This window comes from Anomaloglossus baeobatrachus, chromosome 1, assembly GCF_048569485.1.
Source record: "Anomaloglossus baeobatrachus isolate aAnoBae1 chromosome 1, aAnoBae1.hap1, whole genome shotgun sequence".
In the NCBI taxonomy this organism is placed as follows: Eukaryota; Metazoa; Chordata; class Amphibia; order Anura; family Aromobatidae; genus Anomaloglossus; species Anomaloglossus baeobatrachus.
This window is the reverse complement of record NC_134353.1, coordinates 79,825,234-80,047,733: the sequence shown is the minus strand read 5'-3', so window position 1 is coordinate 80,047,733 and position 222,500 is coordinate 79,825,234. Positions and strand designations below refer to the sequence as shown.

Sequence of the window (222,500 nt, the reverse complement as noted above, 5' to 3'; positions counted from 1 at the left end):
TTATTTCAAATAAAGGATTTTTTCGGGTGTATGTCTTTATTTTCTTTATCTTACAGGTTAATCATGGAAGGTATCTCGGGGAGACGCTGTTACGTCACCACCGGAGTCCGCTCCAGCGACTTCTGATCACCAGGCGACGCCGTGTTCCTGCCGTGGATGGTGCTGGTGATGGGAGAGGAGTCGATGCCAGCGGCACCGGTGGGCACAGGCTCCGATCATCCACTGGGCTGGGTTATCTTGGGATCTGCAGTACCACTGGCTGACTGTGGGTGGCGTGTGTCTTCCAGCTGAAGTTGCCAGCGTTCAGCTACAGCCAATGGGAAGACACAACACCCTTCTTAGCTCCCCTCCTGTCTGCTCACCTCTGCCAGAGATAGTTCTGATTTCCTGGCTCCTGATCCGCCCTATTCTGTTTTGTGATTCCTGTGTGCTGACTTCTGCATGTTTTCTGACTACCCTCCTGCCTGCTGTTTTTGTACCTCGCTGCCCGATCCAGATTTGACCTCAGCTACGTTTTCTGATTACGTCCTTGTCTGCCGATTCTGCCCCTGTTCTGCTATACCTGGTTTGACCCTGCCTGACGACTACTCTCATCGGACTGCAGCCTTCCACAGGTAGTGATCTCCAGGGCCCTGTGTAATTCCAAATCCCTGTATAGGGGTTAAAGGGTTTCAGGGTTCTGGGGGTCCTGCTTGGTGAGTGGCTTCCCTCTAGTCTGTCCATTACATCCCACCTGAGTCTGTTGATCCAGGCAGGCGTTACAGACGCCTGCCATGATTAACCTAGGACTTAGTGGCAGCTATGGGCTGCTGCCATTAATGCAGGCGTCACACGAGATGAGCTATCGCACGATGCATGGTCGGGGTCACAGTTTTCGTGCCGCACATCCGGCATCGCTTGCGACGTCGTTTTGTGTGACACCTCCGAGCGACGCAGAATCGCTCACAAATCGTGAGTCATGTACTCGTCGCTTATTTTTAAAAAATTGTTTATTTTTAATGGCGCCAGTTGTTCATCGTACCCGAGGAAGCACACATCGCTCCGTGTGACACCCCGGGAACGATGAACTCAGCTTACCTGCATCCCGCGGCATCCGCCGGCAATGCGAAAGGAAAGAGGTGGGCGGGATGTTTACGTCCCGCTCATCTCCACCCCTCTGCTTCTATTGGCCGGCCGCTGTGTGACGTCGCTGTGACGCCGAACGTCCCTCCCCTTCAGGAAGTGTAAGTTCGCCGCCCACAGCGACGTCGCTCAGCAGGTAAGTATGTGCGACGGCGGTTTAACGACTTTGTGCGCCACGGGCAACTAATTGTACGTCACGGGCAAACGACGGGGGCGGGTACGATCGCTCGTGCAATCGCACAATAGATTGTACCGTGTGACGCATTACTCCTTATTACCTAGATTGCCACCGCACCAAGGCAATTCAGGATTAGCCGGGTACAGTCCCGGGACTGTCGCATCTAATTGACGCAGCAATTCCAGGCAGCTGCTGGCTGATATTGTTAGGGTGGGGAGCTCCCCATAACGTGGCGCTCCCCATCCTGACAATACCAGCCTTCAGCCGTGTGGCTTTACCCTGGCTGGTATGAAATTTGGAGGGGAACCGCACGCCGTTTTTTTTTTAATTATTTAATTTACTGCATGATATAGACCCGCCCACCAGCAGCTGTGATTGGTTGCAGTGAGACAGCTGTCACCCAACGTGGGGGCGTGTCTGACTGCAACCAATCATAGGCGCCGGTGGGCCGGGAAAGCAGTGAATACGTGATGGAATAATGAGCGGCCGGCTTTTTCAAAAGAGGAAACGCCACCGGAGCTTTGTGACAGCTGTGCAGTGCCGTGCTGGTGATCGGGGATCAGTGAGTATGAGAGAGGGGGGAGAGAGATAGACCACCTGACAAAGATAGAGATTGACCGACATCGACAGACCTCACTCATTTCCAGTGTTTTCTGCAACATGCGATAAATGTATTTAGAAAAACGCATGTCACTAGGATGGTGTGTGTGCCGTCCGTGTCACATCCGTTTTTTTTCACGCACCCATAGACTTTCATTGGAGTGTCTCGCACATGAAACTCACCAAAACGCAGCATGCTGCGATTTTTTTCTCAGTCCAATTTGGACTGAGAAAAAAATAGCAGATCGCAGCTGCCTCATTGCTTAACATTGCACTCGTGCGAGTTAATCGCAAGTGTGACTCCAGCCTAAGAGCTTTGCCGTGATATGGCAGTGCGCCTCATACAATGTGATCAGAATGTTAAACTAAGAACCTTCCGTTCAGTTTTGTAAATTTTTGCTTAGCTGCTATAGATCAACAGCTATGTTTTCGGATATGCGGCCATCTCTCCTTCTACAGCTATATTAGACTGCGTTCACATGTCTAGTAATCATCCATGAAAATGGATCCTGCAAGCATCCAGTGGGAAAAAAGTTCTGTAAACACAACTTTTTTTGTCCGTTGTTAAATAACTGATGTCTGCCAGATTCGTGTTTTTTAACAGAGAAGAGTAGAAGGGGGTGATTCAATGCCGCGCCAATGATCACTGTTCAGATGTCAGATTAACGTATCTTTATTATTAGCATAGGTCTACGCGTTTCAGGAGCTCAGCTCCCTTCCTCAGGACCGTCAAGCATAAAGAGAAACATCAAATTGTGATTTGATGTTTCTCTTTATGCTTGAAGGTCCTGAGGAAGGGAGCTGAGCTCCTGAAACGTGTAGACCTATGCTAATAATAAAGATACGGTAATCTGACATCTGAACAGTGATCATTGGCACGGCATTGAATCACCCCCTTCTACTCTTCTCTCTTATCTGCCACTTGGGTGGCTGCAGCCGTGATCAAGTTGTATACGCGAGTATAGTAGTTGTGACTTTCACAACTACATCTAGTGAGTAACAGTACTCCCCCCTCCCTACCCCGTATATATTGGGGTAATACCCTATCTGCGCTATTCTTTCCACAGTTTTTTTTCAGATTCGTGTTTTTTAACATCCAAGTCTAAGGAGAATGGATCCATTAACGGATTGCTATTTACTGTACTTTTCGTTTTATAAGACGCATCCCACATTTAGAGAAAAAAAAATGGCCTCCGTCTTAAAATCCAGTGGTGTCTTACAGGAAGGGGGCGGCTGCAACGGTGGTGGAGGGCGGTCACAGGAGGCAGGGGCGGTGCTGGAGTAGGGCAATGCCGCGGGCGGTGCAGCGGGTGTTCCTGATGCTCACTGCGGGCAGTGTGAGGCAGAAAGAACATTCAGAAACTGTTGGCGATGGGGGCTTCAAAGAAATGGTGCCCGGAGTCGACGATGCGCAGATGGAGCTCTCGGCTCAATGATAACAAGATCTCATCTTTACACGTGCCGCCTCCGGGCCCTATTTTCCTTAAGTCTGCTGCAGGGAGATTAATGGGCCACAGGCGGCCTGTGCGCAGATGAGATTTTGAGCTCAGAGCTCATGTGATCTCAGCCTTATATTGTAATGGTGTTATTCAGAACCACAACTCATTCCGCAAAAAAACTACACTCTCATACGGCTACATTGATGGAAAATAGAGTTACAATATAGAAAAAGGGGAGCAAAAGCGCAACAAAAATGAAAAATTGTTTGTTTGAGAAAAATCTGCTTTATTATCTTCATTCGTTGTCTGGTTGTTGGGCTGGGTTTTTCTTTCCAGTTTTGAGTAGCGTTTGCTCGTGTATTTTAGACCTCTTGATCGTATGTCCATATGATGCGCCACCCATTATTGGCAATGAGCCACATATTTTGTTGCTTTTCGCTCCAGATTTATTGCTTCCCATTTTAGTTGTTTTCCGCAGACAGCTGGTCATTGATATGCAGCGATAGAAGAACAAGCCGCACTGTTTCAATCAATTTTAATACCAACATTCCCTCCATTAATTCTTCTCTCGCAGTCACAAAGAAGGGGCATTGCGTAAGTCTCCGCGTGCTCCTGAGCGGGGCGGAGGGTGCACACACTTCTCCTGGGAGCAGACTTATTAGTGCAGTGAAGCTGTGACCCATCTCGGAGGAAGGTGACTCCGCTGATTGAGCTGACGGAGTAGCTGGGAGCAGAGGTAGCCGTACAATACAAGACGAGGCAATTAGCAGAAAATTCCATGCCAAACATGCCTTCAGCCGGCACAAGTGCTGTGATTTCATACTCCGCTGTCCATTATTGGTGGGGAGTATCTGCTTATAATTCACTCCTGGGTCTGGTCGCTGAGCGGCGCCTATGGACAGATCCACCACACTATTCACAATGAATGTGTAAAGTTGTTTGTCTAGTTATCATAGCAAAATTACATTTAAAGGGGTTTTCCAGGATTTGTAAAAATTTAGAGATGTTCAGGGAATGGATTAAATAAATAAAAAAAAACCTACTCGTCAATTAAAGAGGTTGTCCCCTGCTGGAGGAAGGGACATCGGTACACCAGCCGGGTGTGGGACCCGAGTACACCTGAACGCAGCAGCCGGCCACTGACACCTTGGTTTACCAACAGACTCATGTGCAATTATTCAACAGTGAGTACACCAAAATTCCTGGTCCGGTCCGGCCCGGTGCGCCACCTCTGGCCCCCATCGCTCCCCGTATCCTGGACACTAAGCCCCGGGGCATCCACCCCTACCCACAGAGGGGTTAACATCCAGCTGCCATCCATCATCCCCGGGTGCTTCCCAACAGCAGCGGTGGTACACCATATTGCCACACACCGTGGGTGACATCACGAAATATCTACAACAATCCCCATACATATACGTCCTTTTTTATTTGAGTGTCCGCACGACCCCCGGGTCCGGAAACCCCTCAAGCCACTGCGGATCTGGATCCGAGCAGCAAGCCCGACTGCTGACGTGGGGGCGGCACACTGGGACCGGGAACAGCTGATCGGCGGGGATGCGGGATGTCGGACCTCGGCTGATCAGACATTGATGACTTATCCTAAGGATAGGCCATCAATGTTAAAATAGTGGACTACCCCTTTAAATGACGGACCAAGGTTCCCCACTGGTCTTACTTTCTTCCTGCTTTGCTCATGTGTAATGCCTCAGTTACCTGACTGATGCAGCTAATGATTGGCCACAGCGGTCTTGTGACATAAATACTAACATCACTGCTAAGACCAGTGATTGGACACAGCAGTATGGTGTCATAAATACTAGCTAGTATCACTGCAAAAGACCAGTGATTGGCCACAGCAGTCACATGAATGATGTATGTTCAAGTAAGTAGAAACCGGCCAGAACCTCCAGAGCAACTGAAACTTAAGTGGTAAGTATAGTTTTTTTCATCATTAACCCATTCCCTGCTCTTGACTACATTATTACAAATTCTGCAAAACCCCCTTTTCACTACACCTACAGTATAGTGCCAGGATAAAGCCTGAGGACTAGTGATGAGCGAATACTAAGATATTCCGGTTCGGATTATTTGTTCGGAATACCTAGTACTAATCCGGCATTCGGCAAGAATAACAAACCTAATGCAAGTCAATGGGGAACCCGAGCATTTTTTCTGGGACATCTTCAAGAAACCGCGCGGATCCGGACTTTTACAGTCCGGGTCCGCCCATCACTACTGATTACAAATCGATCTGTTTTTCGTAAGCAAAAACTATTTTGTAGCCTTTTTGGACTTTCTTTTTAATTTTTTTTGCACATAGGGCTTTTTACCGCTTCTGTTGATTCAGTAGTTGCAATATTTCAAGCAGAAACACCTCAATAATTGACACGATGCTTCTTGAAAATCTTATGTAAGGCCATGTGCGCACTAGAAATTTACTTTTTCTCAAGGAAAATCCGGACCCTTTTAAAGAATCACCCATCTGCAGTAAAAAAACCGCAGCAAAACCGCAACGAAATCCGCATGCTGTTTTGCCGTGGTTTGCAGAGTATTTGCTGCGGTTTTTCCGCGGGTTGGTCAATGCGTTTTTTTACCATTATCTATGGCAAAAACCACAGGTACCTGCAAAAAAGAAGTGACATGCACATTAATTCCGCAGTGGAAAATCCGCGGGTATATAAAAACGCAGTGTGCGCACAGCATTTTTTTATACCCATAGGTTTTCCTGGGGAATGACTACAGAAATGTTAGAAACATTTTCTGCAGCAAATCTGCGGTAAAATCCGCAGTTAATCCGCAGCGTGCGCACATAGCCGAAGAAACGGCCTTATCTGCACTATTGGTGTGGTTTCCCATTGAAATCAATAGGAGGATTATTTTGAAGCGATTTTTTGATGTAGATTATCAGGAGGATCCGAACCTTGCATCCATTTACCCGCATAGGTCCCGGACAAGTAGAACTACACAGCCATAGGAGGACAGGTTAAAAAAAGGAATTTTAGTGATAAGGTGACTGCATTCTTTAAATAAACCAAAGCTGGAGGAAAATAATGAGTTTTTGAACAGAGGTTTACATCACTGCCCCGAACTTTTCAGCCGGATCTAAATGGCATTTTTAAAGACGAGTTAAAACGCAGGAGATATGGAAACCGCACGAGTCTATTAGAGAGCGGTATTGGTTGTTTTCATGTTTGGTACGGATCACTGAGACGATCGGCCTTTGCTGTGTATTCTCATTTTGAAAGGCTGATGGAATATATCGCTATACACATCCGCTCCGCCACCGAGGGTGTCAAAGTTGAATACTGCTACAATTATTATTGTCACCGCAGACTCCCGAGTATTCTTTCGGCTCTATTTTCTCGGTTTATTCAGATGTCTATAGATAAAACAGAATCTAGAGCGCAGGAGACTTGTAATCGCTAACGGTGTAAAGGTTTATACTACGTGAAGTACCTGGAGATATTCTAATTTTCCTCCGCTCTTAATCACAAAGGAGTTTTGTCATGGGGACCAAAACACACAAAAGTCTCCGGAGAAGGAAATGCAAATAGCTCGGTCCAATCTCGCTGCATCCCAGACAATGCTTTATAACACTTAGATTGCAATTTGTATTTCGAAGCTATTTTTCTGTTATCTCTATTTTTGTAAATAAACAATTCCCAACTGTGAACATTCAATGATAAAGCTTTCCAAACCGTGCATCGGGTGGTAGCAAACTAGGGATCTGCCCAGAGCCTTCAACAACGGAAACCCTGGAAGCAAATCTAAGTTAGGAAAAGAATTAAAGAGGTTAGGTCAAGACTTTAGGGTTTAGGGTTATTCTAATAGAAAGGAACACCACTACCAGGGGTGAATTTATACTGGCTGATAGCCAGGATATAGTGATCCTAGTATCGCTTGTTAGCGATAATCAGTCAGTGTAAACAGGCTACCAATCACCCAACAAATGAGTAAACCACTCGTTCGTAAGAGGAAATAATTTTTAATTATCATTCTTGGCAGCACATTGTCCTGTGTAAACATGTGTGTTGTGATCCAGTGACCGAGGAGGATCAGAAAAAGAGCAATAACTCGGAAACCCAGAAAATAACCAGAGTGGCTAGAACCTTAACGGACTGCAGACCTAATACTGACACACAACTAAAAGTAGCCGTGGGACGAGCCTACGATGACCTAGTCATCTCGACACAGCCGGAGAACTAAATACTCTAACAGAGAGAAATGTAGAAAAGCTAATCTGCCTCAGAGTTGTCCCCAAAGATATAGATAGTTCCCCACATGTAAAGATTATGGTGATATAGGAAAACACAATACGTAGCTACAGAACAGAGTCAGCAAAGATGAGGCCCAAAACGATCTGCATAGGAAAGAGCACTGACTGCAGCCGTAAAAACCCTAATAAATACCAGCACACCTGACATGGAAAAATACTGAGCCTGAACAGGCTCTCCCCGCTATATTGGTACTCTGGTGTTACTGGGATCCAAAAAAAAAAACGATATAGAGAGGGGACTGAATTTTGTACCAAGCATGACAAAACACAATACATAACAGAACATGGAGCAAGGTACACAGATACTCCCAGCAGGAAACAATCCAATTCCACCAGGAACTCCACACAGGCAAAATCACAAGAAAGTTAAAAACCATAAGCAAAGGTACAAGACCAACTTATCTCAGAGAAGTTCTGGTAGACACAGAGAACAGGGCAGGTTTCAGGAAGTCCTTAGAACACAGAAAATACAATTGAGCACCGGCAAGGAACAAAAAGAAGCTACATAGTTATATAGGCCCAAACCAAATGGCCTGATTGCAAATCCTACTCAGCTGTCCAGTTCCCACTCAGCAAGTCAGCTACATTACCAGCACTGACCACAAGAGGGAGCCCCAAACTGGAATCTAATTCAAATGTATTCACAACACATGTGCTTCCGAGAACAATGACACTGATCAATTACTGGGCGGCACATGGAAGTGCAGATATCTTGGCGAACAAGGCTATTAAACCAACACTTCCGGTTGGCTTTTATGTAACTAATCGCTAAACGCAGCAGGTCCACTATAGTCTAATTAAATCCTTGGTGTCACACGTGTGTCACTGGTGACAAACAGTCCTGAGGTGTCCGGCTATAGAAGGTCACAGCGTTTGGCTGTGCAAACTGCTCCCTGACTTTCTATTATTTCTGCTTGGTTTTCATCTCTTTCCCTTTAGGAGCCTGCGGAGTTCCTCACCCTGTCAGTTGGTTTTCATCAGTTCTTCCCTTTTGTCTATATATATGTCTTCACTTCCCATTACTCGGTGCTGGTGATAGTTAATTTACCTTTTACAAGTCTTCAGTGCAAGCAGTCAGCTTGTATACATCTGGAAAATTTTGGTGGTTGTTGCAGTTCCTCTCCCTGAGTCAACTGGAAATAAGTTGTGTGTGGTTTTCCCTTGTTTTTTATTCCTCTGGGTTCTTTAGCGCCTATAGAAGTTGACAAATAGCTCATCCCATCTGCTTCCTACCTAGAGCCCAGATCAGGGTCAGCCTAGGGTCAGGTATCCAGCTCAGCACATAGGTGCGGAACCTATCTAGGGCAATGAGGGAACTCATGGCCCAGCGGTAGGTTTGGTCAGGGGTCACCATCTCCCCCTTCCCTAGACACATGGTTTTCCTTCCCTTTCACCGATCACTTGGTACTTCCTCGTACCCAGCGTGACACTTTTTGGTCATTTTTTTGTACTAAAAAAAAGATCAGGCCACCATTTTATTGTATTTTGGTGGTCATGCAATGTTCAGTAAGTATGGTACATGGATTTGAGAGCCTGGTCCCACAAGCAGCAATAGAGTAAAAAAAACAGGCAATGGAAAATCCAGCTCCAGAAATAGATAATAGGATAAAATTGTACTTTAGTTAATTTTCAATAAAACCACTTAGTGAATAAAAAAACTATTAAAAAGTCAGGGAAACACATTGCCTACTTGTGTCATGCCGCAGTGAGGAAACGCTCGGCGTGCAGTACAACAGGAGGGAATTCCAGGGATAAAGTAAAAGGTAAGCCCTGGTGATAGGCAGAGGGGTGGCTCCAGACTAGTCTTGTCTCTGCCTATGGTCTCCGACCGGAACTTCAAACTCTGGGGGATGCATTTGTGATGCCCCTGGACTATTCAGGTCGTCACAGAGTACTTAACAAACTGCCCTCCCCGTGCAGTATTCAACCCCCATGGTTCTGGGTCTCTATCCTGCAGTGCTGCCTCCATCAGCATTCACAAATCCTATATATATTTTGCACCACACCTGTCAGGCACACCAGTGGGCTGCTCAAGCAGGAATAGGAATAGGAACAGGGCTGCACACCTAGGGGTCAGGCAGGGAGGTGGGAGGTGTCAAAGGCAGTTTAGTGGTAACCCTCAACCTGTGAGGAGCTCTAAGGAAGCTGGAAGCGGTAGCTCCCAGGGGAGAAGCAAACTAGGTCGCAGACGGTGGTCTGGACCTAGAGGAGTCGGACCCCCGGACGCAGGGGATTGAGGCTAGGTGCCTGGAACCCATCGAGGAGGACGGCCAGCAGCCTGGTCTTATCACCGGTCCAGGACCGAAGGTATGACGGGGTACACGGACCCTAGGTCGGGGAGAAGCTTCCGGCAACCTGGCAATTAACCCGAGGAGAACGGGGCCTTTATGGATTGTTCCCACCCAGCTCAGAGATCGGGGGCACTAGCGCAACGAGGGGGATAGCGCTTTCCTAGCAAGCAGCCCACTGAAATCTCAAGCGGGCCACAGTGGACAATCTAAAACTTAGTGCCAGGAAGCAGGTTACGGACCACCAGCAGCACTGAAGGGGACAGGACCCGGACGAGCTCCCCTCGAGAGGCAACTCCGTTCAGAGACTTGGTTTACCCTGTTGTCAGTATCTGATTCATTGCTGAGTGAGTACCCGACTGACCCCTGCACTGCGTCCCACATCACCATCCAGAGTCCTGGGGTCCTGTCCGTACCCGTGGAGGGCAACGTCACCTTACTGCCCCATTTCATCACCTCGAGTACTCCCAACGGCAGCGGAGATACTCCCAATTACCGTACACCACGGGTGGCGTCACGAACTATACCAAATCCCCTGTAAATACCCCTTTCACTTTAGAGTGTGTCCCCAGGCCCCCAGGTGCTGAGATCCTCGAGCCACGAACGAACACCACCCCCGGATCCGAGCAGTTCGATCCGCTGCTGGGGCGGCACACATTTACATTTTCAAGAGGATTTTGGAGAAGTATATACTTGACTGCAATCGTGCAACTAGGCTCTAGTTCATGGTGCTCCTGGTTTGGGTAATATGAATCAGCTGACAGGTTCCCTTTAAATCCACATCTGAATAGCATGGCTACCTAAAAATAATGTGTATATGTGACTCTACAGTTTTCTTTGGAAAACGTTTTGCTATTGGTGCTCAACCTTTCACACAGAATAATGTGGTCATTTACACTAGTATCACATGGCGGGACTATTGTTAGCTACCATCTTTCAGCTAACCCCTAACATGTATGACTACTTTTTGTCTTGCTTCAATATATGGTATCATAGATTAATATAGTTTCCTTTCTACACTGGTTGTGGCTCTATAATGGCTTAGCCAAGAGTAGACTTCTTTATTGAAGCAGGTAATACAACAATCTTTCAGTCAAGAGCCTGAATATTTGGTTAGAGAATTTGATTTTTCTTTCTTTGCTTGTAGATTTGTCATTTTGAGTCCCTACACTCTACAGATCTTGAAACAAAAAAAAAATCAACTGTAACGCGTCAATAACATGATAAAATAATGAGTCACCACCAATGACTGATCAACCACCATCAATCATGTCGGATCAGTTTGTGCAGCCATTAACTCACTGTATTAGCAGTCGCAACTCATCAAGTGATTCCATATTTAACGATAATGGCTATAGATTTTGTTTCCTGGGTTGTGGAAAAGAACTGAATCCCAACGCTCTTCCTCACCTACATTGGCAAGTAGGGGTTACAGATATTTGGTGGATCTAGTCTTTTTTGGAAGCAAGAGTCTAACTGATTTAGAACAGATTGTTAGGAAGCAAAGGTCGAATTATACTGTTGAGTAATGTAAATGTAAACTTGGGCATTTATAGAAGATGTAATGACAGCCATCTCCCCAGTGCCTTTACCTGAAATGCAGCCCCATATCATCAATGACTTTGGAAATTTACATGTTCTCTTCAGGCAGTCATCTTTTTATTGTTTAGCTTTTCTGTATGTAAATCCCATTTCCTTTAGGCGGTTTCTTACAGTTCAGTCACAGAAATTAACTCCAGTTTCCTCCCATTCGTTCCTCATTTGCTTTGTTGTGCTTTTCCTGTTTTGGAGACATATTGTTTTAAATTTCCTTGTCCTGACGCTTTGATTTCTTCCTTGGTCTACCAGTATGTTTGCCTTTAACAACCTTCCCATGTTGTTTGTATTTGGTCCAGATTTTAGACACAGCAGATTGTGAATAACCAACATCTTTTGCAACATTGCGTGATGATTTACCCTCTTTTCAGAGTTTGATAATCCTCTCCTTTGTTTCAATTGACATCTCTCATGTTGGAGCCATGATTCATGTCAGTCCACTTGGTTCAACAGCTCTCCAAGGTGTAATCACTCCTTCTTAGATGCAGACTAACGAGCAGATGTTATTTGATGCGGGTGTTAGTTTTGGGAATGAAAATTTACAGGGTGATTCCATAATTTTTACCTCATAATTGAGTGATTCATAATTTTTTCCCACTGTTGAAAAGTCTTGAAAAGTAACCGTTACTGGCTAGCACATTATGTTTTCATGATTTTTTTTAGTGTTTCTAAAAGCCAGAAAATTGACATTTGAAATGACTTTAGTTTTGTGCCATGTCTGTGATCTGCTTTTTTTTAAACAAAAGTAAACAACTGAATGAACATCTTCAGAGCCAGGTGATTCCATAATTTTTGCCAGGGGTTGTATACTGCATGTATTTTTTAAAGGCGCCCCTGTCCAGAAGTTACTTTCTTAATGTACATCTTTGAGACTCAGAACAAGGCTCTCATAGGCCTACATTATGGAAAGAACTAACAATCCACAGAGAGACAGCAGGTTAGAGCTGAGGTCACAGGAGGGGAATGGAGCCACGCTAGAAACGGCAGAAGACAGCAATGGGTAAGTAGTTTATTGCACACAGTGTACTCACATAACTGATATCTAATACAGGGGGCAAAAAGAACAAATTCTGGCGTAGTCCTTTAAATCTAAGATAAAGTTCATGATAATTTCACAATACATCTTTATGGGTCACAGCAGTGATTTCCTTCACATAATCATACTGTTACATCAATCAGCCAAAACATTTCAACCTTAGACAGAGGATGCAAATTACATTGATTATCTTTCAACAGTGGCATCTATCATTTGGTGGGATATGTCCGACAGCGAGTGAATAGTCTGATCTTGGAGCTGATGTGATGGAATCATGAAAAATCTGTAAAGTTTAAGGATTTCAACATCTCTGACACAGGCCAAACTGTGTGTGGGGGAACACAGGGAACATCATTCTGAGTAGGCATCATAATGTGTTGTGGCATTGTTGGGTCATGATACTGTGTGGAGGCATCTTGGGGACCTCATACAGCATGAAGGCTAAATTGTAGGAGAACACTAAGCAGTTTCCTTAGGGGTGCTTATTTCTGTGTGGATGCATAAAAAGGTCTGATGTGACTGGGTTTTCCATGTTTAGGAAAGTGGTCCCCAAACATTTGCTATCATCAGTGGCATAACTAGCGTTCGATGGGCCCTGGTGCAAAATTTGGACCTGCCCCCCGTATGTTGGTCAGATGTGTGTATAATATGTATGTATACATTTAGCATTTTAAATCCTATAAAAACATACGAGTTCCCCGCCATTATGTAGTAATGTCCCCCACCCTGTGCGAATGTCCCCCATCCTGGGCTCCTTCTTTATAAATATGTCCCTCATCCTAATATATATGCCCCCCATCCTGGTATGTCCTCCATCCTAGTATATATGTTCCCCATTCTAGCCCACATCCTAGTGTATATGTAGCGCCCCACAGGGCAGGTGTTTTAACCTACTCGTTGCCGGGCCCAGGGATGCAGATCTTCTGCAATGTCACGGGGTGGCCTGGCCCGTTTCCGTTACCCCGAGGTGTAGAGAAGGGGAGGAAAGGCGGTGGACGGGAGGCAGGACAGAGGTGGAAGTTGGAGGTGGAGAATGGGGGTGGTAGTGACGGTTAGGAAAATCTTTTAGGATTGTGACGCCACCTGTGGTATGCGGCAAGGGATGGGCCACCACTGCGGGTGCTGCAATCAGGGGCTGATGGTGAGGGTCACAGCCGGGATGGTGTCGCTTCCAGCAGGCAGAGCAGGATTACCCCGCGGAAGATGATGAAGGAGGACGGGGGAGGTGGTAGCCCCCGTTGGCACCGCAGAAGCAAGGGCTGTGATTTCAGGTCTTTTACTCACAAGTAGTTCAGACGCTGCCCCAGAGTACTGATCTCTGCCACAATAGGGCTCCAGCCGATCAAGGATAGTCGGCGGTCACCGCCGGTGCCCGTGAAAGTCTTTTAGTGAAGTGTCCCTCGGTTACTATCCGAAACCCGGGCCGAGCCTCCTGCTCCACGCCACGGACCCACGAAGAGAGAGAAACACTAACTCCAGTTGTCAGTGCTAGCTGTTATCCCAAGCTGTAACCCAGGAAGGGTCTCTGTAAGTGTGATGGTTTCACCTACTTCTACCCCATGTGGTGCCTGCCCCGGTAGTTGTCCTAGCGACTGGGAAAGTCCCATGCTTCGTGATGGCCAACTATCCTGTCTGCCTTAGTCCAACCCCCTGTGAGTAAGCACCTTACTGTTGTATGTGTGTGTTTTGTGAAGGCACCGGCAGGTTAACCTCCTCCTGACCAGGGATAGATATTAGCCCTGAAAAGTGGTGTAATACCCTGCGGTGCCTGAAGCCCATGGGCGCCACATATATATAACCCCATCCTGGTAAAAATGTCCCCATCCTGGTATATTTGTCCCCATCCTGGGCCCCTCCTGGTATATACTGTCCCACTCCTGGGGCCCTCCTGGTATATATTCTCCCCCTGCTGGGTCCCTTCTGGTATATACTCTTTCATCGGTGTCGGTGCTATTGCAACGCATGACGTCAGTTACTGGGACAGATGAAAGCTGTCGGTTTCTGTTTGGCCAGCAGCGTGTATCGCAGTACAGGGACCCAGCGGGTCTCTGCACCACGATGCATTTCAGCTGGATGTTCAGCCTCGGAAGCACATCCAGCTGAAGTAGTGGCTGCATCCCTGGGCCCGGTCGTGGTTTTAATCCCTGTGACCGCAATTGTTCTACCCCTGGCTGTCATGTAAAATAGCAAAGCCAGACCGTCCACAGTCCAGCACCAGCTCTCCACTGCTTGGGTCTCCGTATTTTGGCTTAGCTACAATGGTGACATGACGACAGAGCACACATCACCGCTGCAGATAATCACTGAGCTTTGTGCGCTTGCCGTTTACATCAGCAGAGCCACTGAGCTCAGTGATTGCCTGCAGTGTTGATGTGTGCTGCAGTCTTGAGGTCAGTGCTGTACCCAAACGCAGAGACCCGAGCAGCTTTGGGGAGGATGTTTACTGTGTGGCCTTATTTTCTATGTTTGGGCCATTCTTCTAAAAGTGGAAAATCACTTCAGGAAAAAAATTTCTGCACGTGCCGCAAAAGGGGTCTGTCTTTCTTGTCCTTCATAGCTGGTATGTATGGTTTTGGCAGCATGATGGCGACCTACAAATGCAGTGGCCGTCAGCATGATATTTTATATTATTTATGCAGTATGCTGTTATAGCGGATGAAAAATGCCGCCCTATGCAAATAGTGAAGATTACTGCGTCGAGCTGTTCTATTGACATAGGACAACAGCTATTATTTTTATGGCTGTCATATCTGTATGGTAATAATAATTAAGTTGTTTTAATATAATTGCTGATTAGTGTAAGTAATAAAATTCTGGCAGCATAAAACATCCATTGCTGCAGGCACAAGCTATATCCATATATAACCTGCCGTGAACAGACCTGTCTACTATGTCAACGCGACAGTTTCTTTCCCATCAGCCACACATTCTATAATAGAAGTGTGATCTGATGGGAAAAACAGGTGCATCTCAATACATTAGAATATCATCAATAAGTTAATTTATTTCAGTAATTCAATACAAAAAGGGAAACATATACTGTGTATTATATAGAGTCATTACACACAGAGGGATCTATTTCATGTGTTTATTTCTGTTAATGTTAATGACTATGGCTTACAGCCAATGAAAACCAAAAAGTCATTATCTCAGAAAATTAGAATAATTACCACAAAACACCTGCAAAGGCTTCCTTAGCATTTAAAATGGTTCCTTAGTTTGGTTCAGTAGGCTACACAATCATGGGGAAGACTGCTAACTTGAAAGATATCCAGAAGCCAGTCATTGACACACTCCACAAGGATAGTAAGCCACAAAATATTTTTTTCAGTCATAGAGCCCTCTGTGTATAATGACTCTCTATAATATATAGGAATAGATCACTTTGTGTGTACTGACTCTATATAATATATAGGAATAGATCCCTCTGTGTGTAATGACTCTATATAATATATAGGAATAGATCACTCTGTGTGTAATGACTCTATAATATATAGGAATAGATCACTCTGTGTGTAATGACTCTATATAATATATAGGAATAGATCCCTCTGTGTATAATGACTCTATATAATATAGAGGAATAGAGCCCTCTGTGTGTAATGACTCTATATAATATATAGGAATAGATCACTCTGTGTGTAATGACTCTATATAATATATAGAAATGGATCCCTCTGTGTGTAATGACTCTATATAATATATAGGAATAGATCACTCTGTGTGTAATGACTCTATATAATATTTAGGAATAGTTCCCTCTGTGTGTAATGACTCTATATAATATATAGGAATAGTTCCCTCTGTGTGTAATGACTCTATATAATATATAGGAATAGATCACTCTGTGTGTAATGACTCTATATAATATTTAGGAATAGTTCCCTCTGTGTGTAATGACTCTATATAATATATAGGAATAGATCACTCTGTGTGTAATGACTGTAATGAAAAAAGTTCCAGTACAGAAAAGTGGATAAAATGTCACATTTATTGCTTGTATTAAAAATGTATCGTATATAAAAACACTCAATGAGTGATAACAAAAACCTACGGGTTTCAGCTACAAGCCTTAATCATAGTTTAGGCTTATAGCTGAAACGCTGAAACATTTTTCCCTTCTATTTTGCGTTTGGCACATGTAGCTCCAGACCAGAGCAGATCCGTGAGTGGACTTTATACCTTATAGTAACCTCAGTGATTATGGAGCTGACTCTCCTTTACTGTTTCCATTGTACTTGTCTATCTGATGGAAAAGTCACTGATTGTAAGAAAACTATTAAGGGTGCTTTACACGCTGTGACATCGCTACTGATATATCGTCGGGGTCACGTCGTTAGTGACGCACATCCGGCGCGGGTAGCGACATCGCAGCGTGTGACACCAAGGAGCAACAATCAACGAGCGCAAAATCGTTCAAAAACGGTGATCGTTGACACGTCGCTCCTTTCCTTAATATCGCTGCTACCACAGGTACGATGTTGTTCGTCGTTCCTGCGGCACCAGACATCGCTATGTGTGACACCGCAGGAACAACGAACATCTCCTTACCTGCGTCCACCAGCAATGCGGAAGGAAGGAGGTGGGCAGCATGTTACGTCACACTTATCTCCGCCCCTCCTCTGCTATTGGCTGGCCACTTAGTGACGCCGCAGTGATGACGCTATGATGCCAAACGCACCTCCCCCTTGAAGGAGGGATTGTTCGGCGGTCACAGCGACGTCGCTGACAAGGTATGTGCGTGTGACGCTGCCGTAGCGATAATGTTCGCTACGGCAGCGAGCACCAAATGTCGCACGAACGATGGGGGCGGGTGCTATCGCTAGCGATGTCGCAGCGTGTAAAGCACCCTTTAGAGATAGATTATTAGCTATTCAGGAACTTTGGAAAGACTGATAAAACATTCCGATATCACAATCCTGTGTTCTGGCAAGTCATTGATATAAGTAGGACCACGGATCTCACAGCAATCATTTGTGCTGTGCTGTACTAGTAAAATAATAGTTGCTGTTAGGGCTCACCTAGGGGGGGTGGATACACTAAGCTGCAGTTAAGGGTGATCACACGGACCGAGGACGATGGCAGTGGACTGTTTTTGCTGGATGACACATGAAATGGCAAGGACCAGGACAAATATGCTGGATGGTGTTAAAAAAATAAATGTCTTACTTATTTTTTTAAGTAAGGACACGATGAGGCGCAGGAAAGATGGACTTAAGATTTAAAAATAAATAGATGTATTTTTTATAGAATAAAAATGATTGACCAAAAAAAAAAAAAAGAGTTCATTGTAAGTTAATCAGTTACAGAAAAGAAAAAGTAAAAATGTCCTCTTATGTGATGAAGTCTTTGAGGTTCTAATGGATAATAGTCCATTTCTCTACTAGATCAGTAGAAGTTTCTTCTTTCATTTTTTTTCTTACTTGGATCCTAAATGGTCTAGGCCATAGTGTCATGCTGAGGCCTAGCACATGTACTTCATCGGGAATCTTCCTGTAGCTCTGACACATGTAACTTCAGCGTCGGCCCTCCAGTGAAGTGAGCCCCTGAGTGAAGTGAGACCCCCCTTGTGTCATGTGATGGACTATTTATATGTTTTTGGAAGGAGAAAGAGGTAGGAAGGAGCACTCAACTCACCAGATAATATACAAATATATCAAGAATTTATTAAGGAAAAATTCAGTGCAAAATTTCATAAAAACATAAAACCAGGACACTCACTCCAGGGACCCAATAACATGATGCTATAACAAGAAAAATGCAGATACATAAAATGCATAGAACCAACCATACATATAGCAATACAGGTCTATACAGAGCCCAAGAATATAAACCTTTGTTGGAGCCGGCAATCTGTCAAGAGCCCAATAATGTGGTATAAATATGGATAACAATGCCGGTCACCAAGGCAAAAACAGGCAAAAGAACAAAGTCTAGCACTGCAGATCTGCCTAAGAACCCAAAATTCTGGGCCTAAGCAGAGCAAGGAAATAAACAGGCATCAACCAGGGAATAATAGCCCAAGAGGGTCCAGGAGAATATCACCTAAATCAAGGCAAGATGGCAGTCATATAGGAGTGTCAAAATAGGAACACCGACCCAACGCGTGTCGCTCCAAAGAGCTTCATCAGGGGAGGGTAGTGAAACAGGAAGACAGCACACATATAAGTACAAAAAACATGATCATAAATCAAATACCGGTGCGGCGGAAATAAGAGCTGTGTGTTCGGCGTCCGGAAATGGGGAGTCACAGGAAGTAAACTGTTGTGCAATCATAATGTTCTTCCCTACTATCCAGAAACTCTCGGCGCAAATGCGCATGCGCGGACAACCAAGCAGAGCGCAACCATATAAAGAGTCCTCCTGAAATTCAGGAATATCGGACGCAAATGCGCATGCGCGGCGGTCACCAAGCAACAGGCGAAGTATCATACTGCGCGTGCGTCCAGGGCATACAGCGCGATCTGTTCAGAGAGAACATCCAAGCTTAAGTATATAAGGTTGCCACTTGCTAGAAACAAATATAGTGAAGCATAAAAACATTTGTAGCCGGCTACAACCACTAATTGAAATGACTAAGCATAGTCATATCATATTTCAATTCTGCGTGAGTAAACGATACTCTAAATGTATATTAATAAGACACCAATATTTCTGAGGCATCTGAATCAGGAATTAGCACTATCATGTACCTAGAGGATAATGGAAACTGCAAAAAGGTAGGAGAACAATTGGTCAGAACAATACTAATTATTCAAAGGGCCAAAAATTTGTACAGTAATGCAGATACAAAGGTGACTATAGTCAGTCACTACCCTCCCCTGAGCACATAGCCAACAGAGAGACACATAAGGATCAACCAATAATATAGATATCATCATTATAAAAGGTGTAATTATTAATGTGAAGCCCTATAGCGATATTCCAAGGGGATAGTACCAAGCAGAAAAATACCTAAATATGGTCAAAAAGAACAACTAGGGAGATCATATGACTAATGTAGCTAAAAAGTTATGAGGGCCAACATAAGCCCCTAAATGGTAAAAAAAGAAAGAAGTCCAGTAGGAATCCAGATGAAGAGAGGACCAAAATTCTTGAGTGAGCAGTCCAAATGTTCAAGTTGAAGCCACGGAGAATAGGCGGCATCTTGTTGTCATGGAGGGAGTCACGGAGCTCAGGAAAGGGATAACTCATGTACAGAAATCTGGAGAAAGATATAAAACATATGAGAAATAATGCATAAACCAGGAAGGCAGCCATGAGGGTGAATAAGATGAACCATATTCACCCAAGGAACCCGGTGAAAAGCAACTCTTCATTCAAGCCTGCTGGAGAGACTGAGTTTAAGCACCAAATCCACCGCGATTCCAATTGCAAGAGCCGCTTGGTAAGGTCCCCGCCCCTAATGTTGGGTTTGAGGCGTTCCAAACCCACCACCCGCAGGCCTCTGGGGTTGCCCCCATGATGGGATAGGAAGTGAGACGCCACCGAAGTGAGCTTCCTACCTTTCCGTAGGTCTCCAGCTGCCAAATTGATGGTTGATACATGCTTCTGTATCCTTTTTCTGAGCTCCTGGGTCGTTTCCCCCACATAAAGCCTGTTACAAGGGCAAATGATTACATAAATGACACAAGAAGTTTTGCAGTTGATAAACCCCTTCAATTTATACTGACTGCCCCCCGTGGGGTGTGCAAAGCTGTCACGTACAGGCCGCATAAAAGGGCAAATGTTGCAGTCCCCACAGGGGTAGGAGCCAGTACCAATGGAGCCATGTCCCAAACGGTGCGTAGGCCTAACAAAATGGCTACTCACCAACCTATCACTGAGACTTGGCGCCCTTTTGGCTGTAATAAGGGGCTTATCACCAATCAAATCGGAGATCCTCGGATCAATTTTTAGAACCCTCCAATGGCCCGATATTATCCTGCCGAATCCCTCCCACTGATTGTGGAAATTGGTGGTCAACCGAATCTGATGATCTTCAGATCGCGTTTTCCGTGTCAGAAGAGAATCTTGAGTCTGCATACTGGCTCGCTTGAGTGCTTTGGATAGAGGTTTTTTAGGGTACCCCCTTTGTGTAAACCGCCTGGTGAGATCCTCAGCCTGTGTCTGGAAATCAACATCATCCGTACAGTTTCTTCTGACCCTAAGATACTGACCAACAGGTATTCCAAGTTTAAGATGATGAGGATGAAAGCTAGAGAATTGTAAGAGCCCGTTGATGGCAGTGGGCTTGCGGTAGAGGTTAGTATGCAGATGATGATCTACCACAGATAAGGACAAATCCAGAAAGATACCGCCTGTGTTGGAGATACAAGAAGTCAAAAAAATATTCAAAGAATTATTATTCAAAAAGGCAATAAAGTTCTTGCAATCCAATTCAGATCCCTTCCAAAGAAACATAATATCATCAATAAACCTGAACCAACCAAGGACATTGGTGGTGAAAAAGTCAGACGGATAGACAATCCTATCCTCCCACCACCCAAGAAAAAGATTTGCCACCGAAGGTGCACAACGGGCACCCATGGCCACACCAGACACTTGCCGGAAAAAGGCCCCATCAAAGGTAAAGTAGTTGTGTGAGAGCACAAACTGTAAAAGATCGATGAGAAAAGAGTCATGAAACCTATCCGTGGAATCCTTCTTGCGTAAAAAATAACCCACTGCCTCGAGACAGTCTTGATGGGAGATATTAGAATAAAGGGATTCCACATCACAAGTGACAATCAAAATACCCTCAGGGAGGATAATGTCCTTGATGTTAGTAATGAAGTGAGTGGAATCCCTTATGTGAGAGGACAAAGACTGAACCAGGGGTTGCAAAAAGAATTCAAGATAGGAACATGCTTTCTCACACAGACTACCCATACCTGCAACAATTGGGCGACCCGGCGGCTGGTGCAAATTCTTATGAACTTTGGGCAATAGATAGAATGTTGCCACAGTAGGTTTTGGCACCCAAATAAAGTTCTTCTCCTTTTTCGTGATGATGTTCATGTCCAAGGCCGATTCAAGTAGATGGTCCAATTTCTTCAGAAAGATGGGCGTGGGATCCGAAGGCAGCCTAGAGTAAAAATGTGGGTTCAGGAGTTGTCGTTTAGCTTCATTAGTGTACATATCAATGGGCCAAAGTACAATATTCCCCCCTTTATCAGCTTCTTTGATTACAAAGGTTTTGTTATCCCTCAGTTCCCTGATGGCCCGTTTTTCCCCTAGACTTAGGTTATCACCAAAGCAAGGCTTATCAGGGAGCTGCATGATGTCTGCCTTGGTTAATTCAAAAAAGAGGTTGACAGATGGAATCATAGAAAGGGGGGGGTGCAGCAAGCGACTTATTCCTGAGCGGACATATGGGCCTACCTGCAGAGGATTCGGATTCGTTGAGCAGATCAAGAAGGTCCTGAAACACCTGTCGATCAGTATCGTTGAGGGAATCAAACATGGCGGGTCTCCTATGTATGGCACGAAAGAGGAGTCTCCTACAAAATAAATAGACATCCTTGATAAGCGTGAATTTGTCCACAGTGTTGGTCGGAGAAAAGGTAAGTCCCCTTTCCAATACCTTCTGTTGTTCAATGGAGAGGACGTGATCTGAGAGGTTGATCACCTGTAGGGTTCCCACGCTAGAAGGAGAAGTGATTGTAGCCGAGTCCAGTGTGGCATCAGAAGGAGAAGAGACATTTATTTGCGTCGGGAGGATCCCTTGTTGGCATCTCTCCATCCTGCATTCCTGTAACCCATACCCGGTCTTTTTGGGTTTCTTCTGACCCCTCCTGGTACGGTATCGCCGTCGCTGTTTTCGGACGTTAAAAAATCACTATCACTAGTACTATCTCCATTACGGGTGCTGGAAGACCCACCTGCAGGTATAGTGGCCCTAGTGTTCCCCCTATGCCTCCACCTGAACATCGTCTGAGTAGAAAAATCGTTCTTATCTCTAACAAACTTCTTCTTTTTACCCTCAATAATATTGCGTTCATATTTATCTAGATCAGCCCCCAGCCGTTCCTGGAATGGGTGGACAAGATTATCATTATCAAACCCAGATAGTTTAGACTCAAGCAACCTAATATTAGCCTTGGTACTGGCAAGTAGGGTCTTGTCGTGTTCAATCAACATAGACATAAGAATTTTAGAACATTGCAATAAGCCCTTCTCCCAAGTTGCTTTGAATTCACCTTGTGCTTCCCAGGCTGGGAAAATCTGGACCCTAAGGCCACGGGGAACAATCCCAGTCCTGGAGTATTCCTCCAGACTCCTGATGTTCCACCAAAGCCTGATGCCCAATTTTTGAGCAGAGGTGATCTCCTTAGTTAATACAGAGAACTCATCATCAACAGGTCCAGCCGTCTGTGTATTATTAAAGATGTTGGCCGATTCATTCTGCCAGGAGGCTTCACGGGCATCCCAAGACGACGCCATAACCCAGTAGGACACACAGTCAAAGTACCGCCAAAAGACCGGAAAGACGTATAAAAAATATATATAATATATATATCCACACAATAATAATGACCGTTATAATAAACGAGCGTGCCAGCCCTAGAAATGACCGAAGTCAAAGTACAGGGAACTAAGCAAGAAACAGAGCTACACAGCTACAGTCACAATTAGAAATAATGAGGAAGTGAGGGTGCAATCCTACCAAACAATGTATAAGGAAGGAGAAAGAGGTAGGAAGGAGCACTCAACTCACCAGATAATATACAAATATATCAAGAATTTATTAAGGAAAAATTCAGTGCAAAATTTCATAAAAACATAAAACCAGGACACTCACTCCAGGGACCCAATAACATGATCCTATAACAAGAAAAATGCAGATACATAAAATGCATAGAACCAACCATACATATAGCAATACAGGTCTATACAGAGCCCAAGAATATAAACCTTTGTTGGAGCCGGCAATCTGTCAAGAGCCCAATAATGTGGTATAAATATGGATAACAATGCCGGTCACCAAGGCAAAAACAGGCAAAAGGACAAAGTCTAGCACTGCAGATCTGCCTAAGAACCCAAAATTCTGGGCCTAAGCAGAGCAAGGAAATAAACAGGCATCAACCAGGGAATAATAGCCCAAGAGGGTCCAGGAGAATATCACCTAAATCAAGGCAAGATGGCAGCCATATAGGAGTGTCAAAATAGGAACACCGACCCAACGCGTGTCGCTCCAAAGAGCTTCATCAGGGGAGGGTAGTGAAACAGGAAGACAGCACACATATAAGTACAAAAAACATGATCATAAATCAAATACCGGTGCGGCGGAAATAAGAGCTGTGTGTTCGGCGTCCGGAAATGGGGAGTCACAGGAAGTAAACTGTTGTGCAATCATAATGTTCTTCCCTACTATCCAGAAACTCTCGGCGCAAAAAAAGGGGGGAATATTGTACTTTGGCCCATTGATATGTACACTAATGAAGCTAAACGACAACTCCTGAACCCACATTTTTACTCTAGGCTGCCTTCGGATCCCACGCCCATCTTTCTGAAGAAATTGGACCATCTACTTGAATCGGCCTTGGACATGAACATCATCACGAAAAAGGAGAAGAACTTTATTTGGGTGCCAAAACCTACTGTGGCAACATTCTATCTATTGCCCAAAGTTCATAAGAATTTGCACCAGCCGCCGGGTCGCCCAATTGTTGCAGGTATGGGTAGTCTGTGTGAGAAAGCATGTTCCTATCTTGAATTCTTTTTGCAACCCCTGGTTCAGTCTTTGTCCTCTCACATAAGGGATTCCACTCACTTCATTACTAACATCAAGGACATTATCCTCCCTGAGGGTATTTTGATTGTCACTTGTGATGTGGAATCCCTTTATTCTAATATCTCCCATCAAGACTGTCTCGAGGCAGTGGGTTATTTTTTACGCAAGAAGGATTCCACGGATAGGTTTCATGACTCTTTTCTCATCGATCTTTTACAGTTTGTGCTCTCACACAACTACTTTACCTTTGATGGGGCCTTTTTCCGGCAAGTGTCTGGTGTGGCCATGGGTGCCCGTTGTGCACCTTCGGTGGCAAATCTTTTTCTTGGGTGGTGGGAGGATAGGATTGTCTATCCGTCTGACTTTTTCACCACCAATGTCCTTGGTTGGTTCAGGTTTATTGATGATATTATGTTTCTTTGGAAGGGATCTGAATTGGATTGCAAGAACTTTATTGCCTTTTTGAATAATAATTCTTTGAATATTTTTTTGACTTCTTGTATCTCCAACAAAGGCGGTATCTTTCTGGATTTGTCCTTATCTGTGGTAGATCATCATCTGCATACTAACCTCTACCGCAAGCCCACTGCCATCAACGGGCTCTTACAATTCTCTAGCTTTCATCCTCATCATCTTAAACTTGGAATACCTGTTGGTCAGTATCTTAGGGTCAGAAGAAACTGTACGGATGATGTTGATTTCCAGACACAGGCTGAGGATCTCACCAGGCGGTTTACACAAAGGGGGTACCCTAAAAAACCTCTATCCAAAGCACTCAAGCGAGCCAGTATGCAGACTCAAGATTCTCTTCTGACACGGAAAACGCGATCTGAAGATCATCAGATTCGGTTGACCACCAATTTCCACAATCAGTGGGAGGGATTCGGCAGGATAATATCGGGCCATTGGAGGGTTCTAAAAATTGATCCGAGGATCTCCGATTTGATTGGTGATAAGCCCCTTATTACAGCCAAAAGGGCGCCAAGTCTCAGTGATAGGTTGGTGAGTAGCCATTTTGTTAGGCCTACGCACCGTTTGGGACATGGCTCCATTGGTACTGGCTCCTACCCCTGTGGGGACTGCAACATTTGCCCTTTTATGCGGCCTGTACGTGACAGCTTTGCACACCCCACGGGGGGCAGTCAGTATAAATTGAAGGGGTTTATCAACTGCAAAACGTCTTGTGTCATTTATGTAATCATTTGCCCTTATAACAGGCTTTATGTGGGGGAAACGACCCAGGAGCTCAGAAAAAGGATACAGAAGCATGTATCAACCATCAATTTGGCAGCTGGAGACCTACGGAAAGGTAGGAAGCTCACTTCGGTGGCGTCTCACTTCCTATCCCATCATGGGGGCAACCCCAGAGGCCTGCGGGTGGTGGGTTTGGAACGCCTCAAACCCAACATTAGGGGCGGGGACCTTACCAAGCGGCTCTTGCAATTGGAATCGCGGTGGATTTGGTGCTTAAACTCAGTCTCTCCAGCAGGCTTGAATGAAGAGTTGCAATAAAAAAGGAAAAAACATCAGGCACTCACCAGGAGGGGAGGGAGTGGACGTCTTTGGACGTGTGTAGCGTCCACTCCCTCCCCTCCACTCCATGCACTTGTAACCTGCACGAATAAAACAACAAAACTTGCACAAGCAGCAACTGGTGAGTGCCTGATGTTTTTTCCTTTTTTATTGCTCTGATGTTCACATGTTTATTCACATCAATGGCACCGCAGAGCATGTGCACCTTTTTCGGCCCAGTATAGGATGTTCTGAAAGTTTTTTGGTGTTGGGGCAGTGCCCTGAACTTTTCTCCTTTTTCGCTTGAATGAAGAGTTGCTTTTCACCGGGTTCCTTGGGTGAATATGGTTCATCTTATTCACCCTCATGGCTGCCTTCCTGGTTTATGCATTATTTCTCATATGTTTTATATCTTTCTCCAGATTTCTGTACATGAGTTATCCCTTTCCTGAGCTCCGTGACTCCCTCCATGACAACAAGATGCCGCCTATTCTCCGTGGCTTCAACTTGAACATTTGGACTGCTCACTCAAGAATTTTGGTCCTCTCTTCATCTGGATTCCTACTGGACTTCTTTCTTTTTTTACCATTTAGGGGCTTATGTTGGCCCTCATAACTTTTTAGCTACATTAGTCATATGATCTCCCTAGTTGTTCTTTTTGACCATATTTAGGTATTTTTCTGCTTGGTACTATCCCCTTGGAATATCGCTATAGGGCTTCACATTAATAATTACACCTTTTATAATGATGATATCTATATTATTGGTTGATCCTTATGTGTCTCTCTGTTGGCTATGTGCTCAGGGGAGGGTAGTGACTGACTATAGTCACCTTTGTATCTGCATTACTGTACAAATTTTTGGCCCTTTGAATAATTAGTATTGTTCTGACCAATTGTTCTCCTACCTTTTTGCAGTTTCCATTATCCTCTAGGTACATGATAGTGCTAATTCCTGATTCAGATGCCTCAGAAATATTGGTGTCTTATTAATATACATTTAGAGTATCGTTTACTCACGCAGAATTGAAATATGATATGACTATGCTTAGTCATTTCAATTAGTGGTTGTAGCCGGCTACAAATGTTTTTATGCTTCACTATATTTGTTTCTAGCAAGTGGCAACCTTATATACTTAAGCTTGGATGTTCTCTCTGAACAGATCGCGCTGTATGCCCTGGACGCACGCGCAGTATGATACTTCGCCTGTTGCTTGGTGACCGCCGCGCATGCGCATTTGCGTCCGATATTCCTGAATTTCAGGAGGACTCTTTATATGGTTGCGCTCTGCTTGGTTGTCCGCGCATGCGCATTTGCGCCGAGAGTTTCTGGATAGTAGGGAAGAACATTATGATTGCACAACAGTTTACTTCCTGTGACTCCCCATTTCCGGACGCCGAACACACAGCTCTTATTTCCGCCGCACCGGTATTTGATTTATGATCATGTTTTTTGTACTTATATGTGTGCTGTCTTCCTGTTTCACTACCCTCCCCTGATGAAGCTCTTTGGAGCGACACGCGTAGGGTCGGTGTTCCTATTTTACTATGGGGAGATAAGGTATGCACACCAGTGACTATGGAAGGGGAATACATGGAATAGCAGAAACTGCTGTGTGAATACTGACATGAAAAATTCAATAGCTATTTGTAAGAATGAAATGTGAAAAATGGAACCTGCATTACTGCCATGAATATATGAATAAAGAGAAATTTAGCTACTGAATTGATCAATGCAGAAGAGCCCCAACACTACGCCAAAGTATTTCTCTACGTTGGGGTCCCTAGCTTGTGTGTGTCCTCTCATGCAGTTAAAAAACTTACCGTGTATGGGACGCTGAGACCCAGGCTATATATGCGTATAATGTGGATTGGCAATAGGTGTGTATGGGGAGGGTTCACAAACGAAAAACTACTAACATTAAGGAATAACGTTTGGAACTCCATTCTATGTCTGAACTGGGTGCAAAAAACCTAAAAAACATCACTATGGGGAGATAAGGTATGCACACCAGTGACTATGGAAGGGGAATACATGGAATAGTAGAAACTGCTGTGTGAATACTGACATGAAAAATTCAATAGCTATTTGTAAGAATGAAATGTGAAAAATGGAACCTGCATTACTGCCATGAATATATGAATAAAGAGAAATTTAGCTACTGAATTGATCAATGCAGAAGAGCCCCAACACTACGCCAAAGTATTTCTCTACGTTGGGGTCCCTAGCTTGTGTGTGTCCTCTCATGCAGTTAAAAAACTTACCGTGTATGGGACGCTGAGACCCAGGCTATATATGCGTATAATGTGGATTGGCAATAGGTGTGTATGGGGAGGGTTCACAAACGAAAAACTACTAACATTAAGGAATAACGTTTGGAACTCCATTCTATGTCTGAACTGGGTGCAAAAAACCTAAAAAACATCACTATGGGGAGATAAGGTATGCACACCAGTGACTATGGAAGGGGAATACATGGAATAGCAGAAACTGCTGTGTGAATACTGACATGAAAAATTCAATAGCTATTTGTAAGAATGAAATGTGAAAAATGGAACCTGCATTACTGCCATGAATATATGAATAAAGAGAAATTTAGCTACTGAATTGATCAATGCAGAAGAGCCCCAACACTACGCCAAAGTATTTCTCTACGTTGGGGTCCCTAGCTTGTGTGTGTCCTCTCATGCAGTTAAAAAACTTACCGTGTATGGGACGCTGAGACCCAGGCTATATATGCGTATAATGTGGATTGGCAATAGGTGTGTATGGGGAGGGTTCACAAACGAAAAACTACTAACATTAAGGAATAACGTTTGGAACTCCATTCTATGTCTGAACTGGGTGCAAAAAACCTAAAAAACATCACTATGGGGAGATAAGGTATGCACACCAGTGACTATGGAAGGGGAATACATGGAATAGCAGAAACTGCTGTGTGAATACTGACATGAAAAATTCAATAGCTATTTGTAAGAATGAAATGTGAAAAATGGAACCTGCATTACTGCCATGAATATATGAATAAAGAGAAATTTAGCTACTGAATTGATCAATGCAGAAGAGCCCCAACACTACGCCAAAGTATTTCTCTACGTTGGGGTCCCTAGCTTGTGTGTGTCCTCTCATGCAGTTAAAAAACTTACCGTGTATGGGACGCTGAGACCCAGGCTATATATGCGTATAATGTGGATTGGCAATAGGTGTGTATGGGGAGGGTTCACAAACGAAAAACTACTAACATTAAGGAATAACGTTTGGAACTCCATTCTATGTCTGAACTGGGTGCAAAAAACCTAAAAAACATCACTATGGGGAGATAAGGTATGCACACCAGTGACTATGGAAGGGGAATACATGGAATAGCAGAAACTGCTGTGTGAATACTGACATGAAAAATTCAATAGCTATTTGTAAGAATGAAATGTGAAAAATGGAACCTGCATTACTGCCATGAATATATGAATAAAGAGAAATTTAGCTACTGAATTGATCAATGCAGAAGAGCCCCAACACTACGCCAAAGTATTTCTCTACGTTGGGGTCCCTAGCTTGTGTGTGTCCTCTCATGCAGTTAAAAAACTTACTTACAAATAGCTATTGAATTTTTCATGTCAGTATTCACACAGCAGTTTCTGCTATTCCATGTATTCCCCTTCCATAGTCACTGGTGTGCATACCTTATCTCCCCATAGTGATGTTTTTTAGGTTTTTTGCACCCAGTTCAGACATAGAATGGAGTTCCAAACGTTATTCCTTAATGTTAGTAGTTTTTCGTTTGTGAACCCTCCCCATACACACCTATTGCCAATCCACATTATACGCATATATAGCCTGGGTCTCAGCGTCCCATACACGGTAAGTTTTTTAACTGCATGAGAGGACACACACAAGCTAGGGACCCCAACGTAGAGAAATACTTTGGCGTAGTGTTGGGGCTCTTCTGCATTGATCAATTCAGTAGCTAAATTTCTCTTTATTCATATATTCATGGCAGTAATGCAGGTTCCATTTTTCACATTTCATTCTTACAAATAGCTATTGAATTTTTCATGTCAGTATTCACACAGCAGTTTCTGCTATTCCATGTATTCCCCTTCCATAGTCACTGGTGTGCATACCTTATCTCCCCATAGTGATGTTTTTTAGGTTTTTTGCACCCAGTTCAGACATAGAATGGAGTTCCAAACGTTATTCCTTGGTGTTCCTATTTTGACACTCCTATATGGCTGCCATCTTGCCTTGATTTAGGTGATATTCTCCTGGACCCTCTTGGGCTATTATTCCCTGGTTGATGCCTGTTTATTTCCTTGCTCTGCTTAGGCCCAGAATTTTGGGTTCTTAGGCAGATCTGCAGTGCTAGACTTTGTCCTTTTGCCTGTTTTTGCCTTGGTGACCGGCATTGTTATCCATATTTATACCACATTATTGGGCTCTTGACAGATTGCCGGCTCCAACAAAGGTTTATATTCTTGGGCTCTGTATAGACCTGTATTGCTATATGTATGGTTGGTTCTATGCATTTTATGTATCTGCATTTTTCTTGTTATAGCATCATGTTATTGGGTCCCTGGAGTGAGTGTCCTGGTTTTATGTTTTTATGAAATTTTGCACTGAATTTTTCCTTAATAAATTCTTGATATATTTGTATATTATCTGGTGAGTTGAGTGCTCCTTCCTACCTCTTTCTCCTTCCTTATACATTGTTTGGTAGGATTGCACCCTCACTTCCTCATTATTTCTAATTGTGACTGTAGCTGTGCAGCTCTGTTTCTTGCGTATTTATATGTTTTTGTGACAGTTTGTGATAAAAAATATATATCTATATGTACTATAAATTATTTAATAAATGTGAACTTTTTACAGATGGCAGGCAAAACAACAGAGCAAGCTACACAGCAAGCCATAGAACCAGGAGTGTACTAATACACAAGAGCTAAAGATGTAATGTAGACTGGGAATTGCTGCAGCGTAATGTGAACAAGTCAAGGTAAGGCCTGTTTCACACGTCAGTGATTCTGGGACGTTTGTGCTTTTTTTTCTACGTACCAGAATCACTGACATACGCAGACCCATTATAATGAATGAGAAAAGGAGGGGAGCCAGCACTGCTTATGAGTGGCATGCAGCAATGAAAAAGTAAAAAGTGTAATATTCACAAATTCATTCCTACTGTAACAATTCAATGAGATTTTTGGCAAATAATTGATCAATGATTTGAGCCCCCCTGCCCCGTCACGGCAAATCTCTATAAGGGGGGTCCCTACACTATAGTTATAATATACAAACGTACCATAAGGTCTCGTATAATGCGCAGGACCATATAGGAACATCACCTACCTGAGAAGTGTCAGAACCGCTCCCATGCTGCAAGGGCTGACAACTGCGGGTAGATGGGCAGTCCAGGTGCCAGCGTGTGCGGCAGAACCACACACACCAGCACAATGTCAGAACTGGCCCCCACAGTGTCAGACCAGCAGACATGGATGAAGGGCGGAACAGCCCCAGGCAGGTGGTGCTTAAGTAATAATGCCTATGGAACAGGAGGCGGTGGCTGTGTGTGAACAGGCACCAACATAAATTTTGATGGCAACAGAAGGAATTTGCAAACCACACTGGGCGTGCACGGCACGGTGGCAGTCAACCACCTGACCAGTAAACGAGAAATGGGGGGGAGAGCACACGCTGGCACCTGGACTGCCCATCTACTCGCAGTTGTCAGCCCTTGCAGCATGGGAGCGGTTCTGACACTTCTCAGGTAGGTGATGTTCCTATGTGGTCCTGCGCATTATACGAGACCTTATGGTACGTTTGTATATTATAACTATAGTGTAGGGACCCCCCTTATAGAGATTTGCCGTGACGGGGCAGGGGGGCTCAAATCATTGATCAATTATTTGCCAAAAATCTCATTGAATTGTTACAGTAGGAATGAATTTGTGAATATTACACTTTTTACTTTTTCATTGCTGCATGCCACTCATAAGCAGTGCTGGCTCTCCCCCCCATTATAATGAATGGGTCTGCTCACACGTCAGTGATGTTTCACTGACCATGTCTCCGTGCAGCGTTCACGCGTGTCCGTGATTGCCGCACGGAGACATGTCCATTTTTTTCTGGCATCACTGATGTCCCACGGATTATGCAGTGGTGTGGTCCGTGAAACACGTGCCAGAAAAAAACGTGCTTTTAAAATAACAAACATTTTTACTCACCCGGCTTCAGCCGCGCTCTCTGCAGCCTGTTCTCCCTGCTGCTTCTGAGCCGGCTCATTACTGTTGCGCATATTCATGAATGCACGACACAGCCGACCCGGAAGCAGCTGCTGCGGGGGTCAGCGCCGGCCGGATGCTGCACCGCGGGAGCGATCAGCACCATGGAGAGCGGGAGCGGGCACAGGTGAGTTGATTTCTAAGTGCAATCACGGGCCACGGAGAACGGAGCCCGGATTGCACTTAGACAACCCACGTGTGCCGTGATTCACGTCACACGGTGGGACATGTGCGTGTTTTACACGCAAGTGAAAAACGTCAGTGTTTTTCACTGACGTGTGAAACGGGCCTTACAGTGTGTTATACTTGCAGCAGATGATGGGATAAATACACGGTCTGAACCAGGATGTAGATGCAGATTGTGGAAGCAACAGGAGTTTGCAGAAATGATTGCAGCATAAGGCTGCTTTCACACTACGTTTTTTTAAAATGCGTGATGAACATTTTTTTAACGCAAAAACAGATCCAGTGCAAATGCGTTTTCATTTCAATGCATTTGCAATGGACTTGCGTCAACATGCGTTCACCTGGGTTTGCGTGCGTTATAGTAGGGATCCAGCGACTTGCAGTTTTTTAACTTTTTTCAAAAACGCTACTTGTAGCGTTTTTGAGCTGCGTCCAAATACTGCAAATTGCTGGATCCTGACTAAACAGCACGCAAACGTATGTGAACGCTGGCATGCTGATAGACAGGATCCTGCTTGCTCTACTGAGCATGCCCAGAAACCAGCCTCGCGTGATCAGTCTCTCTCTCCCCCTCCCTCTCTCCCCCCGCCTGAGAGCGGAGGACGCTCGTAACCAAGGTAAATATCGGGTAACCGCGAGCTTAGTTACCCAATGTTTATCTTGGGTACGTGTGCAGGGAGCAAGCAGCCCTGCTCCTAGCAGCTGCAGATGCTCATAACCAATGTAAATATCAGGTATCCAAGCAAGTTACCCGGTGTTTACCTTGGTTACGTGTGTAGGGAGCCGGCTCCTAGCAGCTGCAGACGCTCGTAACCAATGTAAATATTGGGTATCTGTCACGCTCCCCGGGTCCTCTGCTCCGTTCCCCGGGTCCTCTGCTCCGCTCCCCGGCTCACCTGCCACGCTCCCCGCTCTCCAGCCTCCAGTCCCAGCGCTTCCCAGGCCCCCTGGTCCCCGCTCCCGGCACCCGTCGGCTTCCCAGTCCATGGCCGGCTCTGCTGCGTCCTCCTCTCAGCTTCCTGTGTTGGCTTCTGGCACCCGGGCCGCGCACATGCGCATTAGGGCGCGCGCGCGGTCACTGACCCTTTCTTAAAGGGCCAGTGTCCACGAACAGGAAATGATGCACACAGGTACAGGGTATATAGGGGGTTAATGTCCAAAGGAGCGGGGCCTGTTCTTCGTGTTTTCCCAAGCTAGGAGTCAGGTCTCCTTGTGTTCTGTGAGATACTTACCTCTCTGTCTTCTAGAGCCGATCCTGCATCGCCATCCGGTCCTGCTGTGTCTCGAACCCCGAACGCTGCCCATCTGCCATCCTGACAGTCCGCACCATCTCGGTTCCCTGCGGTGACCCGTCATCTCGCTCCAACGGTTCCGGACCCCGCCTGACATCATCACGGCTTCCGAACCTGAGCTCCGTCACCCGGACCACCATCAGTGACCTCGTGGTCCCAGGGACTTCTCCATTGTCTTCCAGTGCACGGACTGTTCTGCTACCTAAAGTGCTCCGGCTACCGGACTCCTTTCCCTCATCGGGGAGTTCGGCCCAGTGGATCCACCTCCCGGGTCTGCCCGTCCATCTGGCCCTAACAGTATCCAAGCAAGTTACCCGATGTTTACCTTGGTTACGAGCCTCCACAGCTGTTTGATGTCGGCTCCCAGTCTTTAACGTTCAGTTCCCCTCACTCCCGATCACATGACTCCAATGCCCGCCCATAAACTTAAAGTGACAGGATCCTGCAAAATAACACATGCGTTTGCATGCGTTTTTCTTTGCAAAAACAGGATCCGCTTTTGCAGCAAAAAAACATTCATGAAGCATGCTAAAAAAACGTAGTGTGAAAGCAGCCTAATATGAAGAGTTTCCAGATATCAGTTTGTAATGCTTACTACTGACGAGGGGTTAATCAGCAGGTCTGAAGAACAGTAGAGACTGGCTGGAGAAACACAAGGGTTTGCAGAGATAATTGCAACACAATATGAACAGTCTTTAAATAACAGTTGTAATACTTACAGCAGATGAAAGGTTAATCAGCAGGTCTGAGGAACAATAAATGCAGGTTATTGAAACACAGGAGTTTGCAGAGATGTTTGTAACTGAAAGACTGAATGGTGTCAAACTCAAACAAATGACATCTAAACACATCACTTACTGAACAGTTAGGTATGGCAAGGGGCCACAACAATAGGGAGCAGAGCCCGGCTCTAGAGGCAAGACAGGAGTGTAACAGCTGCATTGTTATTGATTGCTATACGATTCTGTGTCCCTATGATAGCACTAAACAACAAACACCAAGAGAAGGAAGTGTTGGTATGAGTACATAGGCAAGAAGAGGAATCACATCAACTAAGCGATTGAAACGTCTCATATTTAACCGTTCCATCCAAACTTTATAATGGTATCTACAGTAATTACAAAAGTTAAAGGGTAAACAATGTTTGTCTTTTTCTGAAAATCAGTCCCATCCTGCAGTAACGAACTATAATCAAAATGCCAAAGGATGTTGGAAAAGGGAACCATCAGTATTACTGAGGCACTGAGGTCAACACTATAATGCCTTTTTTTACTATATAGACCTGGCGTCTATTCCTTTAAGGGTGGTACTATTGTTGGCTGATCTAATGATCACTCTGTATCCAATTGTCCCCGGTTAAAAAGAACCAGACAGGAGATTCATGATGCCCAAAATTAAAGACAGCATGAATTGGTCATACTTTGAAGAGCCGCCCGAGGCCTACCCAGCGGATTCTCCCCACCCTGATAGGTTTCTCTTTATTTACACACATGCGGACAAACCTGTCCATGAACTGAAGTGATGCGACGAGAAGTTATAGCATTTTGGAGTAGAACATACATGGTTGCAATAATGTGATATTTCAGTTACTCATGTTTAATAAATTTGCAAAAAATTCTACATTTCTGTCTTTTTTTCTGTCAACATGGGGTGCAGAGTGTACATTAATGAGAAAAAAAAGATTTTTTTTTAATTTACCAAATGGCTGCAATGAAACAAAGAGTGAAAAATTTAAAGGGGTCTGAATACTTTCTGTATCCATTGTGTAATTTTAACCCTGCACTTTACAGTTATTCGCCAAAAAAACTGCCTCCATTAAAGTCAATGGAGCTGGGAGCCAGAGTGCAGCCAGAACTTCAGACGAATGCGCAGTCACGCCCTTGAATGGAAAGTTGGCGTGTCACAATGCAGCCAGGAAAAGACACAGACAGGCAGAGACAGACAAACACAGACAGAGACAAACAGAGACAGGGAAAGAGATAGACAGACAAAGAGACAGGGAAAGAGACAGGGAAAGAAACAGACAGAAAGGGAAAGAGACAGACAGAGAAAGGGAAAGAGACAGACAGACAGGGAAAGAGAAGACAGAGACAGGGAAAGAGACAGACAGGGAAAGAGACAAAGAAACAGATAGACACAGACAAAGAGACAGACAGGGAAAGAGACAGACAGTGAAAGAGATAGAGAGATAGACAGGGAAAGAGATAGACAGATAGGGAAAGAGCTAGAGACAAAGACAGAGAGACAGACAAAGAGATAGAGAGAGGCAGACAGAGAGGGAAATAGTGTGAGACTGGGAGAGAAACAGAGAGACAGTTACTATCCGAGCAATGCCGGGTGCTACAGCTAGTATATATGTTGCGGACGGGGCCAGGCCGCTGCGGTGGCTGCTCGGATCTGGGTTCGTAACTGTGACTCGAGTGGTAGCCGGACCCAGGCTTGTGCGGCCATCCGTCCTCACAACCGTAAAAAGGGGGTATTTACAGGGGGAAAGTTTGTCAGTGATGTCACCTGTGGGTTGCGGTGAGAGTTGGTAGCACTGCCGCTGCCTGGATATGGGACGCCCGGGGCTGATGGAGTCGGGCAGCAGGATGGTATCCCCTCCACGGGTAGGGGAGGTGTTGTCCCGGGGCCCAAGTATGCAGGGAAGAGTATGCTGCGGAGATTGTCATGCAAGGCCGGACCGGGCCGGAATGGTGTACTCACGGTTCCAAAGGATTGCATACAGAGTCTAGTGGTAAACCAAATTGCCAGTGACCGGTAACCTCCGGCGGGTGTATTCGGGTCCCACAACCTGGTACAACAAACAGGGGTCCCTTCCTCCTGCACTCAGTGTTTGTGTCTTCAACAGGTCAACTCCGCTTGAAACGGGGAAGTCCACTCCCGGTAAATTTGTATGTTGGGAGCTGTGGCCCGAGAAATCTGACCCGTGGGATCTCTGTGGGTTCTGACGGACACTCTATCCCCCGCATTGGGCTTCCGTTTCTCTCTCTGGGCTTGCTGGTGGGATAAGATGTGGAACCTTGTCCCCGGCTGTCTAATTGACAAGGAGCTTGAAACCTTCCTCGCCCTAGGGTTCAGGCACCCCGACTGTGCACAGCCTCCGGACCAGATTCCCACTGTCGGCACCAGTGGGCTACAACCCTACCCTGGTCCACTTAAGGTCTCCCGCGACCAGATCTCCGTCGCCTGTGGCGCTGTCTGCTGTTTGCCACCTAGTCAGTAGTCCGGGAGTCCAGGGGCCCCAACCCCTGAGTCCGCTGTCACTCCACACTCCTCTCTCCTCAACTGTCACTACTCGCTCCACAACTTGACTGTCTTGTTCCCTCTCAAAACACCTCAGGACCCCTCGGTGGGTGCTCCCATCCGCCTGGTCCCGCCCACTGGTGTGTCCCTATTGTCATGGGGGGTGACTAGGCTTTACTAGCTGGTGTTGTGCACCTGGGTGCGGGTTTGTGTTGGTATGCCAAGGAGGATGGAGTCCTGCACCTGAGAGATTTGTGCAACCTCTGTGACAACCTGGTTTTGCCAGGGCGTCACACACACATATATACAAATATGTATGTGTATATATATATATATATATATATATATATATACATATATATATATATATACTAGCTGTACTACCCGGCATCGCCCGGGTTAATAACTGCTGTTAACAAAATAGAATTTATTAACAAAAATGTATTCTGCACACAAAAACCACAAAATAAATAGATATAAATGTAATTATAATGTCTGTCTCCCCCTCTGTATATATCTCTCTGTCTCTCTTGTCTGTCTGTCTCTTTCCCTGTCTGTCTATGACTGTCTGTCTCTTTCTCCGTCTGTCTCAATCTCTTTCCCTGTCTATCTCTTCCCTGTCTGTCTATCTATCTCTGTCACTTTCCCTGCCTGTCTCTTTCCCTGTCTGTCTCTTTCCCTCTCTTTCCCTGTCTGTCTCTTTCCCTCTCTTTCCCTGTCTGTCTCTTTCCATCTTTCCCTCTGTCTCTTTCCCTGTGTCTGTCTCTTTGTCTGTCTCTTACCCTGTCTGTCTCTTTCCCTCTCTTTCCCTATCTGTCTGTTTCCCTGTGTCTGTTTCTTTGTCTGTGTCTGTCTCTTAACCTGTCTCTCTCTTTCCCTCTCTTTCCCTGTCAGTCTGTCTCTTTGTCTGTGTCTGTCTCTTTGTGTCTGTCTCTTACCCTGTCTATGTCTGTTTCTTACCCTGTCTGTGTCTACCTCTTTCCCTGTCTGTGTCTGCCTCTTTCTCTGGCTGCATTGTGACACGCCAACATTCCATTGAAGGGCGTGGCTGCGCATTCTTCTGAAGTTCTGGCTGCACTGTGGCTCCCAGCTCCATTCGCTTTAATGGAGGCAGGTTTTTTGGTGAATAACTGTAAAGCGTGGGGTTAAAATTTCCCCTCAAAACATAGCCTATGACGCTCTCGGGGTCCAGAAGTGTGAGTGTGCAAAATTTTGTGGCTGTAGCTGGGACGGGGCAGATGCCAATCCCGGACATACATACACACACATACACACATTCAGCTTTATATACACACACAGTAAATACAAACACGAAGACAAAATTAAACGGAATACCTGGATTTCACGTGGCGGGTGTGATATCTATAATTATACATTAAAAGAAAACTGCAAAAGTAACCTGATTGAACCCGGCCTTGGAATATTATTTTATTTCCCCCCAGTTGCCGGCATTACTTCATTTCAGTGGGTGATTTAGTATACAGCCAGTCTACTTATCTTGTATTGTGTGTTGCTTTCTGCTTCCATCAATATAGTATTCGGTGAGTGGATGATGGGGGGGGGGGGGTGCATACAAATTCATCTGACGTCTCCACAATGCCAGCTGAATGCACAAGTAGCTCAGACAGGTTTCCAATGCTGCGCACTGCTGGTGTTATGTGGATTTAACACCTGGTGTGCTGAGAGCCTCAGAGGCATTCATCTCCACCTCCTCCTGTGCCTCAGCAGTACTAGGACTGACTGAGCTGCTACAGATCGGTAATTACAGGGTTTATGTGAAGAAATGTTTTTCCAGCACGTTGCAGAATAAAAGTAGCGTGCTCGCACCATATGAACGCAGCATATGTGCTGCTGCTTAGCGTTATTTTTTTCACAATGCAGACATTTGGTAAGAGACATGCACCTCCTATGGTAATAAAATCTCTGCCTGACAAGCATTAAGCATGTTTATTGTAGGGTAAGGCCATACCATCTATGGTATTGAATTAACATGGCATGGCGTGTGCACAATGGCTGATATACAAACACATGATGCCTACATGCATTATGTAGCGCCCTGGACTAGCCAGGTATCCACAGACAAAACACACACACACACCCCACCCCCCAGACAGTTACATTAGTCAGACAAAAATCCTTGTTGCCTCCCTCCAGGGTCTGATGTCCACACCAGGTGGGGCGGAGCCAGGCGGTTGGCCCCACCCACCGAGGAGTTCACAGGCCTGGAGGCGGGAAAAGTGTCAGATTAGTTTTGGAGGTGAAAGTGAGAGGAGTGAAACGTCTGCGTGTAGTGGGTGGGCCTACCCCCTACTAGTTTAGCATAGTTACCCGGCATTGTGATTATTAAAAGTGTTGAATTTTATGTTTTTATGTGATGTGTTAGGGCACCCCCTAGTGGCCGGGTGGGACGGCTGTTGCCACCGGGGAGGAGGAGTCGGCCGGATATCTAGGCTAGGTCTGAATGTGTGTAGAGGGAGAGAGATCCGGGTCAGCGGAGTGCGAGCATCTGCAGCGGCAAGTGCGATAGTGTGAGCGGAACATCAAGGGACACCAGAGAGGAGGAGGTGGACGTAACCTCAGAGCCTATTCTGCCGGTGTGGGTCCGGTGTATGCTTGGCTGAATAGTGGGCGCCCGAAGGAAGTAGAGTACGGAGGGCATATCCCCACCCGAGGTGACGTTTGGTCAGAGTGTCCCCAGCTCCACTAATATTGCCGTGATCCGCTGACCGGAGTGGGTTTTTTACCGGAGTGTCTGTCGAGCTGAGAGATCCGGGACAGCAGTGTGTGCACTTGGGCAGAGTGTGAGCGAAACAGCACGGGACACCGGAGATAAGGAGGTGGACGCAACCTCAGAGCCTATTCTGCCGGTGTGGGTCCGGTGTATGCTTGGCTGAATAGTGGGCGCCCGAAGGAAGTAGAGTACGGAGGGCATATCCCCACCCGAGGTGGCGTTTGGTCAGGGTGTCCCCAGCTCCACTGAAAGAGTCTACAACTGCCTGTTTCTTTGCTGTCTGCTGTTCGGATTATTGGACTGTGCTGAATAAATGTTCTCTTTTATTGCATTCAACTCCTGCCTGAAGTCTTTTTGTGTAATGGAGAACGAAGACACTGACACACATTGTTTTAACTCTAAAGAAGTGATGAAGCCAGGGATGTGCCTGCACCATAGTGCTGCCACGACTACAGAGGCAGAGGCCTCCCTGGCTGGCCATTACATGTGGCGTAGTCGGCAGGATCCGAGTCCCTTGCCGGAGAACCAGGAGTCTGAAGACCAAGTAGTGCCTGAAGCACGGAATTCGGACGATGAAAGAAGATTCCCAGTCCCATGGTGGGAAGAGAACCTAGTACCCGTAGCGTTGGACCGGGTACAAGATGGCGGCAAGGAGGCCGTTATCTGTGAGGAAGAGAAGGCGCGGAAAATTGGCGCCAAAAGAAGAGCCTGGGGCTGGCCGGCGCCGAAGAAAAAGGACAGAGTACTCCGCCCAAAGAGGGGAGGCGCCAGCTCCAGGGCATTAAAGACGAAGAAAAGGAAAAAGAAGTACCTCAGCGGAGGAGTCGAGATGATGCGCAAGGCTGGGGGTGGAGTTTGTTCAAGAGCGGGAAACGAAGACCCGCCTCCACTTCCTCCAGTCTCAGCATTGACACCGCCGCCATTACCAGCAAGATTGGCAGGGGCAGGGACACCTTCACCACCGAGAGGAGCTGCAGCAGCTGTGCCCGTGGAGCCACCCTACGCCCCTGCGTCCTTCCAGAGGATCCGTCAGCAGCCGGGACAATCCCTGGGGGCATACATCCAGGCACAAGCGGAGGAATGGAAGAGGGCCTGGCCCCAGAGTAAGTCACCACTGCTGATCTGTTGTTTAAGTCCGGCGCCGTTCAGCCGGCAGAAGTTTCTTTAACGTTGACGGGCCTGTTGCCCTTCAGCAAAGACCGGGAGCGCTATTGAAGCCTCCGGGCACCTCCAGCAAAGACCGGGAGCGCTATTGAAGCCTCCGGGCGCACATCTAAGACCGGGAGCGCTATTGAAGCCTCCGGGCACCTCCAGCAAAGACCGGGAGCGCTATTGAAGCCTCCGGGCGCTATCCAGAGACCGGGAGCGCTGTTGCGCCATTAAGCGTCCCTAAAGACCGGGAGCGCCGCTGAACTGGTGCCGCTGTTGAGGACCGACCCAGAAGGTTTTTATGTGCTAATATGTTTAAAGTTTAGAGCCTTGCCGGGAGGCTCGGATTTTTAAGAGGGGAGGCATGTAGTGGGTGGGCCTACCCCCTACTAGTTTAGCATAGTTACCCGGCATTGTGATTATTAAAAGTGTTGAATTTTATGTTTTTATGTGATGTGTTAGGGCACCCCCTAGTGGCCGGGTGGGACGGCTGTTGCCACCGGGGAGGAGGAGTCGGCCGGATATCTAGGCTAGGTCTGAATGTGTGTAGAGGGAGAGAGATCCGGGTCAGCGGAGTGCGAGCATCTGCAGCGGCAAGTGCGATAGTGTGAGCGGAACATCAAGGGACACCAGAGAGGAGGAGGTGGACGTAACCTCAGAGCCTATTCTGCCGGTGTGGGTCCGGTGTATGCTTGGCTGAATAGTGGGCGCCCGAAGGAAGTAGAGTACGGAGGGCATATCCCCACCCGAGGTGACGTTTGGTCAGAGTGTCCCCAGCTCCACTAATATTGCCGTGATCCGCTGACCGGAGTGGGTTTTTTACCGGAGTGTCTGTCGAGCTGAGAGATCCGGGACAGCAGTGTGTGCACTTGGGCAGAGTGTGAGCGAAACAGCACGGGACACCGGAGATAAGGAGGTGGACGCAACCTCAGAGCCTATTCTGCCGGTGTGGGTCCGGTGTATGCTTGGCTGAATAGTGGGCGCCCGAAGGAAGTAGAGTACGGAGGGCATATCCCCACCCGAGGTGGCGTTTGGTCAGGGTGTCCCCAGCTCCACTGAAAGAGTCTACAACTGCCTGTTTCTTTGCTGTCTGCTGTTCGGATTATTGGACTGTGCTGAATAAATGTTCTCTTTTATTGCATTCAACTCCTGCCTGAAGTCTTTTTGTGTAATGGAGAACGAAGACACTGACACACATTGTTTTAACTCTAAAGAAGTGATGAAGCCAGGGATGTGCCTGCACCATAGTGCTGCCACGACTACAGAGGCAGAGGCCTCCCTGGCTGGCCATTACATGCGTGTGCCTGGGTAGGAGCCCAGGCACTGAGAGCAAGGTTGGCAGACGGTGGTGGCCGTCTGCAGGAGTTGGTGGAACTCCGCAGAGCCGTAATGACCGGGGCTGGGCGGTGGTCCACCGGTACCGGACCGGGGAACGGAGTGAAGCTAAGCACACAGGCAGGGCCATCGGACCCCGACCAGGCTTGGAGCCGAATGTGACAGGAACCCCCGGGGTTCCCTAACAACCAAGTCCCGATTGAAGGCAACCGCTCACACCGTGAGGATATACAGCCACCGCCACCGGCTAGAAATCCGAGGGCCAGCGCCTGCGGGCAGAATGGGCTCCTCCGGTATCTATACACCGGGGAGCGGACTACCGTTGGGAAGCCAGCGGAGTCAACACAGTACACAAAGGTGCAGGGAAAGACAGCCGCCATCACCTGTCCGGGGAGAGACACTGCAGCCGGCTGCGGGACCCGTCCATCCAGCCGTTTGGTTCACCGGAGACTTTGTGCATTTGTTGCTGAGTGAGTAAACCAGTGCCATCCGGCACCGTGCCGCGCTGTCCCTGCAACCCTGCACCTCACCAACCCTGCCTCCCCGTCACACCACCGGGCCCCGGGACCACCAACCCCTACCCACGGAGGGGGAAAACAACATCCCAGCTGCTCCCTACCATCGCTCCCGGGATCCCCGTCACCAGCAGCGGTGGTGCCCATCTTCACCACAACCCGTGGGTGGCATCACGGACTAAATCCCCAAACAAACCACCCCTTTTCACTCACGGGCGAGGAGCGGCGCTCGAGTCCCCGGGTCCGGCCCACCGCTTGAGCCACCGAGCAGCAGCAGCAGAAGCCCCGGACCCGAGCGTGGCGAGCGCGTCCCCTCCGCCCTACAGTGAAACATGGTGGTGGTAGTGCCCTCTTATGTGGGGCTGCATGAGAGCTGCTGCTGTCGGGGGCTACATGTCATTGATGGTATCATGAATTCACAGATGTCCTTCTATGTATTGATAGAGAAGATGCTGTTATCACTCCATGCCCTTGGTAGTTGTGCACTTTGCCAACGATTCAAAACACACAGCTACTGCATTTCTGAAACATATGGTGAAGGTGATTCAGTGGCCGAGTATCTCCTGATCTGAACCCAACTGGACACTTATGGGGAATTCTGAAAAGATCAATGGTCATTACTCTCCATCCAGCATCCAGGCTCTAAAGAAGCTTGTTCCTGAAGAATGAAATGATTTTGCAATTAGAGATGAGCAAACCCGAGGTTCCGTGTTCAGTGTTCGCACTGAACACAGACTTTACACACAAAAAAAAAAATCAGTGACCGAGTTCAGAATTCGGGTGCTTTACATATGCAAACCACTCTCACGATCACTGCTGTGCTCGGGTACGCTCGGTGCTCGGCCCAGTACGAGCCACTTGCAGTGACAGAACGGCTCACACTGTGGGTAAAATCTGTGTTTTCGGATATAGTGTTGGCAGGAAAGAAAAATGAAAAAACCCAATCCACCTGCCCCCAGAAGTGATCGGTTTATGGCTGTTTGCATGTGGGCAAAGACCCGAAGTGCCCAAACAGTGACTTCCAATGAAATTCGAGTAAATTTGCTTATAAAGTCCAGCTGAACCTGAACTTCCACAGGTCTGCTCATCTCAAGTTGCAATTAGAGATGAGTGGACCTGTTTAAATTCGGTTCAGTAGGTTCAGCTGGACTTTAGATAAAGTTCGGTTCTGGACCTGGACTTGATCTGAATCCCAATGGAAATCAATGATTGGGCAGTTCAGGTCTCTTCCCACATGCAGTCAGCCATAAACAGATCACTTCCGGGGGGGGTTCAGGGTTTTCCATTTTTTTTGTTTGGTGCACACTACATGTGATCATGCTGTTGTTACCATTCAAACACTGCGAGTGTGGCACCCCTGAGGCATCAGTCGCCACAGGGTACTGCATTTCTTTTAAGATGTAGTACTCATTCCGGGTAAGGAGAGGTTAATCGCTGGTGATTCTCACATTCACACACAAAAAACAGTTAGGTGCCTTCCCACTGGGGAGATGGACTGTGATAGATAGCGGGGTGGCCAACACAAAGGGCACCACTTGGGGAAAAGGGAAGGAGCATCTTCACACATAGTCAGTTAGCCCCGGGCACACCTCGGGGTGAGACGCATTTGGGGACCTCGGTCCAATCTTCTACCTCACACTTCTGGAAGAGCCATATGTTACGTCCGGATGGTGGAAGCACTGGACCGTACACCGATCTCCCCTGAGGAGGCAGCCAGGCCGGTCACACCGCCAGAGGGTCCTGATGCACGGCAGCTGAAGCACTATTGGTAGCCAGACAGTCCGTAGAGGAGCAGGAAAAGTGGATGTTGCTGAACCCACGGAGTTCTGGACGGTAGTCTGGGTGACGAGGCTCAGGGTCCGAGGCCGGGTTGTAGGGTCAGGCGGAATCCGGAACCTGCTGAGCGATGGGGCGGGTCACCGAACGGAGCCAGGGACTGGAGACTGGCGGAGCTGCAGAGGTGGTGGAACATCCGCCGAAGTCACCGTCAGGGTCCAAGGATGGAGTTGGTTCGGAGAGGCTGGCGTGGCAGGACAGGCTCTGCGAGACAGACAGGGTTAATACAGGGCAAGACACAGGGTAAAGCAATACGGGGACCTGAACACTAGCTTGCTAAACACGTAGAACAGGCCCCGCCCACCAGGAAAGAGAAACCTAATATACCCTGTACCTGTCTATGCAATATCCTGTTTCTGGGTGCTGGCCCTTTAAGAGAGGGTCAATGACCGCGCGCGCGCCCTAATGCGCATGCGCGAGGCCTGTGTGCCAGAAGCCAGTCCAGGAAGCGGTGAGGAGGAAGCAGGAGCGCCCGGCTGTGTGTCCCATGTCGCAGAGGAGCGCCGGGAGCGGGGAGCAGAACACAAGGAGGGTGCAGGCGAGGAGGACGGGACCGGGACCGGGGTGGTGAGCAGGGGACGCCGGCGGGAACCGGGGAGCGGGCCACGGGGACCGGAGTACGGGGCACGGGGACCGGAGTGCGGGGCACGGGGACCGGAGAGCGGGGCCCAGGGACCGGGAAGCGTGACACCATAGGGCCCGAGGCTTGGAGCATCCAGCTCAGCCTGGGTCCTCTACAAATACACAGGATTTCAGGGTCTGCGGTGAGTGCAGGAAACACCCGCGACCCGTTCCACATTCCACATACACCGGTATTGGAGGGACCTCGACCAGAAAGGACTCACAGTGGGTACACCGGCGGTGACCTTGAATTGCACGAGATCGGCTGGGGCCCATTACAGCGGCGACCAGTGCTTCGGGAGCGGCAACCGGTTGCTTAAAGAACTGTGAGTAAAACACCTGGAACTCGCAGACTGTGTCCGCCTGTAAATCCCAGTGCCGCCGCCCCGCACCTCGGCGCCCTCCATCACTACTTCCCTCATCATCCTCCCCAGGACCCGCTCCACCTGTGGAGAGCAGAAACACCTTGGCTGCTACTACCATCCGCCCTGGAGGACAGCGACAGCAGTGGCGGCTAATTCCCTGGTCGCATACCACAGGTGGCATTACAAAATCAACCTCCACCATCATCCTTATTCCCCCTCTCCCTCCGTGTACACCTCGGGTCACGAAACCTGGCAGGGCCACCTGTGACATCCCCGACCCTCATCGGCCCGGTGACGAATATTTTCCCCCGACCCCCTGGGGTGTTACACAAGCGGCTCCCACTGGGCTGAGCACCGAGCGTACCCAAGAAGAGAGATGCTCGCAGAAGTGGTCAGCATACATAAAACACCCGAACTCAAACACTGGTTTTTTTTGTAAAGTCTGTGTTTGGTACAAACACCAAACTCTACTTTTCAGGTTTGATCATCTTTAGTTGCAATATGTCAGCTACTTGTTCATTCCAGGCCTAGAAGACTTGATGCTGTCCTTAATATCATGGAGGATGTGCACAATACTAGATGTAGATATTGATGTGGGGTGAATTCATTTCTGCATAAAGTAGTTTGAGTAAAACAGAATACTTTGCAATGAAAGTTATAATATTATCCTTGCTTTCATGTTATAAAAAAAATAAAAATTGTTCTCTGAAACTCAGAATTTTTCCAATTTTGGAAATTGTTCTTCTGTTCAGTGAGATGTTGATTAAAATATTACTTTTCAAAAGGGGTGTACTCATTTATACTGACCACTGTACAGGAATTGATTGCAGAACCTTAAGGGCAATTTACACGCTGCGAAATCGGTACCGATATCGCTAGCGAGCGTACCCACCCCCGTCGGTTGTGAGTCACGGGCAAATCGCTGCCCGTGGCGCACAACATCACTAACACCCATCACACGGACTTACCTTCCCTGCGACGTCGCTCTGGCCGGCGATCCGCCTCCTTTCTAAGGGGGCGGTTCATGCGGCGTCACAGCAATGTCACACAGCAGCCATCCAATAGCAGAGGAGGGGCGGAGATGAGCGGCCAGAACATGCCGCCCACCTCCTTCCTTCCTCATTGCCGGTGGACGCAGGTAAGGAGATGTTCGGCGCTCCTGCGGTGTCACACACAGCAATGTGTGCTGCCACAGGAACGACAAACATCGTACCTGCAGCAGCAACGATATTTGGGAAAGGAGCGACGTGTCAACGAGCAACAATTTTTCACGTTTTTGCGCTTGTTGATCATCGCTCCTAGCTGTCACACACTGTGATGTCGCTAACGGCGCCGGATGTGCGTCACTAACAACATGACCCCGACGATATATCGTTAGCGATGTTGCAGCATGTAAAGCACCCTTTAGTCCAGCAGACATGTCAGTATATTGTGGCTGTCAAACGTGGAAGCGTCTCCTACATGCTGGAATCCCAGTGCCTCTTCCGATTTGTGGACACAGTGAGACGTCATCCTTGCAACATGATGCACATACAACTTCCGGCCAGATCTACTGATTGGGGGCCACGGAATACCGACGTGGCCGCTGGACCCGGGTCCTGCAAATTGATTGTTTCTCTCTAGAATTTCCATATTTTTTTAATTCAAGAGTGCTGGTGCACAGTGTTTCTATTTATGTTTATAGGAAAAACTAATTAGGAGCCATGCACACATGCAGGTTGGTTTATGCTGAGTAAAAAAGAAGCACAGTGGGCAGGAGATTTCTATATATACCATCCACTTTGCTAGAACTATAACACGTAGCGTTTTTGACTCAGCGAAAACAAGCAGTGTCACAAACTCACCAACAACTCATTGATAGAACGTAGCTGAAAGAGATTTTCCACTTCTAATGTGACCCCTTTCATTTGTCCTAACTCTTCCTAACTAACACTTTCATAATATACATCTGATACATACCCTGCTCCTGTAAGCTGATCTTTCTGTGATCATATGTTAATGTTCTGGCTTTGATCCTTCCGGTCTAGAGACTGGAATCGGACAAACTGAGCAGGGCATGTCACTGGTGAGAGCAGGGCTGTATCTTTGTGAGTGACAGCAGTCTAGGCATGCCTGCCCAGATCACATTTCACTCTCTTCTCACACTGCTTTACAATGCGGTTCTTTCATGTGACAAGCGTTGCGATGTGCTGATCATTAGATAGTACAGTATATCACACTTGTGATCGGCACATCACAGCGCTTGTCACATGAAAGCACCACCATGTAAACCAGTCTAACAGGAGAGTGTGACCTGGGTATTCGTGCTGTCACTCAGAGACAGGCATCCCCGCCCCACCAGTGACATGACCTGCTCAGTTGGTCCAATTCTGGTCTCCAGACTGGAAGGATCAAAGCCAGAACATGAACATTGGAGTATAGGAGCCGCAGAGAGATCAGCTTACAGGAGCAAGGTAGGTAGCACAAGTATATTAAGAAAGTGTTAGTTAGGAAGAGTTAGGACAAATAAAAGGGGGGTCACATTAGTAATGGAAAACTCATTTAAGTGACTGAAAATTGTTATTTTGTGCTTCAGTGAAAAAAAAAATGATGTCTGCACTAAATGATGGACATTCCCTCAAGTCTCTTAAATAAAGGGTTGGTCCCACATATGTTAGAGAGCTCACCACTTCCTAGTCAGCTGATTTCACGATTGCTGGGAGGCAGCACTACTTCTTGATTAACATTTCAGACCAGTTGCATCCTTGCACAGCTAGCCTGAACTATGCTTTTTGTTGTGTGTATACATTTTACATTGGAGGAATAGTGGCAGAGAAGCTGGCCAAGGTCATAAACTAACATTGCATTCTATAGATCCTGGCCAACGTCAGCGCAATGCTTACAAGTTCTTTTGGAAAAAGCTTGTAAGTACTGCACATATTCAGCCACTGCATCTACAATAGACATCAGTGGTGGCCAGCTCCTAGGCAACGATAAATAAATAAATAAATAAATAAAAAAAGACAAGCCAAATAAAAAATCTACTATGTTAATGGCTATGGTATAGGACTATTCACATTTGGAATGATATTGTACCATTTTGTTGCAGTGATTGGTATGCCGTTACTAGTGATGAGCAAGCAGTACCAAGCTTGGTTCTCTTAACGAGCAATTGATGCTCGGATTGGCATGACTCGAGTACCTGAGTGTAATGGAAGTCAATGGGAAACATGAGCATTTTTCCCATTGCACAGCAATGTATGACATGTAGCCATACTGCACAATGACACATTAGATCAGTTTTTTGGTACTTGTGGGTTTGTTGCCGTGCATTGCTGCCACAATGGTGGTCATCAAGTGGGCTCAGCATTGTGGAGGATGGGTTCATGGCCAAGTGTCTCATCTCTAGGTCATTTTAAAAAAAAAAAAATTGACTGCATACACTTCACAGTCATTATAGCACACATACATTTTTTTTGTATTCACCATTACTTCTCACGGTAGACTATACAACCCCTGGCAAAATTATGGGCTCACCATAATGAATGAATAAGGATGTTCAGTTGTTTACTTTTGTTTAAAAAAAGCAGATCACTGACATGGCACAAAACTAAAGTCATTTCAAAGGGCAACTTTCTGGCTTTAAGAAACAGTAAAAAAAATCATAAAAACATAATGTGCTAGCCAGTAACTGTTACGTTTCAAGACCAAACAGGGGGAAAAAATTATGGAATCACTCAATTATGAGGAAAAAATTATGGAATCATGAAAAACAAACAAAATAACACTCCAATACATCAGTAGTATTTTGTTGCACCACCTCTGGCTTTTATAAGAGCTTGCAGTCTCTGAGGCATGGACTTGTGACGGCCCTGGACTATCAGGTCGTCACAGGGTATTGTACAATCTGCCCTCCCGTGCAATATCCACCTCTTCTTGGTTATCGGTCCCCAACTACATGGTGTTGCCTACATCAGCTGATTAAAGTCCTAGGTACACTCTGCACCACACAGACCAGACACACCAGTGGACGGCCTAAGTGGAATAGGGTCACCCACTTGGGAGGTTGGTTTTGGGAGGTCAGGAGTGTCAGGAGAAGGGAGAAGTAGTTTGGAAGTGAAGGAGAGAGGAGGTCAGGAGCAGGGCTCCTAGGAAGCGGTCTAGGTAGCAGACGGTGGTCTGGTCCTAGGGGAGCTGGACCCCCGGTCGCAGGGGATTGTGACAAGGGGCACGGAACTGTCGAGGAGGACAGCTGGCGGCCTTGTACCATCACCGGGCTGGGACCAGGGCACGACGGGGTACCTGGACCCTAGGTCAGGAAGTAGCTTCAGGCAACCTGACAATTTACCCGACGAGAACGGAGCCTTCAAGATCCGCTCTCCACCCGCTCCAGAATCGGGGTACTAGCACAACGAGGGGGATAGGACTTTCTACTAAAACGGTCCAGAAAATCCCAAGCGTGAACCCTGAGAGCAAGCTCCCACACTTAGCCATAGTAGGGAGCGGGACCTGGCACGTTTCATACTACCAGGATCAACAGAGAAGTAAACTTAGTGCCAGGAGGCAGGTCACGGATCACCAGGCAGCACCATTAGGGACAGGACCCAAACTAGCTCCCCTCAGCGGCAGCGGTATCCAGAACTTTGGTTTATCCAGTTGTCGGTGTCAGCTTTATGGACTGAGTGAGTACGAAAGTGACCCCCTTCGCTCCCCACGGCACTCCCCGAACACAATCACCGAGTCTCGGGGCATTTCCCCCTACCCGTGGAGGGTTCTAACACCTGGCTGCCCCACTCCATCAACCCCGGGTACTTCCAACTGCAGCGGTGGTACTTCACATTACCACATACCACGGGTGGTGTCATGAACTCTAACATATTCCTCTGTAAATACCCCCTTCATTTGAGTAGCCGCACGACCCCTGGGTCCGGAGACCCTTCGAGACACCACGGATATGGATCCGAGCAGCCCGGCTGCTGACACGGGGCGGCACAGACTCAATGAGTGACAAACAGTACTTTTCATCAATCTGGCTCCAACTTTCTCTGATTGCTGTTGCCAGATCTGCTTTGCAGGTTGGAGCCTTGTCATGGACCATGTTCTTTAACTTCCACCAAAGATTTTCAATTGGATTGAGATCCGGATTATTTGCAGGCCACAACATTGACCTTATGTGTCTTCTTTCAAGGAATGTTTTCACAGTTTTTGCTCTATGGCAGGATGCATTATCATCTTGATAAATTATTTCATCATCCCTAAACAACATGATCATGGAAATTTACATGTTCTCTTCAGGCAGTCATCTTTTTATTGTTTATCTTTTCTGTATGTAAATCCCATTTACTTTAGGTGGTTTCTTACAGTTCAGTCACAGACATGGACTCCAGTTTCTTCCCATTCGTTCCTCATATTTGTTTTGTTGTGCATTTCCTGTTTTGGAGACATCTTGCTTTAAATTTCCTGTCTTGACGCTTTGATGTCTTCCCTGGTCTACCAGTATGTTTGCCTTTAACAACCATCCCATGTTGTTTGTATTTGGTCCAAATTTTAGACACAGCTGACTGTGAACAACCAACATCTTTTGCAACATTGCATGATGATTTACCCTATTTTAAAAGTTTGATAATCCTCTCCTTTGTTTCAATTGACATCACTTGTGTTGGAGCCATGATTCATGTCAGTCCATTTGGTGCAACAGCTCTCCAAGGTGTGATCACTCCTTTTTAGATGCAGACTAACGAGCAGATCTTATTTGATGCAGGTGTTAGTTTTGGGAATGAAAATTTACAGGGTGATTCCATAATTGTTTCCTCATAGTTGAGTGATTCCATAATTTTTCCCCTGTTTGGTCTTGAAAAGTAACTGTTACTGGCTAACAAATTATGTTTTCATGATTTTTCTTAGTGTTTCTTGAAGCCAAAAAGTTGCCATTTGAAATGACTTTAGTTTTGTGCCATGTCTGTCATCTGCTTTTTTTTTAAACAAAAGTAAACAACTGAATGAACATCCTCAGAGCCAGGTGATTCCATAATTTTTGCCAGGGGTTGTATATATAGTCTGTGAATTAGAAGGAAGGCTGTGTAAAGTCAGAAGCAAGGCTGCGTAGAAGAAAAACTGCAACTACACGTGAATGTTTGTTATCAGGTCTCTGAAGTCGATGTAGACAAATGTTTTTACAAAATGACACACAGATGATAAGCACTTGGCCATGATCCCATCCGCCACACGGCTGAGCTCACATGGGTGACTACTATTGTGGCAGCAACGCACAGCAACAAATCCCAGAAGTGCCAACAACCTGATCCTGTGTGTCAATGTACAGCGCGCCTACATGTCATGCAATGCTGTGCAATGGTTGTGGGAGAATAACACTGCAGCTGATAGGAAAGTATTATGTCATTCTGGGGTCTGTTCAGACTGAATGTCATTTTGCAGATTTGTTCATCCAGTACTTTTCTCTGTACGGCTCTATTATATCTCGGATTTTGTCGTAAAATGAGGATTTTTGGCTATTATGCGGCATTTGGATTAGCAGCGCCGTATCTTGTAACTCATGGGCTCCAATGCTAAATCTCCATCAAGGACCTCGACAACCAAAGGTCCTTTAATAGTAATAGTCTTTTCATATGGGCCAAAAGGAACTTTTGAGTCCTCCTAGGCTCCAGAACAACTATTATAGTTACACCACTGGTAACTAGCATGTCTAATGCTTGGTCCCAGACTGCAAAGGAGCCAAAAGTCATCTTCGCCCCAAATAAATACATAAGGATGTCTGAAAGAGACTCTAGAATGAATAAATTAGTTTTAAACTGTATTTTCTGCTTTGTTTGGAGCCTTCATAGCAGATTCTGTCATAGTTCATGAGAAAAGAAGGCTATCATTTCAGAGGCCTTCAGAAGAATTTGACATGAGGAATAACTATTTCTGGCCATTATATGACTTGTAGCTTGCATTTTTCACCAGTTTTTCCCTTTGTAAGCTTTATTTTTAATGTTCAGTTGCCTCTGAGCTAGTAGGTAGAAACTGGCTGCACTGATTTCTCATATATATATTTTATAGAAAATGAGCATAGAGAGATGAGGAAGTCCTGTTCTTCTTATTCTGTTAAGCACAAGTTCATAAGCAGCAGCAACATGGAAGACACTATACAGCAGTACTGAGCGGTGTGGCTGTGAATACAGCTCTGGACTGTGGAAAAATAGTTGGTTGAAGCTGCAGCACTATCTACCTGTGTATACCCAACTTCTCACTGTGCTAAGTGCTTCTCATTCATCCTCCCCTCTCTAAAAAGTATGATAAAACATGTAAGGTGGAGTATAATAAAACATGTACGGTGGAGAAGTGGCTCATAAGTGTAGAAAGAATCAGATTTTCCTTTTAAGAAGCATTAAAACTTTTTTTATTATGAAAACTGTGTTGAAATGACTGTGACCATTTAAAAAGAACAGAAACCTTTGTAGAAACCCCTTTGCAATTGAATGCAGTCCATCAGGTGCCAGAGGCAACCGTTAATCTACTGGTATGGCACTGCGTTAAGGTATCCTTTTCTATTTTAACAGAATCTGAAGTCTGGAGATATAAAGATCCTAAAAACAAAGCAGATATAGTGCTATCCTTGCATTATTGTCCCTGTACAGTGGTACTACCCGCCAAGCTGTGCAGGAAACTGCAACCATCCCAATTCAATTAAATGGAACTGCGCTGCATTTCCTGTGCAGGTGGTGGCTGGCGGGTACTGAAAAAAACGTTGATAGTCCCTGCAGCTTTTTCATTATCAGGACCCAGAGGTTTGACCCCCACTGATCATAAGGTAATGGTATGTCTTAGTAATATACCATTTTATACACCTGCAAGTGTCTGTGAATGTATTTTTTATTAATTATATCACAGCCTTCAGATCTTTAGGGATATACACACACACACACACACACACACACACACACACACACACTAGCTGTAATACCCGGCGTTACATGGGATAGTGACTAAGTGTGTCTCTGTCTGTCTCCCTCTCGGTCTGTCTCCCTTTATGTCTTTTGCCATCTCTCTGTTTCTCTCTACATCTGTCTTTTTCCCTGTCTGCCTCTGTCTGTCTCTCTCCCTGCCTGTCTCCCTCTCTGTTTTTCTCCATCTCTGTCTTTCTGTCTGTCTCCCTCTCTGTCTGTCTCTCTCGTGCTCTCCCTCTGTCCGTCTATCTCTCTCTATCCGTTTCTCTACCCATCTCTGTCTGTCTCTCTGTCTCTTTTTCTGTGTCTCAATTCATCTCTTTCTCTGTCTCTCTGTGTCTGTCTTTGTCTCTCTCAATCCATCTGTCCATCTGTCTCCCTATCTGTCGCTCTCTGTTTCTCCCTGTCTTACTTTCCCTATCTGTCTCTCCCTGTGTGTCTCTTTCCCTGTCTGTCTCTCTCTGTCTGTCTTTCCCTATCTGTCTCTCCCTGTGTGTCTCTTTCCCTATCTGTCTCTCCCTGTGTGTCTCTTTCCCTATCTGTCTCTCCCTGTCTGTCTCTTTCCCTGTCTGTCTCTTTCCCTGTCTGTCTCTTTCCCTGTCTGTCTCTTTCCCTGTCTGTCTCTTCCTGTCTGTCTCTCCCTGTCTGTCTCTCCCAGTGTGTCTCTTTCCCTGTCTGTCTCTCCCTGTCTGTCTTTCCCTATCTGTCTCTCCCTGTGTGTCTCTTTCCCTATCTGTCTCTCCCTGTGTGTCTCTTTCCCTATCTGTCTCTCTCTGTCTGTCTCTTTCCCTGTCTGTCTCTCCCTGTCTGTCTCTCCCTGTCTGTCTCTTTCCCTGTCTGTCTCTCCCTCTCTGTCTTTCCCTGTCTGTCTCTCCCTGTCTGTCTCTCCCTGTCTGTCTTGTACTAAGACTTGACCCTAAGGTCTCATGCACATGGCGGCACCATAGACATGGGCCAATACAGTAGCTTCATGTGTCTCCAATTTTCTACAAATGCTCATGGCGAATAATTCAGTGTGAGCCGTGTTTACAGCAAACGATAAGGTGCGCGCCAAATACTTTGCATAACAATTATATCCTTGGATTATTTATTGGGAATCATCATCGTGTCTTTCATCATATTGCACAAAAATGCATGGCCATTTCATTACCTCCATTTACTCCCCACCTCATTGTGACCTATTGATTTCACCACCACCTCACGCACCAGCAAACGACAAAGCTATTTGCTTTGACCACAGCAGCCCTGAAAGAGTTAACCGTGCTTGATTATTCCACAATATTAAAACCCAAGGATCAGGCACGACCTGGGTAGAAGGTGCTTGTGGTGGGGATGGGATGATGGTTTGCACCAGTTACAAGGGAGGGACAGGAGGAGGAAGGGAGGAGGAGTTGATGGTGGCCTCCAGGGGGCTTCTTTGTGTTGGATTCAGCGGCAGCCTCTAAGCTGCAAACCCATGGGTCCATGCAAATCTAGCTATCAGTAAGTGTCAACCCAGCAGCACCCTGTCTCCAGCTCTCATCTGCAGCTGTCCACACAAAGACCCTACCTAGAAGAGCCCCCACTGCTAGTGCCCACCCTACAGATAAAGGAGAAGGGGACCAGCAGGTATTGCATCTCATCCTCCCTTGGTGAGTGAAGCATCCTTTTTTTATCCATATAATCAATAGTAGATGTCTTGAAGGCCATCATTTGCAATCTGTCCTGATGATAAAAAGGCTTTGCATTATTAACCAGTAGCAATCTGATGGGGATGATGCTCGGTGTGGGATTGCGCAGCAGCCAAAAGGGGTAACGTTATCCTCTATCCTCCCAGAATATGTGTAAGCAGCTCGCCCACCTCCTCCTCCCCTCTTTTCGCTCTTTCTTCTTCTTCTTCTTTTGAGTTACGGCTTTTGTTCAGCATCTGGGGGCTCCTCATTACTGTAATTCATTGTCCACATCCCTGGTGGCAGCGAAAGGTGGAGTTGCCTTTGCCGAGACTTTATGCTGTGATTTGCTTTCCAGGGGCGCCGAATAGTTCAAGAGAATGGTGAAGCTGGGCAATAATTTCACCGAGAAGGGGACAAAGCCTCCTATCTGTGAAGATGGATTTGACACCATCCCATTGATGACCCCTCTGGATGTCAATCAGCTGCAGTTCCCGCCCCCAGACAAGGTACATACAGAAGGGGGGTGGGGGGATACGTAAAGATGGGCACCGGCAGGTGCAGCTCATCCATCCTTATTAGACTTGGTCTGGTAGACAATGGGCACCCGGTTGATGCAGTGGACTGGCATTAGGTTGGGTATGTTTGTGAAATAACAATTTTGCAACAAAAGCTGCGTCAGCCCAATGTTGGCTTGAGGTCGGTAAAAAAAAAAATATGAATCACAGTACAAACGTTGATTTTCTTTGTTGCTTTTGTGGATTTTTACCCATTGTTCCAAAGCAAAAAGCTCTAGGACTAGGTGAACAAAAAACACTGCAAAAATACCTAAGATACCCTTGTAAAAAATTCACGAAAAGCTGAGCTTCTTCTGATATTGTTTCACCTCGCATAATACTATTATATACAATGTATCTTACAAAAAGGGATCTGGACACGTTACCTAATGTCCAGAGGTGAGTTTATGACCCCCATTAGTCCTATGCGTTCATGACTTGTGTTATTTCATGAGCTGAAACCATTGTTTATAGGGTTAATACCCAGCTTTACACAGACCCCCCAATGTCACATAGCCGCATTGTTATATGCCCCTTTCTTCTTTTTCTTTGCTGGTGTGATTGATTACTGTGGTCCTGCTATTCCAGACATGTTTGGATGCTACAGATGAGTATTATGTCACCTAGGTTGGGGAGTGCTGCACCGCATGGAATGGTGCAAGAATATAGGGTCTGCAATTATTATTTTCTCTATGATTCCAATAGTTCATTTTAATGTTTTCAGAAGAAAAATAACAGGGAAATAAATAAAAGAATTAATAACAAAAATATTATTTATTTTATATACATATATATATATATATATATATATATATAATATATAAATAAAAATAAAAGAATAATAATTACAGAAAATAAGTAAAAAACAAAATATATACATATTTTGTTTTTTTAAATTATTATTCTTTTATTTTTCTATATATTTTTAATTATTTAATTTTTATATATATATATATATATATATATATATATATATATATATATATAAATATATATATATGTGTGTGTGTGTGTATATACTGTATATATGTATCGAAGACAAAATATCTAGAAAAATATGTAATAAATTAATTAATAATTACAAACCTATAGAAAAATAAAGGAAAAAAATAAAAACAAATAAAATTTTATTATATATGTATTTATTAAATTTTATCACACACACACATATATATATATGTATATATATATATATATATATATATATATATATATATATATATATATATATCAAAAACAAAATAACAAAGTATTTTAGATATTTATTTCCTTTATTTTTCAATATATTTATAATTATTATTAATTTAATTTATCATTGTACACTATATTATTTACTTCTCCATATATTTTTTGCTTCATTTTTCAACATAAATATTTTTGTTTATTTTTTTGTATATATATACATATATATATATATATATATATATACATATATATATATATAAAAATATATATATATAATATATACACACAAACACACAAATATATATTACATATATATATATATATATATTATATTATATTTATTTTATATATTTTTTTTGCATTATTCTATTTTTATTTTTATTTTGCAACTGTATACGTATCTGCTGCAATTCCCTACAGATGTTCGCCATCCTGTATATTTCTCACCTGGTTTTGAATCTGAAGGGACACTTGTGTATTGTGTAGGCACATATAATCTATTGTTCCCTGTTATCAGCCACCTCAGACAAAGTTAGCCCTATTGGATTATAACACCTACAGAAATCAAATACTACAAACTTAATTGTGAAATAGTACATGTTAATATTCCAGTAATCATAAAGGATTGGTAGTGCTGATGCAACTGAAAAGTGCCCCTTTTTCTTAGAGGGGGGTGGGGGGGTAATTATGACCCGTACTCCTTTTAAATTGTATGCATTATTTTCCAATTACATTTGTTGCACTTGCTTTCTGTAGGTGTTATATCATTAGTTTTGCAGGCGTCCCCCCTTAGGTATATTATTCCATCCCCCGCGTCAGTTTCAGGCTCTGGCCCTCGTAGGCGTTGATTAGTGACTGGAAGCCTAGAGGAATTCCTCCCCCATCATAATCACTAATTGTTGTCTCATACCTCTAGGAGCCATTCCATCCGTGTGACAGATATTAGCATGTCGTGTTATAACGCTGCATTATTATAGCAGCTTTTAGGATTATTGTTTCTTTAATAGTGTATCCGGTCTCAGTCCTGGCTCATTGTACGTGTCTCTACTGCACCATGATAATAATATTAATAATATATAATCTCCAGGATATTGCAGTTGGATTGCAGTCCTGGCCGGCGAGCCGCCTTATTTATAAACCTGGTGATGTCACCCAGTGGTCTCATCCACCATCATCCATTTATAGATACAGTCCAGTTTACAGATATCACACAGCTGACATTAGGTAATGCACATTTACCAGCAGTCCTATGTAAAACGGCAAAGCGCTCATCCTGATTACAGACTCTGCTCTGCTGCATTAACAAGTAGAGCTCTGCTACCTCTGTTAAATTTGGTGAGTCATGGTGACAAAGGAAAGGCTGCTGTACAGATGAGGATAATGGCTTTCTTGTCCTGAAATAGTTATTAATTTTGATTGATTATGATGTTTAATCCACATCTATGAAGTGACTGTGGACGCTGATTGGTAGCTATTGGTTGAGTTCCTTAAAACCCCACTCAAGCCTTTTGTTTGTGTTTCGCTGCCATTAATCTAAGCCCCCTGACCCCCATTTTTATACTCACCTTCTGGTGTTTTCACCTTTTATCACCACACCTCACTTTAGTCTTGGGTGGTGGAACCCCCCCCCCCAAAAAAAAACAGTGGGATTATCCCACAAGGGTCTGCCAATCACACAATGGCTGAAGGTCTGCAGACCTGAAAGCTTCCGGCAATCAATTGCTACCGATGTAGTATTAAATGGCGGTTGTTCACGTAAATGGCCAATCATGCCATACATGGGTGGTCCTAGTCTATCAAAAAAAGAGGTAGTTTTGAATTAGACACTCCTCTGTGGCTCATAGATGATGGACCTTCCTCTATAACTTCTAAATCCTCCAAAGACTTCCACTATATTTATAAAATTGTATAAATCACCCAGAAATGTAAGGCTGGGCTTGGACCGGCCCACAGGAGAACTGGAGAATTCTCTGGTGGGCCCTTCTGCGCTAATATGTCACTTACTCCCCCAACATAATCAGTAGGAAAGGTATCAAAGGAATCAGCTCATCATTCATTTTACACACTACCCAGTATATTATTATATAGAAGCATAGGTAAATTTGTGAATGTAATATTTGCATGCAGCTTATTAGTGGGACCCCAGAGTCAATGTTACCGGTGGGCCGCTGCCGCCCCAGTCTGACACTGGCTGTGTACTCTTAATAGCGCTCTAATAAAGTCTAATTAGTTTAAAGGGAACCTGTCAGGTGCAATATGCACCCATTGCTAATCCCTGCCTAACCGCCCCTGTATACACTAGCATAGATAAAGAGATCTCTAGAAAAACTATTTCTAAATATCTTTTATCGTATGCTAATGAGCGCGGGGACTAGTCCCAAGGGTGGTGTTTCCCTTACTAGATGGCCCCATTAGCATGTAGCACGCTACTAACATGGTAATGAATGCGCAGCATCAGAGGATAATCTCACTCACCTTTCCGCCGCCAGAAGCTGGATTTCGGCTCAGTGTGCATGACCCTGGAATTTCGGTCATGCGCACTATGAAGCCGGGTGTACGTGTCCTGGCTTCAAACTGAAGCAGTGCGCATAACCAAAACTCCGGGATCATGTGCACTGAGCCAAAATCCAGCATCGGGTGGCGGAAAGGTGAGTCAGGTCATCCTCTGACGCTGCGCATTTATTAGGACGTTAGTATGCCCACAGGGGCGTACTAGCATGCTAATGGGGCCGACTAGCAAGGGAAGCAATGCCCAGGGGACTAGTCCCCAAGCTCATTAGCATATGGTAAAAGATCTTTAGAAATACTTTTTCTAAGATCTCTTTATCTATTCTAGTGTATACAGGGACGGTTAGGCAGGGATTAGCAACATGCACACAGAACTGCTTGTGGTCCTGGTTGCATATAGGACCTGACAGGTTAACTTTAAGTCCTTAATGTGAACTCTTTTAATATTAATGTTACGCTAGGTACGGGCAAGTGCCAAGCGAGCGGCGAAAGGTAAGGGAAGGAGACTCCTGCATCTAAGGAAGGGGGAGATGGTGACCCATAACCAAACCTTCTCCTGGTCCCTGGGGTCCCTCACCACCCTAGATAGGTTCTGCACCTATGTGCCAAGCTGGATACCTGATTCTAGGAATCCGTAGTGCTGGACCCTAAATAGGGCATGGGTGGGAGGAGCTCTTCATCAACCCCACTAAACGCTAAAGGAAGACACAAGGGGGAAAAAGCATGAATTACTTATCCACAGGTGACTCAGGCAGGAGTTCAGCACAGCTTCAGCAATGATACTACAGATGAGAGTAAGCCACCTACTGGCAACCAGAGCTAGAAAGAGCTGAATAATATCACCAGCACCTGTCCAGGGAAGAAGAGATTATTTAAGCACTAAGAGAATACTGATAATCAGCAGCGGGATGGAAGGTGAGCTCCTGCTAAGTCCAAAAGGGAGAGAGATGAAAATCCAGCAGGAAAGCTTCCTATACCAATGAATACTGACAGCAGGAACAATAGAAATTCAGGGAGCATTCTGTACAACCAAACGTTGTGAACTTCTATTGCCAGAAACCACACGACTGTCTGTCATCTATGACAATTACACTCTTCAGCACCAGAGGTATCGTTCAACAGATGTTTAATTTCTAAACTAATGGCAGCCATTGCTGAGTCAGTAATGATCACCAAGGTAGATGATTCACCTCCTCCTCTTTATTTGCTCTGCCAGTACCGTTAGTTCTAGCATTATATTTGTGAAATGTGAGTTATAGGATTAATAGAACTTTACAGAGGTTTTCCAGTCTCAGAAAATCTTACTCCCTAAGTGAAGGATTTTTTTTTGTGTTAAATCAGTGGTTTACTCACCCTCTTTGGGTCCAGCGCTGAGTCTCCGCCACTGCTCTCGGTGTCTATTTTTGACATCCTGTTGTTGACAGCACTGCAGGCAATCAGCGAGCGCAGCCACTTTGAGCAACTCATACTCTTTGCTCGGGAAAACGCTGAGCTTAGTTATTGGCTGCAGCGCTATCAAAGTGAGGTCAGCACTGGAGACAATAACAGACACCAGGCGCAGCAATGGAGACTGCGCTGGCCCTGAAGAGGGTGAGTATAGGATAGCCAGGGTCATTCCAAAACCTGAAAACTTCTTTAAAGGAAATCTGTCGGCAGGTTTTTGCTATCTAATCTGACAGCATCATGGAGGTAGGGACAGAGACTCTTATTACAACGAAGTACCACTCAGTTTACTGGGTGCAGAAATGATGAGTATCACAGTTTTCTTTTTTGCTGATCTCAGTTGTTGAGCTGTGTATAACCCGCCCACACCACAGCTTTCATGTGTACATTGCATTCTGACAGAGAACTGCTAATCAGTTCTGGGTGCGTGGTTGGACTAGTCAGCACAAGACACCTAGTTCTGTATTAATAATCTCCTGCTAATAAAACACAGATGGTACCGATATAGCAAAATACAGCACAAGAGATCACTCATTGCTGTCATCAGGCTCTTTTCCACTACATCATGGCGCTGTCACACTACATAGCAGAAATCTGCTGTCGGGACCTTTCACCAAATTTTTCATGTTGCACCGGACATACAATGTACTAGTGCGTGGAGAACAGAATAAAACTTAAAAAAAAAAAGAAAAAGTTCTACTCTAATTGGGGCTTTACACGCAACGACATCGCTAACGAGATGTCGTTGGGGTCACGGAATTCGTGACGCACATCCGGCCTTGTTAGCGACGTTGTTGCGTGTGACACGTACGAACGACCGCTAACGATCAAAATTACTCACCTAATCGTTGATCGTTGACACGTCGTTCTAATCCCAAATATCGTTGCTGTTGCAGGACGCAGGTTGTTCGTCGTTCCTGAGGCAGCACACATCGACACCCCAGGAATGAGGAACAACACCTTACCTGCGTCCTCTAGCAACGAGGTGGGCGTGACTTTCCTGCAGATGCTCTCCGCCCCTCTGCTTCTATTGGACGGCTGCTGTGTGACATCGCTCCGACACCGCACGAACTGCCCCCTTAGAAAGGAGGCGCTTCACCGGCCACAGCGACGTCGCTAGGCAGGTAAGTACATGTGACGGGTCCTAGCGATGTTGTGTGCCACAGGCAGTGATATGCTCGTGACGCACAACAAACGGGGGTGGGTGCTTTCACCAGCGACATCGCTAGCGATGTCGCTGTGTGTAAAGCAGCCTTTAGTTGCAGATATAATAGCAATCATTTGACACTTAACATCCACTTAGACATTAAAATAAAAAAAAAAATCACTGGGGGGGTGTATTTTTCTCCCTGTACAATGCTGGCCAATCATAAGCAGGCTGTAACAGAGCAGAAAAAAAAAAACATAACATTTACCACATGTCTACTGTATTATTTTTTTAAATATTTTTTTTTTGTTGGAGGTTAAAAAGGGTTAAAACCTATTAGCTTTTTAAATTTTTCCAACAAAATTTACAAAAACAATTTTTTTAGGGATCACATCACATTTGAAGTGGCTTTGAGGGACCTAGGTGACAAAAAATACCCAAAAGTGACACCATTCTGAAAACTACATACTTCACACTGCTCAAAACCACATCCAAGAAGTTTACTAACCCTTTAGGTGCTTCAAAGGAATTAAACCAGTGTGGAAAGAAACAAATGAAAAATGTACTTTTTTTCCACAAAAAGGTTGGTTTAAGCCAAAGTTTTGCATTTTCACAAGAGTAACAGGAGAAAATGGACTATTCAATTTCTTGTGCAACTTCTACAGTACACAAATACCCCATATGTGGAGGAAAACTACTGTTTCGGCACGTGCAGGGCTCGGAAAGTGAAGGACTACCATTTGATTTTTGGAAAGCAAAATTGTCTGGAATTGATAGCAGACGCAATGTCCCATTTGCAGAGCGCCTGATGTGCCTAAACAGCATAAACCCTCAAAAATATCCCATATGTGGAGGAAAACTACTGTTTGGACACACGGCAGGGCTCGGAAAGGGAAAAGGCGCCATTTGACTTTCGGAAAAGAAAATCGACTGGAATTGATAGCAGATGCCATTTCACATTTGCAGAGCCTCTGAGGTGCCTATAAGCAGAATCCCCCACAAAAAAACCCATTTTGGAAACTAAACCCCTCAAGGAATTTATCTAGAGGTATGTGAGCACCTTGAACACACAGGTGCTTCATAGAATTGTATGCTATTGAGCTGTAAAAATAAACAATATCACAGTTTTCCCATAAACATGTTGCATTAGCACCAAATTGTTCTTTTTGAGAAGGATAACAGGAAAAATGGATCATACAATTTGTTGTGCAATTGCTCCAAAGTACACCAATACCTCATATATGGTGGATAACTACTGTTTTGGGCTCACAGCAGGGTTTGGATGGGAAGGAGAGTTGTTTGAGCCCAGATTTGGAAGGAATAGTCTACTGTAGGCGCCATGTTGTATTTGAAAATCTGCTATGGCGCTAAAACAGCAGAAACCACCTGTAAAATAAGTGGTCTCTCCTCAATACGTTAATGTCAAGCATGTGGATACTAACTGCGGTGTAGGCACATTTTGGGGCTCAGAATGGACGGGGTGTAGAGACACGAGGGTCAGTGGGTGCTCTCGTCCGCTGGCCTGGTTGTCTCCAGAAAGACTGCACTGACCAGGGCTCATCTCATTAAACACACACACTCCTTCCATGTGAGCAGAACACTACTCAGACAACACAGGAACAACACAGTGAAGGAACCACACATTGGTAAGACTTTATTTGTTCACCAACAGGCAAAAACATATCGTACATTCACAGGAAGAACACAAGATGATACAAGGGACAGAGTACTCTCTTCCATTGGCCTGACAGAGATTAGAATCTTTGTGAATTTGGGGCATCCAGGTCCAAATATCCTAGCCAGCAGCTTTTGGCGGACACCCACTGATAGGAGACAGTGGCAAGCTTAGGAAGCTGAGTGACCAGGTGACTGAACTGACCCAACCTGGGTTCTCCAAATGAATTCATAGGCTTAGCGTTGAGCAGTGAAGCAGTTCTGTGATCCTACAGCTGGAACCGTGGCTCCTAAGCTGAAGTCCTGTGTAATAACAAACTGGTGACAAGAGCAAGGCCTCTTTTATATCCCTTAGTTCTCATTTCAGGGTATTTCGTCTTACAAGATTGGTGGGAGACGGCTGTTCTCTCATTGGTCGCTAGTTTAAACTGACTGCGTAATTTTCCTCAGTTATGTAATCAAAAGGGCGGAGGAAATTCACATTTAACAGACAATCTGCAATTAACAGACAATAAGGCATTGATCACTTTGACATAAAATAATTTCTAACTTCTCATGATTTACTGAACAAAGGAACAATATGTCTGGCCTACTTAAGAACAGTTCCCCCCCACTGGTGGTCAGACGCTGTCGTCACAGGGGGCATTTGGATTTAAGAGCGTAGCTATGGTCTAGATTTCTTTTGGTGGGAGCCATGTTGCTTTTCCCGAGGCTTTGTGCTACCAGTAACTTGAACACCCCCTATATATCTGTTAGCAGATGACAGACCTAAGTGAGGACTTGTTTTTTGTGGGTATAGCTGAAGCTTTTATTGGTGGCATTTTGGCGTACAGAACATTTTTGATCAGTTCACATGTAGCCGGTGTTCTACCCCGAGTACTAACATCGGGGTTGGGTTTCCATCTAAATATCTAAAACACATGATCCAGATGAAGTCTCCTGATAGATCCATTCACTAATGAGAGTTGCTCCTGGCTCCGTTTGGTGTCTGTTTAGTGGTGTCTGGGTTTACAGAGGTGCATAAACCTGTGGCCAACTGTGCTTTTCTGCACACCTTTTTAGACTATGCTGGATCATAGGCCAGACAGTGTCCACAGTGTCTCCCACTGCCTCATTATAAGGTTTCTTCCGTCAGGGATTGTCTGGATCACATATTTTAGAGATTTAGGCTATGTGAGCACTAGAAAGTGACTATTTCGTAAGAAAAAAACAGACCCTCTGAAAGAATCCCGCACCCGCAGTAAAAAAAACGCACCAAAACCGCAGTGAAATCCGCATTCGGTTTTACTGCGGTTTGCCGGCTGTTCAGCAGAGGATACAGCTCCTGGAGCAGCTCCATGGACAGAGATGCGGAGGACGGCCACGGCGGTGCAAACCCGTGAGATTGGAGTCTCACGAGAGGAGCGGGTAAGCGATTACCCAGTCCCAGTTGATTTCACTAATCCGGCCGATGCGGCTATGGGATCCGAGCCACCCCCCGCTCACAGCAAGCACTCAGCCACTGTCACCTTCGCCCTCCACCACGGCCGACCCCGAGATGCTGCCCGCAACACAAGCAGCAGATCCTTCGACCCCTGATGGAAATGACCAGTCCACAGCTTCTGACCAGATTGACCCGGTTACTGTGGACTCAGAACCGGAGGAGATGGAGGAAGGTGATTCAGTTTCCAATACTCCACAAGCTGCATTGGTGCTACGTTTTGGAGGAAACGGCTGTCGGATGTCTCTGTCATCACAAGCACTAATGGCATTAGAGATAATGGAGGTGGAAGCAGAGTCCACTCCGGATGAAGAGATCTCAGTCATTACCATGGATGTGCTGGTGCCCATATGTTGTCGCTGAGGTTTACCAGGGTACTTTGCAAGAGTGTGTCCAGGAGGTGCCCAACTTTAAAGGGACCGGAACCTGCAAGTTTTAAAGTTTTGTGTGGACTGTCACCTTTGTTGAACATTCTCCAGTGTTCAAATGGAGGAGGCTGTCGGGGAACGGCTGAAGGGTTCCTGATGGAAGGTGACAGGAAAGTTCTGCTATAAGTAGACTGCGCCCTCTTTGTTGAACCTTTTTCCGCCCTTTGTTCCAGGGAAAAGGCCATTAGGGCCTTGGACGGTGCAGTGCTGGTAGACAGCACCAGGGGGCCCCAGTGGGGGTTGGCGCAATGGGCAACGGATACCAGGTTGCTCAGGACTTCTACCGGAGTTGTCTTTTGCAACACCCAGGACCTTAACCTAGTCACGTACCCACAATAAGTATGCAGCGGGTCAGGTTGTTTGGGTGGCGGGTTAATGGGATCCAGGACATTGGGACTGGACTGTCGCAGGAAGAGGCTGCAACGGAGCAGGTTGAGCCTCCACTACTAACCAAACCGGTAGCGTTCCACTATTGAAATAACGAACTCTAAAGTTTAGTAACATTTTAGTGCCAAGCCTCCCTAATTTAGGATGAATCTTTGTAAATAAAAATGTTCCTTTTTTCAATTTTTGCAGTTAAAATAAATAAATAAATCTCTGACGTCCTGTAGCTCGAGGACAAGCTACGTTTAACCAAGGGGAAATATGACGCCCCTGGACTATCAGGTCCTCACAGGGTATTGTACAATCTGCCATCCCATGCAATATCTACATCCTTCTTGGTTATGGGTTCCTAACTACATGGTGTTGCCTACATCAGCTAATTAAAATCCTAGGTACACTCTGCACCACACCCACCAGACACACCAGTGGACGGCCTGAGTGGAATAGGGTCGCCCACTTGAGGGGTTGGTTAAGGGGAGGTCAGGAGTGTTAGGAGTGGCAGTAATGGAGTAGTAGGAGTAGAGGACTGAAGTGTTGGACGTGAAGGAGAGAGGAGGTCAGGAGCCAGGCTCCTTGGAAACATCTAGGTAGCAGACGGTGGTCTGGACCTAGAAGGAGCTGGACCCCTGGTCGCAGAGATCGTGGCAAGGGGCACGGAACTGTCGACGACAGCCGGCGGCCTTGCACCGTCACCGGGCTGGGACCAGGGCACGACTGGGTACGTGGACCCTAGGTCAGGGAATAGCTTCAGGCAACCTGACAATTTACCCGACGAGAATGGAGCCTTCAAGATCCGCTCTCCACCCGCTCCAAAATCGGGGTACTAGCGCAACGAGGGGGATAGGACTTTCCACTAAAACGGTCCAGGAAGTCCCAAGCGTAAACCCTGAGAGCAAGCTCCCACACTTAGCCATAGTGGGGAGCGGGACCTGACTAGTTCCATACTACCGGGATCAACAGAGAACTGAACTTAGTGCCAGTAGGAATGTCACGGATCACCAGGCAGCACCATTGGTGACAGGACCCGAACTAGCTCCCCTCAGCGGCAGCGGTATCCAGAACTTTGGTTTATCCAGTTGTCGGTGTCAGTTTACTGGACTGAGTGAGTACGAAAGTGACCCCCTTCGCACCCAACGGCACCCACCAGACAGCATCACCGAGTCCTGGGGCATTCCCCCTACCCGTGGAGGGTTTTAACATCTGGCTGCGGATCCGAGCAGCCCGGCTGCTGGAACGAGGGCGGCACACATATACACAGTTGCTACTTTTTCCTTGACTGAAATGGAAAACTGCTTTGCATTTGCAGCATTTTTGAAAGAAGCAGTATGCCAATCTCTTTTTCACCATTGAAAGCAATGAAAAATGAAAAAAACGCAGCTGCATTTTTTGCTGCCATTTTGCTGCCATTTTAGGGAATGAAAGTAACTTTATTTAAAAATGTACTGTAGACAAATACACTAAAACTGCAGCAAAATATGCAGCTTTTTTTTACTGAAAAGAGAACAGATTTTGCTGAAGAAAAAAAACAAAACAGCAAAAACCGACTGTGCGAACATAGCCTAAGAGAAGCTTCAGAAATCTTCACTTTTTTTTTGCATACGAGAAAACCATATTATATGATGTTAAAAACAAACACACGTCCAAAAAAAACGGAGGAAGAACAGATCCAGCAAATCAGACTTCTGAATGGGGTCTAATTTCCATAGCATTGTAATCTATGTCAGAGAATAGGGGTCCGAGACCCCACTAAGTGATAGTCCCAGAGATGTATTTGTATGTGATGGTTTTCCTTTATTGACATCAGTAAGAAAAATTGTAATGTTATAAACCACATATTGAAGAGGTAGTCCCCTACTTTGACATTGAAGGTCTGTCCTTTGGCTAGGTCATCAATGTCTGATTGGCCGGGATCTGACATGCCGCACCCTCACCAATCAGCTGATCTCGGTCCCGGCGGCAGCAGCAGGCAGCCGGAAATGCTCAGTTCCGGAGCTGCTCTATCTTCCGATAGCGGCCGGGTACTGCACATCCGCCTCCCATTCTAATCAAAAGGGTGTGCAGTACCTAGCCGCGACCGGGACCGAGATCAGCTGATCAGTGGGTGTGCGGGGTGTTGGACCCTGTCCGATTAGACATTGATGACCTATCCTAGGGATAGACCATGAATGTCAAGGTAGTGGGCAACCCCTTTAAAGCTATGGTAAGTCACCATGGGTTTCCGTAGAAAAAAAGCTAGGACAACATTTTCTACAATGACTTCTTTTTCTTCCGAAAACTGCAACAATGACGTACTGCTAATTTACCGCAACTATATATCTGTGCAAATTTATAAAACAACTATCTTTGTTGCTCATAGCAACCAATCACAGCTCTGCTTTCCTTTCATAAACTGCTCTGGGAAAATGAAAGCTGCACTATGATTGGTTGCTATGAGCAACAAAGACAGTCTATCTTTTCGACAGCTTCATTCAATAAGGCCCAATCTTTTAGCGCTTTTGAGGTTCGGGTGCACACAGCACGGATAGTAAATGATCTGTGCAGTGTAATTAATTGTTGCTCTTGCTGTAATTTATCTTAACCAAGCTAATTGTGTGGAATGACCAATGGCAGTCAATCAGCCGGGTCTCCTGTATTACGTCTGGCTCCTTATATACAGAGGACCTCGATTACTAATCAATACCCGCTACTGAACGCACTTCAGCTCTGTCGTATGATGAATTACTGCACAAAAAGTCCATATTTTGTGTCCAAATCTAAGCGTCACTGTTCAGAAATGGAAACCTCCAGTCTCCACATGGGTTATGGCTTCAGATGGATTATTGATGGGGGCTACACACAAACCCCATATAACATGATGTAACATTGCAATTTTCACATACATTATGCTACATAGAGACGAGGCGACATTCAGTCTTTATACACACAGGCCTTGATTCATCATTTGCTTTTTTTATAAGTCACTTTTATATATTTGTTGACATTTTTGCACCAAGTTTGTCAAAATGGCACCCATAATTAATACATTTTTTGCAAAATTAAAGTGAACCTGTGACGCCCTGGGCAAACCAGGGGTCACAGGTCACAACACCACCACACCCCACACTCCAGGTAGGCACATCACAGCTAAACTACAAATCCTTGTTGCCTTCTTCCAGAGGCTGATGATCCACACCAGGGGGTGGGCCAGGCGGTTGGCTCCACCCACCGAGGAGGTCACAGTTCTGGAGGCGGGAGAAACCAGGCAGATTAGCTCAGGGGGAGCTTGAGTGAGGAGCTAAGTGAAGGAGTAAACAAGTAGTGAAAGTAGAAAAGTGGTAAAGGAGGAAAGCAAGTGAGGTGACAAGAAGGAAGGAAAGCCTGAAGGGTCCAGCTTTGTGTAGGGCCAGATCAGCAAGGTCAGCGACGGCGGTGACTGTCTGGAGGGGGACCGTTTGGAAGTTCCTGGAAGGACCCCGTTGGCTGTGTGCCCGGTGGTCTGGAGCAGTGTTCCGAAGGACAGTCAGCACCAGGGCAGGGGCCTCTCGGACCCCGGCAAGGCTAGGAGTCGCCAAATTTGCCGAATCCGTCAGTGAAGGGGACGTAGATCCCCCAGCAACCAAGTCCCGATTGAAGGCAACAGCCCAACCTGAAGTAGAGACACGCCGCCACCGCCAAGGCACCAGTTTCTCAGGGCCAGCGCCTGCGGGCAAAGTGTAGAGCTCCTCCGGCCCAGATTGTAGTCGGGGAGCGGGTAACCGGAGGGAATCCACCGCTACCACAAGTCAACCATAGGTGCAAGGAAGAGGGACATCACCGTCACCTACCGGGAGTGCAGGTGCAGCCGTCTGTGGGACCGTCCTACCAGCCGTTTGGTTTACCGTACAAACTGTGTCCGTGTCTCAGGCTGAGTGAGTACCACAGTGCCGCAAGGCACAGCGCTGCCCCCGTGTCCCTGCGCCCACCAGGCCCCGCACCTCACAAACCATCACCGGGCCCCGGGATCACCAACCCCTGCCCACGGAGGGGCAACACAACACCTGGCTGCTCCGCATCACCATCCCCGGGATCCCCTCATTGAGCAGCGGTGGTGAAATCACCACAACCGTGGGTGGCGTCACGAACTATAACAATCCCCGCACCCAACAAACCCCTTTCACTCACGGGCGAGGAGTGCCGCTGGAGAAACCCCCGGGATCCGGCCTACGGCTCGAGCCACCACTGAGCAGCGGCCGCCGGACCCGAGCAGAAGGGGGCGAGCGTAGTGTGCTGACACCCTCCTCCCCGCCCGCGACAACTTGGCGTCACGAACAGGATCTTACCGCTCTGCCGTCTGGTAGAGGTGCGCCTTGTTACCGCCGGAGGTATCCGGCAGAAAAATTGCAGAAGCCGCCATCTTTGGCGCGAAACGTTCCCGCTCGAGCGTCTTCTCGAGCAGTAGAGGCGCGAAGGCCAAGACCCCGCCCCGAGAGAGGAGGGGCCGGAAAGAGCTAAGGGGGACGCGATGGCGGCTGGCGGCATGTAGTCGCAGCTATAAAAGCAGGGACGCCAGGACCCTGCAAGTATACCGTTCCTGGAAGGAAAAGAGAAAGTCACCATGTGGATGCCGTCCCGAAACACCGTGGCCCCCGCGCCGGGAACCGCAGCGTGGGTGGAAATCCGGACCGCGCAGCTCCACCTAAGGCTGCAGGTTAAGATGCAGCTCCTCTTGGAGGAGTGGGAGACCGACATGGCGGACGTTATAGCCACCGTGCGGAGACGCGAGGAGGAAGCGGAGGAAGGGAGGGTGAGTGACCCACGCCCCTATGTCCCGGAGGGACCGGTCGCTGCGGCTGAGGGACCCGGTCCAAGCCCTCTCCCCCCATTGCCTCCCTCGCCACCCGTCTCGGGGGCCGTGACCCCGCCACTAGGCCCGCTACCACCGCAACCGGTAGCGATACCCAGCCCGTCCGCCCCAGCGGACCGACCTGTAGCCGGAGCCCGAAGCAAACCGGAGGTGTTGCCATGGAAGGCCCCGAAGATTGTGCCAGAGACAGTCCCCGAGCAGTTTCCCGAGCCGGAGCCGATGACCCGCTCCGAGCCGAAGGCCCAGCTGCGGAAAGCCCCTGTGCCCATCCCCCACACCTCGGCTGAGGTGGCGCCGGGTTGTTGCTGCAAGGCAGCGCCCAAGGCCATGACACCGCGGGATACGCCGCCCACCTTCCTGACAGTGGGTAACGTTCTGGATGTCCCGCGGGGCCCGACCCGTGCGCCGGCGCTGGCAGCAGCGCCATATTGGGATAGGGAGCCGACAAAGCTGGGCCTGGAGATCGCGGAGAGGGAGAGAAGGAAAGCCGAGCTGGTGGCCCGAGCCATTCGGGAGAAAGAAAATCTTCGGCAAGCGACCTTCCGTGTCCGGGGCCCGTTGTATGAAGGGCAGGTGAGGCGGTTTGATATCCGCCGGGGCTACGGATTTATATATGAACCGGGCCTGGAGGCCGAAGTGTTTGTGGCCCGGCGGGATGTGAATGCCCATCTGCCCGAGGAGCATCCTGGCCGTAACCTCATACCGGGGGACATGGTGCGGTATACCCGGCACTGCGGAGAGAGGGGGTGGTTTGCCCTGGATGTGAAGCTCAGGGGCAGCAACGAGAGCAGGGTGAGCTCTGCACCCCCTCTCTCGGATGAAGCAGCAGAAGGACCGGAGTAGGGCAGCGGATGCCCGTGGCACCGTCCCCGTTGGGACCACCACTGAGTTGTTTGTTTGTTGAAAAGTTGAAAGTTCTGCTGATGATGAAAATGATAATTACCGAACAGTTACCTGATTTGCTTAGTGATTGAACCGGCCGGAGCCGACACCGTTGTCCCCGTGGGGACCGTTTAAAAATGCATGGGAACTATCCATGGACAAGCCCGTGAACTTGCAGGGCAACCACAGACGTTAGTGGCTTGTAAATATGTTGGTTACCGTTACCGTTTTCCGCAGTGCCGCCTCCGGAGAGGCAGGTTGGAGGGAGGGCCCTCAGCAGAGCAGGCTGGGGCCCAGCCACCAAAGGAACCGGTGGCTACCCTCTGGAGGGGAAGGACAGATCCCACTCGGGTACCGTGTGCTGGACTGTGGGTCAAGGGGTACTGCCTGGGTTTTAGGGGCAGCATCAGGGCCAGGTTGCTTGGGTGGGAGAGAGCGGAAACCGTAACCGTAAACCGTTGCAACGTTTAAGAAATGTGCCTCCCGTCTTGGGAAGAGTTATTAAAAATGTATATATGTTGATTTTCCAAATGTTATCTTTTTCAGAAAAATAAAACCGGTGTAGGACGGCAGCCCGCGGACGGTCTGCATTTTGCTAAGGGGGAATGTGATGCCCTGGGCAAGCCAGGGGTCACAGGTCACAACACCACCACACCCCACACTCCAGGTAGGCACATCACAGCTAAACTACAAATCCTTGTTGCCTTCTTCCAGAGGCTGATGATCCACACCAGGGGGTGGGCCAGGCGGTTGGCTCCGCCCACCGAGGAGGTCACAGTTCTGGAGGCGGGAGAAACCAGGCAGATTAGCTCAGGGGGAGCTTGAGTGAGGAGCTAAGTGAAGGAGTAAACAAGTAGTGAAAGTAGAAAAGTGGTAAAGGAGGAAAGCAAGTGAGGTGACAAGAAGGAAGGAAAGCCTGAAGGGTCCAGCTTTGTGTAGGGCCAGATCAGCAAGGTCAGCGACGGCGGTGACTGTCTGGAGGGGGACCGTTTGGAAGTTCCTGGAAGGACCCCATTGGCTGTGTGCCCGGTGGTCTGGAGCAGTGTTCCGAAGGACAGTCAGCACCAGGGCAGGGGCCTCTCGGACCCCGGCAAGGCTAGGAGTCGCCAAATTTGCCGAATCCGTCAGTGAAGGGGACGTAGATCCCCCAGCAACCAAGTCCCGATTGAAGGCAACAGCCCAACCTGAAGTAGAGACACGCCGCCACCGCCAAGGCACCAGTTTCTCAGGGCCAGCGCCTGCGGGCAAAGTGTAGAGCTCCTCCGGCCCAGATTGTAGTCGGGGAGCGGGTAACCGGAGGGAATCCACCGCTACCACAAGTCAACCATAGGTGCAAGGAAGAGGGACATCACCGTCACCTACCGGGAGTGCAGGTGCAGCCGTCTGTGGGACCGTCCTACCAGCCGTTTGGTTTACCGTACAAACTGTGTCCGTGTCTCAGGCTGAGTGAGTACCACAGTGCCGCAAGGCACAGCGCTGCCCCCGTGTCCCTGCGCCCACCAGGCCCCGCACCTCACAAACCATCACCGGGCCCCGGGATCACCAACCCCTGCCCACGGAGGGGCAACACAACACCTGGCTGCTCCGCATCACCATCCCCGGGATCCCCTCATTGAGCAGCGGTGGTGAAATCACCACAACCGTGGGTGGCGTCACGAACTATAACAATCCCCGCACCCAACAAACCCCTTTCACTCACGGGCGAGGAGTGCCGCTGGAGAAACCCCCGGGATCCGGCCTACGGCTCGAGCCACCACTGAGCAGCGGCCGCCGGACCCGAGCAGAAGGGGGCGAGCGTAGTGTGCTGACACCCTCCTCCCCGCCCGCGACAACTTGGCGTCACGAACAGGATCTTACCGCTCTGCCGTCTGGTAGAGGTGCGCCTTGTTACCGCCGGAGGTATCCGGCAGAAAAATTGCAGAAGCCGCCATCTTTGGCGCGAAACGTTCCCGCTCGAGCGTCTTCTCGAGCAGTAGAGGCGCGAAGGCCAAGACCCCGCCCCGAGAGAGGAGGGGCCGGAAAGAGCTAAGGGGGACGCGATGGCGGCTGGCGGCATGTAGTCGCAGCTATAAAAGCAGGGACGCCAGGACCCTGCAAGTATACCGTTCCTGGAAGGAAAAGAGAAAGTCACCATGTGGATGCCGTCCCGAAACACCGTGGCCCCCGCGCCGGGAACCGCAGCGTGGGTGGAAATCCGGACCGCGCAGCTCCACCTAAGGCTGCAGGTTAAGATGCAGCTCCTCTTGGAGGAGTGGGAGACCGACATGGCGGACGTTATAGCCACCGTGCGGAGACGCGAGGAGGAAGCGGAGGAAGGGAGGGTGAGTGACCCACGCCCCTATGTCCCGGAGGGACCAGTCGCTGCGGCTGAGGGACCCGGTCCAAGCCCTCTCCCCCCATTGCCTCCCTCGCCACCCGTCTCGGGGGCCGTGACCCCGCCACTAGGCCCGCTACCACCGCAACCGGTAGCGATACCCAGCCCGTCCGCCCCAGCGGACCGACCTGTAGCCGGAGCCCGAAGCAAACCGGAGGTGTTGCCATGGAAGGCCCCGAAGATTGTGCCAGAGACAGTCCCCGAGCAGTTTCCCGAGCCGGAGCCGATGACCCGCTCCGAGCCGAAGGCCCAGCTGCGGAAAGCCCCTGTGCCCATCCCCCACACCTCGGCTGAGGTGGCGCCGGGTTGTTGCTGCAAGGCAGCGCCCAAGGCCATGACACCGCGGGATACGCCGCCCACCTTCCTGACAGTGGGTAACGTTCTGGATGTCCCGCGGGGCCCGACCCGTGCGCCGGCGCTGGCAGCAGCGCCATATTGGGATAGGGAGCCGACAAAGCTGGGCCTGGAGATCGCGGAGAGGGAGAGAAGGAAAGCCGAGCTGGTGGCCCGAGCCATTCGGGAGAAAGAAAATCTTCGGCAAGCGACCTTCCGTGTCCGGGGCCCGTTGTATGAAGGGCAGGTGAGGCGGTTTGATATCCGCCGGGGCTACGGATTTATATATGAACCGGGCCTGGAGGCCGAAGTGTTTGTGGCCCGGCGGGATGTGAATGCCCATCTGCCCGAGGAGCATCCTGGCCGTAACCTCATACCGGGGGACATGGTGCGGTATACCCGGCACTGCGGAGAGAGGGGGTGGTTTGCCCTGGATGTGAAGCTCAGGGGCAGCAACGAGAGCAGGGTGAGCTCTGCACCCCCTCCCTCGGATGAAGCAGCAGAAGGACCGGAGTAGGGCAGCGGATGCCCGTGGCACCGTCCCCGTTGGGACCACCACTGAGTTGTTTGTTTGTTGAAAAGTTGAAAGTTCTGCTGATGATGAAAATGATAATTACCGAACAGTTACCTGATTTGCTTAGTGATTGAACCGGCCGGAGCCGACACCGTTGTCCCCGTGGGGACCGTTTAAAAATGCATGGGAACTATCCATGGACAAGCCCGTGAACTTGCAGGGCAACCACAGACGTTAGTGGCTTGTAAATATGTTGGTTACCGTTACCGTTTTCCGCAGTGCCGCCTCCGGAGAGGCAGGTTGGAGGGAGGGCCCTCAGCAGAGCAGGCTGGGGCCCAGCCACCAAAGGAACCGGTGGCTACCCTCTGGAGGGGAAGGACAGATCCCACTCGGGTACCGTGTGCTGGACTGTGGGTCAAGGGGTACTGCCTGGGTTTTAGGGGCAGCATCAGGGCCAGGTTGCTTGGGTGGGAGAGAGCGGAAACCGTAACCGTAAACCGTTGCAACGTTTAAGAAATGTGCCTCCCGTCTTGGGAAGAGTTATTAAAAATGTATATATGTTGATTTTCCAAATGTTATCTTTTTCAGAAAAATAAAACCGGTGTAGGACGGCAGCCCGCGGACGGTCTGCATTTTGCTAAGGGGGAATGTGATGCCCTGGGCAAGCCAGGGGTCACAGGTCACAACACCACCACACCCCACACTCCAGGTAGGCACATCACAGCTAAACTACAAATCCTTGTTGCCTTCTTCCAGAGGCTGATGATCCACACCAGGGGGTGGGCCAGGCGGTTGGCTCCGCCCACCGAGGAGGTCACAGTTCTGGAGGCGGGAGAAACCAGGCAGATTAGCTCAGGGGGAGCTTGAGTGAGGAGCTAAGTGAAGGAGTAAACAAGTAGTGAAAGTAGAAAAGTGGTAAAGGAGGAAAGCAAGTGAGGTGACAAGAAGGAAGGAAAGCCTGAAGGGTCCAGCTTTGTGTAGGGCCAGATCAGCAAGGTCAGCGACGGCGGTGACTGTCTGGAGGGGGACCGTTTGGAAGTTCCTGGAAGGACCCCATTGGCTGTGTGCCCGGTGGTCTGGAGCAGTGTTCCGAAGGACAGTCAGCACCAGGGCAGGGGCCTCTCGGACCCCGGCAAGGCTAGGAGTCGCCAAATTTGCCGAATCCGTCAGTGAAGGGGACGTAGATCCCCCAGCAACCAAGTCCCGATTGAAGGCAACAGCCCAACCTGAAGTAGAGACACGCCGCCACCGCCAAGGCACCAGTTTCTCAGGGCCAGCGCCTGCGGGCAAAGTGTAGAGCTCCTCCGGCCCAGATTGTAGTCGGGGAGCGGGTAACCGGAGGGAATCCACCGCTACCACAAGTCAACCATAGGTGCAAGGAAGAGGGACATCACCGTCACCTACCGGGAGTGCAGGTGCAGCCGTCTGTGGGACCGTCCTACCAGCCGTTTGGTTTACCGTACAAACTGTGTCCGTGTCTCAGGCTGAGTGAGTACCACAGTGCCGCAAGGCACAGCGCTGCCCCCGTGTCCCTGCGCCCACCAGGCCCCGCACCTCACAAACCATCACCGGGCCCCGGGATCACCAACCCCTGCCCACGGAGGGGCAACACAACACCTGGCTGCTCCGCATCACCATCCCCGGGATCCCCGCATTGAGCAGCGGTGGTGAAATCACCACAACCGTGGGTGGCGTCACGAACTATAATAATCCCCGCACCCAACAAACCCCTTTCACTCACGGGCGAGGAGTGCCGCTCGAGAAACCCCCGGGATCCGGCCTACGGCTCGAGCCACCACTGAGCAGCGGCCGCCGGACCCGAGCAGAAGGGGGCGAGCGTAGTGTGCTGACACCCTCCTCCCCGCCCGCGACAAACCTGTCAGGTGCAATATGCACACAGAACCACGAGCAGTTCTGGGTGCATGTTGCTAATCCCTGCCTAACCGTCCCTGTATACACTAGCATAGATAAAGAGATCTTTAGAAAAAGTATTTCTAAAGATCCTTTATGATATGCTAATGAGGCCAAGGACTAGTCCCAAGGTCGTTATTTCCCTAGACTAGTCCGCCCTCTTAGCATGTTAGAAGGCACACAGGAGCGTACTACCATGCTATTCAATGCAGCATCACCAGCGGTGATGCGAGTACCTGTATCCGCTGTGAACGGTGATCTGAGTGCCGGGCACTTCCGGTCATGCATACTAGACCTCTCTGATGTGTACACCCAGCTTCCTACTGCGCATGATTGGAAGTGTTGGGCATTCAGATCAGCGTTCACAGCGGACACAGGTACGCTTGTCACCGCTGATGACGCTGCATTGAATAGCATGTTAGCACTCCCCTGTAGGCATACTAATGTCGCGGGCGGAGGAGGGGACGCTGCGCTCTCCCACTGCTCGGGTCCGGCTGCCGCTGCTGCCGCGGCCTGCTGCTGCTGTGGCCTGCTGCTGCTTGGTGGCTCGAGCGATGGGCCGGATCCCGGGGACTCGAGCGGCGCTCCTCGCCCGTGAGTGAAAGGGGTTTGGTTGTGGGGATAGTTTATTGTCCGTGACGCCACCCACGGTTGTGGTGATTGTGTGGACACCACCGCTGCTCTGGCTGGGGATCCCGGGAGTGGTGGTATGGAGCAGCCAGTTGTTGATTCGCCCCTCCGTGGGTAGGGGATTGGTGGACAGGCGGGTTATGGGGCCAGTGGAGGTGCAGGGGCGCAGGGGCAGCGCTGTGCCGCACGGCACGGAGGTACTCACTCAGCCAGTAAACACGACACAGTTCTCGGTAAACAAACGGCTGGTTGGACGGGTCCCTCGGACGGTTACGATGCGGATATTCCCTGCAGTTGACGGTGATGGTCTCTTCCCTGCACCTATGTGTAGTCTGTTGGTAGCGATGGATTCCCACCGGTAACCCGCTCCCCAGCTTGGATATGAGCCGGAGGAGCCCCTCTCTTGCCCGCAGGCGCTGGCCCTGGGAAACTGGTGCCTTGGCGGTGGCGTTGTCTCCCCTTCACGGTTGGACTGTTGCCTTCAAACGGGACTTGGTTGTTGGGAGACAGAGGTCCCCTTCAGTGACGGATTTGGCAAATTATGGCGACTCCTAGCCTTGCCGGGATCCGAAAGGCCCCTGCCCTGGTGCTGACTGTTCTTTGTATACCGCTCCGGTACCGCCGGGTCACCACCCGTCCACGGTCCTTTCGGCAACCTCTGAGCAATCTCTCCTGCAGACGGTCACCGCCGTCTGTCAACCTTGCTGTCTCAGTCCGGGGCACACACCCGGACCAACTTCAGGCTTCACACTGTCACTTTGCTCTTTTCTCTTGCTCCTCTACCACTTCACTCTTTACTCCTTCACTTCCCTAACTGATCTCTCACTCTCCCTAGACTGATCTGCCTGGTTTTCCCGCCTCCAGGGCTGTGTACTCCTCGGTGGGTGGAGCCAACCGCCTGGCCCACCCCCTGGTGTGGACATCAGCCCCTGGAGGAAGGCAACAAGGGTTTCTGGTCTGACCTTGGTGTTCCTGCAGGGAATGTGGGGTGCGTGTGGTGTCATGACCTGTGACCCCTGGCTTGCCCCGGGCGTCACATTCCCCCTTAGCAAAACGCAGACCGTCCTCGGGCTGCCCGTCCAACACCGGTTTTATTTTCCTTTTGTTTTTCTGTAAAGATAAAAAACGGTAACATATACACAAGTAGAAAAACATCATTCCACATCGGGAGGCACATTTCTTTAACGTTACAGTTTTAACGGTTAACGGTTACGGTCTCCGCTCTCTCCCACCCAAGCAACCTGGCTCTGATGCTGCCCCTAAGAAAACAGGCAGCACCCCTTGACCCCAGTCCTGCACCAAGTCACCTGAGCGGGATCTATCCTTCCCCTCCAGAGGGTAGCCACCGGTCCCTGTGGTGGCTGGGCCCCAGCCTGCTCTACTGCGGGCCCTCCCTCCAATCTGCCTCTCCGGAGGCGGCAATTGCGGAAACGGTACCGGTAACTCAACTTATTTACATGCCACTAACGTTTGTGGTTGCCCTGCAAGTTCACGGGCTTGTCCATGAGCAGTTCCTCATGCAACTCCCCCACGGGGACAACGGTGCCGGCAACGGCCGGTTCAATCAAGCAGGTAATCAGATGACTTTTCACGGTTATCATGGACTTATTCTCATCTTTAAACACTGGTGGTCCCAACGGGGACAACTTTTAGGCGGAGAACCGCCGGCTTAGCAGTCCATCCTCAATCGCGGGGCTCTAGTGCCACCTTCACATGGTGCACCGCTGTGGACTCCGATGGTAGCTCGCTGCGGGTCATCTTCCTCCATATTCATGCGGGCATGCACATCCGCTCTACACCCCTCTCGGGCATCGATCTCCCTGCGCAGCTGCTGTTGCCGTCGCTCCCAGCCTGGAGCACTTTGTTTGCTCCGGTTCAGCGTGTGCGGGGGACGGGCCCAGCCAGAGTCCCTCCATGTCGGCTACGACCGGCACCTTCAGTAATGAGGGACCCCGCTGTGACATGGCCTGCTCTGCCTCCTGGCAGCTGCATCCCCGCCGTGCCTCCGGTGCATCTTTGCTGACGGCTTCAGCCTTCGGCTTCTTCCATGGAAGCGGATCAGGGCGGTCACAAGCTTCTGCTGCAGGTCGGTCCGCCGGGGCGGATTGGCAGGGTACCGCTACCGGTGGTGGTGGTAGCGGGCCTAGTGGCGGGGCAGCAGCAGCCAACACGGGTAGTGGGGGAGGTAGCAGGGCGAGCGGGTATGGACCGGGTCCCTCAGCCGCGATGACCGACCCACTAGAGGCACAGGGGCGTGGGTCACTTACCCTGCCTTCAAAGACTCCCTCCACCTCACGTCTCCGTATAGCCGCCACCACTTCCGCCATGTCGGCCTCCCACTCCTCCATGAGGAGCTGCATATTGACCTGCAGACGGCTGCTTAGCTGGACGGTCCGGACTTCCACCTACGCTGCGGGGCCAGGCGCGGGGACCACGGTGTTGTCGGTCGGACTCAGCATCTTTAGCAGCGGCCCCCTCCAGGAACCAGTCAATGGCCGCAGGGTCCTGGCGTCCCTGCTTCTATAGCCGCGGCTACATGCGACCAGTCGCCATTTCGTCCCCCTTAGCCTCTTTTCGGCCCCTCCTCTATCGGGGCGGGGTTTTGGCCTTCGCGCCTCTGCTACTCGAGAAGACGCTCGAGCGGGAACTCTTCGCGCCAAAGATGGCGGCTTCTGAAATTTTCTGGCCGGACACCTCCGGCGGTCACAAGGCGCACCTCTACCTAACGGCAGAGCGATAAGATCCTGTTCGTGACGCCAAGTTGTCGCGGGCGGAGGAGGGAACGCTGCGCTCTCCCACTGCTCGGGTCTGGCTGCCGCTGCTGCCGCGGCCTGCTGCTGCTCGGTGGCTCGAGCGATGCGCCGGATCCCGGGGACTCGAGCGGCGCTCCTCGCCCGTGAGTGAAAGGGGTTTGGTTGTGGGGATAGTTTATTGTCCGTGACGCCACCCACGGTTGTGGTGATTGTGTGGACACCACCGCTGCTCTGGCTGGGGAGCCCGGGAGTGGTGGTATGGAGCAGCCAGTTGTTGATTCGCCCCTCCGTGGGTAGGGGATTGGTGGTCCCGGGGCCCAGTGATGGAGTTGGGATGGTGGACAGGCGGGTTATGGGGCCTGTGGAGGTGCAGGGGCGCAGGGGCAGCGCTGTGCCGCACGACATGGAGGTACTCACTCAGCCAGTAAACACGACACAGTTCTCGGTAAACAAACGGCTGGTTGGACGGGTCCCTCGGACGGTTACGGTGCGGATATTCCCTGCAGTTGACGGTGATGGTCTCTTCCCTGCACCTATGTGTAGTCTGTTGGTAGCGATGGATTCCCACCGGTAACCCGCTCCCCAGCTTGGATATGAGCCGGAGGAGCCCCTCTCTTGCCCGCAGGCGCTGGCCCTGGGAAACTGGTGCCTTGGCGGTGGCGGTGTCTCCCCTTCACGGTTGGACTGTTGCCTTCAAACGGGACTTGGTTGTTGGGAGACAGAGGTCCCCTTCACTGACGGATTTGGCAAATTATGGCGACTCCTAGCCTTGCCGGGATCCGAAAGGCCCCTGCCCTGGTGCTGACTGTTCTTTGTATACCGCTCCGGTACCGCCGGGTCACCACCCGTCCACGGTCCTTTCGGCAACCTCCGAACAATCTCTCCTGCAGACGGTCACCGCCGTCTGTCAACCTTGCTGTCTCAGTCCGGGGCACACACCCGGACCAACTTCAGGCTTCACACTGTCACTTTGCTCTTTTCTCTTGCTCCTCTACCACTTCACTCTTTACTCCTTAACTTCCCTAACTGATCTCTCACTCTCCCTAGACTGATCTGCCTGGTTTTCCCGCCTCCAGGGCTGTGTACTCCTCGGTGGGTGGAGCCAACCGCCTGGCCCACCCCCTGGTGTGGACATCAGCCCCTGGAGGAAGGCAACAAGGGTTTCTGGTCTGACCTTGGGGTTCCTGCAGGGAATGTGGGGTGCGTGTGGTGTCATGACCTGTGACCCCTGGCTTGCCCAGGGCGTCACACTAACATGCTAAGAGGGCGGACTAGTCAGGCGAAATAATGCCCTTAAGACTAGTCCTTGTCCACATTAGCCTAAAAATAAAAGATCTTTAGAAATACTTTTTCTAATGGTCTCTTTATCTATTCTAGTGTATACATGGACGGTTAGGCAGGGATTAGCAATATGCACACAGAATTGTTCGTTGCTCCACGTGCATATTGCACCTGACAGGTTCCCTTTAAAAAAAGTATTATTTTTGTCTTTAATCTTTTTTTCTCCACTATTTACAGCAAAAAGGCACAAGATCTGCTAAAATGTTGCAATATTTGAGTTACAAATTTTAAGTGTAGAAAATAACAATAAAAATAAAAATCACTCCTTGAGGTCTGGAGTAGATTTGAGCAATTGTTTAGCCACAAACGTTTGAAAAACAAAAATGACGCCCACTTCAGCAAACATTACCAAAAAAAGGCCAAACAGATATAAAATAGTGTTCAAAAAAGGAACAAATTAAAAAAATTGGTGCAAATCAAAAACAGGCAAAAAAAAACAAAAATCAAAGTAGGAGTGGACAAAAATAATACGCAACTGCAAGAAGGAATCAGGACCAAAATGCTACATATGTAAACTTATATAGCAAAGTGTGATATAAATGGTAAAAACTGATTCAGTGCCTTGAAAAAGTATTCATACCCCATGAACTTTTCCACAACTGCAAACCTACTAAGACATGGCCATCTACCTAAACTGATAGCCCAAGCAAGGAGAGAACTTATTAACCCCTTAACGACCACGGGCAGTAATATTATGTCCTAGCGGTCATAGTGTTACTGCCCGCGGTCTGCCGGCAGCAGCATGCCGCGATCAGCACACATCCCAGCTGATTTTCACAGCTGAGATGTGTGCCTGCTAGGCACGAGCAGAATCATTATCTGCTCGTGCCGTTTAATCCCTTAAATGGTGCTGTCAATATGTGACAGCGCCATTAAAACAGCATCGGCGGTAAATATTTACTTACCGCCCAATACCGGAAGTCACGTGATGTGATCACGTGACGTCCGGTGGTTGTCATGGTAGCACAGGGTCATGTGATGACTCCTGTACTGCACATGAATTACTTTCGGTTTCACTCGGCCCGGAGCGGAATGAAGCAGAAAATTAGCATATCTGCTGTTTACAGCTGTATAGCTGTGATCATCAGATATGGCAGAGCGATCGAATTGTTGACCATATAGCCCCCTAGGGGGACTAGTAAAAAAAAAAAAAAGTTTTAAAAAATTAAAACAAAAAAACCTAAAAGTTCAAATCACCCCCTTTCGCCCCATTGAAAATTAAAGGGTTAAAAAAATAAAAAATATACACACATTTGGTATCTCCGTGTTCAGAAACGCCCGATCTATCAAAATATAAAATCAATTAATCTGATCAGTAAACGGCGTAGTAGCAAAAAAATTCCAAACGCCAAAATTTCATTTTTTGGTCACCACAAATTTTGCGCAAAATGCAATAACAGGCGATCAAGACGTAGCATCTGCACAAAAATTCTATAGTTAAAAACGTCAGCTCGAGATGCAAAAAATAAGCCATCACTGAGCCATAGATCCCGAAAAATGAGAACGCTACGGGTCACAGAATATGGCGTAAAATGTGTACCATGCTTTTCGGACAAACTTCCGATTTCTTTAAGCTCCTTATATAAAAGTAAACCTATACATGTTTGGTGTCTATGAACTCGCACTGACCTGAGGCATCATAACCACACATCAGTTTTACGATATAGTGAACACAGTGAATAAAATATCTCAAAAACAATGGTGCTATCGCACTTTTTTTGCAATTTTTCTGCATTTGGAATTTTTTTGCCGTTGTCCACTAGACCATATGGTAAAACTTATGGTTTTATTTAAAAGTACAGCTCGTTCCGCAAAAAATGAGCCCTCACATGACCATATTAACTGAAAAATAAAAAGTTACGTCTCTCGGAAGAAGAATGGCGAAAAAAAAACGGAAAGCGAAAAATCGGCCGGTCGTAAAGGGGTTAAAGAAGCAGCAAACAGGCCCATGGTCACCAGTAGCTGTAAAAATCCACAGCTCAGGTGGGATAATCTGTCCACAGGTCGAGAATTAGGGTTCACTCACATCTGTGTATATAAAAAAAAAAATTGGTCCGATTTCCATCCAGAAAAGTTGGACGGGTAAAATCCGTTTGGTCTTCCATATGTCATAAGAAAGCTATGCCTTTTTTTTCCCCATCCAGCATCGTATGACATGCATATGACATCCATTTGCAGTGTCTATTTTTTTTTCTCAATAGCTATTATTCTACAATCATTTAGTGTTCTATGATACAGAATGGTAATGTATCACTTAAAAATCGGACTTCACGTGGATGGTCTGTGCGACGTCATTTTTTTTTTTCTTGCACCCATTGACTAGTATCGGCGAGGCTTGGCCTTTTTACACGACCATACACAACATTCTGCTGAATGCAGATCAGCACTGCATCATTGCATAAAATTGGTGCATGCTGATTTTTGTATTGTATTGCACTTGTCCTATTTATACGCAGATGGGAGCCAACCCTTGGTCATATACGCCACAAATCTGACCTTTATGAAAAAAAGGACAAAAATCTATAAAAACATCACAGAAAATATAAAAAAAGCAGCCAAACTTACCATTCCTATGTCCAGACACAAATGCGCAATAGAATGCAGCAAACCCTCATGATGATAAAGGCAGGGGCAAAATACCAATGAAACAACCACTAAATAACCGTGGGTTGGCTGACTAGTATTCCAAATGCACATAAGCTTGTACAGGTTTGCCATTCACACCATAAGGACAGTTGCATCTCTGTCTAGATAACAGCCTAAGGGTACACTCACACGAAAATCTTGCATTGCACCCAGACAGATGTTATTCAATGAGTGAGAGCAGATGGTCAGCTTTTCTTTTATCCAGATTGTGGATGAGCGAGAAGTCGTAGTATTGTTTGCAAGAGCTGTGTCACTCGCACCCATACAAGTCTATGGGTGCTAGAGAAGCATCAGACTGCACTCGGAAGACATCCAAGTGCAGTGCAATAATCACATCAGCTGACAATGGAGGAGATGGGGAGATTAAGGCTATGTGCCCACGCTGCGGAAAATGCACGGATTTTGCCGCGGATTTCTCGCGGATTTCCCGAAAATCTGCAGCAGCGGCACTTCCCAGCCATTTCTATGGCATTTTGGAAATGCTGTGCCCATGCTGCGGATTTTTCCGCGGCGGATTTGTTGCGGATGTTGATCCGGAAAAATCTGCAACATGTCAATTATTGTTGCGGATTTTGATCCGGATTTTGGCTTCAGAATTGGGAAAAAAAAAAAAATCTGCACCAAAATACGCGGCAATTCCGCGGTAAATCCGCGGTAAATCCGCACCTTTGAAAAGGTGCGGATTTTGCGGGAAAGCCGCGGATTTTCATGCAGAAAAATCCGCAGCAACATTCTACCGTGGACACATAGCCTTATCCTCCCTCTCCTCTGCAGCTCCCGCCCTCTCCTCTGCAGCTGTGATCTGATCGCAGGATTGCATCACAGTTGCATGACACTCAACTCACGCTGGCAGCACAGCGGTAGCCGAGGGTTGTTAGCATATCGCATCTGATGCTCTCACACGAATGCCTTACAATCCAGTGACTAAAGCCTAATACCAATGTACTCACTATTAGATCAGGTGGTCTGCCCAGTACCATACGTACATGCCACAAGGCAGACACCCCACATAATCCAGCCACCTGTAAAGGGCCTGGCCTGCACCCTGCATAAAAAAAATTGCAAAAAAGCTGTATAGTAATACATGTGGTATTATATATTTTGGACAAAATACACAAGCTTGCAGCTCACGTCAAGGGACCTCATTATCTTGTGAGTTGCTGTACTAAATTAAAAAACAATCCACTGAAAAAAGGACAAAAGTCTATAAAAACATCACCAAAGAAAAGCAGCCATACTTAATACTAATACTTTGTCCACACAGAAATGCACAACAGGATGCAGCAGGCCCCCCGTGATGATAAAGATGGGGGCAGCAAAGGTGGAAAATACCAATGAAACAACCACTCATTTCCCCACCAAACATATGTGGGATGGCGGGCCACACCTTTATCATCATGGGGGCCGGCTGCATCCTGTTGTGTATTTGTGTCTGGACATAGTATTGGTACATTTGGCTGCTTTTTTGCTATATTTATGGAAGACTGCAAAGGAAAAAAAAACATTTTTGTAATCAAGCCATAAGAAGTCCTATTTGCTGTTTGGAAAAAGCCATGTAGGGGACACAACACAGAAGGTGATGTGGTCAGATGAGACCAAAGTAGAACTTTTTGGGCTAAATGCAAAATGCTATGTGTGTTGGAAAAATAACACTGCACATCACCGTGAAAACACCATCCCCACCATCACACATGGTGGTGGCAGCATCATACTGTGGGGAGGCTTTTCCTCAACAGGGACATGGAAGCTGGGGAGAATTGATGGGAAAACAGATGGAGCTAAATACATGGAAATCCTGGAGGAAAACTTGTTAGAGTCTGCAAAAGACCTGAAATTGAGGTGTAGGTTCACCTTCCAGCAGGACAACAACCCTAAATATCCTGCTGAGCTATAATGGAATATTTTATATCAAACTATATTCATGTGTGTGAATGGCCCAGTCACAGTCCAGACCTAAATCCCATTGAAAATCTGTAACAAGACTTGAAAATTGCTGTTCACAGACGCCTCCTTCCAATCCCACTGAACTAGATCTAATTTACAAAGATGAATGGGCATATTTCAGCCCTTAGATATGCAAATGCAAGCCACAATTTTTAGATTTATATTTTTACAATATTTCGAAAACCATGTATCATATCCTTTACTCTTTACAAATACTTACTACTTTGTATTTGTATATTACATATCATGCCAATAAAGTACATTTAAGTTTCTGGCTGTAACGTGAAGAAATGTAGAAAATTTCACAGGGTATGAATAGTTTTTCAAGGCAATGTAAAGGGTGCTTTACACGCTGCGACATCGCTAGCATCGGCTAGCGATGTTGAGCGTGATTGCACCCGCCCCCATCACACGGCCGATATGTGGTGATCGCTGCCGTAGCGAACATTTTCGCTACGGCAGCGTCACACGCACATACCTGCTCTGCAACGTTGCTGTGACCGGTGAACCGCCTCCTTTCTAAGGGGGCGGTTCGTTCAGCGTCACAGCGACGTCACAACAGCGTCACTGAACTGCCGCCCAATAGAAGCGGAAGGGCGAAGATGAGCGGCCGGAACATGCCGCCCACCTCCTTCCTTCCTCCTTTTCCGGTGGACGCAGGTAAGGAGATGTTTATAGTTCAAGCGGCGTCACACATAGCGATGTGTGCTGCCGCAGGAACGACAAACAACATCGTTACTGCAGTAGCAACGATAATTGGGAAGAGGGGGGCATGTCACCGATGAGCGATTTTGAACGTTTTTGCGACGATTCAAAATCGCTCCTAGGAGTCACACGCAACGAGATCGCTAAAGCGGCCGGATGTGCGTCACAAATTCCGTTACTCCAACGAGATCGCTTTAGTGATCTCGTAGCATGTAAAGCCACCTTAAGTCTAAAAATAAATATTAAATTATATGTCAAGAAAAGATAAATATAATTAATGACAATGCACCAATCTACTGTATTCAATTCAATAGGCGTGCACAATATGTAAAGCTACATAGAAATGTTGATAGGGATGTTGCTGCAGTGCTACCCCTGAACCACCGTACTGTCCACAGATGTGTCTTCATACAAACTATATCCAGATAATCTGAGAGGTGAAATAAATATTCAGGGTTTTAGACAACACTCTGCATAGATTGTCAGACTCCGATTCGGCGCACAAAAGGTACTGGTCAATCCCTCGGTGTGCCTGAAGGGAAGACGTTCCTCCACCTCTCTACATGATCATTGTTTGGCACAGTACACTCGATGCACTATATACAGACAATGGCTACATCTCATCATTTATTTAATAAACTCCCCGGTTTCTTATATAGAAGCGCAGGCTGAGATGACATAAGAGTAGCAGCAGATTATATAACATCTTCCATCTCCGGGCTCTGCCTTCTCTCTCGCTGCAGGGGCCCTCTTCATCACGCAGGTTCTGGCTGCTGCCTGTGGCCTGCTGTTATGTGAGCGAGTATCTTCAGCTCATAGAGGTTGTTCAACAGGGGTTGTACAACAGTAAAAAGATTTTTGTTAAGACAAGGATTGAAAAGTTATAAACGTAGGCATAGTCATCGTCTAGTGCCTATGTGGATCCAGTAGAGGGCGTTATGGAGGTCTGCGGCAGCTTTGGAAGTGGTGTAGTCTATGTTATTTGGTAGTCACAGCACCACTATAACCAGCTATTGACTGCAGCAGTTAAGGCTGCTTTACACGGTACGACCGATTGTGCAATTTCACAATCGATCGTACCCGCCCCCGTCCTTTTTGCGTCACGGGCAAATCGCTGCCCGTGGCGCACAAAGTCGGTAACCCCCGTCACACATACTTACCTCTCGTGCGACCTCGCTGTGGGCGGCGAACGTCCACTTCCTGGAGTGGGAGGGACGTTTGGCGTCACAGCGACGTCACACGGCCGCCGGCCAATGGAAGCGGAAGGGCAGAGATGAGTGGGACGTAAACATCCCGCCCACCTCCTTCCTTAACATAGCCGGTGGGAGCCGCGGGACGCAAGTGAGCTGCTGTTCATCGTTCCCGGGGTGTCACACGGAGCGGCATCTGCTACCCCGGAAACGATGAACAACTAAATTAAACAATATTATGGAACCTAGCGAGCAGTACACGACTCACGATTTGTGAGCGATACTGTGTCGCTAGGAGGTGTCACACAGGCCGGCATCGCCAGTGATGCCGGATGTGCATCACAAAAACCGTGTCCCCGACGATCTATCGCACGATAGATTGGTGTAAAGCAGCCTTTATAGAGGTTGGCCAGTACTTTTACACTGATAGCCTCTCCTTAGGTAGGTCATCAATGTCTGATCGGCCGGGGTCCAACACCTTCTGCTGATCAGCTGGTGTCGCTGCTGGCGGTGGCAGCAGGTGGTTGGAATTCTTAGTTCCGGAGTTTCCGCCTCATATTGATTTGAATGGGAGGTGGACGTGGAGTACCCAGCCGTGGCCGCTATCAGTTGACGGGGCAGCTCCAGAACTGAGGATAATATTACAAAGGAATAGTTCACATCCAGTAAAATACAGTAAAATCACCTATTAAAGCATTCTAAATCAGATTTCACAGAATGGTCAAGTACAGACTCAGCTGTAGTGGTGAAGATTTACAATAAAATCAGATATAAAACCTATCATAACACAAGCCCTTATTTCCCTTCTGCGTCTGCAAATGCAGTGCCCAGGTCTGAAATCCCCATGATCGTACCCCAGAATTTCTTCAAAATGCCAGTCTCGCAGCAAAATCTTCACAGTGAAGCCGGTTTAGGTACTGCTCTCTGGAAAAGAGGTTAAGTGCTCCCTAGCCACAGGGAAGGTGAGACAGTGAACAGTTAAGTGCTGTGGGAAGTCCACAGTGGGAGGATCCAGATGCAGGGTACAGCCTGGCTCTATCCAAGTCTAGTCAGTAAGAGTAAGAAGTAGACAGTTGAAAGCTGTATCTGTGGGATGTGTAGCGAGAAGGAGAAGTGTGCAAGGCAGTTAGATACCTGGAGCCAAAGAAAGTGGGTGTCTGTGGCAAAGTCAATTCGACCTAACCCTCAGGTCGCCCCAGGGAATCTAAAACACGCGGAAAGGACTCCAGTGAGGATGGGAACAGGATCAGCTTTATCCTTCAGTAGTGACTACCAGACCTGAACTCCAATTTCCCGGGTTGCGATTGACTCCAGTGATACTGGTCCTAGAGCAGTGGTTTTGCATAGACTTGGGTGAACAAGTCAGGACAGAATCACGAGGTAGATGAGCTGTGTCCAATGGCGGACAATCACCGTTATACAGAACGGGTCCCTGTGGTTGGGACAAGACCGGAAGGTGTCAGACAGTGAGGAGGAGGACAGTAGAACTATGGAGCAGCCGGCAGCAAAAGAGTGTTTAGAAGTCAAATGTACCATACTAAAAATGTTCAATTGTCATGCCCACAGTGATGATGTGACAGAAATACTATGCAGGACTGTTAGTAAAACACTGTTGTATATAAACCAGAATCTGTGTTTGTGAATCCCCTGTGGGAAAATCCTGGTGTGCATAAGGGCCTAAACACAGGTATGGATTGCACACACAAAGACCACACACCCTTCCAGGAACACTGCAACCAATCCCTCTCCCCTTGCTCGGTGGACGTGGCTGGGGCGCGGACCACCAAAGGATTACTGCTGAGCAGAAGCAGAAGCAGAAGACCTCCCTTGCCCGCGACTACTGCCCCGCGCCATCCATAGAACACCCTTACAGCACATTTATTGCTCTCTAACGTAAACCTATAAGCAGCTGCTTATGTAGTTATCTGTTCCTGCACTGATCTCTATAGTCAAAGATCAGCAACAGAGAATTCCGCCTGGCAGAAAGAAACTATAATTGATCTCCACTATCAGAGCAGATGTGTGGTGTTCTGGCAGACAGCCAGGAATTCAGGACTCTCTTACTGAATCATCCATACGTTGAAAAATCGGATGCATCAGGGAAGAGACTGGTGAGTCACCCATGGCAATACAATATAGGAGATCTGCACTAATATTTATGGTACAGTTTTAGAACATGTTATTATTGTGTGATCTGTATGTGTGCAATTACTGGAATCCTTTCCACACACATTAATAAAAGCACCTCTGCACTTAGTTGACCATGCTGTTCACTAAAGCACACTTAAGGCCGCATTACACACTGCGATATCGTGAGCGTGTGTACCCGCCCCCATCGGTTGTGCGATACGGGCAAATCGCTGCCCGTGGCGCACAACATCGCTCGGATCCGTCACACTACTTACCTGCCCTGCAACGTCGCTGTGACCGGCGAACCGCCTCCTTCATCCATCCCGCCCACCTCCTTCCTTCCGCATTGCGGGCGGGACGCAGGTAAGGAGAGGTTCCTCGTTCCTGCGGTGTCACACGTACCGATATGTGCTGCCGCAGGAACGACGAACTACATCATTACTGCAACAGCAACGATATTCGAGAATGGACCCCCATGTCACCAATGAGCGATTTTTTACGTTTTTGCGACGATGCAAAATTGCTCATAGATGTCACATGCAACGACATCGCTAAAGCGGCCGGATGTGCCTCACAAATTCCGTGACCCCAACGAGATCGCTTGAGCGATGTCGCAGCGTGTCAAGCGGCCTTTAGTTAGCTGAGGTTTACTGCAGCTTACTTTTAGCTTTGCTTATTAGACTGGGACAGAATTAGCAGAGTCACCTCATTATCAATATGTAACTCTGGTTTCAGGAGAACTTGCAGCAGAATGTCTGTGTCTATCTCTAGCTCCTCCTACTTCTCCCTCCCTTTTCTATAGAATCTTATGAGCACCAACTGGCATCTCCTATCTCAGTAATGAGAAAGTCTGTATTTTATGAAGACGGCATTTACTCATGAATTAAGAATGACAGATCAGTCCAGGAAGAGAAAGAAGCCGTTTTCTCTGATAAGATATAGTACAAAGTTGCTTATTTTCATGTGTACTATTGATTTATGAAATCAAAACTAAAAGGATGAGCTAGTCTAACAGCGGAGGGCCCAGATACAGCAGGTAAGCAATGTACAAATGCCTCATACACTTGAGATATCTGATGAGCAAATGTCTGCTCAGCTAAGGCGGGCTTCACATCAGTGGTATTCTGCCGCAATGCCAGATCCGGCACAAATCCGTTTCACTTCAATGCATTTCCTATGGGCTTGCGGCAAGTTCTGGTCACATGCGGTTGAGTATGACGCACACAACCGCATGTGACAGGAACTTGCCGCGAGTCCATAGGAAATGCATTGAAGTGAAACGCATTCGTGCCGGATCCGGCATTGCAGCAGAATACCGCTGATGTGAAGCCTGCCTAACAGATTATCGTGGGTACTTGAGCCTCACACTCATAAGATAAAAACACAAATGGTCTGATTCATTATTGCATTTGCTAGTTTTTTTATTTGTGCAATATTTATCTTTCCATTTACGCCTTTTACAAGGTCTCATTTTATCGTCTGTGGGAGTTTGATTTAGTTTACCACTGTTAGGGTGTCCAGATGTTTTCACCTAATAATTAGTATAGTTTCTAAAAGTCTGTTATTAGGGCAAATATAACATCTTAAAAAGAGAAATGATGTGAACATAAACTCGTCAGTCAAAGAAGGATGGTAAATAAATAATTTTTAATCGAAATCAAAAACAAAATCTTTTGACGTTTCGGTCCTTAAAGGGGTGGGTCACTACTCTGGAACAGTGGCCACATCGCTGTAAAACTGATAGAGAAGCCTTTTTCTAAATACCTTGATTAGCCAATTCTGCCTGTGTGCGGCGCTATTGAAGTACGCTCATCCCCATCATGTAACCCCCAGGCTCTGTCACCTCTGGGATGCGGTGATGTCACGTCAACTTACAGTTGACCTGACATCACCAAGGTCGGCCCCAGTGTTCCTGAGTGATTGGGCTGTGTGTGGCGTTTCAGTGCTCGTCACAGCTCAGCGTCACATCACAGCATGTCGTGCACTCTCTCCGTCGCTGCAGAGCACCACAAGCAGGAGCAATGCTGGGCTGTGATGAGCAGTGAAACTCCACCCATAGCCCAGTCACTCAGGAAGACTGGGTCCAGCCACGGTGATGTCGGGTCAACTGGAAGTTGACATGACATCACCGGATTCCAGAGGTCACGGAGCCAGGGGGTCACATCATGGGGATGAGTGGACCGCAATACCTCCGGTGAAAGAATTGGCTTAACAAGGTATTTTGAAAAAGCCTTCCCTATGAGTTTTACAGAGATGTGGTCAGCACTGCAGAGTAGTGAACCACCTCTTTAATTGTGGACCTTCATCAAAAAATGAACTGATTGTGAGGTGGTCTGTAGTATCAGTGATGTCAGTGCTATTTCCACTTGACCGCCATCGCCTTACCACTGCGCTGACATCACTGATACTACAGACCATCCCGCAATCAGCTCATTTTCTGAAGAAGGTCCACAATTAAGGATCGAAACGCAAAAAGATTTTATTTTTGAATTCCATTAAAATTGTTTATTCACCGTCCTTTGAGTACCCAGTTTAATTTTACATCATTGGATGGTATGAACCCCCACTTGAGCACCATACTCCACTGATTTTGCGGAGAGATATATATTTCTCTACCACATCTAAAAAAGGGAAATCGCAATATCACATACAAAAATACATTAAAATCTAAGGGAAATGCATTTTGGTCAAACTGACCTTAGTCATTGCATGTCTCGAAAGACATGTACTGACTAAGATCAGTTGACCGAAACGCGTTTGCTTTAGATTTTAATATATTTTTGGATGTGACATTGCGACTTCCCTATTTCATGTTATTTGTCCAAATAAAGCAAAGAGTTTTTTAATGGAAGACCTGACGCTGGAGTCAAATTATCTCCAGAAATAGATTTACGTTGGATATGGATTTATACAGTATAGGGCGTACAGAATATTATTGGGTAGTATTGCTTTGTAAGGGATTATATATTCATATCACCCTACTGCCAAGCTAAAAAATAAATTGCCTGATCATTTTGCTGTGCCGTGTGATAGTTCTTTATTTTTTTTCTTCAAATTAAAATGTGATAGCAGGCGATTTCGGTGAAAGAGGCAGAAGTGCAGCTCTGTGATAAGTCTTATCTGCCGTGACATACATCTCTGGCAGCGCTGGAGTTTAAGGTTGTGTATGGAGAAGGGTTTGGAGTTTACAATAAATTGAGCACAATGAAGAAACGTCAGGCCGGGATTGATGGCCTTCAATTTAATATGATTGCTCGGTAATAGGCAAAGTTGAATTTCTGCTCAGATAACCTCTCCCTAGTGATTGAGTTTGGGCAGAGGTACAATACATTTTCATCTGTACCAGCCAATATCATGCCATCAATAGATCAAGTACCCGGGTTTTTACATAATACGTACAGTAGATCTCTGCTGTTTGTAATTGGTCTCATGACTAGAGTTGAGCGCGGTTCGTGGTTCGTGGTTCTCCAGTTCTAGGCTCGAGTGATTTTGGGGCATGTTCTAGATCGAACTAGAACTCGAGCTTTTTGCAAAAGCTCGATAGTTCTAGAAACGTTCGAGAACGGTTCTAGCAGCAAAAAAACAGCTAAATCCTAGCTTGGTTTCTGCTGTAATAGTGTAAGTCACTCTGTGAATCACACTATTCAGTGTATAGTGTGCGTGAACAGCGCCTTCAGATCACTGCTGTTTGTATAATGGCGATCGCCATTTTTTTTTTTTTCTTGTCTTCCTTCCCTAAGCGCGCGCGTCTTGTGGGGCGGGCCAGCATGTCAGCCAATCCCAGACACACACACAGCTAAGTGGACTTTGAGCCAGAGAAGCAACGGCATGTGTGATAGGATGTCCATGTCACATGTCCCTGCATTATAAAACCGGACATTTTCTTCCAGGACGCCATTATCTGCCTTCTGCGTCTTTGGTGTCAGACATCACTGTCGCAGCTCCGTCCTCCTGAGTCCTATAGCCGATACAGCTGTATGCGCTGCATACACAGCGTTAGGCCTCTGCCACACTCACGTGAATTTCACGCACGTGCCGAGAGACACGTATTTTCCCTGCGTGTTGCGTGCAGGTAAGTACGTGTCTCTGGTACGTGCGTGACACGTGTGTTCTACGTGTGCTATCCGCGATAGCACACGTAGAATCAGTAATTATTATACTCACCTGGTCCTTCCTGCTGCCGCGCTGCTGTCCGTGGTGCTGATCCTCGGTCTCCAGCCCTCCCGTCTCCCCGCTGCTGCTGCTGCCAGGCAGTGAAGTGAATATTCTATGAGATTAATGAGCGGCGGTCGGCAGCAAGAGGCAGCAGCGGCAGAGACAGGAGGGCTGGAGAAGGTGAGTTAATGTTTTTTATTTTTTTCCCTGACATGTGTGTTTACTCCGGCGTGTGTCACACGGGACCGCATCCACACTACACCCGTGTGGTACGGGTGCGGGCCGTGTAACACCCGTGCTGCCGGAGAAAACACTGACATGTCAGCGCTTTGAAAATCGCACACACGTACAAACGCACACGGACACACGTTCCGTGTGGTTTTACGTGTGTGTGCCTGCTACCATAGGGTAGCATTGCTGTACATGTCTCCGTGCCGCCGGTACGTGTAAAAAATGCCACACACGTACCGGAGGCACGGATGTGTGGCGCAGGCCTTAGACAGCATAGGGAGAGCACTTTATAGCAGTCCTTTTAAGGGCTCAAACCGGCAGGGTCAGAGTTAAGGTGACAGGTCCTAAAAACAGCGCCAGCGTCTGTGCAGCCAAGGTCAGGGATTTCCTCCCTGCATTTCACCATTAGGAGGGAATAGAAAGGCAGGCTTCCATTCCTCTACCCAGAGCACCACAATCCTGCCACTGTACCCTCCTGTCCTCTGCACACTCCAACTCATAACTAAGCCATTATACTAGCAAACACTCAGTGTACCTAGTGGCATCCTATCTGTGGCTATTGGACTTTGCTATAGTCCCACTAGTGCAAAGACATTTGCAGAGCGCGTCTGCCTGCATTGCACACTCCAACTTTTTTAAACTAAGCAATTTTACTAGCAAACACTCAGTGTACCTAGTGGCATCCTAAACGTGGCAATTGGACTTTGCTATAGTCCCACTAGTGCAAAGACATTTGCAGAGCACGTCTGCCTGCATTGCACACTCAAACTTTTTTAAACTCAGCCATTATACTAGCAAACACTCACTGTACCTAGTTGTATCCTAAACGTGGCTATTGTACTTTTGTCTATTCACACTACTGCAAATCTATGTGCAGCACCTCTACATGACAACCTCCTGCTCTGTTTTTAATAAGCTATAATGATAGCACAAAATACTGCCATTTAGTGGCATCATAGAACTGGCTGTTGTATTCCATTAGTGCCCCACTGGTGACAAGCTATTTCTAGCACCTCTACATCACACCCTCATGCACATTTTGCTACGCTAATGTTATAGCAAACTCATGGAATTCATTGCTGCATTTCATAATTCGGAGGGATAGAAAGTCAGGCTTCCTTTAGCTTTTCCTTCTGTTCATAGACAGCATCTCCAAGACAAATTTCCCCTCCACGTCTAAGTGTGGAGAGGCAGCTAGTGCGCATGCGTGTGCCGATGTACCCCAGCTGCAGCATAATTCTAGTGTTTCGCGTAGTGAGTATGCTCAGCCTGACTGTGTTATTCCTGACGCTAAGTCTTCTTTTCGGGATACAGCGCATGCTCCCACACTAAGTGTGAAAAGCCTCTTTGCACAGGTGCTTGCATTCCGTGCCGGGTCTAAGTCCTGTTTTGTGCCTAGACACCATGCTAAAGCTGATAGTCTTTTTTCAGAGACTGTATTTCATGCTACTGAGCATGCTCAGGCACTTCCTGCATCAGAGACTAGGTCCGGTGATGAACTCTTTGGCCCTGGCCCTGATGTGGGGGTCCCATATAGACCACAGGGCATCAGGTGTCCTCCCAAATGGCTTGCAGAGGCCCACACCTATGACTTGTCACCGCATTATTGATGGTCAGACGATGACTGGTGAGGTGTTTGGGTCATGGCAGCCATGAGGTCATCATTGAAGTTGCGTTTCCAAATAGGACGCTAGTTATGCCACTCATGACGTGTCACTCTACTTTTGTCTCCAGGAGGTGCATTGTGGTTGACCCTGGTTTGGGGCGGACCCAGGTTATAAAAGGGGCTGGAGCCAACAAGGAGGTGCGCAGTCTTCTATTATGCTCCGAAAGAGCACACTTCCATGTGTTGAACCCATTGCGGCTTTAGGCCAGAGGTAGGCAGGGATAGGGTGGTGGATGCAGGCCGCCACCACAGTTGGTAACGCAGAACGGTTAAGACCAGCTCCTGTCCTAACAGTCCTGCTTGTGCAGCCCAGTGGCATTAACAGGCCTGCTGCTGCTGATGCGCCTGCTGTCCACAGGTGTGGCCCCTACGCACACGGTCAGCGTACTCAATGGCCCCTGTGTTGTTAACAGGGAGTTCCTGGGCTGGGTGGGCATGTGGACCCTGTGACGCTAACAGGGCTCACAGTCTCCAGATCAGAATGGCGTCTAACTCGGTTCAGGCTACTATTAGTTTCATAGCCACACAGCTCTGTATCCTCCACCAAAACTTCAAGTTGCCAACCTCTCCTTTTCCAACTGGGAGCACGGTGGACACTGACTGCTGATGGGGATATATACCTTTGTCTTTCTTTTCTTATTAATTTTCGTTATATAGCGGTCACAGATTATATACCACCTTATCCAAATCTGCCAGTCCCACTGTAACAGATGTTGTTTCTTCAGCAAATGTTACAGTTGCTTAACCACCAAATCCACGGACCAAAACTTTTTTCCCCTTTCCAATACACCTGTTCCCCTTTCCAACAGCATCTGTCCTTTTTCAACTCATTATGGGATATGACCAAAAGTGCAACTGTGCAGGGACACCGTACTCAACGCCATCTCAGCACAGCAGCCATCCCTCGGTCCCTCCGATGTGGACAAGTAAAAGACCATTTCCTCCTATCCATGACAAAGCGTTGAGATTCACTCTGTGCAGCACTGGTGTTTAGTGGAAAAGTAGATCTAAGATTGCGTACCACATTCTGCAGATACTCCTGTATACGTGCGTCTATTTCTATGGCAGGAATTAGTTCGCCAAATTTTGTCTTGTTACGGGGATCTAACAGTGTGGCAACCCAGTATTCAGGATTACTTCAAATTCATACAATACGAGGGTTATGTAGGTAGTGCAGCAAGAAGGCGCTCATGTGTCTTGTGCATCCAGGAGGACCAAGTCCTTGGTGTGTTGGTGGCAGAGAGGTGAGAATCGTGCATCCTTCCTCTGCCCTCTACCCACAACCTCGCACAACCGAAATGTGAGCAAGCTCTCACTCATCTGCTGAGTCTTCCATGCCCATCGCCAGTTCGTCCTCCATTTCTTCATGGGCTCCTGCACTTTCATCAACACTTTTTGCTGATACTATGCGCCCTTGTTAATCCCTCTCCCTCACCATGACTGCCGCATAGGTGCCGCTGACCATCTGGACCTCGTAGATCTTGTTATCCCTTCCGCATATGACTCCTCCTGTACTTCCTCCCCTTCCTCTTGTCCCAACACCTGACTCCGAATAATAATTACAGTGTGCTCCATCATGTAGATGACCAGAATTGTCACGCTGAGAATGACATTGCCAGTGCTAAACATCTTCGTCGACATTTGTGAACTGTGTAGCAGGGTGCATAGGTCCTTGATCTGACACCACTCCAGCAGCGTGATCTGCACCACCTCTTGATCAAGTTATCCCAGGCTATATGTCATACCGTATTTCAGCAGGGCTCTGCGGTGCTGCCACACACGCTGCAACATGTGCAGATTCAAATTCCTGCGTGTGGGCACATCGCATTTCAGGCGTTTAACCACCAGACCTAAAGACTTCTGTAGCGACGAAAGTTGTTGAGCTGCTGTGTACGCACGATGGAAGTGAGCACATAGCGAGCGTGCACGCTGCACAAGGCCATGTAGGCCGTGATGGTGTTTTAAAAATTGCTGGAGAATTAGGTTCAACACGTGAGCCATACAAGGCACGTGTGTCACATTGCCCTGACGATGGCCCGCAGCCAGGTTTGCATCATTGCCGCACACGGCTGTTAAGTCACCAACGGAGTCCGCTCCGTCAATTTGTACTACGGTCGCCAGGTTACAACGTGTTCCTTTCATGAATAGTGCTGATGATGGGAGAGGAGTCCATGCCAGCGGCGCAGGTGGACGCAGGTTATGCTCACCCACTGGGCTGCATTACCTTGACAGATGCAGAATCTCTGGCTGAATGTAGCTGGTGGGTATCTCACAGATGAAATACCATCATTCAGCTACAACCAATGGGAAGACACCACACCCTTTTTTATGCCCATCCTGTCTGCAGACCACTGCCAGACATAGCTATGAACCTCTGGTTAATTTTACCCCCAGTTCAGTTTTATGATTTTGTGTGCTTGTTACCTGACTACTTTTCCTGCTTGCTGTTTATGTACCTTGTTGGCCGATCCGCATTTCACCTCTGCTTGTTTTCTGATTAAGTCCTGGCCGTCCCATTCTGTTCCTGTTCCTCAATTAATGTTTTGACCCTGCCTGACTCCTATTCTCTGGAATAGCGGTGTGACTCACATTTCCCATACATTTCAAAGTAAAACTTTGACCGCCTGATGGCATTGAGCTCTGCTGCCAGCATAGTAAGGAGGTGTGTGGTAGTCCTTGTGCGCAGTTGCTTGGAAGGGTGGCCTGACCACACAGGGTTTGCGCCAAGGTGGAGGACCCACACGAGGTTGAAGAGGCAGAAGCAGTGTATTAACTTCTACATACAGAACAAGGATTGAAACAACTCGTGGGGACGGCAAGACTTGTACAGCAGACCCTTCTCCATCTCTCACCATAGTTTGCCAGTGCCCAGTCAGCGACATGTAACGTCCCTATCCATGCTTACTGGTCCAAGTATCGGTGGTGAAATGCACCTGTTCACACACAGAGTTTCTCAAGGAAGCGGTGATGTTGTGTGCGACATGCTGGTGTAGCGCAGGCACACCTTTCTTAGAGAAGTAGTGGCGACTGGGCATCTGGTACTGGGGCACAGTGACAGACATAAGGTCTCTAAAATCCTGTGTGTCCACCATGCGGAAAGGCAGCATTTCCGTAGCCAAGAGCTTACAGAGGGATAAAGTCAACCTCTTAGCTTTGTCATGGGTCGCAGGAAATGGCCTTTTATTTGTCCACATCTGAGGGACAGAGATCTGGCTGCTGTCTGTAGACGGTGTTGAGTAGGGTGTCCCTGGAAAAATGCAGGTTTGTGAGGAAAGTGCAGGCGGAGACATGATGTTGCCTTCATCTTGCCTTCAGATCTGTTCATCTTGTATCATTTGTAAAAAACACAGCAAGCAAGGGTTACTCCAAGCGGAGCCTCCCTTATTTCCAAAAATTGTGCCCCACACCCACCCACCCATTCAGTGGCAGCACTTGTGACCTAGTTGCAAACAGGATGTTTTGATTTGCATCAAGCACATTCCAAATCCACAAGCATTTACTCTCCCCAGGATGACACAGGGGTAGTAAATTCCTTGTGGATCCATGACTTGTTCATTTTGATGAACGTCAGTCTGTCCACATTGTCACTGGACAGACGCGTGCGCTTATCTGTCAGCACACACCCAGCAGCACTGAAGACACGTTCAGAGACAACGCTGGCAGCTGGACACGACAAAATCTTCAAGGCGTAACTGGAGAGCTCTGGACATTTTTCTAGATTTGAAGCCCAAAAGGAGCAAGGCTCCATTTGAAAAGTCATTGCATCGATGTTCATTTGGAGATACTCCTGTATCATCCTCTCCATCCGTTGACTATGTGTCAGACTTGTTGTCTCTGGTGGCCTTGCAAAGGAGGGTCTAAAAAAATTATTAAAAGATTCCATAAAATTGCTGTTACCAGCACCAGATCCGGTCCTACTGGTACGGGTAGACTGTTGAAGATGACGAGGCCGTCCCATGTTTGTCAAGTTACAACTGGAAGAATCACTCCCTTCACCTGCACGGTTGTTTGGTGGAAAAGCCGAGCTAAGATCGAGTAACAGCTTCTGCTGATACTCCTGCATACGTGCGTCCCTTTCTATGGGTGGAATTATGTCACAAAATTTGGACTTGTACCGGGGATCTAATAGTGTGGCAAGCTAGTAGTCATCATCACTTCTAATTTTGACAATACGAGGGTCATGTTGGAGGTAGTGCAACAAGAAGGCACTCATGTGTCTTGCGCAGCCATGCGGACCAAGTCCACACTGTGTTTGTGGCATAGAGGTGCTAACCGTTCTTTCTTCCTCTGACATCTCCACCCAACCTCTTTCAACTGAAATTTGACCAAGCTCCCCCTCATCTGCTGAGTCTTCCATGTCCATGGACAGTTCGTCCTCCATATCTTCATGTCCTCCTGCACCTTCCTCAACATCTCGCCTGCTACCATGCGCCCTTGTTGATCCCTGTCCCCCATGGTCCCATGCCTGCCGCGTTGGTGATGATGAACGTCTGGACCTTGGTGATGTTGTTGTGTCTTGCGCATATGAATCCTCCTGTAGTTCCTCCCCTTCCTGTTGTCCCACCCCCTGACTCCGAATAGTGTTTAGCGTGTGCTCCAGCATGTAAATGACTGGAATTGTCATGCTGATAATGGCATTGTCAGCGCTAAACATATTCGTCGCCATGTCGAAACTGTGCAGAAGGGTGCATAGGTTCTTGATCTGAGACCACTCCATCAGGGTGATCTGCCCCACCTCTGCATCTCGTTGGCCCAGGCTATACGTCATGACGTATTGCACCAGGGCTCGATGGTGCTGCCGCAGTCGCTGTAAAATGTGGAGAGTCGAATTCCAGCGTGTCGTCACATCGCATTTCAGGTGATGAACAGGCAGGCCGAAAGACTTCTGGAGCGATGCAAGTCGCTCAGCAGCGGTGGTTGAACGGCGGAAGTGAGCAGACAGACTTCGTGCCCTGTTCAGAAGGCCATCTAGGCTGGGATAGTGTGTTAAAAATTGCTGAACAACAAGGTTCAACACGTGAGCCATACAAGGCACATGTGTCACCTTGCCCAGGCGAAGGGCCGCACCCAGGTTTGCAGCATTGTCGCACACGGCCTTACCAGGCTGCAGGTTGAGTGGAGACAACCATTTATTAAACTCAGTCTCCAGAGCTGCCCACAACTCAGCCGCTGTGTGACTCTTATTTCCAAGACATTTCAAGCTAAAGACCGCCTGATGCCGTTGCGCTCTGCTGCCAGCATAGTAATGAGGGGTGCGTGATTCCTTCTGCGCAGTTAGAACGCTGGAGGCCTGACTAGGCAGGCTTTGGGCGAAGGTGGAGGACCCAGACGAGGTGGAGGAGGCAGAAGCAGTGGCGGAACTTGGACAGACAGAGGATTGACACACAAGTCGTGGGGATGGCAAGACTTGTGCAGCAGACCCTTCATCATCTATCACCATAGTTACCCAGTGCCCAGTCAGCGACATGTAACGTCACTGTCCATGCTTACTGGTCCAAGTATCGGTGGTGAAATGCACCCGTTCACACACCGAGTTTCTCAAGGAAGCGGTGATGTTGTGTGTGACATGCTGGTGTAGCGCGGGCACACCTTTCTTAGAGAAGTAGTGGCGACTAGGCATCTGGTACTGGGGCACAGCGACAGACATAAGGTCTCTAAAATCCTGTGTGTCCACTAGGCGGAAAGGCAGCATTTCGGTAGCCAACAGCTTACAGAGGGATAGAGTCAACCTCTTAGCTTTGTCATGGGTCGCAGGAAGTGGCCTTTTATTTGACCACATCTGAGGGACAGAGATCTGGCTGCTGTGTGTAGACGGTGTTCAGTAGGGTGTCCCTGGAAAAATGCAGGTTTGTGAGGAAAGTGCAGGCGGAGACATGATGTTGCCTTCATCCAACGTTGGTGCTATCGATGTTTGAGAGACCTGTACACAATCACTTGTTTCCCCTTCCAAACCAACTGATGACCTACCAAGCAAACTGCCTGTTGCGGTTACAGTGGTGGAAGTTGTGGGTGGAAAAACAGGTGTGACAGCTGTCCCCACAGTCCTAGAAGATGACGAGCGCGCGGATGCACTGGAAGGGGCAGGCGGTGGATGGTTGGCTCCGCTAGGCCGCATTGCAGCACGGTGAGCTTCCCACCAGGCCATATGATATTTATTCATGTGACGATTCATGGAAGAAGTTGTCAAACTGCTGAGGTTTTGACCTCTAGTAAGATAACCATGCCAAATGTTACAGATCACATAATTAGGGCGATCTTTTTTTATGTCAAAAAAGGACCAGGCTAGGCAAGGCTTAGAGGCCATGCGACCTGTTGATCCACCCCGAATAATGCTCAGAGGCAGAGTGGTGGCTGAGGATGCAGTTGTAGACGTGCTACCAGTGCTCCGACTGTGTCCAGGAAGGCGCAAGGTTACTTCGACGTCGGTTGCATCCTCCTCCACCGCCTCTGTTGACCTCCTCGAGTGTCTGACTGTGGGTTGACAGTAGGTGGGATCTAGGACTTCATCATCAATTGTTGTGTTTGCACTCCCCTCCCCCTCAGACCGAGCCTCTTCTTGCCCTGACCGAATATTTAAGTTGTCATCCCAATCGGGTATCTGAGTCTCATCTTCATCAGTATGTTCCTCATTGTCTATAACCACAGTTGTTGGAAAGGCAGCATTTTGGTAGCCAACAGTTTGCAGATGATGAAAGTCAACCTCCAAGCCATGTCATGGCCTTCTAAAAGCATGTAAAACACAGCGAGGGGACTCCAACCACAGTCTCCCTCGTTTCCACTAACTGGGCCACACACACCCCACTTGACTGGCATGGGTTGACCCCCCTTTTGAATAAGAAACAGATGCTTTGCATGAAGCACTCTCAAAAATACGCATGCCTTTCCCGTCCCCTGGCTGACCCAGGGGAAGAAAAGTCCTCTGAGAGCCATGACTTGTTCATCTTGGTTCTTTTAGAAAAACAGCGAGGGGACTCCAACCACAGTCTCCCTCGTTGCCACTAACTGGGCCACACACACCCCACTTGACTGGCATCGGTTGAGCCCCCTTTTGAAAAAGAAAAAGATGCTTTGCATGAAGCACTCTCAAAAATACACGTGCCTTTCCCGTCCCCTGGCTGACCCAGGGGAAGAAAAGTCCTCTGAGAGTCATGACTTGTTCATCTTGGTTCTTTTAGAAACACAGCGAGGGGACTCCAACCACAGTCTCCCTCGTTGCCACTAACTGGGCCACAAACACCCCACTTGACTGGCATCGGTTGACCCCCCCTTTTGAATAAGAAACAGATGCTTTGCATGAAGCACTCTCAAAAATACGCGTGCCTTTCCCGTCCCATGGCTGACCCAGTGGAAGAAAAGTCCTCTGAGAGCCATGACTTGTTCATCTTGGTTCTTTTAGAAACACAGCGAGGGGACTCCAACCACAGTCTCCCTCGTTGCCACTAACTGGGCCACACACACCCCACTTGACTGGCATGGGTTGACCCCCCTTTTGAATAAGAAACAGATGCTTTGCATGAAGCACTCTCAAAAATACGCGTGCCTTTCCCGTCCCCTGGCTGACCCAGGGGAAGAAAAGTCCTCTGAGACCCATGACTTGTTCATCTTGGTTCTTTTAGAAACACAGCGAGGGGACTCCAACCACAGTCTCCCTCGTTTCCACTAACTGGGCCACACACACCCCACTTGACTGGCATCGGTTGAGCCCCCTTTTGAAAAAGAAAAAGATGCTTTGCATGAAGCACTCTCAAAAATACACGTGCCTTTCCCGTCCCCTGGCTGACCCAGGGGAAGAAAAGTCCTCTGAGAGCCATGACTTGTTCATCTTGGTTCTTTTAGAAACACAGCGAGGGGACTCCAACCACAGTCTCCCTCGTTGCCACTAACTGGGCCACACACACCCCACTTGACTGGCATCGGTTGACCCCCCCTTTTGAAAAAGAAACAGATGCTTTGCATGAAGCACTCTCAAAAATACGCGTGCCTTTCCCGTCCCCTGGCTGACCCAGGGGAAGAAAAGTCCTCTGAGAGCCATGACTTGTTCATCTTGGTTCTTTTAGAAACACAGCGAGGGGACTCCAACCACAGTCTCACTCGTTGCCACTAACTGGGCCACACACACCCCACTTGACTGGCATGGGTTGACCCCCCTTTTGAATAAGAAACAGATGCTTTGCATGAAGCACTCTCAAAAATACGCGTGCCTTTCCCGTCCCCTGGCTGACCCAGGGGAAGAAAAGTCCTCTGAGAGCCATGACTTGTTCATCTTGGTTCTTTTAGAAACACAGCGAGGGGACTCCAACCACAGTCTCCCTCGTTGCCACTAACTGGGCCACACACACCCCACTTGACTGGCATCGGTTGACCCCCCCTTTTGAAAAAGAAAAAGATGCTTTGCATGAAGCACTCTCAAAAATACGCGTGCCTTTCCCGTCCCCTGGCTGACCCAGGGGAAGAAAAGTCCTCTGAGAGCCATGTCCACATTGTCAGTGGACAGACACGTGTGCTTATCTGCCAGCAGACCCCCAGCAGCACTGAAGACAGGTTCCGAGAGAACGCTGGCTGCAGGACACGACAAGATCCCCAAGACGTACGTGGCGAGCTCAGGCAATTTATCAAGATTGGAAGCCTAAAATGAGCAGGGCTCAAGTTGCACAATAATGGAATCGATGTTTCCTTGCATATACTCATATATCTGTGTGTCCTCCTCTTTTTCCTTGTCCAGCTCTTTTGTTTTCACATAAGTATATGTCCTTGTCACTTTCCCATGTGTTGTGAGTTGTTTGTGACCTTTTGGACACCTTTGAGGGTGTTTTCTAGGTGTTTTTCTGTGTTTGTGATTGCCTGCCATTGTTTCCTATGCAGTTCGAGTTCGGTTCGTCGAACGTTCGACGAGCCGAACTCGAACGGGAGCTCCGTTCGGCGAACCGACCTCGAGCCGAACCGGGACCGGTTCGCTCATCTCTACTCATGACTGATCTTTATTGGAGATGTCTATTTATAGTCAGCAGTGAGTAGGTTCTGCAGTACCAGGCAAAGCCACAACTGTATGTATGGCGCTGTGCCTGGTTATACAAAGAAAGGAAATGTAGCAGCCTCAGTCAGCTGGAGTACCCGCAATCACACCCCAATGATCAATATGAAAGTAGTGGAAAATACTTTTCATATGGGTTCAAGATTTTGGCTTACTGTCATGGTGTCACTGCAGGTTTCCTGCCTGATCATGGGAGGACTCCTAGCAAGCGGCGTGACACAGCAGACACCCAGTTGTCATGCTGGGGCAAGGAAGGATTCCTGGTGAGCAACGCAACACGCAATGTATACCAATAATACAATGCTGTGCCTTCATGCTAGGGAGAGGGGAGCGGGGTCACTCCCTAGCACTCACCTGAGTCTGTACCCTTTGCTCCATAATGTCCCTATATGGGTCTTTCTCTCCTTCGCCGTCACATGCCTAAACCCTTACTGACCCTAAACCCACCCTGGTTAGTGAAGGCCCATGAGATGCTAGTCTCGCCACTATAATAAGACAATTAGAGGAAGGTAAGACAAACAGGTAGGGAAACACATAGCAAGTGCACTCCAAGGTTTCTTCAATACCAAGCAGCTGCACAGTAACAGCACCACAGCTCTGCAGAGACAAGTTCCTTCAACATGGACAGCTAACAAAAGAGCTATAGCCGACATAGGGAGGAGTGAGGAGTGGATATTTATAGCAGAAGAGTGGCTGAAGCTGAGGTTACAACTATCTGTTAGATCTCTGCAGGATAAAAAGTAACCTTAACCCTTTCAGTGCCAGATGGATTAAAATATGCTCTGACTCAGGGTAAATGGTGAGCGGCCACTAAAGCGGATCTGCGATCCACAATGCGCTGTGACCTTCTGATCCCAAAACGCTCCGAGATCACATTAGGTTTTGCCATACTAGTGACACTTACTGGAAACGTTTTTTTTTTACATACAGCTTTCAATTTGCTATAATGTGAGTAGTCTAAAATTCCTGAGTGAGCAAAGTGCATCCATGGAACAGGTACCTTTACTGTTTTGCCTGGAATCCAGACTGCGAGGCGCGTAGAGAATTGCCTTAACTAAATACAGTAAGAGCAAATCCTCAGACATGAAAAATCTAAGACCTTATTCATTATTTGCATATTTTTAAGTCACTTTTTTTTTCTGTCTTGTGATAGCCGTTGCTGTTTTTTGCCCCAAATTCTTCGCCCAGGAATTAATGAAATTTGCTCAAAAGTTAACAATGTTCTTAACTTTTTACTTTTATCCTTCTGGCTGCTCTTAAGAGCAAAAATTTCCATGATCTGCTAAAATGGGGCAAAATTTGTAGAAACATTTCAGGAGTACAAAAAAGTAATTCCAAGAGTTTAATAGAGTATATTTGCGCAAATGTTAACTAGCTTTTTAAAATTTTGCAATTGATCTTTCACCCGTAAACATCCGGAAGAAAACAAAAACATAAAACAGAATTAAAAGCACAAATTAAAATAAGCATGTATAATAGGTAAAAAATTAAACAAAAAGAGGGCACAATGGAATAATTAATAGAACTCATGGGGTCTATGCGGGTTTACAACATCATCTGTATGATTTAAAGTCAAAGGGGATACTTGCTCTCATTCACAGCCCCAAGTAAGTATGGAAACATTTTCAAGGTGATGTTCCATGGTAAAAAAGTATGCAAAGCAACCTTTACCAAACAACCAGAGACCCATCTATAGACTATGCGGTTTCAGGGTTTTTGCCCTTCATCGATACAGAGCAGGGTACTTATTGGTTGAATTAGATGCATGACGTATCTAAAAGGGATAATTGGGTCTCCCATGTACAAAACCCTTCTTACCCACTCTACTTGAAATGAAGACATAACAACTTTTTATGGGCGAATGGCCACAGCTTTTATTTAAACGGTATACATGTATCACAACTTGCGGCTCGACATGCCACCCTCTTTTAACATAAACCGATACATGTATACCCTCCCAACTGACAAACAACCGATAGGTCCGTCCAAGAAGCCAATAATCATCCTTATCCCCTGGCCGTAACATACCACTGGCCCAGAGGACCACCTCGGCTGTGACCAACCAACCCAAGGTGTGGGGTAATAACGTTCCATCGTTAAAATACCCCTCCCCAGAACCTGCAGGACCTACGCCCACAAGTTCCCAATCCTGTCTGAAGCCACTACCCCTGAGTGACTTCATACTCCCCACCGACTATCGGTGCTCCCAGCCTCTAGGAACGGACCTATCCCCCCGCTGCGACAAACAAAGAAACCACCATATAAACCCTTTGATGTTATTGTTTTTTTTTTTTTTTTTTTACATTAAGGGCGGGTGGGCGGGCCACACACGAAATGGCACCCACGGCAAAGAGGAGGTACTGCTAACGACTGCCCCTTATAAACCCCCCCTTTCTCTCCCCACCCCTTATGACCTCTGGCCCAATCCTCGCCGCTCACCAAACCACCAATCCCTTCATCCCTTACACAGCCCTATTCCCTCCACATTAACCCCTTCCTACCCTATACCCTCCCGATAGTCATGGGGCTCATTCACCCCTATGGGGCTCATTGCCCATCTTGACGTATCTAAAAGGGATAATTGGGTCTCCCATGTACAAAACCCTTCTTACCCACTCTACTTGAAATGAAGACATAACAACTTTTTATGGGCGAATGGCCACAGCTTTTATTTAAACGGTATACATGTATCACAACTTGCGGCTCGACATGCCACCCTCTTTTAACATAAACCGATACATGTATACCCTCCCAACTGACAAACAACCGATAGGTCCATCCAAGAAGCCAATAATCATCCTTATCCCCTGGCCGTAACATACCACTGGCCCAGAGGACCACCTCGGCTGTGACCAACCAACCCAAGGTGTGGGGTAATAACGTTCCATCGTTAAAATACCCCTCCCCAGAACCTGCAGGACCTACGCCCACAAGTTCCCAATCCTGTCTGAAGCCACTACCCCTGAGTGACTTCATACTCCCCACCGACTATCGGTGCTCCCAGCCTCTAGGAACGGACCTATCCCCCCGCCACAGACCGGCCACGTGACCCCTTACGTGGCCCGGGCCCCCCACACCCCCAGGGCTTGCTCCAGACCATCCCGCAAACCAAGCATCCACAAGTCCAAGCCAATATCTGTGAGATGCACCCCATCTCTCCGCAAATATTGCCCTGACGACTCCTCCAATTCCTTATGTCGCACCACCAAGCCCCCATTCCGCGTCACAAACCGGCCAATCGCCCTATTCAACTTAATACGTGCCCTATTAATCCGGTCAGCCGACCTCCCAAAACGCCAGTTCTCCCTAGCCACAATATCCGACCATACTATAATAATACCCGGGAACGCTCTCCACAGGTGCAGAAGATCCAACTTAATGTCCCTTTTTAATTCCCTCGCTGTCCTCACCCCTAGATCATTTCCACCCACATGCAAAATGAGAACATTAGGATCCTGGTCGATCCTGCTATAGTACGCCACCTCTGGCCGAACTCTCCCCCAGGTCATGCCCCGAATCCCGATCCATTTGACCCGTGCCTCCGTTCTCGCCACTCCAAGTTGCCGACCGTCGGAACGCACATCCGCCCGCAACGCTCCCCAGTAAACAAAGGAATGCCCGAGAATCCACACCAGGCACACACCTAAAAAATATAAAACCAAGAATAAACAGCAACTGAACGAAAAAACCATGTCTCACAATAAACAGCTATTGACCCCCGTAATTCCACACCAGCCGAATCACTCCCCCTCACCCCTCAGCAGGTGAGGCCTCACGTACAAACGGAACCTGGACGACTCCCATCTCCCAATACGCCGGATACAATCATCGCTCAAACCCCACCTGGCCGCCTCTGTCGCTGCCCCAATCCGAAAAAAGTGTGACCCATAGTCACCCGGCACCTCCCCCACTCGTGCCAACACAGTTTTGAAAACCGCAATAAACTGGAATCTGGACCATGCAGATCCATCCATGTGTCTCAAGAAAACCCCAGGATAACCTCCCCTTATCTTCAAAAACTCTGTTACCTGCCCAACTGGGCACAATGGGTGTCCCGGAATCCCATACAAAACCACCAGGCGCCCGCGCCCCACCTGATCCGTTTTGGAAAAACGTAATCGACATTCCACTCGATCTACCCCAAGCGTTACGTCTCCCAATAACAACCCTCCTACTACCTGCTTCGCCGGGCTAACCAACTCGCCAATCCGAAAGGCCCCGAAAAAGGCCAACACAAATGCCACTGCAAACAACCTCTGTTCGTAAGGGGATGCACACACGTCCCCCAAGCACCCCACTAAACGCACTAACAATGGAAGCGATATCGGCCGCCTAGAGTCCCGCAACCGCGCCCCTCTTCGAAAACCCTTCATGGCCTGCCGTACTAGAAAATCCTTCGTGGCATCCCGCACCCCTTGCAACTTGAATAAAAAGGCCAAAGCTGACAACCGGTAACTCATTACCGATACGGACCGCCCCGCTGAAAAAATCGCCACTAATCACCGACAAAACCCCTACCACTCGGCCATGATAACCCGGCTCCATGCCCTCCGACCTGCCTAACTCTTCCCACTCATTCCACACTGCCTGGTATCGGCACCAAGTAGCCTCAGACGCCGATCTCCTAATGCCCTCCAAAGCTACACCAATGCTAGATCCCACAACCATTCCGGACATAGTGCTCCATCGTCGTCTGCTCCCGGCACCAGCCTTCTGAACCTGCGAAACTGAAACCGAGACAGCGCATCAGCCACCTCGTTCTGAACCCCCGGCACATGCCTCGCCACAACACAAATGTTCAGTGCCAAGCAACGGAGCACCAGATGCCTCAGATACCCCACCACCGGGGGAGATTTTGCTGACAACGAATTGATCGAATGAACCACCGCCATATTATCACAATGCATGCAAACCTTTTTTCCCGAAAATTCAGAGCCCCACAGCTCGAGCGCCACTATGATCGGGAACAATTCAAGCAAAGCCAAATTCTTTACCAACCCCTTCTCCTTCCATGCTTGTGGCCACTGTGCCACGCACCAATGAGTCTGAAAAATCGCTCCAAAACCCGTCGCCCCTGCCGCATCCGTAAACAGCTCAATCTGACTATTGGACATTGCCTTGCTCATCCACAGTGTCCTACCATTATACCTGTCTAAAAAGGAATCCCAAACCAGCAGATCCCCTTTCATCACCCTCGTCACTCTGACAAAATGATTCGGCGCTGTCACTCCAGCAGTCGCGCTCGCCAATCTCCTATTAAATATGCGCCCCATCGGCATGATGCGACAGGCGAAATTCAATTTTCCCAAGACTGACTGCAACTCCCTCAGCTTCACCTTTTTAGCCTGGTATAATGACCGCACTGACGCTTTCAAATCCACCAACTTCCCTTCCGGCAAGCGGCATTCCATCGCCATCGTGTCAATTTCTATGCCCAAAAAGCATAAAGCCGTCACTGGCCCTTCCGTTTTTTCCTTCGCCAAAGGAATACCCAAACTCTGCGCTATCCGCTGTAACGTAAACAACAACAATGAACAAACCGAAGACCTTGCCGGCCCGACACAAAGGAAATCGTCCAAGTAATGAATGACGGAGTGTCCCGGACCGCCCATTCCACGAAAGAACTAAATGCCTCGAAATAAGAACAAGAAATAGAACATCCCATGGGCAGGCAACGGTCCACATAATACTCCCCCTCCCACATACATCCCAACAGATGCTGACTGTCTGGATGCACCGGGAGCAAGCGAAAAGCTGCCTCCACATCCGCTTTCGCCATCAGGGCCCCACGCCCGGCCGCCCGCACCAAATCCAAAGCTCTGTCAAAAGAAACATAACAAACCGCTGACAGCTCCGGTGATATCCCATCATTCACCGACAACCCGGCCGGGTAGGATAAATGATGTATGAGCCGAAATTTCCTCGGCTCTTTTTTGGGAACCACCCCCAATGGCGAAATCCGAAGATTGGAAAATGGTGGGTCCTGAAACGGTCCCGCCATCCTCCCTAATTCAACCTCCTTGTCCAGCTTCTCTTTCACAACCTCTGGGTGTTCCCTTGCGGACCTCAAGTTACCTGGGCGAAACACTGGGGCCCCAGATTCAAACGGAATCCGAAAACCCTCAGTAAAACCCTTCCTCAATAACTCGGCCGCCCGCACATCCGGATACCTACTTAAATAGGGAAGCATCGCCTCTACCCTCACCGGCGTCCTCCCTTTTTCCAGCCCCCTCCCCAGGCTTACTTTTTCCTTTCTTAAAGCACCGGGACAACGGATGGGAACCTCCACATCCGGAACACTCGTGCTTGAAACGGCACGAGGCCCCGAATTTACACTGACCCTCATTGAATTGCCAGCAGGCTCCCTTTCTCTGACCCGCCGAGGACCCGTTGCTTGTACCCGAACCCCCGGCAGCCCCCCGAAAGGGCTGAGCCGGGGCTGTCATTAACCTCATCCACAAGGAGATGTCCTTGTGGTCCCATTTAAGTCCGGCCCGCAGAGCCTTGCGCTGCCGAAACTGTTCATCGTACCTCAACCACCCTAACCCGCCATACACTCTATACGCCTCCCCAATTGAATCCATATACCCGAAAAGTGCGGAACAATGTTCCGGCTCCTTTTCCCCAATGACACTGGCTAGGATCGCAAAGGCCTGTAACCAGTTGGTAAATGTCCTGGGAATAAGCCTATACCTCCTCTTTTCCTCATCCTCCTTCTCCTTTTTTGAATCGCTTGGCTTCACCTTATCCAAGTTAAACTTCTCAAGGGGAAGCAGGGAAAAAATTTCCACATACTCCCCTTTCCAGATCTTCTCCCTCACCTCCTTTTTCAAATGCACCCCCAACGGACTCTCGAAGCAAACGTATACCTCGCTCCGCGCCCTATCATCTAGCCGCACCACCTCATCCTCTTTCTCCTTCTCTTTTTCCCCATCCTTTACCGCGTCCGACCCGGCCGCAACCCCTGCCCCCTGCCCTGCTTCTGACGCCACTGCAGCTCCCTGCGTAGCAATACTCTGCGCCGCCACCCCCGGCGGCACGCCACCCGAGGGACCCACCCAAGCCCCCGCCGGCGAACCAGACCCACTAGTACCTGCTCGCTCAGCCGACAGCCCCTGCAGCACCCCCAATAACTGCCCCCAAAAATCTGCCCCCGGTAACGCCGCCGGCTCCCGAACCCCAGAGCCCTGCCCACTCACAGACACAGAAGACCCTCCCCCCACACTACCCGCAACATTAAGCATACTCGTCGTTCTCTCACCAGGCTGCCTCTGAATCGGATCCGGAACAGCCGTATCATGATTCTCCGGACGCTCCATCCGTCTCGCTGCGTTGTCGCTTCCATCCTCGTCACCAGAGTCCGAATCGCCGCTGAGGACCTCAGGGGGGACCAGCAAGGGGACAGCCTGCAATTGGCGGCCGTCAACCCCCACGGTCACCGCACCCTGCTCCTCCACTCGCCTCCTGCTGGAACTTTTGCGTGTCGCCCGACGCGGCGTCCTGCCGCCGTCCACCCACGACGATCCCGAGGCCGACTCCTGCACTGCGGCTCCACGTGCCGTCCCCACTGGTCTCCCACCCTGCCGACTGCAGGGCGGCCGTTCGCCCTCTGATAGCCGCTGAGTCCTCCCCCCAGCACGATCCTCGCTGGGGGGGACCGTCACCACTGAACGCCCGCTGTCGCCCCGCCGATTGCCGGACCCCTCCTCCCCAGCCCTTCGGCTGGCGATCTGCAGCTCCTGTGCTGCACTGTCTGTGCGCCTCCCCTGCCGTCTGCAGGGAGTCCCCAACGACATAGTCATCAGCTGAGCACTGCCCCCGGCCGGCACATCACCGGGGGCTGCTGTAAATCTGGTCCGGGGCCTTGCCGCCCGCGGACCGGAAGTAGGCCGCACATAAGCTCCGCCCACCTCCGGCCCGCGGGATCTCCGATGAGGATTCCTCCCGGAGGCCGGCGAAGCTCCTGCATGCTGGTGAGGGCTCCCCTGTCCCGGAGGGTCCCGCAAGGGGCTCCTAGATCTCGCTCCCCTCCCGCTGGGGGAGTAACGCTCCGGCGGCCGCGACCGCCGAGCACGCAGCACAGGTCCAGGTGCTGCAGCTGCAGCCACAGCTGAAGGCACCAGCGCTCCGTCCCCACAGGCCGCACGCAGCTGCTCCCGCACCACCTCCACCCCCAGGACTTCGGAGGCTCCACGGACCCACTCCAACAGCGCGGCGAGGTCAGCCATTCTGGAACCGGCGATGCTGACCACACACGAAATGGCACCCACGGCAAAGAGGAGGTACTGCTAACGACTGCCCCTTATAAACCCCCCCCTTTCTCTCCCCACCCCTTATGACCTCTGGCCCAATCCTCGCCGCTCACCAAACCACCAATCCCTTCATCCCTTACACAGCCCTATTCCCTCCACATTAACCCCTTCCTACCCTATACCCTCCCGATAGTCATGGGGCTCATTCACCCCTATGGGGCTCATTGCCCATCTTTATATGCAGTTCCGAGGGGGTATTAATGTTCACTGAAGAGACTCCATTATATATGGAGACTTATTTTCAAGACCGTACTCCATGGGATAAAATATGCAAAGCAGCCTTTACCGGCCAACCAGAGGCCCATCTGTAGACAATGCAGTTTCAGGGTTTCTTCCCCTCATCAGTACAGAACAAGGTACTCATTGGTTAAATTAGATGCAGTTCCGAGGACGTACTGATGCTCACTGAAGAGACTCCATTATGTATGGAGTCTTATTTTCAAGACAGTACTCCATGGGAGAAAATATGCAAAGCAGCCTTTACCAGCCAACCAGAGGCCCATCTGTAAACAATGCTGTTTCAGGATTTTTGCCCCTCATTGGTACAGAAGAGGATACTCATTGGATGAATTAGATGCCATTCAAAAGGGGTACTAATGTTCACTGAACAAACTCAGATATTTAAAGAGAAATGTTTTAAAGGTAATTCTCTATTGGAAATATACAAGGTGGCCATAATATACCGTAACCTAAGGTGTTTGAAGCAGTGTACAGATTAACCCAGTGGACAGAATTGGCTGAAAACTGGTATGTATGCTATTCAAGGCATGGGGAAACGGAAGGCATGTTTAAAAAGTTTTTATACCAAAACTCCCCACCAGTTGAAAACGTGGCACTGTACAGTGAGCGAGCAGCCCAAAAAACGTATGCCGATAACTGGAAATGTCACAATTGTTCCACAGACTAGCATAACTGTTCAATATGGCCGCTCTCATGCATAGTGATCATGTTCATCCTATGCAGAACATGCTCGATACTTGCGTATATCATGTCTGGTGGGATGCTGCATACTTCCAAAATGATGCGGTCTTTGAGGTCAGCCAGGGTGTCAACATTTCCACGATAAACACGCTCTTTCAAGTGTCCCTACAACCAGAAATCACAAGGATTGAGATCGGGCGAATGCGGTGGCCATGCGTTAGGTAAGGAGCGGCTCAAAATCCTGTCATCGGGAAAATGTGCATGCAGAACGTTCTTCACACGATTTGCGATGTGAGGTGGTGCTCCATCATGCATGAAGGTGGTCGTCTGAAGACACTGCTGCTCTTGGCGTTGCGGAAGGACCACTGTTTCCAGCATTGTGTGGTATCTCGCTGCTGTCACGGAACAGGCAGCAACCCTAGTTGGCCTAATTTCTTCGTAAAATAATGGTTTGAGGATAATGATGAAGCCACACCAAATGGTTACCTTTGGCGAATGCAGTGGAACCCCCTCGACCGCATGCAGATTTTCGGTAGCCCATATGTGACAGTTTTGTGTGTTCACCGTTCTATTCAGGTAAAAATGTGCTTCCTCTCACCACAGAACATTCCATGGCCAATCACCACTCTCGCCAGAAAGATGAATGCAAGTGTCATGACGATATCATTGTCACGAGGAAGTAGTTGTTGATGGTTAATTTTGTACGGGTATGCCCGCAAGACCTTTTGGAGAACGTTCCACACTGTGTCGTACGGGAGCCCCAATTGCCTGGAGACACTGCGTGCACTGCTGTTCCCGGCAGGGTTGTTCGTGCCCTGTTCCCCGACGGCAATGGCAATGTCCTCCACAACCTCTCTGCTTACCGGTCGTCACCTGGGCCCTGGCTGAACACTCAGTAACCCTGTTGCCTCAAAACGTGTCATCATCTGTCTCAGCGAATTGGCAGCTATTGGACCGCTAGGTGTGTGAAGGTCTTTCAAACGACGAAAGGCTCAGTGCCGCTGTAGCAATCCTGGCATTCTCATAAAACAACCGCAATAACAGCCTCCGATCCGGCAAAGAGACAGGCATCTTGCAGACTGAGTTGCAAGGCGCACTCACTGTACAGCACCACTTTTTCACCTGGTGGGGAGTTTTGGTATAAAAAATTTTAAGATACCTTCCATTTCCCCATGACTTGAATAGCATACATACCAATTTTCAGCTAATTCTGTCCACTGCATCAGTCTGCACACGGCTCCAAACACCTTAGGTTATTTATGGCCACCTTGTACATTTGCATACATTTTTCACATGGAGCATTGCCTTGAAACTAATACATAGTGGAAGTCTCTTCAATGAAAGCAGAGTACCCCCTCCCCTTAAACTTCAAAGATTTTGTGTGGCGCTGTGCTAGAGTTTGTCTCCTTTACTGGAGAGACAATTTGAATATTTCTTAGAGGGGCGTGGCAGCTATAAGTCCCCTTACTTGGCAGCCAGACTGGCTTGCAAAGTCTCCTTAAGGAGAATAGTGTTCCCCCATGGTCCCCACATAGCTTTCTCATGAGCCAGATCAGACACCCCCATACTTTGCACTGACGAGGGGCAAGCACCCCGAAACACCGTGTCTGTAAATTGGGATTCTGATCTGGCTTATATATCCTGAGTCATATTGCAAAGGATTGTTAAAAATCCACTTGTGACTTTTAGGATCGCTACTTCCAATAGGTGGCGCTGTGCTAGAGTTTGTCTCCTTTACTGGAGAGACAATTTGTGTAAAATGAAAACACCCACTCATTTTTGCATCTGCGCCTTTTTTTGGTCCAGTCTTTAGTGGTTTTTTTGCCTGTTTTTAATTTTTTTTTTCCATAATAGACATGTTCTTTGTTTTCCAGTTGTTTACAGCTGATTCATCATTTGAGACTTCCCCCTGGAGTGATTTTATGTATGCCCCTAATTTTTAAAAACTTTTTCAACTGAACATGCCACAATAAAAAGGCGCATAATGGGTAAAAGATCAAAATAAAGAAGCTTTATTGAATTTGTGCAAATTTCATAAACCACATGCAACAATTTGAAGAATTTGTTGCAGAAAAATAATAACGTATAACACGAAACACAAAAAAAAGGGAAAAATTACTTAAAGATCCCACCCACAGTCAGGCCCAAAATAATGTACCGTATGTTAAAAATATGTACTAGTAAACCTATTTAAGACAGGTCAACTTAATAGTCAAAGCCATATACCATTTTTAGAGATAACGAATCCTCATTGCATAGAGCTGATTTGTTGTAGCACTGGGCAATGGATTCCAATCAACATCTGCATTGCATTGCTGTGTTCAATTAGGGATCGTAATACCGTTGTTCACCTTTGGGGGCACTGTTATGTTTTTCCTATCAAATAATGCAACTTTGGATTATCAATTCAATTTATTAGTGGAAAAAAATGCTTATATTTACTGAGGACTTCTATTTTAGGGCAAACTCAATAAGGTCCATCAAATTAAATTAGTGGGTCGATAAAATGCTCATAACTGTGTAGTCAAAGACCGCACATCGTTGAATTATTATATTATAAACTGATACTAAACTACTGTATTTTATAATCTACGTATCGGCTCAAGAGACTCAAATTTTCATAAATAGCATCTATATTTATTATTTATTTCTTCAAGGTTGTCGTGAAAACAAAGACCGAATATGAACGTGATCACAAGAAAGGGAAATTCCGTCCCCCGAAAATTGCTGAATTCACAATCAGTATCAGTGAAGGGGTGTCTGAAAGATTCAAGGTAAGAGAACTATACTGGTGTCACTTGTAATAATGTTACCTTGTATGCTCCCAAACAGAAGAGAGTCTTATTTGCAATTGTGAAGGCTTTAGAGGAAAAATAAATAAATTCCAGCATTCCCTGCTTGTTCAGTGTCTGCACAGACCATATCCTGATGACTTCCATTCTGGGAAGTGTTGTCTTTCCACCAAATACTGTGCCATGGCACAGAGAGGTAGCCGTGGGCAAGGTACTTTTCTCTTACGCCCGCCACATTCCGTGAAACTGAGGGCATGGCTGGTGTATAGACTATGGGGGTGCTGCGCCCTTGTGTACTGCCCCCGCGACAGCCGACGGGCTGCTCGGATCTGGATCCACAGTGGCTCGAGGGGTCTCCAGACCCGAAGCGGGGTCGCGCGGTCTCTCGAAAATAAAAGGGGGTAAAAAGGGTGGATTTGGATAATGTTCGTGACGCCACCTACGGTTGTGGTAAAAATGGGATACCACCGCTGCTGCGTTTAGGGGAGAGGAGAGCACCTGGGAGCAATGGAATAGCTGCTGTAGATGTTAACCCCTCCGTGAGCAGGAGAAGGTGTCCCGGGGCTCGGTGCTGGCAGGCTGGGGACCCGTGGGGAGCAGAGGGGCGGCACGTACTCACACATTCCAGAGATGCTGACACTGACACCAGGTAAACCAAAGTCTTGAACGTCCTGCAGCCTTTGTCCAGACACATTAGGTCTGTGCCCTTTTGACGTTGCTGGTAGGTCTGAAGCCTTGTCCCTTGGCACCGTGTTTACACTTGGTGGATCCCTTTCGCCTAGAACTACTTGGGTCCCGCTCACCTGCATGGCTAGCAGGGTGAGCTTGCTCTCAGGGTTCACGCGTGGGATTTTCTGGACGGTTTTGGGAAGTCCTATCCCTCTGTTCCACTAGTACCCTGATTTTGGAGCGGGTGGGGAACAGTTCGTGAAGATTTCGTTCCCGTCGGGTGAATTACTGGGCTGGGTGAAGCTGCTTCCCAGCCTATGGTCCGTGTACCCCGTCATTCCCTGGCCCCTTCCTGGTTGGAGCACAAGGCCGCCGGTCTACCCTCCGTGGCAGTACCGTGCCCCCTGTCACTACCCCCTGCGACCGGGGTTCCAGCTCCTTCCAGGCCAGACCAACGTCTGGCACCTGGGACTGTTACAGGAGCCCAGCTATGCAGCGTGACCTTTCCTGTCACCGCTCACTGGCACTTCTCCTCTACTCTCTTCTCTTCTCCTGACACTTCTGGCCCTCCTACTTCCATCCCTCCATCTGGGCAGCCCTATTCCCCTCAGGCTACCTAATGGGTGTTTGGTGGGTGTGGTGCAGAGTGTTCCTCAGGATTTGTGTACACCTGCTCTTAGCAACACCAAAGGGACAGGACCCGTAACCAAGGAGGAGTGGGTACCATGCAGAAGGGCAGATTTCACGGCACTCTTGTGGCGACCTGATAGGCCAGGGCATCACACTTGCAGGCTGCATGATGCCGGTGACTTTGACTGACCAGGAGTAGATGTTGAACAGTTCAATGATAGAAGCTACCACTTAAAAATAAACTCCAGATCCGGAGCATTTCCACACACATTCACTTTACTTCTTCAAGTTTACTTGTTTCTGTCTCAATTAATCTTGTTTCCTTCACCACACTCCAGCATGATACTACAGTCCAGTTAGTGAAAATCCTATTCTGAACCTACAGTTCTGTAACCTTGCCCCACTTAAAGGAACTAGTCTGTCAATATGACCGGTACTTACTGTAGCTTCATTGCTTTCTGACGTCTTGGAACTCCCATTCGGGACACTCTCTCTGCTTCATCCTAGCCCATTACCTCTCTGAGTTATAAACTCGGGACCATACTTCTGGTCATCCTATTCCAGAACACATATCAATTTGATCACTCTGTACTTTGAGTAATTCTCTCTCTTTCTCTATCTTCAGGATTTTGCGATCTTCTATCTAGATCTTCCCTCACATCAGGGACACCCAAGTCATGTGGCTCTGCTCACTAGTCAGTCCTCAGGTCTGTATGCATCACATGCTAGGCCCCATTTCCCCTTCTGACAGGAAACTATCTTGTCCCTTCACTTTAGCCCTTCACTCTGTGGGTTAGTTCCAAACTAACTTTTTCTCTCCCTACTGTTGGGTAAACTACAAAATATCACTAATAACGCACGTTACAATACACACCACAACAATACTCATGTCTCCAAGGGGGAACTTGGAAGACACCAAACAATTCATCAAACACATAAAGTTAACCAATATGGAGTCTTTTTCCTTTTCCTAGAGCATCACAGACCCAGTCCTACTTGGTTAGGACACTTGAACCGCGACCATCCAAGTCCCTTTTTACTAACCCAACACCAGTCTTTGTGTTGATTTGGCCCTCAAACCAACAAAACACAGTACAGATCATCCCCATATGAGTAGCCCTTTACGTAAAGGGCCCCTCATCAGTCCATTGTCCCCTCATCAGTCCTTAGGATGGGGTTTCAGTCTTTTTACCTCACTCCTGTTCACAAGACAGGCACAAGACAGGGCAATGTCCATCCTGGATTGGGCTCAGTTCTTAGCAGAGAGAGTACAACCCTCTCGCGGTTTCAACATCTTTCAATCCAATCTCTGACCCTTCACTTTAACCTCTCCCACTCCGGGTTAATCGAAAACATTAACAAGCAATCTGTAGAAACGTTTTTGCAAAAACCAAGCAATGCCTTTACACCGGGAAGAGGTAGGTCATCCGTTAGAGGAAATGGTCACGGGTGCACGTGGTCAGAAAAGAAGAAAGTCCAAATCCCATCCAAACAAAGAGAAAGCCACAGCACAATCCTTCCAATATTTCAAAGTGCTTTATTTAAGTTAAATGGGGCAGGTAAAATCCAAATCCAAAACATTAACCCTAACTCTGCAAGCTGGTTTATTAATTCTATTGACAACAGGCAGAACTATAAAATTTGTTTCTGTCTCAATCTAGTGATCTAGTATACTGACTCGATCACTAACTTTTAGTTAGTCTCTGATCTACTGGGTAGAGACTAGATGCTATGATGTCTCCCATGTATAGTACACAGTAACATGAGGGATTCTTGTCCTCCTGCTGTAGCTCAAGTTCAAAGGCAGCAGTAGTGAGTAGTGTAGCTGTGATTCCAACACTGGGTTAGATAAAACACTTAGAAAACAGCAGCCTCATCTCATTACTTGTATTTCTGCTCCAACATCTGAGTCGGTCCGAGTTTCAGCAGTTTTTATCAGATTAGAAAAAAATAATTTCTTTAGCTTCTCCTATCAACCAATCCGTAAAAATACCCAGAGTACACAGATGGTATCCAAGTGCTGTCCATTTTATTAACAACCCTATAGAATTGCTTTGTTGATTTTGATCCAACAATTTTGAGCAGATCCATAGATTATCATTCATATGAGCTATATCCGTGAAAAACATGGATAGTACTCATACATGAAAAACTGACATCTGAATGAGCTCTATTATTCTTCCTGGACGTGTGAAAATACCCTTCACTTTTTTCATTATCCCTATGCACACTGACCGTGTCGAATTACACCGCGTGCAGACTTATTAGGCAAGTTGTATTTTAGCAGATTTTTTTTATTATTGATCAACATCTGTGTTCTCAATTATCCCAAAAGACTCATAAATATCAAAGCTTAATATTTTTGGAAGTTGGCGTGTTTTTTTTTTAGATTTGGCTATCTTAGGAGGATATCTGTTTGTGCAGGTAACTATTACTGTGCAGAATTATTAGGCAACTTAATAAAAACCAAATATACTCCCATCTCACTTGTTTATTTTCACCAGGTTGTTGAGGAGAGCCATAAAATGAAATACTTAATTAACCTCTGGACATAGAGCATTGTGGGAAATATGTCGATTTGCCTTACATAATTCAGGTTTCAGATCATATACATGACACAGATATAAAGGTGGCTGTCATTGCCTGTTTCTCCACACCTTGCCTGGAATGCAAGGAATGTCCAGGTGTAAGAAGATACCATATAAGAGAAGACCAAACCAAAGATCAGATGACATTACAGACCAGACCATCCAGCATGGATCCACCAGATTACGTCCCTCCCATCACCATCGCCATGGATCCATCCAATGATGTCATAGACCCGCCTACAATGACGCCTACCAATCAGCTCATGGACTAATACATTGTTCGACCCACTGACCAATGAACACATCCGGACATGCCCCTTTGCAAGGTTATATCAGAGCAAGCTCAGTTGTAATAAAGCAGAGCATGGGCTGACTTCTGTCGAGGAAAGATGAATATCCGACTGTGTCTGATCTCATTTTTCAAGCATGCACTCGACCCACACCAATTAGACCAGGCAGTAGGCAACTAGTGATCTCTGGTTAAGAGTTCACCTTAACAAGGTAAACCAATATAACTGCACAAAATTTAGAAATAAACATTTCTGACATGCAAAAACAAACCCCCAAACAATTAGTGACCAATATAGCCACCTTTCTTATGGTGACACTCAACAGCCTACCATCCATAGATTCTGTCAGTTGCTTGATCTGTTTACGATCAACATTGCGTGCAGCAGCCACCAGAGCCTCCAGACACTGCTCCGAGAGGTGTACTGTTTTCCCTCCCTGTAGATCTTACATTTTATGAGGGACCACAGGTTCTCTATGGGGTTCAGATCAGGTGAACAAGGGGACCATGTCATTATTTTTTCATCTTTTAGACCTTTACTGGCCAGCCACGCTGTGGAGTAGTTGGATGCATGTGATGGAGCATTGTCCTGCATGAAAATCATGTTTTTCTTGAACAATACCGGCTTCTTCCTGTACCACTGCTTGAAGAAGTTGTCTTCCAAAAACTGGCAGTAGGCCAGGGAGTTGAGCTGCACTCCATCCTTAACCCGAAAAGGTCCCACAAGTTCATCTTTGATGATACCAGCCCATACCAGTCCCCACCTCCACCTTCCTGGCGTCTGAGTCGGAGTGGAGCTCTCTGCCCTTTACTGATCCAGCCTCTGGCCCATCCATCTGGCCCATCAAGTGTCACTCTCATTTCATCAGTCCATAAAACCTTTGAAAAATCATTCTTAAGAAATTTCTTGGCCCAATCTTGACATTTTATCTTATGTTTCTTGTTCAAAGGTGGACATTTTTCAGCCTTACTTATCTTGGCCATGTCCCTGAGTGTGGCACACCTTGTGCTTTTTGATACTCCAGTAATGTTGGAGCTCTGAAATATGGCCAAACTTGTGGCAAATGGCATCTTGGCAGCTTCACGCTTGATTTTCCTCAATTCATGGGCAGTTATTTTGCGCCTTTTTTGCCCAGCACGCTTCTTGCAACCCTGTTGGCTATTTGCCATGAAATGCTTAATTGTTCGTTGATCACTCTTCAAAAGTTTGGCAATTTCAAGACTGCTGCATCCCTCTGCAAGACATCTCACAATTTTGGACTTTTCAGAGCCTGTCAAATCTCTCTTCTGACCCATTTTGCCAAAGGAAAGGAAGTTGCCTAATAAATATGCACCCCTTATATAGGGTGTTGATGTCATTACACCGCATCCCTCCTCATTACAGAGATGCACATCACCTGATTTACTTAATTGGTAGTTGGCTCTCAAGCCTATACAGCTTGGAGTAGGACCACATGTATAAAAATGATCATGTGATCAAAATACTCATTTGCCTAATAAGTCTGCAAACAGTGTATTACACAAGCTGTTGTCAGAAGGCCGTAATGCGAGAGAATTGGGCTGATTATGTTAATGACGTGATCAGAGTTTGATCCGAGTGTTAGCTAAGGCTAGGTTCACACACACACTGCGTTTTTTTGACGCTGCGTTTTTGTGCGTTTTTTGCAGCAAAAACTGCACAAAAACGCACGCGTTTTTGCTGCGATTTGGTGCGTTTTTTGCTGCGTTTTTTGCTGCGTTTTTGCTCACTGCGTCTTTATGCGTTTTTTATCAGTGAACAAAAAAAAAAGGTCTGATGTCATTTCCTTCTTCAATATGTTCTTCATTCTCCACTAGTGTATACAGGAGAGCAGACAGCTGCAGAACTACAAGGCTCAGCATACTCCATCCAATAGTGTATGCAGGAGAGCAGACAGCAGCTGCAGAACTACAAGGCTCAGCATGCTCCATCCAGGACTGTATGCTGGAGGGAGAGTCAGGGGGAGCAGACCTACAAGGCTCAGCATCCTCCATCCAATAGTGTATGCAGGAGAGCAGACAGCAGCTGTCGAACTACAAGGCTCAGCATCCTCCATCCAATAGTGTATGCAGGAGAGCAGACAGCAGCTGTCGAACTACAAGGCTCAGCATCCTCCTTCCAGGACTGTATGCAGGATTTCTTTGCCCCCCCAAACAAAAAAAATGACGTGGGCTTCGCCATATTTTTGTATGCTAGCCGGGTACAGCAGGCAGGTACGGGCTGCCCCCAACCCCCAGCTGCCTATTTGTACCCTGCTGGGAACCAAAAATATAGAGAAGCCCTTTTTTTTTAATTATTTCATGAATTTCATGAAATAATTAAAAAAAAAAAAATGACGTGAGCTTCGCCTAATTTTTGTGTCCAGCCAGGTACAACTAGGCAGCTGGGGATTGGAATCCACAGTGCAGGGTGCCCATGCTTTCTGGGCCCCCCCGCTGCGAATTGCAATCCGCAGCCACCCCAGAAAATGGCGCTTTCATAGAAGCGCCATCTTCTGGCGCTGTATCCAACTCTTCCAGCTGCCCTGATGCCGGGTGGCTCACTGGGTAATAATGGGGTTAGGGCTAGCTGTATATTATCAGCTGGCCCTAAGCCCGAAATTCATGGTGTCACGCCAATATTAGACATGGCCACCATGAATTTCTAGTAAAGATAAAAAAACCACAACACACAGAAAAATATTTTTATTAGAAATAAAACACAACACAATTAGTGACTCCATCTTTATTGAAATAAAGAACCCCCCTCCGCAGTAATCCTGGGTCAAGGGTCCCACGCCGTCCAATCCGGATCCAATATCATCTGATCGGTTTGCTGGAAGGCAAAGCGATCAGACGATGTGTCAGGATCAAGTGCCTGAATCACATCACACATCAGCTGATTGTATAAAAGCCGTTTATTCAATCAGCAGATGCATCGGTGGAAAAAAAAAAAAATACTCACTTATGTGCTGATTACCGGCAGCTCCTAGAGCGAGTCTGAACCCGTCCGATGATCGCTGCAGCAGCTGCCGGTAATCAGGGATGAAGTCTCCTGACGCATCCGCTGATAGGTAAACCGGCCGGCCGCTGGCGTCACCCCGAGACTTACGATCAGCTGATGCGTCAGGTGACTGCATCAGGTGATCCATCGCCAGGTCCTGCATCCTGCAGGCATACGTACCCTGGGAGACTGCACACACCCGGAGCGGCGGTACCGGGAGGAGGATCTGGGAGCGGGCATGGCACCGAGACCCTGCAGACAGGTGAGTATGACTTTTTTTTTCTACTGTTCACTTTTGTTTTCGCAGCCGCTTACACTTCCTGCCCGTACTGACGCCGCACGGCAGCAGACATGCCCAGGACGGTAGGTGGAGGCAGCGGTGACGGTACCGGGAGGATTCACGCTTCTGTGTTTACTGACAGAAGGAATCCTCTTGCTGTACATGTCACTTTACTACCCACCTCCTGCCTTTATAGCTGCGTTTTTGCTCTTAGAAACGCACCAAAACGCACCTATTGGCATTTCTCATTGCGTCTTTCAACATCCCATTGCACTCAATGGATGAAAAGCGCAGTGAAAAATGCAGGAATAATTGACATGCTGCGTTTTTGTGGCACCACAAAAACGCAGCTGAAAAAAACGCTGTGTGCAGACAGCAAAAATGAAAACTCATAGACTTTGCTGGGGAAGCAAAGTCATGCAGTTTTCTGAGCAAAAACGCACCCGAAAACTGCGCAAAAACACCGCGAAAAACGCACTGTGTGAACTTACCCTTAGTGTGATAGGGTTTTCTCAGATTAGAGAATCATAGCACACTGTCAGGAGAAGGAGAACAAAATGTCTCCATCTTCTCCATTCTGTGAGTCTGCGGAAATCGGACTGAACTCAGATGTCATCCATGTGCAGTCCGATGATTTCCACGCACCCATAGACTTGAATAGGCACACAATCTGATTTGTGATGCCACTCGGAGCATACTGCACTTTATTTCTCATGGTGAATCCCCATGAGATAAAAAGCGCTGACTGGTACTGCCCCATAGTATAGCGATTCAATGTTTTATCTGATAGCATTCAGACAAAACATCGAATCGCACACGTCAGAGTTATACACTCGTGTGAGGGAGCCTTTACAGTGTTAGGAAATGTGTACTCATCACAAAGCAGATACACACAACCCATTGCCAATGTTTTCAACCACCAAAAAGGTCATTATAACAACATGTACATGATAGTATCACCCTGTTTTCTGGATTTGTTTCCAGGCTGGTGTAAACACATACGTCAGCCCTCTTAATAGGACTGTTTGTAGCATTAGCTAATAGACTTTTCCAGGAAAATGACACTTTTGAACTGGAGCCTCCGGACATCTGTGTCATCTGATTTCTGTCCGTACATTTGTCAGAATCGCACAATTCGCTGCACAAAAGGTTCATGCTATTGATTTTATGGAGGAGGAAAAGAAATCACCGCGTGCAGAACTGGCACTTCTTATGTCAGCCGGGTAATGACTAGCTATAGAGATTTCTTCTTTAAAGGTCCCTGTAATCTATAGCCTATCTAGTCTGTGCTTTATGTGCAGTTGACTACAATCTGTTATTTCCTGTTATCCGGTATTTAAGGCCGGGTCTGGTTGACTGTAGGATTCTTCAGTAGGATTTTACACAAGCAATGTAGGAAAACAAATCCCTTTTCGAATGACTACTACTTTAAGGGGTGCTTCACACACAGCGAGCTCGCTGCCGAGATCGCTGCTGAGTCACGCTTTTTGTGACGCAGCAGTGACCTCATTAGCGATCTCGCTGTGTGTGACAATGAGCAGCGATCTGGCCCCTGCTGCGAGATCGCTGCTCGTTACACACAGCCCTGGTTCGTTTTCTTCAAAGCCGCTCTCCTGCTGTGACACACAGATCGCTGTGTGTGACAGCAAGAGAGCGACAAATGAAGCGAGCAGGGAGCAGGAGCCGGCGTCTGACAGCTGAGGTAAGCTGTATCCAAGATAAACATCGGGTAACCAAGGTGGTTACCCGATATTTACCTTAGTTACCAGCCTCCGCAGCTCTCACGCTGCCTGTGCTGCCGGCTCCGGCTCTCTGCACATGTAGCTGCTGTACACATCGGGTTAATTAACCCGATGTGTACAGCAGCTAGGAGAGCAAGGAGCCAGCGCTCAGTGTGCGCGGCTCCCTGCTCCCTGCTCACACTGGTAACTAATGTAAACATCGGGTAACCATACCCGATGTTTACCTTAGTTACCAGTCTCCGCAGCTTCCAGACGGCGGCTCCGTGCAAGCGCAGCGTCGCTTGCACGTCGCTGCTGGCTGGGGGCTGTTCACTGGTCGCTGGTGAGATCTGCCTGTTTGACAGCTCACCAGCGACCATGTAGCGATGCAGCAGCGATCCTGACCAGGTCAGATCGCTGGTCGGATCGCTGCTGCATCGCTAAAGTGTGAAGGTACCCTAAATCACATACAATTATCTAAAAAGTGAAAAACATACACCATATATACACGTCTGTGAGTGATATCCACAGCTCGTGCCTTAGATTGTGTGACTTAAAGGGGACGTTTCACTGGATTTTTTATAATCCGAGTCTTTCCTCCTACAATTAGAGCTGCTCCACTGATTCTGGAACAGTGTTTCTTTATCTTCTCTGCCCCTTCTTTCCAAAGTTATGTCCCCAGTAATAATGGTGCAAATATTCTTTTCAAACAAATGGCCGAATAACACAGAACGTCTCTGTGGGTGTAGCCATGTCTTGATTGGCCAGCGTCAGAGGAGAAAACATAAACGCCCACAAAGAAGTTCACACCTAGTTGGTTGAAAGACAAATTTGCACCATTATTACCATAAATTTGTGATGGAGAGGCACAGATGAAAAAGAAAAACTGTTCCAGAATCAGTGAAGCTGGCACATTTTGATGAAATACTGAGATTAAATTAATACAAAAAAATCTGATGAAAGGTCCGCTTTAATTCCAATTGTTAGACAGCTCCCCATATCATCTAGCATAGCTTCCATTTCATCTGTGATTTTCAACTTTATTAGGGCATAAGGTGGCACAGTTTTGTTTCTGAGGATTCCTTGGCTAGTAATTAATCTATTTGCTAATATAGGGGTTTCAGGGACTGCAATTGTGGTTGTTCCTCAAATCATAGGTTCCACAGGTCTCCCCGCACCACATGAATGTTGGTGACATCATAGTAAACAGGTTCTCTGGGATTCTGAGACATTTTATACAATTTAGCAGAAATGTGTAATGTACTCATACTGTTAGGTCTTCATGTGATGAGATTTGTGTATACACTGACAAGGAAAAGGGTAACAATTAGGGATGAACGAATACTTCGATTATCCGGCTTTGCGAATATTTTCCGAATACCTCGCCGCTATTCGACTATTCGATGCGCAATGTAAGTCTATGGGAAGACTGAATAGTTCCGAATAGTTGTTATTCGGGTTTCCCATAGACTTATAGTGCGCATCGAATATTCGTGAATAGTCGAATAGCGGTGAGGTATTCGGAAATTATTCGCGAAGCTGGAAAATCAAAGTATTCGATCATCCCTAGTAACAATGTTTAGAACGTTTGACTTTCAGGCTCCATATCTCACCATCCACTACAGCTTTGAGCGTGAGACAACGTTCATTTTATAGACAATTATCTTGGCTATCTCATATATAAATTAGACTTGAAACTATTTAGCATATGATTAGTTATATAATGCATATGATGCAGCTTCTTGTCATGTCACTGCATTGTTACTGTTTAGCTCCTAGTGGTGAAAATCTTTTTCTTTCTGTATACTACAAATTCCAACCTGTTCTCACATTCCCTAAAAGCTCTGTGTGTTATTAGGTTGATTTGAGTAGCCATGAAGAAGATTTCCCAAGAGAAAAAAAACAGCATCATTGAGCTTATCGATAGTGGTCTCTGAGCGAAGAATATTGCCAAACTGCATCATGAGAGTGCTATGAGAGTTGGAACTGAAATGAAGTCTGTCCATCCATGCAAAACCAAGAGGTGGACATCCATGTGGAGGCACGAGGGTCACTGGGTGTTCTTGGCCGCTGGCCTGGCTATCTTCAGAGAGACTGCACGGACCAGGGCTCATCCCACTGAATACTTGCACTCCTTTCCCATGGGCAAGACACTACTCAGACAACATTGGGTGAAGAAACCACACATTTTAAGACTTTATTGGTTCACCAACAAGCAAAAACATTCTGTACATTTCCTGAAAACAAAAATGGTACAAGTGAGACAGTCTCACCGTTCTGCTGGCTCACCAGGAATTAGCATATTTGTGAATTTGGGGCTTCCATTGCCAAATATCCCAGTCCAGTAGCACGCCACTTTTGGTGGACACCCACTGAGAAGAGACAGTAGCAAACTTAGGAAGCTGACTGAGCACAGCAAGATATGTAGCCAGGTAACTGAGTAGTTCTAACCTCGGTTCTCCTAGCAAATTCGTGGGCTCAACATTGAGCAGTGAAGCAGTTCTGTGTTCCTTCGATCCAGGGCTGAAATCCTGTAGAATGAATCTTAAATCAGTTTTGTGATTCCCCCAGCTGGAACCGTAACTCCTCAGCCGAGGTCATGAGAGGCCCTTTTATACCACTCAGTTCTCTTACAGGAATGGTGGTGATGTCTCCTCCCTCAATGGTCGCTAGTTCAATCCAACTTCATAATTTTCCTCTGAACTATGTAGTCAGAACGGCTGAGGCAATACACATTTAATACACATTTTAAAAGACAATCCACATTTACAGACAACAGGGCTCCGATTAGTCTCACAATGGTTAGCTTCTCTTGGTTTAACAAATAAAGGAAGAATACGTCTTGCCTAATTATGAACAATTCCCCCCTTCTACACAAGTGGCCAAACGCTGAGTCGTCACAATCTAGGCAAAATATCGTAATCAACAGTATAGCTCATTACAAGGTCTATCAGTTCAGGCACAACAAACATGGCAGTGCAGTAGAGGTGGCTTGTATGCTTCATAATTGTGAAATCAGAGTTGTCCATGCAAGCACCATGCAATGCACATTACACAAGTCTGGAATGGTGGCCCAAAAAGAGGTGAAGAAGCCTAGACTTCAATAGCATCATAAGAAGCGTTGGCTCGAGTTTGCAAAAAAGTATGAAAAGTGGGCAATAAAAGAATGGAAACACGTGATTTCGAGTGATGAGACCAAAGTCAATAGACAGCTCTGATGGGTGTAAATGGTCCTGGAAGAAACAAGGGAAAAAGAGGTTAATGGATTGAGAAATGGAAGCAACTGTCAAGTTCGGTGGAGGATGCCCATTGATATAGGTTTTTTCACATCCAAAAGCGTTGGATACTTGACCAGGACTCATGGTGATCTCAGAGCTGAGCTGTATGTGAATATCCTACATGAAGAGTTACTTCCTACACTTGAGTACTATGGGTATGAAAAGGACGACATAGTGTTCCAGCAGGATAACGATCCAAAGCATACAACGAGCTTGGCAAAGAAATGGTTCAATGACACGACGTAGAGATGCTGGATTTGCCCCACAGTCCCCAGACCTCAACCCAATTGAAAATGTGTGGGTAGAGTTGAAGAGAAAGCTATATACATACGCACATGAGGCGACCAGTATGCACCAACATTGGGAACGTGTAGAAGAGACCTGGGATCATATTTCGGTCGAGACATACTTGCATATGGTTGAGAGCATGCTGTGACGGTGGAATATTGTGGATTGTATACCATTTTGTGTGGGTTAATGTTTGGGCGTGGTTCACTGTCCATTCTGTGTTTCTTGTGTGTACATTGTCCCATTTGCAGGTTTAATTCCTCCCCTGCCAGGCTTTTGTTCCTAAGTCAGGGGAGGGGGCATGAGCTCCACCTAAACTCTCTGCTTACCTGAAGAATTAGGCAGTCTGTTTGAGAACTTCAAGAGTGAAGCAGGAAGATTGAACCTCTGGGAGAAATTGGCTTCTCAGAGAGAAACTGGACATTTATTTATCGCTTAACGGACTATATTTGTGTTACTGGACTAATTTTACCCTCTGTTTTGTGGATTATCTTATGGACCGCTTTGATTTGCCTGGAATAAATGCTCTTTGGATTGTACCGCCATCTCTCACTCTGTTGATTGTGTCATATGGGAGCAGGACCCCGTGACACATGCCCAGAAGGATTCAGGCAGTGCTGAATGCAAAAGGTGGATTTACAAAATACTAACAAAATAATAGAAATGTAACTTTAGATGTATAGGAAAAAAACAGTAACAATACAATGACATGACAAAAATCTGTAAATTTATATAGGAGATAGCCAAGATGATTGTCTATAAAATGAAGGTCGTCTCACGCTCAAAGCTGTAGTGGATTGTGAGATACGGAGCCTGAAAGTCAAAACATTGTTACCCTTTTGCTCCTCACTGTATGTGATCACATTCCAACTGCTTGAAGCTTATGGCTCCAATGCAAAAGCTCCAACGAGGCCCCCAATAATTGCAAGTCTTTAATAGCATTGATCTTTTAATCCAGACCAAAGAGACATTTTGGGCTCCATAGGCTCCAGGGCCCAGATGCGATTGCAACCCCTACCCCTACTTTAGTTACACCTCTGTTTGCACCCTTTTTATATAATCCTCTGCTGTAAAGACCCAAATATTTGCCTTTCCATATGTTACATAAATATATAATTTGCATAATATAGACAAAAAAAGGGGAACAGGTTAGAATTAGATTAGAATAAGAGAAAATAATACAATTTAGCAAATGGCGCATCTGCTGGGATTTGTCACATCGCCCTTTAGCCCTAATGATGTTCTCCCATTATCATCTCTCTGGGATTATTCGGCATCCTGTGTTGCTATGATATGCTGCTAGGAAACCACCGCATCACACGCAGAGTATGTAACACTCTATATCTCAGGAGCCAACACGATCAGCCGTGTGCTAAATACTCTCATGCTTTTACCTTCTGAGGAAAGAAGGTATTTGGAAGATTTTTCCTGGCTTCTATTAAATTCACGATCTACTGGCCATTTGGAAAAATAGATGAAGTACGGTTGTTGAACTTAATGGAATTGATTTTGCAATTGTACACCCTGGGCTGGTAGATTCGACAAACCAATGAATTAGGCTGGTTTCACATCAGCGGTATTCTGCCGCACTGCCGGATCCGGCACAAATGCAGTACAGTTCAATACAGTTCACAGGCATTGCGGCAAGCTCATGTCACATGCGGTCAAGTGCAATTGTGGCGCCCCTGACCTGGTCAGGCACCACTGAGTACTGCACCCATGCTGGGGACAGTACAAACAGGTAATCCAGAAGGCTGACCGAGGTGTGACTACACAGGCGCATAGTGATCAGGTCTCACACATGTACCTTTGAGAGGACCCCTGGGGATCCCAGGAGGGGGCAAAGCCTTCACCTCCACTGGAATAGTGGAGGGGGTAAAAAGCCTCCATCTCCACTCAAGGGGTGTGGTGGAGAGCCTGGTTGCTAGGTGGCGTAGGCAAGAACAGGAGAGGAGGGGCAGTGAGCCGGTTCAGTGTGCAGTTCAGGGGGAGCAGACGTCAGGAGCAGACCCCTGGGGCTGTGGCAGTCTGACAGCGTCCGCGCAGTGGCTACCGACGGGGGAGAACGGTCACCTAGTAGTGCTACCCGAAATCCATCTTCAGCTAAAGAGAGAGCAACGGAGTGGGAAGTAAGGAGACTGCTAGGGAGTTACCAGGCCCAAACGGGTAGTAGGTCCCAGTGCAGGGATAGATCCACCTTTCCTTGCCAAACCTGCTTGAGGGGGCACTTTACACCCCCAAGAACACACTAAAAAGTCCGCAGCCACGTCGCCACAGTTAGGGCCCATAGTTCACAGGAGGCAAGCAGCCGGAGTGTCCTGGTCCAGGCTACAAGCAAACGGACAAAACGAAGGGGAGAGAGGCTTCAGCAACTTCCCTGGGTGACCCCCATAGGGACTAAAAGTCGGGGTCACTCCAAAACGCAAAGGGCTAAGGAAGGCGAGTCGGTAGTCACCCTCATCAGTCAGCCTGAAGGATACCTGGTTCCAGCCTGGTTCATCCCAGCTACGCCCGGGTTACTCACTCTGCCACCTTCTGTGAGTAAAACCCCTGAAAGACATTCTGCTTGTGTGGAGTTATTCTGCGCCTTGTGGTTCTACACACCTACACAGGGCCCTGGGGCTTGCCTCACTCTCAGGAGGCTACTACAACCGACTGCACCCACCATCAGCCCCAGGCATCCCTTAATTTGCAGTGGCGGTCCCCACTGACCGCAATTCTGAGAGTGGCGTCACGACAAATAGAAGATTTCCTACCTGTGACAAGATCTAGCCGAGTGGAGTCCCTGAAGGTAATGCACCGACACTGCACCTGTGGGGCTTCACACAATCCTAGAAGTCAAAGTGACCCTCCAACGAGTCTTGTCTTATGACTTAGGATTTATGCCAGATCAAAACCTCAATTTGCAGACATGGTGTTTTGAGATGGTTGTTCCTTGTCAGTGCAAAGTACAAGATCTGATCTGGCTGTATAAGAGGCTAAGATGTGGTCTAAAGGGAAAGCTATTCTCCTTACAGACATTGACACATCATACCAGCATGCCAGTGAAGAGACTTTTAAGCCACAATGCTCCTTTGGGAAATATTGTCTCTTCAGGGAGGTAGAAGACGAACTCTGGTGCCACTTATTGGAGGTTGCAATCCTAGAAGTCAAAGTGACCCTCCAATGAGTCTGGTCGTATGATTCAGGATTTATGGCAGATCAGAACCTCAATTTGCAGACACGTTTTTTTGGAATAGTTGTTCCTCGTCAGTGTAAACTACAAGATCTGATCTGGCTGTATGAAAAGGGAAGCTATTCTCCTAACAGAGACTGACACATTATACCACTTTTAAGTCGCAATGCTCCTCTAGGAAATATTAAAATTGTCTCTTCAGGGAGGAAGAAGACGAACTCTGGTGTCACCTATTTTAGGTAGCAATCCGTGTCTGCAAACTGAGGTTCTGATCTGACATAAATCCTAAGGGGCACTTTGCACACTACGACATCGCAAGCCGATGCTTGTGATGCCGAGCATGATAGTCCCCCCCCCCGTCACAGCTGCGATATCATGGTGATAGCTGGCGTAGCGAACATTATCGCTACGCCAGCTTCACATGCACTCACCTGCCCTGCGACGTTGCTCTGGCCAGCGACCCACCTCCTTATTAAGGGGGCAGGTTGTGCGGTGTCATAGCGACGTCACGCGGCAGGCGGCCAATAGGAGCGGAGGGGCGGAGATGAGCGGGACGCAAACATCCCGCCCACCTCCGGCGTGTGCCACAGGACGCAGGTAGGAGATGTTCCTCGCTCCTGCGGCTTCATACACAGCGATGTGTGCTGCCGCTGGAACGAGGAACAACATTGTAACATCGGTCATTTCCAAATTATGGAAATGACCGACGCTGCACCGATGATACGATTACGACAATTTTGCGCTCGTTAATCGTATCAAAAAGGCTTTACACACTACGATATCGCCTGCGACGCCGGATGTGATTCACTTTCAATTTGACCCCACCGACATCGCACCTGCGATGTCGTAGTGTGCAAAGTGCCCCTAAGTCATACGACAAGACTTGTTGGAGGGTCACTTTGACTTCTAGGATTGGTGGTATAGAAAGGATCAAATGCCGCGCTGCCGTGATAAAGGACGATCCAGGACACTTTGAGGGTGATTTTATTTTTTACGCCTTTCACAGACACTCTCCTTCTTCAGGAAAAATCACATACCTGATTTACCTGAAGAGGGAGAGTGAATCTCTGAAACGCGTAGAAAATAAAATCACCATCAAAGTTTCCTGGATCGTCCTTTATCACGGCAGCGCGGCATTTGACCCTTTCTATACCGCCTTCCATTTAAAAGCAAACCTGTGGTATTTCTTGCTGGGTCTCAGAGGTGGCCAACGTCGATATAACAACTGGAAAAATATTGGAAGATTGAGTGTGATAAAAACATTGAATATATTGAAAATGCATTAAAAGTCCAACGTTCAGGAAAGAATACATGTCAGGTATCACAACTGAGAGCTGAGCACAACATGCAACATGTAAGTCACTCCTGGTGTGCATTCTTTTCTGGGCTTTGGACTTTTAATGCATTTACACTAAATATGATGTTTTTATCTCAATGCTGGACTCAATTTTCTAATATTTTTCCAGAGAATTTCTTTAAATGGGAACCTGTCGGGTGCAATATGCACCCAAAACTACGAGCAGTTCTGGGTGCATACTGCTAATCCATTTCTAACTGTCCCTGTATCTAGTAGCATAGATAAAGAGATCTTTAGAAAAAGTATTTCTAAAGATCCTTTAGGATATGCTAATGAGTGCAGGCCGTTTCCCCCCCCCTTCGACTAGTCTGCACTCTTAGCATGTTAGCACACCCACAGGGTGTGTGCAAACATGCTATTCAATGTCCATTGCCCAGTGTCATCAGTGGTGAAGCGCGTACCTGTGTCTGTTGTCACCGCTTCAGACACCAGGTTTAGGTTCAGCATGCATTCACACGAATTATGACGCCAGGTGTACGCGTTCCGGCTTCAGAGAGGTCTAGTGCGCATGACCGGAAGTGCTGGGACTTCTGATCATGCACACTGTCCGGCGTCTGATGTGGTGACAACAGATACCGGTACGTGCGTCACCGATGATGACACTGGGCAATGGGTATTGAATAGCATGTTAGCACACCCCTGTGGGTGTGCTAACATGCTAAGAGGGCAAACTAGTCGGGGGAAAAACGCCCTTTGCGAATAGTCCCTGCCCTCATTAGCATATAATAAAGGATCTTTAGTAATACTTTTTCTAAAGATCTCTTTATCTATGCTACTAGATAGAAGGACGGTTAGGCAGGGATTAGCAACATACACCCAGAACTGCTCGTGGTTCTGAGTGCATATTGCACCTGACAGGTTCCCTTTAACCTGTGAGGTAAAGATCTTCGAGCCATTAGGAAACGTTGTGGTAGCTGAACATAATTGATTCTGCCATTGTATTTTTTGGGTGGGGGGGGCTGGAGAACAGTATGAATCAGTGTTTCCAGAGGATATAGTCGTCCATCCCTTTTCATAATTCTCTTTAATAACTTAAGTCATGTGAATATGGAACAGTCGCTGCTATTGCCGACCGCATCTATTGTCATCCTCCCTTCTCCCAGCTGAGGAGAGCATGAATAATAGATGGTGCTTCATAAATATGGTAATTAAAAGGGGTGTCATCTGGAGCTACCTCCTGGGTCCTCGTTAATTGAGAATCATCATGCTCGTTGCTGCTGTTGTTGATTTCAAGAGACCTGAAGGATGTTTTTGTAACAAAGGCAAATATTTAGTGTAATTAAATGGTACGTTCGGCATTAACTACATATCTGGTTGCTAACCCAACCAGTCCTTACCTTGTACGACTAATATGTTACTAAACCGATAGGACGTGTGCAGCATCCTAAATATCTAATGCTCCCCGAGTCAGGATTCAGAAAGCTGCGGAATAGTTTTTACATAGATTAGTGTATAGATATGGAGTAATTACATAAGGATCTATATGTAACTTTAGTACTGGAGGTCATAATTTTTGGAGGCATATATCATTTAGTCAGCTTGGTACGGCACTATGGTTTTGGGGTTCTATGGTGACCTGAGTAACCATCTTCTGTGCTTACCAAGCCAATGTCCATGATTTTGTGTCCAGAGAGATCACATCAGATGAAGGGTGAGGGGCACACATTGCAGGTTGTTGCCCAGGACCTTTTATAGAGGACTTGTCACTTGTATTAGATGTGTAATTTTTTTACAGGGAAAAATCCAAGAGCGATGAAATTGCAAAAAAAATGTGCAATTGAACAATTGGTTGTTTTGTTAAACCATGTTCACTATATGGTATAACTGATGTGCCATTATGATTTCCCAGGTCGGTATGAGTTTGTAGATACCAAACATGTAGTGGTGGAAAAAATTAAGACGTTTGTAAAAAAAAAAAAGAAAAGAAAAAAAAGGAATTGAGCTTCTGTCGCCATATTCCGAGACCCGTAGCGTTCTCATTTTTCGGGATCTGGGGCTCAGTGATGGCTTATTTGTTGCATCTCGAGCTGACGTTTTTGATTTTACTATCTTTGCATAGATGTGATGTCATAATTTCCTGTTATTGCATTTTAATGCAATTTTACAGCAACCAAAAAAAAATTAATTTTGGTGTTTGGAATTTCTTTTTTACTACGCCGTGAACTAATCAGGTTAATTGATTTTATATTTTGATAGATTGGACATTTCTGAACGTGGCAATATGTGTGTTTTTTATTTTATTGTTTTATTCTCAGTGGGGTAAAAGGAGAGTGATTTGAACTAGTCCCCCTCGGGAACTTTATGCCTACAGTGTCCGATCGCTTGTGCTGATCAGAGCGATGCTGCGGCATATAACAGGGATGATTTAGGAAAACCTGCATTCGCAGGGGGTTTGACCCGATGGCCCTAGAAGTTCCTTCCAACTCTACCATTCTGTGATTCCATGCATCCTCTCCCCTTCTTTCCCTTCCTTCTCACACCTTCCTTTCTTTGTTACTTTCCTTCCTTCCTTCCCTCACTTCTTCTCATTTTGCTATACTATTATTCTCTTTCCTTTCTTTTTCTTTACTTCCCATTTAACTTCTCCTCCCCTTTTTGTCAACCCTTCCTTTCCTTACCTTCATCCTTTTTTTTAGCTTCCTTGTTCAAATGATTTTTATTAGGTTTTGTAGTTAACAAATCTTGAAATCATGTGTTAGAAAATGTAAGGACATATAAATAGTAATATCTTTTAGCTTCCTTTCCTTGCTCTTTTCCTCTTTCGCTTTACCTATAAAATTTTTTCCTTGTTTCCCCTCCCTTCCTTCCTTCCTCTCCTCCCTTTCCTTCCCCTGTCCTCCGCCTTCCCTCCTTTTGTTCCTTCTTTCATTCCTTATTTTTTTTCATATATATCTATTATAACCTGTCAATAAGTAGATTTAAAATGATTGCCTTCTTCCAAATATACAGTGAAAATTATCACCATAGCAATCTTCCATTCTTGCATTATGTTAAAGGGAAACTATCACTTCTAGTTTTCTTTGGGGGGGATTCAAAATTAAAAGCAGATACTGTAACTTCTTATTTTTTTAATCTTTTTACTTTCTGATTGCAAATTTATTTCTACACATTTTGTACTGTGTAATTAGTAATTCAGGTATTTAGTGTACAACAGCCAAATGATAATAAGAAACCTCAGGCAAGAAAATGACTTCTAAAAGGAGAGTGTTGTGAGCATGCTCAGTGCTCTGTACAGAGGTCATTATGCAGGGAGGGAGAGGAGCTGAGCGCTGTGATTCTGTATTACCAGTTATAGTAATCTTGTCTGTTATAATAATGAGACTGCTGATTAGTGGATTCCACTTGCACATACTGCAGCAGCAATTTTGCCCCACTCCTCCATACAGATCTTCTCCAGATCTTTCAGGTTTCGAGGCTGTTGCTGGGCAACATTGAGTTTAAGCTCCCTCCAAAGATTTTCTATTCAGTTCCGGTCTGGAGACTGGCTAGGCCACTCCAGGATACTGAAATGCTGCTTACGGAGCCGCTCCTTAGTTTCCCTGGCTGTGTGTTTCAGGTCTTTGTCATGCTGGATGTCCCAGTCACAACCCATGTTCAATGCTCTTATTGAGGGAGGTTGTTGCAAAATCTCACGATACATGACCTCATCTATCCTCCCTTTAATACGGTGCAGTCGTCCTGTCTCCTTTGCAGAAAAGGACCCCCAAAGTATGATGTTTCCACCCCTATGTTGGGGTAGTGTTCTTGTACTCATCCTTCTTCCTCCTCGAAACATGGCAAAAGTTCTATTTTGGTCTTATATGACCAAATGACCTTCTCCCATGCCTTATCAGGATCATCCAGCTGGTCGTTGGCAAACTTCAAATGGGCCTTTACACGTGCTGCCATGAGCAGGGGGGCCTTGTGTACCCTGTAGGATTTTAATCCATGACAGCATAGTGTGTTACTAACACACTACATGGTCTCAGCTTTCTTCAGGTAATTGACGAGGTCCTCCCATGTAGTTCTGGGCTGATACCTGACCTTTCTATCAATCACCTTAAACCACAAGGTGAGATTTTGCATGGAGTTCCAGACTGAGTAAGATTGACAGTCATCTTGTGTTTCTTCCATTTTCTAATATTTGTTGAAATATGGTCTATAGTTAGAGATGTGTAGCTAGTTGTCAGGTCACATTCCCATATGCTGTACCTTGAGCTGTGGTTGCTTATAGGTATCTGTTTCCTAGAAACCGCTCTGCCTCCTGCTCCTGTCTATACCAACCGTACCTGTTTTACCTGCCATACCGCTGTACCATCTGTGCCTGCTGTACTAGTTGAACCTACTATACCCGTCAGTGCCTGCCATCCCCGCTGTAGCAGCTACACCTGCCATATCAGCCAAATCCTACATCCCTGCCAGTCCCAGCCGTCCAGTCTGCATCAACTGTCCCGGGTGCACCTGTCTGTGCCATAGACTGTTCCTGTCGCAGTACCATGTCTCCCTGAGTAGCACCTGATGGCTGCCTTCCAGCACAAGCTTATCCTCACCATCAGTAGCTCTAGTAAAGACAAGATACTTTGTTAGTTACGCCCCTCAAGTTGAGTAGGTGTTGCGGCCCAATGGCTTCACTCCCGTGAGCATAACAAACTTGTTAAAGACAAGAATAAAAAAACATTTTGGATTTTGCACCATGTTCGTGAACCGTGTTGGCCATTTTGAAAAATTTGGCTCAAGTAAAGTCAACAAATACCACAAGACAAAGAAAAAAAGTGACTTCAATAAATCACAAGTGATAAACTGGGCCCTATATCTGCAGTGATCCCATATATCACATAACCATACTGGGTACATCTCCTCAATCCTTCTCCTCCGGCTTTATATATTCAGTGAAAGTTAACAAAAAAAACAACCTCTTCCACTTCCATTGATCACCCAATTACATGTATTTAATAGCCACACACGTCTTCACACATCCCATTATACAATAATAAATGGTAATGGGAGAGTAGACATAAAGCACGGTAATTACTTGTCGTTAATACATTCATTTTATGGGCAGCACAAGTTTACATAATTATAACTAGCTGTTCCTATTAATGGCAATATGTAATGTCTACTGCTATTTACAGGCATAATATGAAGTGATAATAGTCAGAAGAACAAATGTGTTTATTGTGTCGGCTGTAATAAGGACATAATTCTGCTTGACTGTATATAGAGAGTATAGCCGGGAAATATTCCACAATAGTACGAGGCCCTCATTTATCCTTTGTTTTTGTTTTTTTTAAGTTACTTTGTGCCAAATTCCTCAAAATGGCAGAGTTGCGCCAAATTTTGCAACTTTTTAAAAAGTTGCAATGGATGAACCAGCTGAAAACATCTGGAATAACTAAATTCTGCCAACAAAAACAATAAAAAAGGGCAAGCACATATAAAATAAACTAAAACAAAGGCACAAATAGAATAATGAATAAAAAAAAGACGCAAAACAAACAAATTTAGACAAAAAAGGGAACAAATGCAACGATGAATTGAATCCATATGTCATACAAAGGTCATAAATTGAGGTAGCAATGGATATAAAGATAAATCTTTAGAGAATATGGACATCTTCGGCTGCATTTTTTATTTTATTTGATTAATATATTTTGGGCTAAAAGTGAATTGCTCTATTTGGCTGTTATTGTGGGCTCTTTATTTCCATGCACATTGCTTGCTGCAGAGTGTTGTGAGTGAGAATCTTTCAGTGATTTCCTTCTGATCGGAGAATGTATGTCATGATTCCTCTGTGCAGGCCATCTTGCAATCTAGAAGATGCTCTATTGGGTTTTCCTGGATTCTAGACCTGGCAGTGACATAATTCCTCTGTGCAGAGCATCTTGCCTTTGGAGATGCTCTGCTGTGTTTTCCTGAGTTACTGAGCTAGCAGCTTGATTGACAGCGCAGGATTCCATGTTGATGCTAATCTCTCAGGTGTTCCACCTTCATGGTAACTGCTCAGGCTTGCCCAGAACCTTGCCAGTTGTATTCTCTGGTTATGCAGTTATGCTGTTGGCTTGTGTCTCTGCTAATATTCTGATCTTTGTTTTCTGACCCTGGACTGTTATTGGACTCCTTTCTACCCACTCCCTGTTCCTGTCGTGACCTCCAGCCTTTTGACCTCAGACCTGACCACGTCTCTGTATTCTCCCTGAACTTATTACATGCTCTCCTGGATTTCTGCCCCTCGGATATTGACCTGACTATGCCTCTACTTACTCCTTGTGCTCATACATGTCCTCCCATTACCAAACCCCGGTTTTCCTGACTACTGTTCCATCCATACTACCTGTAAGTAGTGACTACCATCACATTGTGTAGCTCTTTTACTTGTCTTTTTCTTTGCTCCTCTCAGCTTATTTATGACCATCCCAAAATCCAACTCAACTTTGATGTTGTCTATGGTCATAAATCAGCATAGAGGAAAAAGAAGCCTAAAAAGCATGGTAAACCACCTTCAAGGAAGAAGGACTACTTGACAAAAAGACAACATACAACAAGAAATGTGTCACCCATCTTGATGCCTTGGTCACATACTTGGTGAACCATAATGGTGACTAGGTAAGGTGAGGGAGCCCTAAAAATATAAGGATGATACCCAGGAAATCTTAGTACTGTTTCTCTCAAACACTTCTCTGTTTTTTGCTGTTCTTTTCCGCTATCTTGCCTGCTCTCAAACACAGTGTTTCTGTAATTGGCGGCTCAAAGTTGACTGATCCCAGTAGCGATGACTTAGGGAAAGTGTCACAATCATGATCAGATGAACACTGGAGGACTCATGGTAAATCCTAGTAACTTGACAGGTGTGAGTTGTGAGATCTTTTAGTGATGTTGTATCCATAGATTCTGCAATGTTAGCAAGGAAGTGGAAAATTATTAGTAGCATGAAGGCGCGGTCTACCAGATGGATATGAGTGTAATGGTGTCGGTGCACTTGAAAGGGACCTGATTTATCAACAGGACAGTCTTTGCTTGTAGTGTCCAGGTGGGCACTCCCTTGATGTGGCGCATGAGTAACGAGTTGGCATATCCAAGTTCCACGATTTCTTGAAAGACCAGCCCTCACAAATTTGTTTTCTTCTTTTAAGTGGTATATTTTCATTTCCATGGTTTCATACATCAAAATGATGCGTTTTGACTTATAACTAGAGACGAGCGAACCCAAGGTTCAATTGTCGTACCGAACAACAACTTAAAACAATCAAGGTTCGGGTTCGAATGCTTTATGTGCGAACTTCACTCATGTGAGCAAGGCTGTGCTCAGGTACGCTTGGTGCTCAGTCCTGTGCGAGCCGCTTGCAGTGTTTGAACGGCGCACACTGGAGGTAACATCACCACGATTACATGTAGTGTGCAACCCAAAAAAATAGTTTGAAAAAACCTGCCTACCTTCTCCTGTAAGTGATCTGCTTATGGCTGGCTGTTTGGGGGCGGAGGGTTCGGGTCAAGCTCAAGCCAGTAGAGGTTCGGCTCATTTGCTGCCGGCGAACCGAACCTCCATGGAACCGGTCATCTCTACTTATAATTCCAAGGTCAAGTATTTGAGAAAGGCTTGGAGATACAAGCTGAAACACATCATATTTTGATGTATGAAATCATGGAAATGAAAATAAACTACTAAAAAGGAGTAAACTTTTTTTGTGAGTGCCGGTCTTTCAAGAAACAAAGCACAGGATAGGTGATAACTTAGTTATCGGTGGGGTCCGACCTCTTGTCAAACTGGGCTTGCTCGATTACGCTGCATTCATTCCTGGGGCAGTTGGCACAAGCCGAGCGCAGCCCTCGTCAGCCCTATAGGGAATGAATGGAGCAACGTTTGAACATATTCGCACTGCAGTTCCATTCTAACGGGGATTAAAGTACCCTGTTCTGCTGATCGATGCGTGTCCCAGCAGACAACCATTGTAAGTACACCAGTGCCCATAGTGACATAAGCTTTCCTAGCCTACAAAATGACAAATATACCAAGGCTGTGCAGCAATAAAGTATATGATAACACAGATGATAGCTCAGAACAAAGCACAGAGAAATTCTGAAATCTCTTTTCTTTTTTTACAGGTCACTGTCCTCGTCCTCTTTGCTCTGGCATTTCTGGCGTGCGTCGTATTCCTAGTAGTCTACAAGGTGTACAAGTATGATCACGCCTGTCCTGAGGGATTTGTGCTCAAGGTAAGACGAGCATGTTGTGTTAACATTGCACAGATCTTTTGGATGACTCTCCTACCTTTATAGGATCATTGGTGCTTTATCAAGACAGTTTAGGCTTCTGCGTAAAGATAACAAGGAATCTGGCAAAGGATAATAACCAGTATTATAGGGTTCTTTATCAAGACATAAGGCAATATATGCTTCTGCAAAAGATAATGGAGTTAACTGGCAAAGGATAATAACCAGTATTATAGGTGTAAGGGGGTATAGGGCTCAGCTGCCCCTGTTCTGCAATCCACCATGTATTTATGTAACAGTGTAATGTATACATTTTATAGGATGTGCAATGTGTTCATGTGGCCACAATGCAGTAACTGCTTCTCTGGTACTCTCTGGTTAGGTAGAGTTAATTGCAGGGAGGAGTTTAGTTAATGAAAAGGTTAAAGATGTAGAAAATAGCAGGAGAGTCCCAAGTGAAGTGTAACAAGCTGCATCTGTGGGAGGTGTAGTGAGAGTGAAGTCCATTTCATCAGAATTTGGCCAGATCTTTGGTTTAAACCCGGGTCCCAGACATGCGGGGTCCTAGTGAAGAGAGGACCATCTGTATCTGTGTCCCAAGGTGTGGTTTGAGCCTGTTTGGCCTGGATTGTGTCCGTTCACTGGCGCATAGAATCTCCTCAGTCGGTTGAAGGTCAGTGGGCTCTAAATCGAGTGCAGGAACCGAACAATTGGGCAGAGGAGTGCTGTCACACAGGGCCCCTTCAAAAGCTTCGTGCTAAATCCCTGGTGGTGGGACGAGGAGTGACCGGAACAACTTTTTTAATTCTGCTTTGTAAAATGAAGCCGAGGGAGAGGATGAGGTGCTCAAAGGCTCTACTGGAAGCCCGAGTACCAGGGAAGTAGTCAGCCAGAAACACTAAGTGTAATCCTGTTGCTAACGGCAACCCCCTCGGAAGTCAAGAGTGTGCCCGCTTAAAGCATGATACGTGTTTGAAGTTTGTCAGGAAAGATGTTATGTTGAAGAAACCTATGAAAGCGTCAGTGTTTATGTCCCAACAAGGGAAAGTATTGATAACACTTTATTGCACTGGAGAGGCGACTGGTAATACCAGGCTGCGCAGCAGCCGAGCCTCTACCATGACTACAACTGCCCCCATCCACCCCTCCAACATAGTGGCAAACATATCATGTGCAAGTCTGCATGAGGCCCTATAGCTACTACATTTCATGGTTTATTATTACTAGTGAGTTATAATTGCCTTACATAAAAGGAATTTTCGAGAAACACATGATCAAGGTTTCTTATGACAAACATCTAGAGATCGGGGCTCATGTTTCTGACCTGTATACAAAGCCGACTGCCAGCGTAAAGGTAAATGGGATCTTGTCGTGGCACACACCAAGGATGTCCGCTATCTCCTTTGATTTTTATACTTACATTGGCACCTTTACTCAGAAGGGTCCAGTCCAACAGGAACATTATGGACCCTTGTATTCAGGGGTCTCCTTACAAGATTGTGGCCTATTCAGACAACCTGCTTTTCTTCATTAATAATCCAGCCACTTCACTCCCAAATTTGATGGCATACAATGGCCTATCAAATGTTAACCCTTCACAAACGTGATGTACTGGTATGTCCAAGATCATATCTGTCCCTTTAATGTAGGCTTGCGTGGCAAGTCCACATCCTTCCCTTCACGTATCGGCTGTGCTGATCAGCCGACATGTGCAGCAAACAGGCGCTGATGAATCAGAGATCTACCCGTGCTTGTTAAACAGCTAAATCCCGCTATTAATCTCTGATTTAATGTGCGCCAGTGAGGCGCGCGTCATTCCACGGCACCATTGGCAGCCCCTTGACAAGATCACAGAGAGCCAATGGGTTGTCGTGACAGCCGGGGATCATTTGATGACCTCTGTCACTGTCATGACTCACTTCCTGTGAATGCTGGCAGAGCAATGGCGTTCACAGGAGATCAGCATTTCTGCTGCTGAAACATTGCTGTGAACAGCAGAAGCGATCAGAATGTATCGGCTTTAGGTCCCCAAAATGGAACAAGAAAAACAAAAAAGGGGTGTAAAAAATAAAAAAAGTCTCCTAAAATATGAAAAAAAGCACAAAAATTCAAATCACACCACTTTTGCCCCATTGAAAATGAAACAAACAAAAAAAATATCAAAAAAGATATATTTAATTACTTGGTTCGGCCGGATCAACGCAGTACAAATAGACACGCTGCCCGAACTGTTATACTATTTTCAAACGATACCACTTAGGTTGCCGGCCTCCTTCTTTTCCCCACTAAAAACGATGATAACGCAATTTGGTAGAATGAATGATGTCATTCAAAAGTACAACTTGTCCCGCAAAAAACAAGCCCTCGTATGGCTATATTAATGGAAAAATAAAAAAGTGCTATATTCTATTTTTGTTATCTCCCCTTTCTCTTGCTTTAGGCCTGCGACACACATCCGTGCTGCCGGCACGTGTTTGTCATTTTTTACATGTACCGGCGGCACGGAGACACGTTCAGCAATGCTACCCTATTGTAGCAGGCACACACACGTAAAACCACACGGAATGTGTGTCCGTGTGTATTTGTACGTGTGTGCGTTTTTCAAAGCGCTGACATGTCAGTGTTTTCTCTGGCAGCACGGGTGTCACACGGCCCGCACCCGTACCACACGGGTATAGTGTGGATGCAGTCCCGTGTGACACGCGCTGGAGAAAACACACGTGTCAGTGAAAAAAAACAAAACATTAACTCACCTTCTCCAGCTCTCCTGTCTCTGCCGCTGCTGCCACTTGCTGCCGACCGCCGCTCATTATTCTCATTTAATATTCACATCACTGCCTGGCAGCAGCAGGGAGACGGGAGGGCTGGAGACCGAAGATCAGCACCACGGACAGCAGCGCGGACAGCAGGAAGGACCAGGTGAGTATGTTAATTACCGGTTCTACGTGTGCTATCGCGGAAAGCACACGTAGAACAAACGTGGCCCGCACGTACCAGAGACACGTACTTACCTGCACGCAACATGCAGGGGAAATACGTGTCTCTCAGCACGTGCGTGAATTTCACGTGAGTGTGGCAGAGGCCTTAGGCATCATTTTTCTCATAATTTAGTTAATGGCCAGGGCTGTTTGTAGACAAACTGTGACCTAGGACACAATTAAAAGTGGGGACTTAAATAATAAGATGTTGCACCATCACAGAAACATTTACTGTGCATTTACACGGGTGATTTCAGGTGGTTAAAACAACACGGTATATACATATAAGTTGGTCGTTGCTCGTCTAGTGGACGGTTTACAAAGGCCGACAAACAATGATGGAGATAGATTGATCGGTAATAGAATGGTCCTGTCCAGCATCGTATTATCAGCAGCACATCCTCTATTTACTCTGATGTGCAGCCAATAACCATGATGTTTATGTCTGCATTGACGATCAAATTCCCTACAAACGAGGGTTTTACTTGTCTGTTGGATGCATGCTGCCTTGTTTACACCAGCAAGTGATTGGAAATGAGCGTTCCTATGAGCAATCCGTCTGTGCTGCAGCCATTTTTAAATGTAGATGCTGAACCCTTTCTTCAGAAACCCGGTGAGAACAATAAATTACCAAGTGACTAAAAGGCCGCTTTACACGCTACGAGATCGCTAAAGCAATGTCGTTGGGGTCACGGAATTTGTGATGCACATCCGGCCGCTTTAGCAATGTCGTTGCGTGTGACACCTATGAGCGATTTTGAATCGTCACAAAAACGTGCAAAATCGCTAATCGGTGACATGCCCCCCTATTCCTAATTATCGTTGCTGCTGCAGGTACGATGTTGTTTGTCATTCGCTATGTGTGACGCCGCAGGAACGAGGAACCTCTCCTTACCTGCGGCCGCCCACAATGCGGAAGGAAGAAGGTGGGCGGCATATTCGTCCCGCTCATCTCCGCCCCTCCGCTTCTATTGGGCGGCTGCTTAGTGATGTTGCTGTGACGCCGAACGAACCGCCCCCTTAGAAAGGAGTCGGTTCGCCGGTCACAGCGACGTCGCTATGCAGGTTAGTAGCGTGACGGGTCCGCGCGATTTTGTGCGCCACGGGCAGTGATTTGCCCGTGATGTACAAATGATGGGGGCAGGTACACACGCTAGCGAGATCGCAGCATGTAAAGCAGCCTTAAGGCTAAAAATAGGGGGATTCCAGGTAAAATATCCATAATGTCTGTGAAGCAGGGGAAAGCCTACAGTCTACAGCATTCATTGATGAGGAATATGAAGATAACTAGACCAGTGTTCCCCATCTACAACATCTATGCTATTTATACAATCTATGCTATATACAAACAATATATGCTATATACACACTCTGTGCTATACTTTATATTCACAGGCTACACTATATACACAGTCTATACATGCAATGTATGCTATACAAGCACAGTATATGCTATGTACAATCTGTTAGTGACAGTACACAGTCTATTATACATACACGTAAGGCCACTTTTACACACAGAGATAAATCTGCGGCAGATCTGTGGTTGCAGTGAAATTGTGGACAATCAGTGCCAGGTTTGTGGCTGTGTACAAATAGAACAATATGTCCATGATTGCACTGCAACCACAGATCTACCACAGATCTACCACAGATCTACCACAGATCTACCACAGATCTACCACAGATCTACCACAGATCTACCACAGATTTATCTCTACGTGTAAAGTGTCCTGTAGTGTATGCTATATACCAACAATCTATGCTATACACACAGTATTTCATACATACACAATCTATGCCATATAAAAGCCTATTCTATAGATACATAGTCTATACTATATAACACACAGTCAATGATATATACACACATATATGCTACATAGACACATTTTTTGTTATATATGCACAGTCTATTCTACATGTGCAGTCTATGCTAAGTACACACAGTCTATGCTACTTACACAGCCAATACTATATACATACAATTTATGCTATATACAGTCTACAGTGTGTCCACCCATATCCTGTCCACCGCCATTAACGAGACTGGCGGCAGCTATAGGCATAGAAGTGGTGTATAGGTATAGTAAAGTAGCCATGCGCTACGCAATGAAACCACCTATAGCGCCATCTGGTGGAAAACAACAGTTAGCATTTTTATCTCAAAAATGGAATGAGATAGAGAAAAAAAGTGAACTACAAAGTTGTAGGGCATCATCAATTCAATATGTATCGACACCTTGCATACAGAAATATGATGATTAGAACGTGTAAAACTCACAAGGCTGCGGACATGAAGCGATACCTCATGGAGACCTTGCTACAAGTCATTGGGTATGGTGGCTGTGTGGAGTGGCCTCCACGCTCACCTGACCTGACCCCATTGGATTTCTCTGTGAGGTCACATCAAACAGTAGGTGTATGCGACCCCTCCACCAACATTGCAGGACCTACGACGACGTATCACAGATGCTTGTGCAAATGTGTCACCTACCATATTGCACAACGTGCAGCAAGATACAGTATGCTGTCCAGAGTCCAGATGTGCATTCCAGCTGACGGTGGCCACTTTGACCATCAAAGTTAAATGAGTGCCATATGCGTGACCAGCATTCAATGTTTTGGGGCGGTCATGGGTTTCATATCATAGTATTTCTGTATGCAAGGTGTTGATTCGTATTGAATTGATGATGCCCTACAACTTTGTAATTCACTTTTTTTCTCTCTCGTTCCGTTTTCGAGATAAAAATGCTAACTTGTTTTCCACCAGGTGGCGCAATCGGTGGTTTCACTGCGTAGTGCATGGCTACTTTACTATACCTAGACACCACTTCTATGGCTATAGCTGCGCTGTTCTCAAGTTAATGGTGGTGGACAGGATATGGGTGGACACACTGTATATTATATTCACACAATCTACGGTATATTATATTAAAATTCTATACTCTTATACACAGGGAGAGTGTCATGCACAAGGGTGCACAAGAATAGTATAGAAGGAAGACCCTGGTGATAGGGAGAGGGGAAACCTCCTGCAACTCACCTGATTCTGTACCCTATGCTCCCTAACGTCCCTATACAGATCCTCCAGTTGCTGCCGTCATGTGCCTAGGCTCTTGCTTGCCTTGTATTCACACTGGCTAGTTAGAAAGCTGGCAAGAACACTAGTCTCAGAACAGCAATAATAGAACACTAGGTAAGGAAGACACAAAAGGAAAACATTCCAGTCTCCTCCAATGCAGCTAAACACCTCAATTGCAATAGTCACGACTCCTCAGCTTCTTCCAGAGACAGGCTCCTTCAAATGTGGTCAGCATAGAATGTGAATTTATAAACGGCATCAGAAGGTAAGGCACATGACTTTTTATAGAAAAGGGGATTGGTCACAAAAAGTAGCTGCACCTGAGATTAAGGTTATTACAAAGAACAGCTAGATAGGAAAGAGTCTTAATCACCTACAGCACTAAAAGAATGTAGATTCATTCAAATACAAGTTGTATCCTGCGCATAATAATGCATTTTGACCTTCTGTTTCCCGATTCGCCAGAGGTCTCCCCAGACTGGGCCAAACTCATAACAGTACCCCCCACCTTCTACGAGGGACCTCTGGACCCTCAGGACCGGGCTTGTCTAGATGAGATGCAAGGAATTAATACACCAATCTACTGGCGTTCACTTTTGATGCCAGTAGCCATGTCCTTTCCTCTGGACCATAACCCCTCCAATGTACCAAATATTGTAGAGAACTGCGGACCAAACAAGAATCGATGATTCTTGCCACCTGAAACTAAAGATTACCATCAGCAACAATTAGAAGCTGCAGTAATGGTGTCAGCTCCAGAGGTACCACAAATTTCTTGAGTAACGATCTGTGAAAAATGTTATGTTTTTTAAGTGCTGGTGGTAGCTCAAGCTGAATCGTCACACGGTTAAAAGCAGCAATCACTTTATATGGACCGATGAACCTAGGACCCCGTTTCCAAGATGGAATATTCAATTTGATATTCTTAGTGGGCAACCATACGTAATCATTCACATACAGGTCCGGACCTGATGAATGTATTTTGTCGGCCATGCATTTATACTTATCCTCCATGACCCTCAAATTGTTTAGTACGCCATGCCATATCGAAGAGTACGACAAGAAAAATCGTTCCTCCCCAGGAAGCCTCAAAGACCCCTCCCTACTGAAAACACAGAACTGATAGTGGAACCTGTAGGCACCAAAAAAAGGTGACTTGCCAGTGGATCCATTCCGACTATTATTTAACGCAAACTCAGCTAATGATAAGTAAGACGACCAATTCTCCAGGTTATCAGACATAAAACACCTTAGGTAAGTCTTCAAACTTTGATTTAACCATTCAGTGTGCCAGTTGGATTGGGGATGGAATGCTGAGGAAATACAGATGTACCCACAGATGAGAACAAAACACCCTCTAAAATTTAGAGACAAACTGGGTCCCCCGGAAAAGCTTGCTGACTGGCTCCTCTGTAGCCTTTCAACAAGCTTTATTTGGATGATAAACCCAAACAGGAGCAGGTAAAAATCTGTGTTCTGGTCTGGGTTTACAGTTTCGGGTTCGTTCACCCATAGTCCTTAATTGTGAACCTTCATCAGAATATGAGCTAATTCCAGGGTGGTCTGAAGTATCAGTGATGTCATGTTACCGCAGTGGCTAGGTGACAGCCATCATGTGGGAATAGCATACTGGCTGTCACCCAACCACTGTGCTAATATCACTGATACTTCAGACCACCCGGCATTCATCTCCTATTCTGATCAAAGTCGACAATTAAGGACCAAAACGTTAAAAAAAATAGTTTTGATCACCATTGACATCACTTATTTACTGTATATTCAATGTATAAAAGCAGAGGCAGGGAATGCAGCAGCCATTTTTGTGGAGAATCACAGCTCACAAACTTAATCATAGACATAGGGAGAGAAAGCAGTAAAACAGTGAAGAAATTCACATATAATGTGTGACAGGACATCGGTGAAGAACAGTAAGCTTCTGTTTACCCATAGCCAAATATGTTGACGTCACTTTGACATTACATGTGTTTGTGTAAAAGAGCTTCAAGTGCGCTGGACACAGTGAAAGAAGACCTTAAAACATGGAATTTTTCTGAAAATTTTGGCAAAGCTGGCGATTGAAAATTTAAAAAGGTTCGCTCATCTCTAGGGATGACAAATCTTTTAAAAGGAGTCATTGTAATTGTGGGCTTGTAGAGCCAGGGTCCTGTGCTCAAGTACAGTGAAATCTTAAGACTGAGGATAAAAGGGAGTTAAGGTCCAGTCACACTAAGCAACTTACCAGCGATCCCAACAACGATAGGGATCGCTGGTAAGTTGCTAGGAGGTTGCTGGTGAGATGTCACACTGCGACGCTCCAGCGATCCCACCAGCAACCTGACCTGGCAGGGATCGCTGGAGCGTCGCTACACAAGTTGCTGGTGAGCTCACCAGCAACCAGTGACAAGCCCCCAGCGCCGCGTGGAAGATGCTGCGCTTGGTAACTAAGGTAAATATCGGGTAACCAACCCGATATTTACCTTGGTTACCACCGCACGGAGCTACACGTGCAGAGAGCAGGGAGCAGCGCACACTGAGCGCTGGCTCCCTGCTCTCCTAGTTACAGCACACATCGGGTTAATTAACCCGATGTGTGCTGCAGCTAAATGTGCACAGAGCAGGGAGCAGCGCACAATGCTTAGCGCTGGCTCCTTGCTGTCCTAGTTACAGCACACATCGGGTTAATTAACCCGATGTGTGCTGCAGCTACATGTGCACAGAGCAGGAGCCGGCACTGACAGTGAGAGCGGAGGAGGCTGGTAACAAAGGTAAATATCGGGTAACCAAGGACAGGGCTTCTTGGTTACCCGATGTTTACATTGGTTACCAGCCTCCGCAGAAGCCGGCTCCTGCTGCCTGCACATTTAGTTGTTGCTGTCTCGCTGTCACACACAGCGATCTGTGCTTCACAGCGGGACAGCAACAACTAAAAAATGGCCCAGGACATTCAGCAACAACCAACGACCTCACAGCAGGGGCCAGGTTGTTGCTGGATGTCACACACAGCAACATCGCTAGCAACGTCACAAAAGTTGTTCGTTAGCAGCGATGTTGCTTAGTGTGACGGGGCCTTTAGATGTCTCATTAGTACTGATTGTGGGTAATCTATGCTGGGGATAATTGCAGTTATACAGCATCAGTAGGCGCTATACCTTTTATAACCTGATGTGGTCTATTCTGGTTGGGCACATTAGACCTCAACATAGCATAGAAAGTAACATTAGAGACGCAGTTCAGGTGCTAACATAAAGTCGATTTGCAAATTGAAAATCTCTGAATACTTATAAGTAAAATTACCCAGTCAGAGCAGCTACAGAAGACTACCTTCACGGTGGAAGACCTGGAACATCCATGCATAATATGGACAGCCCATTAATTAAAATAGGAAAGATGCAATGCTTAATTTGTTCTGTGGTGGCACTGCCGGCAATTTGAGCACTTGCTACTGAGCTCCTCCATAGATTACACCTGATTGATAAAATATCTGTTGACAAGCATTTTATTGAGATATCCTTCTAACTACTAAAAGGTGTTGTCCAAGGAGAGCAGCCCCGTTTAATATGATCCATGATGGAAAAAATACTCAGTTATATATTTTGTGTTTTGGATCAAAATCAATTTAAGTCACTTGTCCTTCTTCTTAACATATCGGTCAGATCCTCTAAAATGTGCGCATCTCCACTCAAGGCAAGTAGTGGCAGCAGTACCCGGTTTTGGAGCTCTCGTCTCAGAATTGTTGGGGGCTTGAGCAGTTAGAAATCCCCCCCCAGCGATCAGCAAGTTATCTCCTATCAAACAGAACTTATTTTTTGGGTTGGAGCTCCTATCTAAGAATCGTTGGGGGCCCAGCTCCAGTCTCAGAATCATTGGGGGCCTGAGCAGTCAGAACCCCCCCCCCCCAGAGATTAGCAAGTTAACCCCTATTAAACGGATAACTTATTTTGGGGGGGAATAACCCTTTAAACCATAAGGGCGGCGTCACACGGGCCGATATATAGGGCGATCGCATGAGCGATCGCACCCGCCCCGTCGTTTGTGTGTCACGGGCAATTTGTTGCCCATGGCGCACAAAGTCGTTTACCCATGTCACACGTACTTACCTCCCGAACAACCTCGCTGTGGGCGGCGAACATCCTCTTCCTGAAGGGGGAGGGACATTCGGCATCACAGCGACGTCATACAGCAGCCGCCCAATAGAAACGGAGGGGCGGAGATGAGCGGGATGTAACATCCCGCCCACCTCCTTCCTTCCGCATTGCCGGCGGGACGCAGGTAAGCTGTGTTCGTCGTTCCCGCGGTGTCACACGGAGCGATGTGTGCTGCCTCGGGAACGACGAACAACCGGCGCGCAGAAGGAGGAACGACTTTATAAAATGAACGACGTGTCAACGAGCAACGATAAGGGGAGTATTTTTGCTCGTTCACAGTCGTACGTAGCTGTCACACGCTACGATATCTCTAACGATGCCGGATATGCGTCACGGAATCCGTGACCCCAACGACATATCGCCCGATATATCATAGAGTGTGACGCCGCCCTAACTGTGCAAAGTGACATTTGCACAGATTAGAGTATGCTCCGATAATCTTACTATACACACAAATAGGGTCTGAGTCAATGTATTGCAGCTAGTGTCCAAGTGAAGAATAGCACGCAGGAGTCTAATATTAGTCCTACTGGCCAATGTGAAAATTACTATTTTTTTATATAGATTGTTGAAAAAAATAAAAATTTCAAGTCTGAAAAGTGAGCAACACAAACCTATTCTGAAGTTTTGTATCACCGTAAATGTACAGACCTGAAGAATCATGTTTGCAGGTCATTTTTATTGCACATAGGTGTAAAATCATAGCACTCAAAAAAATATCCAAAACAATGGACGATTTGCATTTTTATTTCACCAGTTCAGCATTTTTTAGTAAAGTGAATGGCATCATCCAAAAATACAACACGTGTCACAAAAAATAGGCCTTACTATGGCTATGTCATCAGAAAAGTACTAAAGTTATGGCTCCTGGAAGAAGGAGAATATGAAAAGAAAAGAGCAAAAATGAAAACTGGCTCTGACGGGAAGGAAGTTGCGAGTTTCACGCTTCACCTGTCCCGTTATTGAGAGCCATAACCAGGCCTGAGGTGTTGTTGGAGAACTAGGCGCTTGCATGGGAGCTTATGTAGGGAAATGGCATTATTGCATTAGTCTGGTCTTTGAAATAGTTGGCTATATCTAAAGTTGCGATGGGGTTAGTGTGTGAGGAGCTTTCTCACTGAAGTCCTATCGATCTCCTGCTTGTTTTAATGCACTGAGTAATTGCCCTTTCTTGACTCCGCGTCCCGAGCTGCGCGCACTTAACATTAGAAAACATTGATGTCACTTGGTATTTGTTGACCTGTGAAGCTTCGCCTGAAAGTGTGTTCTTCAAGTTTCAAAAGTACTTTGTGTTCTGCGGCAAGACTAATACGACTACCCCAGGCGGGATTGTATTGTGAGTCACTCAGTCGGGAAGAAAGGAAACCTCATGTGCACATTTTATAATGCGGAGAATAACACAGCGTGTTCTAAAAATTAGCTCAAAAGCGAAGACTAAATTATACCTGGATATGAAAACGATATCACAATGTGCTGGACTCGCAGCTAACAAAGAAATCTGCCTTCATTCCAGTAATTAAATCAAATGGATTTTGGAATAAAGGAAATATATTCTATTTAGGGACATGGGGAAAAAAACCCATGACATTTTTTGAACAGTCCATGGAGAACGTGCATGAGGACGCTAAAGCTGCTCTACAAAACCTTCATCCATAGAAGAACCACCAAAGATCCATAGTGTTTAATGTATTCAATCATTTTATATATACATTGCTCATTGTTGCAGTCCTGGTGACCTATGAGATCATTAGATTAGTCCGAATGTAATACCAAAATGAAACATATGGAAGAAATATATACAACATTCTGGCCTTAAGTCAAACCCAAATGGTTGATCTAGAAGATGTATGAACCAATTTGCTCCTAAATAGAGATGAGTGGATTAATCCACAGAGGTTCAATTTCCTGAAATTCAAGGTTTCACGCAAATGTTTAACATTCCCAAAAAAACCTTGCCCACCACCATTTGCTAATTTATCACAAATCAGGCTAACGTCACTTTTCGTGGCCATGCAGCCTCCACATAAAGACCGGCAGCTATGACATCTAGCGGATCATCAAACCGTGTAAAGTGGTGGTCAGTACCTCGGGAATCAGAGAACGGTCACCAGTGCAGCACAGTTTACACGGCAGAGTGGTTTTCTTTCTAGAGTCATTAAAACTCTCTTTACTGTAGAGTGTAAGCTCTTATGATCAGTGGGGTTCTCTTTATTTTTTGTCCTCTCCCCATGTGTATTTTCCGAGCACTTACAAGGTTTCCAGTATTGAGATTCATTCAAATTTATCAGCCATTTGTCAAATTTTGAGGGAAATTTGCTCATTCAAATTTCAAAAGCTCTGCTCATCTCTACCTACTATGCATAAATAATCATGATGTATTATATTCTGGTTCATGCTCAAACTATATATCTTCAAGTATACTGAACAAAAATATAAACACAACACTTTTGTTTTTGCTCCCATTTTTACTCAGTGGAACTCAAGGGTCTAAGGGGGGCTTTACACGTTGCAACATCGCTACTGAAATATCGTCGGGGTCACGTCGTTATTGACGCACATCCGGCGCCGGTAACGACATCGCAGTGTGTAAATCCTTTGTGCGACAATAAACGATCGCAAATGCGTCGAAAATCGGTGATCTGTGTAGTGTCGTACATTTCCATAGTGTCGGGTCGACTGCAGGTACTATGTTTGTCGTTCCTGCAGCTCCACACATAGCTGTGTGTAAACCCGCAGGAACGACAAACATCTCCTTACCTGCATCCCGACGGCAATGCGGAAGGGAGAAGGTGGACGGATGTTATGTCCCGCTCATCTCCGCCCCTCCGCTTCTATTGGCCGGCCGATTAGTGACGTCGTGGTGACATCGCTGTGACGGCAAACGCACCTCCCTCTTGAAGGAGGGATAGTTCGGCAGTCACAGCGACGTCGCCTAGCAGGTATGTGCGTGTGAAGCTGCTGTAGCGATAATGTTCGCTACGGCAGCAATCACCACATATCGCATGTGCGTCGGGGGCGGGTGCTATCGCGCTCGGCATCGCTAACCGATTTCAGCGATGTCGCAACGTGTAAAGTACCCCTAAAGGCCCCGTCACACACAGAGATAAATCTTTGGCAGATCTGTGGTTGAAGTGAAATCATGGACATATTGTTCCATGTGTACACAGCCACAAACCTGGCACTGATTGTCCACAATTTCACTGCAACCACAGATCTACCACAGATCTACCACAGATCTACCACAGATCTACCACAGATCTACCACAGATCTACCACAGATCTACCATAGATCTACCACAGATCTATCTCTGTATGTGACAGGGCCTTAAGACTTTTTCTATGTGCAAAATTGGCCTTTTCCTCTCAAATATTGATCACTAATTTGTCTAAATCCTAGGTCCTGGGCTGGTGTGGTTACACATGGTCTGCGGTTGTGAGGTTGGTTGGATGTACTGCCAAATTCTCTGAAACGCCTTTGGAGATGGCTTATGGTAGAGAAATGAACATTCAATTCACAGGCAACAGCTCTGGTGGACATTACTGCAGTCATCATGCCAATTACACACTCTCTTAAAACTTGTGACATCTGTAGCATTGTGCTATGTGATAAAACTGCACATTTTAGAGTGTTGTTTTTTTTATTGTGGCCAGCCTAAGGTACCCCTGTGCAATAATCATACTGTCTAATTGGCATATTGATATACCACACCTGTAAAGTGGATGAATTGTCTCCGCAAAGGAGAAACGCTCACTTAGGCCCTCTGCGCACGCTGCGGATTTACCGCGGATATGCCGCGGATTTGCTGCAGAAAATGTGTCTAACATTTCTGCAGTCATTCCCTAAGAAAACCTATGGGTATAAAAAATGCTGTGCGCACAATGCGTTATTTATACTTGCGGATTTACCCGCGGAATTTCCGCTGCGGAATTAATGTGCATGTCACTTATTTTCCGCAAGTACCTGTGGTTTTTGCCATAGATAATGGTAAAAATCCGCAGGGACCAACCCGCACCAAAACCATGGCATATCCGCACCAAAACCGTGGCAAAACCGCATGCGCATTTTGTTGCGGGTTTTGGTGCAGTTTTCTACCGCAGGTGCAGAATTCCTTCAGAGGGTCTGGATTTTCCCAGAGAAAAAGTAAATTTCTAGTGCGCACATGGCCTAAGACAGATTTAGACAAATTTGTGAACAATATTTCAGAGAAAAATGCCTTTTATGTATAGAAAAAGGTTTAAGGGTGCTTTACACGCTGAGATATCACTAAGGAGATATCGTCAGGGTCACGGTGGTTGTGACGCACATCCGGCCTCGTTAGCGAGATCGCAGCATGTGACTCCTCTGAGCGACCGCAAACGATCGCAAAAGAGGGAAAAATCGGTGGTCATGGAGAGGTCGTTCTAAAACAAAATATCGTTTTCTGCTCAGTAGCGACATGGTTCATCGCTTCTGCGGCACCACACATCGCTGTGTATGACCGCGCAGGAGCGACAACCATCACCTTACCTCCGTCCACCGGAAAAGGAGGAAGGAAGGAGGTGGGTGGGATGTTCCGGCTGCTCATCTCCTCCCCTCCTTTTCTATTGGGCGGCGGTTCAGTGACGCTGCTGTGACATCACTATGACGCTGAACGAACCGCACCCTTAGAAAGGAGGCAGTTCGCCGGTCACAGCGGCATCGCAGGGCAGGTAAGTGCGTGTGACGCTGCCGTAGCGATAATGTTTGTTACGGCAGCGATCACCACATATCGGCCGTACGACGGGGGCGGGTACTATCGCGCTCGACATCGCCAGCAAATGCTAGCGATGTCGCAGCGTGTAAAGTACCCCTTAGATCTTTAACTTCAGCTTATGAAAAATGGGGCGAAAATAAAAGTGTTGCGTTTATATTTTTGTCCAGTGTACCTGTCCCATGTTTAAGGAGGGCCCCAATTTAGGTTGGGTCAAAGCTAGCCTCAATATCTATGAAAGATTCTTTCTCTGTCATTCCTTGCTATAATGTGGACGTGTGTAAAGGCAAAAAGGCTTTGGGTCCTTCATACCCTTTATATTAATAAGTCCTAGAAGGGAGACCAATATAGATTTTTGCAATGTGCCTTCAAAAAGTATTCATACCCTGTTAACAATTCCACATTTTTTCACGATAAACCTACAAACTTTTATTGGGATTTTATGCGATTTTCCTACACAAAATAGCAAATATTTGAGAAGTATAAAGAAATGATACATGGTTGTCTAAATATTTTAAAAATTTAAATCTGAAAGTTGTGACGTCCATTTGTATTCAGCCCCCGCCGTGACAATACTTTGTAGGACCACCTTTCACTGCATTTACAGCTGCATGTTTTTCGGGCTTTGCACATCTAGAGGCTGAAATGTTTTGACCATTCATCTTTGCAAAATAGCTCTCGCTCAGTGAGAATCCCAGGACAGTCAGTGCTTCAGTGCTATCCAAGTCCTACAATGCAGATAAAGCTGAAAACCGTCAAAAAGCAGGGAGCCATTACCTCCATGCCTCCACTACCTATGCTGGCAAACTGCAGACTGCTCTAGGTGTGTAGCTTGCCAGACTAGAGCCTATGATGGGGAGGATAGGCTTGTGCTAGAAGGTAGCCGCCAGGTGCCACTAAGGGAGACATGGTACTGTGACAGCTGGCCCAAGGGGTCAAAGATGCAGGTAGGAGCACAGATGCAGACAGGAACAGTCTATGGTTCAGATATGTGCAGACTGGACGGCTGGGGCAGTCAGGTACTATGGGTACAGCTGAGATGGCAGGTGTAGCAGGTGCGGCTGGTACAGTAGGTGCAACAGTACAGCAAGTGCAGCAGGTACAGCTGGTGCGGCAGGTATGGCAGACACAACTGGTATGGCAGGTAATAACAGGTGCAGCAGGTATGGAAAGTTCTAGAACACAGGTACAGGTTAGCAAGCACAGGTACGTAAACAAGACACAGGATACAGGGACTAAGATGGTACCTAAAAAGTTACAGCGTGACTCTAAAAATAGACCTTGTTGCCTAGGCACCTCCCACAGGGGAAGGATGCCTTAAGTACATAGTGCCTCTCAGCCATAGACTGTGAGGCACTTCCATGTTATTGCGCACTGACCCTTAATGAGTAAATGAGTAAAAGAGAGTGGCCTAAGCGAGCTCCTGGACGACGTGTGTGGCGTGCGCAGTCACCGGGAGCAGGCAGGGAGGACAGACACCGAAGCCACTGCTGAACAGTCATGGTAACGCCAGTGTCCCCACTCTGTCCCTCCTCCCCCTCCTGGCAGAGATGCCGGCATTACAATGGAGCTGGTGAATGTTGGAGACCTTGCGCTCCTCTACCTTCCGTTTGATGATGCCCCGCAGATGCTCAGTAGGGTTTAGGCCTGGAGACGCTTGGTTAGTCCAGCACATTTACTCTCAGTTTCTATAGCAAAGAGGTGGATTTCTCGGAGGTATGTTTAGGGTCATCAAGTCACAGTTTGTCACAGTACATGTTGGCATTCTTGTTTCCCTCAATGAAATGTAGCTCCCCACAGCTGGTAGCATTGCTGCAGCCCCAAACCATGGCACTCCCACCACCATGCTTGACTATAGGCAAGACACATTTGTCTTTGTACTCCTCATCTGGTTGCCGCAACACATATTTGACAACATCTGGACCGAACGTGTTTATCTTGGTCTCATCAGACCACAGGACATGGTTCCAGTAATCCATGTCGTTAGTATGCATGTCTTCAGCAAACTGTTTGCAGTCTTTCTTGTGCATCATCTTTAGAAGAGGCTTTCTTCTGGGACAACAGCCATGCAGACCAATTTGATGCAGTGTAGGTTGTATGGTCTGAGCACTGACAGGCGGACCCCCACCCCTGTAACCTCGGCAGCAATGCTGACAGCACTCATACATCTGTTTTGAAAAATTAGGTAGGAAGGACTGGGTGTAAGCCGCGCTATCCCCAAGTAGTCAATATTGATTAATCTCTTTATTTCTTTGTACACAACAACTTGTTTCAGGGATCAAGTCTCCTTCATCAGGACATCAAAGAAGAAAGGTTGATTTCTTTTTTGATGTACTGATGAAGGAGACTTGATCTCTGAAATGCGTTGACCTGTACAAAGAAATAAAGAGATTAATCAACATCCACTACTGGGTGATAGCGCGGCTTACACCTGGTTCTTCCTACCTAATTTTTCATTACTTGTATCCGGGGCTGCAGCTGTTCACCTTACTACTACACAAATATAGGAGTTGTGACTGTCAACCCCACCACGTGAGTGTGCATTACCTATACTTACCTGTTGTCTTGCCTGCTAGGACTCGCAAGGATTTGCGATTTCTTCCACAGCTTATCCTCCGTATCTATTTTGAAAAGACAGCCTCTGGATATGACGCTGAGCCTGTGCACTCAACTTCTTCAGTCGACCATGGTGAGGCCTGTTCTGAATGGACACTGTCTTGTCAAACTGTTGTATGGTCTTGGCCACCATTCTGCAGCTTAGTTTCAGGGTGTTTGCAATCTTCTTAAAGCGTCAGACATCTTTATGTAGAGCAACAATTCTTTATTTCAGATCATCAGTAAATTCTTTGCCATGAGGAGCCATGTTGAACTTCCAGTGACCAGTATGAGAGAGTGTGTGAGAAGATAACACCAAATGTAACACCCCTGCTCCCCATTCACACCTGAGACCTTGTAACACTAATGAGTTACATGAAACTGGGGAGGGAAAATGGCTAATTGGGCCATTTTCACTTAGGGATGTACTCACGTTTGTTGCAATAGGATTATACATTACTGGATGTGTTGAGTTATTTATAGGGCACCAAATTTATACTTGTATACCAGCTGTACACTGACACTGTACATTGTATCAAAGTGTCAGATCTTCAGTGTTGTCCCATGAAAAGATATAATAACATACTGTATTTACAAAAATGTGAGAGGTGTATCCACTTTCGTGATATACTTTGTGTATGTGTATAAATGGGGCCATAGTACTTTAGATATGCTCCTAATTGCACCAATGTCCAAAAAGCTGAAATCCTCCTTCCTTAGAACCCTGCCCTCTCACAACGGGCTACAAATACCCCTCTTCAAAGGAATGATCCTGACCCGGGATGTGGACTCATCACTATACACTGGTTTTTGCCGCCACAACTCACACTGCTGTTACCGTATATCATGCAGTTAAATGTGTGTTTTCCATTGGAAGCATTTGCAGTACGGATGCATCCTGCATTGCAGCACAATACCTGCAGTCTAGACTAGACGTCTCTGGTCAGGAATGGGAATGGCTTCTCCTAACCCCTGTTAGAAATAGGAATCATCTTCCTAGCTCCAAGGAACGGTGTTCGTTCTCAGTATACCGCATACATGATGCTGGCTGCATTCATCACGTACGGATGGGTACAGGGTGGGGATCCTTTCATTAAACTACAGCCGCAGTTACTTATGAATTTCTAGAAATTGTGAGTCATATACTGGAAATCCTGATAGCAAAGATCAAGCTAAATACAATAATTGATTCTAATTTCATATATCACATTGACGGATCCAATTAAAAGAATCCATAGTCATAGGAAGCCTCCTGCCAAATGTTAATCTTCAGGTCAAACAGCCGAGTGCTTAGCATGTTAATTATATGTACAATAGTGTAATATTTCTGCACATCTAAGCAATAAGGAGCTGTGTTATAGAAGAGCTATGTCACTGGTGTCTGCTTTTTCTGATCTGGTACTTCTGACCTTCCAAATATATGCCACAAAGAATCTGTACGCTATCCGGAACCTGTACGCCATTGAGAATCTATAAGCCATCGAGAAAGTGTACATCATCAAGAATCTGTACGTCATTGAGAATCTGTACGCCACCGAGAACCTATACATCATCGAGAATCTGTACGCCATCGAGAACCTCTAGACCGTCGAGAACCTGTCCGCCATCGAGAACCTGCATGCCATCGAGAACCTGTATGTCATTGAGAATCTGTGCATTATCGAGAACCGGTACGCGATCAGGAACCTGCACGCCATCGGGAACCTAGATGCCATCGATAAGCAGTACGCCATCGAGAACCTATATGCCATCATCGAGAATCTGTATGCCATCGAGAACCTGTACATCATCGAGAATCTGTACGCCACCGAGAACCTATACATCATCGAGAATCTGTACGCCATCGAGAACCTCTACACTGTCGAGAACCTGTGCGCCATCGAGAACCTGCATGCCATCGAGAACCTGTACGCCATTGAGAATCTGTGCATTATCGAGAACCTGTACGTGGTCGGGAACCTACACGCCATCGAGAACCAGTACGCCATCGAGAACCTATATGCCATCATCGAGAATCTGTATGCCATCGAGAATCTGTACGCCACCGAGAACCTGTACATCATCGAGAATCTGTACACTACCGAGAACCTGTACATAATAGAGAATCTGTACGCCATCGAGAACCTCTACACCGTCGAGAACCTGTGCGCCATTGAGAATCTGTGCATTATCGAGAATCTGTACGCGATCGGGAACCTACATGCCATCGAGAACCAGTACGCCATCGAAAACCTATATGCCATCATCGAGAATCTGTACACCACCGAGAACCTGTACATCATCGAGAATCTGTATGCCACCGAGAACCTATACATCATCGAGAATCTGTACGCTATCGAGAACCTCTACATCGTCGAGAACCTGTGCGCCATCGAGAACCTGTATGCCATTGAGAATCTGTGCATTATCGAGAATCTGTACGCGATCGGGAACCTACACGCCATCGAGAACCAGTACGCCATCAAGAACCTGTACGCCATCGAGAACCTATATGCCATCATTGAGAATCTGTATGCCATCGAGAATCTGTACATCATCGAGAATCTGTACGCCATCGAGAACCTCTACACCATCGAGAACCTGTGCGCCATCGAGAACCTGTATGCCATTGAGAATTAGTGCATTATCGAGAACCTGTACACCATCGGGAACCTGCACGCCATCGGGAACCTACACGCCATCAAGAACCAGTATGCCATCGAGAACCTGTATGCCATCGAAAACATGTACACCATCGAAAAGTACGGGGTAGATGGAAAAAAATATGACTACAGAATGCGGCTGCAGTCTGTAACCATTGAGACATTGTGAGCTATTCTGTATACAACTCCTAAGTTGCTTCATTTCTTAATTATTTGGAAAAATACAACAATTTTAGGGAAAAAAGTTTCACATTTTGATGCCTCCTTATTCTTTGCAAAATGTTGCCACTTTATATAATACAAAAAAAGTAGATGCAGCTTAACAGGAAATCTGTCAGCAGGTTTTTGCTATGTAATCTGAAGACAACATGCTGCCAGAGTTAACACAGAATTCAGGGATGCCTATCTGGTCAGTCTGTTGTTTTCCTGGAATGTTTAAGCAGCAGGACTTATCATTGCTCGGACTACATTATCTGATGGCAGTCTGGCACACCCCCTCCTCTGATTGGCACCTCACTGTCACTATATGGTGTCTATTGAGAGCCTGGTGTGGGCAGGGGGAAGCTATCTCAGCTCTGCCTGAATGGCTAAATCTAAAAACTCTGATTATGTCAGAAAGGCTGCACCCAGTATGATAGGATTCAGGATTATAGTTGAGTGGACCCGTTGAAGTTCGGTTTAGCAGCTGCAGCCGGACTTTAGATAAAGTTTGGTTTGGTACACAAACTTGACCTGAACCCCAATGGAAGTCACTGACTGGGCAGTTTGGCTTGCCGCCCACAGTGCCGATCAGTGTTTTTTTCTCATGCCTACTCGGCATGAGAAAAAGAGTGTAGGCATGAGGGTAAAAAGTGCGCATGCTGTGATTGGCAAAGAAGAACAGGAAATATAGCGATCAAGAGCTGGATGTGTCGTGGGACATCGTGTGGATTACATCGGACCTGGGTATTTTACGCGTTAATAAAGTGGTGAAAGAGGGTGCTTTTTTGTTTTTTATTTCAAATAAAGGATTTTTTTGTGTTTGTGTTTATTTACTTTCACTACAGTTTAGTGATGAGGGGGTGTCTCATAGATGCCTGCCATCACTAAGCTGGGACTTAGTGGCAGCTATGGGCTGCTGGCATTGACTCCTTATTACCCCCGATTGCCACCACATCAGGGCAAACGGGATGAGCTGGGAAAAGTCCCAGGACTGTCGCATCTAATGGATGCGGCAATTCTGGGCGGCTGCTGGCTGATATTTTTAGGCTTGGGGGAGATCCCAATAACATGAGTCTCCCCAGCCTGAGAATACCAGCCCCCAGCTGTGAGACTTTATCTTGGCTGGTTATCAAAATTGGGGGAACTGCACGCCGTGTTTTTTTTTTTGTTTGTTTTTTTAATTACCCCCATACAGTGTCAGCAGCAGATACTTGTCCCATAACAGTGTGTCATGACCACATTTTTTGCTTAAAAATTTTATTTTCCTCCTCTAAAACCAGGGTGCGCCTTATGGTCCGGTGCATCTAATAGTCCGAAAAATACGGTAATAGTTCAATAAAATGTTGCATTTACTTGTAATCCTTAAAAAGGGTTCACAAACAGACAGGCGTAAAGGGGTAAAAACGCATGAAACCATCGCATTTCAGCTAAGCCTTAATCATTTAAGGCTTTACCGAAACACGTCGGTTTTATGCGAACCCCGACCACTGGATTTCTAGTTCTTCTGCATTCTCAAAGTCTCACCAAGGCTTTTTCTGTGCTGATGTACAAGGACCGGGATTTCATTGGTGGACATGGTGAGTTGAAATACCAATTTTTTCTCTTTTTCTTCATGCTGTGAGTGGCATACATGTCTATGGGTGTGTGGAAATTATCGGACGGCACTTGGATGACATCGATTTCTGAGGACTCGGAAAAGAGATGGAGATATTTTATTCTCCATCTTCTCTTGACAGTGTGGTATGATTCTCTCACGCGAGAGAATCAGATCACACTAAGGTGACACTCTGAGTTTGATCTGAGTGTCATTACCATAATCGATCATCAGAGACCCCGACCTCACTCTTTAACCTAAATGATTGCCCCATGAATACCTTGCTAAAATACTCACATGCTGCCTGCGGTCGAATATCTGGTCTTCATGTAACCTCTCAGTAACTGTTAAGTCCTCGACTGGCCAAAATTCTACGTGAACCAGTCAACAAGTGCCGCACCATGGACCTGCCCCATAGAAATGTTCTCAACAAATTAACATTTCCTACAAAAAAAGGAGCCTCCCTAAAGAATATACAAGAAAACATTGATTCTCTTAATTGCGAGAGGCCAATTAATAAAGGAAATAAGTTCACTGTCCGTCACCTCTCCCATTTTTCTACTTGATGCGAGAGATGAAGAATTGTGACACTAATTAATGGCTTTCTTTAGCGCGGGATCACACAGGTCACCATGTGTCCCCCGAAGAGACGCTGTAGGTATCGAGGGAACAAGAGTTTATTTTCACCATCAGAACATTTCACATCAATGGAGCAGATTTTTCTTTCCTTTTCTTCTATAATTGTAACTCCTGAAACAAATTACTATAGATATGACGTTAGATCAATCCAGGAACCGAGAACTTTCATCAACAGAAGACAAAAGAAAAAGCCAGACATCTGTAGTAAATTCTAGACACATTGGTCTCTCGGCTCCTGGGATTTGTCCGCCCTTCTCGGAGAATTTTTATTTTTTTAGTATTGTTAAGAATGGTTTTCAGCTTGTTTTCGTCTGTTTTAGTAATTTATTTTGTATTTCCAATGAAATGGTGTATTTTTTCTAAGAACGTTGTATTGTACCTGCTAGGACTGGGAAAAGGGGTACACAACTGTCTTGGGCAAAATTATTTGGAGCAGTTAGGGATTTATTTCACATCATACTGACTTTATGATTCTAAATGTGCGAGGAACCTTTTACCATCCATTGACAACGGACTTGTGCCGCACCCTCCCTTGTTCTATTTATCCTCAGTTTACACAGCTACTTTCCGTTGCACGGTTCCATGATGAATGGGTGAGCTGGACTTTTTCTCTATTAGACTTCGGATACTGACTTTATGATCCTAAATGTGCGAGGGGCCTTTTACCATCCATTGACAACAGGCAGCATGCATCAGACTCTGGCTGTAGGATCTCAGACTGGTATTTTTGACTCAAACACTGCAGCATTTCCAAGAAAAACATACTGTATTTTTCATTTTAGAAGTTGCATCGGATTATAAGATGCACCGCAAATTTTGAGATAACAAAAGGTAAAAAAATGGGGTCCGTATTTCACTTCAGTGGTGTTTTACCGGAAGGTGGGCGGCAGCGGTGATGGAGCGAGGTCACAGGAGGCAGGGGCAGTGCTGGAGAAGGGCGATGCTGTAGGCACTGTGGTGGGGGCTGTGCTGGCTGTGCTGGGAGCTGTGGTGGCTGCTGAGGCTGTGCTGACTGCGGGCACCGTGCTGGCTGTGTGGAGCAGGGCAGTGTGGCGGGTGTACCAGATGCTCTGTCGGCGGTGCGTGTTTCAAAGAAATGGCACCCGGAGTCAGCACGTGCGCAGATTGAGCTCTTGGCTCAATGACAAGCCGAGATCTCATCTGTGCACGCGCCACCTCCGGCTGCTATTTTCCTTAAGTCCGCCGCTGGGAGATCAATGGGCCGAGATGGCATGTGTGGAGATGAGATCTTGAGTCGAGAGCTCCATCTTCACACTCACCGATTTCGGGCGCCATTATTTGAAGCTTGCACTGCCGCCAGAACATTTGGGACACCCGCTGCACCGCCCTTCTCCATACAGCCAGCACGGCGCCTTCAGCCAGCACAGCTCCCACCACAGCTAGCACAACGACCATTCTCCACCTCCCGGTAAGCTACATTCGGATTATAAGATGCACCCCTTAATTTCCTCCCAAATGTTTGGGAGGAAAAGTGCGTCTTATAATCAAAACAATACAGTACTTTGAAGGTTGCTGGGGACTGATCCGCATGGGAAACTAGTCAGACATGCAGGTCCCCAGTGGCTTATCCTCACTGTCTTCCTGTACACGCATGCAGGGAGAGGCCTGTCAATTCAAGGCAGAGGGCAGTAGGAAGCAACTAGGACCCTCCTGTCTGACTAGTCTCCCTTGTGGCCCGGTCTCCGACAGCTTTTAAAGTATGTTTCTTTCTGAAATGCTGCAGCGATTCAGAGTCAAAACATATCTATCTGAGATCATACAACCAGTGTCTGATACACGTTGCCCGTTGATTGGGTAGCGATTGCCTTTAAAAAAGTATCTGTCACCATCTTTTACCATATACTTTACATTCATTATTAAATGGATATCTTAGACCTGATGAGGCTGGTGTATTTACTGTGAAAATCCATCCTATAATGGCTGCATAATTCTATTTCAAAATGTTCCTATCTGAGATCGACAGTGGAAAAAATAAATATTTTATACACTGCAAGTTTTTCCACCTACAAAGAATGGAGAGGTCTGTAATTTTTATCATAGGTATACTTTAACTGTGACAGCCAAAATCCCCCCCCCCCCAAAAAATAAAATCCAGAAAATCCCATTGTATGATTTTATATTAATTAATTTGCATTTTATTGCATAAAATAAGTATTTGATGCATTAGAAAACAGAACTTAATATTTGGTAGAAACCTCTGTTTGCAATTACAGAGGTCAGATGTTTCCTGTAGTTCTTGACCAGGTTTGCACACACTGCAGCAGGGATTTTGCTCCCCTCCTCCATAGAGACCTTCTCCAGATCTTTCAGGTTTCGGGGCTGTTGCTGGATAACATTGAGTTTTAAGTATGATTGACAGTCAACTTGTTTTTCTTCTATTTTCTAATAATTGCACCAACAGTTGTTGCCTTCTCACCAAGCTGCTTGCCTATTGTCCTTTTGCCCATCTGTCACAGTTGAAGTGTACCCATGATAAAAATTACAGACCTCTCCATTCTTTGTAGGTGGGAAAACTTGGAAAATCGACAGAGTATTAAATACTTATTTTCCCCACTGTATGTAATAATGTATTCAGTATGTATAGTGAGATATGGTGACACATCCACCTTTAAGGGTCAAGTCTGGCATCTATTTTTCAAAGGTACAAAATGTGTTGTAAGGGAAGGGTCTGCGGTCATTTTGGGGGTCTTATTTGAGAGTGGGGGCTAAATTCTTAGGACTAATTTAGGTATATATTCATTCGGGGGTACTTATTAGTTTAGGGGTTCTGTTAGTTTTAGAAGTTAAGGCTATATTCCTACGATGAGTATTGCAGATTTTCTATTAGCTAATTTAAGTATTTGCATTTTTTTCTGTTTTTGAGTATTTTTTTACAAGCATTTTGATCTTGCTTTTGATGCGGTTTTAGTCTTATTTTAGTGTCTTGTTTTAAATAAAGCTGCTTTGCTTTTAATACTTAATAGGATTTGGCTTTGACTAAACTATATTAATACGGTTCTGTACGGATTACATACGTTTTTAGTGCGTTTCCACAGTTTACGCGTTTTCTAGTTGCGGATTTTCTGCATTTAAGTAATTCTAGGGGGAAAATCCGCACATAAAACTCAGCTTAGGCTGCTTTCACACTACGTTTTTTTAACATGCGTCATGAACGTTTTTTTAACGCAAAAACGGATCCAGTGCAAATGCGTGTTCATTTCAATGCATTTGCAATGGACTCGCGTCAACATGCGTTCACATGCGTTTGCGTGCGTTATAGTGAGGATCCAGCAACTTGCAGTTTTTTAACTTTTTTCAAAAACTTGTAGCGTTTTTGAGCTGCGTCCAAATACTGTTTTTCACTGGATCCTGACTATACTGCACGCAAACGCATGTGAACGCTGGCATGCTGATAGACAGGATCCTGCTTGCTCTACTGAGCATGCCTAGAAACCAGCCTGGCATGATCAGTCTCTCTCTTCCCCCTCTCTCTCCCCCCGCTTGAGAGCGGCGGACGCTCGTAACCAAGGTAAATATCGGGTAACCAAGCAAAGCGCTTCACTTAGTTACCCGATGTGTACCTTGGTTACGTGTGCAGGGAGCAGGTAGCCCGGCTCCTAGCAGCTGCAAACGCTCGTAACAAAGGTAAATATCGGGTATCGAAGCAAAGCACTTCGCTTAGTTACCCGATATTTACCTTGGTTACCAGCGTCCGCAGCTGTCAGATGCAAGGTTTCCAGTCTATCACGTTCAGTTCCCCTCACTCCCGATCACATGACTTCAATGCCCGCCCATAAACTTCAAGTGACAGGATCCTGCAAAATAACACATGCGTTTGTATGCGTTTTTCTTTGTAAAAACAGGATCCACTTTTCCAGCAAAAAAACGTTCATGACGCATGCTAAAAAAACGTAGTGTGAAAGCAGTCTTACCCATAAAAGAAATTGATGTTATGAATGTCAAAAACGCACAATGAGTATGAGATATCTATAAATCCCACCCATCATTGCGCTAGTTCAGAGCCAGAACTGCATACGTGGCATCCAGATGCAGTGAGCGTGCCACTCGAGATTGCCCTAAGAGCACATAATAATCCCACCGGTCTTCAGAGAGTGAAGAAACGTATACATTTAGGATAAAGCCGCCATTTAATCGTATATATTCAGATAAAGCCTCGCGGCTGCTCTGCGCCCTTCATCAGTCAGCGGCTGATTAACTGCAGCAACATCTCTTCATTTTGCTCAAAATATTTATGACTTCTCGTTGTACAAATAAAAAAAAAAAATCTCCTGTGAAGTTGAAAGCTTTGAATCCAGAAATCTGAAGAAGTCGTCTGGTAAAATATTCTGCTCACGGGCTGACAATTGTTGCCTCATCGGTAATTAGATCCCAGGAGTTTAGTCGCGCAGCTACAGAAGACTTAGGCTCGCGGTTCTGAGTGACAGGGCGGGAGATCATAGCTGATGAGCGATGGAGAAAGGGCAGAGATCACAGGCTGTCCTTCAGGGGGTGGAAGCCATCGCATTGTATAAAAACACATCTATTTAATAGGAATTATAGCCCTGGATATGAGGGGGCATTGACCCGAGGTGCAATCACCACCTCTACACCCCCAAAGGTAAAGAAATATTTGTGCACAGGGAATCCCTAACAGCAGAAGTCCTTCAGAGGTGAGCGGTCACCAGATTTCACAATACAAACTGTATACATCAAAAGGGTAGTCCAATACATAAAATGCCCCCAGTTTTAGGGGAGTGACAGAAGCTATTGTAAATGACAGCAAGGCCGCCTCCTCATCACATCCTGTTTTAGGGGGTTGATAAAAGATGTTAATGATTTTACGGCACCCCCTCATGACTTCCTGTTTTGGTAGGGTGATAGAAGCTGTTGTAAATGACCGAAGTGCCGCCCCCTCATGACATCCTGTTTTAGGAGGGTGATAGAAGCTGTTGTAAATGACCTATACGCCGCTCCCTCATGACATGCTGTTTTTGGGGTGTGATAAAAGCTGTAAATGATTTAGCGCCGCCTCCTCATTACATCCTTTTTTGAGGAGGGTGATAGAAACTGTGGTAAATTACTGCAGCACTGATCCCTCATGACATCCTGTTATAATTGGGTGATTGAAGCTGTTGTAAATAACGCAGCACCACCCCCTCATGACATCCTGTTTTAGGGGAGGATAGAAGCTGTTGTAAATGATTTTGTACTACCCCCTCACGACACCGTTTTGGGAGGGTGATAAAAGCTGTTGTAAATGACGGCACTGCCACCCCCTCATGACATCCTGTTTTGTGAGGGTGTTAGAAGCTGTAAATAATGCAGCACCGCCCCCTCATGACATCCTATTTTAGGGGAGGATAGAAGCTGTTGTAAATGATTGCAACGCCTCCTCATCACTTCCTGTTTTAGGAGGGTGCTGATAAAAGTTGTAAATGATTTAATGCCACCCCCTCATGACCTCCTGTTTAAGAGGGTGATAGAATCTGTTGGAGATGATTTAGCGCAGCCCTCTCATGATATCCTGTTTTAGGAGGGTGATAGAAGCCATGGTGAATGACTGCAGCGCTGATCCTCATGATATCCTGTTTTAGGGGGGGTGACAGAAGCTGTTGTACATGACCACAGTGCCGCCCCCTCATGACATCATTTTAGAAGAGTGACAGAATCTTTTGTAAATGACTGCAGCGCCACCCATCATGACATTCTGTTTTAGGGGGGTGACAGAAGCTGCAAGGAAGTTACTGCTGGACTATCCTCCTGACGATGTCCCATTTGAGATTCTCCTCCAATGAATCGTCATAGATATAGGGATCAGCTGTATAGGGAAATGGTAGGGAATATTTTAATGAAGCACATGACAAAAATGGTTACATAGTTACTTAGGTTGAAAAAAGACCTAGGTCCATCTAGTTGCACCTTCCTCTACCAGTTCTACATTTGGTCACCAAGTCATTTATAACCAACAATGTTTTGTGTACTGAGGAAATCATCCAGCCCTTTTTTAACCCTTTCACGACAAGCCGATTTTTCGCTTTCCGTTTTTTTTTTCCGCCATTCTTTTTCTGAGAGACGTAACTTTTTTATTTTTCAGTCAATATGGTCATGTGAGGGCTCATTTTTTGCGGAACGAGCTGTACTTTTAAATGAAACCATCAGTTTTACCATATTGTGTACTAGAAAATGGCAAAAAAATTCCAAATGCTGAAAAATTGCAAAAAAAGTGCGATAGCACTATGGTTTTTGAGATATTTTATTCACTGTGTTCACTATATGGTAAAACTGATGTGTGGGTGTGATGCCTCAGGTCAGTGCGAGTTCGTAGACACCAAACATGTATAGGTTTACTTTTATAAGGGGTTAAAAAAAAATCGGAAGTTTGTCCGAAAAAAGTGGCGCACGTTTTACGCCATATTCCGTGACCCGTAGCGTTCTCATTTTTCGGGATCTTAGGCTCAATGACGGCTTATTTTTTGCGTCTCGAGCTGACGTTTTTAACTGTACCATTTTTGCGCAGATGCTACGTTTTGATCGCCTCTTATTGCATTTTGCGCAAAAGTTGTGGCGACAAAAAAACGTCGTTTTGGCGTTTGGAATTTTTTTGCCGCTACGCCGTTTACTGATCAGATTAATTGATTTTATATTTTGATAGATCGGGCGTTTCTGAACGCGGCGATACCAAATGTGTGTATATTTTTTATTTTTTTAACCCTTTAATTTTCAATGGGGCGAATGGGGGGTGATTTGAACTTTTAGGTTTTTTTGTTTTTTTTTAATTTTTTAAAACTTATTTTTTTACTTTTTTTTTTTATTTTACTAGTCCCCCTAGGGGGCTATTGCGATCAGCATTCCGATCGCTCTGCAGTATCTGCTGATCACAGCTGGAAGGCTGTAAACAGCAGATACGCTGTCTTTCTCTTTTGCTGTGCCCCGGGCACAGCGAAAGTGAAACCAATTCATGTGTAGTACAGGAGTCATCACATGACCCTGTGCTACCATGACAACTATCGGGAGTCACGTGATCGCGTCACGTGACTTCCGGTTTCGGCGGTAAGTAAAACTTTACCGCGATCGCGCTTATAATGGCGCTGTCATGTATTGACAGCGCCATATAAGGGGTTAATCGGCACGAGCAGATAACGATTCTGCTCGTGCCTAGCAGGCACACATCTCAGCTGTGAAAATCAGCTGAGATGTGTGCCGATCGCGGCATGCTGCCGCCGGAGGACCGCGGGCAGTAAGATTATGTCATTTAGGACGTAATTTTACGGCCCGCGGTCGTTAAGGGGTTAAATGCTGTTATAGTATCTGCTATTACTACCTCTTGTGGTAGGGCATTCCACAGTCTGACTGCTCTAACTGTAAAGAACCCTTTCCTATTAAGGCTTAAAAATAGCTTATATTATTTAACTATGCTTCTGAGCCACCACATAGCCCTTTATATACATTATGAGCCACCACACAGCCTCCTACATAGATACATGCAAACATCCCACACACATGAATAAAAAACCCACCACATACTCACCTCACTCCCGTTCCACTGTTGCTCAGCTCCGGCCTGTGGTTCACTGATGCTCAGCACAGCACACGCCATGATGTGACGTCATCACATCTGTTGTGCCTCACGCTAATTGGTGGAAGACAGAGCCAGCGACCCCTCCTCCACCAACATATCCACTGCTGTCGGCATCCTGCGGATGCAAATCGCGATGGCATCAGACAGCGAGTGACGGAGGGCACAGTGCGGCCCACGGTCCTCTGTTGTCAGCTCTTCAACTGTCCCCGTCAGTGAGCTGGAATGGAACAGCCAGAGGGCCGGATGTGGCCCGCAGGTTGCACTTTGTGAAGCCCTGCCTTATGCTATACCAACAATATAATTTTAAATCATTTACATATGTGATGCCCCTGGACTAACAGGTCGTCACAGGGTACTGCACAAACTGCCCTTCCGTGCAGTATTCCAAGTCCCTCATGGTTCTGGGTCCCTATCTAATATTGTTGCCTCCAACAGCAAATCAAATCCTAGATACACCCTGCACCACACCCACCAGATACACCAGTGGACGGCTTGAGTGGAATAGAGTCGCCCATCTGGGGGGTCAGGGAGGGGAGGTGAGGAGTATAGTCAGTGTGTGTAGTCAGAGTCAGGAAATGAGAGTGAGAGGAGGTCGGGAGCGGTGGCTCCTAGAGAAGCTGTCTAGGTTGCAGACGGTGGTGTGGGCCTAGAGGAGTCAGACCCCTGGTCGCAGGGGATTGAGGCAAGGGGCCTGGACCTGTCAAGGAAGACAGCCGGCAGCCTAGCACTATCATCGGTCCGTGATCGAAGACACGACGGGGTACACGGACCCTAGGTCAGGGAGTAGCTTCCGGCAACCCGACAATTCACCTGAGGAGAACGGAGCCTTTATGATCTGTTCCCACCCGCTCCAGAATCGAGGCATTAGCACAACGAGGGGGATAGGACTTTCCAATCCAAAATGGTCCAGAAAGTCCCAAGCGTGAGCCCTGAGAGCAAGCTCCCACACTTAGCCATAGTGGGGAGTGGGGCCCGGCAAGTTCCATACTACTGGGCCACCACGTTGAAGTTAAACTTAGTGCCAGGAGGCAGGTCACGGATCACCAGGCAACACTATAGGGGACGGGACCCGGACGAGCTCCACTCAGCGACAGCGGCACCCAGAGAGTTGGTTTACCCGGTTGTAAGTGTCTGCTTATTGACTGAGTACGAGAGTGACCCCTGCACCCCATGGCACCCCCTCACCGAGTCCCGGGGCATCCCCCTACCCGTGGAGGGCTACGACACCTTGCTGCCTCACTTCATCACCCAGGGTACTCCCAACGGCAGCGGTGGTACTCCCCAAATTACCGTACACCATGGGTTGCGTCACGAACTATATATACATTTCCATGTAAATACCCCCTTTCATTTGAGTTGCCACACGACCCCAGGGTCCGGAGACCCTCGAGCCACAGCGAACCCGGATCAGAGTAGCTAGGCTGCTTCCACGGGGGCGGCACACATACAGTACAGACAAAAAGTTTGGACACACCTTCTCATCTCTAGAGCAACTGTTAAGAGGAGACTTTGTGAAGCAGGTCTTCATGGTAAAATAGCTGCTAGGAAACCACTGCTAAGGACAGGCAACAAGCAGAAGAGACTTGTTTGGGCTAAAGAACACAAAGAATGGACATTAGACCAGTGGAAATCTGTGCTTTGGTCTGAGGAGTCCAAATTTGAGATCTTTGGATCCAACCACCGTGCCTTTGTGCGACACAGAAAAGGTGAACGGGTGGACTCTACATGCTTGGTTCCCACCGTGAAGTATGGAGGAGGAGGTGTGATGGCGTGGGGGTGTTTTGCTGGTGACACTGTTGGGATTTATTCAAAATTGAAGGCATACTGAACCAGCATGGCTACCACAGCATCTTGCAGCAGCATGCTATTCCATCCGGTTTGCGTTTAGTTAGACCATCATTTATTTTTCAACAGGGCAATGACCCCAAACACACCTCCAGGCTGTGTAAGGGCTATTTTAGTAAGAAGCAGAGTGATGGGGTGCTACGCCAGGTGACCTGGCCTCCACAGTCACCAGACCTGAACACAATCGAGATGGTGTGGGGTGAGCTGGACCGCAGAGTGAAGGCAAAAGGGCCAACAAGTGCTAAGCATCTCTGGGAACTCCTTCAAGACTGTTGGAAGACCATTTCCGGTGACTACCTCTTGAAGCTCGTCAAGAGAATGCCAAGAGTGTGCAAAGCAGTAATCAAAGCAAATGGAGGCTACTTTGAAGAACCTAGAATAGAAGACATATTTTCAGTTGTTTCACACTTTAAGTATTTCATTCCACATGTGTTAATTCATAGTTTTGATGCCTTCAATGTGAATCTACAATTTTCAGAGTCTTGAAAATAAAGAAATCTCTTCGAATGAGGTGTGTCCAAACTTTTGGTCTGTGCTGTATATATTATAATATTTCCTCATTATGTTTCTGGGAATCAGTAGAATAATTTTTATATGTTATATATTCAATACATAAGACTAAAGGTGGTAGTTACCCTTTAGGCAATTTCTTGATATATTTTTTTACGCATGGCGTCAAAGTGGATGTCAGCTTGAAATGCTGTACTGTGACGGCAAGATATTACCGCTACCCCCAACCAATGTGTGCCACTTAATGAAGCCCTCTTAGTTTCTTTACTTTTTAATTCAGGTTTCTGTACATACTTATTTGGACCGGTTTACGTGAGCTGACGCTGTTCTCTGTTAACAGCAGATTAGCGTTATGCTTTATGGCAGCACATGGAACATGGGAAACAATAGTCTGGAGATAACATCTTGACTTTTATGGGAGATTTTCTGGACATGCTCAGTGATCTGTGCAGATGTCATTCTGCAGGGAGGAGTAGGAGTTGAGCTGTCACCATCACATATTGAGAATACTGGATCCCGCATTACCGGCCTCCAGCTATAAAATACATCCGATCTGTGATAACTACTGAGAACTGAGAGAACAAGAAGTGTCAGTATGAGAGTATAAGGCTCTGAAGAAACGCCCAGTTGGAGTATAAGCAGAGATTTCACATATCGTGCTCCAGAAGAAACACTTGAATATATCTGTAATGGAACGACGCAGGGAAGCTCAGGGGTTTTTTTTTTAATTAAATATTTCACTTAATTTTTATGAGCATGACTGGTCATCTTTGTAAATACTAAAAAAAACCCCAGTACCTTTCAATAGGGGGGAAAAAAACATGCTTATATGCGTAGGATATTGGGATAGAAGATATTGAGCTCATTGAAAGTATTGATGATAATATACAGGCCCCGCATTGTCAGACATTATTTATACATATGTATTATAAAGTGTAATACTAGTCATCCTTAGGATATTACATAGCTCATATTTCCCTCCTAAAAGCATGGTAATCATAATAACATATACATTAGTTAATTAGGCAGGATTTCATTCTATAGGATGGCTGCAGGAGGGGTCACATATCTTGGATGTACATTGGCCCGGGAATTATCTGGGACAAAGGCACTTATTGTACAATATAATTGATGAAGTGACTGTCACGCGGTAGAGCCGGCTGATATTTCCAGCAGGCGTCCACCTTTAAATGTTTAACACTCCAATCAATCAGCGTCAGCGGAGACGTCTTCACAGCGTGCGGCCAGATTAATCACATTTCTCACAGTAATGAAGCATATGGGTACGGCTTGTTATCAGAGCCATTCGAAGTAAATGATAGTGGTTGATTTTAGGTCACGTGCAACCGTTGAGTATTCGGTGAGTATTTTACCTCAGTATTTGTATATGTAAAACTCCTGGTTTTGGCTACATATATGGAGGAGTGTTTGTAAGAAGAGATAGGAGTATGATACAGAGTGGGGGCGTCGTACTGTTTGGGAACTCTAAAGTTTGGATTCGCTCATCTCTACTTAAAAGTTCGGGCTTCATACCAAACACGGACTTTACAAAATATCAGTGTTTGAGTTACATATGCTGACCACTTGAGTGAACTACGCTGAGCTCGGTTACACTCAGTGCTCGTCCCAGTGCGAGCTACTTGCAATGTTTGATTGGAATGCACTGGGGGTAGCAACAGTGTTATTGGATATAGTGTGCACCAAACACACACAAAAAAAAACAATAACAAAAAACCCTCCCCCAAAAGTGATTTGTTTATGGCTGGCTGTATGTGGGTAGAGACCCAGGATTGGATCCGGAACAGAACTTTATCTAAACTCCGGCTGAACCCCAACTTCCAGGGGTCCCCTCATCTCCACTTTTAAGCCCCCATCATACATATTAGATGGCTGTCGCCAGAAAAATGTTTCAGCCACTCGTTCGGCCAGTAGCCATTTCGGCTCGGCTGACTATCCTATACATAGCAGTGTTCATTTGGCCGAGCGCTCCTGTGTTCTCAACGAGAAAGTCGCCGACTGACACATCAGCCAGCGGCTCATCTCCGGAAGAGCAATGCAAGCGGTTGTCTAAAATCGGAAATGTGCAATCAATATCTCCATCAACCATCAGTCAGCTGGTGCCCCCACACATTAGACTGTTGGGTTTGGCCGACATTTGCCTATTGTATATGGGTCTTTAAGATAGGCTCCATTTCTGGTGGGTGCACTTAGAGTAAGCTCTATGCACTGCAATACGCATCCTTCTTTGCTCTCTTTAAATGGAACTTGTCACCAGTTTTAGAGCCTATCAGCTGCGGCCAATACCAGTGGGCTCTTACTGTATATTCAGTATGTTAGAATGCTGTATATAAGAGCCCAAGCCACTGTGTAGAACGTAAAAATCACTTTATAATACTCACCTAAACAGTCGCTGTGGTGGAGTTGGGTCATATAAGTGTCTCTGTTCTCCGGTGCCTGCGTCTCCTCTTTCGGCCATCTTTGTTGTTCTTCTTCTGAAGCCAGGGTGCATGATGTGTCCTACATCACCCACACTCGCCAGCATTGAGGTCCTATGCAGGGGCACTTTGATCTGCCCTGAGCAGGGCAGATAAAAGTATTGTAGTGCGCCTGCACGGGACCAGCGAGTGTGTATGATGTAGGATGCGTCATGCATCCCGGCTTCAGAAAGAGGATGAAGATGGCTGAAAGAGGAGGCGCAGACGCCCATTCGACCCATCTACTCCACAACGACTGTTTAGGTGAGTATTATAAAGTGATTGTTACGTTCTACACACCGGCCTGGGCTCTTATATACAGCATTCTAGAATGCTGTATATAAGAGCTCAGTGGTGGTGGCTGCAGCTTATAGTCACCGAATGCTGGGAGGTATGTACCTGGAAGTCCGCTTTATTCAGATAGCCATGTGATTACTTCATATATTTAGATGTCATATTCAGTTTCAAAATCTGGATTGTAGAAACGTTCCAAAGTTGTTTTTTTTGTATCGGTTGACGAGGGGCAATCACCCCGAAACACCATGTCTGCAAATTGAGGGTCTACTCTGGCAAAACTCCTAAGTCATATGACAAGACTTGTTAAAGGATCACTTAAGACTTTTAGGATTGCTTCGTCCAGTAGTTGGCTCTTGAGTTCGTCTCCTTCCTCCCTAAAAAGATAATTTGCATTTGTTCTTTTGTAGACACTGTTTTCAGCAATCTCTTTGGCAGAATACAAGGCACAATCTATTTCTTCAGATTGCTTGCTTGATTAAACTTGTTCCACATTTGGATGATTTCTCTGCTGCAGATTTGCGTTTGTAACATACTGTGGGTTTCATTGCTCCACTGAAGAGAGTCTAACTGAAGAAAATCCATGCGGAAAATTGTCCCCCTGCCGATGCTTATATTCACACCACAGGTCACTTTCCTTTCTGTTGCTTTTGGATGGAAGCTGAAGGCTTTTTATGTACGATTTCTTAGTCAAATGCTGATCTTATGAAAGAATGCCAAAACGTTGAGTCACTCAAATTGTCATTTCTCATAATGGTGAAAAGTGATTTGGTTACACAATGCAAAAAATATGCACTAATGGGTATTACAGGTAATGTACCGAGCCACAGATGTAGCTAAATTTTGATATTTTCATCACACGTGATGAACTGTCAAGTTAAAGTTTGCTACATCTATAAAGTGAAGTCTTTGGTAGCTCCAATCCTTCAATGTTTTCCATTTTCTTCTAACATGTATGCATCATACCGGAACCTTCAATGTCTAATGGTGTTGATAAGTGATGCGATGAAACCATTGGCCTTATGGGACCGAACAACGTTCTTCTCTAGAGAAGATGAATGTGAACTAGACAGATCTCTCGTTACTTAAGTTCTGATAGTTTACTCTGGTACTACTCTTAGGCTATGTGCGCACTTTGCGTTTTTTCTGCGTTTTGGCTGCGTTTACAAATGCACTGTGTCATTGACAAAATGCATGCTTTCTGCTTCCCCAGCAAAGTCTATGAGAATCATGCAAAATCTGACAAAGAAGGGGGGGGAAGGGCACCAACCCGTGGGATCTCCAGGTATACAAAACTACGCCAATGTAAGGAAAGAGGTATACCAAACACGGGATCACCACAATTATATGTTACATAGAAATATTATTTTATTGCAAAAAACAACACATGTCTCCCATCAGGAGTGTCGGACACACAAGGATTTGATTAAAAACACTTAAAAATGCCCATGGCATAATAAACCAACACATTAGGAAACATTTATATCCATGTATCAATACAAAATACACATAGCTTCTCCCTATGTACAATAAATACACCTATATTTAGAAATGATACATTGGCCTTGTACCGTTTAGTGTATATATTGAGTACCACAGTTTGTCCTATTTTGTCACCGACCAAAACAAGCCCACTATCTATAGCCTGTATAGGGTCCCTAGGGAACTGCCTAAGGTCCTCGTGAGATGCTGTAGAAATACCTAATATCAATTAAAGGATCTTACACATTATCGCAGACTATATAGGTCTGCCTTTGTCAGCACTATTACCAAACGGCCATATAGACATCACTAGCGATGTGTCACACTAAGTCACAGTATCCACAGTTCATAAAGAAAATACTTTGCTTTAAATGACGCAATATAGAACTAGAGAGTTCTGCACAATCAGCTATTTAGTCACTCAGGACAGACCAATGCCTTATGCTGGTACACAGCATTCAGCCATACCATTCTATACTCACTGTCCGTGACACATCGCTAAGATGAAAAGAGCCATATGGATATAGGTGACATAAGGAGAGAAGTTTCCCAATGCGATGCCCCACGCGTATCGCCACCTCTAAGGGTGGCTTCCTCAGGGGAAAAAGAAGAGCTGTGTAATGCCTCCTCATGCGTCCTATTTAAGGAAGTGTATTTACACTCACCAATGATGCAGCTGGAGTACCTCGTGCATCGGCAGCGTTCCGATGGCCGCCGCCATCTTGCTTGAGTCACATGGTGCCCAGAAGGTTCTGCCCTCAGACTCCTTCTGCGCATGCGCACACCGTCAGAGCGGACGGCTCTCAAAAATCCTGCTCACATACCGTTAAGGCTGTAAACTATAGATATGTATTGTGTTACCATGCTCCAATACCGTAATCATCATTTACACAGATTTAGACAGCGCTAGCAAAGCCGATCGTTATCACATGACAGAGAGAACCACCCCGATCTCGTATTGCGCATGCGCCGGTTATTGATGTTTATAGCGCTATCAGGTTGCGCTCATACCCGGCGCGTTACACTAAGGATACCTCCCATAAGCCCACAATATATGTACACCCTGAGTATCTACACACATGTGAGTTCATAGTGTACACGCGCAGGAGGTCTACATCTGGTTCCTCTATACGTGCAGCTATTTCTGCACCAGTCATATGTTCACAACCTCAAGCCTGGGGTACATGATACAAGATCTCATTAACCCTTTGAGCAGTATGTTTAGGGAAAAATAGAGTACACCCTATTCTCAAACAAAGTTTAATTATTAGTCATTTACAAGAGGTACAAGACCGATGTATCAGACACTCTTATATTGCAGCATTGAGTAGGTACATAGGCCCTTCCTAGTCGGTACGTGGCATACCACACCAATTGCTGCATATCAGAGCCTTGAAAGCAGCTGAACCTGATAGAGTACACCCTGTTCTCAAACCAAGCTTAGTTATTACTCATTTATAAGAGGTACAAGACCAATGTATCAGACACTCCTATATTGCAGCATTGAGTAGGTGCAGAGGACTTTCTTAGTCAGTACATGGCATACCACACCCATTGCTGCATATTAGAGCCCTGTAAGCAGATGAACCTGCCCTGTCATATAGCCACATTCTCAAGTATGTGGTACAAAGTCCTTGATCTCATTCCCACCTTAGAAAATAAATATATTCAGAAAAAGATAGAATTCTGCCCCATTTCAAAACAGATTTTAGTCATATACCATCACCAAAAAGTGCAAGTACAGTGTATCATCCAACATTCTTGTATTATACAACATTGAGCACATACCGAGGCCTTCATATCCAGTACACAGCCCACCACATCAAGTACCGCATATTGCGCCCCTAAGAAGCACAATCGTAACCCGGGCTCTAGGCTCCGTACGGGTAAGCGTCCCTGAATGAAATCACATCCCTATTTGGGAAAATTGATAGCGATTCAGGGGATAAATATACAATCATCAAGCCTTCTACTATTCAAAGATTGATTTACATTCAGTAGTATGGTCAAAAAACATACAAATCTAATTCCAACAGTCGCAGTCCATGGAACATACGGACAAGGAAGTACTGCACTTGGTCCTGAGTCCCCAGTTGCAGTCCGCTCTTCTTCATGGCGTCGCATTGAAGACCAGAATTCTTCTTACATCTTTTATTTCACATAATGTTATATTCCAGTTCTTATTCCTCAGATCACGTTTTCCATTTGAGATCATGCAAAATCTGTGCGCACAATGCTGTTTGAAACGCAGCGTTTTGATTGTCAAAAATTTGGCAAAAACCCATGCGTTTGAAGAAGCAGCATGTCAATTGTTTTTGCCATTTTGGCTGCGTTCTACACCCATTGAAATCAATGGGTTGTAGAAAATCGCTGCCAAAATGTGAAGCAGTGCGCTTGCATTGCATTATTGTTGCGATCCGCATGTTTTTTTTAACATGACAAAGGCAGGTCTTTCCTCTCTCTCTCTCGGTCAGTCTCTCTCTATCTCTATCCATGTCGGTCAGTCTCCCCCCTCTCTCATACTCACCGATCCATGATCACCGGCACGGCACTGCACGGCATTCACACTGTGGAGGCTTATTCTCTTTTGTAAATGCCGGCCGCTCATTAATCCATCACGTATTCCCTGCTTACCCCGCCCACCAGCGCCTATGATTGGTTGCAGTCAAACACGCCCCCACGCTGGGTGACAGCTGTCTCACTGCAACCAATCACAGCCGCCGGTGGGCATGTCTATATCGAGCAGTAAAAAAAATAAATAAATAATTGAAAACAAAACGACGTGCGGTCCCCCCAATTTGGATACCAGCCAGGGTAAAGCCATATGGCTGAAGGCTGGTATTCTCAGGATGGGGAGCTCCACGTAATACGTAATCCAGCAGCCGACCGGAATTGCCGCATCCATTAGATGCGACAGTCCCGGGACTTTACCCGGCTCATCCCAAATTGCCCTGGTGCGGTGGCAACCGGGGTAATAAGGAGTTAATGGCCCATAGCTGCCACTAAGTCAAAGGTTAATCATGGCAGGCGGCTCCCCGAGATACCTTCCATGATTAACCTGTAAGTTAAAGAAAATAAACACACACATCCAAAAAATCCTTTATTTGGAATGAAAGACAAAAAAACACCCTCTTTCACCACTTTAATAACCCCTCAAAACACCTCCCGGTCCGACGTAATCCACGCAAGGTCCCACAACACTTTCAGCTCTGCTACATCGGAAGCTGACATGAGCGGCAGTAGAACACCACGGCTCCTGTGAGCTCCATGCAGCAACTGAAGTGAGTCGCGCGATCAGCTGTGCTGTCACTGAGGTTACCCGCGGCCACCACTCTCAGGTGGAGGACTGCAGCTGTGGCCTTGAGTAACCTGAGTGAAAGCACAGCTGATCGCTTGGCTCACTGCAGTCACAGTGTGCCGCGGCTTGATTTGCGGTCACACGTGCCAAGCACTTTAGTATGGTTGTTCTAGCTCATCATTATGAGTGCCGAGCACCCGAGCATGGTAGTGCTCGGTCATCATTACGAGTGCCAAGCACCCAGCATGGTAGTGCTCGCTCATCATTACGAGTGCCGAGCACCCAACCATGGTAGTGCTCGCTCATCATTACGAGTGCCGAGCACCCGAGCATGGTAGTGCTCGCTCATCATTATGAGTGCCAAGCACGCGAGCATGGTAGTGGTCGCTCATCACTAGATATTAACTCTTTACCCCAAATACATAGGGCTTTCTTTACCATCATGGCATACAAAGATATCAAGAGATAATTAGTTGGTGGTGACTCGATGGTTAGTTGAGAGTTATCTTCGGAGAGACACTGCCTCACGCACTGCAGCATAAAACAGTGATCAGTAATAATTAGTCCTAAATCATAAATATTTGCAGCAGATTCCATACTTTGTCCATTGTCTGCATATGAGACCACAGCAACTCTCCAGAGCAGACACCAAAGTGTGAGATGGCAGCCACATCATGTAGGAAACTAATTAGTTCAGATATTTTAGGTTTGTGTCAGAACATTCTGTGCTAATTAAACTCATTTTTAAAAATACAAAAGTTAACTATGTGCGAAACTCCCAAGACACCAGACTACCAGCACAAGAGCAATTTTTTTTAATTTTTTTTTTTTATTATTGTACAGATCAATAAATTTGAATTTTAATTTAATGCTTCCAATAAAAAAAAATATATAAACTTCATACATATTTTAGAGATGAAGATATACACACTATAAATCAATAAAAGCAAAGACCAAGCAAAATCCGATAGTAATGGTTTTCATAGGGGGCACGATTTTAAAAAGTAGTAAAAAAAAGTAAGTAGAAACTTAATAAAAGAACATGGAAATTTTTTTGAAAATCTACCATAAATTTCTATGAAAGAACCAGTCCTGTTTCATGTTGCCTGAACCACGGGTGCATGAATCACAGCCTGGCGGCATTTCTCTGAAATGCAGGGTTCTGATCCATGTTGCCCGTGATTTGGGCAGCATGAAGCCAGGGAAAGGTTCCCTGTAAGGCTTGGATTACTCTAGAAATTTGTTATTCCCCAATGTAGGGGCCAACAACAAGATTGCCTAGAGACACATTGCATCCAAAACCTGTGCATGTGTATAAGCTGCTGAGGTTTTCTAATCAATTGTTTCAATTGCTTGATGATTGATTTATTATTGCTAGTGCCTATGCGGTTTTTCAGGCTTACCCAGAATGCTGCACAGGTATTACCAAAATAAACAATTTGCAAACAATTATATGATATATTAGAAAATCGTCAATGGTGTAGTAATGTGATTATGGGCCACATTGTGACCACGTTTTGTTTTTAGGACTTAGTCACACAGCTATACTTCACATAGGTAGGCACATGGATAAAACACCAATGACGTCTGTGTGCCGTCCAGTGGAAACATGGACACCTTTATTAGAGTGGGCGACACGGGTCCCCAAAAAAAGAGATTTGAAAAGAACCATAGAATAAAATGCCCATGTGCACATGTGAATTTTGCATTTAAAAGGGAATCTGTCACCAGGTTTTTGCCACGCAATCTGAGAGCAGCATAATGTATGGGCAGAGACCCGGATTCCAGCGATGTGTCACTTACTGGGCTGCTTAGTGTAGTTTCGATAAAATCACTAATTAATCGGCAGTAGATTATCATTACGGGACTACTTGGCATGCTGCAGGTAGTCCAGCATATTCATGAGCTCTGTATAACTGCTAGATCTGCAGCAGAGGAAACATTGATTTTATCAAAATGCCAGCAAACAGCTCAGTAAGTGACACATCGCTGGAATCAGGGTCTCTGTCTCTACATTAAGCTTTCTGATGAGGGAGCAAAAAACCTGATAATAACACTTTAATAAGTGAACAGAAAATGGAAGTAGGTAAAAGAGGACCTGTCAGTAGGAAATTTGAGCCCTAACTAAAAGCAAAAGCCCCGATAATATTCATACTTTGCTTGTAGTATTTTGTTAGGGCATTGTTGATAAATCTATTATTGATGTTGTAATCACTAGTGCAGTGGGGCAGGCATTGCACTATGAGCTCTGCCCCTTTTCCCCGGCCACTTCTGGCCTCCTGTCTTTGATTGACAGGCCACCCTTATGTCAGTGACCAGTCTCCTCTGTGCAGTCAGCGACATTGCCCGGGTTTGATTCATCAGAAGGTGGTGGTGACTGAGCAGTGAGTTCTTGATGTTGTTACGAGATCAATGGACCGGCTCTTGCAATTTCATCATAGAGCTCACCGTGGATAATCTCAGGCAGGGGAGACAAGTCACAGAGAAGAGCGACCTGTCAAAGACCGGAGGCAGCCATGGCAGATGATGAAATGAGGAGAAAAGATAACTAGGAGAGCAGCGTCTACCTTTCTACATTTGCGATTAAAGGGAATCTGTCATCACGTTTTTGTGCCCTCATCTGAGAGCAGCATAACGTAGGGGTCTAGACCCTAATTCCAGCTATGCTCTTAGATTAATTGGCAAAACCCTGGTGACAAATTCCCTTTAAAACTTCAAAGATGGATTCCTCAAAAATGCCCCAACAAACTACAGTACTACAAAAGGCATACATGCAATAAGCATAAAGGGGACTTTACAAGCATGATTTTAGATTGGGGGTTGAGTATCCTCCTGACAGCTCCTCTTTAAATTAAACAGCGTTACGCACTTCTGTAATACATATTACAACAATAATGAATTTCATATTAGATTTTATAATGAAAGCAATTCTATAAAATAAATATCGATTGCAAAATGTCCAAATTTTAGGGTGACCTACAACATGGAATGTTACTTAGTGGTTAGCCTGGTGGGTCCTGGGTCCAAATCCCACAAAGAACATATGCATGGAGTTTGTATGTTCTCCCCGTGTTTCCGTGGGTTTCTTCCGGGTTCTCAGATTTCCCCCCACACTCCAAAGTCATACTGATAGGGAATTTAGATTGTGACCCCCCAATGGGGACAGTTATGGTGATGTATGTAAAGTGCTGTAGAATTAATGGCATCTCTTCCAACAAGCCTACAACTTACAATAGCCCTCAGTCCAGTACACCACTGCGCAACCAGCTCTGTCCTCACCTATTGTACCCTCACCCATTCCCTGTAGACTATGAGCCCTCGCGGGCAGGGTCCTCTCTCCTCCTATACCAGTCTATTTTGTATTGTTAACAATTGTTGTACGTATACCCTCTTTCACTTGTAAAGCGCCATGGAATAAATGGCGCTATAATAATAAATAATAAAAATAATAATTATACAAGTGAGTAAAATAATAATGGGAATAGAAAGAGGATGGGGATGAAATCAGTGATTGTATTGTCCTCAGGATCAGCACTCCAGTAGAAGTAGTGGCCATTACCTAAACTAGGTGTTTATTTAGCGCTTGAGGGCAAAGAACCAGAGTTAAACCATATATGAGTCTCGAAAACTCAAGTAATGTAACCAAGAAGCTGTTTTGGCTGCCAATATATTCCTCATTCACCTGATGCTATTGATGTCTATAGCCCGTTGAGTTCTCGATGATGGATGTCCCAAACTGAAAGCCCTTAGAATTATCAGAAAAAAAATTGTAATAGGACTTGAAGCAAAACCGTAGATATATCAACCGAATGAGGCAAAGTATTGAGGTAGACTTGAAGACCACTGATTATTCTCTCCTTGTCTATTTGCAGAACAATCGATGCATCCCGGCGGCTCTTGACAATTACTACACTGAACAGGACACCAGCGCTCAAGGGAAGTTCTACACAGTCATAAATCACTACAACCTGGCCAAGCAAACCATCACACGCTCCGTATCCCCATGGATGACTGTTCTGTCAGAAGAGAAGCTGTCCGAGCAAGAGACAGAAGCCTCCCAGAAGTCGGCTTAGGTGCGCCCATACAGCTCAAAATTAGGAGAACTCGAAAGGAACTTTCAAAGAAAAAAGGAAAAAAAAAAAACACAAAAACATCTAAATTAACTGCTCTGCCTCTATGGCAGCTAAGTGGTTAAGGTTCATTTAGAAATTACTTGTATTTATGTTTAAGCAAAGCACGCTTCTGTATACTGGTATTGCTGGGCATACATAACTGTACAGATCATAAATGGATACACACCAACAGCAAGTCAGACATAGACCAACGACTAACTCCATAACAGGGACGCTTGCTGAATGTTTTGCTTTTCTTTTTTTTTTATGGTGGTTTGAAGTCAAGATGATGAAGTATCAGTTTGTAGGATAGTTAGTTACAGCAGAATGAAAAGTAAAACATTTTTTTTTACAGGTTTAGATAACAAAAATAAAAAATGACAAAATATGGTTTCCAGTGGGTCCATAGCAATTGAGTTTAGGTCAAAGTAGACTTAGTAAGACCATCCCTATTGTGTCTTCTCGGTCAAGGGTGACATTCCGGTCTTGGGTGACTTGAAGAACATCCCAATAGGGTCTAGGTAGCCCAAATTAGACTATTCAGAATCCAAATTAACTAGAAATGATCATCACAATTGCTTGTACGTCAAGATTGACTAGTTTGAGTTCTTGTAGCTTGGCCAAGGTTGACAAAAGATCATACTAATCATGTATAGGTATGGGGGTCACCAAAGCTGACCATTAGTGCTGAGCGAGTAGTTAGTGAGCACTATCCGCTACTCGCATACTCATTACGAGTAGTTGGCACAATTAAGTCAATGGGAAATACTCGCCAAGTAGTGAGTAACCCAAAATCCATACTATTCGCTACTCGCTCGAAAAGTATGGCTTTCGGGTTACTCACTACTTAGCGAGTTTTTCCCATTGACTTACATTGCGCCCTCTACTTGTAATGAATATGCAAGTATTGGACAGTACTCGCTAACAGCACAGCGAGTACGAATAGTCAACTACTCGCTCAACACTACTGACCATACCAAATGTGTCTACATCAAGATGGCCTAGATCGTATTAACTGTGTCAAGGTCTAGATAGCTAACAATTGCTATGGTAAAATCTATCTGATTGAATGTTTCCAGTGTGGAAAGTTCTGAAACTTTTCAAATCACTTTTTTAGGGAATAATTTGTATTTATCCTTTAAAATAAAAATGGATATAAGTGGCTTCAAAATCCTGACTGCTTTGTTGCCATAACATTCACATTTGGAGTACAGACGATTGCAGTGATGAGTCATCAGCACCTGTCTCCTCCTCTGAGTGGCTGAGCGGACTCATCACTGCCATCACCTGTGCTCCAAATGTGAATATTATGATAACAGTGCAGCTGAAGGCAGCCATAGACTGGGAAAATCCAGGATCTGGAAGTCACGTACATGTTTTTTTCTACAGTAATGAACACAAATCTGATAAAAAATTATTTACAAAGTTTAATGACTTTCCATGCTGGACAAAATGATAAGAAATAACTAAAAGTTTACTCTTTAAAAGTAGAATTTACTTATCCCGCTCTCCTCCCAACAAAACACATTTTTGGAATCATACCAATCAGATATTTTGCTACATCATATTTTCATTTTTGGTGTAGAAGTCAATTTCTCTGACATTTCAGTAAGATTTCTAACCTACAAATTAATCCGCCTTATCATTTTTGGCTTTGGGTCATGGTTCTATTGGTGACTTTAAAGGCTTTTCACTGAATGAAGATCTGGGGAAAAAAAATGATTTTTTTTGGGGGAGGGGGGTGGGCGAGGGAAGCTTGGCTCTAGTATTGAACCAGAGGCTTCAAGGATTTCATCATTCTGAGCATTTTCTTTTTATGAGGAGACAGATAGATGCCGCGATAAAAGGCTACGAATGAATCGGTTTACACCCGTCAGTGTAATATTTCTCACAGGAGGACAATAAATGTTCTGCATTTGCAATAAGGATACACAAATGCATATTTGGAATCGAAAACTCTAGATATTTTTGGATGTTTTTATATTTTGAGTTCCGTGAAGTAGCAGGAGATTTCTTATGTCAGTGGTGGTTGTAATTCTAGATGATAAAAGCTGTGTTTCCGGTTTATGGTTTCAGTAAATGATTTCAATGATCACTAAGAGTTTGGAGAATTTGTGTGTTTGATGAACGGCCTAAAGTCAAAAGCTTTTTTTTTTTTAACTAGGTATAGTCTAGAAAGCTTGGGTTTTTGTGAATGAAACTAAAAGAAAGAAGCCTTCTACACTTTTCCTCTCTGCTAAAATTAGGAAAAAAAAAAATTCTCTTCAACTTTTTTGTCCCTTGTGTCCTGGCATGAAATCCAATTTTGGCAATTAAAGGGAACCAATCACCATGATTTTCATATATAACCTAAAGCCAGTGCTATGCTGGCACTATATACTTATTGTTTAATGCTGCATAGAGTAAAATAATACAATTCTTGATGTCTGCAGCCACCAATAGGGGGAGCTCACTGCATACTACTTATACTTTGTACTCAAAAATAAAACAGTGTGCCGTGAGCTCCCCCTAGTGGTGGCTGAAGAAATCAAGAATTTTACGATTTGTCTCTTTGGCTTTGCACGTGATTTGAGGTTTATTTTATTTTATTTATTTTTTAATCAACTATGGAGCCCTGAACCCTATTTAATAAAAAATCAGTTTCTTGAACAGAAGAATAACATGGCGTTAAAAGATTAACATTCACTTTAAAGGGAACCAATCACCAGGATTTTCATATATAACCTAAAGCCAGTGCTATACTGGCACTATCGTGCTGAGTCTATACATACCCAAGAAAGTAAAGTTTATAAAATCGGCAGCTGCTTGAGTGACAGCAGCTGAAGATCAGATAAAATCTGGGGGGAATTCATAGTTATCCCCTCCCCCTGTTAGAATTAGCATAAGTATTATACAAATCGATTCACTTTTCTCTTCTAGGACATGCGGTAAGGTCATACCCATGTGATCAGAAGGGGTAAGGCCTCAGCCAATAGGAAAATGTGGCTTCCAGATATCAGCTTTGTTGGCTGAGGCCCCGCCCCTTCTGGTCACATGGGTATGACCTTACACAGGTCCTGGAAGAGAAAAGTTACATCGATTGTATAATATTTATGCTAATTCTAACAGGGGGAGGGGATAACTATGAATACCCCCCAGATATTATCTGCTCCTCAGCTGCTTTCACTCAAGAAGCTGATGATTTTATAAACTTTATTTTCTTGGATTTCAAAACCTAAACATCCGAGCTGACCACTACAAGTATGTATAGAATCAGCCTGATAGTGCCAGTATAACACTGGCTTTAGGTTATATTAAAAAAATCATGGTGATTGGTTTCCTTTAAAGTGAATGTTAATCTTTTAACTTTTTTTATTAAATAGGGTTAAAAAAAAAGCTCAAATCACCTGCATAGCCATAGAGGCAAATCATAAAATTCTTGCTTTTTGCAGCCACCACTAGGGGGAGCTCACTGCACTCTGTTTTATTATTGAGTACAAAGTATAAGTAGTATGCAGTGAGCTCTCCCTAGTGGTGGCTGCAGACATCAAGAACTGTATTTGTTTTACTCTATGGAGCAATAAACAATAAGTATATATTAAAAAATTAAAACACACATTAATTGAAAACAAAATAAATGGTGTATAAACTCCTAAAGTTTAACGAAAACACATGGAATTTTGCCATCTTTATGGAGTCCATTAAAAGGCCTAATGTATAATACAGTTTTCCCCAGGACTAGATATGACTGTGATGAATTTTCAATTACCCTGTATGTATACTGCCCTTCATATTTAAAAGGAATCTGTCAACAGGTTTTTGCTATGTAATCTGAGACCAGCAAAATGTAGGAGCATAGATCCTGATTCCAGCAAGGTGTTGTTTACTAGGCAGTGTGTTGCAGGTTTAATAAAATGAGTATTTTGTCATCAGATTATCACTACAGGACTTGGTATCTCGTTTCTCCAGGTCCAACCACACCCTCAGCCCTGATTCACAGCTGTCAATATACAGTAAGTTGACAATTAGTGGTGTGGGCTATACACACAGCTCAGCATTCTGAGCTCTGCTACATCTACAGCAGAGAAAACAGGGATTCCATCACAACTGATAAACTAATTGACACCGCTGGAATCAGGGTCTCTGCCCAGTCATCATGCTGCTGTCAGCAAAAACCTGCTGACAGAATCCGTTAAAAGGACCAGCAATGCTTACGGCACTCTTCGGTACTTGTCAATTCATTGGTGCAAGAATGATTTTAAGGGGTTATCCAGGATTAGAAAAAAAGCTTAATTATTTGGTAGAAATACTGCCACTCTTGTCCCTTTGGCTGTGTCTGGTATTGCAGTATTTTCCTGAATTGGGATAAACCACAATTCCAGTCATAGCATATGGATAGAAATGGCAGTGTCTCAAAAAAAAATAAATAAAGGCATTTAACATTTTATATATTTTTCTGTTGTAACAGAAAGAATATTGATTTTTTTTTTTTTTACAAAATACATAAAACTACCAAACCTACAATCATTGGGGAAAAAATGTCTGCTGAAATGGTCACTTTCTGAACAATGTAATTGTAAAAAGAAAACAATTTCAACCCTTGTGTTCTTGAGCATTTGCTGAACAGCAGGACTTGCTTTTCTCTGAGTGCCTGTAAATGAAGAAAGCATAGTAGTACCTGGTGATCATACCCCGAGGAGCCATCAGGATAGTATTTATAGTGAATTACTGGTCCTGATTGTCACTGTTGTGCACATGTACACGCGGTCATGGATAGATTCTCTGTGTAGCACTAACAGGATGTGGAAATCATAAGTATATACATAAATGAAACACATATCGCACACTGCAGAATATTACAGGTCACATTAATGTATCACACTTGCTGTTAAAGGGGAAGTTCTATGGAAATATTTGTAGTAACATAATTGGACGTCGTCTATAGAGCGGCTACACTGCACCCAAGTCGGTCACAAATTAACAGCCGACTCGCTGACATGGGCGAGACCTCTGATTCTTCTCCACACGTATTTATATAAAACTTCAGATCAGAAATTCCCATTTTTTAAAGAAAATATGGCTGATATAAGAGCTGATGGGACAATTATTTTCAGCACAGGTTGTGATGAAAGCTTGAACGCTCCGATAGTCTTTTTATCCTTCCCATTCTGTCATCTGTGAACACTTTCTTAAAAACAGGCCTGGATGTAAATCATATGGTGCACATTGTCTAACTTTGCCACTTGGACTACTGTTTAATGGGAATCTGATCTGTCTTTTTACTGGCAAGTTGTTGGCCAATGTAAATATGTAGAAAAGTGTGGTATTATTCGAAATAACCTATGCCAATACATTTCTGTGCCTCTATGATCTCTTCTTAGCTTTTAGTGAATTGACTAATCTCATTCATGTTGCTTCAACCCACTAAACTTCTGCATTCATTTTGTGTAAAGTTTGTGATGTTGGAGAATGGTCATGAAATGGTAACCGAGTGTTGTAAAACGGTGAATAAAGGCCCATGGATCATATAATGGCGAGTGGAGGCCTATGGGTCATATGGTGAGCGGAGGCTTATGGGTCCTATAGTGGAGCCTGATGGTCTATGGGTCCTATAATGGTGACTGATGGCCTATGGGTTATACAATGGTGGCTAATGATCCATAGATCATACAATGGTAAACAGAGGTCTATGGGTCACTAATGGTGGCTGATAATCCATGGATCATACACTAGTGAATGGAGGCCTATAAGTCATATAATGGTGGCTGATGGCCTATGGGTCATATAATGGTGAGCGGAGGCCTATGGGTCATGTAATGGTGGCTGATGATCCATGGATCATACAATAGTGAACGGAAGCCTATGGGTCGTATAACTGTGAATGGAGGCATATGGGTCATATAATGGTGGCTGATGGCCTATGGGTCATGTAATGGTGAGCTGAGGCCTATGGGTCATATAATGGGAGTCTGATAATCCATGGATCACACACTAATGAACAGAGGCCTATAAGTCATATAATGGCGACTGATGGCCTGAGGGTTCTATATTGGTGGCTGATGGCCTATGGGTTATATAATGGTGAGCAGAGGCCTATGGGTCATATAATGGACTCTGATAATCCATGGATCATACAATAGTGAACGGAGGCCTATGAGTAATATAATGGCGACTGATGGCCGGAGGGTTCTATATTGGTGGCTGATGGCCTATGGGTATTATAATGGTGAGCAGAGGCCTATGAGTCATATAATGGTGGCTGATGAACCATGGATCATACAATGGTGAGCAAGGCCAATGGAACATATAATGGTGGCTGATATCCTATGGGTTATACAGAGGAGATTGCGGGCCTATGGTACATATAATAGTGACTGATGGTCTATGGGTTATACAGTGGTAATTGGGGACCTATGGGATATATAATGGTGACTGATGGCCCATGGATCATACAATGGTGATTTGAGGCCTACGTGTTAAAGGATTATTGGAAGTGTACAGGTCGTTTAATCAGACATTATAACAATGAATGAAGGCCCATCATTATATAATAGTGATTGGAGCCCAATAGTTTGTATAATGGTCACTGATCATGGCCTATGGATCATATAGTAGAGAATGGAAGCCTATGAGTTATACAACAGTGATTTGAGATATATGGGTTATATTCATTACTATACAGTTACTGTATATGAGGCTTATGGGTCATACAATGGTAGCTGGAGGTAAAGTGAAGTGAATACAATAAGCTACAAAACCTATGGAAAGCCTTTTTTTTTCTTATCAGAAGCTTAATTGACTAAAGCTTAATTGACTAAGGACCACTCCTATTTTTGGAATGGCAAACCAACATTGATGGGAACGTTATTCATAGTGGGATAAGCTAGGAGCCACCTTCACAGAAAGATTCCTGAATTTATTAGGTTGGATGTTATTTGGCAAATTCATGTAAAACCTTAAGAATTAAGTCTCTTACATCGGCATAGATATATCCACACATGGGGCGCCCTCCTATAGTCGTTCTGGGTAACACATAACACTCCTTGTCTTGCGCGATTACACGTCACTTCCACCACGACCATCACCATCCACATCTCGCCCTTCACCCCCTCTACACTAGTCTCCAGCTCGTCTGTTCATGACAATTAGTACTTTAGAGACTCAATGTTTGCCATTATTTTACATGCTGACTGAATGTTTTATTTTTCTCTCTATTGCCGGTGAACACTTTGATTGTTCCATTCTTTATTATTAAATAAAATGTGAAAAAAAAATACAATTGATGTCTTCTTCTTATGATGTTACGGGACTAATCAAATGATTTATTGCAGGAGATTAGAGAAGACTATTGCGAATACTAAAAAGCGAGAGACTCTCTCCAGACACAATAGGGGACTGTACAAGCTGCTCACATGGTTGTTTTCAGGAGAGATCAGAGGTGTTAGGTAGGAAGTATCTTAGTATGGGGAGTGTAGAAATGATGGAGAAGATGATGGGAAAGCAGAGGAGGGTAGAGAAGGACTTATATGGGGGTGAGGTTGGAAAATTAGGCTAGAGATGTATGGGAAAGGTGAGGGGTGACAGGTTGTGGATGGACTTCTATTTGTCAGTATCTACAAATACATTTGCAGTAAAAGGTAGGCACCGTGTGAGAGAAAAAGGGGGCGAGTTAGGGGGGAGAGTAGTCATAAATGGTACATTCTCTAAATGGGCTATAGTCAGCAGTGGGGTGCCGCAGGGATCTGTGCTTGGACCGATTCTTTTTACTCTCTTTATTAATGACCTTGTGGATGGGATTGATAGTACAGTGTCAGTCTTTGCCGATGACACCAAACTATGTAGGATATTAAAAACTGACCTGGATAGTACAATATTACAAAAAGATCTGGATAAGATGTCAGAATGGGCAGATACTTGGCAAATGAGATTTAATGTTGATAAATGTAAAGTAATGCACCTAGGACGGAGTAATCCTATAGCTGCGTATACATTAAATGGAAGTAAACTCGGGACTACAGAACAGGAGAAGGACTTGGGTATTCTCATTACAAAAAAGCTGAGCAGCAGCACTCAATGTCAAGCAGCAGCTGCTAAAGCAAACAAGATTTTAGGGTGTATAAAAAGAGAGATTAGATCCCGTGATCCCAACGTATTGTTACCCCTCTATAAATCACTTGTAAGGCCACATCTGGAATACGGGATCCAGTTTTGGGCTCCACATTTTAAAAAGGACATTCAGAAGTTAGTCAGTTCAAAGGCGGGCAACTAGACTATTACAAGGAATGGAAGGCCTCCCATATGATGACAGGTTGAAAAAGTTAGATATGTTTAGCTTAGAAAAAAGACGTCTCAGAGGAGATCTCATTTATATGTATAAATACATGTGTGGTCAATATAAAGGACTGGCACATGACTTATTTCTTCCAAAGACAGTACTAAGGACCAGGGGGCACTCACTGCGAGTGGAAGAAAAGCGATTCCGACAGCTAAATAGGAAAGGGTTCTTTACAGTTAGAGCAGTCAGACTGTGGAATGCCGACCACAAGAGGTAGTAATGGCAGATACTATAACAGCTTTTAAAAAAGGGCTGGATGATTTCCTCAGTACACAAAACATTGTTGGTTATAAATGACTTAGTGACTAAATGTAGAACTGGTGGAGGAAGGTTGAACTAGATGGACCTAGGTCTTTTTTCAACCTAAGTAACTATGTAACTATGTTAGAATAACAACGGCAGAAATGTGGTTGGAGAGGCACAACATGGTTAAGCCCCCCATACACAGTAGTAGCTGCTAACTGAACAATGGTTCAGCAGACATCTCTCCTAATCCGACCATACAAAGGACATTGGGCTGGAGGGTTCCTGTGTTCCATATAAGAGACACTACCGGACTCTTTGGCCGCAACTAATCTCAGAGAGAATAAAAGGATTGCCCTTTGAAAATCCGAAACGCCAAGTCCTTCTCTTATCTGATATTATCAAGGAACGGCTGGAAGGCCCTCATACACGGAGTTTCTACTAATCATGTAGTTATCAGTTGGTTGAGATGTAGAGGATAAAATGGCAGTAGTCTAAGTAGGAAATCATAAGGGCACGCACAAGTATTTTGGTTTCCCATACAGGGGATTAGCAGCAACCATTGTAAGGGTATGATACTACAGTATACATGCTGTGTCACCTCATAACAGGCACTGAGCTTTAAATTGTTTTTTTTTTTCCTAAAAAATGTTACATGACTTAGGATAGAATATAAAAAAAAATGAAAAAGAGGAAGGTCCGAGCCAACAGTAAGTCCTCTGACCCAAGTGTTAAAGTGTGCTGCAACCTCTCCTGTACTTATAAGCTCATGACAACGCCCTTGATTGCAGGGCTGTGGAGTCGGTAAACCAAACCTTCGACTCAGACTCCTCAATTTCTCTTGCACCGACTCCGACTCCTACATATATTGCTTATAGTTAGGCGAAAAATTTATTGTAGTACATTAACATGTGTATGTGAACATCAGACAATTAATAATTTTTATGATACAATAATCAAGATATTTGGATATAACAAAATATATTTATTGGATACAACTTTAGAACACAAACTGTAATAAATTGTAAATATGTAATACACTATGTAATATACAGTAGATTATATATATATCTTGTGTGTGTATATATTACATATTGTATTACATATTTACAATATTAGTTTTGTGTTCTAAAGTTGTATCCAATAAATATATTTTATGTTCTATCTAAATATCTTGATTATTGTATCATAAAAATAATTAAATGTCTGATGTTCACATTGTACTACAATACATTTTTCACTTAAATATAAGCATTATACTAAATATTATTTAGTAAAATATTCAGCACATTCTGCATTGCACTACTGTCCCCAATTTATTATATATTTTAGGAGTCTGAGTCGGTGCATTTTATACAGACTCAGACTCCACCAAAATGAGCTCCGACTCCGACTCAGACTCCACGACTCCGACTCCACAACCCTGTTTGATTGTCCTGTGGGCAATTAATTTTTGCGAGGGGCCACATGAGAACCAGTGACTGGTGTGGAGGCAGAATCAATAGGCTGAAATTAACGTTGCTCAATATTAATATTAACAAATTAATTATAATTATTGTTTTATATTATTCGTATCAAATAATATTGAGCAGAATTAAATATGCGGACATCCCCCTATATACAGTATGAGCCGACACACAGCCCCCCTACATATAGTATGAGCCCCCACATAGCCCCTCTAAACAGTAATAGCCCTCACATAAGCCCTTATATACAGTATGAGCCCCCAAATAGGCCCTCTATTTTACAATGTGAGACCCCATATTGCCCTCTATATTGTGACGCCTGACTGGAGCCACGGACTCAGGATCGGTGAAATAGGTGAATAGAGGCAACTGGCAACCGCCCACAAAGCAGTACCATGGACCCCACAACCCTTTAACCCCTATACAGGGATTTGGAATTACGACAGGGCCCAGGTGATAGCTGCCCGCAGAAGATTGCAGTCCTGAGAAGAGCAGTAACCAGGCAGTGTCAAATCCAGAAGGTAGAACAAGGACAAAAATCGTCAGGCGGGCGAGTGATCAGATATCAAGCTAAGGGTCAAAACCGGATCTAGCAGCCAAGTACAGAAACAGCAGTCAGAAGAGTGGTCAGGTAGTCAAGCTAAGGTCAATATATGGGAATACAAACAAACAGCAGGGCACCAGAGACTAGCAGGGATTTACAGAACTTTATCTGGCACCTGCCAACAGAAGGGAGAAGGCATAAGAGGGGTGTGGTGCCTTCCCATTGGCCCCAGCTGAAAGGTAACTACTCAGCCAGAAGGCACACACTACCACAGTCAACCAGTGGTACTGCAGGTCCTAGTGAAACCCAGCCTAATAGATGAGCGGAACCTGCGCCCAGCAGAGCCATGGACTGCTCACCTGTCCCCAGTGCCGCCCACAGTCGTGACGCGGCGGCGTCTGGTGATTGAAGCATTAGTCGACTCTGGTGGAGATGTGACATATATACAGTGTGAGCCACAACATAGCCCCCATATTGCCCTCTATATACAGTATGAGCCCCCACATAGTCCTCTAAATACAGTAAGACCTCCACAGTCCCCTAAATATAGTATTAGCCCCACATTGCCTCCTACATACATTTCTGAGCTCCCACATAGTCCACTATATACATTACTGACCCCCACGCACAGCCTCCTAAATACATCCAAAGATCTCATACACATGAAAAATATAAACAACCCAGATACTCACCTCTATCCCGTTCCATAACGCTCTGCTCTGGCCTCCGGTGCACTGATGCTCCGCACAGCACACACAATGATGTGACGCCATCACGGGTGCTGCGCGTCATGCTGATTGTTGGAAGACGGAGCAAGCGAACACTCCTCCACCAATTTGTTCATGGCTGTCTGAATACTATGGATACAAATAGTGACATTGGAGAGGGCGTGGCAGCAGATGGGTGGTGAGGGAGGCTTGTGGTCAAATGTTTTCAACCCTTCGGCTCTCTCAATCGGAGTGCCAGACTGGATCAGCTAGAGGGCCTGATGTGGTCCGCGGGCCGCACTTTACCAAGACATGCTCTAGTGGGCTTTTATCATGAGGAGTTTTGCTACACAGGACTCTGCCTCTCCATGTAATATCAATTTTAGAATATTATTATGATTATTATAGCGCCATTTATTCCATGGCGCTTTACAAGTGACAGAGGGTATACGTACAACAATCATTAACAGTACAAAACAGACTGGTATAGGAAGAGAGAGGACCCTGCCCGCGAGGGCTCACAGTCTACAGGGAATGGGTGATGGTACAATAGGTGGGGACACAGCTGGTTGCGCAGTGGTGTACTGGACTGAGGCTATTGTAGGTTGTAGGCTTGTTAGAAGAGGTGGGTCTTGAGGTTCCTCTTGAAGCTTTCCACGGTAGGGGAGAGCCTGATATGCTGAGGTAGAGCGTTCCAGAGTATGGGGGAGGCACGGGAGAAATCTTGTACGTGATTGTGTGAAGAGGAGATAAGAGGAGTAGAGAAGATCTTGTGAGGATCTGAGGTTTGCGTGCAGGTAGGTACCGGGAGACTAGGTCACAGATGTAAGGAGGAGACAGGTTGTGGATGGCTTTGTATGTCATGGTTAATGTTTTGAACTGGAGTCGTTGGGCGATGGGAAGCCAGTGAAGGGATTGGCAGAGTGGCGAGGCTGGGGAATAGCGAGGGGAGAGGTGGATTAAGCGGGCCGCAGAGTTTAGGATAGATTGGAGGGGTGCAAGAGTGTTGGAAGGGAGGCCAGAGAGCAGGAGGTTGCAGTAGTCGAGGCGGGAGATGATGAGGGCATGCACTAATGTTTTTGCTGATTCTTGCTTAAGGAAAGCGCGGATCTGGGAGATATTTTTGAGTTGTAGTCTGCATGAGGTGAAGAAGGGCTTGGATGTGTGGGTTGAAGGATAGAGCAGAGTCGAGGGTTACTCCAAGGCAACGAGCTTGTGAGACTGGGGAGAGTCAGCAACCATCAAGTTTGATGGAAAGGCTTATGTGGATTCCTGACGTTTGATGAACCATGTACTAAAAATGACCACATATGCACCAATGTTTCAGATCAATACATCTCTCTTTATTGCAGAATGCTCGTAAAAAAATGTCTACTGAATAAGTAACAGTTTGCATTAAATTTAGACATTTACAGACTTTTAGTTGTCTATTACTCTGCATGAGTCGCATTCTCCTAAAACGCAGACTGGAGTGGTATTAGAAGACAATCTTCACTTTAGATTCTATAGGAAACATCTCCAAACTTTCTCAATGGGTTGCCATGCAGTTCACTAGTCTAGGTATGAATAAATAAGGACTCAGTTCTTAAAATGTTTCCTGCTGATACTATACAAATGAGAAAACGAAAGAGGCTCTCTACATAAATTTAATCTATAGCAACTGGAATGAGTGAATCACCTTATCAGGCATCAGTATAAATCCCATTTTTGCTTTTTCACATCCTCTATGTGCTATCAATGCTACTGACATGGCCGGGTGACGTCTAATATTACAAGAACTGGAAATATTTTAAGATGTCGCCATGTCTGGCCAATGTATACAATGACAGTTCAGAGAAATATTCACGGTCAAGAAACTTCCTTTACTTACGGCCATAAACTTTGATCACCTTTGCTGTGTCGGGAGGATATAAGTGCTACATAGTCACACGATCGTTAGAAGACGCTAAACATATTTAATCGATGGCTGAAGATCTTCAAGTTACAACTTTCACTCAGTATATCACAAAAGTGAGTACACCCATGACATTTTTTTAAATATTTTATTATATTTTTTCATGGGACAACACTGAAGATCTGACCCTCCCATACAATGTAAAATAGTCAGTGTGCAGCTTGTACAACACTGTAAACTTGGTGTCCTCTAAATAACTCGACACACAGCCATTAATGTCTAAACCGCTGGCAACAAAAGTGAGTGCACTCTAAGTGGAATTATGGCCAATTAGCTATTTTCCCTCCCTGGTGTCATGCAACTCAGTTTTGCAAGGTCTCAGTTGTTAATGGGGAGCAGGGGTGTTACATTTGGTGTTATCGCTCACACACGCTCTCATATTGGTCACAGGACGTTCAACATGGCTCCTCATGGCAAAGAATTCTCTGAGGATCTGAAAAAAGAATTGTTGCCCTACATAAAGATGGTTGAGGCCATAAGAAGATTGCCAACACCCTGAACCTGAGCTGCAGCACAGTGGCCAAGACCATACAGTGGTTTAACAAGACAAGTTGTACTCACAACAGGCCTTGCCATGGTTGACCAAAGAAGTTGAGTGCACGTGCTCAGCGTCATATCCAGAGGTTGTCTTTTCAACATAGAGGTATGAGGGCTGCTAGCATTGCTGCAGAGGTGACAGGGGTCCAGGGGTTAGTCTGTCAGTGCTCAGGCTATACACTGTATCACATTGGTCTGCATGGCTGTCATCCTAGAAGGAAGCCTCTAAAGATGATGACCAAGAAAGCCCATAAACCGGTTGCTGAAGACAAGTAGACTAAAGGCCGCTTTACACGCTGCGATATCGTTACCGATATCGCTAGCGTGCGTACCCACCCCCATCGGTTGTGCGACACAGGCACATTGCTACCCGTGCCGCACAACCTCGCTTACCCCCGTCAAACGGACTTACCTGCCCTGCGACGTCGCTCTTGCCGGCGAACCGCCTCCTTTCTCAGGGGGCGGTTCGTGCGGCGTCACAGCGACGTCACATGGCAGGCGTCCAATAGAAGCGGAGGGGCGGAGATGAGCGGGGACGTAACATCCCACCCACCTCCTTCCTTCCGCATTGCCGGTGGAGGCAGGTAAGGAGATGTTCGTCGTTCCTGCGGTGTCACACACAGCGATGTGTGATGCCGCAGGAGCGACGAACAACATGGTACCGACAGCAGCAACGATATTAAGGAAATGAGCAACGTGTCAACTAGCAACGATTTTTCACGTTTTTGTGCTCGATCGTCGCTAATTGGTGTCACACGCTGCGATGTCGGTAACGGCGCCGGATGTGCGTCACTAATGACGTGACCCCGACAATATATCGTTACCGATATCGCAGCGTGTAAAGCACCCTTTAGAATATGGATTACTGGAACAATGATCATGGGGTCTGATGAGAACAAGATAAATTAATTAGGTCAGATGGTGTCAAGTGTGTGTGCGGCAAACCAGGTAAGGAGTACAAAGACAAGTGTGTCTTGCCTAAAGTCAAGCATGGTGGTGGGAGTGTCATGGTTTCGGGCTGCATGAGTGCTGCTGGCTGTGGGGAGCTACAGTTCATTGAGGGACTCATAAATGGCAACATGTACTGTGACATGTTGGAATACAAAGGAAGGGATCATGCTCTGCTTCAGTATAACGACCGCACACACATCTCCAAGAAGATGACTGAGGATAAAGGTGCTGGACTGGCCAAGAATCTCCAGACCTAAAACCTATTGAGCATCTGTAGGGCATCAAATGAAAGGTGGAGGAGCGCAAGGTCTCTAACAACCACCAGCTCCGCGATGTCGTCATGGAGAAGTGGAAGAGGATCCAGTGGCTCCTAGGAAGGTCTAGTGAACTCCAAGCCCAAAAGAGTTAAAGCAGTGCTTGATAATAATGGTATCTAAACAAAATATTGACATTTTAGGCACAATTTAGCCAATTTCACTTAGAGGTGATCTCACTTTTGTGCCAGTGGTATTGACATTGATGGCTGTGTGATGAGTTATTTAGAGGGCACACCAAATATATCAAAGTACCATATCTTTGTTGTCCATGAAAACACAAAAGAAAATATTGACAAAAACGTGGGGGTTGTACTCCCTTTTGTGATAATGTGTATAATATATACAGTACAAATCTGAATATGTGAATCACAATACTAGACTTGGAGTGATGTCCTCTAACCTTCAACTCAACAAATGGCTGAAATATCCTTCGGCTGGTGGTTGTTCAACTTGTTGAGTGGCTTCCATTGTAGGGCGCGGGTAGCTGGTATTATTATTAACCTTCATATACATTAGATTATCAGCAAATTCCACTATTGCCATTATTGAGGGAAGGCCAGAGTTTACAGAGGGGTTTATTCCTTTGATGGTGGTTGTCCTGGTAGGTAAATGTTCCTTGCCGGTACATTATTGTATTGGAAAATGAAGCATTTTGTAAAACAGCTAAAAGCGAGCTAAGACTTTGTATGTATTTTGAGAGTTCCTTCGCTGTAAAGAAGATTTTATATCCTGAGGGAACCACAATAAAGCATCAGATCCTTCAATGCTTCATTGTAGTCTCTTCAAAGAGGCAACTTTATTAAAGATATAGCCGTTACATAAAGTGTCATGGTTTTATCGTCACCGTGGATAGATGAAAAAGAGAAATACTACTGGATATCCATAAAAAAAAAAGGAAGAAAAAAAAAGCCGTTCTTCATCTGACATTACAATTACCAGCCATTCTGTATACAGTGCCGACGCGTCTGGCCTTTGTGCAGGTAATACAAACAGCTCAATATCTTCCAGTTAATTGTAGACACCTCCACAACCTCATTATCACAAGTGACATTTATTAACATATCCAGGCGAATGTTCGGTATGGAGACTTACGACAGAGATGTGGCATTTTCGCAGAGATTTTACATTGTGCAATTATTCAGTTATGGCCGTACGGTTTCCCAGTCAATTACTAACTATCGTACCAGTCCAGGAACAGTAATGAAAATGAACACATCACTAGGAAGAAGAGGATCCATACCCGGAAGCCGGCATTATTCTTGATGGCCTGAAATCACACATAAAACAGTAAAAATGGAATATGGAAGAAGATCTAAAACAGCAGACAAATATCACCCATAGACAAAGCGTACATCCAGAGAAGTCCTTAAAATATTCGAATGCATCTCAGTAAGTTCAGGCCTAACCTAGAATTAGACACCAAAGGTTAATGCAGATTTTTAGCCTCATTAATTTTCAAGGGGAAAACTTGAATTACTGTTGTCCTGTACTCTCTCCCTGCCAATGTCAGATGCAAAAGTAGATATAGCTAAGATGAGCATTTTACCAAAAGGAGAGTTAGAAATGGTCTGTGAAACTGTGTCGGGAACTTGTCAGTTTCTTAAGTCCTGTAATTACAGCAGACTCAGCACTTATTAAAGCAATGTGTAAGATAGTACTAACATGGAAGAGGGGAGGAAAATCAAGTGTAACCTCAGATAGCAGCCTAGTAGAAACCGTGACCATGACTAGGCTATATACATAACAGGGGAATCATATGCAGCTCAAGTAGCACCATGTGGAGAAAGATTTCACAAATGCTTTGTGTAAGAGGATCTGAAAGCATTGTGAGGATTATATTTGTACATTATACTGGCTGTTCCTCTTTATCCTGCTCCCAACTTGAAGCAGAAACCTTGTCTGGAACCTTTGAGCTACCTGCATTCACACCATTTATTCAAATAACTACCCCAAGTGCTCTAAAAGCTTAAAGGGAACCTGCCACCATATTTGTCCCCCATAGGCTGCGGCCACCACCGGTGAGCTCTTGCTGTATATACAAAATTCCAGAATACTGTATATAAGAGCCCAGGCTGCACTGTATAATTTAAGAAACATCATTTATAATACTCACCTGCGGGCGGTCCAGTGGGCGTCGCAGATCTCGATCTGGCACCTCCTGTCTTCCTTCCATCTCCGTCCTTCTTCCCAACTCCGTGTGAATGACATGTTCTACATCATCTACACAGAGTCCTCCATTCTGCTCCTGCGCACTTCTCTCTGCCCTGCTGAGGGCAGAGTAAAGTACTGTAATGACCAGAAGTGGGGAAAGGTCAAAGACAGCCTGCGCATGCGCACTACAATACTTTGCTCTGCCCTGAGCAGGGTAGAGATAATTGCGCGTGCGTCACGGAGCAGGGAAGAAGAATGGTGATGGAAGGAAGAGAAGAGGAGCTGGAATGAGACCAGCGACACACATTGGACTGGACCACCCCCCAGGTGAGAATAATAAAGGTGTTTTTTATGTAATACAGAGTGACCTGGGCTTTTATATACAGTATTCTAGAATACTGTATACAGTGCCTACAGGTAGTATTCAACCCCCTGCAGATTTAGCAGGTTTACACATTCGGAATTAACTTGGCATTGTGACATTTGGACTGTAGATCAGCCTGGAAGTGTGAAATGCACTGCAGCAAAAAAGAATGTTATTTCTTTTTTTTAAATTGTGAAAAGTTTATTCAGAGGGTCATTTATTATTCAACCCCTCAAACCACCAGAATTCTGTTTGGTTCCCCTAAAGTATTAAGAAGTATTTCAGGCACAAAGAACAATGAGCTTCACATGTTTGGATTAATTATCTTTTTTTCCAGCCTTTTCTGACTAATTAAGACCCTCCCCAAACTTGTGAACAGCACTCATACTTGGTCAACATGGGAAAGACAAAGGAGCATTCCAAGGCCATCAGAGACAAGATCGTGGAGGGTCACAAGGCTGGCAAGGGGTACAAAACCCTTTCCAAGGAGTTGGGCCTACCTGTCTCCACTGTTGGGAGCATCATCCGGAAGTGGAAGGCTTATGGAACTACTGTTAGCCTTCCACGGCCTGGACAGCCTTTGAAAGTTTCCACCCGTGCCGAGGCCAGGCTTCTCCGAAGAGTCAAGGCTAACCCAAGGACAACAAGGAAGGAGCTCCGGGAAGATCTCATGGCAGTGGGGACATTGGTTTCAGTCAATACCATAAGTAACATACTCCACCGCAATGGTCTCCGTTCCAGACGAGCCCGTAAGGTACCTTTACTTTCAAAGCGTCATGTCAAGGCTCGTCTACAGTTTGCTCATGATCACTTGGAGGACTCTGAGACAGACTGGTTCAAGGTTCTCTGGTCTGATGAGACCAAGATCGAGATCTTTGGTGCCAACCACACACGTGACGTTTGGATACTGGATGGTACTGCATACGACCGCAAGAATACCATCCCTACAGTCAAGCATGGTGGTGGCAGCATCATGCTGTGGGGCTGTTTCTCAGCCAAGGGGCCTGGCCATCTGGTCCGCATCCATGGGAAGATGGATAGCACGGCCTACCTGGAGATTTTGGCCAAGAACCTCCACTCCTCCATTAAGGATCTTAAGATGGGTCGTCATTTCATCTTCCAACAAGACAACGACCCAAAGCACACAGCCAAGAAAACCAAGGCCTGGTTCAAGAGGGAAAAAATCAAGGTGTTGCAGTGGCCTAGTCAGTCTCCTGACCTTAACCCAATTGAAAACTTGTGGAAGGAGCTCAAGCTTAAAGTCCACATGAGACACCCAAAGAACCTAGATAACTTGGAGAAGATCTGCATGGAGGAGTGGGCCAAGATAACTCCAGAGACCTGTGCCGGCCTGATCAGGTCTTATAAAAGACGATTATTAGCTGTAATTGCAAACAAGGGTTATTCCACAAAATATTAAACCTAGGGGTTGAATAATAATTGACCCACACTTTTATGTTGAAAATGTATTAAAATTTAACTGAGCAACATAACTTGTTGGTTTGTAAGGTTTATGCATCTGTTAATAAATCATGCTCTTGTTTGAAGTTTGCAGGCTCTAACTTATTTGCATCTTATCAAACCTGCTAAATCTGCAGGGGGTTGAATACTACTTGTAGGCACTGTATAAGGGCTGTCTGGTGGTGGTGACAGGTTCCCTTTAATAATTATATGAATATATTAAATTTCAATTTTGACAATAACCATCGATAATGAAATGGTACTAGTTCCAATATGCTCGTTCACATTTATCTTGCCTTGTAAATGCAGCTTAGAGGGGTTGTCCAGTACTAGGACAACCCCTTCTGATTCCACTTGTTTCCCCAATTAAAATAAAAATACCCTGTACTCACCTTCCGTTCCAGTGCTGTCAGCATTCGTGGTTCGGGGCTCAAGTGACATTGTGAAGTCACACGAGCTCTGCGTCCAACCACGGCAGAGCCTTAGGACCAAATGAGTTAAACAGGAAGTGACTGCCACTCACTTCCTGTTGACTACTTATTTGGTCCAAAAGGCGTGGCGAGAGAAGGCGGCAGTGATTGGATGCGAGGCTCCCATTACGTCACAATGTCACATAAGCCCCAAACCACAATTACCGACAGCGCTGGAATGGCGCCAGAATGTTTGGCGAGTACAGGGTCCTTTATTTTTACTGGGGGGAAACAAGTGGAATCAGAAGGGCTTGTCCTAGTATTGGACAACCCCATTAAGCTTGAATATTTAGAAGTGTTTTTCAAGTTTGAAAGTTATTCCCCATAGACAGCATAAGGGATTGCTGGGGAATCCGACCACCCTGGCCCTTGGAGATCCCAAGAATTGAGGCTCTGTAGAGCTCTGGCTGAATGGTGCAGTGGCTGATCATGTGGACTACTAAATTATTCATTCCTATTGAGACCGCTCAGCTGATCTTTGGTGCTCCCATTAGTATAAATGGAGCACCCGTGTGCATGGTCGACCTCTGCTCTTATTCCCCAGCGGTCAGAAACTTAACTTCTATTCTACGTATAGGGGAGAACTTTCAAACTTGAGAATACCTCTAATGATATACGTAAAAAAATAAAAATAAAAAATACAGAGGTTGATTTTCCATTCTAGAATACTCCATTGTTTTTCTGTCTCGTTTCGTAGAATCAGGTGGTCGGTATGGCTTGGTCTCTCCTATCTTGAGCATTTAGAGGCTGGCGGTGAGGTGCACAGCCATGACAGTGACGGAGCTGGTTGCTCACACTTGAGATCTGAAGCATACTGCTGTATATTCACAGCTCTGACGGCTGCAGACAGCTGTCATCTTTACAGTCGGCTCATCCATCAAATCCGCACCCTCCGTTCACTGCTCTTCTATTAATTCAGCAGATGCTTTCAGGAAAAGTGTGATTCAAATCCCACAAATTAATTGCAGAGAATTTATTTCAGTCCCCCAAGAGCGTGATACTTTTAACTCAATTTAAACCTCTGCAGGGGGTGGTACGTGTCGCCTCTCCAGGAAATTCTGCTGAAAAGAGCAGAGTGTGACCTTAGGGAGAACTCGGAAACCATGAGTAATGACTAAACTGCCATTACACAGACTGGCAGATCTACAAGATGGGAGTAAAAGGAGACGGGAGGAGGTCTCCAGTGGGGAAATGTCAGTGCGGATCAGACGATACTGACACAAACGGCAGACAAAGTCCTTATGCTATAGATACATTACATGAAGGCCTGCTGAGTATTAGCACAGCGAACACAGTCGGGTGATCTTGCATTGCCGTATGACAAAGCATGACTTTTTTTTTTGCCAAGCACTTGACATTCGTGTCCACAGGTATAATCACCGAGGCAGTACTGCACCTCTACAAGGTAGAACCCGGATAGAGCTCACAATCACTTGTGCAGTACATTCAAGGTGATTACAAGGATAGGGTTAAATCTAGTGGCAGAGTGTCACCTGAATGGGGTGAAGGTTAGGCACATGCACCTACGCTTCACTCATCGGTTTCGGGATTGCAGAAGATAGAGCTCGGCTATTTCCAATCGCTCTCAGTTTTCTGGTAGTCACTGTGATAAGACCCCCAATGACTAGAAAGTGATCTGCTTTTTCGGTGTAGTGGATGGGTCCCTAGGAATTCATCCTGACTGCTAGGAAACCCAATTTCCTGATATTCATGTGGATGTAGCTTTGCCACCTAGAAGCTACCTATACATTGTACAGAGAGAAGAGACTGCTCACACTGCTGTCCATCTTGTCAGATCTAATACTGCAGATAGCACTGGTGGTGAGGTAAGAAGAGGCTGCTCATACTGCTGTACACCATGTATCTTAACTAATAGTGGAGATATCACAGGAGCTGATGTAAGAATAGGCTGCCCACCTGACTATCTGATCTAATACTGATATATATCAGCGATACAGAGGTAAAAGGTTGCACACACTGCTGTACAAAATGTCTATTTAATCTAAATACTGGAAATATCACAAGTGCTAATATAAGAGGATGCCCACCTGACTATCTGATTAAATACTGGAGATACCAGGGGTGCTGAGGTAAGAAGAGGCTGCTCACACTGCTGGCCATCCACTCTATAAGATCTAATACTGAAGATACCAGGGATGCTGAGGTAAGAGGAGGCCATTCACACTAGTATCTGCCATGCCCATCTGATCCAATATTGGAGAAGGCACTGTGGTTAGGTAAGAAGAGGCTGCTCACACTGCTGTCCATTATGTCTATCTGAATGACACTATGTGGTATAGGAATTTCCAGGACAATAAAAGTGGAACTTTCCACCACACATGCCCACAGTCTGCTGTCTAAACATTCTAGTATAGGTTTTTGTCAGTGTAACGAGCATTTTTTACGGATTACCGACTGTAATCAAAATTTTTGATGTTCAGATAAAAAGAGGCTGCTAATACCTGCTGTACACTATGTCTATCTTCTATACTACTAGAGATATCACAAGAGCTGATTTAAGGAGAGGATGCCCACACTGCAGTCCACCCTGTGAGATCTAATACTGGAGATTGCACTGGTGGTGAGGTAAGAAGAGGCAGTCTACACTGCTGTACTCCTTGTCTATCTGATATAATACTAACTATACCAGTGATGCTGAGGTAAAAGGCTGCACACACTTATGTACACCATGTCTATCTTCTCTAATGCTAGAGATATCACAGGAGCTGATGTAAGAAGAGGCTACCCACACTGCTGAATTATTAGGCAAATGAGTATTTTGATCACATGATACTTTTTATACATGTTGTCCTACTCCAAGCTGTATAGGCTTGAGAGCCAACTACCAATTAAGTAAATCAGGTGATGTGTATCTCTGTAATGAGGAGGGGTGTGGTGTAATGACATCAACACCCTATATAAGGTGTGCTTAATTATTAGGCAACGTCCTTTCCTTTGGCAAAATGGGTCAGAAGAGAGATTTGACGGGCTCTGAAAAGTCCAAAATTGTGAGATGTCTTGCAGAGGGATGCAGCAGTCTTGAAATTGTCAAACTTTTTAAGAGTAATCACTGAGCAATCAAGCGTTTTATGGCAAATAGCCAACAGGGTTGCAAGAAGCGTGTTGGGCAAAAAAAGGTGCAAAATAACTGCCCATGAATTGAGGAAAATCAAGCGTGAAGCTGCACGGATGTTATTTGCCACCAGTTTGGCCATATTTCAGAGCGGCAACATTACTGGGGTATCAAAAAGCACAAGGTGCTCAGGGACATGGCCAAGGTAAGGAAGGCTGAAAAACGACCACCTTTGAACAAGAAACATAAGATAAAATGTCAAGACTGGACCAAGAAATATCTTAAGACTGATTTTTCAAAGGTTGTATGGACTGATGAAATGAGAGTGACTCTTGATGGGCCAGATGGATTGGCCAGAGGCTGATCAGTAAAGGGCAGAGAGCTCCACTCCGACTCAGACGCCAGCAAGGTGGAGGTGGGGTACTGGTATGGGCTGGTATCATCAAAGATGAACTTGTGGGACCTTTTTGGGTTGAGGATGGAGTGAAGCTCAACTACCAGACCTACTGCCAGTTTCTGGAAGACAACTTCTTTAAGCAGTGGTACAGGAAGAAGTCGGTATCGTTCAAGAAAAACATGATATTCATGCAGGACAATGCTCCATCACATGCATCCAACTACTCCACAGCGTGGCTAGCCAGTAAAGGTCTAAAAGATGAAAAAACAATGACATGGCCCCCTTGTTCACCTGATCTGAACCCCATAGAGAACCTGTGGTCCCTCATAAAATGTAAGATCTACAGGGAGGGAAAACAGTACACCTCTTGGAACAGTCTCTGGGAGGCTGTGGTGGCTGCTGCACGCAATGCTGATCGTAAACAGATCAAGCAACTGACAGAATCTATGGATGGTAGGCTGTTAAGTGTCACCATAAAGAAAAGTGGCTATATTGGTCATTAATTTTTGGGGGTTTTGTTTTTGCGTGTCAGAAATGTTTATTTCTAAATTTTGTGCAGTTATATTGGTTTACCTGGTGAAAATAAACAAGTGATATGGGAATATATTTGTTTTTTTATTAAGTTGCCTAAAACTTCTGCACAGTAATAGTTACCTGCGCAAACAGATATCCTCCTAAGATAGCCAAATCTAAAAAAAAAAACCACTTCAACTTCCAAAAATATTAAACTTTGATATTTATGAATCTTTTGGATTGATTGAGAACATAGTTGTTGATCAATAATAAAAAAAATCCTCTAAAATATATCTTGCCTAATAATTCTGCACACGGTGTATATGATCTAATCTTGAGATACTAAGGATGCTGAGGTAAGAAGAAGAGGCCATTCACACTAGTACCTACCATGTCAATCTGATCGAATACTGGAGATAGCACTGGTGGTGAGGTAAGAAGGGGCTGCTCACACTGCTGTCCACCATGTCTATCTGAACGACCGTATGTGGTATAGGAATTTCCAGGTCAAATAAGTGGAGCTTCCCACCACACATGCCCACAGTCACCTGTCTGAACATTCTAGTATAGGATTTTGTCAGTGTAATGGGAATTTTCTACGGATCACTTCCTGAGACGAAATGATTGTAATAATAATTTAGAATATGTATAATGACATTTCCTTCAGTTATTCTTTTTTTTCCCCCACAGAACCCCTGCAAAGGATCTGATGTGAACGTCTATCTTCAAAGGTGTCAGAGCTGTTTTAACTTTAGAGGCCTACACAATATTAATATTCATGTTCTGGTTGATGGGTGTAAATATATTTTATTTGTTGTTACATGACGATAGGAAAAAAAAAGGTAAATTAAAAACACAAGAAGCCCGTCCTATGTCAACAGTCTATGGAGAATTGTCAAGACCATTGCTTATAATGGCGGTGTTTATGTAGGTGCCAGTGATCGGTATAGTATGTTGTGTAACGTGTAGAATAACTTATGTTCTTGGAAGCGTGCGTCCTCCACGCAGACACACAGTGAACATTTGTTTGTACATAATGCAGTTCTGAGAAAGAAGCTTGGTTCACGATGGATTGCTGAGAAATGTGTGAATAGAGGATTAATGGTTTGGTCCTCGCAGTGTGGAAAGCAGGAGCTGCCGTGTGACAAGTGGGAGATGGCAACACATAAAACACACATGTCACCGTCTCCTCCCCGCCACTTCCAGACACAAACATAATTACAGCTCTGATGACTTTTGGCCGAGAACATTACCTCTCGTATGTCTTCGTTTCCTTCCTTGATATTTTCCGTGGCGCCCACCACAAGCTGATGGATATTGTCAATCTCTGTTTCCTGCCAGATGAGAGGAAGGGAAGTAACTATTAACCCACAAGATGTCCACAGAGACAGAAGTCCAATATTACCACTACTAGAATAACCAAATCACCTTCCACAAGCCGTAAACATGACGAGTACATGACATCCCAACTGCTTATTCCTTTATCTCGTATTTCATACATTCCTTATTAGATTCTCTGCCTGAATACAGCAGCTATGGTGGTGGGATCAGAGGAAGACGTGGTGCAAGGACAGCTCGTCAGTGCCAACGGGACACAAGATGGTCACTATAGGATCTGCTGATAAGCCAGAATAGAAGGCTGCAGTTGCTAAAGAGAAGATTCCCAGCAACAAGCATAAGCGCTCTGGATCTCCGCTGTACTGAAGGGAACTCAGCTGTGGTAGTCATCGGATATTTCTAAATCTAATAATACTTAAGATTTATTAGTCAAGAGAAATTACTCAATCAATCCGTCATTCAGGTTCAATCCATCCACGCACCCATCCTTCCACCCATCCTTCCTACAATCCTTCTTCCACCCAACCATCCGTCCTACAATCCTTCCTTCCACCCAACCATCCGTCCTACAATCCTTCCTTCCACCCAACCATCCGTCCTACAATCCTTCCTTCCACCCAACCATCCGTCCTACAATCCTTCGTTCCACCCAACCATCCGTCCTACAATCCTTCCTTCCACCCAACCATCCGTCCTACAATCCTTCCTTCCACCCAACCATCCGTCCTACAATCCTTCCTTCCACCCAACCATCCGTCCTACAATCCTTCCTTCCACCCAACCGTCCGTCCTACAATCCTTCCTTCCACCCAACCGTCCGTCCTACAATCCTTCCTTCCACCCAACCGTCCGTCCTACAATCCTTCCTTCCACCCAACCGTCCGTCCTACAATCCTTCCTTCCACCCAACCGTCCGTCCTACAATCCTTCCTTCCACCCAACCGTCCGTCCTACAATCCTTCCTTCCACCCAACCGTCCGTCCTACAATCCTTCCTTCCACCCAACCTTCCGTCCTACAATCCTTCCTTCCACCCAACCATCCGTCCTACAATCCTTCCTTCCACCCAACCATCCGTCCTACAATCCTTCCTTCCACCCAACCATCCGTCCTACAATCCTTCCTTCCACCCAACCATCTGTCCTACAATCCTTCCTTCCACCCAACCATCCGTCCTACAATCCTTCCTTCTACTCCACCTATCCTTCCTACAATCTTACCTTCACTCCACCCATGCATCCTACAATCCTTTCTTCCACTCCACCCATCCTACAATCGTTAATTTCACCCAACAATCCTTTATACAATCCTTCCTTCCACCTACCCATTTTTCCTACAATCCTTCCTTCCACTCCACTCATCCATCCTACAATCCTTCCTTCCACTCCACCCATCCTACAATCCTTCCACTCCACCCATCAACCCATCATTTCTACAATCCTTCCTTCCACTTCACCCATCCTTTCTTACACCCATCATGCATTCCTTACACCCACCCACCCTTCATCCATTATTACTTTCATCTTTCCTTCCACTCATTCTTCCTACCAACCACCATCACTCAGCCATTAATCTATCAATCATTTAATCCATCAATTAAACAATCCATCCAAACATCATCCTCAATCATCTTTCTTATAAAAGGTACCATCATTTTCTCCAGAGAAAACAGATGGAGTCCAGCGAGCAGGTGGAGATTAATTAAAACTATCTTCATTTTAAACTGTGATAAAAATGGCACACAAGGAGTATGGGGGCTGCTGATAAGTCTTTGGCTTTACCCAGAAAGAAACGAGATAGGATGATGAAACTTTACATTTATTCCACATACTCTCCACTGATGGCAACACACTTCTTACATCAGTATTCCAAGTTATGTAAGCCTAGCAAAAAGAAGGATTTCGGTTGTGCCTCAAACTAGGCATCAAAAAGGGTGTGAAATTTGGTACCCTTGAGGTGTTTCTTCAGGTTTGGAAACAAATGATAGTCATAGGGAACTAGAGCTGGTGAATAAGGTGGGTGGTCAACCAGCTGGAAGCCCAGCTCTGCCAGTTTTGCTGTGGTCACTTGTGCAGTGTGAGCGGAGTCGTTGTCTTGCAGGAACAAGATTCCTTTGGACAGCTTGCCGCGCCTTTTGGTCTTCAGAGCTGCCTTCAATTGGTCCAAAAGTTCAATGTAATACCTTACATTGATGGTGGAACCCTTTTGAAGGTAGTCCACTAGCAGCACGCCCTCCTTATCCCAGAACACAGACGCCATCACCTTAGTGGCCGATTTTTGCACCCTGAACTTCTTTGGACGAGGAGAACCACTATGCCTCTACTCTTTTGACTGCTCCTTGTTTTCAGGGTCATACAAATAAATCCAGGTCTCACCCATAGTGATCAGTCAATCCAGGAGGATCTTATCAGTCCAGAAACGCTGACAAATGGACCAGGAAGTTTTCACTCACATGCTTCTCTGATCTGTTGTCAAACATTTGGGGACCTACTTTGCAGATTGCTTCCTCATTTCCAAATGTTCATGGATAATAACACAAAACACATTCACGGGAAATCCCCATGATGTCTGCTATTGCTTTAGCTGAAATTCGTCTATTCTCCAGTATGAGGATGTGCACAGCATCGACGATCTCCGGAACAACCACCACTCTCGGTTGTCCAGGACGTTCCTTATCATTGGGGCTGATGTGGCCCGTTTTAGATTTGGCAACCCAGTTTTTAAATGTGGAATATGAAGGGCATTGATCCCCTAAAGTCTGTGACATATCACCATGAATATCCTTCGCTGATTTTATTTGCAGAAACAAGACTTATCACTCCTCTGCTCTTAGTTGCTGTGAATATCGCATTAGACTCTGCCATTTTGTTTTCCCGCGTGCGTAGAACACTGTTGCCATAAGCTCCCACTTAGCAAGAATCCTACTCCACATTGATGAGGGGCAATACCCCGAAACAGCTGTCTGTGGATGGATACCTGGCCTTGGTATTTCCCTTGTCATATCTTTAAACTTGTCATGAGTTGGATATCGACTAAAAGGGCCACTTAATATGGTGGTTATGGTGGTCTCCTAAAAAGAGCCACTCCTTGGCTAGGTCCTTCCCAGAGGGATATCTGGCTATTTTTCTGTGTCGAGACTCCTAACAAAGGCTCCACAGACCTTTTTGATTTTCATACTTCCCAGGGGGCAATGCACCTAGGATTTCACTGTGTTGAGCGCCTTTGCTGGCTGCCGGCAGTGTTTTGTTTGACTGGTCTCCCCGAGATCAGTGATTGTTTTGTCTTGCTAGATTAGCGATGGGAGACATCTATGAGACCCCCCCATTACTAATCTGTGAGTGAAAGTAAATAAACTCAAACACTGAAAAAAATCCTTTATTTGAAATAAAAGACAAAAAAGCTCACCCTCTTTCATCACTTTATTAACCCCCCCAAAACACCCCTGCAGGTCCGACGTAATCCACACAAGGTCCCACGATGATCCCAGCTCTGCTACATTTGAATTCACACCGAGCGGTCCTAAAACAGGACTAGACCAGATGGCAAACCGATGTAATGACTGGCACAGGATGGAGACATCAGTGCATCTGCTGGAGAGAAATCAGAGCCTGGTTGCTGCATTCAAAATAAATTGGAAAGATTGAATTCAAATTGTCATGTTACAGTAATAAAGAGGAGAATGAATCAGAGCAACAATAAGCTTTAGGCGTTTCCATAATTGGCTCCCAAGTCCCACAGAAGGTGGGCAGCCTGGAGTAGGGTAACCCAAGGACTTATTTTCTAAATTATTTGTGTCATTTGAAGGGGAAATGCTCTATAATAAATTAAAGCTACAGTGTCTGAGTGTTCTGCCATAAAGACACAGGATGCCTCATTTCTGAAGGGATGATGTGCCTGGAGAAGCCCGGCCGCTCTGGATAATGCGGCAGCTTCATTAGCTGCAGTGCTGAACATTACTTTCCACGCTCAATCTGCCTGTGCCACACTTACCAGCAATGAGGGATTAATTTAGAACTAGTACAGATAAGACGCGCGTCTAGCATTAAAAGGCTCATAACTAGGCACCTCCAGCTGAGGGAGGAAGCGGCTTCATACTGTAATTAGCAGAACAGCAATAGGCCAGATGGCCAATTTCACTCGACTCTAGTTTTAACTATTATTTTCTCATCGAGCTGCCGTACACTGAGATCTATAACAGAGAGCAGTAGGATGAGGGTTTCCAGGCCGCGCCAATGACAACCAACGTTAAGCTGTTAAATTAATGTTGCTTTTATTCCAATTACAGGTCTACGCGTTTCGGAAGGCACCCCTTCCTTCTTCAGGACCAGATGGCAAGAAAACATCAAACATCAGTGATTTGATGTTTTCTTGCCATCTGGTCCTGAAGAAGGAAGGGGTGCCTTCCGAAACGCGTAGACCTGTAATTGGAATAAAAGCAACATTAATCTAACAGCTTAACGTTGGTTGTCATTGGCGCGGCCTGGAAACCCTCATCCTACTGCTCTCTGTTATCTGCCAAACTGAGGGACCGCTGCCGTGACTTTGGATTTATCTATCTACATATATGCTGGTATAGGAGTTGTGACTGTCACAACCCCTATAGGTGAGTAGTACCTTACCTATTTTTTTCCCCCAATGCTACTTGGGTAAGACCCTATTGCGCTTCTTTTCTCCACAGTTTAATTGTCTTGTACACTGAGATCTATGATACGGGAGGCTCCGACTAGTGATATTTTTTTTCAATCTGACTAAAATGGTAATGACAGAACTAATGGTGGTGAAGGAAATGCCCATGCTGAGCTTTTTCCAAGTTGCCCTTGTGTTAAAGGGAATCTGTCACCAGCTTTTTGCTCCCCCATCTGAGAGCGGCATAATGTAGAGATAGAGCCCCTGATTCCAGCGGTGTCACTTACTGAGCTGTTTGCTGTCATTTTGATAAAATCAATGTTTTCTCTGCTGCAGTTATACAGAGCTCATGAATATGCTGGACTACCTGCAGCACGCCAAGTAGTCCTGTAATGATAATCTACTGCTGATTACACAGTGATTTTATAAAAACTGCACTAAGCAGCTCAATAAGTGACACATCGCTGGAATCAGGGTCTCTGTCTCTACATTATGCTGCTCTCAGATTAGGTGGAAAAAACCTGGTGACAGATTCCCTTTAAAGGTGGTGGAGTTAGTTTATATATGAAAAATCCAGGGATAGGTTTCTATTAAAGAGGACCGATCACCTCTTGGAAGATGTCAAAAAAAGAAGACCAAAAATAATAAAAACTCTTAAAAATATAGTAATGTGAAAAAGTTTTAGGCAGGTGTAGAAAAAATGCTGCAAAGTAAGAATGATTTAAAAAATAGGAGTGTCAATAGTTTATTTTATCAATTAACAAAATTAATACAAAAGAGAAATCTAAATCCCATCAATATCTGGTGCGACCGCCCTATGACTTCACAACAGCATCAATTCTTCTAGGTCACTCGTACAGAGTTGCCCTGATGCAGAATAAATGTGGAGCTTCTCTGATGGGATTGGATGATGGATAAGTACTGTGTTTCCCTGAAAATAAGACAGGGTCTTATATTATTTCTTCTCCCCCAAAAAATGCACTAGGGCTTATTCTGGGGGGGAAACACGATTGGGGGTAAGTTTACTTCCCTTCCCAGAAGAATGATATTTACCAGACCCTGGACATCTGTGCCACTCCCAGATCCTCCTGTGATCTTCGGCGGGCGCTCACAGCAAGTATGAGAGTGTCGGCCTGCTTCTGGCTGACACTCACATACATCAGATCACACACACACACACACACACACACACACACACACACACACACACACACACACACACACACACACACACACACACACACACACACACACACACACACACACACCCCTCATCCGGCGATACAGATTGCTTCCGGCCGGCAGGGGATCCTGGGACGCAGTGCAGTGGAGTGCGAGGACCTGCAGTGGAATGTATTGAGGTATTCACTGCAGGTCCTCGCACTCCACTGCACTGCGTCCCAGGATCCCCTGCCGGCCAGAAGCATTCGGTATCGCTGGATGTGGTGAGTGTGTATGTGATCAGATGTGTGTGGGAGTGCAATCTGATGTGTGTGGGTGTGCATTCCACCACAGGTCCTCCCATTCAGCGTCTGGTACGATTGCGGTGTCTTCGGTCGTCTTTCTTTTGCGGATGTCTGCTTTCTATAATGAAGTGTCCTTCAGTATTTCGTATCTTTTTTAGCTGCATGGACACTTCATTATTGTACCACAACTAGGGCTTATTTTCAAGGTAGGGCTTATATTTAAGCCTTACTCTGAAAATTCCTGCTATTGCTTATTTTCAGAGAAATCACGGTATCTGCCTTTATTTCATCATTGAGAACACCATTAATCCTGACCAAATTCACAACCACATTTGCTGAAATGCATCCCCAGACTTACAAGGACCCTCCACCGAGCTTCATTGCTGCCTGCAGACACTCATTGTGCCGCTCTTCAGTCAAACTATCTTTTGTTACAGCTAAATATTGTACATTTTGACTCTTCAGTTCAGATCACTTGCTGACATTTTTTTGCACCCCAATTCCTGTTTTGAGCATAGTTAAGTCTCTTGGCCTTGTTTCAATGTGGAAGGTAAGGCTTTTGGCTGCAATTCTTCCATGAAGATTATTTCTGGAAGGACCTCTCCAAACAGCAATGGGGTCCCCTGGTTGCTGCCAGGTCTGTGCTGATGGCACTGCTGGACATCATCTGATTTTGAAGGAAAGTAAGCATGAGGTGTCTTTCATCTGCTGCACTAAGCTTCCTTGGGTGACCACTGCATCTGCAGTCCTCAAACTTGCCCATTTTTTGGTGCCTTCAATCTTGAGACATACCCCATCCATGATGTGATATCACCAGGAAACCATGTTAATTGTTCCAATTTAATTCTGCATCAGGGCAGACACCAAACAAAGTCAAAGTCAATGTCATTTAAAAAAAAAATCCCCAAACAACTATCTTTAACGTGAAGAAGAACAATGAGTCCTGGAAGTTATGATTCGGCCCCCAGAGAGCCCTGATCTCATCATCATCCAGTCTGTCTGAGATTAATATCAAAGATGGAAGGATTTGCACAAGTCTCATACACAGGAGATCTGTGGTTACTTCTCTAAGATGTTTGGCACAATCTCTCTGTCAAGTTCCTTTAAATCCTGTGGGCAAGTACAAGTAACCCAGAAGAATTGGTGCAACTTTAAAAAAAATAAAGGGTAGTCACACCAAATATAATTAAGACTTTTTGTTTTGTTCATATACTTTGTATTTTGTTGTTAAAAATAAAACTATTTACACTTCTATTTTTACAAATTATCTCTTCAGGGAAGAAGTAGACAAAGTTTAGTGCCACCTATTGGAGGTAGCAATCCTAAAAGTCAAAAGTGATCCTTTATGGAGCCTTGTCATATGACCTAGGATTTATGCCAGATCAGAACCTCAATTTGCAGACACGGTGCTTCGGGATGGTTGTCCCTCATCAGTGCAAACTATGAGGCCTGATCTAGCTGTACGAGAGACAATCACCCCGAAACACCGTGTCTGCAAATTGAGGGTCTGTTGTGGCATAAATCCTAAAGGCCCCATCACACGCAGCGATGTCGCTAGCGAGCGTACCCGCCCCCGTGGTTAGTGCGTCACGGGCAAATCGCTGCCCGTGGCGCACAATATTGTTCGGAACCGTCACACAGACTTGCCTGCCTAGTGACGTCGCTGTGGCCGGCGAACCGCCTCCTTTCTAAGGGAGCGGTTCGTGCGGCATCACAGCGGCGTCACTAAGAGGCCGCCCAATAGCAGAGGAGAGGCGGAAATGAGCGGCCGTAACATCCCTCCCACCTCCTTCCTTCCTCATTGCCGGCGGCCGCAGGTAAACTGTAGTTCGTCGTTCCCGAGGTGTCACACATAGCGATATGTGCTGCCTCGGGAACGACGGACCACCTGCGTCCTGCAACAATCAACGATTTTTTTAAAATGAACGACCTGTCAATGATGGACGATTAGGTGAGTATTTTCCATCGTTAACGGTGGCTCCTTGGTGTCACCCGCAACGACGTCGCTAATGATGCCGGATGTGCGTCACGGAATCCGTGACCACGGCAATATATCGTTAGATACGTTGTTGCGTGTGACGGGGCCTTTAGTCATATGTCAAGGCTCGTTAAAGGGTCACTTTTGACTTTTAGGATTGTTATCTCCAATAAGTGGCACTAGAGATCATCTACTTACTCACTGAAAAGAGAATTTGCATATTTTCCAGAGGAGCATTGCAACTTAAAGTCTCATCACTGGCATGCTGGAATGGTGTGTTAGTCTACACAAGGAGAATAGCTTCCCCTTTAGACCACTTCTATTTTTGAAAGAATTCTTACTTTTCAGCATTTGTGCCATGCATGCCTAAAACTTTTGAGCAGTATTATAGTGCCATTTATTCCATGTACTATATACAATTAGAAAAACTAAAAATCCTGTCTAATTTAATAGATGGAAGTTGGCTGCAGTCTCTGAGACACCCCTATATTGGGGGAGAATGGGTCTGTGCAGCAAGGAAACACAGGGGAGATCTGTGCTGCTGTCTTCATGCTGCATGTAGTTATGAGATGGAAGATGGATTCCCGAGTATTAAGGAGTGCCAGGAGGAGGCAAGAAACAGCAACTGAGGTAAATAGGGCTACAACCTTCTCAGTGTGTTATCCCGGATATCCCATTTTTGCAGAGGAACATTAACCCATTTAAAGAAGCTACTTTATCTGGGCTCCATAGTAGAGAGGGACATCACACGTCTCTATGGTTCCTATAGAGCACTTATAAAAAGTGTTCCTGGATTGATCAACCAGGGACGTATAAAATTTCCTATTTTACCTGCTGAAGAACCTTCTCTGTGAATATTTCTTGAAGTCTGGAGATTTCAACCACCTTCCCTTCTATTTGCCTGAAAAACACAATAAAAAAAGCTCAAAATAGAAGCACAACCCAAATACAAAAAAGTCAACATCCATTTGTCTATATATAAAGATCGTAAGTTTGTAACCAGTTATTGCCAAAAAACCTTACGAGAACATTTCCCTCAGGTCATTAAACACCATGGTATTCCTTATAGAGTAAAATCTAAGAGACAGTCACAGACAAAGGAGGCAGCGGATGAGTGTGCCTATAAAATCTGTGACAACATGGTCGCAAATTAAGTTATTAAGTTAATTAAGCCCGGTCGGCTTCACCTATCAGCTGATGCAATTAGGAGACTTCATCACTGATTACCGGCAGCTCCTGCAGCGATCGGACGGGATCAGACTCGCTCCAGGAGCTGCCGGTAATCAGCACGAGAGTTTTTTTTTTTTTTGCACTGATGCATCATCTGATTGGCTTTTATACAATCAGCTGCTGTGTCATGTGATTCACATCCTTGATCCTGACATCATCTGATCGCTTTGCCTTCCAGCAAACCGATCAGATGATATTGGATCCGGATTGGACAGCGCGGGACGCTTGACCCAGGATTACTGCGGAGGGGAGTTCTTTATTTCAATAAAGATGGAGTCACTAATTGTGTTGTGTTTTAAAATATTTTTCTGTGTTTTTTTTTATCTTTACTAGAAATTCATGGTGGCCATGTCTAATATTGGCGTGACACCATAAATTTCGGGCTTAGGGCCAGCTGATAATATACAGCTAACCCTAACCCCATTATTACCCAGCAAGCCACCCGTCACCAGGGCAGCTGGAAGAGTTGGATACAGCGCCAGAAGATGGCGCTTCTATGAAAGCGCCATTTTCTGGGGTGGCTGCGGACTGCAATTCGCAGCGGGGGTGCCCCGAAAGCATGGGCACCCTGCACTGCGGATTCCAATCCACAGCTGCCTAGTTGTACCGGGCTGGACTCAAAAATTGGGCGAAGCCTACGTCATTTTTTTTTTTAAATTATTTCATGAAATAATTAAAAAAAAAAAAGGGCTTCCCTATATTTTTGGTTCCCAGCCGGGTACAAATAGGCAGCTGGGGGTTGGGGGCAGCCCGTACCTGCCTGCTGTACCTGGCTAGCATACAAAAATATGGCGAAGCCCATGTCATTTTTTGGGGGGCAAAAAACTCCTGCATACAGTCCTGGATGGAGGATGCTGAGCCTTGTAGTTCTGCAGCTGCTGTCTGCTCTCCTGCATACACTATTGGATGGAGTATGCTGAGCCTTGTAGTTCTGCTCCCCCTGCCTCTACCTCCAGCATACAGTCCTGGATGGAGCATGCTGAGCCTTGTAGTTCTGTAGCTGTCTGCTCTCCTGCATACACTAGTGGAGAAGGAAGAACATATTGAAAAAGGAAATGACAGACTTTTTTTTTTTTCTTCTTATTCTTCAACAATCTTTAATGGCATTGTTCACTGATAAAAAAACGAATAAAACGCAGTGAGCAAAAACGCAGCAAAAAACACCAAATCGCGGTAAAAACGCACCCGCGTTTTTTTTGCCACGCGTGCGTTTTTGTGCGTTTTTTCCCGCAACAACGCACAAAAACGCAGCGTAATAAACCGCAGTGTGTGAACCTAGCCTAAATGAAGCCATTTGTAGGGGACTGGGAGCCGCTTACTGGGCTAAAAGATAAAATGAAGAAAAACTGGTTAACTAAATAAAAGAAAGAAAAAAAAAAGAAAAACGTATATTATAAATTATATTTTCACTATTTGGTGACTTAACAGGTCTTTTTTGCCTGTTAGTGGTATGGAACTATTGGTTTTCACCTATTTTGTAGCATGTGTGTGCCTTTTTTTTTAGCAGTCCTTTAACGTTTGTATGAATCCCAGTGTGCATGCATTGGGAGTACTGGCTGTACCAGCATGGCGATTGTGGTTGCTACTGCACATGTGCGAGCGGGAAAGACAAACAGGAAGTCAGGAATGCATGCACGTGTATGTAATCACACTGCAATATGCAGACGCTGGGATTCATAACATGAAAAGAACAATCAGGAGTCTATTAAGACTTGCAGGTGTGTGTTAATTGTTTATATACTGTTACAGTGCTAATGT

The 222,500-nt window shown here is 45.9% G+C and overlaps 2 protein-coding genes across 2 annotated transcripts in view; one reads left to right on the top strand and one right to left on the bottom strand.

Annotated features, from left to right (window-relative positions):
• Positions 1-54,620: 54,620 nt before the first annotated feature.
• Positions 54,621-186,682, top strand: NSG1 (neuronal vesicle trafficking associated 1). The gene is made up of 5 exons (XM_075333411.1): positions 54,621-54,870; positions 55,247-55,397; positions 116,843-116,959; positions 142,333-142,443; positions 186,404-186,682. The coding sequence occupies exons 2-5, from the start codon at positions 55,269-55,271 to the stop codon at positions 186,602-186,604; spliced, it is 558 nt and encodes a 185-aa protein (XP_075189526.1). The 5' UTR covers positions 54,621-54,870; positions 55,247-55,268; the 3' UTR covers positions 186,605-186,682.
• Positions 186,683-199,238: 12,556 nt separating this feature from the next.
• The window catches only part of STX18 (syntaxin 18), a 270,669-nt gene continuing 247,407 nt past the window's right edge, over positions 199,239-222,500 (bottom strand). The window contains exons 9-11 of the mRNA XM_075332660.1: positions 220,344-220,413; positions 211,359-211,439; positions 199,239-202,943 (exon numbers count right to left, since the gene is read on the bottom strand). Coding sequence (XP_075188775.1) covers positions 202,848-202,943; positions 211,359-211,439; positions 220,344-220,413 — 247 coding nt within the window. The 3' untranslated portion in view covers positions 199,239-202,847. The remainder of the gene's footprint in view (positions 202,944-211,358; positions 211,440-220,343; positions 220,414-222,500) is intronic.

Bases quoted from the DNA above. Each gene is read 5' to 3' on its own strand.
- NSG1 (XM_075333411.1), top strand. From the start codon at position 55,269: ATGGTGAAGCTGGGCAATAATTTCACCGAGAAGGGGACAAAGCCTCCT. The intron at 55,398-116,842 runs GTACATACAGAA...TATTTCTTCAAG, and splicing joins AGTTCCCGCCCCCAGACAAG to GTTGTCGTGAAAACAAAGAC. The intron at 116,960-142,332 runs GTAAGAGAACTA...CTTTTTTTACAG, and splicing joins GGGTGTCTGAAAGATTCAAG to GTCACTGTCCTCGTCCTCTT.